At 49.2% G+C, this 288,358-nt stretch overlaps 2 protein-coding genes and 1 non-coding gene across 5 annotated transcripts in view; all 3 read right to left on the bottom strand.

The window, feature by feature from the left end:
• The window catches only part of IGDCC3 (immunoglobulin superfamily DCC subclass member 3), a 178,603-nt gene extending 54,422 nt beyond the window's left edge, over positions 1–124,181 (bottom strand). The window contains exons 1-6 of the mRNA XM_006258331.4: positions 123,959–124,181; positions 109,807–110,112; positions 27,001–27,145; positions 22,894–23,024; positions 14,509–14,646; positions 5,998–6,156 (exon numbers count right to left, since the gene is read on the bottom strand). Coding sequence (XP_006258393.1) covers positions 5,998–6,156; positions 14,509–14,646; positions 22,894–23,024; positions 27,001–27,145; positions 109,807–110,112; positions 123,959–124,025 — 946 coding nt within the window. The 5' untranslated portion in view covers positions 124,026–124,181. The remainder of the gene's footprint in view (positions 1–5,997; positions 6,157–14,508; positions 14,647–22,893; positions 23,025–27,000; positions 27,146–109,806; positions 110,113–123,958) is intronic.
• On the bottom strand, positions 78,683–78,755 carry TRNAK-UUU (transfer RNA lysine (anticodon UUU)). The gene has a single exon. It is a non-coding gene; the product is annotated as a tRNA-Lys (tRNA).
• Positions 124,182–140,809: 16,628 nt separating the features above from the next.
• IGDCC4 (immunoglobulin superfamily DCC subclass member 4) lies at positions 140,810–288,066 on the bottom strand. 3 transcript variants are annotated; one of them, XR_009455528.1, is made up of 21 exons: positions 287,951–288,066; positions 240,099–240,428; positions 224,378–224,519; positions 216,906–217,039; positions 188,471–188,608; positions 184,391–184,546; positions 183,507–183,917; positions 182,299–182,463; positions 181,630–181,767; positions 179,794–179,967; positions 178,967–179,200; positions 171,893–172,000; positions 170,456–170,639; positions 169,587–169,714; positions 168,624–168,794; positions 167,172–167,309; positions 166,447–166,552; positions 165,040–165,274; positions 153,152–153,313; positions 145,831–147,595; positions 140,810–145,455 (listed from the first exon to the last, which is right to left on the bottom strand). XR_009455528.1 is itself a non-coding variant. In XM_059714548.1 (20 exons), the coding sequence occupies exons 1-20, from the start codon at positions 288,000–288,002 to the stop codon at positions 147,068–147,070; spliced, it is 3,834 nt and encodes a 1,277-aa protein (XP_059570531.1). In that variant the 5' UTR covers positions 288,003–288,066; the 3' UTR covers positions 140,810–147,067. The 3 variants fall into 3 exon arrangements, 2 of the variants coding, with proteins under 2 accessions (XP_059570531.1, XP_059570532.1); XM_059714548.1 differs by having other exon boundaries at positions 140,810–147,595; XM_059714549.1 differs by having other exon boundaries at positions 140,810–147,595; positions 179,794–179,964.
• Between the last annotated feature and the right edge of the window lie 292 nt (positions 288,067–288,358).

Genomic DNA, 288,358 nt, shown 5'->3' with positions numbered 1-288,358 from the left:
CAGCTACAGCCAGGACTGTCATTGGGACCTCTAGGAGACAATACTGGTAACCAAAGATGTGGAAAGGGAGCCAGGATGCCTGGGTCCAGCAATCCCACTGACCTGCCATGTAATACTGCGCCACCCCCTTTTTGTCCACCTATCGAAGGCACCCAGGAACGGCACACCAGATGTGGCAACATTCACATGAAGCAAAAGCTGCTTGACAGAAAGTGGCAACCCCATCAGGGCCCACACCAGCGGGCAAAGGAAGCTTTGCTGCTGGCTGGCGCAGGAAAAGGATTAGCCTTTACACGTACGCCAAGCTCTCTGAGAACTCCTGGAGCAAATTCGAATCCCGAGCAGTTCAGACTTCCCAGATATGCATCTCAGCTAGTTTCTAAGAGTCAGATACCCCTGAGCACAGCAAATACCAGCTCTTCATAGTCTCATCTGATCTTCTACTCCTTAATGTGAGCACATCTGTCCCATGATGGGGGATGACTGTGGCAGCACTTTCATTAGACACTTAGAGAAAAAACAATCCTCATCCCAGTCACACCAGTATAAATCCAGAGTCCCCCCAGTGGAAGTCACTTCTCCAACTCCAGACTGATATAGCAACAGCAAATCCACAGACCACACAGCAAATCCACAGAAGGAAATTCTTAATGCCAGGCTTTTCCCATGAGCGGGCCACATCTTACTAATGGGATTTACCTCATATGCAGCTGATGTGAGTATAAAGCCCCAATGGCAACTGAAGCCATTGCCTACCTGGAACAGGTATCTTAGCAAAGATTTTGGTGCATTTCGGCTTCTTTTAATGTGTTTGGGAACAAAGACATCACCCTTCGTTCACAAGTGCTGTTTGGAAACGGCGATATTCTTATGGATGGTACTAGCCAGTCAGGAGTTATACCACCTGGGAATCAACTGGGGGTTTGTGGAGCTGGTCTTACGTCTTCAGTGGTGGAAGGGATCCACTAGCAAACCCCCGCATGTGACTTGCAGGAACTGACAGGTGAGCATCAAAACTGAAGGAGAGCACTTTCCCCGTCACTAGCATGAAAGGTTCAATTAGCTTGCTCCAGCAGGAGATGTATAATTTTAGATTCAGGATATCATCAGTCAATAGTTAATGAGTGAACTGATGAGAACACGAGATGCCTTAAGTGGACTAGTTTGAAGAGGAGGTGAGTGCCTGTAATCAGAGGAGGATTAGTGCCATTCAGCTCCATGCTACCAGCTGTGTTGCCTTTGTAAATACTTGCCTGTTTCCTTTCACCATGGAGACTGGTTGTTGCTCAGTGCTTATTTCTGGCTGTTAGTGGAATCGCGGGCAGACCCTTTACGAGTGGCGTTTCAGGCCCGTTGTTGTGGGAGAATGGTAGCACCCACTCTAGCCAGCGCTGAGACTGGAGCTAATTTCACAGATGACTTTTTAAGAGTGCTCAAGGCTGACACTTCAGCAGTGGCTCAGACGCATCATTTGCTGCCACCGAAAACGGCAATTTCCCAAGGAACCAGCTTTAAAGACATATAATTGTCAAGCACGATCGTGCTGCTGATGGGTGCCCGGGTGAGCGAACTCTGCTTTTCCATGAAGTGTCAGGACGCAGCCACGTGAACTTCCTCCAAGGTGCCCCATCTGCATGCCTCGACCCTGCTCTAGAGACGGGGTGAGAAGGCTGTTTTGTTCCCTTGCCTGTTTAGCCTTCGATGCTGATACCCTTCAGAACAGTGGGAAACAATGACAAGTATGGGAGTAAATTTTGTGACACGGCCACTATAAGAACTCAATGGAGGTGGGTGGCTGTTTCAACCTTTTCCACAGAGGCAACATTAGACCTTCATGACTTTTGATTTCCGCTTACCTAAGCTGGATGCGAACAAGGGCTTGCAAAAGGTGAGGATTCACAGTGTGCTACCATTCTCAAAGTACAATATCTGAAGGAGCCACGCAATGATCAACCCACTGCAGACTGGACCTGTACACAGCAGGAGGAGGAGGACAGCTCCCAGACTTCACCTGCGGGCTGCAGCCCCATTTTGGACCAGTATATAAACTGTTTCCACCTCTATGCCCACTCCGAGATTGAAACCCACCCCCCACTTCTATCGCAACCTCAGTCCAGAGGAACAGAGAGCCATACTCAGCCTTATAAACAACCTGGCTATTAACATATAACAGGCTGATAGTGGGGGTGCAACCACTGTCCTGGACAAAACAGCATACATACAGGAAACCAAGAGACAACTTTCTAACATGGAGATTTACAAACTCCTGACAGAGGACGCCAGGGCACAATACTGGGGAGAACTAGATAAACTCCTCAAGAAACCACCACTGGAAACACAGGAGAAGATTCCTGCCAGGAGCCCAGGCCAAGCAACTTTTACTTATTTCCCAAGATCCACAAACCTAGTGCCCCAGGACACTGCATTGTCTCTGGCACTGGCCCATCAGAGGGAGTTCCTGGCTACGTCGACTCTATCCTATTCCCATGCACTACTGGAGCTAACAGCTATTTGAAAGACATCACAGATTTCTTAAAGAAACTTGGCTCCATGAACTAGCTTCCAGAAAACACCATATTAGCCACCACGGATGCCCTATCTCTGCACCGACAGGCCCCCTGAGGATGGATTACAAGCCATAAAGAACATTATCCCTGATGAGGACGCTGCCTCTGTTTCCATCAAATTGTTTGTCCTCACACAAAACTGGTTCAGATTTGGAGACTCCCTATACCTAAAAATGAATGAAACTGCTGTGGGCAATATGCCGATATATTTATAACAGACCTCAAAGTAGGTGTTGTCGACAGTTGTCCTCTCATCCCCCCATATACCTAAGGTGCATCAATGACATCTTCATCGCCTGGACTCATGGGAAGGAATCTCTAGAGAAATTTCACCAGGACTTCAACAAATCCCACTCCTCCATCAAACTAACTCTGAACTATTCCATGCAGAAAATTCATTTCCTAGACATGAAGGAGAAGGTTTCCAATGGGCACAATGGCACCACGTTGTATTGGAAACTGTCATAATGACCTTCATATCACCAGCTTTCATCTTAAGCACACCACTAGATCCATCATCTACAACCAAGCTCTGTGTTATAGCCATATCTGCTCTGACCTCACCGATGGGGAAGAACATCAAAAGCTCACCTTAACGGTCTGGAGCAAGGATTCCTACAATCCCAATAAAACTCCCAGACTGTAGCCACTCGAATGAACAAAGCCAGAGTCAGACCTTGCACCGACCTGTTACGATACCAACCCCAGGGAAAGAATAACAGAATCCCTCTGGTTGTCACCTATAGTCCCCATCTTGAACACCTTGGACACATCATTAATAACCTCCAGCCCCTCCTGGAAAAAAGAACAACCATCTTTTTGGGGTTGTAGAGAGGCAGCAGCAAGGCGCCAGACTGCCATGCGTAGACCCTGAGATGGTGCAGAGTCACTTGGAGGAACTGGATGCCTTTAAGTCGGCAGGCCCGGATGAGCTCCATCCGAGGGTGCTGAAGGCACTGGCCGACATCATTGCAGAGCCACTGGCGGGAATATTCGAACGCTCGTGGCGCACGGGCCAAGTCCCAGAGGATTGGAAAAGGGCTAACGTGGTCCCCATTTTCAAGAAGGGGAGGAAGGAGGACCTGGGCAACTATAGGCCAGTCAGTCTCACCTCCATCCTTGGTAAAGTCTTTGAAAAAATTATCAAGGCTCACATATGCGAGAGCCCGGCAGGACAAATTATGCTGAGGGGAAACCAGCACGGGTTTGTGGCAGGCAGATCGTGCCTGACCAATCTAGTCTCTTTTTATGACCAGGTTACGAAATGCCTGGACGCAGGAGGAGGGGTGGATGTCGTATACTTAGACTTCAGGAAGGCCTTCGATACGGTATCCCACCCCATACTGGTGAACAAGTTAAGAGGCTGTGACTTGGATGACTACACAGTCCGGTGGGTGGTGAATTGGCTAGAGGGTCGCACCCAGAGAGTCGTGGTGGATGGGTCGGTCTCGACCTGGAAGGGTGTGGGCAGTGGGGTCCCGCAGGGCTTGGTCCTTGGACCGATACTCTTTAATGTCTTCATCAGTGACTTGGACGAGGGAGTCAAATGTACTCTGTCCAAGTTTGCAGATGACACAAAGCTATGGGGAGAAGTGGACACGCCAGAGGGCAGGGAACAGCTGCAGGCAGACCTGGACAGGTTGGACAAGTGGGCAGAAAACAACAGGATGCAGTTCAACAAGGAGAAATGCAAAGTGCTGCACCTAGGGAGGAAAAATGTCCAGCACACCTACAGCCTAGGGAATGACCTGCTGGGTGGCACAGAGGTGGAGAGGGATCTTGGAGTCCTAGTGGACTCCAAGTTGAACATGAGCCGGCAGTGTGACGAAGCCATCAGAAAAGCCAATGGCACTTTATCGTGCATCAGCAGATGCATGACGAATAGGTCCAGGGAGGTGATACTTCCCCTCTATAGGGCGCTGGTCAGACCGCAGTGGGAGTACTGCGTGCAATTCTGGGCGCCGCACTTCAAGAAGGATGCGGATAACCTGGAGAGGGTCCAGAGAAGGGCAACTCGTATGGTCAAGGGCCTGCAGACCAAGCCCTATGAGGACAGACTAGAGAAACTGGACCTTTTCAGCCTCCTCAAGAGAAGGTTGAGAGGCGACCTTGTGGCTGCCTTTAAGTTCATCACGGGGGCACAGAAGGGAATTGGTGAGTATTTATTCACCAAGGCGCCCCCGGGGGTTACAAGAAACAATGGCCACAAGCTAGCAGAGAGCAGATTTAGACTGGACATTAGGAAGAACTTCTTCACAGTTCGAGTGGCCAAGGTCTGGAACGGGCTCCCAAGGGAGGTGGTGCTCTCCCCTACCCTGGGGGTCTTCAAGAGGAGGTTAGATGAGTATCTAGCTGGGATCATCTAGACTCAGCACTCTTTTTTTTCTGCTTATGCAGGGGTTCGAACTCGATGATCTATTGAGGTCCCTTCCGACCCTAACATCTATGAATCTATGAATCATCTCAAGGTAGTCATGAGGGGCAAACCTATCCTGACTCCAAATAGTGTCTGTTCAACGACAGGGTACTTAATACCCTTCTCACTGGGGCATCAGGCCTTGCAGTACACCAAGGCGCCTGCTGTGCCCCCTCACCAATACAGACAACGCCATCGCTGGACCAAATGACACCGATTCTCTCTGCCATCTCATATATACAACTTTACCATCCTCATGTATACGATCACCTGCTTGAAATGGCCCTCTGCTGTCTTCATTGGACAGACAGGGTGATCTCTACGTGTAAAAATGAACGAACACTGCCCTGACATCCATTCCAGAAAGATGCACAAGCCTGTGGCAGAACACTGTACCCTCCCTGGACCCTCCATCAATGACCTCAGAGCAGCTGTTCTTAGATAGTATAACTTTAAAAACCAGCTTGAACAAAAGCTGCAGAACACGAGATCATCCACAGACTGGACTGTGTTAAGCATGTTTTAAGCAGGGACTACCAATTCTTATCCCTGGATTAGCTTTTGTGACCTCTTTTTCCACCATGGGCTTATTGCTTGTTTGCTTCTCCCAGCACTGTTCCCTCTCCTCTCCCTCGCTGTCTTTTGTATTCAAATCACTCACTCCATTTTATATGCTGCCCTGTGGATATCCTTCCATGGCATCTGATGAAGTGAGCTCAGACTCATAAAAACATATGCTATCTAAGACAGTTAGTTTATAAGGAGTGAATTGACCCTGCCTTCTGCCTGACTGCAGACTAACAGGGCTAACTACCTTTCACTGTTTTGCCATCAGGTTGTAGACCTTTCTGGCTTTACGGGTGCATAACGAAAAGTTTATTTGGCGGGAAAACTAAACTGGCACCACTAAAAGAAAACTGAAAAAAATCACATCTTTAAAGCAGGCCAGGTGAAAGAGGGTGAGGAAACAGTCAAGTGGATGTAATTATTAAATAGCATCCTGCTTTGTCTTACCTTGTACAACCAGCCTTCCCTGGGCCGTTCTCCGCACCCTGGTGCCAGGTTTATTTGCTGCACACACATATATCCCCGAATGCTGCACAGTGAGGTCAGAAATCATGAGATTTCCTGTCCCAAGCACCTGAATCCCTTCCACACCGATTGGGCGGCCATCTGCAAGCAGAAAGGGAAAAAGACAAAATTACTTGCTTGGGCTTTAACCTCAACTCCCTCACCCACAAGGAAGTCCCAGGTCAGAGCCCTGTATAGCTGCCCATCTGATGCAAGTTTTTCCCCTGAGCTCAATGGGTTTTAGTTCAGGCTTCTCCATGCTGTAACTGGAACAGAACAAGCAAAGAAAAGACAATCTGGGATCCCTGAGTGTGCCGTTGCTCTCCGTTACAACTAGAACTAGATGAAAAACACAATTTCCACTACACCATTTTCACCTTTTCAAAAAACCCAGCCTAAACTCAAAACAAAACCCACAGAACTCATACATTTGTGTGGAATCATGCAGTGTTTCATCTTGGAAACACCAAAATATGGCATTTCTGGAACAAAGTTTACACTCTCCAGGATCCTGGCAGCACCTGCTGACATCTTGCATCGATGACATCTTTTCCTGACAGCTGCAGAGCTGCTATCACTGAATAGCAGTGGGGAAGCTGGTTAACTTTACCATGTCCTTTCAAGGGTGGGCAGACATGAAGCTGTCAAGAGTCAAGTCAACTTCAGTGAGCCACTGACAGGTTCCAGGACTCCTCTAAAGTGTTCTCAGGAATCAGCAGGCTTTCTGGTACTCTAGACCAGCCCTACTGTCAGCTGGGGCCAGCTGACCTGGGAATCTGAAAGCCATGCCATCCCCAGCTGTAGGACTCGCTGGGTGACAGGGCTGCCCTCACACAGTGGACCCAAAAAACCCAGCTCTTTGGATGCCTGGGAGAATTTCTTCAAAACCGAGCCAATTTTGTGAAACATTTGTTTTGATGAATCAGCGCTTCCTGGTGAAAGCCCGTTTGACCGGAGAATTCCCAGCCTGCTCTGATTATGCTGCATTTCATCAGTAGCAGGCCATTGCTTTTCATCGTACCATTGGTTTGTGTTTTAAGACTCTATCTGCCAAACACCCATGTGTGTTAAGAGTGTCTGAAGGGAGGGAAGGTGAAGGGCTGTGACTGCTGGTGGAGGAGCTGCCCTTTCATTAGATGTGAAACTGGACACTTGCTCCTTCTTACATTTGCTAAGGGGGAAGTGGGAAGATCCTACAGAACAGGAAAAAAAGACCCAGCCATAATGACCTCTATATATACCTGCTCCTCTCAATAGCAAACTCCCCAGTGTGTTACGTTCTACAGCAGAGGTGCTCAAACCCCTACCCATGGGCTAAGTCTGGCCTGCAGAGCCATGTCATCCAGCCCCCAGGGCTCCCCATGGGTCCAGAAATGTGGCAGCAGGGGAGTAGTGACAATTAGCACTGCCGCTGCTCTCTTCCCACCAAATTTCCAAGCCCTGCATGGCTGCATTGGGCCTGGGCCATTGCCATGTGGCCAGATTAGGCCTCGGTCACACCCACCCCACATGCTGGATTGGGCCTACAGATGGACTTGGCAGCTCTCATCTGGCCTATGGGATGAAAAAGCTGTGCACCGCTGCTCCAGAGTTGGGGATAGGTATCTAACAAAAAGGTAAATGTAGGCTAGTCAAGAAAAATTCCTGCCAACGAGCTCAGTTAGCCTGCAGCATGACCTCTCAAGGGAAGCAACAGCAGCCCAGTAAAACCAGAATTCACATACTCTGCAGGGAACCATTGTTCCCTGGTAAGAGATCAACCAAGTGAGACGACAGCTTTTTTCCAGTGCTCTGGACCTGATTCTAAATATCTGCATTCCAATTCACTTAGCTCTACCGATCTATGATTCTCTTTGATCCAGTTGGGAGCAGAATTATTGAATGGCTTTTAGCAATGGAGAGCCTTAGATCAAAGGGACAGGGGATAATCCCACTTGCAAGTATCCATAGCTCTCAACTACAATCATTCCAGCATCAATATCTACTGTAATCCAAGGGTGGGAAATCCAGGTGCAAAATCCTCCAGTGGTAGATGTTCTCCAGACCTCGCTACTACTGTAGTAATGCCTCTTATTTTTATCCTCACTCTCGTAGTTGTGCTTCAGGCAATAAGTTGATAAGTAGCGAGGTCAGAAAAAATTCCCCCATGGTACATGATGGCTAGAAAATGGTATTTAGAGGTTTGCTTTTGGGAACTGGTTGTAGGTAAAGTAGATATGCATTAAAACAATGGTTCATGGCAACGTTAAGGGTTAACTGATCTCTAAAAGCCTGTTTGTAACAAAGTTTCTTCAAGGCCCACCCTGTCTGACACAGGCAAGCAGCAAACAGACACACAAGCTGGGAAATTTAAGACATGTTCCACAGGGTTCCATAACATGAGGTAAGGTGGCATTAGGTACCAGTGCCCAGCTGCAGAGCCCTTGGGATTTCTGATTTTGGGGAACAGACCAAATTAGGGGGACACCGGAAAGAACCAAATTAGGACGTGTGCATGTGATGGGTTTGTGAAACAAGGGAAATATGCTGACAGGACAGAACATGGACAGTAGGACGACCACAGAAAGACCAATCAGGGATGCCCAAAGATGAAAAGTCATTAGAGGAGAGAAAGAATATAAAAGAGGGATTTTAGAGCAGCAAAAGGTCCCCAAGAGGGGAATCCAAGGCCACTGTGGACAGAAGGCACACCACCAACCTGTCTCACCCACTCCATTGTGGGGGCAAGGGAGGGGGTTCAGCCTCCAACCTGCTGACATCTGACACTCCAGAAAGAACCTCAGGGTAAAGCTCGCATACTGGCCAGACACACCTTGACTCTGTAAACCCTGGGACTGGTAGATATAGAAGCGTTTGCATTATTTTTATCTGCTATTGCCATGTATCAATAAAATTCACCTATTATCAAATGGAGAGGTCATGGTCAGTTTGAGGGTTTGGGTCCACCTGGAACGAGGTATCTGGGTCATAAATCCAGTGCCAGAAGTACAGTGCTGCAGAATTAAGAGCTTTATTGGAGTGTTTACTCTTCCCCTGAAGCATCCCCCACCAGTGACAGATGAACAGAAAATAAACTACATGGACAAAATGGGTGATTCATATACAGCAATGTTTACTGCAGTAGGGAATTAATTATAAGCCAACCAAATTCCACATTGCAGTCCATCTCCAGCACATATGGGATCCACCAACTTCTTCAGTGTGTTTCTGTTGATGTCTGAGACAACTGAGATCTACATGCAACTTTTTTCTCCCTCCAGAAATTATTTTTGGATGCCACAGGCAAAACCTACTTCTAAAAGATCCCAGTCAACAAAAAGAAAGCTCATGTCCTGAAGAAAAGGTGGAGAGAAGAGAAGAAATGGGAAACCAGGTTTTTGAAAGGAAACAGCAGGTCCTGCAGCAGGTGTTTGTCAGACTCCAATGGTTGGGCCCATTAGAGTAGCAGAATTCACTGATGAATTTCAAACTGGGTAGATATTGGTGGAGCACTCTCTCATGGACCAACAGGCAGGAAGTAGAGGATATTTCTTGTCAATGGCAAGTATGTCTCCCATGCTCTTGGCAATGCTTTGCTGGAGATGTTTAAGATAAAAGTTTTCTGGTCTCATCAGGCAGGCAGATCCAGGTCACTTTATTATGTGCATTACAGAAAAAACTGCTCAGGTCTTTTAGACAGAGAAAAACAAATTCCATTAACTAGCCATATGGCTGGCCAAGAGCAGTAAATGGATCAGTCATAAAAAGGACAGTAAAGTGTGACCTGTCCAAGATTTAATGGGCAATAAGATGGGTCCTTGCCTTGAAATGTAATTTAAGCTGAGCAGAGAGAAGGTTTGAACTAAATCCAAATTGAACTTGATTTTATCTTTGAATTACGTCTTTTTGAAGCTCATATTTAAAACAGGTGTAAAAAGCCCTGTTTAAGTACGAGTGTCTATAGGCCTCCCATTGTCTCTACAGCTGCCATTGATTAATAAGAGATCTGAGAGCATAGGAAAAATCCACTGCTGAAGCTTTTCTTTTCTCTTAAGAAATGGAGCAGACATTCTTCAAGGCTAAAGGTTTCAGGAAAATGACCATTCACATCTCAGGAGTGTTGCAGTTTCTAATTTCTACCTCACAGGGCTGGTCCAGCAAGGGGTCTCATCCAGCATGCACTCCATGCCCTCCTGGCCCAGCGACTCTCATCCAGTCCATGGAGTCAGATGAGTGTGACACCCCTGGGTTAGAAGACAGCAGGTTCTCTGGGCTGGTGTCAGAAAAATTTGGGATCAATCTGTCAGGCTTAAACGGAAATGGTTCAGATGAACTCAGAAGCCATCTCTAAACTGCCCTTTCAAGACAGCAAGTCTGCATGGCATAAAATGCCTCTTACCTCCCATCCAAACCAATTCACTTAGAGTTTGGAAATAGCATGTCTTTTCCCATGGGCCTGAGCAGGCTAGCAAAATTTATATGAGTCCCTTCCTGGAACTCAGCCTCAGTAGCTTTGCCAACCATCAACAAGATACTTAATATCCTTTGCTGCACCAGAGGTTCCCTGGCTTCAGCTCTATGGATGACTTCATTACACAAAACTTATCTTTTGGCTTCCCAAAACTTGTTTTTCCTTTTGCATTTTCTGTTTGCGAGAACTGGCCTCTAAAACAGGTGAAGAGTAGACCCAAGGACCACTCATGAAGCAGGATATTCTACAGTCCACAGACAGCCACCAAGCTCTATAACTCTGCAGAAGATAAACAGCTAGCGGCACACTGCTAATCCAAGCGCTAAAGGGGAAACTGAGCCCCATGTGTGCGCACTTGCTTTGAGGTTGCAGAATTAGGTCACTTCCACTTCACTTTACCCTGCCTGGATTGTGACAAAACACCACTATCAACCAGCTCGAGAACAGCAGGGTGGAATGCTGATGGGGGCTTTAAAATACGTGTTGTTTTTAAGACATGGGTTTTGATCAATAGCGAAGAACAGCTGGTGAGTCTTTAATAAACACTAGTTACATTAAAACTGGCTCTTCTCCAAACAAGAGATGCTCCCAAAGAATCTCTCAGTAATATCCAAATACATTTTTAAGTTAGCCATTAGCATAGGAACTGGATGAAAGTATCTCACCACGCGAGACAACTTATTTATTTTTCCAAGGTATCTGTGATACTTTTTCATAGCAACGGTCTCCATTGTTCTGTCCCCTAAGCCAGTGATTGGCACATCGGTACCAATTACAGAGATTCGTTAAAACGTGCTAGGCAATATGAATATGCAACAACATGGATGCCTTTCTTTGATAAGTAGCAAGTAGAAAGAAAGTAACAACTTTCTAATGTTGACCATTTAGGTCTTTTGTGGATCCTTTGTATCGAGGTATAGTAGCCTTCTACTTTTTAGACACATGGGTCTTCTACTCCATCAGACATTGGGCACCACGTATTAGCATATTTAGAATACATTGCAACAGTTGACTATTCAGTGTGTGAAGTGGTGAAATTTACTCTATTATTTCTAAACACTTACGGGACTGGTGCTCCTGTCAACCAGTCAGCCATCTATTGCAAGCTTCTGTGTCCAATAAGTTACCAATTAATTGGCTCCTACAATTGTTGTATAGTTTACTTCCTGAATGGCTCCCTCTTTAGTAATTTCCTTCCCATTGTGGGACCCTTTCTGACAACTTCTGTATAACGCTATCAGATAATCACTGCCCTTTCTTTCTCGTCTCACTTCTCTATCTCTCACTAAATACCGTATTATTCTCACTTGGTGCCATTCTGGAGGCCAACACCATTGGCCTGTCAGTTAAAGGATAAGCTGTAAGGCCCTATATTAAAAATCATCATCTCTTCTGCAGGCTTTGAGGTAAATGCCCAGGATATTTATTTGTGCATAAATGCAGGTCCAAGTTGGAGCATGCATTTCTGGAAAGGAAGCTCTTTCCCACGTAAAACAAAACTTTTCAGGATTTTAATCAGAGCCGGTTCACTAATAAACCTCTGAGTTTTGCAATGCATATCATGCACTGGCAGACCCAGGAAGTTAGTTTGTGGTAGAGGGGTACAAAATATACTCGTGCCAAATGAAATTCAAAATTGACTGCAAATCATTCAAAAACTGGCTTATAAATTGAGTGATTTTTCTCCCTCTCCACCAGCCACTTTTCCACTGAAAACTAGCTGTATTTGTAGCAAAGCCAGAAGAGAAAGTAGATCTATTTGATAAAGACAGGACGATTTTATAAATAAAACCCATGCAAAAAGTCAAATGTTCACTCATTTCTTCTGGGGAGGGAAAAAGATTGCCACATCATCAAAATCAAAAGTCATGTGACTGGGGGCAGAGGGGATGCAAAGATAGTGGGAAAACATTGTGTATAAAAACCTGCAAGAGTGAAACATTTCATAGAATGCAATGATTCTTCTTTTAAATAATGAGAAAACTGTTCGTTCATCGTTGTTTCGGTTTATACCAAGTTGAAATGGATCCTCACTTAAGTTGGCAGCCTTCATTTCAGGGACTGCGGCTGGGTGTTGGACAGCTTACAGTACCACGAGGATGATTCTCTCTTCCCTCCTCAGGTTGTATGACAGTAGTGGCCACAGGCTGTCCTTCCGGTGGCTCTTTTAATGAGCCACCATCATAGGAGGTGCCTCTGAAAGGTGATTCCATGTGCAAAGACACTATGTGTATAAAGTCAGTTGTGCATGAAAACATCTCCTTTTGGATGCCAAGGCTTGGGCTGTTTTTAGTTGGTTTTGTTCCAGTTGGAGTCCTTTCAAAGCTAAGCCATTTCCTTTCCACTCCTCCTATTGCTAGAGCACAAGAGCAGCAAATGCTACGCTGGTGCATATGTTCGCAGGCTATCGAAACTGCTCAAGGAGAACCAGAGAGACTCACAAATCCACAAATGTGTTGAGTACCTTAAACTTACCATACCACCCAGGATGCAGACAATAGTGCCTGCCTCCTTGGGGAGAGGGAAAAACATTCACAATTAAATGGAACAGTTTAAAAAAAAACAGGATTTCCTTCAATTCATTGGTTTTGATCAGATGCCAAGTTGCATCCCAATGCAGACAAGATGTCTGGTTTTGGTAGAAAGGTAAGGCTCAGCAAAGCCCATATGAAGTAACATAGCTTGAAATTATTATATCTTCATTATTGCACCATTCTGTGGAGACAAGAGTTTTGAACAAGGCAATAAGCCATTATAATTAGGGCAATTATAAAGTAGTTTATTATAGTCAAGCAGCCTTGTGTCCAAGAATACGTTACAGCACAGAGCTTGGTATCATTGACAGTGTACTAGTTGATTTTTAAGACAGCATCAGTATGAAGGTTATCATTCCTGGGAGACAGAAGTGGGGGGAAATATATATATCAGCAAATGGCAGACTGGTGTTCTGGGTATTAACTGTCAACTGAATGGGAAAAGCAGTGTGGCTAAAATCCTCTGGATCACTGTTGTGGAAGTGTATCCTTGCCATGTGCCTGAAGAGGGGAACCCATCCTGCCCACAGCAGAGTTCAGAGAACAAGAGGTCATGATGGAAACAGCAAGGAGCTTGGTCACAGTCTTGGGTAAGCACAGGTAGACAATGAGAGGCAGGACAAGCGCCTTCGGCAACATGCAATCCACAAGTGGAAAGATCCTGTAAGAATGAAGTGACCTCAGAAGAGGGAAAGCTGAAGGGCTGGAGAAAGGCTGCCGGGGTTCAGCAGATCAGGAAACCTTCTCTGGTCCCACAGTGCAAGAAGGTGGCCACCAGCAATTTATTCAGGAGAGAGACCTGCTGGGCCATTCGCTATGAGAGCAGCGCTCTGCGGTGTACATCTCTCTGGACTCATGTTTTGAGCAGGCAGAGCTGGAAAAAACATTTGCTTCTCATTGCAAGAAACACAGCACTTAGCTCTATGCCACTTGTGAGATCTGCTTTGACAGCAGCTCAGGTTTTCCTGCCTATCAACAAATGCTGTTCACTTCTCCACCAAGCAGCTACTCTTCAAAGCTTCATATGTGCACCTATTAACCACTCCCATTTCCCTGGGTTTATTTTAAGTCTCTCAAGAGACAGACAGTTGCTCTGGAGTCTGTTTTTCTTGAAAGATGTGTTTGACTGTTTGTGTATGAATTCACTTCTCTGGGGCCAGCACTGTTGATGCTTTTGATGCAGCTACAGAAAATGCTGTCACTTCTTGGAAAGATAAAATTATCCCCTTTCACGAAGCATCTATGGTGGTAACCCACCCCCTTTTATAACAGGTTGAAATAGGAACTCATCAGAAAGCTGCTCCCATAGCACAGACAGAAAGATAAAAGGAGTTCTGAGTCTACAATTAACCTGAACAGTAAAAGGAAGGCTGGATTGCTCAATGCAATAAATACTCGGTGGCATCTAGCTATTTCCCCTGGTGACAACAATCAATTGAATCCAGGATTTCCTGCCACCCACTAGCTTACCTAGTCGACTCCAGGACACAATTGGCCTTGGGTTTCCAGTGGCAACACATTCCAGGATAGCAGTCTGGTGCACAGTCAGGGTGAGGTTTTCCGGGCCAACAAGAATCATGGGATCCTTGTAAGCAGTCGAGCGGGAGCCTGCAAAGACAGTCACTGTTAGCCATATCTGCCGGACCAGGAATCCTGAGGTTGGGGAGTACTTCAAGGGTCATCTAGACCTGGGGGGAGGGGAGTACACCTTTTTGGCAGCCATACAACAGATTAGCCCTGCACCCTTCCTGAGTGCCACTCCAACCCCTTTCCCTTACTTGATCTGCTTCTCTACTTCCTGCTCCATGCTACATGATCCCTATGCAAGCTGTTGCTCTGCTTTCTGCTCCCTGTCCTATTAAGTATTGTGCTCCCTCTTCCATCCCTGATCTGCTACACCCGCACACACAGGCTGCCTATACCAACTATGGCACATGTGCCACAGGTCGACCACCCCTCATTTGGACCCAGGACAGCAAAAACAGGAAAATACAGTCTCCTACTGCTTCATAAGGCAGGCCACGATGCCCATGAGTGCTGATATCAGCATCCCAGGGCCCGGATACCCTAAAAGCCCTGGCTCTGCAGAGACAGCAGGGACTGAGGCAGGGGCTTACAATAGGTGTAAGAACCTTATTACACGGCTATCCAACTTCTAAGTGGCCAGGGGTCAAACACCTACAGCTGCACCAATGAGGGCCGCACAACCGCAGACTGAATCAGAGTGACTCGGACATGGACACTGGCCCTCCCTCCACTGCCTTGCATCTAACAAGGCTGAGAGCCACTGCTACATGCTATTAAGCCATATTATGGCACCCACATCTAATGGAGCTTGTACTCTAACCAGACAGACAAAGAAAGGCCTATTCTATTTTAGTAGGTGGGAAAGAGCTGTGCATAGAGATTGCATGATTTGTTCAAGATTGCATACAGAAGAGCTGAATCCTGGATCTCCTGAGTCCCTGCACAGTGTCTTGTCCAGAGAACTAACCCTCCCTTCAGCCTCCCTATAGCTTTATGGTTTTCAGGACTGCTCCTTTCTTTCTAGAGTGACTTGTGTTAGTTTTATCACCTTCCAGGAGGTAGGCAGGTGAGCTCTTTAACAATGCCATGAGATGCATGCTTGAGATATCATAACCCAACACCTCACAGCTGTCACCCAGGGAATGCGGTGATATCCAAATGCCACCGAGGACCCAATAAAAGCAGCTGAAATTAAGACGGCATCAAAAGTGATGGAGGACAGGCAGCAACAGCTTTCCTGCATGTAGGACAAGCTGTGCCAAGTCACCTTGTCTCTGAATCAGATTATGGGCTGTGCACAAAGGGGTATAAAGCACACTTTTCATTTGATATTGGGGGCAATGAATATCTGAGTCACCCTGCAAACTCCATTATTATGGGACTGGTGCCTCTGTTGTCTTCTCAACTCCACATTAAACTGAAGCTCCAAGGAGCAGTAACACAGGGCTAACAATGGAGGACTGTTAACCCCAATGATCATTTACTGACAAGGAAGCACTTTTGGCGAGTTCCTGGCCAGAGAAACCTGTTTGTCCATGTGAACTGATAAATAAGCAGGTGGTTGGCCGGTGGGAGACTAACAGTCTAACACCTGTAGTCATGGGTCACTGGTAAAAAAGTGTTGCTCACCAGCATTTTCAAGAGAGGGAGAAGAGACCAGAGGGGCTCCATATTCTAGATTAGGGGTTTTCAACCTTTTTTGGTCAATGTACTCCTGGTGGCTGGTCAAGAAGCAGGCGGTCCCCTGGCAGCTGGTCGACGAGCAGGGGGAGCAGGGGTCCCCCAGCAGAAGCGATGCGCAGCGGTGGAAATTGTGGCGGAAATGAAGTGCTGGATGGTGGCAGCAATCCCACCCCTGCGCCACTACTGTGTAACCCCTGGGGCCTTCCCAAGTACCCCCAGCGGTATGCGTACCCCCGGTTGACATCCCGTTCTAGATGAGAAGCCATGTTAGGTGAGGATAGAAGGCATTCTTAAAGAGCTTTCCAAAAGGACAAGGAAACCCGAGTCAGGGTTGCTCTATAGGGGAGTCACCACTTTGTCCAGGCCTGTAGGTCTCATTTGCAAAGCCCGTGCAGTTCATCCTTCAACTGTCACAGGCCCAAGAGAGAAGAATGATAAACCAGGGTGCCCACAACCCTGGAGCTCTAGGAAAGGGTGAGCAGCCTTATGTAACAGGAGAGTCCAAGGGAGCATGCAACAGTCACCAGGCTTAGGTCACTGAACTCCAGTCTTCACGCCCAGGAGGGGGGACAGTAAACAGAGGATCCACACTCACAGAACATGCCATAGACAGAAGCCAAAGGCAGGGACCTCTGCTCCAACCCCCAAAATGTAGCATGCAGACTCAGGCAGCAGGGTGGGGTGTGCCCAGCAGCGGGAATGTTACATGGGCTGGGACAGCAGGGTGACAACCTGTCTGTATGTCAGGAACGGGCAGCCACTCCTGGCTTTACCATCTCTCTGTGCCTCAGTGCTCCCTTTGCCAAAGCAAATTCAGCTTTGGTCTATTTAGAAGTTAAGCTTTTCGGGGACAAGCATGGCCTCTTGCTGTAGTTTGCAGAGCAGGGAGTACAGTGACCCCTGACTTGGGGCGAGGCCCCAGGTATTTCCATATGTAGCACGACTGTAGCTCCAAGTAGTAGACTTCTAACCTGCACTGCAGGCTCACAACAGTGTGGATCCCCATAACACGGTCCTTTATTACCCACAGTTAAGTTTACTAATCGGCCTGGTGACAGAGAAGCAAAGCTTGGGCCAAAGCCAGGACAATCCCCAGGCTGGGCATTTTGGCTCAATGAATGTTTTATTGAATAATCAAAGTCTGTATTTGGTCTTTCCCCATTGGCAGCTGCTGTTGTATTTCCAGCTCTTATGTTATGGTGAGACCTGGGTTAGACTCGAGAAAGTCCGAGGTCCAGCAGTGTTTTAAGGAATTTCAACAATCCCCGGGTTGCCGCTGGCAAGAATATTCTGTACACCTGCTTGGAGAAATACTTGCATTGATTTTTATCCTTGGGAGTTTGAGGGGAGTAGTGGGAGAAGGGAGATGTGAAAGGCTTGACAGGTTCATTTCAATCTGCTTTGCTATTAGCATTCAGGGGTTTTTTTTTAACTCTTCTTTCAAGATCCATCAGCTGTGGACCCTTGCACATGGCGTCTGTCATGACTGCAACACTCGTTAGCTAGAAATGATGCAACTGAAAGTACTTTGCAAGGTTTTCCTCCTAGTTTTCATTGCTTACTGCACTGGTTAGCTTTACCCCTTCATGATGCACCAGGGATTGAAGGCAAGAAACCACTGGGGAAGATATTACTGTGGTAGTGAGGAAAGCACAAATCAGAATGGCTCATTTGTTAATCATTTATACAGCAGCTGCACAGAGGGTGATAAAGTAATATTATGGGTTGTGTTATAACGAATGACATCCAAGGCACAAGGAGTCAAGGGAAAACCGTACACGTGCGTGTGTGTGTGTGTGGCTGTTGAGTTGACTTCCTTGCTAAGTTCATTTTACTATAAAACAAGCAGTAAATTAAATGTTCATGCTCTGATATTATTAATGATCGGCAGTGTTTGAGAGCACAGGGAAATGGGGTGACCCAGCCAGGGTCAACCAGCAGGACCAGCATTGCCAAATGTACAAGCCAACAGCCAGGCTCCTCTGGTGAGAATTTCAGAAGCCCTCAGCTATAGCCATGGCAAGAGTTAACCCTTGCAATGCATTTTCAATGCGTCATTTCTGCCCAAAGGACTTCACAGCCATATGAAACTCCATTCACGGGGCCAGCAGCTGAAGGATCTGCAAGGCTCCAAACAACATAAAGCAATAAAAGGGAAGAGACTCTCTTCTTAAGGAGAACTGATTTAAGGACCAAGGCTCCAGAGGCCCTGCCTCTGTCATCAATGACAAGGGGATCTAAAGGAAGCCTGGCAAAAGGCCCCTTGTGCCATTAAATGACAAGCAGTGGGTGAGAGAGGGAAGTGTCACTAGCATGTGCTTTTATACCTGTTATTGCCTGCGTGGGAAGGGTGTTAGTGCAGGGGCAGTGCAGCCGCAAGGAAGCAACTACTCCAGCCCTGTTGGAAACAGTCCATCAAGAGGATGGAAAAAGTGTCTGTGCTGCTTGCTGTCACTGGGACACCATACTGCTGTGGGAAAGGGATATCCAGGAGGCTGAGTGCATCCCACGGGTCCATCTTCACAGCATATCAGCGTGCCTCCACCAGTGGCAACAAGAAAGATGGAGTGAGGGCACACAGCCCATCTTATGGACCTATTGCCCCATGTGGAAGCACATGGGAGGATAGAAAGCATCTTTCCAGAGCAGTTCTCAGGGCTGGGCCAGGCTCTCAACTGGAAACCACTCCCCACCACCCAGACCCCTGCCTTCTGGTTCTTGAACACATACCAGAATGCACCTTCATCTTTTGAATCTCTCTCTTCTGGCCCTCTATCAGTATCCTGAGTCTCAAAGAAGTCCAGAGAAGTTCAAAATCTACAGCATAAAACTGGCTTGGGTCCATTTCTTTGAGATACTGGCTGATAGTTGGGGGCGGAAAACAAGAGAGCCTGACTTATGAGGTGAAGAACAGCGCACACCCTTACCCCTGCCACTCCCACAGTCCAGTCCAAGAAGAAGGTGCAGAGGTTTGCAACACGGCTTCCTGTTCCATAATGCTAATAAAGCTCTCCTACACAACGTAGTCCACATCACTGCCAAAGCAGCACAGAAGCAAAGCCTATATTGGTGAAGGGATGTGCATGTGGACTCACACCAAAGCTAAAGCCTTATCTTGGACTCGAACCAAAGCTTATGCTGGGGCAATGGTGTGACCTCTGCTTGGGTGCCGGTGCCTATACTGGGACGACACACATGGTGTAGCTATTCTTTGAGTAACTTGGTTTTCTTAGGCAGAATCCACATAGACACTACCCATGGCAGACCCTGGAAGTGTCCCTTCCAAGGGTTGGAGAGTCCCCCAAGAAGAGCTAGCATGTTCCAGCCAGAGCGAGCTAACAACTCAGAGCAGCACGTGGAGAAAACCCAACTTCCCTCCACTGATACTTCACTATTCATTTTTTTCTTCCTTTCAGCCGCAGCTCACATACATCAGATGAATCAGCATCCAGTGCTGGGACAGACGCCTGGTACTACCAGTGCTTTCAGGACCAGTCACTCGCTTTCTGGCCCCATACAGCCTCTCTCTCCCCCCAGCCACTTCCCGTCCTCAAAGGCCATTGTCTTAGGGGGAGCACTGCCATCAACCTGCCATTCAGCATGGGAAAGCTGCTCCCCAATATCCGTCACCAGCCACATGACCAATTCCAAGGGGTACAACTGGTTTTGTGTCATGAGACTCGCCAAGCAAGTTCAGTCCCAGCAAGTAGGCAATGGTTTGTAGGACCCAAGAAGATGAGGGCTCAGGCTAACACAGGGCTCGTCTATGAGGCCAATGTCCTGTCCAGGGGCCCCAGGAACCCAAGCAGCTCCTCAACCAGAGAGTCCAAATTGCTACTCTATGCTGGAGTGCCCCTATCTGAACAGGCCCTCTCCTGGGGACACATCTGGACCAGCACAGTAGTGTCCAAGAGGATGTTATTAACTGTAGCGCCTCAGAGCCCTAGCCCTGGACCAGGACACCCTTATACAAAACACACTAGAGGAAGTACAAGGCCTGTGAAAGGGCATCCCAAGGGCCAGGCCCAGCACAGCAGGCCCTTCATCACCTCCTGGCTTTAACTAAGGGCCTCGGCCCTCTCAGAGTAACAGCATGCTCAAAGCCCCAGAGCCAGATAGCTGCATGCCCAGCCCTGAGACTCTCTCCAGCCTGGGACTCACTAGTACTTGGCCTCATTACCTCCAAAGCCATCACAAGGGGGTCAGAAGCCCAGGCCCACCCCTTCCTCTGGGTTTCAGCCCAGGGTCCCTATGCTAAGCAGCAAAAGTCCATTCCTTCTGAGCTCAGGCACTTCCTGAACAGCTTCTTACCTTCCCTGCTTGGTGATCTTTCCCTGTACAGCTTATCTCCATCTCTGCCCCTATTCTATCCTGCCTGCAAGGTTTATAGCAGCCACCTGGGTGGCTTCATCCCAGCTGAGGCAAATGAGGAGACTCTTCATTAATCCTTTCCAAGTTGTTACTGTGGGATGTGGGGATCCTATCACATGGCCCCTACCTCCAGAAACTTGAAATCTGAGGGCCTGCTTACACTGCAGCACACTGCACCCCCCCAAACCATGGCTGAGCCAGCGTTCAGCTAGGGCAACTGCTGGCAGTACAGCTGCAATGGCAAGGAGCTCAGCACTGGCTAACCATCCGTGCACTTACCCAGCTGCCCCAGCAAGCGTTGCAGCCTACACTGACTGCAGGCACAGCTGGCTGGACCTAAGCTAGCTGCAGGATAGATACTCCCTTTGTAGGACTCCTGCACCTGTATGCTCTGCAGAGCCTCAGAAGCTGAGCACTGCTCCTGCCTGTGCATCTTCAACAGCACTTACTGACCTTCCAGCTGGAGTCTTGAATAGGACTCACCCTTTGCATGCTGGGTTATGGCTATGTTGCACTGATTTTCCATGCACAGTTGTACAGAGCAGCTTTTTGGAGACTCAGCTCCTGTACAACCCTATTTGTACAATCTCTTCCAGGAAACATGCATATAAATTAGCTTAGGGGCTCTCTTCTAGGAAATGTGGACCACTGGGTTGTTGGCCCAGAGGTGCCTGTTCAGAAACAATCTGACCTAAGGACCGCCAGTGGCTTGAAACCAGTAAGAGGCAAACTGCTTGTTTTCTTTGGAGAGCAGGCAGAGGGCCTTCACGGCCTTATGCAAGACAAGGGAGCAACATGCTCATTTCCTGTGAGCTGCCCAGCTGGTCCTGGCTGCATGATTTGATGTCAGGCTTTCTCTTCCTATCTCTAGGGAGAGTTTCTGAAATATCAAGGGAGGTTTTATGAAATGAAGAGATAGAAAAAGGTAAGGCTAAATAGTAGACTACACAACTGACATCATCCAAATGAGTGGCACAGTAGAAACTGGTTGACTGGCCAATTCCTCGAAACAGCTGCAAAATAGTCACTTAGCAAGATTATTTAACAGCAGACAGTTGCAGGCCTCTAGTGAAGTTAGGGAAAGTTGCTGGCTGTAATTTCAAAGGGACTTTAAACCATCATCCATTACAAACCCAGATATCACCTGCAGGTATGGTTTTTGTGTCCTATGGCAAAATGCAAACCTGTGTACGCAAACCTCTGTCCTGCTCCATTTGCGCTGGCTTCCTCTGTTTGTTTGGTATTCGGTACCTGAGGCTGGGCAGCAACCATCCGGGCACCCAACAGCATGTACATCCACTTCAGCCACTCATTGGAATGGAGCCCCCATAAACATTATCGCTTTCCCCCCTATAATATTCGGTACGGTCAGGAGTGAACAACTGAAGCCAATGGCAAAATTTCCCATCAGATTCAATCAGGGGGTTAAAGCCAACGGGTTTTTTTTTAAAACAGCTTATTCTTCTGGAGGATTTTCCCCGTGCTTTTTCTTTTGGAAGCGCCACTGCTCCTTGGGCTGTAATGCAGTGCTAACAGCACACAGAATATATTTCTCCTCCTGGATAAATAATTGATCATGCTGCATGTTACAATTACTTCAGGAGTGGACAGAGCTTATAAGGAGATGATGAATCTTTCACGTTTCAAAAGGGATTTATTTAATGTAAAGCTGCCGTAACTCATGTTCCCACCTTGCTCCCTCCCCACGCAGCAACCGGCACTAATTTAAAGGCAAAGAGACAGATTTATTTGCAATCAAATGGACCATTCTGGCAGCAACTAATAATACTCAGGAAGAATGAATGCAGTATTCTTGGGCAGAAGAAAGCCCGTTGACAGGAACCTCAGTAATGATCTGTTAAACCAGTGATTCTCAACCAGGGTGCTATGGCACCCAGAGGTGCCTGAAATCTTTTCAAGGGTGCTATGTAGCACAGTTAGGTTCGCAAACATAATTCACAGGAAAAAACAAGAGATTTCAAATAGGAATCCATAGTGTTAAAAACTGCCCTGTTGTGGTCTTTCTGAGTTCTTTGCAACACAAGAATTGCTCTGGTATTTTTCTGTAGTTAAAAAAAAACAGTGAAAACTGAGAGCTGGAAATTTCCAAGGTGGGGGCTTGAGTCTATTGAGGTGCTAGTGCCTCAAATCTACTGAGGGGTGCTTTGAGTCTAAAAAGGTTGAGAACCACTATGCTAAGTTGTCCCAGCCCAAAATAGAGGGGAGAAGGGGAATGGGGAAAAGAACTTCTAGACCAGGCTGGCTCCTACGAACCTGACACGGTGAGTCTGGCTTCCCGGCTGAATTTCACATTTGCAATATTTGTAGCAACACAGTGAAAAATCCCACTGTCTTCAGCTCTCAGCCCAGTGATCTGCAGGACTCCCTTTGGAAGCAGTGTGTACCTAAAGGGCACAAAAAAGCAAAGCATTTGCTAAATAAACATGGCTGGACAGCAGAGTTGTATATCCAAGGTGACTTCGGGCTTCTGACAGTACGGATTCCCAGCACCCCTGTGTCTGGGAGTACACAAAGGTGCCACCCAAGCCAAGCTCACCCCAACTCAAGGATCTCAAGTCTGGTAACACAAAGACCGTTTCTTTCAGAGACAGGATCTTTGACTTTCCAATGCGCCTTTGACAGCAGTCAAACCCCCCCAGTTAGAGTTGTATATAAGATACTAGGCAATCAGGACTCATAGTAGAGATGGTATCTTTTATTAGACCAACAAGATTTTTGCAAAAAAGTTTCTTTAATTGCAAAAATCTTGTTGCTCTAATAAAAGATATCATCTGATTGCCTTTTCCACTAGACCAATATGGCTACAACCTGGATACCTGACACATAAGATACTAAGATTTTCTCCATGGAAATGTCCCTTTAGCAGGAGTTTCTCTTCAAAGAGCCAATGTTCCAGGGGATGTTATGCGTCAAAGGTAACACAGCAGGACTTTGTGGCAGCCTCAGCAGTGCATTTGGCTGGACATGTGGGACAAGACAAGTCAACTGCAGAAGAAAACATCTCAGAGATGGAACCACCCCAGGGAGAAAAGAGTTGAGGACTTTTTTCCACACTGAACACTGCCCTGTCTGCACCTGGGATCCTTTCCTAGCCTTTATTAATATTATTTTTCAAGTTACTAGAGTTGGACAACAGAACACATGAGAAATTCCAGACTTTATTGCTCGAAGGACAAAAGAAGCCTGCTACTGTCCACACAAATGAACCTCAATAGGAGTCTGCCGCTAATATGTGCTGCCTGATGGCACTGATTGGCTTCATGGAGGTACAAAACATTATCTCACCAGCGATTAATTATCTGTGCTGGACTCAGTCTGGAATGCACTGTACTGTTGGCAACGTTTACTGGCAAACTGTAGTGGTATCGCCTCCCCTGGGCCCTGCCAATAATGCTTTTTCAGTCGTATTAGATCTTTATGGAGTTGGGTCTGTGTGAACCTCGCACCATCTCCCAATGCCAGAGGTCATTAGCACACTTTTTTGTTGCCATTTGTTCTTATTTTACCAGTGTTAAAATAGGTTAATGGTAGAGTATTTAGGAAGAGGTTTGAAATTTCTGGCATTTTCAGTCATCTCTAGAACTTTAAGCGACTGGGCTTTAATAATATATATTTACTGTATTATGATAGGTTGCTTAGCATCTTTTTTTTTACAGCCATATCTTTAAATTGGCTGGCAGTAGGTCATTACACTCTGATGAGTTAATAATCTAGTTCCATCTGGAAGCTGGAGAATATCTTTTTCTAGATCAGCATATGGTTAAGTATCTGTAACCTGCTCTCTATGCCGGGTTCTGAAAGCCTGGCTGAGTATCTCAGACAGCGTGAGAGCAATCATTTTTATATGTACTGAAGTTGATTGCAATCTCCCCGGGACTTTAAAATGTTCTTTGTTTTGGATGAATTATACCACCAGAAGCCTTCATTTTTGTTAACAATCTGCCCACAGCATTAGAAGATTCAATTCCAAAGCTATTATTCTGTCTTCAAAGCCTCAAAACGTAAGACTCAGCATACACATTTATAAACAATTTATACACAGAAATGCACCATCCATGATTAATGTAGAAATCCAATTCAGTTACAGAGGAAGCAGCTCTCTTCACCCAGTCTCTTGGGTGTCAGAGATTAATCTACAGAGCTCATGATAGAAACCTTCTCTATTCCCACAGGAAGCAGAATCTGTTCAGACTCCAGATGCTCAGGACAGGTAGGAGGAACCTAATCTAACTTCTTGCCAGGAGATAGTTCTCCCTTATCCAAGGAGGAGCAAAGGGCAAGCAATGGAAAACATGCTGGGTGATCACAGGACTGGATTCTGCGGCTGTTCCTTTTCAGCCTCAGTTGTAAGGAGGGGCGGTGGTCTTGTTCAACTCCTTACCGTACACATGGGCACATCCCCAAGCCCCCAACACTGGGCATACACTTTGACCCTAGCCTGCAGCAATCTTTGCCACTCCAATCTTTGGCATCTCTGGAGCAAAGGTGCACGCAGCTCTCCTCCTGTAATTCCCATAGCTGGAGATAGACTATCCTTCGTGGCTGCAGGGGACAGGAGTAGGAACAGTGGTCTCAAACTGCAGCAGTGGAAATTTAAATTGGAGATTAGGAAATATTTTCTCACTCAGAGGGTGGTTCAGCATTGGAACAGGCTACCCAGAGAGGTTGTGAAATCTCCATCCTTGGAAATTTTCAAGAGCAGGTTAGACAGACACTTGGCTGGAATGGTTTAGTCAGGGATGATCCTGTCCTGAGCAAGGGGCTGGACTACATGACTTCGTGAAGTCCCTTCCAGCCCTACTTTCCTATGAACCTATGACTTGTTCCAGTTTCAACAGCTTCATTTTAATGAATGCACTTTCAAGGCTCAGGTCTGCAGCCTTTACTCACCCTAACTGGTATTTATCTATACCACAGAGTCCCATTGGGCCATGCTGCTGGCTAGCCAGGACCTCTGCATAGCTCCTTGTGTAATACTCAACACGAGCCAAGCCTGTAGTTGCCTAAGAAAAAAGATTTGATAATACAAGGAAAAGCAAAATCTGATGGCTGCAGTTTTATTCCTCAGTCAGTCTCTTGGGTGCTTCTAATGTAAGTTCATGGAGAAGCTGAAAAGGTCGACCACTGTTTCAGTTCTTCTGCGTCTTGTTTTAGCCTCTCAAGCACCAAGCTTCCTTCTGGCACTGAAATGACATTTTGAGACCAGGGGCCTTCAGAGAAAAAAATCTCTTCTGATTCCTCATTGCATCTCTTCCTCCTAAGCAGACAGCGAGTTGTGAAGAAGGTGTGCTAAGATCCGCGCTCTCCAGGAAATCTTGTTTAGGGGCTGATCAGAGGCAGCCGTGACAAGCATGGGCTGCAGATAGCATGTCATTCCTTTCCTGTTACGTGCCCTCCCACCTGCCCCCTCATTTTCTGCCAACTCTTGGAAGATCAAACTGTTTCCTAAGCAAAGGGAGGGACCTGTCAAACAAAGAAGTAAGGAGGGGGTATTTCAGGGTTATAAGGGAGGAGAGGAAATGAGTTTGGTTGGTTTTTTTTAAAGGCTGGTTGAATAGGAAAGGAGCTAAATAGGTTTTAGGAGGAGGATCCCTCTGTTCATCTCATTATTGACAAGGCACCATATCACAAGGCAGCTCAGAGACTTCTGATGAGGTCAGAGTTGAACTCCTCAAAGGGCCTCCTAGCACCAGGCTGCTGCTCATATAACTTGTCCCTTTGACTTTGGCTCAGCAGCAAAAGGGAAATTCACACCACTTGAGCCAAAGCAAAGATGGGACAGGACATGCAGTGTGGGCTGATCAGTCAGGTCCTGCACAGAACCTGATGGAGGGCTCCTAGCACAGGAAAATCAACCTGCAGTGAAGGTTGCATTGAATCTCTCCTCTACCAGAGAGTCCTGCAGAATGAGCGGTGTCAGCTGGGAAGAGGCAGAAACAGCGTGGCCCAGGGATGCATTAATTTAGCACATCTCTAAGCCTAAAGGATCCTATGGAGTCTGTAAGATATATTACAGCTGTCTTTTCATGACAGAAGGACAGTGACTCCCATGGAGCCAGGCAGCAGAGAGACCTTTCCATCTCACTGGGCTTGCAAGACTGAATTTGGCTGACCTGGAATAGGTTATCCAGAGACGTGGTGGAATCTCCATCCGTGGAGATTTTTAAGAACCAGCTCAACCAAGACCCGGCTGGGATGATCTAGTTGGGGCTGGTCCTGCTTTGAGCAGGGGGCTGGACTAGATGTGACCTCCTGAGGTCCCTTCCAACCCTCATTTTCTATGATGCTGTGACCTGTTTCCAACATGCTTGTGGGTGCAGAGAGAAACCGCGCGTGGTAAGTCATCTGCGCGCCTCTTACCTTTTGTTATCTGTACTGATGGGGACACGATTCTTTTGCCACAAGATTACAGGCTCTGGTAACCCATGGATCTGACACTGGAACCGTGCAATACCTCCTTCTTCCACAACTGCATTCTGTGGGTGAATGTGGAAGTCGGACATAGCTGGAAGAGAAGGGAAAAAACAGGGGCAGGTGAGATCCAGACTAAGAAACAGCACTGCCAACAAAGGTTGCAGTGACCTTGGCTGGCAGAGCTATCAATGACTTCAGCTCCCAGCAGTCAAGAATTAGTTTGGGTGATGCAACGAAGTTGCCAAAAATACAGCTGAAGCTTGCTTGATCCCACCTGAATATGTACCCGATCCCTTGGGATAAAGAAGCAGTAGTGCTTAGAAGCTGTGCATTCGTGTGCCTAAATCTTACTTAAACTGAAAGGAGAAACATCTCCACTAAGAAATGAAGCTTGCAAGTGCCTCTGTTATCACAGCTTCAAGAAGGATGCTGCAACGCTGCAGTAGCATTCACTGACAGTTTATACTATTGATTTCACTGGGTTTTGGATCAGGCCTAATAGTAGAAAATGAGCATCTTCTTCCTAGGCTCTTTTTATTCCACTGCTGCGAGGACCTTTCAAGCCCACCACCCACAGCCATCCTTGTTGTGTGTATGGCTTCACTATGGCATTAACTTGGTTGTCATTTCTGCATTGGAAAGGCTTACAGAACAAGCTGGGAGAACCTTTCCTGGCAGTCGATTCTGAACCTCTGCTTGACACACATTGCAGGCAGCCTCAGCTCATTTCCAGTTCCTGCTTTCCAGCACCACAAAAGGACTGATTACAACCACAGTAAATTAAGACTTGAAATGATAGAAACATGTCCCAACATTGCTAGTGATCCATCCTCAACTCCCAGTGCTAGTTTTTGTGCCTATTTGCCCCATGCCCCAATAGCAGCAGAAGCCCCCCATTCAGTACTGTACAAGTAACAAACCTATTGCAGACACCCGGCAACCTAATGAACGCAAATACATAACAAGCCAAATGTTGCCTTGAGTAGCCCTGACTGAGACCAAGGAAGTGCAGAACAGTGAGTTGCATCAATCAGACAAGAATTCACATAGCATTCACTCCAGGGAGTTCTGGCTGGGAGTCCAGAGAAGCCCCCAGGACACTGCAACGGCACAGTCAAAACAGCAGCAACGGGTCTTCCTTGATGGTGCTAGCACTCAAGACCCAGCGCCCCTGTCATTTCAATCACCAGACCATAAAGCTGATGCCATTAAGCCTGAGCTTTGTCAGGCCTTCCTGCCTGCCTGCCAAGCAAAAATTGCATATAAAGGGAACGCTGCTTCTGAGGGGCCCTTTAAGCAAGCTAATCGGTGAACACTTCTACTGAGCATCCCAAGCTCCTGGCACAACACTGTATCTTGTAGCGTGTTGTGGTCATCCAGGAAAGGATCCAACGTAGATTCATTCATAAGATGTTACCATGCTCCACAGAAATGGAGAGAAGACCAGGACATGGTGAGAGAGGGCATGTGCACATCAAGGAATCCAATGTTAGCATTACAGGGAACCAGGGACACTGCTGCAGAGAGCAAGTTTAACAAACAGTAGTGGGTTTCTGTCTTGTGGTCACTGCTGTGGACAAGGCCCACGTCACCTCCAGTGCCACTGAAGTGTAAAGTAAGAAGTGAGAACCATCATCTCCCACTTCCACATCACCTCTCCATAACCAAACACCCTGCATCTTCCTGCACTGCTCATTTCTGCTCCTTGTAGAACTGAATCACCACCGACCCCACTTCTGAGGGACACTGCACACCTCCGACCTGCCCCTGAGCATCCGGCAAGCCTGATGTTACCAGAAAGCACTCAGGACCTCTCTGGGTTAGCCCCCACATGGCCACAATACACATGGCTGCCTTGGCTTCTCATTCCAGCCAGCTGGCAGGAAAGGACAAATTGCAAAGCATCCAGGGAAGGAGAAGAAAAACCATCCCGATTCAGCGTGCAGTAATAGCAATAATCTTTGTGTGCAAAGCGCCTGGCATGCTGTTAGTGAGACATAAGTAATACAGTAATTATTACTATTAATTAATTGGAAGGTGCTGCCTGTTGACTCCACAATAACCATATCCCGGGCTAATAAACAGCCCAGCACTTATTTAGCTCATGATTCATTTTCAGTACCACACGCACAGGAAAATCCCTCAACTTACCAGACAAGATGAGATTCAAGAACCACCCTTCTGCCCTCTAATTCTGCCTTCCCAGCCCTAAAAAAGACTTCTCTCCCTCCTCAAAACAACCTCTTGCCTCCTTTTGCAGGTGGCATGGGGTAAAAAAGGTGCCTTGGCTAGAAAACAAGCTAGGGAGACATCAGGGTGGCTTCATCACTCATTGCAGATTCCAGTTGGACTCAGGCAGCTGGGAGCCTGCTATTAGCATTCATGCATTAAATATGGCCTGCATTAACCCACTCCCTATCAGCAGCCTCGACTTTCTCGTCACGCATTTGTTCAGCTGATTGCATGACACCGAGGAGCAAAGCCCCAGCGAAGGGTGGGGAAGGTTGAGCTTAGATCTTGCTCTCTGGCGCTAAGCATTTCATTAATAACCATTTTGCTTCAAGTGCGAGTGGATTTCACCTGCCAGATGGCCTTTGAGAGATAGCTGGAACACCCGAGCCACCGTTCCCCGCGCCCAGCAGCTCACCGCATGGCTTGTACACCCTGATTACAGCCGGCCTACGTGTAATGTGAAACCCGCCGGGCTGGGAGCTTGGCCTCCAACAGCAGTGCCATGCGCTCTGCTTCCCCTACAGAGAGGGCAGCAGGCAACCGACCTTCTCTACAGAAATGACACAACTTCTCTGATTTGGAAGGTGGAAACTGGTTTGCTCCTCCCATGAGCAAGGGCAGGGCACCTGATGGCTACAGCAAATGGGAATGGAGGGATCACGGGAAAACCCACCAGCCTGGGGAAGAATGCCAGGAAAGGGCCTAGCTCCAAGTGCCATGGAAATCAAGAGCCATCAGGGCTATGTCCAGGCAGTGCCGCCTCCAAAATGGGGGTGAGGTATAATGGGGGGTGGCCTGGGGATGCCTTGCTTCAGCAAATTCCCTGATTAAAGGGGTCTTGTCCTAGCAATAACCCAGAGACAAGTACCTTCTCTCAGGGGAATCCTGTCTGGTGCAGGATGTGCCATTTAGGACTCCTTGGGACTGAGGTCCACCCAATCCAAAGTCCTGCTAGACACTCAGAGGGCTCCCTGGCTTTGCTCCGGTTAACGTCCCCTCCCTAGGGGTCAGCCCAAGTGAGGGACAGTAAAACCATCCTTCAGCCATGCCCGGAAAAGTCGGTGCCTTTCTTTGATATTTTCATATTGTTCAAATGACTGACATTTCCCTAAATTAGGGAGTGAGTGCAAAATCAGGCTCTGAGGCTCTAAGAAACCAAGATACCCAGGCTGCAGCAGAGAAAACTGAGGTTGGAGATTAGGAGGAGCTTTCTGACTGAGGGTGGTGAAGCGCTGCAACAGCCTGCCCAGAGAGGTGGTAAGATCTGGAAACATTCAAGAGCAGGTTGGACAGACACTTTGGCTGGGGTGGTTTAGTCAGAAATGATCCTGCCTTGAGCAGGGGGCTGGAACAGATGACCTCAGGAGGTCCCTTCCAGCCCGACTTTCCGATGATCTAGGACTTCATTTTTCGTATTAGTTGTATGACGGAAGAGTTGAATTGGGGATCAGGAACACATGCTGTACAGATACTTAGTAAGAAGACAGCCCACTACCTCAAAAAGCTTTACAATCCTGATAGGCCACCAGCCACCAAAAGAAGAGTACCCTAAATCTGATGTGAATACCCAAAACCTGATAGCTGGGCACCAGGCACTAAAGTACGAGCACTGTATAATTAATACCCCTGGACTAGCCACTGGGGAACCATGAGCTATCAGGAACTGCACAAAGTTAAATAATACAGCAAAATACTCCCAAATCCAAATGCCTGGGCCAAGCCTCCTTGTGAATGGGAAATTCTTCCATGCTTTAGGGATGACTGTGGAGAGCAAAGTGTGAATGAAAACAGCTGTGGGTAGAAAAATGCATGCTCATTTCTTTATTTCATTAATATCATCTCTTAAAGTTAAAATTGCAGTGATAACCTCTACTCTTAAAGACACTAGTATTAATATTTCCTATGAATAAAACATGAGAAGCTATAAATTATTCAGTTAGCAGGATGTTAAGTAAAATATTACTCTTCAACGACCCTATAACGTGGCTTTGAAGCACAGTCTTATGTTAAATGCCTAGGAAACACCGTGACCCTTGCCAAGACAGCTGGTGTCCCAAAGCTGCATTAAAAATTAATGTGTTGATCTGCAAAATGTGATTTTTTTAAAGCAGGTTTGCAACTTTGTTTACCATTAAAAAGACAAAGGTTTCACTGGAGCTTGTCTAACTAGCAGCTGAGTTAACTGAAGAATCGCTGGAACATGGCTTCCTACCTGGAAATAAATCACAAAGGGGAGAGAGCTGGAAAACTGATGTCTTGATGGCCACCAATCAAGGGAAGAAAATCTCTGTTGCTACCCATAGGATGCTCCATGCTTCCCACCTGCCTGTACCTACCTCAGACACTTGAGCTCTAGCTTTCTTTTCTCTTTTACCAGGAACCACCCAGGCTTTCATTATCAGAGGGGCTTAATTGCTTAAACATACACTGGGAACAGGGCTGCCCAAACTTCACAGCACCAATGGTGGCACTGGCCTTTTGCCAGGAGCCTGAGGGAAGCATCTAATTTGTATGCAAATGTACGTAATTATTTTTTTAAAATAAATGTGTGCAACCAGAATATTTGCTTGGGCTCTTAATCTCCCCACGCAGGGAAAACCTGTCTAATGGATCTGTGTTGTCTAACTCCATCTGTCTGTCCAGCATCCCCAGGACAACCATTGGAGGAAGAGTGGATGAATGGGACTTGCTGCCTGGTTTCGTTAATCTGCGCTGAGAACGTGTGTGCATGGGTTTATTTCCCGCTAAGGTCTCCTATGGCTCAGCTCCCTGTGTGGTATGAAAGGCAGCGTTCAGTGAGGAGCATCCACATTAAGACCGTAGTGCACTGGAACGTCCCAGCCCAGCCTACTGTGCACCCATGTCCCAACACAGCACACACAGACGGATGTGGAGTCCTCCCCTCCCAGGGAAATAAACCACCACAGGCAGAGTCAGGTCTAAAACCTGAGGTGGTGTCTCTCTCTCCAGAACATGGCCATGATGCGAAAGGTCTCAGGGCTGCTACCAGACACTAGGGCCCAGTGATTCCCCCAACTGGATGCATCTACATGAGATGTTTACTGTGCTTTAGTCTAATAACACTGCACAGTAGGGCTGTATGAAGCTTGGTGCCTATTCAATTCAGAGGAGATTTGGCCCGATTCAGTGGCCAAATCGCCAAATCCAAGTCAAATCAGTGGACCAATTAAAAGGTCCAAATTGATTTGAAGCTCTCTGAATTGATTCAGAAAAGATTCAGAGAGCTTTGATGATTCAGGCAGTCCCTGCCCACTGCAGCAGGGAGCTGGAGCTGAACTCGGAGCTGGTAAGTAGGGGGCAGGGGAGGGAGAGCTGGAGAAGGGGGAAGGGGACCATGGTGGGACCCCTGTCAGGCCCCATCCGCTGCCTGCTCCCCCAGCCCCCCTGAGCACCCCCAGCCCCACCCCCCCCCAGCCCTTCCATGGCTGCCCCACCCACCCCAGCTCCAGGCCCTTTAAAAAAAAGCCCCAATTCACCGGGTGCTGCCCAGTGGGGGGGGGCAATTCCCGCTGCCCCCCACTGCCCCACACTGCGTAGGGGGCTCTGCCACAAGCCCCCATGACCCCTGCCCACTCTCCCAGCCCTGCCATGGCTGCCCTGCCTGCCCCAGCTCCGGCCCTTTAAGAATAAAAAAACAACAAAAAAAAAAACCTCAGAACTCACCGGCTGCTGCAGCGCGGGGCAGGAGGGATCGTCCCCTGTTGGGAAGTAGCTGGTGAGTTGGGGCTTTTTTGTTTTTTTCTAAAGGGCTGGGAGCTGGGGTGGACGGGGCAGCCATGGGGGGGCTGAATGAGCAGGCAGGGCTCAGGGGGCTTATGACAGAGCCCCCCACATGGCATGGGGCAGTGGGGATCCCCCCTCTTCCCCCATGCCGCCAGGCAGGAGCTGGCGAGTCAGGGCTTTTTTTTTCAAAGAGCTGGGAGCTGGGGACAGGCAGGGCAGCCATTGAGAGTGGGCGGGGGATGGGGCCTGTGAGATTTGGAGATTTGGCTGATTCAGCAGCAGCCGAATCTCCGAATTAGATTTGGCCCCATCGATTTGGTACAGTGATATGAATCACCAAATCAAATCGCTGTCCTCCAAATCGGCCGAATCCAAAGTGAATACTAGCCACTTTGCACCTACTGCACAGTAGCATGGCTGTCAAAAACTGTGCTAATAGGCGATTGATCAGTGCTATTAGGCTAATTCGCACTAAGTGTCACAAAATAACCATGTGCTGGCAGTACTGTGCAGTAATTGGGATTACTGCGCACTTAGTTAATATTTAATTAGCCAAGTACTAAATTAAATCTGCAGTAACTAAGGTGCATTAATGAATGTGTAGATGCGCCCACTGAATGCCACTTTTGGTCTGTGATTTGTGTGGTCCAGCCAGCACAGAGAGAGTTATAAGGAGGAGTGGGCTGGTGCAGGATGGGATTTTCTCTCTCTGTGAGTAGGATTGCACTGACAGCTTGTCTACACCAAGGAGACTGTGTAGAAGGTCTGGGTATGAATTGACAGCACACTAACTACCCCACAGTATCTCCCTGCATGGGTACACTTATTGTCAGCATGGTCTTGTCTATACAGGGACACACAGGAAAGTCAACCCACATTCACTAGGGGGATTTAAAGCAGGTTAGCTACACCACCATCAAACTGTTGTGTAGACACATTCGTTCAGAATTAAAGACACGGTCCTCTCAATTGGACTTATTCCACATCCAGAGTGAAGTTACTTCAGATTAACTTTCCTCGGTGTCTCTGTGGCAAGATAGCTCACAAATCAATGTTGAGCGCTGGTCTGCCATAAATTCACATCCTTGCTTACCAGGCACTGAGATCCCCACACAGACATGCTCCCAGGGAAGAGTGGTGCCCAAGCTAACCTCAGCTAATCTCATGACCTGTGCAAAGGGCAGGGCTAAAACACCAAATTAGTCCCAGAAACCAAAGTGTGGTGCTGGCGGTTCTGGAAAGTGGCACTTCTCTTCCAAAACGGCTCTGGCGCTGACATCCCCAGAGGTGAGAGAAGGGGATCCTCCTCCTAACTTACACCCTGACCCCCTGCAGTTTTAACCAGAGGAACCACTCTTTGCAACTGCTTCCTAAGCCCAGGGTGACCTTGATTTCCACTTTCCACACCGGCTCCCTGGCTACAAGGTGGGTATGGGATTGTGATGAAGCAGACAGTACATGTAGAGTCTTCCTGCACTCAAACCTCTCCTGCCGCAGGGGTCTCAGGGGAAAGTCCTGAAGACACAGCTCTGCACTAAGCCGGCAGCATCCCACAGGTAAGAAGCAGATCTTGACCTCATCCATATTCACAGAGGGTTTATTATGGCAAACAAGTTTGCTGGGACTCTCCTAATCGAAAAGCAAATACACTCTCCTGATGAACAGATGCCACAGAAAGTCTGATGTAATAAAAATGAAAATAGGTATCGAATGAATTTTTCTTTACTCCATGAAAAACTAAATTGAAACCATTAGTGGCTAATCCTTTTTTGTTCAGCAGAGCATTAGTGCTAAGCAGGAGATTGACCTAGATTTGATATAAAAAAGAAAAAAAAAAGAAAAAGAAATAAACAAAACATTAACTCAGTTTGTCAAAGCAAATCCCAGGCCTGTTGTAGTCATTAAAATACAAACATTATTATCAAGGGTAGACACAGGTGTGGGGGTGAGGGATGGGAGAAACTAGTCTAACTGTACAGTACAAATTGCAGTGTTTAGAGACTATTGAGGAAGCCCAGGTTGTGCTGTAATGAGTTTTTTTTTGTTTTTAAATGACTTCAGATGGGAAAAACCCTCTGAGTTCCTTATAATACAACGCAGCAATGCTATTGCTTTCCAGAACCGCCTGAAGAATAAGCTGCTGAGTTGGACTCCAAGGGTGGCTGAGCACTGCTAGCCACCCTTGGAGTCCAACTGTCTGCAAAACAATGCCCCAAAAAGGAAGCTGCTTTCATGCTGCTTCCCAAAATCTCCATCTACTCTCACCTCAAGTGAAGACTTGTCCACAAGTGAAAGTATGCAGCAGAACTGCTCCAGAAGCGGTATAATCGCAGGGCAACCATGAGCTTAAAAACAAGGAGAAAACTCCCAATACACAGTGCTTATCCACGGCCCTGGGCGGATCTAGAATTTGTAAAAGGGGAGTGCAGGTGATCAGATGCACCATCATGTATAAAATAACGCATTTTTCTCCAGTTAGAAATGAACTAGAAGCTGTACTAGAAGCTAGGGGCCCTCTGGCTGTATTATTCAGTTGAAGATTGAAGCAAAAACAAATATAACTTCATTGCAATGAGTTAAAAACAATCTGCGGGGCTGAAGAATAGGAGCTTCATTACCGGGAACAGCTAACAGGCAGCAGAACTGCAGAACAAGGGATGGCTTGATTTGGTGGACCCTCATGCCCATTAAAAGAGAAGAGACGGTCGCTAACACCTGTGGAATGCAGAGTTGAGAAGGGATCAGGTAGACTGCAACGAGCCATGAAGTCAATTGTCTCCCTCGGCACTGCCTGACTAGACAGGTTGCTGCCTCTCCCGGGGAGTTGGTTTTACACTTTGGCTGGAGCAGGAATCAGAGGTGGGTGCGAGTGCACCCGTGCAGCCCCCCAGATCTGCCCCGTCCACAACTCTTCATTGGTTCTCAAGCTCCTTTACAAGGGATGGTTGTTAACACTGTGCCCCTTGTCCAGACGAGATGCCAGAGGTGAGAGATTAAATGACTTGCCCAGTGTCGCACAATAAGTCAGTGGCAAGCGGATTCCCTTAAAGCGTAGTCCTGTCTGGAGCGCTGATGTAAAACCGCGGCTGCCCGAAGGGGGAACCTTTTCCCTTGACTGAAGTTGGGTTGTATCCCTGCCCCAGCAGCCTCCGCAAGCTCCTCCTTGCGCTCCAAGAACCAACCTGCGGATGGTCTACTCCATGCCATGGCAGCAGTAAAAAGGGCCACGGACACTGATAGCAGGCACCGTCTGCCCAAGCCCAAGCCTACAAGGCTGGTGCTGACCTGGCTGTGGCCTTGCAGGTCTAACTGGAGTTGATGGGAGCAATGGAGGCTCCAGAAGACAGGAGGGTGGTGGGAGTAGAGTGCATGTCTTTTATTGGCCTGCTGAGGAGAACTGGGAAATCCTGCACAGCTGAGGACCAGAAGACCCCCCTTTCCAGCTTCGCTTCTGCCTCATCCACCAGGCATCCTGCGCTCCACTGGTGCTGGGCACGAGGAAGCCCCGGCATTGCGGAGGAAGCAGTCAATCCAGCGGCCGGATGCTCTGGAATGAGTCCAGCCAATTGCGCTCGGGGAACTTTTGCAAGGCACAATTGCACAAAGTGCCAATTAAACCTATATCTCAAGTGCTTGGAGCTCATGCTGACAGACGGCGCCAAAACAATCCTTGGCGGCTGTTAGGCTCGTTAGGTGCTGGCGCTCCTGCCCAGCCCCAGCCTCCCCGCAAGAGCCTGGGGTTCCCACAGCCCATCTCAGGGATTGCTTTCAAAGGAGCTGGCGGGTTTAGGCTTCGCAAATACCCACTCCGCTTTATCTGCAAAAGAGAAATCCTTATCTTGGAAGGGGTCACTTGATTTGCTCCCCTGCACACTCTGGGAATGGAGGAGCAGCCTCTATAAAGGGCTGGACATAAAAGGGCGGTGGATGGGGAGGCGAGGGAAGAAGCCGGTTGTATTGGGTTGAGCCTCTCCTCTCGGTGACCCCAGCTTAACGAGAATGGCTTAGCCAGTCTTTAAGAAAAGACACTGTATCTATCTTCTCTTCACTTTTTTTTCCCTTCTCTTTTAACGATGTATTAAAAAAAAGCAGCAGCCGCAGTAAGGCCACCTCACAAGGGCCCGGTGGCTATTCACAGCTGGGCCGCGGCCTCGCCCCGACTGGAAGCTCACTCTCCGTGTCTAATGATGCTATTGTGTGAGGCTCTTGCAGAACGGTTATGGAGCCCTGTTTTGAATGCAAGCTGCTTTGTGCATAGTGAAGCGTGAACAACAGCGCCGCCCATTTATCTATTTAATTCTCTAGGAGTATCAGAGGCTGGGGCCTTCGCTCGTCTCTAAAGGGAAAGAAAAATCGCCTTTCTCTCTGCTTTAAAAAGGGAGGGAAATATTAAGAAAGCAGCAGCGCCTCTCCCACTACAGAAGAAAATCCTTTTCGCCACCGCTGGCTGATTAAAGGGTTGAAAATCCCAAATCTCCATTGTCCGTGCCGGGTTCCAGGCCTGAAAACAAAATGTGCTGCATTACTTGGGAGAGGTAGACCCCAGGGAGACATTTTGGCTGAGCATAAATCAGCACTGGTGAACAATTCAGACCCCAGAAAGGACGGACAGACGCCCTGTTGGGTGCTGCTCTTGCTAACCATGGTTGGGTGTTTTCCAACAAGGACAGGGGCCAAGCCTGCTAGTTCCTACTCACATGTCTTCACCCCTCCATGACAGCAGCCCGGTTGACTTTAACCGGACTCATCAAGTACAGGAAGACACAAGCCTAAAGCTTCTAAGACACAGCACAAGGCACCATGGTTCTTCTGGCAGTTTTAGGGTCCATTGACCCCACCACAGCCTTATGGTCTCCAGTTTGCAACAGCTTTGCTGCTGCCCTCCAAGACTGGAGGCAGCAGGGCTGCGTGTCAGAGGGACAGCTGTAGAACAGAGCTCCAGAAATGATAGTGGTGCCAGCAAGGCTCCTCTGTCTCTTCTTGGTGGTCCTCTACCACTAAAAATGCCAGAACTGATTCTTTCCCTTCAAAGATGGATGAAATGATTCCATCTTAAGTACAGTTCAAATCAGATCCAGGGGTGCTCTCGGGCAGCGATGCCTAGTTTCAACCTGGAGGGGACACACACACACACACACACAACCGGCTCCATTGTAAACCCCTAAAGAGAGGAGTTGAAAAGGAGTTGCTGGTTGAGGTTGAAAAGCACAAGTGTGCTGCACTCTAACAGTCCATCTTGTGATGGAGCCGCTGTCTATGGGAAGAAATATGCAACAGATACTTAATAAAGAAACCACTCAGCACTGCCTGATCTGGGGCAAGGAGTTATTGGCTTGTTACATGACCATGTAAAACTATCGCGGGCCCAAAACAGGCCCCCAGATTGCACCCCTCCTCACTGCCAGGCCAGGCTGAGCTCTGAAGCTACTGGCTCTGCAGGGGCAGCAGGACACAGGAGTCCTGATGCAGTCACCAGACTTCCTCTAAGGTCTCTGGGAGCCACCCATCAGCACAGGGGCATCTTCACATCCATGAGGGGGTACAAAGCTTCCTCCCTCACACAAGCCTCAGTCCTTGTGGCTTGAACGGACAGAAGAAGGCCCTGAGCCCTGTAACCTATGAGTTTGGCTGTGACCAGGAGCACAAATCTCCTTCACCTGCCGGTGCTCTCTGGGTCAAAAACCAGAGCCACCCAGGGTTGTGGGGTCATCACAGCCAGGTTCAGAGCCAGACCATGGTTACAAAGCCATGCACAGTGTGTCGACAGGGAGCGATAGGTCCTTGCAGGGTGTCTTTCTTGCAGTTCTAATAAGCCGCACATTTTTCTGGATGTGTTTCTCCCATGCAGGGCACAGGGAACTCACAGGGAGTTTCCTTCTTGCTCTTTCTCTAGGGTTCCCCTGCAGGAATCCCCTACTGTGCAGAGGGGCAGAGGCTGGGGCACCCAGCCGGTCTGCAGGTTTCAATAGACGTGCTCGTCTTTTGTCCATTTCCTCTTGCTCTGACATCACATCCCAGGAAGCAGCCATGCTGCCCAACATGGGATGGAGTTAATATTGCCTCCAGGGAAGTCCAGAAGGTGCTGAGGGAGTACCAGGACCTGTACCCAGAGGTCTGCAGCACAGGAAGTGCCATGGGGTCCTAAGTCTGGAGGAGCATGTTACAAAACTGGCATTGTCTGGATAACATTTTAAATTTTATAGATTTCATAGACACTCAGGCTGGAAGGGACCCCGGAGGATCATCGAGTCCAGCCCCCCGCCCCAGGGGCAGGAAGTCATCAGGGATCATAGGATCCCAGCAAGATAAACATCCAAGTGTCTTGAAGGCGTTCAAAGTAGGTGCTTGAACCACCTCCGGCGGCAATCTATTCCAAACCTTGGGGGCTTGGACAGTGAAGAAGTTCTTCCTTATGTCCAGCCTGAATCGGTTGTAGAGGAGTTTGTGATCATTCGATTTTGTCATCCCTTGGGGCGCTCTGGTGAACAGACGTTCCCCCAGATCCTGGTGAACACCCCTAATAAACTAAGATGACCATGGCTGAGGCCAAACTAACACTGGACATTCCCAGAGTAATGCATGTAGAGAAGCTCAGGGGCATGCAACAGGACTCTGCAAGGTGGAAAATCCCCAGCAGGAGAGGAGGGATTTAAAAGCCTGCAGGTGATCTCTTGTATATGGATTTTGAGAAGCTGTGATATCAGATACAGCACAGACAAAACCCTGAAGCCGATGCAGCACAGTATGACCACATAAAGCTGTGATGTTGGTTCAAGAGAGTCAGGCCGATGGAAGTGGAGGGAAGGTGTACCCTTCACAGAGCAGCACAGTGTACAGGGAGCGGAGCTGGCTCCATGAGGCTGTGGCTAGACCATTCCTGGTGCCCAGGGTGATGTGGGTCCGTCCACCTGCACTACTACGTGCAAGGCTAGTGACTGGAGGCCTGGGTGCTTTATAGATTTCATAAAGCACCCAGAGGGTGCAAAACCACAGAGGGGATATTACATTTCTCTCTTCTACGCAGAAATGCCCCAAAGGGCCCTGTTCAAAATGTCTCCACTGTCCAACAAAAGAGGCGAGGTCCAGTAACTGCGCTGCCTTGGTAAACCCCCAGCTAAGTCCAGCTGGGCCAGATCGTGGAAGGTGCCAAGCAGATCCCTACAGAAAGTGGGAGAAAGAGCTAACTACAAGTGCCCCAGGGGATACAAGTCTTGTACCCAGCCAGGTGGTGAGGAGGGCTGGGACAGAGACAGAGCACAGCTGGCCCAGGGAGGGAAAGCCTGGGCTGAGCCTTTCTGAAGGACACAGGGACCCTTCACCAGCATGTGCCCTGCAAAAGTCCCTGGAAATAATGTAATAGAGACCAAGAAACAGCTCCATGTGCTCCTGCCTCAGGACAGGTCTTCCTTGCCAGGCTCCCAGTGCAGTCAGGAGCACTGAAAAGCCCTGCTTCTCTTCCTAACGAGCTGCGAGTCACATAATGGAACTGTCCATGTAACTGGGGGCAGAATTTAGCCCCGGGTATTGAGTCCTGATAGTGACTTATAGGCATATGCATCATCTCCAACAGGTCAACAATTCGGCTCTTGCTGGGCTTCTCTTCAATATACCCATTCCCTCTGTCTCTCACTCACAAACACGCATGCATCCAGGCCATGCTGGCAGTCTTAAGGCATGTTTAGTAGATTTATAGTATTGATTATGGTTCACTTATTGGAAAATAACTACCACATCATTAAAGTTTGATGCAGGAGCACTCTCCTGTGAATTTGAGAGATCTTTGTCTGGAGGGAGGTGATCCATGGGCCACAGAAGAAAAGGAGCAGTGATCACGCATCAAACGGGGCAATTTTATGCCGCATATGCTATGGAATTGCCAATGGGCAGAGGAAAGCAAGCTCCTGCATCCACACCTCTAGCGATACAGTGGGGGTTCTCTCCATCCCATGGCATCCCACTGCAATGCTGACTTCTAGGCAGAAAATTAACAAAACATGCACCCTGTGCAAAAGAGCATCCGGTGCTCTGTAGCCAGAGATCTCACCACACATTACACAAGAAATCTGCATCATGATCCCCATTTGAGAGAGGTGAAGTGACTTGCTTCATTCACATCAACAAGGCCAATGGTAGATCCAGGAACAGAACCTGCATCTCCCATATCACCAGCCAGCGCTCTCTCCCCTACCCAGAGCTGTCAAATGCATTTGGCCCTGCAGGCCAAATCCTGACCACAAGGATTCCTACAGGCTGGACCCAGACTGAGATGCTTCCTATGGACCAAACGACTTGCAGGCAGTAGCATTGATCCCTGTGGTCACCAGAGCCACTGTTTCAGTCACTCACCCTCTTCCCCAGCCACCAATTTTAGCCAGCCACATGGGCCTCTGTGGGCTGGATCCGGCCCATGGGCCATATGTTGGACATCCCTGCACTAGACCACACAGTCTTCATTTAAATGAAAGAACGCCTATCCACTGCCTGCCTACTCCCAGCTTACCCTGACACTACCTCCTAGACAGGACTGCATGACAGATGACCCTGCATGGCCTATTTATCTTCCATTTCACACGTTTGGCAGGGAAAAATCTACTACCCAACAGCCCTTTTGGCTCCCTCCTCGTGGTGAGAGGCAGAGGAGAAGTCCCCAGCAGAGAGAGGCATCACAGGGAGGGCCCTCTCCCAGCTAGGTGCATGGCAGTAATTTCTCAGAAAGAAATTACACTCTGGCCCGTGACAGCCTTTACTGTATCCTCGGGCAACTGTCTGTGAAACAAAAGCTGGGGTCCTCCTGCTCTGCTGCTGGAAGGAAAGGGAAGTATTTGATGTTATAAACAATTCTTCATTTGCTTTGGAGAGCTGCATATGGGGTTTGTGAGGACAGAGTTCAGAGCAAGGTTATCTGTCATCATTACAGAGCAAGAGCATGGAAGAGGTCGCACTGGCCTGTACAAGGACACCCCAGCAGCCCAGAGATTGAGTCCAGGGCCCTGAGACTGAAGGGAAAGAGCTCAGTGGAGATCCCGGTGGCACCATAAGAACGTAAAAATTACCATTTCCTGGGTCAGACCATAGGTCCATCTTGCCTGGTCTCATGAGTCACAGAGGCAGAGAGCAGATGCTGAAAGGGAGAGTGAATTGGGTCTGCACACGGTTTTCCCCACCGTTCCTCTCCCACTTGCAGCCTCCAGCATTTAAGGTCCAAGAAGCTCTGATTCAGAAGCTGTGCCCTACTCCCATGCTCAGTAGCTACCATGAGGGGGGTTGGCCCCTGCTGGAACAAGATATTGTCTTACACCCGTGGCACTGAACCTTTTGGCCCTGTCAGGCAGAGGAGTGTCACAGGGTCAGTACATGAGCTGGACTGGATCCTCTGTGCCACCTCTGCCTGGCACCATGCACTGGGATTGGCCCGGGGGCCCTGCACCGCCTCCACACACCAGGACTGGGCTCCAGGGTCCCGTGTCACCCCCACCTGGCCCCACATGCCTGGATCAGGCTTTAAGGCACCACATTACTCCCACCTGGCCCCATGTGATGGGATCAGACCCCACCCACCCCGCATGCCTGATCTGGCACACAGGTCCATGATCGGGGGACCAAATGACATGGGGCTGGGGGCCAGATCTAGCCTGTGGCCTGTGGGTTGAGCATCCTTCTCTTACACCATAGGAGTCAGCATGCGACTCCCTGACCAAGCACCATAAGCCCAGGAGGGAGGGCCCCATCACACCATCAGCACAGCTGCACCTCGGCCTTGCAACCGAAGGGGCCAGTGCTCCTCGCTGGAGTGCAGACTTCTGCAGAACGCGGCCCGCCAAGCTCTCACCATCCCTACGCCCGTTCGCTTGCTTGCTGAGAGGCAGACAGGGCCTGATCCTAGCAAGTGCTGAGTACCTGGAATTCCCATCGAAGGGAGTGGGCAGTGCTGAGGTCCTCACTTGGAGAAGCTGTCCAGTCAGCCTTCAGAAACTATTGGATCATAAGAGCTACCCAAACCACAGCAGCAGCAGGAGGTTCTCCCTATTCAGATGTCCGTGGGGTAGTCCCTGCGTACTTCCTGCCTCACGTATACAATTAAGACAAACGGTGCCATGTGCCTTGTACTACCATTTTGACTGCTTGTGCAGTACAGATGTCAAACAAAACTCCTCCTAGATAAGGCTGCGGTAATCCCAAGTCTCCTCTACAGCTGGGAAGCTTGGGTGACCTACAGGGACCATCTGAAAAGACTGGAATGCCAGTGCCACCTCCGGAAGATCCTTGGCATGAAGTGCAAGGATCGTCACACAGATGCCAGCGTCCTCACTGACGCTAACACCACCGGTACGAAAGCGTTGATTATTCAACGTCAGCTGCGGTGCGCAGGGCACCGCATGTGCATGCCTGATGTACATTTACCGAAACACCTGCTAAGCTCCCAACTTAGCCAAGGACAAAGGACATGCGGGGGCCAGAGGAAACATTTCAAGGGCACCCTCGAGGCGAACATTAACACCACAAATTGACACCACAAATTGGGAAAAACTAGCCCAGGACAGGGCTACATGTTGATACCTTGTGAGAGAAGGTACATCTTACTTGGAGGAAAACTGTCTCACCTTAGAGGCAGAAAAACGACAGAAATGGAAGGAAAGGAAATAAGACCGAGAAGTCCATGATCCAGCCCTTCTTTTAACAACACAGCCCTCCCAAACACCCAGTGGTGTTTGCCAGTGAATCTGTGGCTCTAGGATCAGCCTTCTTACCCATCAGTGGACTCACAACCCTTTCTCTTGACCCGTGAGAGCGATCATCCTCAACTGTAAGGGAGATCGCTGCCGTCAGTAAGGACATTTCCAAGTCCGCCCTCAAATGCTGACTGCAGTGGCAGGATGAGACACTCTCCCACATGCATTCCCTGCCCTTGGCCAGTACCAGCAGGGTCCAATCTGTAGTGATACTGAAGCAATGCTGCAACAGGTAACACCAATGGGACAGCACATTGACAGCTTGCAGAAGGGAAGAACCAGACAGCGAGACTGAAACAGCAAAGAGCTCTACCCGGCCCCCATGGAAGTCAGGGTGAATACCAGGATCTAGGGAAGCAACTCTTCAAGATGGCACCTCAAGGGAGGACAAGGACAGACGTAATCTAATAGAGGGTAAATTCAGGCTAGATATAAGAAAGAACGCTTTCTCCGTAAGGGTCACAAGAATCCGGAACACGGTCCCAGCAGGGGGGGTGCAATCACCCCGTTCAAGATGAGGCTGGACAGGTACCTTGTTGAGCTCGTCTGAGCCCAATAACTTCCTGCCCACGGCAGGGAACCGGACTTGATGATCTTACAGGTCCCTTCCACTTCTATGATTCTTGACTTTATGATTCAATGGCACACCCCGAGACCTTGTCTACACTGATTCTTCCGCCAATCCCTGGGCACCAACCAGCACATAACCCCACCCCTGGCTCCTGTTCGGCACCACAGCCTGGTACTCAAGTAGCATCACTGCTTTAGCACAGGCCTGAGCTGCTCTCAGGCTCTCTGCCTTGGGCATGCTTCTTGGTACATGCATGTGCTAAATCTGCTGCACTGACTGATTTCTGAGCTGAGCCCTTCGGGTACGTCTGCATGGCAGTCACGTTAGATAGCTCACATTCATGATGTTGCTGTGGAGGCCCAGAGATGCTTGCAGCCTAACACCCCACTGAGACTCAAGTTCTTGGGCAGCTTTGACCTCCAGGCTGCTGTGGGACGCTGCAGGCAGGAGCCAAGCTAGCTAGCGTTATGCTAACAAGGGTTTTACACAAGGTGTTGTCACAGCACTGCCTGCGGGATGGACGCACTGCTAGAAACTTTGGAAGGAGCCAGCCTGCAGCAAGCTGCGGGAAGCCTGTCTATTTTCCATCTGAAGAAGTTTGGATGCAGCCAATTTGCATCTTCTTGTTAGGTTGGCGCATTCATACATGTTTAATTTTGGCCTCGGTGAAGGTGACATCCGCGTGCAGAAGCCTGAAGGGAAGGGAAGGAAGCTTCTCATTGGCAATGCCCAACGATATGCCCCCAGCCCCACCTTCAGATGGGGAGCCATCCGGATTTACCAAGGCTAATGAATTTTAAACGAGCTGTGTTGTCTTAATTTTTTTGTTGTCAACCCCCATTTTTCTGCTGGCAATCATTGCAATAATAGCTTTAAATTTTCAGCATCTGTTTTCGACAGCCCTCTCGTAATTAGCTTACTAATGTATTTCACTGCCGCCTTTGTTATTTTCAGAGAATTACTTCATTCCCAGCTATCAGAGATAGTGCACTTTAGTCTATATGGAGGCTGGCCTTTGTTCCCTTGTGGTTATTCACATGGGGGAAGATGGCTCAGTGAATGACAAGCCATTCTATCACTGCACATTCTGCATTTAATGTCTTTATACTGGCTCATTAATTACCTCAGAAAACTCCTTTCCGAATGGGACCGGTGATTTATAGAAGGCTTGGGCAGGGTGCCATATTTATCAGGGCTACAGCAAACAGCACCGATACACTTAATTCGCACTCTCCTTTTCCCTTTCATTACAATCCTCAATAATCCCCACCGAGCCCTTGGTCAGCTTCTTCTAAGCCCTTGCTCGACCCAAAGTCGGTGGAAGTTTTGCCTGGGGAAGGTTTCGGGAGTTCAGTAGGTGGCTTACAATGAATGGAGTTGGAGCCTGATCCTGTAGCCCTTGGTCCGGCAAGCAGTTCGACTGAAGCCACTGGCACAGTGTTGTTAGCCCCTGTCAGGATGGACTGTCGGCAACAATCAGCGTTTCCAAGCAAGTGGGGGAGGAGGGGTTTCCAGGATCTGGGCCTTTATCTTTTAATTAGCCCAGCTGGTCCAAGGCATTGCCACATACAACATGGTTCATTCATTGCTTCAGAAAGCATGTGGCATGAAACCAGCACAGCATGGACAGATACTCAGCCTTTTGATATACGCATGTCTGAGACAGCGTGATTTGACAATATTCACTCTCCCACCTGTCAAGCACAGCTCTTTGCAATGGCTGGGTTAGGGAATACAGACTGAAAGGAGAGTCCCCGCTGCATCCCTCATTGTCCAAGCAGGCCTTGCACTGGCAGGGCGTCATCCCATGGAGAGGGAAGAGCAGCAGAGGTTGGATGAAGCTGCACCATGGGTCTGTTTATGGCAGTGATTCTGACTCAGGGTGCCTCAAGATCCTTTTAAGGGTGCTGCCAGCCAGGTGTCACACAATGCCCGCCTTATTAAGTGTGCAGACACAATTCACAAGATAAACCCAGAGATTTCAAATAGGAATCACAGATTTCATAGACATTAGGGCTGGATGGGACCTCGCAAGATCATTGGGTCCAGCGCCCTGCCCAAGGGGCAGAAAGTCAGATGAGGTCAGGTGACCCCAGCAAGGTGAGCATCCAGGTGTTTCTTGAACGTATCCAGAATAGGTGCTTGCACCACTTCTGGGGGGAGTCTATTCTAGACTCTGGAGACTCGGATGGTATCCATGGTGTTAAAACCATTCTGACCCACTGCAGCCTTTCTGAGTTCTTTGCAGCAGCAGAACTGCTCTGGTATGCTTTTGTAGTCTAAAACAAGTGAAAAGTAAGAGCTGGCATTTTCCATGGGGTGCCTCAAGTCTACCGAAGGGTGCCTTGAGTCTAAGAAGGCTGAGGACCACCACAGCTCTTTTGCAACAATGCTCAAACCACCTCCCACTTGACCCTGCTCAACCTGCTGTGTGTGTGAAAAGGTGACTTGGGTGTTTTTTTGGAATAAGCCCACAGATGCTCTCAGGACCCAAGGCTGGGGTGGGAGCAGGGGGTGAACGAGATGACCTTGTGAAGTCCCTTCCAGCCCTACTTTCCTATGATCCTATGAATACCTTGCTTCAACGAAAGAAAAACTAAAACCCTTTCTGGAGAGGAAAGAACCCCTTCCTACTCCAGGGACCTTTTGAAGACATAGGTGGCAGCCTATTTATCTTGCACTAAGAAGAATAATCTCTGGCCTAAGCATACCTGATGGATGAGGCCACCGCAGGCACAGATGTTCATAGGTGAACATGAATGTCCTGGTGTTCCTTACTTCCTGGTAGGGCTGCTGAAGAGGGGGATCAGCCTCCTACTCTTTCCGATTCCCCCGCAGTGCTCTCACCTTTGTCCCTGTGACATGATCAGGGCTGGATCCTGCTCTCTGGAGACTTAAAGTCAGCACCCTCTTTTTCTCTTTCTGCTGCTGCTGATCTACTCTTCTGATCCACTTTCTGACAGCCCTTGGGCTGCTGGAGAGAGCTGGAGGAACAGTAAGACACTCCCCCAGTTCTCTGTCCCACAAACCTGAACAAAGAGTGGCCAAGCCAACACACCATTGTACAGGGGCCTGCCAGCAAAGCCCTCCTAGGGGCCGCCTGTGTTGCAATCCGAGGTAGACACACCTGAGCTAGCGTTCAGCTTGAGAGCTCAGGTACTGACTGCTGCAGAGCCGCAATGCCACGGAGCCCAACGTCGACTCACCGCCCAAGGATGTGCAGAAGCTGCAGTCGTACCCCGAGTGCAGGGTGAACAAACCCTTCCATAAAAAGACTGCAGAGGGACCCAGTGAGTACAATGCAGGCCACACAAAATGAGGTCTCCTGCCCCTGCTGTTTCTGTCCAGGCCAGCTCTTCTACCCTGCCCATCACTTTGTAGCTGAGCACTTATCTCTCTCACACTAGCACAGGGACAAACACCAGGATCCCTTTAATATCCTCTGTCTGAGAATACTCTCCACTCCCTCCTCCTACAGCAGGAAGGTATCTCAGTCGCCTTGGCAGCTCCTGATACTCAGTAGGACTCCAAGCTTTCTTTATTAAGTAATGAAGTGGAGGTGAAAATCATCCACGCTCTGGTTAAAGAAATTAATGGCTTGAATAAAATAATAATTCCTGCTGCACCGGCCTCACGTCAGCCCTACAGGTCTTACAAAGCTTCCTCACCCCCCCACCCCCCCCACAAAGTATACCCACTGTACATGGGGGGGGAAGCATGGTACAGAAGTTAAAGGACCTGGTCAAGTTTTGCACAGCAAGTCAGTGGCAGAGTCATGACAAGCTCTCCTAGCCAAACACTGCTTCTCCTACACTGCAAAGCTGAATACCTCCAACAGGTGCAATGTGGGCCTAGTTTTAGCAGAGAAGGAAGGCTCTCGAGCCCCAGGTGCTCACAGAACCTCCTGCAATTCTAATGCTAATTAACCAGAATTTGAGGCAAAGATTTAATTGCATGGAGGCTGAAGCCTGGGATGAACTACTGATGTGCTGAGTAAGCACCCCCCCAGACGTGTGGTTTTCCCCCTGGAAGCAGCCAAGCCCCGAGTTGTCATTTCATCCACGCGGCTAAGTTACGCATATAAATTCTTGCCCGTTCCTCTGGCACTGGGAAAGGCTTCCTATTTTGCTGGCTGAGCTCCAAGGGAATTCAAGTTGAATTACGGCCATTCTTCAGAAATAGGCCAAATCCACCAAAGCAGGACACATGACCGCATACGTAGGGCTCACTCTTTTTTCTGTGTATTTGCAGGGAGAAGCCCCGATGGCTGAAAATAGCTTATCTGTGGAAGTTCCCCTTTCCGCTCGCTCTGCCGCGGCTGCTGTTGGCTGCTGGCCAAACTATTACCACCTCAAAGAGCAAGTTCATAGCTCAGGCATATCAGGCAGGCTGTACAGTATGTGTGTTGTGATGTTGTCACTGATTGCTCCCCAAGAACGGGATTGTGTTTCTGCATAAGCGCCTTCCCCCGTTAACTCTTTCTTACTCCTCTGCTAGGTTCATCAGATTAGGGATTGAGTTTGTAAGCAAACCAATCCTAGCATCCATTTCTCCTCCCAAATTCCTCCATAAGTGACCATTTCAAAACGGAGCTCAGGTGCTCATTAATGGGCCGAGGCCGCGATTGTCATTTTACCACGTGAGGACCTCAGCGCCATGGATGAGGTACTGTCCCATGCTACCTGCCTCTCATCTGAGCTCTGGTTCACTGCATTGTTCCTAAATATCATAATTGCCGTGCTCCAGCTGAGTGCTTTGGCTGCCTTTCTCCCCTCCTCATTAACACTCAGTGCAGGCATCATGAATGAAGCATCATATGCTATGCAGAGCTTTGAAAGCTGCAGTTAGAGGCAGCCCCTCTTCCAGGAACCTCCAAATTAAATTAGACAAACACAAACTCAGTAGTAGGAAGGCCCAAAGGTCCCAGAGTGGGAATCTCCATCTACCTGTCTTTTTCAGGCTCCGATCATCAGCCTGACAGCCTGGAAAACCAGCTCAGGGCTGGGGCGGAGAAGCAGAGATCACTGTCATTAAAGTATGACCAGCATCCAAAAGGAATTCATTTTTCAATAAAGCAGGCAGCTTTAAATACTTCTGATTTTTAATGACTGGGAGTTGTGAACTTGGTCTGTGCCACGATTTCTGCTGCAAGCTTTGTCAATCCAAGCCTGGCGTCAGCTTCCTTCATGCCTGATCTTCAGGGAATCTCACACGCTAATAGCTCAGCCCTCACTACATTATGGCTGGGGAATTAGTCTCTCTGTCATCTTTATGGAAACTAGCACGCGGTCCCTGAAAGGTCTCTATCTATAGTGTTAACAGAGGTGATGCAAAGTCAGCAACTAATGTATAATGATAAGTCTGGCTATTAGTGCCCCAAAAGAACACCTGGATACCTAAAATATCCAGCATGGTGATCCAGTCCATCTTAACAAAACCCCATAGCCCATAATGACTCCCTAAGAGACCAACTAAGATGCCTTAATAAGTTGTTTATGTGACCAAATTGTCCCATGAACAGGATGTGTGTGTGTGCTGTGCTGTGTAAGGCAACCTATATCCCTGTGTACTGCATAAGGCATTCATGAGTACATGTATGTTCACACCCTGGAAGGAAGGTGGAAGTAACAAAAACTACTGGGTATCCCAGCAAAAAAAAAAAAAATGATGCAGGAATGCATATCAGGAGGGAAAAAAATTGCAAGTAGAAAACGTAGAGCCCACGCACAATGAACTAAAAAATGAAGCTCCAAAAATGATCTGTTTTGGCAACACGGCTGAATGCAAACAGAGGCAGAAGAAAATGCAGCCAGCTTCTCTTTTGTCCTCGAGCACAATAGGCATGTCATTTTGGTAGCCTTCAGAAACCATACCCTGCCATCTGGCTCTGGGCTGGACAGCCAGTGCGAGGCCCCAGCCATCCAGCTGACGAAGAAAACCACTGGGGAAATCAAGCTAAGACGAGCCGTCCACATTAAGCTGCATAAATTAATGCATATGTGTAGCTGCTTGGGAGGACTTTTAGTGGTGAACTGCTTGACCGGTGGGGCTGACCCAGAGGCAGGCAGAGGGAGAGGACAGCAATATTTGCAGCATGCTGTTAACTGCATTTCAGGCCAGAGTTGTAGGCAGGCGATCCATTAGAGCGGGGAAGAAAAGGCAGCCTCCTCCGCTCATTTGTATGACGTATGGTACACCAGGGGATCTGGACAACCAGCCCTTTTCAACAAGATAGCCAAATGCTCCATGTTACGCTGAAAGATGTACAATGCTGTCCGCTGCGAGATGGCCAGATGCAAATTCTGCAGCAGCAGGAACAGCCCAGATTAATACTGCTCTGCTGATGCCTTGGCCTTAAAAACTGGACTTATTAACTAATGCCTCTTAAGCACTGAAGTAGAACAAGGCCTACCAATGGGGGCAGATGTGGGAGGCAATAAAGATCACCACGTTCTCATTGTAAGGCCAGATCCTGCAGCCCGTAGGACACTGCACAGTACTTTCCCTGCAAACAGCCTGCTGAATCCAGGGAGCCAGGCTGCAGCAGCAAGAGGAGGAGGGCTTACCCATGGGATTGCTCTGAATGGGCTCCTGGTGGGGTAGGCACTGCTCAACACAAGCAGGGGAGACAGGAGCAGGCCCTCAGCTCACAAGGAAGTGCAAATAATAGGCGTAATTCAATGCAGCTCTGGTGTTAAAGGGTTTGATCCTGCTTGCTGCCAGCACCTCCTCCTAGACCTAGAAGATACTAAGCAACATCAGCTCCCATGGAAATCACTGGGTCTGATTCTGACCCTCCTCTTTTCCCCTCCCCTCCCACTATTGAAGCCTAGGGCATTCAACTGGTGCAAGGTACATAAAAAAAGATGGGTATGAGGGTGCCCCGTTCCAGGCAGGAAGGCACCAGCCCACAGACTTGGAACTGAACGTGAATGGCTCAGCTTGTCCCTGGCTGGGGACCGAGAGAAGAGGCCAAGGGGACAGGTGAAGGCTGGTGCCACAGAGAAGCCTCTGCCAGGGAGACAGTGATCTCAGACCCTGCAGCCATCAGTACCTCCCTGGTGCAACAGGAGAGGACACAGCTGTGCCAGCTTTTCTTCCAGCCTGCTATGTTAACTGCTGAAGCCACCTGCTCCACACAGGGGAGCCTGCCACCTGGAAGACAACATCCCCGAGCCACGCAGCCAGGGGACTCAGCAGGGCAGTCCAGAGCCAGGGCAGGAGGCTTTGGGCCTCGCTGGAGATCCCCAGAGACCCAGGCAGGTCCTTGTTTCACCCCAACCAGCTTCAAATCACTGCAGGGCTCTCCTTCTTCCCCCAGCCATGAGAGCGCAAGCCAGTGGGGCTAGCTCAGAAAGGAAATGGGACTGAAGGATCTTTGCAACCACCCCGCCTGGGAGCGCAGCTGCCCCGATGTCTCTTGCTCACTGTCCCCTCATTAGAGCCTGTGCAATGCAAAGGGACAAGGCAGCCCAGCATCACCAAACCTCAGCTCCTCCCTCTCCAGCAGCTCCTCTGCAGAGACTGGATGCCTTTTCCTCCTGCCCCATGCCCCCAACAGGAGGGGCACACTTGCCCTGGCTTTTCCTGCCACAGTTCACCTTTCTGCCCAGGTGAAAGCAACCAGCAGGATCATCTCATCCAAGACCCTTAGGGAGCCACTGCCAAGGGCTGGGGCACACCTGCATGCCAGAACACCTCTTGCAAACCAGACACCCTTGTGGGGACCTCTCCTTCTCCCTGCATCCATCTGTCTGTGCAGCAAAGCAGTTGGACAGGCATGGCAGGCTCTTGGGTCCAGCTCTGGGTTCGTGAAACCAGGGACAACATCCTAGCTCCAGTAGCACAGGGTAAACCCATCGGTGAAGTTACTCTCGATTCATGCATTTGCTCCCACAGAGCTCCATCCAGATGCTTCACAAGGGGTGGGCTTTGTTTCAGGTCCTCTGGGACAGGTCCTTAACCCAGAAGATCCTCAAGCTCCATGAGAAGCAGTCACATGCAGAGGCCTCCACATAGGCTGGGGTCTAGCGATGCCAGATCTCCAGATGGGGGACTGCACAGAGGAGATAACACTGCCCCAAGATGTGCTGTTATTTCTGATAGAGGCCACCCCCCTCCCACCCCAGCCAGCTGGCAGCCTGACTCTCCCCCAACTTTCATTTCTCACCTTCTTCCCCCAGAGCCACTGACAGACCTTCACAAGGGGACTGAAGGGACCCTCAGGGTTTTGGGGAGGGAAGGATGCCAGTCTGGGCTTCAGTGTAATCCAGTCTGTCCCCAGGCTAACTGAGAAAGACCCTGGCCCTGGCATTAAAGTTCGAGCTCCCTATCCCATACTGCCTTCCTGGGAAGGGTCCTGTCCAGCACCTCTTCTTGGAGTAGAAGAGTCCAACACAAATACCATGAATCAGTATTGGGGTGGATGAACACCCCCCCCCCCTTAATGCAGCAACAAAGACAGGGGTTTCTTCCATCACCCATCAAAGATCTGTTGTGGGAGAGGGAAATACCCCACATCACACACCACTGGCAGCATAGGGTCATATGGGAATAACACACAGTCCTAGGGGGAGCACATCAGTCCCCCTCCCCAGCTCTGAATTAGGAAGGCAACATGCTAAGAGCGCTAAGCAGAGCCTTCACAAGGACAGCCACTGACATTAAAAAATGACCCTGGGGGGTGGAAATGTTGCTCCTAAAGGATTAGTTCAGCTACAGATTCCAGCTAGTTGAAATAATCTGTTGATAACTTGTAAACCACTGCAGGGACAGAGGCTCAGCAGAAGTTTATATTAAGCAAGCATCTTCAGATGAAAATATCACTCATCTAAAAGGCATCGCCATTCATTCACGCTCAATAAAACCTGAGATGGTTACAGATAGGGCTGACAGAAAACATAAAAAAGAAATGAAATCAAATGCAAAACTGCCAGGCAGGAAGCAGCATGGGGGGGCAGTGAAAAAATAGTGGCAAACAGGTTGATTTAACATTTGAGCTCAGGAGAGAATTTGAAATCAGCCTTTAATATCTGATAAAACTTCCCTGCTGCCTGTAGCTGCCTCTGGACTAACAGCACGGGTACGCAACGCGATAACCCACTTTAAATGCAATAGCTTCCCCGGGTGTTTTTAAAGGGAGCATTATGAGCATTTACATTCATTGGTTTCTCCCTGATACATCCATGGGCAAAGGAGGTCACCTAGTGCAGCAAACACCCACTCAAATGGCAAGGTTTAAATAGTGGAAAATTAGCAAGCAGATGCTCCAGACAAGCTGGCCCTGGATACAAAGAGCTGCAGGGGCAGAGGGGAAGAAGTAGCTATTTGGGCAGGAAATGGGGGACAGGGGAGAGAGACCCTGATGCCCTCCATCCCATTTGGAGTTGTTCTGATGAAACAAGGAACTGGTCCAATTTCCTCCCCTACACATGCCCCAGCAGGTAAATGTGGAGTCAGCTCCTTGGCCACTTCTGCAGCAGCCCCTGGGGTTATCAGGCATGGCCAAAGGGCTCTGTGTGCCAGCAGTGCTGGGGTGCACGTGGCATCTTGTGGGCCATAGCCAGCCAGAGGTGCTTGGAATAACTTTAGCCCTGGGGCCAATGAGGAACAGCTTTGCTGTCTCTGCCACACTCAGACAAGGTCCATTCAGCAGCTTCCTTTTATCCGTATATGAGGGAGGCCCAGCAGCCCCATCCAAGCGGCTGGATGCTGGGTGTGAGAGGCAGACCGTCTCCATTTCAAATGCACTGATGATTTCCTGGTCCAATAAAGAGGCATAATATTATCTGCCTTTTCAGGTTTTATTTCCCAAGGAACAATGTAGCTAGAAACATTTCTCTGTTCCAACTAATAAAACTTTTATAGCCTCCTTCCCTTGAGGAGCCCTGCATAGCAGCACTTCTCCTGACAAGAATCTGGGACTAACAGGAGAAAACTGACTGGTGAATATTCACGGGTCAGAGAAACCAGGTACCATTATCCTGCAAAATTCCAGCCACGCTCAGATGTAGGTTTGAAAAAGCTTGTTGCAGTGCAAGCAATCAGATGTATGCAGTGAAAGAGCCCAGTGCGAGCAATTAGATGCACGCAAAAGGTTTTACTGAATGACAGAGCAGCAAGAGTATCACTGCCAGGATCCACCGTTTATCTTGTCCTTTTTTTTAGAAGTTTCTTTTTTCACTTTCCTTTGAAACGGCTTGTAATCCCTGGCAGCGAGGGGCCCCATGTTCCAGTGTCTAATGGTTAATCTCACGAGAGGCAGTGTTGCTTGCCTAAGAATTAGACTCTTAGTGAGACAACCCTGCACTCCCAGGCTTTCTGCAGACAGTGAAGCCAGGTCTACACCGAACAGGTCTGCCAGCATCAGTCTGGGGAGTGGTGTGGGTTTTTTTACATAGTGGGTAAAATCTATGGGTAAAATCCGTGGACTCAGTTACTCTGACATAACACTGTTTTTCCTGGTATAGCCTGTTCCTTGCTACCCCAGCAAAAGTATGTTTTTGCCAGCAGGGCTGCACCTCCAGGAGGGCCGTCGCCAGGTCAGAGACGCCGGGGATTGCAGTACAAGCAAAGCCGTTTCCAGTATGGGCTCTGTCTGGGACATGGGCACTTGGACAGCAAGGTAGCAGCTGCCAGTTTGCTACCTCAAAGGTCACAAGGCCCAAATAATGGTTAATGGACCCACCAGATATGCTAGACAGACAACAGTAAAGAAAAAATATGGATTTCTAGGAATGAGGAGGATGAAGAAGAACAAATTTTCATCTTTTGTGAAACACAGCACTAGGCTGCTCTGTTGCCTAACACACTACAGGCCTGACTCCCCTTCACATGCCCCAGGGCGAATCGGGGATACCTCCACCGAAATCAAGGAAGCGACACTACCGTACCAGAAAGGAGAAGAGAAGCACCACCTGTAGCTGCTAGTGGCAACACAACCACTGCGGGACCATTACACAGTGGTTAGTTCTTTAGGGTTAGTAATGAAGAAAGAAGTGGAATCAGGAACAGAGTCTGAGACAATTTGCTGTTAGCTTCGCCAAAAGGGAACGCCAAGAAATCTCGTCAGGGCACACCGCCTTTTCATACTCCTCTCCTCACAGGCACCCAGTCAAACCCTTTCAGGAGTTTTTCTAAAGGCAGGAAAATTCCCTCATTGCAGCCAGCAAGCGCAGAGCAGGTAAAAAAAAAACTCCTAACAAACGAGAAGGAAGAAAGCTAGCAGCAAGGAGGGCAGGAAATGATTGCCACTCCAGTCGCTCAGAAAAAAAAAAGTTTACATAAATCAACCCAGGGAAAAAGAGTTTCACGCCGCACAAAACCAAGGCCGAGTTAAACCTACATTCAATCATAAATTCCAGGAAGGAGAGGTCTTTCCTTTCTTTCTGCAGGATGCTTTTTATGTCAGGGATGGTTTTAATTAGCACGGCTGAAGTTTGTAAGCAGGGCTGCGGAGATGAGAAAAATGGCCCTTTTATGGCCACAAAGAAAACCCACTGCAGCAGCGGGCTCGGCAGCCACCCCAAAGCATCCCGCCAGGAGATCGGAGGCAAAGCATCATGGCTGGGCCCGTTTCCCAGCACAGCGGGAGCTCGTTGCTCTCCCCAGAGCACTGTCAGCCCCGAAGCTCTGGACAGGACACCTCCGACACGAGGCTGGAGCAAGGTGCACAGACAGGCAATGGAGGGTGGATAGGGTGCGGACGTGCAAAAGAGATCCCCAGGTACATCCGAGGCCACTTTGGGACTTCAGCAGTCAGCCCCAATTAGGATGGCCTCCACCTGTGGCCCTGTGGCTATACCAGCCAGGTCCCTTCCACCACCCGCCTTGCCTGGCGTTATACAATCACTGGTGTTACACATTCAGCTCTTCTCATCAGGAGCAGCCCAATAGCTCCAGCCTGAACGCTGCTATGATCCATGTACACAAACGTCTACTAACCTACATGCACTCAGTTCATCGACATATCTCAGACCCAAGTTGCATGCCTCGCTGCTCTCAATGCCTGGGCAAAGTAATGTGAGAAACTACTTTTCACTTGGCCTTGACCACCCGTTGCTCAGATCTCAGTCTGACACCCAGCTCTCACTGTAGGGTGGGAAAGTTTCTTCTGAGGACACCATGGTGCTTCCTGGGGTCACCGCCTCGTCCTAGCTCAAGGAAGATCAGCCCTGTCGTGGTCTCATTAAAATGCAGTCTCATTGAGAAGCACGCGCACACGCTCCTTCGGAAATGAAAAAATAAACTCTGACCTCAATAAAATCTAAAACAATTAACTTGTTAATTAGTCAACAAATAACTGTTTCTCCCAAGTAGATATTAAGTTGTTAGGAAATCTATTAGCGTTTCCACTGTAATTTCATGCTTTGCTGATGATGAATAAAATACAGCTGAATAGGGCCCATTCACTTCCAGAGCACAGAGCCCATTACCTTTATCCAAAGAGCCAAATCCTGAGATCCTAACCATTAACTGCACCTTCTGTGCCATGGAAGGACAGAGGCAAAACAGAGACCAATGTCTACTGTCGAGAGGAGGAGCAGGGAGTGGAAAAGGAATTACTGGACCCGCTCAATAAGCCAAGTTCTCCCCCAACCCAATCAAACCTGTAGGCCAAATTCAGCCCTGGTGTAACAAGGTGCAACTGCAGAGACTTCAAGGGAGCAGGAAATGCTGGCACAGGGTTAGATTGGTCTCTGTTTACACTGAAGGCGTCAAATGCATCTCCATCACACTACACACGTGCGCAACCCAAAACAGTTGCAAATCTGACACAAGGAAGCCCATTCAAATGCTTCCGTTCCTAGTTAACCTATTGGTTCAGATGACAAGCCAGCTACGGGGCCTGACTAAGAGTCCAGAGGTGTATGTCTGAGACTCATTTAGGACTCATGCTGGCAGCCATCCCACAGGCAACCCTGCTGTCAGTTGGTGGTCAGTCATTCAGGCTAGGGAGTCACAGGGGGCTGGGCAGGACGTGTGCCCCATCACTCACTTGTGGGCTGCTGGCTAGAGGTGTTTCCATGCCTTAACCAGGACAGCTGGTGGCCTTTGGCTGTCTATAAATGGTGCTATCAGACAAACAAGCATCTAAAGGGAAACAGAGTCCTTAGGGCATACCCTGAAGATCAGCGGGTTTTAGTTCTCAGACCAAGGAGAGACAAGCTCCAGCGCAAAGACCCCTCCCAGGCAAGTCCTGTCCCCAGCCCTTCCTGCCTCACTGAGGGCCTCGATGGATCACACCAAACACGTGAGGGTCTCACACTGGAGGGGCCTCTCAGAGTCCACAGTGTCCTGGACACTTTCCAGACAGACAAGAAGAGGCAGCCCTGCTCCCCCCACTCCAGGGCTTATAACTTAAGGTCAGAGGCTAAAAGGACAGGAGTCTGCCATGTAAGGGTGAAGTTACACATTACACTTAAACCATACTAACAGCGCGTGAAAGGGGAGCATCTGCAGGTTAAAGCTTGTTAGCTTACTCTAAGCACCCTTTGATCATCTCAAAGTTATGCCACTTCAGGTGAGGGTTAATTCTGGGCCATGCTACCCAGCTCATGATAGGGTAACTTCAGTCTGCTCCATGGAGGTAAAACAAGCAATTTACAATCCTCCAGCATCCCAGGATGCTCTACTTCCAGCCCCCAGCCCCAGCGCCACTCGGAGGAGGAATGGAGCCCAGGGGTCCTGGCTCCTAGCCACGCTCCAGGGGCAAGCCAGAGCTGTGCAGGCAAGAAATGGTATTAACCCTTAACGTGCAGCTACTCACAGAACCTTCTAACTATACTATCGCTTACTATTCCACAGGTTTCGAATGGTGTACATGTAACGTAACTTTACCCTAAGTGGAAGAGTTGAGATGGCAGAAATCGCCAGGGATTTTAGGGTTTGCAATCTGCTGCCTGGATGCAACTGATTAGCAGTAAGAAAGCCAATGTTACACTTGGCTACAAAGGCTGGAAAGTGATATATAGACTGAGACGTGAACCTTTTTGTTAGGCACTGGCCCAGCCAATCCCATGGATCAAAAAGTGGCATGGATAGGCAGGTCCTGACTTTTGGTCCAAACTACTATAGAGACAGGGGTCAACTATATAGTTTGCAATGGTGACCTATTCAATTACTAAACAGGAAAGCTGCACCCATCCAGGGCTGTGCATGTGGCACTTTTAACCTCCACTAAGTTCACCCTTTAACTAGTTTTCTCTTTAGTCTCCAGTCACCTTTGCCATATCACTAAAATGAAGGCCAAGGGCCTGCAAAACATGCCCAACTACTAGCTCAGCCCCTGCAGATGGCACTCAACCCCAGCTTCCTTTTATCTTAATATATGCTGGCTTTCAAAAGAATTTGCATGTTAGAACAATTAGACGTGAAACATGACATCCCTTATCTCCATTATATTATATAATTGGATTTGCAGCGCATACAGATAATGAAAGCCAGGGCTTCCAGCAGCCCGAAATATAAATCATGAGCTGCATTTTCGGCATTTAAAGTTCGGACATATTTTTAAGAGGCCCCAGTAAATACGTTGCTCATATTAAGAAATCGAATCATGTTATTAGGGCCTCAATTTATCCAGTAAAATCTTTAAAAAGCTCGTAAAGTCATTACTTTATTAGGCCAGACTTATTATATGTATTTGAAGTAATACTCAGAGGTATTGTTAAGCTGCAGCAGGCCAGGACTCCAGGTCTTTATGCCTTTTCCTTTTGGTAGCAGCAGATGTCTTGGAAGCTGCAGCTATGCAGGATTGTCCCCTGGAAGCCCTCAGCTTCAAAAGAATCCCAAAGAAAAGGACAGTTTGTTCGTAGGTACATAGGTCTTCAGCATATTGCATACGGACTGCTGGCCACTGCATATTGCATATCTTCTGTTTTCCTAAGGACCATTCACCATCACTCCCTGCCACCTCGTTGCTGGAGGGCTCCTGCAATGAAGAGGCCTTGCTGCTATGCGCACAGCACTCTTGGAAGCCAATGGGACAAAACCAAGACATCTGCAAGACACAGCCCACAGACCTCGCCAAGGAGGTCTGTGCAGGGACTGCAGAGAAGAGGATTCCTTCTCATTCCAGTCACTACCTAAGCCCCTGGCTGGAGCAGCAGCCTGAGCTGATGGGCAGACCTGCCATTAATGCATTCCCTGTGTTCCTGGCCTCTTCCTTCCACACAGATGCAGCGGCAGCACTGCAAAGCACTGCCCTGTAGAAGTGTCCCATAAGCCCTTGGGATGGCACACTTTGCCCCATAAATCCAACCCCCTGTGTTCATGCAATGGAGTCAGTGATGCCTTATTGGGTTTAGGAAGCTCTGTTCTCGGGAGTATGCGGGGAGGATGGGGCAGGAGGCCAGCTTGGGGGAGGCTTCTAAAAGTGAGTAGCTCCAAACTGGGTTGGAAAGGAAGCAGAGCAGAGGATGCTTTGTGCGGGAGCAGGTCTGCACTAACCGTGAGCACAGGCCCCTCCAACCTCACCAAGTCTTGCCTGGCCCTAATCACAGATCCCTGCCTCCTGCACGTACGCTCCTGAACTTTGACCTTACCGGCCTCCTCCCAGGAATGAGGAATGCCAGGCTCGAGACCCCGTGCTCCTCCTGCCCATCAGGAAAGCTGCTGCGTAATGACCACAGCATTTTATTCCACAATTTGTTCCTACAGCAGAGTCGTTACTTCCTGCTCTTAGCCTGTGGAGCCAGGACAGCGACGGGAGGGCGGGCGGTGGTCTAGCCTGACTCTCACCTCGGGGAATAGTTAACTATACTGTCCCACCACAGAATCCAGTGCTGGTGTGAATGAAAGCTGGACGGTTTATGCAAATGAGCCAAACACTCTCATTTGCATATATGATGAATATTCATTATCCCATACTCATAAATGATGGCAAACATCCTAATTGCTAGTGCATAAGCTTGACAAAGAATGACGCACAGAAACAGAGGAATTGCTCTGATCCAGCATTGTCCTTGGGCTGCGCCCAGGTGATTCTGGTGAATTCGTGAGGGTCTATCTGGCTTGGTCCTTGACTCAGGCTGCCCTGAGGGCTGAGGCTGGATTGCTCGGGCAGCTGCTTGTGTTGGTAGGGTGATCTTCCTGCCATGCGCTGGGGGATGCTCTGGCTGGACTGCTGGCCATAACTGGGTGTCAAGCCCTGGCTGACCCATTCTCTTGTTGCTGGAAGGAAGAGACTGCTGAAGCATCTCACCTTCCATTAACAGATACGCACCTCCAGCGCAGAGGGCTGCAGAGAAACCATGGCCCCAACGCACCAGACAGCCAACAGAGAGATCCCCAAATGCATTTGTTTCCAGCCCTGTCGCATGACTTCCGAGGGGTAGGTTGGACTCTGGCTTTCTGATGGCTTGAGGTTGCCCATTTCACAATGCATGAACCCACGCGCACCCTGCTTGGCTCCCAGGGCTGGCAGCAACAAGGCTGAGTATCACGGCTGCTCAGCTTTGTCCCAGGGCCACAGAGGGGTGCAGAGGAAGCCATTTGGCTCCTCCAGGGGGAATGACCCTTTAAATGGCAGTGCCCAAACCATGGGCAGCGTTCTGCTTTGGGGCACTGAACATTAGCGCCAGAGTCAGTTTTGGATGGTGCACTGCATGCGTCAGGGACAGCTGGACAGGCTCCTGGATGAAATGCGGCAGCCCATATGGTGTGCTGTGTCCTGCTGCCTCCTCTCTCTCCACTCCTTCCCTGCAGAAGCAGCTGTGGACCAGGTGAATACATTCCACGGGGTGCGTGTGCCTGGAGAGGCTGCTCTAATTGGTTCATAGCCTTCAATCAACCCCCATGACTCCCCCCCAGCCCCCCAGCCTAATGCCTGGATTGCTTTGAAGCCTGGCTAATGGCAAAATGACATCCTGCTCCCTCCTCCCATTCTCTCCCTTTGCCCACTAACAGGGGCCCCTTGGCTTGACCTTAAGGTGTTACCGCTTTGCAAATTCAAAGCAGAAAGAGCACTCAGAATGGAGGAGCTAAAAAAGCTACTGGGATGTTTCTTTATGGAGGAAAATACCGGGTCTTGGAAATGGGATATGACTTGGGCGTCCACCCTAACATGGCAGCACCATGGCCTTCTGAAGAACAGGCTTGTTTGCGCTAGATTGCTTCTAGTGCCCATAACACAGCACTGGGATTCTGGTCTCCCTTTTACCCCACATCACTACAGCCCTGCAAGGTCATCTGCCACTTCGTGCTCCTCCGCTGCTGATTCTGACTTTGTGTTGCAAATCAGCACTTTGCTTTTGGGCCCAGGAGACCAAGGAGAGGGATGGATGTTTGTGGGTGATATCTTTCGTTGGATGGGGATTGATTTAGACAGACAAGAGCTTGAGTGCAAAGCACTCTTCTTCAGGTCGGTGAAAAAAAGCAGGCACAGCTTGAGTTTAGGATGTTTTTCCTCATTCTTCCTGCCAGATACAACAGTAGCAGATTAAAAGGAAGTGGTAGGAGCTTTTATCCTGTAACCCAGTGCCTTCCAGGTGATCCAATAAGCAGTGGCCACTAGAGCTCTCTGAGCTAATGGGGTCTAAATACTTTATAAGGTCTTATTATGGATTCACGTGGGCAGTGACCTGATCTTTTCTAAGACATGTTCCCAGGAAAGGATCAAATGGTGCCTCATTCTCTATTTGATACATCAAGTCAATTCCTCTGAGCCCATCTCCTGTGCCAGACACCAAAGTCAGTGGTAAAACTGCCCGTGCCTACGCTGAGAGCAGACACTGGTTCTTAATGTGTTAAAACGGTGGTGTTTTGTGTTCTCATGGGAGCTGCATTTATTTACATCGCTGGATTACGTTTGTGAAGCATTGCCTTTAAATTGCTTTGTGGACTTCCCTGAGCTCCCATTCAAGTCAACGCACTCAGCCGCAGGGCCAGGACAGCATTTAGGTGTCTAACTTCCGCTAGATGCCTAAATAACTTGGAGGGTCCAAATCCCAGCCTTACAGAATCAAGCCGTAGCAACTTCCAGCTGTTGAAGGGAGATGCGACTTGTAACGAGTTTTATCCTTCCTCTATATCCCCTCCTCCCTGAGAATACAACAAAACAGTGAAAGCTCTTTAAAATCCCAACCCAACCCTCCTGTTCACACGACTGCAGAAAGACGATGTTCTTAATCTGTCCCACAGAAGCTTAATATCCGCAATCAGTTACAGGAGGCTCAGATGTATTTAATGGGATGTATAGCATGAACAAGCCACACTGTCCTATTAGGAGCTGTGGATGCAAAACTCCATTGCTGGCTGCCGCAACCATCATAAAAGCCATTAAGGGAGCTACTCGGCCTAAATGCACATAATCGGCAAATTTATGGCCTGTTTCTCCTGTTTAGCGTGGAACATGGCTGAGGCAGGGGAGATGCATGATGTTTAATGCTCACAGGCAGGGTTGGCGTGTGGCTAGGAAACGGTGTCTCCGAAGCCAATGGTAGTTAAAAGTAACAGTTTGGTGTACACGCTGAGATCCGCATGTTACAGCGGGTCCATCACACGCATACACAAGGCTGCCTGTTTCAGTTTAATTGATTCCCCCAAGGGCTTTGGTATGGGTTTTATAGTGCATAACTAATACTGATAAGCAGGCGTGATAAGGTAGTGTTATTACCCAACTAATGGGTCACTTCATCCACAAATACTTTCTAATTTAATTGAAAACAGGAACATGAGCTACAAGCAGTCAAAACCTTGAGTATCGTCAATGCTCGTGTTCCTTGCCCCCTCTCTTCAGCAGTTTTCTGTTCTTTTCTTTTGTATTTGTGGTATGATTGTGAGACACTGCAGATGTCACAAGCCAGGGTTGTGTGTCTGCAAATCAGCATGCTAAAGCCTTTGGATTAAATTCGACCCTGGGGTAAGACAGTGCAGCTCCCCAGGACTTCAATGGAGAATCGCACCCAGCTACAGCAGGGTTGAATTTGCCTTTGCCTTCTAGCTATCTCCCTGTGCCCTGTCAAAATAGCCTTAAAGAGAAACTACTGGAATAACTTTCAGGTGTTTAACCCTTTGGGCTCAAATACAGCACCCACTTGTTAAACAGAGATTGCAAGCTATCCAGGGCTCCAAAGTTAAGCTCTTCACTGATCATTTACAAAAGTAAAATTCCAAACTCTGCCATAATCTCATCTACTTAAAAACTGGATAATTCAAGTCTCCCTGCAGAAAATTCATGAGAAAAACTGCAGATATTAAGCAAACTGCTTTTGTTTGAATTTGGGCTCCTCCAAAGACAACAATGGTGTTTCAGTGGGATCAAAGGCACTTCTTGGAGATTTCAGGTACTAATGAGAAAAGCAATTTCTTCCAATTCGCACAGAAAAAAAAAAGTCTGCCCAATGAATAGCTCTTCATTTGTAAGGTATACTACCCACAAACCCTGCCTAATGTCCCTCTGCTCCAGGAACATAGAGAACCCAAATCAACAGAACCTGATGACGAGGACGTCACAAGCACACGGTTCCAAGATCCGCTCAGATCAAAGATACATCAGCCCAGTTTCACTCCTCCGTGAGAATGGGACTGGGTCCTCTATTTGATGTCCTTTAGTCCCGTTACACTGCGATGTCACAGACTGGCTGAAGACCGGACTGCTGGCTGGAGCAAAAATGCTTCGTGCCTCGGTGACTGTGTCACCCTCTAGCGTCTGCAAACCCCGGACGTGTTTATGACCCCTAATTCTACTGGTGTTTAACAATGGAGATTCTTCTCTTACAAAGCAGTGGGAGAGACAGTGCCATCAAGTGGATCTGCCAAGATTTCCACCTCCGCTTGCTTTGCACAATAGCAGAAGTTAGTACAGTTTGGAACGGCACAATGCGTTGCTGGTTGTACATGGAAAAGCCTTGAAGTGTATGACTTTGAGCACAAAAGCATTACTGGCGCTGTGTGTGTGTGTGTGTGCGCGCGCGCGCACGCGCGCACATGTGTGCATCTGTGCACGCACATGGGCAAACACATTTGAGAACACACCTTCACTCTGAAATACACTTCCTTCTGCATAGCAGCAAACTCTTAAATGAAAATAAAATGGTTTCAAGCCTGGCCCGCAGTGCCTTTTTCCTTGATTAGCACTAAGAGCAATGATTTAACTAAGGGCAGCTGGGGGATAGCAAGACCAATCCAAACAGTTTTACTTAAATTCAATCTCGGTGAACCTCGTTCCCAGTGCTTTTAGCACTGGCGGGATAATGCATGCCTATTAAAGAGCATGTCAAAGCCCCAGTCACACAGTCTGGGCATTCAGTTAAAGAGAAGGTCACGGATCTGTGCCCCAGGGCCATGAGAGAAAAGCACAGAGGAAGGGGCGTGCCCATCTACTCTACTACTTATTCAGAGGTCACTGCTTTCTGTCACACACCCCAGTGGCCTTTGACTTCTAGGACTCAAAGAAGGAGGGGGAAAAAAGATAGGCATGATGAAAGTGGGGCCCTGATGTGGTGAGACAACTCACGAAAGGAGCTCTAAGTAAAAACAGCCCCATGCCCTGCACGGTTAAAGGAGCACGATCACTCATTTTCAGAGCTCTCTCTAAAATGGCTGTTTAAGGAAGATCACATTTTACACACACACACACGATGAAAACCTGAGCATGGAAAAAATAAATCAATTGTTACAGGAATGGAAGGCATAACCCATCAACACTACAACCGCTCAAACAGGGTAGGAACCATCTCTTGGAATTATAAGTAGTTGGTAACTGAGATACACAGTGGGAAGCCCAATAAATGATGGAGGGAATATAAATATACATCCAAAAATCATTATGTGTATGTGTGTGTATATATGTTGTTGGCACAGAAAGCAAGAAGGAAAATGAGAGGGAAAGAGAAGTACAGCATATTTTAAAAGCCTACTAAGTGTCTGGCGATTGCAAATACTTGAAACTAGGATTGATCCTACTCATACGCGGTGCATTTGTATCCTGCTCTGCAACGGGGGAAGGGTTGAGGAGAATCCGCTAATTGTTCTGTTCACGCTGCAATTTGTGAATAGCATCGTTTAGCATTGTTGGCATCTAAGAGAGAAAATAAACTGGGGAGTTGTAAAAAGAAAGGCTGGTTTCATATTCTTAGTAAAAGATAAATGGCTCTTGACTTCAGTGACACTCCCAAAGCGGCTTGCTGGTTAAGACTGGATTCCCAGTTGCTGGCGCTCTTATATTTGAGCAATGTACATTTGGCATTAGAAGCTAAAAAGCATGTTAGTGAAGCTACCTTTTGTTTTTATAGTAAGCAGATCTGTTGTTCATTAATTAAACGGTTCTTCCAATAGCACATAGAATTTCCCATTAAAAGAAATCTCCTCTAGAAATTGTTCCCTGCATGTCTGAAAAAAGAAACAGACTTTTATCTGCTTCATGTTAATCTCTGATTTCTCCGAGGTCCCGGTCTTGTTGCCTGAAGGGTGCTGTTGAAGTAGTGATGCACATGTTCCCACATCAAATGTCAAGGGAAGGTGGCATGGCTCTAAGGCGGGGTGGGCAATTATTTCCGACGGAGGGACGCTTACTGAGTTACGGCAAGCCATCAAGGGCCGCATGACAGGCAGCCGGGGCAGATAAATATTAATTTTCTAAATTTTTTAGGGGCCCCGCAGGCCGGGTAGAATGGCCTGGCAGGCCGCATTTGGCCCGTGGGCCGCATTTTGCCCACCCCTGCTCTAAGGTGTGCGTGGTCTCAGAGAAGATAACGCCACTGAGAAAGAAAAACCAGTAACTGCTGAAAACCTACAGGCCACCCTGCAAAGTCTAAGCAAGCCCTTCTGGGAGAAATATTGGAGTGATAAGCACAAGTTTGGGTTCAAGTTCAGCCCTGCAGCCCGTCTGGATCTGCTGCAGTTTGGAGCTTACTCTAGATCAGGGGTGTCCAACCTTTTTGACTGTGGGGCCAGATCATGAACTTTTTATCACCCAGTGGGCTGGCGAGCCATATTCAAAGACATCACAGGAAGTGGTATCATATCAGGAAGTGATGTCATGTGACCTTTGACACCAATGAAGTTTCAGGGGTTGACATGGTGCTGGTTGACATGGCATGCATGCCCGGGTTGACATGGTGATGCAGGAGCTGCTTGGCTACAACCGGGTTGACCTGGTGCTGGAGAAGCTGCGGGGCCGAGCCAGGGTTAACCTGGTGCCCACACAGCCTGCTGGTGCCATGCCTGGATTGACATGGTGCTGCAGGACCCGCCTGGGCAGAACCGGGTCGGCACCAGCCAGGAAAAGCGGCATGCAGCTGAAGCCGGCTTCCCATGTGCTGCTGGGGACGGGAGGAGGCCGGCCAGGTCTGCACCAGCCAGCAGAAGCCACGGCAAAGCCACGTGCTGCTCGAGACTGACCGGTGCAGGCTTGTCCCGTCCCGAGCGGCACATGGCTCCGCCGTCACTTCTGCTGGCCGGTGCAGACCTGGCCGGCCTCCTCCCATCCCCAGCAGTACATGAGAAGCGGCCCCCTCAGGACCTCAAGACCGGGCCTGGAGAGCCACAGTGCCCGGGGGGAGACTGGCCGGGGGAGCAGGCGCCACCTTGCTGTGGGGCAGGGCAGGGCAGGGCAGGGCAGCGGGGCTGGCTTGAAGCAGGGGGGGTGAGGAGGCAGGCGGAGGCTGGCACTTTCAGTGGACGCTGCTTGGCCTCCCGCGCAGGACCACTCCCCCTGGGCCCCGCCACGGTAAGCAGCTCCCCTACCCTCGCTGCCAGCTGGGACCTGCGGGCCAGCCCCGCCTGCCTGGCTGCGGCCCCGCCGCTGCGGCTCCACTCTCCGTAGCGCTCCCTGCCCTCCTCGCCGCGCTCCCTCCGCGCTGTCTGCCCGCCTCGCCGCACTCCCTCCGTGCTCTCTGCCCCCCTCGCCGCCGTGGCTCCACGCTCCGCAGCGCTCCCTGCCCGCCTCGCAGAGCTCTCTCTGCGCTCTCTGCCCGCCTCACTGCTGCAGCTCCGCGCCGCTGCCACCACCGCTCTGCAGCGCTCCCTGCCCACCTTGCCACGCTCCCTCTGCACTCCCTGCCTGCCTCACCGCCGCCGGCTCCGCATTCTGCACCACGGTGGCAGTGCTGCCACCGCCGCAGGCCAGATAAAATGGCTTGGTGGGCCGCATGGCGGCTATGTTGGACAAGCCTGCTCTAGATCCTTCTTTTCCAGTGGATGAAACATGAGCTCTACAAAAGTCAAGGGCAAAACTTCCTTTGAATTTCAAGGGAGCCAGGATTTAAACCAAAGTTACTATTATCACTTCATCAGCTCCTGAGCTGCCATCAGTCACTGCAGCCCTATCAAATGGAAAAATACCAAACTGCAGCAGCTGATGATCTGGCCCACTGCTTGCACTGTGACACTTTTAAAACTACATGGGAAAGCAGGTCTTATACGCATGGATCAGTCTCAGAAAATACTGCAGGATCATCACAATGAAGTTGCTGATTCATCCCATATTCCTCATGAATGAAATACTCCTGACAAACAAAAGGCACTAGGGATGTGGACAGATGAAGCAATTATACCAACTGAAGATAGAAAAGGGACTTACCAGGGTTCAGTTCAGCCTGCAGTCATGGTTTTGTCTGTCCACTCTACCTTGGGGTAGTAATAGTAGGCAACCGCTGATTCTTCAGGATCATAGGGAGGAGGGGGTGTAAGAGGTCACTGGGACCTTCATGTGTACATCTATGCAGGAGTATGGAGGAGCGGAGGCTGCCCAGATCATCCATCCCCACCTTTAGGCCATTGAGACAGAATCCAAAGGCCAGTCTTGAGTCCAAACATTCGGTGCTTTGATGGCTGTAGTTATATGAGTATCGAGAAATCAAATCTGGGGCCCCGGCCTGAGTCAGATCTGGCCCTGAGGGCCATGTCATCTGGCCCATAGGGCTTCTCATGGATCCATGGTGAGCCCCATGGACCACAGCCCTGCACACTAAATTGGGCATGCAGGATGGCAAAGGCCCTGCTCCTGGTGCACAAGGCCAATCAGGGGCAGTGTGGGGCTGCAGGGCCCGATTCTGGCACTCAGGCCAGGGCAGGGGTAGCATGGAGCCAAGCAGGCCCAGCACAAGGCTCTAGGGCCTGATCCCAGCAGACAGAGGTAGCATAGGGCTCCAGGGAACAGTTCCAGCAGGTGAAGGTGGCACGGGACCCTGGGACCCGAACCTACCAGATGAAGACAAAATGGGGCCCCAGGCCCAACTCCAGTGGCTGGGGGTGGTGCAAGGCCACTGGGCCCAATCCTGACACACAGAGTCCAAGCTGGTCCAGATGAGTGGCCCCATGCCGCTCATCTGGCCCATGGGGCCAAAAGTTTGAGCACTAACTGGTCTACCTCACCCAGGCATTGGTCCATCAAAAAAGATCACCCACAAGGATTCTTGCCTCTCACATATTTCCTGCACCATGATGGCAACAATGTCACCTCGCTACTACCATAATTTCTCACCTACTTCATTCAAAAGCAAGTCGCCATTGTTCAGTTTCACTTACCACGGGACAGGAGCACACAGATGAAACGGTTATAACAGAGCACTGGACACAGGCTGGAAAGCACTAGACTTCTTGCCCATTTTAAGGCAGCATCGTGCCTCATCTGTCCATGCATTGAAATGGACTTAGAAGCTACTTGTAAATGAATGGAAGAGTGGGGCGTATTGAGAGCAGCTAATCACTGTGTCTCAGCACCCAAGGAGAGCAAATCACTAAGTATTTGTATTGAAAATAAGCAGCAGGAAGAGCTTATGAAGTAGGAAATCAGCCCCTGGACAGACAGGTATCCTTCCTCTATGTCATCAGATGTCCATGCACGCTATTAACACATGGGATGCACTGGCAGGTTTCCAAAGATGTGGTATGAAAGGCTCCAACCCAGCAAAACGGGAAACCCTTGTGTAACGGGCAACATGCGAGAGCAATGCTGATTGCTCTCTTCACTGGGACCATCCACATGCCTAGGCTGTGTGCGTGCTTTAGGGTTTTACTGTACCGGGACCTTCCTCTGGTCATTTTCCTGTGTAGAACATATCTAATCAACCCACTATAAAATCATCAGTTCTCCAAAATTCCTTCATTTTCTCCAGATGCATCAAACTAAGTTGCTCCCCTATGTCCTGAGCAACCTGGATGCAATATGTGTCAGCAGTGCAGCAGGTCCCCAGCTGATAGGCCCTGCTCTCCCCTGAGGAGGAAGGGGAAAGCCTGCCCCATCTCATCTGCTCTTGCATGGCAACAAATCAGAATTCACACTTAGCACTGAGGAGAGGACAGGCCCACCAAGGGAACGTGCTGTTAGAGGAAGAGATCTCGTCACCTCCTGGAGGGTCCTGGCTTGCTCTGCTGCAAGCGTCCCTGCTGCCCTGAGAAGAAGCTGAAGCAAAATACCTCCTCCATTAACACACCTGCTCTCGCCTTCCCACTTAGCAGCCCAGGGTTGGCCACCAGCAGAACCTGGCACCATGCCGAGCAGTGGGGATGGGACCCTGGGAAGCCCTCGAGGTATGTAGGACCCAAGGTTGCTCCCGGCAGTGCCCGCAACCAAGCTCCGACAGATCCCCACTTCTATGCCCCTGCACAGGACTGGCCTGGGCAACAAAGTCGCTGCTCCCAAATATCAGAAAAGCCCCTTGCTGCACAGAGCACGCAGCCCCTCCTCTCCTGGGCGGCAAGGCTACCGCTGCAGCCCACCGCCCTCAAAAAGCCCAGGAGGAACCTGGGTGGGGGCAGCAGCCCCAACTGGACCCCTGCACACCTCAACCCGCCTCAAAGTCTAATCCCATGGGCTCCCAGCAGGTACCCACTTGCTTTCTGGGCTAGTAACAGGCATCTTTTACTGGACAGTTTTGCAGGACTCTGAATCACAGTCCTGGTCCCTTTCCCACCAGGCTCTCCCGCCCCTTGACTTCTCCATGTGACCGTGAGAGACAAAGCCATCATCGTGAGTCTTTTCAGTGCCTCGCTAGAAGCAGCAGCTTTAAAGGTGCTATTTTCTTATGGGGGAAGAAAGCAATGCAGACTAGCGGGAAGATGGGCCAGTGCTTCACAGTATCAGCCTTGGCTTGGCAGAGCACCACCCATTTACAGCGAACGCTGCTGCTGCTGCTGTTGTGACAGGTGCTAACAGTTCACTGCATTTCATCAGGCACCAAAGCACATTTAACTTCACAAAGCACAGGCTCAGAGTGGCTCCAAGAACTCAGCTTCCCAGCGTGTTAAGATGTTACAGCTTCCAGAAAGAAAGACCCGACCCCGAGGGAACTAACCCAGCAACATGAGGTGGGGGTACTTCCTGGCCACAGTGCTGGGGCACTGCATCGCTATGGGCTCGGGCTCTCCTTCAGAAATCATTTCAACATTCAGTGAACTCTGTTCCTCCTCAGAGTGGCTCTTAGGAACAGCCTCGCATGCCTCTGAAAGCATGCCGACTGCTCTCTGAACACATGCCTCAATGCTGTCCTGGTGGAGACTGCTTTCCAGAATCGGGGTGTCAAAACTGCCGCTAACACTATCCCCAGAGCCGCTCCAAATATCAACCTGTACGTCACTTTTGGTACAACTACTGACCTGACCTGACTTGCTGGCGGAGCCAGTGGGAACAGTACGGCTAAGCCATCTTCCCCCAGAGCCTCAACTCTGGGACTTCGTTTGGGACTCATGTCAAAGGCTGCCCCCAGAAAGCTTGTAGGCTGAATTATTCCTGAGCCCCCTTCTTCATGTCTCTCAGGCTACTTCTCTGGACCAGCCACCTCTTATGTCCCATCATAAACATAGGCTGCCATTGGCATCATGCCGCTGGCTTGTGGGAGCCTGCACGTGCTCCGTCAGCTCCAGGGGCAGGGGCTGGTATTAGATACCGGCCCAGACAGCACTGTGCAACATGAGGCATCCCATGGTGACTTCATGGTGACAATCAAGCAATGACATCAAGTAGCAGAATCATAGAAAACGAGGGCTGGGAGGGCCCTCAGGAGGCCACATCTAATCCAGGCCATGTTTATCCCTGCCTCAACCATCCCAGCCAAGTGTCTGCCTCACCTGTTCCTGAAAAATTCCAAGGGCAGAGACTCCACAAGCTCTCTGGGTAGCCTGTTCCAATGCTGAACCCTCTGCAGAGGGAGAAAGTTCTTCTTCCTAATCTCCATCCTCAATTTCCCTCGTTGCAAATCATCGCTAATAATCTTCAGAGTAATAATTACAAACATTATCATCCTAATAATGCCCGTGGGTAGTAACCATTGTGAATCATGTGGCCAGAGGGGAGAGCCTATGAAGTCCCTATCTTAGATGACAACCAGGAAACGTTAAATTGGAATTAGGAAAAACTTGTTCACGGGGAGAGTGGTTATGCGTTGGGACATATTGCTTAGAGAGGCTGCAGAATCTAAGTTTTTAAGAGCAGGTTAGACAAGCACTTGGATGAGACCGTTTAGACAGGGGGTTGGACTAGATGACCTAAGGGCCCTTCCAGCCCTATGCTTCTATGATTCTACATTGCATGCATCATGGGTCAGCATCATGGACTCCGGCAGAGGCCAAAGTGAACCAAAAATATAAGGAACCTCCCAAAGAGACCACTATAATCTACTTCTGGGTAAGAAAATAGGCTTTCACTCTATTTCACAGTAAGGAAGGGCTGCCTAATTGATCTGCAAAAATAATTAAACGATGTGCTGCTAAGACTTCCTTGTTAATTTACTTACATGTCCATGTCATCCACACAGCAAATCACAGGCAGGTCTGTTCATTTACAACTTTATGTATAATGTATTCAGCAAATGGCATAAATTGGCAGGAATACAGGCGATTCCATCTAAAACCCTGCAGTTGGTAAATTAAATCTATTTGCAGCAAAGTAAATTGAAATACGCATTGGACTTATTACAGTGTCTACTTTAATATCCACAAACAGGCTTGATTTCTTCAGGTGAATATTATCTGCATGCAGTGAAAGGGATTCGACTGGTTTGAAGTCTTTGTCTGACAATACTGCAGTGATTCCACAGCGAGTTCTTAGTCCTGCTTTGCAGAGTTTGGGTAGGGGGACGTTATGCCAGTAATCAATATTATTCTGCTTCGTCACCAAATTTCAATGCATGCCCTGCAAAGAACAATTCTCCTAGTAGCAGAAGGAAGATGCGCAAGTGTTTGAATCATATTACTTTTAAAGCAGTGTCTGAACTTAGCGTGCGTGAAGGTTGCCAGATGGACTGTCCTGGAAAACACAGTTCTCTGTTTGCTGGCAACAGAGCCGGCAACACTTAGCTCTCTCAACCTCCAAGCTCCCTCCCACAGCATGCAGGCATGCCGGTGAGCTAGTTCACCAGCCCAGGAAGATTGATGACACCCTAGCATCTGGTGCGGGCCCCTTCCCCAGAGCACAATTTATTGGCTGAACAGAAACTTAGGCAAAACATCAGCATAAAGCAGTTCCTCTGTCCGACAGTTCAATGGGGATTCTCCCTCCCTGCTCTCAGCCAGCACCTTACCCTGCAGAAGGACTCACACAAAGCTCTTCTACATGCCCAGGCCACCCACCTTGGAGTTAACCAATAACTGGGCTCTTTCCCAGCAAGGGCGCTACTCCCTCTCCAGCGCTGCTGATGTCTTGCTGGCACTCATAAGAACCAGAAGCTCTTCAAGCTATCACCAGACCCGCCTCCCCAGCTCCATCAGCACCACTGGCAGGCAAATTATTAGTCAGGGGTAAGCCAGGACTGCTGATGGTTAAAAGATCACCCTGTTGCAACCCATTTCACAGACGGGGTTCGGGAGAGCTTGCAGCTCCCCCAACTCCCACACTCATGCTTTCCCCACTGGACCACTCCAGTAGCAGCAGTGCACGTGTCCTCAGATCACGCAGGCCTGGAGGCACCACTTGGGAGGAGAAGAGAGACCATCGAGTCTATCCAAGGCCATAGCCTATCAACTTGCCCTTGGGACACATGGAGTTGGATTCTCATTTTCACTGCACTTGGCTGATGCGTGTCCCACCTTTCCTGAAACATCACAGAGCCTGACTTTAAACTCCCCAAGCAGGCAAAATCCCCAACCATTTCCATGGGTTTCTGGCTCAGTTTTCTCCAGGCAAAAGCTGCCAAGAAAGTCTATGGGTGCGCGGTCTAACGAAAACCCAGCCAGGACGACAGGCCCAGCAATCCTGGCGAAGGGCGTGCATGGGACCTATTTCATTTTCAGAGAAGTGCCGCCCTTCTTTCATTCCCCAAGAGGCCACTCTGAGTCTCTCTGGCTTTTTTTTTCCAGCTGGAATCGTTATGGTGGCCACTTTTTGAAATACTTTCTACCCACAATGCCTGAAAGCCTCCATCCCCCAGCCCTTCGAAAGAGCCTACAGTTTACGAGGTTAATTGAATGCACATTGATTCTACTAAGTGTCCACAAGAAGAAGCGCCATTCTTTAAGATGTCATTTCTTTCCTTCTCCCTCCACCCTCCCTCCCAGATACTGCTGGGGCTCAGCACCGAGCCAGCCTGTCCCTTAGCATGGCAGCCCCTCCAGCCTCCACCAAGATACTGTTCCCAGGCTGGGGGGAGGCTCAAAAAAAAAAATCTCTCGCATGTCTAAAAAAGAAGACGTAGTACCAGAGCTAACCTTTGAGGATTGCTTCCCCCCTGCCCCCGTGACCTCGCCCAACCTCCATTACTTAGGAATTCCCCAGACAAGCCCTGAAAGGCAGGGATGGAATTTCGGACCCTCGCGCTCAGTTGTTTGTGCAGGGCAGGGTGGTCTGCAAGCATCCGGACCGAAACGGAATTCATTTGCTAGGAGAGGGGGATTTTTTTTTTTTGTTATTAGTATTATTATTATTCCCTTTCCCCTCTCTGCTTAAAATTGCAAATCCCCGGCTGGTACAATGAGATGGGATTGTAATACGCTTTGTGCAGTCGCTTCGCTCCAGCCTTAGAATTCACAGCCTGGTTTTAGGGCTGCAGACTGAAAAAAGGCTCATCTACATTATAAAACTGAAGCATGTTCCTCTTGAGAATGTCTCTAGTGGGGTGAGAACTTGGGAAATGCTCATTTCGGACATCTGCTTCCCAACACGCCTGCAGCCAAGCTGAGCAGTGAAAGGGTATTAACAATGGCTCTGGGGGCTGCAGATCTTTAATCCTAGGAGCACACAAAATGTGGTAGATAGATAGATAGATAGATAGATAGATAGATAGATAGATAGATAGATAGATAGATTTGATCCACTGATGTGCTCATGTTAGAAAAAAGCCACAAAGGTTATAAAGGAGGTCTGCAAGCACTTGTAAAGAGTCAGACCGAACTAGAGCCCTGGTAACATTATTCCTCCAATCTCTCCTGCCGGTTGTGTGCTGCTAATTATGTTGGTGGTTTTCCAAATGATTGCCAAGGGATCCAACATATCACTATACTGGGGGGGAGGCGGGGACACACAAGAAGAGATAGTAGCTTGAGACACCCCATCTACCTAGCGCAGCAGATTGAGGTGTCGTTTCCACCAAGCCCTGCTGAGTATAAAACAATAAGGAGCAAATATCCCCATTCCTCACAGATCCTCACATTGCACTGACATCCCTGATGCTGCTGGCTACAGCTTCTGCCTTCAGTGCTGAATGACCACCATGGAGGTGGCAAAACCCACCATACCTGACGTACCCAGGACACAGGAAAACATGCCTGGGGGGTCTTCATCCTTGGGGGAGCTTCATCCTTGTAAGCTCTAGGAAAGGTGGCCTGTGTCCCCTACTTCACAGGATGCTCACCTGGAAGTGGATATTGGGGGCAGAGACTTGGGAGGCAGTCCCAGGTCACGCACTTCCGCAGAATCATCCACAGCAGGACAAGGCCCCTTCCTGCAGATGTTCTTTGCTCCCCAGATACTCTCAGTGAAGCACAAAGAGCTGGGAAGGTGCTAGCCTGTAGTGCCCACACAGGACCTGGGTCTGAAGCCTGAGTGCGCTTGTGCCCCTCCACACCCTGGCAGCCAGCCCTGGCTCAGGTGCTGCTGTGGAGCTCTCCATGACCACTGCCTCTTAGGCGGGGGAAAGGCAGGGGAAAGGCGGGGGCGATCATCCTGGACCTACAATGATCCACTGGGCTGTTTCTAGTGAGAGTCAGGCTATTGGCCAGGCCATTGCCCCCATGGCCGCTCCACCCCTCCCACTGCGAGACTTTGCCCCAGACGTGCTCTGTTCTCCTACAACTGCAAGGCCACAGAGCTTGCTGGCAACACAGGTGCTCAAAGCCCCCAGGTACGTGCCACATAATCTAGGCCCCCTAGCTATGCACCGATGGCAGAAGGGAGCATGGGAGCCCTGGAAGAGGAAAGTTTCTCCCCCCTGCCCCATCCATCAAGAGAGCTTGGCGCCCATTCTTTTGCTAATCAGCCCCACTTACAGCTGCACCTTTTCATCCTGAAGGGCCGAGGGGATTTTGCACGCGTCGGGTGGTGGGAACAATGCCGCCTCCGGCTTTGTAGTTAGGGGAATAGGGGGGGAAGAAAATTCTCTCCACATGTGCGCTGGCAGGTGACAAAGCCTGGCTGGGGAGGGGGGGAGAGTAACAGCCTGGCACTTTGCTGTCCCATGAGCTATTTCCTGAAAGAAGTGTGAAGCATGGAGTGGCTCCCAGAGCCCCCTGCCACCTTCCTCAAAGGGCTCATTTTTCCTGATAAGCCGGAAGAGTTCGAAGCTGAGAGACCTTTGAGTCGAGCCGGCATCCAGAATCGGTGTCGAGCCCAGGTGGCAGCAGGCCCCTGCAGAAAGTCCTAGCTGAAGAGCTGTATTGTGGCTCAGCCAGATTTTGTAAATTTGGGGAACAAGGGAAGTCAGACACCTCCTGGGCCAGGAAAAAGAGAAGCTTCTTCAGAGGCACTCAACCACGCAGACCCAAGGAAGCGCAGCGTGAGGAAGAGCGAGGAATGACCTGGAGGTTTATTTACAGTCGACCTCCTGGGCTCCTCATCTTTCTAAGACCAAGCGCTTCAGCCTCCCTCCCACACCTTGAAATATTTACGACCCTGCTTGCCTCTACAGAGGGTTTGATGTGGCCTAGCTGCTCAAGGAGCTAGGGATGCACAGACAGCCCGTGTCTAGGAAGAGAGATCCTGGGCCAAACTCATGCCTGAGCTTTACATCCAGCATGGACGTGCCCCTTATAACTGTAAGGCACAGTTCTCAGCTAGTAAGTACCCCTGGAGCAATGGTGCAGGAAAGCAGCCTCCAGAAGTCAGGACTCTCCTCCTCCAACGCATTGCAAGGCAGCTAGAAAAGGCTTCCCTGGGGTCTGACAGAGATACCCAGGTGTGCTGAACTTTTCATCTTTGATGCTGCTTCAGTGGACTTATTTCTGGCCTGTAGGTACCAGTGGCCTGTTCTTCCTTGTCTTGTGCCTCACAGCATCGCTCCTGCCCCAGGGGTAAAATGATACCAAATCAGAACTGGAACATTTGATACTGCTTTGCACTGGCTCGAGGAACTCTGCCAGGCTGGGGCAGTAACTTATTCAACCTGGGGAGAGGACATGAATTCTTATAATGCAGCAAGATCCAGGAATGCAGACATGGGCTCCTGGGCTCTAATCTTGCGTCTGCCACTGATGGACTGTGTGTGTTGCCTCGGGTGAGTCACTTAAACAGCCTTCCCATCTGCAATACAAGGGTGACAACATTTACTCATCAAGACTTGCTAGCTAGTCTTTGTGAAGCGCTACACGGGCACAAGGCCACGGAGCTGATTTACAGCCATGGAGGATGTGTCCCATTAAGTGCTAAGCATCATTATTTGGTATTTAAGAGAGTGGATTTAGAAACAGGGTTATGCACACACGATGGCCCAGCAGAAGAACTAATGAAGGCAGCTCTTCTTTTGCGTAGTGGCTACAGGGCTGCCTGACTGGTTAATGGCTCAGTCTATATACAGTAAGGCAACACTCTAAATATGTCAGCCTTGTGTCAAACAAACCTCAGAAGCGATAAGTGTGAGCGGAGAGCCTGGAATGTAGCAAGAATCACATTTTGAACAGCGTGCCTGATAAGCACAGGCGCCTACGTGGTTACACGGGAGAGTTTGGAAGTGACCCTCCTTCACCACCACTGCTTGGCTTAAAGCTTTACGTACAACAGAGGTCAAACAGCCACACAAGAGACCCAGCAACTGTCTAATGCCTTTCCTCACTGCCCAGCAAAAGCTCAGCAATTTGCCTTTGCAAAATGCTATCCAAAATCATTCCCCAGGTGATAAACCAATATACTTCCTCATACAACACGGTGTCTTGGGTTTTGTCTAAACCTTGTATGCATTGATTAGGACTGTAAAAACCTATAGCTACATCCCAAGTAGCCAAATCTCATGTCCCCTGACGTGTATCAGACATTTTGAAAAATCCCACGCTGCTGTGAAAACCTGTCGATCCTCATTGTGTTCCTGTTCCCTCTCACTCATATAAATGAGGTTTGATTTCTATTGTGCTTCTCTCTTTCCTTGTGTAAGAATAAAGAGGCAAATAAATGCTTAATTGATGCCTTCCTAGACAGTACTCAAATGGAGTTCATGGACCTCCAATAGAACAAAGAAGCAATAGGGGATCCATCAATAGAAATCATAGGATTGATTATCCATCCACTTTTATCAATGCAAGTCACTCGACTGATGCCACTGGAGTGACTCCAGATTAAGAGCAATGTGAATGAAAGCAGAATCAGTACCTCTGATTTCTGGATTCCACCAGCTGAGGTCCTTTAAGATTCACCAAAAAATACACAGTGAACAGTCACCTTTCAGCTCCAGTCCTGAACTGGGCCCCCAGCAATGGGACACTGCCCGCTCGAGCTAGAATTCCATACTCTATTAAACATGCATAAGCTTCTGTGGGCTGGAAGGTAAATGATAGCTGGTTTATTTGAACAGAGCACTGTGTTTGTTATTGCCAGGGATTTTCCTGACATGCATTGCATACCATCCTAATCAAGGAGCAGAGAAAGGTTTTAGGAGACTTATATGAAAGCACATAACACACAGCAAACTCAGGGGGAAAAAAGGTTTTTCCAGACCTGCTTAAAACTTTTTAAAAAAATAATCAGAGCTTTATATGATTATCAGGACACAACAACCACAGGGCAAGTCTGATACAGCCATCATGCTCACCTGAGAAGAGATTACCAGTAATTCACAGTGAGAGAAGTATTTTGGTTACTGTCTGGCAGGCTGGATTTGAATGAACTGTCCCATTCTTCTGAGCTACATAGAGTCATAGACATTAGGGTTGGAAGGGACCACAGTAGGTCATTGAGTCCAACCCCCTGCACTGGGCAGGAAAGAGCGCGGCAGTCAGAGGACCCCAGCTAAATGCTTGTCCAGTCTCCTCTTGAAGGCCCAAAAGCAGCAGTCGCCTGAACAGGGACTTGAACCCTGGACCCTCAGATTAAAAGTCTGATGCTCTTCCAACTGAGCTACCCAGGCTCAATACACAGTAACCCAGACCGCCCTCTTTCCTCTGATATTATCAGAGGGGAACAGCTCAGTGGCATGGGGTCAAATAGCTTTTTCCTGGATTTCTACACACTGGGAGCAAGTGGCATCTAACTTGACCTGGGAAGGAGACAGCAGAGAAAATCTGTTCCCTCAGTTTAGGTTCTTCCTGACATGCCCTGCCCTAGCCGGTGACCTGACAATGGGGAAGGATGTTGGAGCACCCACTAGCACGCTTACATGCTTCACACAAAACAGGTTAGGGGCAGTGCTAGGAACCTACATGTGCCGTGGGCAGACGTCCAAGCCAAACTCCCACTACACTGCAGGAGTCAGAGGCCAAGGGCGAGGGGGCAGGAACCATCTTGTCACATGTTTGTGCAGCACCTGACACAGCGGGGTCCTGAGTCAGAATGGATCATTAAGGCTCAGCAACTGCAGAGGTCCAAAGCTCAGCCTCTCCTCTCTGATGGATCAGACCAAATACAGATAGATCATTATTGCTGGAGCCTGAGTGGAAACCGCAAGCTCCCAAGCACAAAACAGAGGAGTGGACGAACAAGGGGAGAAAAGTGCTTTCCATTGGCCAAAGAAGGTTGTAATCCCCTCCAATACCCATGCACTATTCTACAGTAATAATAGCAATAAAAATAAATACATGATATGATATGCACATTATTAAGGACATTAGAAGAAACCATACTTCACCAAAGAATCTATGTTAATGAGAGTAATAATCATCATCCCTTGCATAAGTCTTTTTCTAAGTCGACTCCAAGTTCATCAGTCATGTCCATTCACTTGTGCTCCTGGAGGGGGCTGTGAAGTATTTAAAGCCTTTAATGATACCCAGGGAAATTAATTATATCCATCCTTCCCCATTCCCCTTCAATAGGTGCTGAATCAAGCCCTTAAAATAAATAAGAAACATTTCTAACCTATCCTGGCCACTTGGGCTGAAATATGGTTAGGTGACTGACTGTATGACTATCACCAGGAGCCTACAGATTGCAGGGGGAAAGGATTACCTATCTAGAGGCAGGTAATCCTAGCCGCATTTTTGGCTGAGTTGCCCTCAATTTACTGCTCCTGACACAACTCAGCAGGTGAGTCTATCAACCTCCTACTCAGGTAGAGACAGAAGCAACTCTTTGGCTAGGGACAGAAGTTACATATAAACCAGTTTAGGTGATAAGAAACTGATTTAAACCTGTAACAGAAAAGAAGTTCAGTGCACATAAACCACTATCAAAATAGCTGAAAGTGGTTTAAAATAAATCTGGTTGAATGTAGTATCAGATATAACTAATTTGGGTCAAACCAGTTTAAGAAACTTCTGTCCCAGACCCCTTCCTGGTTCAAGTTAAATCACAATCCCCCAGCATGCTTTCCAGCCGTGAGCTGGGCTATCTCCTCCAGCAGAAAAGCAGTGGGAGGAGGCAGGACTGCCCCCACCAGGCAGGGAGGTTAAACTTCCCTTCCCCTGAGTACAGAGCTCCCTGCCCTGCTAAAAACTTACTGCTGGCTGTCACTGTGGACTACAAATCCCAGAGGCACCTGGAAGCACTAAGAGGAAGTGATGAACAACCCCGCAGAGTCCTGCTGCTGTGACTGTGGACAACAAATCCCAGAGACCTCAGAGGCAGCAGGAAGAGGAAGCAAACACACAGCCGATGCTGGTTATGTGCCAGAGAGCTGTGCTCTAGTGCTCCCCAGCTTCTCGCCTGAGCCATTGCAGGAATGTGATTGCATTTCCTCAATCAATAGTGAATGCCTGTCCAGCTGTTTCTCAGTTTAATCTCTGCAGTTTAAACTAACCTGCAAAGACTGAACTGATTCAGCCTCAGGATTTTTGACTGTCTGTACTTAGCCTCTGAGCTAAAGAGAAGGACAGAGGCAGACTCAGGAAGAAATCCTAGGAACAGCTAATTCTCAGTGGAGGCAACTGCTGTTTGAGTTACCTCTACAGTCAAAGCCCAGTAGGGCATGCACCTAGACCCGTGATTTTCAACCACCTCAGAAAGGAATAATGACCAGAACCGGCCTCTACTGAAATGGGTAAGATAATGAGTCAGCCTCTTGGACAATGGTAGCGATGGGATTGTAGCCCCTTTTTATCAGCTGCCCAATAGGTGCATTTAATAAACTACAATGCTGGTTTGTTCCTCCATTCAGAGGAGGATTAGCATGAGAACCAGAGTGAAGAGGAAACCATTGGATGAAAAATACCTGCTTCAAGCAGATGAGGACTGGGAAACACTTCACCATCCACAATACCCCAGGAGTTCCGGGCAAAATCCATAAAAAAGGGCCCCCAAAAATGTCACCATTAAGCTGTCTTCCATTTATTCTCTATTAAAAGGCCCAGTTTTGTCTAAATTGGATTCAAATGAATGTATTTACATTTGCAGTAAGTACCTGAAGTCAAGCTGTCAAAATGTCACTCCGTCACTCATGTTTTCACAGCACCCCGTCACAACAATTAGACGTTTCCCCCCTTGACAGCTTCTTTGGACACGAGAGAATGAGTGACAGAAAGGAGTGCAGCTCCGAGAGTGTCTCATAATTACGCTGTAGTGGAAAAGTGTTATTTGTCTGTTAATTCTGGCACGCCAGGCCATTATTGTCATTGGCTGTCAGCCAAGCTTTCCCAGTACACAAAAAGTCAATTTATGTCAGGATTTTCATTGACTCACTAGCCCTCGTTCCTCAGTTTTGGGGGGCAATTTATTATGAAAGCCAGCGCCGGCCATATGTGGAGTTTTCATATAACTATTCATCCTAATTAACAGTAAGCCAGGATAGAAGAAGAAATTACAATGGGCTGAGACTACATTCACTTGTGAAAAATAACACATTATTAGTCAGGACAATATGTTGTTTGTCAGAGCCCACGTGATGACTTTTGCTTTCTTTAGGGGGGAAAAAGGAGAGAAAGGAACTAAAACCGCCTTGGACCACAAAAACAAGCTCTAAATAGCAAAACTTCTTGCAAACAGTGAAATCTAGTTAGTGAAAATACATTCCAAAATAAAACCAAGATTTGCATTGACCTGATGGTGTAAGATGAAGCAGCAGCAAGAACTCACAGAGTTCACCAAATTAAAATAATTTGACCCTGTTTGCACCAGCTGTTATACAGATGCATTGTAGAGAGAGCCCATGCCCTACAGATCTGTAATCTGAACAGACAAGGAAAGGCTGGGACAAAAGACAGGGTATCCCATGTATGGATGGGCTGCAAGTGCTCTGGCTTTTCCACCTGAAAACAGAGAGGGACCTCCCCGGCAGAGAGGGGTGATGTGTAGTCTGATACTATCTTGTCCATTATAAACCCCTCCTGGTATGACCTCTTTATAGCACTACATCAAGGACAGCAGCTGGTTCTACAGGACAATAAATTAGCAGATGGCAAAGCACTGTCACTTCAAAATATCCACACTGCAGAAATGCCAGCAAACATCCTTGTGCTGCCAGGATACTGCTGGCCTCCATAGGAAGTGATGGGAGCTAAGCTTTAAGGGGTGCATCAGAAATGGAGATGGCCAGAGATGGACACACTCAGGAAGGATTTGCTCTGAAAGCAGCTAATGAAAAAGCAGGTGTCATCTGGTGTTTTATCAGCAAGAGAAGGCAGCGCTGTGTACTCTAAGACCAGACCTAATGCTAAAGTCAAGATAGGGAAAAAAGAACAAGAGAGTAACAATAAGAAAAGAGGGATGGTCTCCTGAGAAGACCAGACTGATGCTGCACCAGCAGTGAAGACACAGGAGTGCCAAGGCTGGGGAAGGAGAGAAGCACATCCTGCTCAGCACATGAGCCCGGATGCATCAAGCCAGGCCCAACTCCGAGGCACCCACTGCACCAGTCAGATGCTGGGTGTGACTGGGACCAGTGGAATGGAAGGAGGAGAAAAGGACTCAGCTCTTGGTCCTGACTGAGAGTCACCCAATGTAAAAGGGGAGGAGGGAGCCTAAACAACTTCATACTCACCTGTGACCTGCAAGGGCCTGTGGCCCTCCGAGAACAGTCAGATGCATTCCTAGGCCCACCCAACCCCTTCCTCAACACACCTCCTTTGCCAGCCAGTGACCAGCAGCAGTTCCACACTGGTATTCCTTTCTGAACCATCTAGGAAGCTTTTTCCCAGAAGGATCTTCTGCAGGGGAAAGTCTGCTGCCTTTATTTTACTGGAGTAGTGTGCAGGGACAAAAGGGTTCTGGTCCAGCACAGAACAACGGTGCACCTTGTGGAGAAATCTGCAGCGAGTTCAGTGGACGGCAAAGGGGTCACGGGCTTCTCTGTTCCTTGTGTATATTCCCTCCATTTTCGGACATGAAGGATGGCTAATTAACTTAAAGGACGGGGGGAGGGAAGTGGTAGGAAGGAGTTATGAAGCAAGTGCTAACCCACTGCTGCGCCAGCCTGGACATATTCTGGGATTTTGCCTCATTTGGAATTCAGGCTGCTCCTCTCCCCAATTCCTCAACCCAATCAATGAACATTAATCCAGTTTATGGTTCTATTTTTAGGAGCCTGTGTGATATTTCTGCAATTAGCTTGCAAATGTGATGCAGCATCGAGCTACAAAATCTTCCATAAACCACAAGAGGGTAAACTGACAGCGCCACAGAACAAAAGTCAGCGTCAGCAAGGCTCCGAAATAGAGACCCACTGCTCGTACACTGGTAACTTCGTGCATCGTGAGTCGTTAATGAAAGGCAGAGATTTTAGAGCAGCAAGAGGATGCATACAGCTAGTGCTAGAACAAAATGAATTATGGCAGACGGGAGCAGCAACACCTCCCATAGGTAATGGTTAAGAGAATGTGATTGCTTAGGCTGCAGTTAGAAACATTCAGAGTCAAATCTTCACCTGGTGTCAATCAGGCCAACTGAGGGTTTTGTCCATGGGTACCACTAAGAAATCAGCCTGGATCCAGTCTACCTCTGGCACCATTCCACTGAAGTCAATGGACTTGGCCCCTGAATGTACTCTCAGCTGAGTCTCCACCACAATCACACACTGGAACTGCAAGAGAGTCTCTTGCAAGTGGAGAGATCAGATCTGCAGTACATCTCGCTGAGTCCTGGGGATGTTGTCTCTGGGAGGTGGGCACCGCACAGGTAATGATAATGCATATTAATAGGAGAGCAAAGCACATGATGGCAGACCTTACGAATAACGCCACGTTAGATAAGCCACGAAAGACAAGCCCATCCCCAGTGACCATAAAGCCAAGCTGTGGAGGAAGACTGCTGGCCCCTATTTTTGGCTTCTACGTTATAAATGAGTAACCTTCCTTACTTCTTTCTCCTGCAGCATATGGTTCTGATGCCTGTCCTAACTCTCTTAAACTAACATGAAAGCTCTCTCTCCTTCTCTCTCTTTCCAGCAATGCAACTACCTCTGGGGTGGAACATAACAGCCACTCAGCATTGCTCAGAAACACTGCCAAACAGTTGGAGTCAGAAGATGAGGAAGAAGACTGTGTCCAGCAGCAAGCAGGAGGTTGGCTGAATTACCAACAGTGCAATTTGGTCAGGAGAGCTGAATTTACAACTCTATCTTTGTAGCACACTCCATGGAGTTATGAATGATGAAAGGTTCAGGAATTATTCAAACAACAGCACCCCACTACTCCATGTACACCATGCTGGAGCAGCTAGTGTACCCTTAGTTGCATGTTTTTTGACTGACCAACACAGAAAGACTGGGGGATAAGTGCAGAAGCACTAGTACCAGAGTTACCAAGGCCTCCCATCCAGCCATCAGGCAGCTTGTGAATGCTCACCAGTGATCTGCACTGGCTTCATGCTGGTTTCTAAGTCGGTAAGTTGTGGTATTTGGGATGTCTGGAGCTCATTAGCACAAAATATCACTAAGGGGAAAAACTTAAGAGGGTTGTGAAAATGACTGGAGCCTTCTGTGGATACTGAAGCCCTAACCGATCCCATGGCTAGATTGTGAGTCAAAAGCCCCAAACCTGGAATCATGCAATACATCAGAATTCCAGCCTTTGTTAAAGAAAAAGTAAAGTTCCCCATCCTCCGGGCCTTGGAAATAAATCCTGCAAACGCAAAACAAATGCTCAAAACCCAAAAGACCATTTAAAGATCCCCACGTTTGTTATTTTTAAATGTCCGCTGACTTTGTTTATAACCGCTGAGATTCTCCATCTCAAGTGCCAGGAATATCCAGCGCTCTAAGCATAGGTATAACTGGAGTAGAGTCTGGGAAGGGACAGGAACCCCCTGGCTTCAGGGCCTGAGCCCACCTCTAACCATTAGACATCAGGAGGAAACAATCCCCACGGGCCCTTTCTCTGAAGCAACTGGCCATGGTCAGAAACATGACGTGGGGCAAGAGGGACCATTGTTCTGATCTGGTCTGGCAATTTCTCCGTTCTTGTGGGATGCTGCTTGTTAGCTCCTCTAACCAAAGGATAATTTTACAGAGAATCTGATACCTGCATTCTGCACATCAGCGGGGGAAAAAGAAAAAAACAAAAACACAAACCAGAGACCTAATTAGCAAGGAAACTTCCAGGCCTGGAGTGCTGCGCTAGTGTTTCATCCTGCGAGTTACACAATAATATTAGCTCTCCTGAATCTTGAGTGGGGACTTCCATTATGTTGCTTCCATAACATGCCATAAGTGATTAGCATTATTTCCCTCCTTGGCGTCTTGGAAACAATAGCAATTACAAAGTCATCCATTCATATCTAAGGCCTCCTTCCCAGACTACAACTTCCCTCAGGAGGGGAAAAGCATTTCATTGAAGCAATTATATTTATGGGGCATTAAACTATTTTTTTAGAAGACGCTGCAGTTTCCCTTTTTGCATGCATAATGCAAAGATCAATGGGACAGCGCGTCACCTGAGTGTCACACACACGGGCAGTTTTTTGCCTACTTAAAAGGCTGCTGCGCACCAGTTTACCCACCAGCTCTTGCCACGTTGCGCTGATTTACCCAAGGGATTCCACATGCAATCCAGCATCCAGTTACGAGAAGATCCCCTTATTTGGTTTTTTAAATCTCCCCGTGTCATTAAGAGGGTCTTGTGATACTCAGTGGTTTGGTGAAAGCCCTCAGATCGGGGAATCTTTTGATGATGAAAACAAACCAAGATTCACTTTCCTTATTCTAAAGTTATGAAGTTTATAGCCCTCAGGACCCTAGGCCTGAACACGTGATTTAAGTGTGTCCTACCAGCTCAGAGACCCACAGGTAAATGAAGGCAATCCATCACTTTTTAATTTTTAGCCTTGTGATTGTCAAAGCCAATGTCACAATTGTTTTTTTGGGAGGGCAGGGGTTTGAAGGAAAGGTCAGGCTCATAATTTCTGAACACAATTGAATTCTTCTTGCTGTTCTTCTTATCCCCCAGGGAAGGGGAAGTGTGCATCTTGCAACAGAAATCAGAGATCTTGGCACGAAGGGAAATATGCTCCTTCTTTCTGTGTTCTGAGGACTAATAATAGTTTCAACTTGTTCGGCATCGACTTCTTCCGACTGGCACAGGGCTTGTTGTGCTGTTGTCAGACACTGGCACATACTAGTGAGTCCAACATGCAGACTATAAGAGACTCGTCTTTTGAAGCAGGTGCTGCATCTGATTGCTACGCCTGGTGTTTCACTGGGATTAAGTGACAAAAAGAATGGCAGTAATAATTGCTGCTATTAGTACCTTGCATTTGAGCAGCACCTGGCCTACAAGGACCGACTCTCACTCTTACAGCTTGTTTAAGGTCAGATAAACTAAGACAAAGGATGTTAAGCAACATAACCAAAAGGCTGGAGGGGATGGGGCTCAAAACAGGAGTGCTGCCTCCTAGTTCCCTGGTCTAGTCACCATCCCTACACAGTAGATGCTGTTCATACTCCCCACTCCAGTGGTGCTCAGCTCAGTGCAATGAAACAGCAACACCAAGTAGCCAGCAAATGCCTTCCTGGTTCCCAGGTGTGTGCATGCATGGGAAATCAGAGGTCCTGGTATTCTGCAGGCTGTGGTGCATTCCTGGGGGGGTGACAATTCAGCACCAGCCTGGCTCCCTGACAGGGTGCTACTCTGCACAGCCGTCCTCTACTGGGGAAGGAGTCCAGGTCAGCAGGACCCTGGAAATCCAGGGGTCTGCCACCTTCCTGCCATGCACCCCAGAGCCCGGCCCTTTCTCTGGAGACCCATGCTCATTCTTCCACATCTCCTTTTGTTGTTCACAACCCCTCCTTCGCGCCTCTGGAGACAACTGACCTTTCTTCCCTGGGAAGTCCTGGTCTGGACCGTCTCCTGGTTGTTATGCTTAAGCCCCATGTTGCAGTCAACCATTATACCGGCAGGAGGATGAACTTGTTGCTAAGGCAGGAGCTCAAATATGCACCATTCAGCTCCGTCGGTGCAAGTGGCAGCCCAGGGCTTGCTCTGCTCCATCACAGCCGCTTTTCAGACCGTTCTTTTCTCACCAAAATGAGGTTGCAACAATGGGTCCGGCATCTGGGTACCTTGTGCTGAAACACTTGCTTTGCACGTCGAGGAAGGGTCTGGGTGCAGACCTCCGCACGCTGGCTTGCGAGCCTGGGTGTAACATTTATCTTCTGCAATAAAAACTAGTGACTCATTAGCCAGGACGTACTGAATTAGACCATTTGGCTTCTTACATGCACCCCTCATCCTACTTGGCCATTGCATATGCTGCTATAACACTGCCAGTCACTTGCTGCTGCAAAAAAAGAGGCGTCTGACAAAGGACGGTTCCAGCTGACTACAAGCCAAAGCGCCAGCTTAACTGGGCACTCAGCTCCTCCACTAGTTCCACAACTAAATCCAGGTCTCAGTCAAATAGTTCTGGCCAAAAACCAGCCTCACTCCAAAGACAAAAGACCTCGTGCTGGCTTAGCCTTTACTGTGGGCACAGGGATAGGGTACAGCTCTGCCACGTGAGAGACATGCAAACGCAGTGGGAAGTGAGGGGCATGGCATTATGCAAACCAGAAGCTTTCATGAAGGGCAGAAAATTCCTTTCTGATCACTACAGGTAACCAGCAAAACCCCTGGAGCATGGGACAGCCAGACACCTGCCACCATGGCAGGGAGTGACCTCCGTACCCAGCACACGGGCTTGCAAATGTTTGATTCTGCACATACTCTGATACGGAGGGGCCACTTTTCACAGCATCGCCAATGGACTCTGGGCGAGGGATCCTTCAGGCACAAAAAGCCAACGCCATGGCCCTGATACTGGACCCTCCATCTGCTTGTTGCTGGGCTGAACGAAAAGGGACAGGGCAAGGACCTGAGTGCCCCAGGTAGCAGCAGCCAGCAGGGGTTTGACAGGTGCTGCGTATCCAGCCCTGGAACCTGGGCAGTGGCAAGGTGAACTTTATGCTCATCTCCCAGGCTCTCCACTTTGGCCAGGCACACTGCAGCTGGGGAGGAGGGGCTGGCCCACAGACCCCGACTATTACACATACGCTGATGGCCTGCAAGGAGTTCGTGCCCAGCCCTCCTTTACTTACACAAAGGGACCAGGCAGGCAGTGGAGATTACATCCTGAACTTTCAGTTTCCCTCTCTTCATTTTAACTCACTTTTAGGCCAAGCAAAAACCAATGACATTTCACCCCTCACTTCCCTCCCAGTCTCATGCCAAGTGAACCACCCCGCCCTCCACCACCACCACCACCACAAGGGACCAGGATGGGCAATAAGCAATCCTTTGCTCCTGCAAGATAAGCAGCCTAGATCCGCAGCCGCAAGGTAGAAGCAGCACTGGTGTCTGCAGGGGGCCACGGGAGGAGAATGTGCTTTCTCCTGGGCACAGAGCTTCTTTTCACTGGATTCCTTCTGAATGTTCAAACAATGGCTAATTAATCACAACAGAGCCAGGGCGATCAGAAAACTTGGACCCAGCACCCAACAGCTGCTTTTCTGTGGAAAGAGTCTATGCCTTGTTCCATCTGTGGCACACCGAACTATGCCCTCTCTGCCCAGCCTCTCCCAAATTCAGGAACATCCCTAACTGACCCGAGATTGCACCACGCTGCACCACGAATAAATCCATCAGGATTGCAAATGCTTTGAGGCAAGAGTGCCACAAATTCCAGGCTAGAGTATTTTAAATCGAAGGTTGGGGGGGGGGCAGCGGGGAGGAAATAAACCATTGCAAAGAAGTGGACTTTCTGCAAGATTATTCACAGCAGAAGACTTAGGGGGTTTTTTTTAGTGCTACAATGCAAATCCTACGACATTCTCTGCTCAGCTCTGGTTTAATAGCTGCTGGTACTCCCCCATCCTTCTTTGATTACTACAGCTGAAGCCAGAGTGTTCTTGCTCCAATTAATCCCTTCTCCCCATGAAAGGTTTAGAAGATGTCTATATTCTGGACCACTGCAGATTTTAACAGGATGAAATCCAGAGGTGAATTAAAAAACAGAAAAACCCTCTGCTCCCTCCTCCTAGGATAGATGGATTTTAGTGGCTTCATGTGGGGCTCCAAACCAGCATTTGAGAGTGCGTCAGCAAGAAATTCCAGTGTAACGAACCTGCCCCCATCCCAAATGACTCCCGCTGAAATGGAGAAATGAGCAGAGAGGTATTATGATCCTTCACACACCAGATGGATGCTCTGCTTTGTTCTCCACTTACATACAGTTTGGATTATCTTCATTGTAATTCTAATCACTGCCCTTCTGTAAGCGAAGGGGCTATCCGTGCTTTGGTCAGGAGAGCTAATTAAAACCTGTGAGTCACCCAAATGTCTTCACACATTGGAAATGTGCTTTGGAAGAACAGGTACTCTCATTCTTTGGGGAACCTCGTTAATCAATGAGAAATTAACGCAGGCTTCTCCGGGGCTGGAAGCCAGGCAATAATAGCAAGATGCCAACTTCCCCTGGCAGTACACAGCAGCCTGGACCATGGAGGTGCTGCACACACCCACCAGCCAGGCAGTTCTTGAAAAAAGGAGAGCCCTGTACATTCTCCATTGATGGCAGTCAAAGTGCGCACCCACACACACACACACACATACACACACACACTTCTATTCATGTTTTGTTTTATATTTGTACCACACGACAGCCTACAGGCTTCACCCAAGTTCAGGGCTCCACTGTGCACGGTGCTGTACAGACACGATGGGAGACAGCTTGTCCTGAAAAGCTTGGATTCCAAGAGCCAGGGTGGAGGCTGGCCAGAAGGGAGTGCCATTAACTCCAGTTCACAACTAGGCAATGGAGGCACAGAGAAGGCAAATGAGTCTCTCAGGGCCCCACAAAAAGCCTGTGGCAGAGCCAGGGACAGGCTGGAGCTTTCCCAAGTCCTGAAGCCTTCACTGTGAGTCTTCCCTTTATCCAGAGCCTTAAAATTAGGCTTCAATATCCATATTTTGGACCTAAAATAAAGAGCCTCATTTAAGCAGGGCTTGAATGCCCATCAATTCTACTCCCTGGGCAATTCTGGCAGTGCCTCTTCCATCTCCAGGATGAAAAAGGCCCTGACCTTGGGAGCCAAACTCCGGTGGTCCTGTTGCCCACTTTACACCTGCTTTAATCCCACAGCACCAAGTGGGAGGACAGTGAGCTGTCATTTCCTCAAGACAAATCCCAGCTGCCCACAGATTCCATCTTTCAAGCTTTTTATCCCTTGTAGTCACTGGCACAAGGGATGCCAGGAAGTTCACCTGCAGCGAACTTCCTGGCATCCCCTGGAGCTGGCTCACACAACCAGGGCCAGCACCATACCTAGACTCCTGGAGGCTCTGGACAAATGTTTAGTATTAGGCCCATCCTTCGCCAGAGATCATGATAATAATAATTTGAAAATTAACACTGTTGGGCCCCCTTTCTGTCCGGGCTGCCCATGCCTGTGCCCTGCCCAGGGCTGTGCCCCCAAAGAGCACGTCAAGCCCTGTGAGCAACAGGTGCCATGGACTGTTAGCTCAGCAAACGCACTGGACTGTCAGCGTGAAGGAAAGTGGGCTGCAGGGGCACGGAAAGAAGGAGGAGGGCACCGAATGGCTGTGGCAGCAACACTTTGTTACCCAGCACCAGTCCGAGGCCCTCCCAGCCCAGCTCCCCCACACCAGGTTGTGCTTCTCTGGCAAGCAGTCCCGTGACAAGAGGCAGCATCTGCACTGGCTTCTCCCTTCCCAGGAGAGAATGCAGCCCCAGGAGGAATTCGCAACACGAGAAAGGAAACAAAACTGCCCCCCAAAGCCTCCCTCACCCTCCCCAATATGAACTCTCCAAAGCCCTCAGCCCGCGAGGGTCCGTCCAACCCCACAGAAGAAGTTACAGGATATTCTTCCCACTACTCATTAAACTTCTCCAACTCTCATTAGCTTCGAGCCAGGCTTACTTAAAAGAAATTCTTTTTATCAAGATTTTTCTTCTTTTTTTTTTTTTTTTTTTTGAGAGAGAGTGAGAAAGAGAGCCCAATTTGACCCCCTTGGGGCCCTCCCTCTCCCCTGGCCCCCTCCTCTCTCTGTGCATTAGGATCGCAAATGAAAGACACAATCGAGACTTTCCCTCCCACCCCTTTTATACATTTCCATGGGAAACCACGGAGAGTTGGATGGACTCCGCCGCTCTGACCAAACAAAACGCCTCAGCAAGCATTCGCTGCTAGGAAGGAACCGCCAAACTGGAGGGAACAAAGGGGCCGGACTTTTCTGCATAGCCCAGGATCACGGGACAATGAAACTGGGGAGAGATCAAGCCCGGAGCGACCGCATTGATGGACGAGAACTGCCTCGCTGTACCCTGGGAAAGGAAAGGCCGTGGAGAAAACAAACAGATGGGGGGATCCTAAAGCTGATCTTTGAGAACTGTTTTCAGGGAGGAGCAGAAATTGCAAATGGGAGATTTAGGCTGGATACTTGGAAGCACCTTCTGACTCTGCGAGGGGCTCTGCGGTGGGAAAGTTTGCCTAGAGGGGCTGTGGGATCTCTACTGGTGGAAGCTTTTCTGTGCAGGTTAGACACACACGTGGCTGAGAAGGTTAAGACGAGAACAGTCGTGCCTTGAGCAGGGGGTTGAGCAAGATGTGGCCCTCCAAGGTTTCCTCTGGCCTGCTTCTTCTCTGAAAACAGTGATCCTGAGCTCAAGCTTCTACTGGTAGAGATCCCACAGCCTCTCTGGGCAAACGTTTCCATTGCTGAGCCCTGCTCAGAGTTACACGGTGCTTCCGAGCATCCAACCTAAATTGCCAGGTATGAAAAGAGAATCTGTCATCACCACGAAGGAGCAGAGCAAGCAAACTAGGAACCATACAACACAAGGCTCCTTCGCCTTCAGCGGGGTGTGGCTTTTGTAGTGAGAGAAGCTATAATTTAGAGAAGCTTCCTAACAGGAAGGAGTGGGGAAATGGGAGCTGGCCCCTCAGTTAGGAAGCAGCTGGCCGGTCTGCTAAATGAAAGGCAGACAAAGGGTCTGTAGAGGTTGCCTACTGCTCTTCAATTCAAGTTTATTGTTGGTTCTTCTTATCCATTCAAGTTTATTGTTAGTTCTTATTCATGTTTACCTGTATTTATTGAATAGTGTGATCACTACAACTTTGAGCCAAAGGCTTCCAAAGGGACAATCTGTTGCTGTAAGCCCAGGTTAAAAAATGTCTCATGACCTCTTTTCAGAAGCACTGAGCCCCCCCACCTACTGCCAGAGCTGGTGGGGGCTCAGCCGCCTGGACAAATCAATCATAAGAGGTTGCCACTTGGTCATCAAGAAACCAGATACCCCAAACATGGGCCTCAGGTGGTTCTCGGATTCTGGACCAGCCTGTTTTGTTGGGATGATATTTTTCTCTATCCCTGTTACTGCTACTGCAGAGGCCAATGTCTGAAGGAAACGTCCATCTTCACCTTCTACTGTGTCACCATTATTGATCAACTTTATGACAGTGCTGGCCAAAGACCCCAGCCGAGACTGAGATCCCAAGATGCCAGCTGCTGTTTAAACACAAAGCAGTCCCCACCCTAAGGGTTTCCACTCTAAATGAACAACAGAAACTAAGGATGGGAGTGGGGGAGAGAGAGGAAGCAGAAGATGAAATGACTTGCCCCAGGTTCATACAGAAGTTCAATGACAAGGACAGAAGCCAAATTTTCTGATTCTGAATTCAGGGCCTCTTTGATCCTATAGCAAAGTCTTAAAGGTTGGCTTAAGTTTGTGGGTCTCAACCTTTTCTAGACTCAAGGCACTCCTTGACTTGACAAATTCAAGGCATTCTCTGACAGACTCACGGTCACCCTTGGTAGACTCAGGGTGCCTTTTGGAAAATGCCAGCTCTTAATTTGCACTCACTTTGTGACCACCAAAAAAATACTAGAGCAATTCTTCTGTTGCAAAGTACTCAGAAAGATACAACAGGTCCGAATGTTTTTAACACTATGGATTCCTATTTGAAATCTCTGGCTTTATCTTATGAATTGTGTTTGCACATCCATCAGTGCTAACACTGCATGGCACCCTATGACACCCTTGAAAGGATCTCAAGGCACCGCCTAGTGTCACAACACCCTGGTTGAGAATCACTGGCCATCAGAGCCTTCTGCTGTCTGGAAACAACACTGATGTTGCATGTTCACCAACAAGACACCATTGTGGGAGCAATGATAGTTATGAAGATGGAAAAATGGAACCTTGATACAGGCAGTTCTTGGACTTACAGCACAACTGGTTCCTGAAAACTGCGTTTTAAATCAAAACGTCATAACTCAGGACCAATTTTCCCAAAGGAACAATGTTATAAATGGGGGATTGGTTCCTGAACCAAGGCCCAATACAGTATTTTCACCAAAAATAACCCAGAATTTTGTGCTCAATCAATTATAGAGGAGTAATATAACTACATTAATGTATTTATATTGTAAATAGCAATCATATTAATTTGGAAGGTCTTCTTTGAGATGACTTTGCTGGACTTTTTGAAGGGCTCTTGGTAGGACTTTTTGAAGGGTTCTTGGCTGGAGTCTTCTCAGGAGTCTTGGCTGCAAGTTTTTCTGAAGTCTTGTCTGTTTTCTTAAAGAAAGTGTCCAAGGAAGTTTGGAGAGATGTTCTCCAGGGAGATGGGTGACACAGCGAACTCGTTCGCTGGTGTGGCATGGTGTCAGATCAAGTGTCATAAAGTCGAAACTGATGTCAGAAAGTCGAAACAGGGTGTCAATTTATAACGTTGTAATGCCATTCATTGCAACTCAAAACATCTTAAGTCAAGGACTACCTGTATTTTGAGTTCTGGAATGGGCCAAGTGTAACAAGGAAACAAACAAGACGTGAGCAGCAGGTGGATTACTGTTTAATGCACATCCAAGGGGAGGTGTCCCCTGTTTCAGCCCAAGGCCTGGAAACCTAGACAAACATGGCGCTCCCACCAACTCTCAAAGGAAATATATCCTCAGACGGGGTACATGGGGCTGGCCTCTCAACCCTAAAACTTTGGACTTTGGATGTACAGCAGTACTTTGCTTAATTTTCCTAATTTGCCTGGTGTCTTAACTGCCTCAAGCCTTTTCATTCAACTTTTGTACACATAAGGTAACAGGTGAACACTGTAACCATGATGGGAGTCTGTGCTTGGTAAATAAAAGAAGGTTAAAGAAACCATAGCAAAGGAAAGTGAGACCACTACACTTGCTGGCTTTGAGCAAGTGATGGACAGCTGTCACCCCAGGGAGAGCAACAGATAATATAAGTCTTCATGAACCTATCTTGAACATACAGCTAGACATACAGCACTCCAACTGATCATGCTCAAGCCAGATTTGGCCTGAAACATCCATTTTTCAAAAACAACTTGACCATTTGGACTGAGTCTCCCTGTTTAGCAGACAGGGCCAGTCCCATGGCTGGATCCAGCCCTGCATAAGTTTCTTTACTGGCAGAGAAAATCATATATGAGTACCAATCTTCTTTCCTCTAAACCACTGCATTCTCCCCTTCTTGCCGTCTCCCCCTAGATACCCACAACATCTCTCCTGGCAACATCACTGTCTCTTCCCAACCCATCCATGCGCTCCACTTTCTTCCTCCCCCTCACTCATTCCAGCTCATGGCATCTTCCCAAGACAGTTAGGGTCTTCTCTTTGTGCCAGAGTCTACTATCCTTACCTCGGGGATCATTCTGTTTTGCAGATCACCTCATTGAGATCACGGACAGAGCAGCAGACTCTGGCTTCTTGCTGTAAGCACTTTGGGGCAGGAACCATATCTCCCTCTGGGTTTGCACAGCACCACAGGGGGTTTATGGTGCCACATTAAAGTTTTTAAATGAAAAATAAGTAAATGGTAGTGTGAAATACAAGTCTCATGACTCAAGACATTTAAAACATCTTATGGAGATCTGTGCTGCACACACGTGGGAATGGACTTGATCTCGGGGGCCTTTTCTCAGGATTCTGCACCTGACCTTCCTGGACATATTAGGTTGGAAAATGTTTTGTTCTTCTGAGATGAATATGCACAGAAGCATGGGAGATGATCAAATGCAGCTGAGGGGAATGCTGTGGTTGAAGTTCACACACACACACACACACACACACACACACACACACACACAGTCTTTCTTCTTCTTGCAAGCCCTACCACTCATTTACACACCAGCAGCCCTAAAACTCTCTCTTTTGTACGCCCAAATTGATCCTTGCTCTTAATTAGCGCTCTCAGTTGCAGCAAAATTTCATTTGTTTCTTCCAAATGTAGCCTGATCCATTGTCCCTCTCCCGTGACCTGTGAAAATGAGTCATTGAGCTCAGTGACAGTGGTAAGTGCAAAATGCGGCATCAAAGCGACATAATGGAGGCCTCTTAGGACTGACAAAGAAACACCATTAATCAAGGAATGCTCGAGAGGTGCCAGCTTATTCAGGCATGTGAGTCACTGCTGTTCCTTGGGGGAGAGATGGGGGGCAGAGGGGGAAGGCAGTGGGCCCTCCAGGAGAAGGGCAGCCTGCAAAGGGGAGCTGGCCAGTCCCAGGAAAGGAGCTCCCCAGCTCCCCAATGACTGCCAGTGCCTGGCTGGCTGGATACACACAGGTCCTGGAGCAGAGAACAGCAGCTATCAGTGTTCTTGGGACTGGGCTCCCAGGGGGTACCTTTCCCCTCAGCATCTCTACATGCTTCACCAGTAATGTTATTCCCCCCCCCCATTCATCTTGCTTCATAGATGGGGAAACTGAGGCACGGAGCAGTCTCTGGACTGCTCAACCCAAACTCCCACCCGCCCCACTGTAACCAGGAGGCCTCCTCCCCTGCAACACCTGCGTCCTCACTCCAGAGCGTCTGCCTGACATGACAGGGCAACTGCTACGCCGGCCTGCCGGGTGGGTTTCACATCTGGGGCTCTGGGGAAGAAAGTCCACCTGGGGACAGCAGCGTCAGAGGAGTTTCAGGTCAGGTCTCCCCGATCTCGCTAGTGCATTGCAATCTAGGCAAAAATCCCGCTTCGTCCTTCCATGGCCCCTTCTACTATGTGCTATAAAGGGGCCAAGAGACCGCTACCTCGTGGGTCATGGTGGGGTCATAGGGGCTGGATAAGCCTTCCTGGTTCAACACATAAGGAGCCAGGAGTAGCCATGTCCAGGCAGAATTGAGGTATACAAAGCCAGGGCTGCCCTACCCCACTGTGGGCAGGGTGTTCCCCAGGTATCCCGCTTGATGGGGCTGGGGGTACATTGCCAGCTGCTTTCGGCTCAGAAAGAGTACAGTTTTATCCTGAGAAAACCGGGTGCAGGTGGAGAGCGAGAAGATTTCTGGACCTCTGTAATGATGGAAAGTCACAGGGAGGCAGCTCGGCGCCCTCGCCTGAGAATCTGCGTCATTAAACCAAACCGTTTAGCCACAGCTAAATCAAGCTGGCTCCCCCTCTCAGCGCCCGGCATTCAGAGCCGCACAATAGAAAACAATGCAGGAGAGAAAAGGCCGTGGATCTTGAAACTGCTTTCAAGAGGCCATCTGGTCCAGCAGTCACCGCCAAGGCTGGGAACGGGGAGAGTCCTGGGTTCAGATTTAATCGGAGCCACTTACGGGTTGACCTCAGGTGAAGCATTTGACCTCCTTTTGCCTCTGCCAACCGAGCTGTGAAATCAGGTTTAGAGCAGAAACCCTCTCTGGAAACCATATGCTGTGTCCGGGGGGAATGCAAGCGCACTCCACATGCAGGGCTGGGGCTGGGCTGGGATCCACGCTACAAAATGGAGTGCAGGATATTCAGGTGACAGCCCCTTGCCCCCAGGTCTGCTCACAGCACACATCGCTGTCCCGACAGCACGTGTTGCTAATGAAACTCAGCGAGGCAAGGGGGGAGCTCACTGCCTGCTCTCATTATGCACTCCAATACCCTCCTGGGGGGGCATGGGTGAAGACACTCCAAGTCCTGGCCCCAGCTCTACCACTGACCCCAGGAAAGGCACCTGGAGCTCTCCACACCAGGCTTGCTCACCTGTGATAGGAGGACTGTAAGAATGGCCTCTCCCCCTATGGACCCTGTGAAGGCTCATTAAGGACTTTAGAACCACGGGACCTTTATACAACTCCTGCCACGGTCAATGCAGACACCTTCGCATTTTGCTGGAGGCTGAAAAGTGCCTTCAGTACCAAGCACTACAACCAGGGGCCCCGTTTTGCAAAAGCACAAAAGTAACTCAATAGGTAAAGTCTCAGGGGTGCCTACAACACTTTTAGGGGGGAAAAACAGGATTTAAGACCCTTTGATTTCTTCCTTACTGCTTAACAAAAATGGTTTGGAACTAAACCTATGAGCTGTCAGTCCCCAGGTGCAGCAATACACGCCCTCCTACATTTCTAAGCAAAAGCCGTTTCCGGCACCTTTTATTTTATTTCCCTCTTTTTAGCAATTTTCAGTAACCGTGGGTCAAACCCATGATTAGAGCAGTCCCAAACATCAAGACAAGTGCAGCCATCCCTTTAAGTTACAAAGAACCACTAGTTCCCCATCAGATCAACATTATTGATTTCCTTGGCCAGATGGCTTCAGAAAGTCAATTCCTACTCACAGACTTTCCAATAAACACTTGCAGAAAAACAGAAGCATCTCTCTCACCTGGTCATCAGAGCAGCCTTTCTTCCTTGACTTTGGGGGCTCCTGACCTGTTGATTGGCTTGCAAGAGAGCAAAATCTAAGATTAAGTGGGCTCTCCACCCTCTGTGGCCAAAGTGAATTCCCCATAGACAGCATTAAACAAGTCTCTGCTCTGCTGCAGCACCTTCTCTCCCAGGATCTCACTGTCCTCCATAGGCTTCAAGGAATTAAGCCTCACGTCCGCACCTCCCACATTGTGGCAGGGAAGCATTAACCTCTTTTTACAGGTGGGGCAACTGAAACACAGGCCAGTAAGGCACTTCAAAGTCACCTGGAAGTCACTGGTACAGCAAACTGAGCCCAGGACTCAGAAGGGTTGCAGCATCAGTGCCCTGGTTCAAAGGTCACTAATACCAACCATTAGATCTAGCCTATACATAAAGTAGTTGAATAATAATAATGACTAGCTCATGGGTATGTGAGAAATCAACACATGTAGGGAGCACATGCTGTCTAGAAGCCAACAGCACAGAGGTTCTGGGGTCTAGCATCCTGCCTAAGGAGGGGCATGGGGTCAAGGATAATGCCTGCATTATGAGGTCCTAGGTATGGAGCTGCCCACGCATCCCCAATGTCCTGGGGTGAGCTGATGGTATGTTTCCCAAAATGGTTGTACAAAAACCAGCCGGCACATCTTCAGTCCCATAAGTGCAGCTTTCCCTGGCATGCATCATACAACATTTTTTTCCACCCACCCTTGCTTATTTGCAGCATATGCCAGCTTCCTAGACTGTGTTGATGGAGACAAATGACATATCTTCCCCCTGCCTCTCTATTCACACTTGCCATAGTCTCATCACCAGACTGCAGCAGCTACAGTGTGTGCGCAACAGCATGCTGAATCCATCCAGAACTCAGCACAGGGCCAAAATCAGGATTGGATTCAGAGGCCTCCTCTTCTTTTTGGCCCAAAACAATTTAAACCTGTGGCTATGTCTCATTGATACTTCCCCTCTGCAGCATTGGTCAGACCACCGTTGGAGGACTGCATCCAGTTTTGGGTGCCGCACTTCAAGAAGGATGTTGATAGACTTGAGAGGGTCCAGAGGAGGCCACTCATGTGGTTAGTGGCTTACAGACCAAGCCCTATGAGGAGAGACTGAGGGACCTGGACCTCTTCAGCATCCGCAAGAGCAGGATGAGAGGTGATCTTGTGGCCACCTACAAATTCATTAGGGGAACGCAGCCAGGGATCGGAGATGCTCTGTTCACCGGGGCACCTCTTGGGGTAACAAGGAACAATGGTCACAAACTGACAGAGAGCAGATTTAGGCTAGATATCAGGAAAAACTTCTTCATAGTAAGGGTGGCCAACATGTGGAATGGGTTCCCAAGGGAGGTGGTGCTCTTCTCTACCTTGGGGGTCTTCAAGAGAAGGCTGGATAGGCATCTGGCTGGGGTCATCTGACCCCAGCACTCTTTCCTGCCTAGGCAGGGGGTCAGACTTGATGATCTGTTGAGGTCCCTTGCAACCCTGGCATCTATGAATCTGTGGCTCCTAAGGTTCATCCTTAAATCTCCACATGTGTCTAAGTACTTTGTTGTACCTATCTGGTGGGAAGGTTTGCCAGCTGGGAACATTTCTGGCAATAAACTTAAATTTCAAGCTCTTTGGATAAAACCTCTCCATTAATTATTTGTATTCCTGGACTCTGTGGCAATTACATGCATTCCCTCAGTTTACCTGACATGAAGCAACCTGCATTTGCTGTGTTTCCTGACATTTCAGCAGTAAAGGTTTCAAGCTGCCAAAATAAGATGTGACAAATGTCTGTAAACCGGGTTGTTAATCCACAGTCTGGTGATGTCTCCTGAAACTCTGGGCACTGGGACGATGGAGTCCTCCCCACAATGGCCATCACGCACTTCTGCCATAGTCACTCTGTGTGGAGGCCCAGCCTTCTTCTTCCAGCTGGAGTCAGCTGCAATGAGACTTACTGCTTCTCTCCTTGTTGGACTTGCACCACAGCTGAGCAGTATAGACACTCCCAAGACAAAAGCTCAAGCCAGACAGTCTCCAATTCAAAGCAAATGCAGCTCCAGGCCACTGTGGATGGAGAGGCCAGAAGCGGATCCAAACTCCCCTACAATTGTAAGCATATTTCTGTTTTCTGCCAATCTCCAACTATTAACAGATGTATCAAAAGGCCATGTTCTAACAGGTAAGAGTTTCTTGGCATATACAAGCCAAGGTTTTCACTGGCTGCACAGGATGGCATTTTTGCACTATAAAGAAACACTGGTGGCCTGCTCTACCAAGCAGATGCTGAACAGTCACTATCTTGGCCAACGCACCAGAGACCAAACCCAGAGCCTCCTAACCTAAAACCACAAGCTTCTACAAGTTGAACTAGACAGCACAGCTCTTTTCAGGAGGAGGGACCGTCGCAGATTGTGGACCAAGCTCCTGCTGACCAGCGGGTTTCCTGTGCCTTGGGAGAGCATCACCCTACCAGAGAAGACCTTCGGACCTACCCAGCACAAAGGCCATCCAGAAGCGTGTTGTCCAGTGCATGTACCGAAGTGTGCTGTACTTGTCCAGACACAGCTGAGCACGGTCTGAGCAATGCATTAAAGGCTCAATCCTGTCAGCTGTGGTAAAGCTGAATAGCACCTTATTTCTAGCAGGACCCTTGATTGAATTGTCAATATGGAGAGCAGATGAGAAGGTCATCAGAGAGCACTGCACAGACAGAACAGAGATTGTAAAGCAGAAGCAAACAAAACCGAAATGCCAGGAGCTCGATTCTCATCAGCTGTTAGTCAGCATTGCCCGCTGGCTTTTCTGGGGCTGCACGAGTTTGCCTCGGCTGAGGCTTTAGTCCTGCCACAAAAGCACCTCGGACTCTGCCTGGTTGTGTCTGAGACTCTGCTGTTTAGATCCTGCTGACCTTAGAGATGTCAGAGCTTCCTCAGCTGAGCTACAAGAGTTAATTGAGACAAATAACTCAACAGTGCTACCATTAATGAAATTCTTCTGATATATTTCCCTGGAGCCTTCTATAAATGACTAAGTGACATTACTGCCTGCAGTACAAACTCTTCTGTAAGAGAGAGGAACAGTGCTGGGACTACGGCTTGGCTTAGCTACAAGATAAACGTTACAGAGAAGAGCGAGGTTCCATGAAAAGAGTCATCACGCTGCTACAAAACCAGGGTCCTCTAAAAGAAAGATGACCTAAACTCCAAAGTTCACATTCTCAAAGGTGCCTAAGAAACTCAGGGGTACAGGTTGTAGCCATGTTGGTCTAAGGACATAGGCAGACAAGGTTCTTTGGGTAAATCTGATATATTTTATTAGACCAACTCAAATATTTGGAAAAATTCTTCTTTGCAAGCTTTCGGGTACAAACACCCTTCATCAGGCTGAGGAAGCAGCTGCAGTGGAGTTTCTATCCAGAAAGAGCACAGACCAACTGTAGCTGCTTCGTCAGCCTGATCAAGGGTGTTTGTACCCGACAGCTTGTGAAGAAGAATTTTTCCAACTATTTGAGTCAGTCTATTAAAAGATATCAGCATGATATTCTTATGGTAATAGCTTTAAAAAAAACTCAGGCATGCTCCAAAACTCAATGGGAGGGGGGGAATGAGTGCCTGTCTCTTCTGGTCCCCAAATCAACTAAAATCCCCAGCCATATGTCCAATTTTTCTTGGACAGTCTGAAGTTTGGGAGGGTTCTCGTACGGTTTTCTTTTGTCACAAGAGATTTCCAGGACACCCAAAACTTACTGGGTTTTTTTTTTTTTGTTTTGTTTTTTAACTCCAATCAGAACATCTGTTTTCTTTAAAGACATGGAGCCGCAGCCGGTACAGTCTGTTCTACATTTACCAAGACCACAAAGAAGGACAGTTTGGTGTGATAAACAGCGCTCAGAGCTACGAGATTTGTCAAAGGAGCATAGAGAGCATCACAGCAGTTCTTCTGCTCAGGGTGTGTTAAAGATGCTTGTATTTCAGGGCAAAGCTGACTAAGCAGCAAATGATTTGCAGCACAACATTTTGTTTGAGGGTGCGAGGAAAATTTACCACGCAAAAGCACAACAAATGCCAACTGTATGCAAGCCATCTGTTCCCAGGAAAAGCCCTGCACTGCAAGGATGCGTCCAGCTCAGCCTCAAGCCTGAAAGTGGCTGGAGTAACGTCAGACATGCTCCCCCTTTTAAAGAAAAAAAAATACACTTTTGCCCCATGCAAACATTGCAGCACACCAAAAAGCATCACTACAAAAGGGACCCAACTTTCATTTTGCAAAAGATGTCAACTTGGTAGTGACCGAAGTTATAATTAGAGATGCTCCCTAACAGGAGACCGAGGGAGTTGGGAATTATGAGATGGGCCCTCAGAGAACAGCTAGGACAGTGGTTCTCAACTGTTTTGGACCCAAGGCATCTTCCACAGTGTTTGTGAATTGAGTGGCACCCAATTCCAAAAATGAATTGATAGATCACAGCGCTTACTTCCTTGCAGAGGGGCCCAGCAGTGAGGATGGGAGATCAGCCAGGCAGGGAGAAACCTGAGCCCTCACTTATCTGCTTAGTTTAGCTGCTTATCTACTAACACCCCACTCACCCCTCCTGGGACCCTTCAAGGGATCTGATGGCACCCTGGTTGAGAATCGCTGAGCTAGGAGTTCGAGAGAGCCACACAAAGGGTCCGTAGAGGCTTGCTTACTGCTCCACAACTAAAATGTGTTGTTTAGTTCAGTTCATTCACGTCTCCCTGTGTTTACTGAACCTAGTGATCACCACACACTGGACCTCAAATTTGCCACTAACCAGAGCCCCTACCGTAGTACCTCCAGCCTGCGTCTCACACACAAGGAAAACCAGGCGGACTGTGCATGTGGCGACTGCAAAATCTGCAGAAGCGTTTGAAAGTGGCATCCCCATGCTAGCATCGCCCAGGAAATACCTTGTGGACAATGTTGGCGCCACCTTATTTAAACCTTCATTTCAAACGCTAACTTCATAATAAGTGGAACAAAACTGTGTAAAAACATTTCCCACTCTAATCCCAGGCTGATCCCTCCGGCACGGCCTTCTTTTGTAATTACATCCCTTTGTGATCTCATTCTCATGCCTTGTATTGTGACCCATACAATAATCAGCTCCCTTTGTCTCTCCTTAATCCTTTTAAACTTCCTTCTTGTCTCTGCACTCCCATAAATGCTCCCATTATCTGGGTTCAGTGGCTCTTCTACCGCCCCACAACTCCAAGGGAGTTTTGCAGGTTCACGGCACTGAATGCAGGCGAGGCAGGGAGGCCGCCAGCATAAGAACGTGGCTGCTTTAAATAAAAAAACCCTCCCCAAGTCCTTCTGCAGCCACGTGTAGCTTAGCGGGCAGAACAACTCGCAGGCATGTGTGAACACCAGGCCTTTTTTTGCAAATGACCTTGAGCCCCTTGCCCTGGAGGTCAAAGAGACTGGCACTTTTGAGCGGGAGCCTCAGGGCCTGGGGAGAGAAGCTGCTGCTGTTGTCTGTAACAGCTCTGAGGAATCAATGCTGAGAGCATACGTAACATCTGCCTTGCCCAGGCTATCAATCCTCACCTCCTGCCAGCAGGGTAAGTGCTAAGTACACACAGGCACAGTGGGATGGAAGAAAGGGGCTGGGGGTGGGGAGAACAGAAGGGGGAAACATCTGCCGAAATAAGGGAGTAACAGGGTATCTGGAGGGCAGCTCAAGCTAGATGGCAACACAGGTCCATCTGCACCGTAGACCATGGGCAACCACATGCCCTGCAAGCCAGGATCTCAGTGCCCAGCTCCCCACAACAGCAGAGCCAGCGCTCTCAGGAAACCCACCCAGCATTAAGCCATGCGCCATCCTTTGCACACTCTCCCTCTCTTTTAATACCATCAGCTCACACCATGAAAATTGCTAGCATCAGGCTGGGTACGTGTGGCGCCTGACCCGAGACCCAGTTGGATGGTGGTTTCCAATTAGCAGAAACTGCTTGTTATCGAGTGATATAATCAATGGGTTCTATCGCATGAGCTGGGCTGTGATTTATGATCACGCAGGGCACCTCCATTAAATGATGGTGCTGGCAAAAAAAGAAAAAAGCTGGGAATGCTGAGAAACAACATGCTGGCCCACAGGCAAGCCCTTGGCAAACAGAATGGGGTGGAAGCTAGGGATGCAGCGATGCTATATGTCATAGGGCTATCAGGCTCTTCCGCAGGGCACTGAAAGCAGGAAAGCCCCAGCCAGCACAGCACATGTGTAACAGAGTGGAAATACAACTTGATCCTGTTCCATGCACCATTGTCTGCATCTGGATGGGGCAGGGCTGTACGACCAAGGCTACCCAGCAGGGAGGGCTCCACTGTGGCCACCCACCCCTTAGACCCGCTTGGGGTTGCACTGGCTGACCCTCAAAGTCCAACCTAACTGTCATTCTGTTCTTACCTGCGCGGGCAGGTGGGTAGGAATAGGCTGTGTGTGGAAGGTGATGTGCTGATGCCTTGCTCCACTAGCCCACGTATTTGTGTATCCAGGGGAAGCTGCTCTTTCCCTGGAACAAGTGGGAAGTGGGGAGGAATTTGTTGCCTGGGATAGGATTTGCCCCTCAGTTGTTGTATGAGCTCCATCTGGCCTCTCACGTGGCTTTACCAAGCATAAAAGCAGGGACACAACACGCAAAACCATCCCCTGTCATGATCATTAACAATAGTAACTCATGAGTATAAGGAACTGTCCTCCCTAGATCTCTGATCCCAAAGACATTGCAAATGTCCAACCTGTTGCAAAGGAGCTGCCCACTTCTACTGAGCACAGTTAGGGGAACAGGCCCAGAGAGGGGACGTGACTGCTTCAAGGTCACCCCGCGGATCCATTTTGGAGCAAGCCTCCAGCCTCCCAAACCAGGCCCACGCACAGAAAGATGCAGCTGTTTTTAAACCCCACATCTGAAGACTTGGAGGAGGAAAGGAGATTTAGCATGAAAGGAACAATAACAGGCAGGATCTAAGCACCTTGAAGCAGCTTTTCCAAGGACGAATTAAAGATCTTTAATGCTGTTCTATGCCAGCATGTCTAAACAAGGATCTCCCTTTCCCCACGCTGGCCATGGATCTATAAAAGCCAGAGAGAGAGATCCACCGAGAAGCATTTAAATATTGTCCATGCTGCATGCCTCTGAAGAAGCATATAACCATGGAATGATTTTTAATTAAGACAACTGGGAGTCATACAAAAATAAATTATAAAACTGTCGTTATAGGGGAAAATATCTGTAATCAATAACCTAATCAGATTGTGAAAGAACATATTACACACTATGACCTTTCAACGCTGTTGCATGGGTTTGAACAAACACCAAAAAGGCAGCTGAAAAGGTCCCAGATGAAGACACCCCAGGAAATATGTTAGTAGGACAGAAGCATCAAAGGCTTGCATTTAGTTTAATCATACATGTACTTCATGGATGCTTGTACTTATTCAAAACTAGTGTACAGTACAAAAATACTGTCCACAGGCATTTTAACTTGTGCTCTGAAAAGCCCTGTGAGAAGAACAAGCCAGTTTCTGTCCTCTGTGGAGTAACATATAGCCTGGGGTTTTGAGGACAATGCATAGCCTCCCTCTTACACTTTTAACTGAGGAAAACCAATCATTCCACCCCCCAGAGGTAGGCAAAAAAGCACTATTCTGCTCCATTTAACAGACAGAGAAACTGAGGTGGAGAGTTGAAATGGCTGGGCCCAGACTGCAGGACTAGTCGATGTGAGCACTGGGGTTAGGATCCCTAGCCAATTCAGGGTTCCTCATTCCCATTTTATGTGAAAGCCCCTTTTCTCAGCATTAAGGCATAGCAGCACATGCAAATTACTCTGTCACCCAGGTCTCTAGACCTTGTCCATCTGCCCAGCAGCCTCCAAATCCAACGTCAAGAACCTCAAAGGAGCTGCTCCCAAGCAGTTGAGCACTGAGGACCCTGTGTTATATATACGTCATCTCTGACCAGGGTATTCTTACAGTCAAATTTTACCCACCACCAGTGCCTGGAAGAAAATTTGAAACATAAAAATATGATATCCGGCAACATTTCCTGAATGCAAACATGTACATTCCACGGAGCTGAGAAGATTATATTCCAAGCAATAATACAAAGCCAGGGTCTGTAATGATGATATGAGACTAACGGCATTCCTTTGAACCCCGTGAAAAGTATAGTAGAGCTCTCTAGGGGCTCCGCTTTGTCAGATTCCTTTTACTTCTCAGCAGCGCGGCCTTGATCAACTTTCATGATTTTTGTTTGTGAAAGGTTTTTATTTCTCTCTCACTTTTTTGTTCACATGTCAGCATCAGAGTGAAGGGCAGATCTGCAGGGGGACTGGGATTTAGCCCCTAAGACATTATTTACTCTATTTCATCAGGGAGGTGGGGAGAGGGGTGGATAAAATACACATTTTCAGCCTTAAAGGAACATGCTGCCTGCTTGCACTCAGGCCGGCAGACTCAAAGCTCACAAGATTCAGAGCCCCCACCACCAGGCAGGGAGAAGGCATTTCTGTGCTTGGTGCATGATGTGGGGAAGCTGACTGAAGGCTGATATTACCAACCCCTCTGAGCATTAGCAGGAAGTGTTTTTGCTCCGCGTCTGTACAGCACCAACCACATGACCTTCCCTCTCTGCAATCAGGACCCACGAGCAAAATCATTGCCCAAAAAATGATCCATGAGGCTGCCGCTATGGGAGTCCAGTGGAAAAGATGGCCCAGCAATGTCCAACCTGCTATGAGAAGGGGTCTTGTGGTAGGACTCAGTGTATCAGGGTTCAGATCTCCCACCTTGGGAGAGTCACCTCATCTTTCTGTGCCAGAGCTCATCCAGCTACAAAGCAGGGAAGGGGGTAACAATCCTTTTCACTTGCCCTTGTTTCTGTTTCCTGTGTATAGACAAAGATCTTTGGGGCCCAGCACATATACCGCAGGCCACACCTACTGGCCCCCAGACTCGCCTTCAGCCCTCACGCACTACTGCAGCTCAGAGGGTTTGTCCATGTTTCGACCACACCTGGAAAGAAGTTCTCTCTAGTCTGTAACTCACCTTCACCAAGGAGGTGCCGGCATGCCCAAGCCGGGGGATTTGGATTCCCCACAGCTCCAAACAAATTTCCAGTTTTGGTCCACTGGCAAATGTTATCATTGATTATCAAGCTGTCAGATGGTTGGGGTGTTTCCACTGACCTGGGTTCCAAAAGAACCGAGGCACCGAGCCACAAGGCAATAAATCGCCACCAGGCCCAGGACAGGCCCCTGCACCCACTGATGTCTACAGGTGCTTCCCAATGTCCTTAATGAAAGAAGAGCCAGAACACACTTGGCCTCCACTAGCAGTCAGAGAGTCTTTCCCCCTTGATCTCTCCAGTGGCAGAACAGGGCTGGGGAGAACAGCTTTCACTGCGGTTTCCAGAGAGGACTGAACCCTGGGCCTCTACAATGAGAGCAGAAAACTTAAGCCCCTTAGCTGGCACCTCTAGACTTTCTCCTCTGTAAATCCAGCTCACCAGGGAACACATCATACACACTGAACAGTAGAGTACAAGAGCCCATGATTTTTTCTGTGCCATGTTGTCAGCCCTCTGCAGGGCAATCCTGGGCAAAAGGTTCCTGTTAAGCGTCAGGAAACTGCTGCGCAAGGCAGGTGGAAGACAGAGTATTCTGCATGTGGCTTTGTGGCATATGGCAAAGAACGTGAGAGAGCCGTGCCCAACGCCAGACGACAGCCTGAAGGAGCTTCAAAGCAATTAGTTTCCATTGCGATTTACATTGAAATATGATTACAAAAGGAGATGCTACTTGGGGGAACACGGGAACTGAGCAGCACTGTTCAGCAATGATCTGCTATCCCACAGGTGATCCCTCTGGCTCTCACATCTCCTGTTTGCAGATCCGAGCAATCTGAGGCTCTGCTTGCATGTCAGCCACCTCCCAGCTCATAAATGACAAAACTACTCACCAAAAGCGCTCTAAGGTTTATCACCGGGAGACTTGACGAGTTAAAGATCCAGCTGCTCCTCTGGCATAGGCCCAAACTCTGTGATTCTTGAATAATGGCATTGCTTACGGAAAAGCTGGGTTTTCAGCAGCCATCCCAAGCTTTCAGGGATTGTTATATACAAGCAGGGAAGAGTCCCTTCTCAGGGCTGCCAGCCACCCAATTCCATTGCCCAGAAGGGAGGAAAGGATTTCAACGATCAGTGTTTCAGGGGCAGCAGGGCCAACTGTGGACCTTCTGAGGCATGCTGCCTGGCGCTCTCACCCTGTCCCTTAGTAGATGCCAAAGGTGTTCACAAAAACAATGGATGTGGTTTGAAAGAAATCATCATCTTTCCAAAGGGGCTGTGGGTCTCTTTCAATAGCTCTATTTTTTTTCCCTACAGGGCCAGCACCTGGCAGTGCCCCCTGCCCACTTCACGTCCTCGTCCCCAGGACTGGGCCAAGCCATGCTGTATGTTTCAGTGGCACCTAGCTGAACTCCACATGCCCCCCTGGGTGGCATGCAGGCAATCTGCAGCCAAAAAAACATGCCCTCCCCCCATTCTGTGCAAACCACAGATACATACACTGCTCCAGATGTCGTTAGCTGCTACCGGGGCTAGGGCAGACCTCAAAATCACAACCAGACAGACAATTAAAACCACGGCACTCAGGAAAAAACAAGCAACAAGGGCAGCCGTTCTCAACGCCGTGGGATAACCGCAATCTGTTCAGAGCACTGCAACAGGACACAGAATCACCGTCCCAGGGCCTGCTCCATCATTTATTTTCCTCCGTTCTTATTTTTTTTTTTTTTTTTTTGAAATTTCATTCACTCTTTGACATTTCCATTTTTCTCCCGCCAGCTCCCACAACAGACCATCTGTCTTGTGTTGTTAGCTTTGCCCCCAAAGGCAACAATACACTGCAGAGTAAATAAGACTCATGGCCTCCCCATTACCTGCCTTCAATAACCAAATGAAAGACAGAAACTGTGACCTTCACCAGGACTTTGCCGGGGGATGAGGAAGTGCCGCTGCCTGAGCCGTCCCAAGCAGGGTGGAGAGGCAGTTAAGCTTCAGACCACGGCACAGAGGGGCCGGGAATGATGGAATAGCCTCCATGTGACTTAATGCAACGCACTCCTTCGGGACAGGGGATTTGCTCCTGTGAGGTCTCTGTATTTTTCTCCTCCCAAGAAAGGATCGATTAGCTTCCCTTTCATTTAAGCATCATTCCTCTGAATATTAGATTGCCGCCTCTGCTCCACACTCCTCTCTCACTCCATCCTCCCTCCCCACCCAGCCAAGTGTCCACACAAGGGCAGCCACCTTGCACACAAGTCTGCAACTTTCTTCCCACCCCCACAGAGAAGAGCCGTAAGATGAGTCTCCATCCTTAGATGTGGAATCTCCACCTTGGGGGTATTTAAGGCCCAGGTAAGACAAAACCTTGGCTGGGATGATCTAGCTGGGGCTGGTCCTGCTTTGAGCAGGGGGCTGAATTAGATGTGATCTCCTGAGGTCCCTCCCAACCCTCATTTTCTATGATTCAATGAGTCACATTGCTGTGCAGGTTCTCAAAAGCAGGGAGGCTGGGTTGGATTCACCCTGGTCACACCTCCCAGCTCCAGCTAAACCCCTCCCAGATTTCACGGGTGGAGAGTAAATTTAAGCTCTAAAAATCCATCAGCTCTTCAGGGACAGAGTTGCAAGGGCAGGCACATGCAAAAATCAACAACCCAGTCCTGATGCACGCTGGCTCTCCAACCTGCCTGAGCCCCAGGTACCTCCCCCTGATTTGTGGCCCTCAGCTCTTGGTAGACCATTGCCTATGCCTCCAGCCAGCTGGCAGAACTCATGCACACACTTGAACACAGCCAGTCAAAGACCCCTCACACTGATCCCCCAGCTCTGCCAGGGCACAGACACCCAGACAGGCCAAGCCCAACACTTACTTGCTGCCTGAATCCTGGCCTTCCGGCTAACCACCAGGCCGTAGCGGTTCTGAGCCATGCAGTCGTACTCTCCCTCGTCAGACGAGCCATCCCCCCGGAGCTTCTGGAAGTGGGAGACGTAGAGCGACCCGTTGGCCAACATGAAGGTGTTCTCACTGTCCACAACCATCGCCCCGTTCTTCCTCCACGTGATGGCGATGGGCTGGATTCCTTCCACCTGGCAGTAGAGTATCAGGGGCTTCTCTTGGACGGCTATGTCATCGCTGGGCTCCACAACAAAGGCCAGCTCCGTGGAAAGACCGAAATCTGGAAAGCAAAGAGAGGTGCCAAGGAAGTCAGTGATTCATCTCTCTGGAGCTCCCTGGCTAAGGCTTCAGCAACACCGGGGCCCAACAAGCAGATGGACTCATCAGTATGTGAGCGCCTCACTCAGGCACTGGTGTCTCCTGGGTCATAAAGGCTCGTTCACCTCATGGCCCCTGAAGGAGGAGGGAAGAGGACAGGGATGGACGGATGGCTAAGTGAATGGCTGCTGGAGTCAGCAAGGAACGGCCCACAGGACACAACCAGACACAGCTCCCTCAAGGCATTGAAACAGATGGGAATCTGCTGTCTGATAAGGCTTGGGAAACCTCAGCCACTCTGCAACTGCCACCAAGGAACAGGCCATTCATACCCAGTGGGCATTGCCCAGATAGTTGGCAGCAACTGTTCTCCTCCTCTGCCAAGACATATCTCCTCCTCTCTCCTCTAGCCATAAAGAAATGGCCATGCCACCCCACTGTGGCTTGCTTATGACCCGGCCTGGCTGGGTCACACGCCCCTGCTTTGGGCTGTATTACTTCTAGGATCTTAGGAGTGGAAGCCCCTTGTTCTGCAGAGGGGGAGGCCAAGTGCTGTTACCACCTAGCGCATGTGCCAATGTGTTGCATCGGTCCGCTTCATGTCACAGCAGTCAAGTGATGCTGCTATTAAATTCTTAATGAAGAGCAAGTTAAGCACAGCAATGTTAACTCGCAGCCTTACAGAGCAGAAACACAAAGGGCCTTGTGCAAGCCAATTATGCTAAACGATGTCTACGGAAGATCAGTTAATGTACAATTTACTCTAACAATAGGCCAACCCAGGCTTCGCACCATATAGATACATACTAATTTTTCCCCTTTGCCAACAGAACGTCTAAACACTGCATCCTTTGTATTTTCTGCTTCATTTAGTCCAGCACACCTTTTTTAGGGTATAATTTGCAAGGTGGTTTTGATTATAGACTTGAAGGGAAGGTGGGAATAGGCCTGCAATTTAAAGATTAGCCTAAAATAAAAGTTTATCAGCTGACCTGAAATGCAAAAGGTGACCAAGGAAGGTGTGAAAATGTGAAGGGTGTGAATGCCTGGATGGGAAAGAATCTAGTAAAGTGGTGGAGAGGAGGGATAGGTCCAGGGCACTGAGAAAAAGAACAGAAATAAGCTAAATGTGAGGAACTCTCCCCAAGGGTGCCATGAGAGCCTACATTTTGGACATGCCTTCAGACACAATTAGAGGTGAAGTCAAGAAAAATCCTGTATTCCCAGGAAAGGACAAGATCAACTGTGTCTCTTCTATCTGCCATTTCTAGGATTCACGGACCAGAACAGCCCTTGCTAAGCTGTGTTTGTAACACAACTGGAGCCCATCCATGTGTCAAGTGGGGGAAAACTTCCCCATCTTGCTCATTCAACTCCCTTCTTGCTCCATCTGTTGTGAAAAGGAGTTTTCTCGTGGCTTTTAGTGGCAACCACGCAGGGGACTCTACGGACTGCTTGAATAATAGCTCCATGCAGCCTCGCATTACAAATAAAATGACAAAAGTCACTGAAAAATTAGACCAGATCTAGGTAACATTTCTTTGGTAATTGGCTCCCTTCGGATCTGCCTGCAGTTCCTCTAGTGCAAGGGAAGGAAAGAGGATGCGGTGTGATCTAGTATAATGCCGCCAGGAAGCACAAACAGGACCGTTTTCTGTGGCCTGTCACCGTCATGAATGATCAATCTCCCTTCATTCCTCAAATCCTGGAAGCATGGGACAGGTTTCCAGTGATATTAATCAACCGGGCCAGCATTTAATCAGCAACATCCTGAACAGGCAGAGTCAGCAAAGCACAGAACACACTAAACCCAGCCCCCACCGAAACCATGAGCAAAACTCCCACTGACTCACAAGGAAGCAGGAAAAAGAGGCAGCAGCAGCTATAGGTCCTTGCTCATAAGCCTCAGCTCTGCCCAGGAAGGGCAGCATCTAGGATGAAGAGGCATGTTCAGCCTCCATGATCTAGCAGGTCCACTGCCGTGAAATCCCTGGACCCAAACACGACCCTACAGTCATGCTCATAGATATCAGAGTAGCGACCAAGTCAACTTCACTGGTGACTTCCCACTTACCATCCTCTCTAGCTAGTGCTATAGAACCAGTGATGGCAACCACTGGCTCCAACCCCTACATAAAGCAGGGGAACACCTAATCATCTACCCCAGGTCAAGCACAAACCATTAGCCCAACCAGCTGTAAAGATGTCAGCCCAGCTGGCTCAGTCTATGAGAACATGGAGCATTCACTTGTCAGAAAGAAGCGCACCACCACGGCATCGAGTCACTGTAATCCACCAGGCCCTACGCACTCAATTAGTTTCCTCCTGGCTACAGAACAAATAATAGGAAAATGAAGGGAGAGGGCAATTTTGTTCAGTTGGATAAAGATACACAGGCCAGCTGCTAGCATGGTACGAGAGCCGACCTTAGGAAAAACAGCACCTGGGGTGAACGTGTATATTGGTGCCACCCCCGCCCCCAACAGTGCCCAGCCCGGCTCCTCCTGGGCAGTGGCTGGAGGCGGGGGGGCAGGCTGGGCTGGGCACCACTTCTTCTGCCTGGGGCAGGGATTGGCCAGGGCAGGGGGATAGCGCTGCTGTGAGCACAGGCTGCTCACTCATGTGTGCGCACGTGCCTGACTGCAGCACCCTGGGCGGTCGCCCATCCATCCCCAAGGCCAGCTCTGCTTGGTACCCAGGGAGCTCCCAATCATCCCAAATGGCAATGAACTCCAGAAGTAATCAAAGAATCAGAGAAAAGTGGGGCTGGAAGGGCCCTCCACGGGTCATCTAGTCCAACCCCCTGCCTGAGGCAGGATCATCCCTGTCCAAACCATCCTTCATAAATCCACTGTCTAACCTCTTAGCAAATAGGAAATACACTACCAAGTCCTCATGGGCAGCAGTTCTCACTCCTTGGAATAATCCAAAAAGGGGGTTTCATTATTAAAATGGCTGACCCACTCAACAGATTCCCAAATCCATCGTATAAAGTGCTGCAGGAATTTGAAATTCTGCCATCAGATGGCTGGATGGAGTTCACAGCAGCTTTGTAAGTGCATTTGTGAACCAAACAGAGCTCCACTGGGTAGGTCTAATATGGAGAAAGAATCCTTTTGGAGCACTGGACACTTACGGCCTGATCCTAAAGGAGCTCTTCCTCTCACCCGCAGGCTCCGAAGGGACTGGTCCTTCCTGAGCACTGGTTAATAGAACTAGACCCTGGTGGAGAGCTTGCATGGAAACCCAGCCACATCTTACCCTGTATCCACTGCAATGGTCTAACCCAGAACAGGAGCCTGTTGCACTCCTCACAGCATGCAGTGCACAGCCCTTTTTATGTCTTTTTTTCTGCTCCTTAAAAACAAATACGGAAAGATGACAGAAAGGTCCTATCTCTAAATAAAATGCCTGTCCTTTCTACTTTGCAAGCCCTGGTGCATCTGCTTCTCTCTCTCTCCTTTTTTAAACCTCTCACCCCTTTCTACAGCAGCTCAAATTAGATTACTGGGGATAAGCACGGGGTGTAACTCGAGAAGAGGCAGATGGACAGAGCAGACAAAGGCGTGGGGTTGCTGCGCAGCAGGTCAAAGGTGCTGCTGCAGAGGTATGAGCATGCACACAAAACAGGCAGACTCCATTTAGCAACAGGCACCTAAAGTGACCCACGGTTTTTTCCACCATTTTATTAACCCATTAAGCGTCTTAAAATGTCAGGCTCTCCTCATCCACTGCGGTGATCTATCGGCCTCTCCAACTTCTGTTTATGAGACAGCCCCGGGGTTAAAGTACAGCCAGCACAAACCATCAATTAAGTTGCCGTGAAAAGTCAGGAACTGGAGGAATGCTCTGCATTTTTCTAGAGGGGGCCGTCATTGAAACAGCATTGAACACAATCTCTGCAGAGACTGAGACCCCAATCTCTGCAGCAGCTGGTAAGCTGTTCTATCATTTAAAAAAAGAATAGTAATAATACAGACTCTTACTCATTCAGCTTCCCCACTAAGTTTAGTGGGAATCTGGCCTGAGTAAAGATCGCAGTGTTTGACCCAAGAGGCAATCACTGGGGGAAAAAAAACCTAATGAAATAAATTCCCCATATCCCCCCTTTATTCTGGCATAAAATAGCTTATTATTATATGTACAATAAAGAGAAGAATCAACATAATTACATACCCTTCCCCACAATGGCTGTCATTATAATAACCATCATTAGAGGCTGTGATTGGGAATAATCATGTTTACCTCCATAAACATTCTGCCCGGATCTTCATTCTAAGGCTGCTTGAGCAGGAAGATGGATGGGGCTCCTGATTAAACCTGTTGCTCTTAGGCAAGAGCTGGCTTGGGCTACTGTCTCCTGCTCCATGCCAGGCTGGAGGCACCCCAGGGTAGGACACAACCTCCAGACACCTCCACCCCACCCCAATTCCTCCTTGCTTTACAGGCAGATTTGTCCTAGCAGCCATGGAATCTGCTCTGTTTTATCTGTGCTGCCTGGCACTTCAAGGTCAGCGTAGCTCTCTACCAACCCCAAGAAATGGCAGACATACCAGCTGCTTGTTGGAAGATGGATGATAAGAGCGGTTAGAGTGCCAGCCTGGGACTCTCTGCTCTGGCACAACGTTCCTACATACTCCCAGCTAGGCCAGATATTTCAAAAGCCTATTGCAGCACTTTGTGGGTTTCCAAAGGAACCTAAGCACTACATTCTCATTTGAAGCACCCCCATACCTATAAAAATCCAGCCCTTATCTTTCCCTGGCCACAGTCCCCTCTTTATAAAATGGGGATAGCTCTGTCCTCTCTCTGGTGGTACCAACCACAGACACCAGGGACCAACAGACTCTTGCAGAGGCTACTTAACCTCAAGCTTCCAGCAGAGAAGAGAGGCAAGATGGCCTGCTGTTATCTATGGACCACGCTGCATGGCCTCGTGGGATCCGCGCAGTGCATGTGTTGAAAACTGCTGATGCCCCATAAATGAACAAGTTGGGGAGGCACTTGGATAAGCAGCTGAAGTACAGAGTTAGGCTCCTGCGTACTCTAGGGTGTAAGGAGAAAGAGTCTTGCTCCTTCAGCCCCTGAGCAGATGTGCAGCGCAAAGCCCAGTAGCACCCCTTGTGAAGACAGGCACAGGGTCTTTGTGGAACATGGCAGTACTAGCATGGCTCAAAAGCTGGAGGGACTGGCTTTCACCCAGCCAAAGCATCTATGGAAGACGGCCTAATTCTGCTTGGTTCTCAAAGCCAATGCAACAGAGCCCCTTGGGCGACTAAGGGTTATTAGGCATGATGGCCCAGGAGAACCCTTTCAGTCCTTTGGTTCTGAGTGCATGGAAATTTTGCCTCAATAAAGGGCAAAAGATCCAAGGCCCAGCCTTGCTTACTTATATAAGCAATCAGGATCCACAAGGGACAGGGCTGTGCTCTCCCCTGCAAGCGTTCAGGGATACTTTATTTCCTGAGTAGTCCTATGGTCACTCAAGGGCAGTATGCTCTGGCCTGCCAACAGCCTGACCTAACGTACACTTGGCTGAGGCACCTATGGGGGAGAGATGCCCCTGAGAGCAAGGGACCCTGAAAGCCCTTGCTTTGTCTCTGACAATCCTCTGAAGTCCACCAGTCTTGAGACGTGCTGGAAATTCAAGTTTTTGAGGATGTCTGTGGGATTACTTGCATGTCCCTTGCATGAAGGCACAGATTTACAAAGACTTTGGGGCTGGTCCTCAGAGACCTCCCTTATCAGGCTCCAGATCCGGAAGGCAAATTCCAAACTTTGAGCTAAAGTTTTCGCCAGGACACTCAAGAGCCCTGGAAGGATGATGTTCAAGCTGGAATGTCCCCCATGGGACAAAGGAGGGTTTACTGTAGAGGTCAGCATGGACGCACGGGAAAAGAAGGTGGATGTGCAGCAAGGAGGTAATTTAAGAGGGGGGGAATGTAAAGTCTGTCGCAGAGATTCTCACCCTTTTTAGACTCAAGATGCCCCTCATTGGACTCGAGGCCCTCTCAGAAAATGTCAGCTCTTCGTTTTCACTCTTTTTTGGACTACAGAAAAATACTAAAGCGATTCTTCTTTTGCAACGAACTCAGAAAAACCACAACAGGGCAGGTTGTTTTTAACACTATGGTTTCCTACTTGAAATCTCTGGGTTCATCTTGTGCATCATATTTGCACACCTGCTACTAACACTGTGTGGCAACCTGCAGGACCCCTGAAAGGAGTTTGAGGGACCCCGGGGTGCTGGGGGACCCTGGTTGAGAACCACTGCTCTAGCTGCCCTTGAGACGTCCATTCAATACAAGGGGGAAAATAAACTTCATTTTCTAATCAAAGGCAATCTATAAAACTGGTTAATTAATTGGGGGGGAGGGAGGGGAGGCTATTATTCAGGCTCACACATTCATTAGACAAGTCTAATGGCAAGTCCTAACACACCTGTCCAATCCATGTTGAGTATCACACTTGAGCTCATCCCAGCCAAAGTCCTGCAAAGGAGGGATTTATGACAACGACTCCTCGATCTAGTGCGTGTTTTGCAGTCACTGCGTGCAGGATAGAAAACATTTCTCAATTTCTCCCCAGCAGCCGGCTTGACTTATTCGTCAAAGGGACTGGGTGTTGTTTAGCCAATTAAACAAATGCTTGTCGTAACTCCAACTGTCTGTGCTCTGGAATCTGTAAAGGGGAAAATTGCTTTACCTCCTATTACCAGGGGAGAAAAAAAAGTATTATTAGCACTGACACAAAGGCCAAGAGAAAATGACTGGAGTGCTCATTCTGCAAGTCCCCCTTTGAGAAACAGTTAACATCTTCCTGAACAATATGATCTGTGACAGTGTGTATGACTACTGAACAAAAAACAAACCCAACTCCTCGTATATTGATCACGCCACAAGGCATGCTGAGAGAAACCAATTATTACCAGTGCTTTTGAACTCCCAGATTTACGTAGTGTAGAGAGCAGGAGAGAGTTCTGAATTAATGAAAAGCCTAAAACACCTTGAAGTGCCTTTATTTTATTTTTTTTTTTAGAGTTTTATTTTGTTGCTGTGGTTGAACGCTGTTAGTGATTCCTTTTGGAAGCTTCAAAAGAACTTTTTCTTCCACTGATTTTTCTCTTGCCACTTAGTAAACATTGTTTTTGGGTTCTCCACCCCCAACCCCCCAATCCTGCTTTCAAAAAAGCTCCAATTAAAATGGCTTATTTTACACCTATTAATATTATTATTATTATTATTATTCCTGGAACTCATCCAAGCCACATCTCACAGCAGGGCCCTGTAGTTCTGGGCCCTGTGCAAATACATAGTGAGAAATCATCCCTCCCCTGAAGAATTTATATTCTAAACAAGACAAAGCAAGTATTAGCATTATTCCCATTCCACAGATAAAGACAATGAGGCTCAGATTCAGTTACTTGCCCAAGGTCACACCGGAAGTCAGTAGCAGAGCCAAGTGATGAAAGGTGGCCCAGTCCATCTCAGGTCCTCCAGGCCTCACCCTGCCCCTTCTTCCACTGCTAGCTAGAGGAGGAGCTACCCATACCGCACAACAGGAATTCTCCAGGCCAAATCTCTGGACAACTTACAGCAACCAGGCAGCACTTCCACAGCACAGTGACTGGAAGGACTGACCAAATGTCTTACTGAAAATATGGGACCTGGCAGTGGCTACTCCCAACATGCACAGACATATCTCCAGGAATTGCCCCTGCATAAGCCAAGGGTAGCAAAGCAATAAAGTAAGCCCACACACTCCTAACACAGACAGCTGCCACTGAGGTCAATACAGATTCTACCCAAGTATGGAGGGAGTGTGGGATGAAGGACCAGGCTCCCCTGCAAGAGACTGCCCCCAAATGAATGTCCAGTTGTTATCTGGACCATTTCCAGCCAGCAAACATGAAATACAGCTACAGGTGAAGAATAGGGAGGAAGCATTCAGGACACCAAAGTTCTGTGAAAAAATAGCTGCAGCCATCAGGAGTCTGCACTGGAAGGATGATGATCCAGGGCTAAGGTACCTGTCTCAGGACTCAACAAGAGCAGAGTCCTATTGTCCTGGGTGCTCTGCAGGTGCCCAACCTCCTGCCCCAGTGAAATGCAGCCTAAACAGACAAGGCAGACAAAGGTAAAGTGAAAACTGACCTGCCCAACACAGCAGCTCCTCCTGCAGTGTGCAATGCAGCCCAGAGCAATCAGATGCACCCCAAGGCTGCTCTAGCAGTGCACAGGGAAATGGCCCCGTGCACAGCAGCATCCACTCCAACTTGCACTCTGTAACTTGCTATGATTCTGCCCATAAAACTTTGACCTGTAACTTCCATCTAACTCCTTTAGACACAGGTCTTTGAGAACCCCCCGCCCTTCATTCATAGGTTAATGAATGGAATACACCCACCTACTCCCAACAACTGAATGCTTCAAAGGAAGCAAAGACTCCCAAGCCCTTTAAAATACAACCACACTCATCAACCTCTCAGAAAGCAAGTTGTCTACTGCTTCCAAAGCAGAGTGGGCGAAGGGAAGGTCCACCCTTCTCCTCCTCCATATCTGGGAACATCCTCTATCCTATTTTACGCTCATCAGTGCTGCTGGGCCAGCTATATTGGCCAGAAGAGTCCCTGTTCCAGAGGCTGCTGTGACCCCAGCTTGTCTCCATCACTTGCATATTCTGCACTTAACAGCAGGAAATGTGGAGAAAGCACACGGCACTCTTGCCACCCAACCACCGTATTGCACAAACCTGAAGGCCTTGCTGCAGCCATACAGCTGCTCCTGAAACATGAAGCACTGCAAGGGCCGCCAGAAGGCTCCCAAACCATTTAAAGGGGTAACACTCCCTTGCTTTACCCCGCACCTGGAAACAACCAACCTCACTTTAGGATCAAGCCATCTTTTTATTGTATTATGTCTATCTTTTTTTTTTTTTTTTTTTTTTGCTTTTTATCCTTTTTCTCTCCTTGGCCCCCATTCTTCCTTCAAGCCACTTTTTATCTTGATTTTGACCTCTCCCCAGTCTTCACCTTGTTCCCCTCCTCTATCCTTGAGGAAAGGGCCCAGAAGAGAGGGGCTCCTTGCCTTCCAAACACAGCAAAGTCAATAGCACTACGTGGTAGGTTGGCATTTCCTTCCTGTCCAAAACCACAAGGGTCGTCGCAAGCCTGCATCTGAGCCCAGTCGAACATCTATGAAAAGGGAACCTTCCTACCTGGCTGCCAGAGGAGGTGGTCATACCTCCTAGCTTACCTGTAGACAGGAACTGCCCAGCACGGGCACCTAAACTCATCAGCACTTTGCGTTGGCAATAATTCTGGGGTCTCAGTGGTGGGTCACTTCTTTCATGGGCTTCTCCAGCATGGACCCAGCAAGTGCCACCTACAGTGGAGAGCCCCACATCTTCTATGCACAGCATCCCAGGTATGTGGTGATTCACACAGAGAATGAAAATTGGGACCATCCACAAAGAGGAGGACCATATCGCAGTTTGCATGAGGTCTGAGCAACAGGGGCAAGCCAGAAGGAACAGAGAGGAATCCTTACGGGGGACTAACAGGCCTCAAAGGTCCTGCTCTTGCCTGACAGCCTGTGACATCTAAAGCCAGCACCCAAGGTCTCCCTGCATCCTGAACTCAACAGCTAATGAATGCTGCCTATGCTACAGACAAGGCTGGAGGCTGGGGAAGGTGAGCTAAGGCAAGGTCTCTGGGAGGGGAGCACCCTTAGATATTCATATCATTTCCGGGGCAGGCTGCACTAGCCTCTTCCACGCCCTCCGATTCCCTTTGCCTCATCACATCCCACTCCACACCTGAAAATGAATGGAGATAAATCAGGTGCTCCGTTATACTGAGAAGCAGTAAAGTACTGGAGAGCACAGGATCAGTAACAGGTCCCCATCAGGGGCCATCTGTTCAGTGGGCCACACGCTAGAGTTTCCGAAAAAGCAGCACTCTCTCCTTTCATCCTCGCTCCTGGCTCAGAGCAGCCAAGATCCCTTTGGCAAAAGCACTGGTTTAAAGCGGGGGGAGGAAAAAACAAAGTCCGGCCCTTTGTCTTACGATTAGCTTTGTGAAAACAATGAGCAAAACTGAAACGAATCCTTTCCTCTGCTATGAAACTCCGGTTTTAAATTACCAAAGCTGGAGCAGGTCTGGATTGTTAAGTGACTCGGCTTCATGGAGCGGAGGTTGCGATGGAACAGCGACATCTGATCTAACAGCAGCCCCAGACGGGCAGGCTATGCACTTTCTTCAGGCTGTCAGCCCACTTGCCTCTCTTCTTTTAAAGTGCAATTATTGACATGTTCACCTCCTTAACCATCAGGTTTATACGATTGCCAAGGACTTCTGAACACGTGTAAACAATTATTTTTATTTTCCTGCAAAATCCAAAACGTTACATATTCTTTTGGATAAAATGACTGGGTAGGTTTTCATGAGCCCTGCTCCATAATTTATTAGTTTGTAAACTCTGTAAAACTAAAAAGCTCCAGTAAAAGTTCAAATGCTTTAGTGATTTCAAAGCAACCTCAATCGACTCTTCCTCCTTTCCCAATATTTGGATTTAGGCTCGTTTAGATTTAAGCTCTTCATCTGCCACAAGCTTCTCCAGATTGCTTTGTCAGGTCGAATAAAAGGATGATACCACGGGGCAGAAACTCAGTCACCCAAGCATGAGATGAAGAAATAAAAAGAAAACATCTTCTGGGCTGAGGCAGTGACAATCTGCAAAATGAAATGTGTGGCGTGCTCTCTAATCAATGCAGAATTAGCTCTCCGCTTTCAACAGGAGAAAGTCAGGAGCTGGGAAGCAGTCTCAGCATGGAGCTGTGCTAACATACCGCTTCTCACACAGAAACCACACGTTTGGGGCCCCATTCTGCTCCCAGCAAAGTCAATGAGAAAGCTCCCACTGACTTCAATAGGAGCAGGGAGCCAGCCTTTGAATCTTAATGCTGCACCATGGTGATAAAGCCAGGCTCTCTTGATCTCAACACACCAGACAAAGAAGTTACTTTTGGGCAGTGGGGAAGGGACGGCATGGGGGGCTGGGATAAAAAAAAAAAAACGCCACACGCTGGATGGGACCGCTTCGGAAGTATTTGCAGAGCGCAGCTGTGAAGTAGCTTGTGCAGCCTGGTGTCCGTGCAGTGCACTTAACATGCCCTAAGAAGAAGGCAAGAGGGGAAGATACCAGGAACAAAGGAGGGAGGCAGAGAAATCAAGTCAGGTAGAAGAGGGAGGGAAAAAGAGCGTTTTTCATTTTTATGCATAAAGTAGCAGTCAGTGTCTTTGCTGCTGTCCAGCAAGTGTTACCCCCGGAGGGCCCAGAGCTGCTCTTGTTTACATCACATTTACCAGTAAAGCCTGGGGGGGGGTGGGAATGGTACAGGTCTAGTGAGAGAGGGGGAGGAATCGGGTTTATAAGAGAGATCTTGGGTCCAAATCTGCTTTCGTTACATATGCCCAACTCCTACCAGGCTCCAGCAGGATCTGTGGGGTGTTCAGAATGGTAGAGAGAAATCATCAGGCCCGAGTACTGACTTTCTGTGTGTGTATTACCATGGCACTGCTTGGGGAAGGGACTGTCATTTGCCTTACACATGTACAGCATCCAGCACAACAAGCTGCTGCCTTGCCTGGCTTTTAGGTGCTGTGGCAGCTTAAGTAACAACTTGAGCCAGAATAAGCGCCCCTGAGGCATCGGTGCTGGGAAACACGTGCACGCGTGGTTAGGTATCCATATATCGGGTCGATATGCGCACACCCCGCGCACTCCGATCTCACGTGCAACTTCGCTGTTGCTAGATGAGCCTGGCTGTTGTTTTATTAACCGTGCAGTGCCAATCGTAAATGAAAACCGATCAACTCTTGGTACTTAACCAAATTCTCAGGCTGAACTCCCCAAAAGAAACAAAGGCGGAACACAGGTTTGAATTTCATACATCGTCTTTTAGTTTTATTAGGGAAATGATACCAGATAGCCTGTATGTATTTTAAGAGAAAAGACAGGGTATTACACCAATTTGGGAGAAACCAATCCTTTTCCACATTAAAAAAACCTAAAGCCGTGTAGAAAAGGAATTAGTGAAAGCTTATAGCTTCACTAATTTAGAAGTTAAGCCTACTTAAATATAAATGACAATATTTAATTCCAAGGCTGTTACTGAGCAGAGCCTGGGTGCCTCTCATATCCTGTGCCTGTCTTTGAATGTAGGGCTCAGCAATAACAGACAAAAGCTGTCCATCACTCCGAACAAAGAGCTCCAGGAAATTAAGAAAAAGGAAATACCGTCGTGTTTCTGCACCCAGCTCCAATGAACTGAGCATCCAGGCAGGTCAGCTTTCACTTGGTTTATTTAAAAGGCACCGTGCCCTAATTTTGGAAAGTTTGAAAAGAAAAAAACAACGCGCATGCATGAGGATGGAGCTCCAGCATTATGTAATGGAGAGAGCAACCGTCCCGAGAAAAACAACACCCACCGAGACACAGTACCCGGGCAGGCAGGGCCCTCGAGTCCCAGCTTTGCTGTCAGCAAAGCAGGTTTCCATTCGGTCCCCGATGGACATGCACGCAGAGTCCCTTATTAAATTAAGTGGGGCACAGAAACTTGCACCTTGCCGTTAACTGCGTCCAAAGTGCGGAAGAGGGGACCAGCGAGACAGGAGGGGGAGAAAAAAAAACTTTTTAAATTGCTGCAAAGCCTTCTCAAGAAGAACCAATACAACACACCAAGAAGTCAGGTCCCCTACTTCACAGCACGGAGAGGCGGGGTAGGACAGCGCCACGAAATCTAAGCAGATCCCTAGACGATGAATTAGGGGAGAGCTCGATTTATGAAGATCAACTTTCAATAACCTGCGCCCTCCCCGCCCAAAAAAGAGACATGACTTCAATCACACTGTGATCTGTCCAGGAATCGCAGCAGAGCGACAGCGAGGAGACCTGCCTCCTTACGTTCAGCTCCTCGGTGTTTCTCTGTTTTCCAAGAGTTCGGCGCACGCCCGCTACGAACGGGGCAGCCAGACGCAACTCCCCGATTTCCCGACGGCTTTGCCTAACGGGCACCTGCGCCCACAGCAACCCAATTCCCTCTTCGAGGGGCGAAGCCCTTTCCAACCCAGCCCGATAGTCTTAAATAAAGCCGGGAGGGAGAGAAGCCCATCCGTAGTCCCACCTGGGCCAGAGAAGACCATTTGCCTTCCCTGGCTTTTCCTCCCCCACCCGCACTGATGCGGTCCTGGACGAGGCTCCAGAGTCGGGTGGAAAATCGCGGTTTTCGAGTCGATGGGGGTCGGCGGGTCCAGGGGAAAATCCCTTTGATGTTTTTGTAGTTCAGCGGCAGTCCAATGGGGGGTGTTGCTGGGTGTGTGCGCGTTCATCTGAACCCCAGCCAAAGCTGTGCACGAACGCGTGGTCCGGCTAGGTTGGACATAGCGGGCCGCTTGCCTCCCAACTTCCCTGCAGGCGGATCCCGACCCCCGCGCCCACCTTTCCCGCTCTTCGCACCCGGGACCGGCCCGGCGCGACTTGGCGCTCGGTGGCCACCACGAAAGTCCGACACCGCCGGGGGGAGACGGAGCAAAGCAAGGAGAAAGCGGGGCTGGGGGGGGATGCCAGTCACACCCATCGCATCCTGAAGCGCCTCCACATCTGGGGGACTTCAGCTGCAACTTTGCCGGCCCCCCCCCCCCCCCCCCGCCCCGAGGGGTGAGGGGCAGAAAGTTTATCCGCCCCGGGCACGCTGCAGGGGAAGGGCGCTTGTTGACACAGCCATGTGCTCGCCCCGGCCCCGCTTACCTCCTCGCAAGCCGAGCAGCAGCAGTCCCAGCAGGCAGGCGGGCAGGGGGGAGCCCGCGGCGGCCATCGCATGCCCGGGCCCGGGCGCTGCGCGCGGGGGAGCCCCAGCTACGTCCCGCCGCCGCCGCCGCCGCCGCCTAGGACAATCGGTGGCTGGAGCGGGCTTGCGCCATCTTGCACATCCATCAGGGATCTGTCAGCATCTCCCCGCGCGCCGGGCACCAACGAGCCCCCGCCCCTCCAAACCCCCCGCCCGCCGCCCCTTCTGGGGAACAAAGGAGCCGCCCCCCGCCCCGCCCCGCCCCGCCCCCCCCGGTCCTGAGGGGCGGGTGCGACCAACGGGCAACGGCCGCCCGAGGGCACCGCGCGCACCCACGGCCTGAGGTAAAACACCGGCACCGCGCGGCTGCTCCGCTACAGCGCTGCCCCGTCCCGCACCGGTGTCCCGGCCGCCACCTCGTGCTGCTTCGCTATAGCGCGAAGTGAAACGAGGTCTCCCCGTTGGACTGCAGACGCTGCTCGCCTCAGGCTGCTCCCGGGTTTCGCTATAGCGCTCCTTTGACACCGGTAACGGACTTCGCTGAGCGCGGTTTCGCTATAGCGCTGGTTTGACACCGGTAACGGACTTCGCTGAGCGCGGTTTCGCTATAGCGCTCGTTGAGGTGGACACCTGGGTGTCGCCATAGCGCTCGTTGGAAATCGACGCCCGACTTCACTGAGCGCTGGTTGGAGATGGCTACCTGGTTTCGCCTCGCGCTGTAGCGCTGGGTGGAGATCGATACCCGACTTCAAAACGAGCGCTAAAACACCACTAAGCAATTGATACCTGGTTTCGCTTAGCGCTGTTTCAAACGAGCGCTACAACAGCACACAGCGAAATCCGGTACCGATTTCAAACGAGCGCTATAGCGAACTAGCGCTAAACGAAATCAGGTATCAACTAAGATGAGTGCGAAATCAGTGTTGAGCAAAATCAGGTATCTATTTCGCACGAGCGCTTTTTCACTATCGCGCTAAGCGAAACCAGGTACCGGTTTCAAATGAGCGCTATAGTGAAATACCCGGTTTCTGTAGCGCTCATTTGAAATTGTTACGGGCAAACCCCGCTTAGCACTCGATTGGTTCCTGAAAAACCCAGCGTTAAGCGAAACTGGAAGTATTCGGTGACCCAAAATGGCAACCACAAGTGTTTTTAGTGACCCAAGGTGGCGACTGTGAGCGTTATAACGAAACTCACTGAGCGCCAAGTGAAATCAGGTATCAATTTCAAATGAGCGCCACGGCAAAACAGTGCTGTTTCGCTATAGCGCTGGTTTAAAACTGATGCCCGATTTCACTTAGCACTCGGCGAGTGTCCTTACAACGCTCACAGTCGCCACCTTCAGTCATTAACAACATTTGCAGCTGCTGTCTTGGGTGGCCAAGGCTTGAGGTTTCACTGAACGCTCGGTTTTTCAGGAACCGAGTAAGAGCACTAAGCGGGCCTTGCCTGTGTCTGGGTTTCCCTCTCTTTATGCGGGTTCTGCATGCGCAGATTCGCTTCGATGCGACAACCCTTTTTATACCAAAAGTTCGTTATCTGAGAGGTAAATTCACTCTTATGCGATGGGCATGGTGGAAGCCCACAGTCGGCTGCTTTGTGCGGTGCGTGGTGGGAGTGACGCACACCAAAATATAGTCTCCAGGATGGATGTGGTCCCTCCATTGTCTGCAACACCTGTTTCTGTAGTTGCCATCCCCATTATGATAACGTTCACCATCGCCATGAACAACGCGTGCTGGAGGCTGGCGGGGCACGGCAACCACCCGCAGGCAGCGGAGGCAGTCTCGGTGGCCTGGCAGCAGCAAGCGGGGAGCTCCCACAGGCAGCCACGGCAGTGTCAGCAGCTGGAAAGGGGGTGGGAGGGCAAGCACCGACCAGCGGTCAGCAACCACCCGCAGACACCGCTGGCAGCAGCCAGCAGCGATCGGGGACCGCCCGCAAACGCCACCGGCAGTGTCAGCAGCAATGGGGGGCACTTTTTGAGGGGGTGCACGTGTACCTGCGTGTACCCCTAACACATCACCAATGTCCACCACCCTGTGCTTCTGTTGTGTGCTGTTGGCGAGTACCAAAATTGTCTTGTAAAAGTGGCAAATATAGGTCGGGGGGTCAGTACAGTGGAGGTCTTGGAACATATCCCTATTTGTTACATTGTAAACTGGGTTCCCTATATGCAAATTCAAGTTATGCACCATTTTCCAGGAACACATGTACAGCATAAAGCAAGGGAAACCTGTATATATATTTTTAACAAGCTCATGTGAGCAGAGAGAGCAAACTCTACACAGAATGTTACTATCGATTATTTGTATTGCCCTGGGGAGCCCCGAACAAATTGTAGCACGAGGAGCATACCCTACAAACAGTCCAGGCGAAGCACAGGAGGGGAAGCCAGTAAATGAAGCAACTGTGATGGTCCCCAGCTCTGATCAAGGGCCTTTCATGCATGGACTTCAAAACAGCTCATTGGCATTATCCCCATTTTACAGACTGGAGGTGGGGGGGAAGAAGACAAGTAAAGGGGAGGAGTGTAGCCACCTGGCTCCAAAAATGAGTCATCACAAGGCAAAAGGGTGCTTTTCAGGTGTTGTGTTCACTTCAGCGGGGTGAAGGTAGGGCAGGGGTAGGCAAAATGCAGCCCACCAGGCCATTCTATCTGGCCCACAGGGCCCCTAAAAAAATAATATTTATCTGCCCCTGGCTGCCTGTCATGCAGTCCTCAATGGCTTGCCAAAACTCAGTAAGTGGCCTTTCACCCAAAATAATTGCCCACCCCCAGGGTGGGCAGAAAATACCAGCTCTTTACTTTCACTTGTTTTTGGATTACACGACAATAATAGAGCGATTCTTCTGTTGCAAAGAGCTCAGAAAGCCCATAGCAGGTTCCTACCCTATCAATTCCTATCTGAAAGCTCTGGGTTTATCTTGTGAATCGGTGTAGGTGTTTGCACACCTAACAGTGATACTATTGTGTGGCACCTCCTGGCACTGTTAAGAGGATCTTGTGGCACCCAGGTTGAGAATCACTGCTCTACCCTTTGGTCTACGAGGGAGCCTCATTAAGCAAATGTGACAAATGTCTACCTGAACAGCCCACTGGGCTCAGCTGCATGCAGTGTGGCCAGCTTCACATCTAGCCACCTTGGACTCTTCAGCCTGAATGACCAGGTGCGCATTGATAGCCAGTCAACCACAGGCAGAGCAGACTTGATTCATGCCTCCAGAGCCCATAGCAAGACGCCTTAACCGCTCTGCGGCTGTGCCCTCAACAAAATGTGTATTTTATTCTACATTCAGCCCAAGTCCTCTGCCCCACACTGCCATGTTAAAACTAAAGTGTTTGAACTGAGCTCACCAGGGTGAGAGGTGGCAGATGCCTCCCTCCCTCATATCCCAGCTCCTCCCCACAGTTTTGGGACCAGACCTGCATGAGCTGGGCCCACAGCCCCCAACTATAGTCCCCCACAGCTGGGTATGAGAGCCCTCAGGAGAGCAGGGAAAGGAGTTGAATGGCTCCAGCACACCCAGCCTCAGGAAGTAGCCAAAGTCTTGATTGTAGACTCTGGCATTTTTTTAATGACTCTCTTGCCCATCAGGTTTTAGCATCAGACAATATCTTAGAGGCCTGGCTTCTGAACTCCTAACAGGTATTTAGTTAGCCCATTTAGTACATCCTCCCAACAGTGGCTGGGCCAGGTGCGTCTGTCCCACAGCCCTAACAGACATTTGTCTAACCCATTCTTGAAAGATTCAAACAAACAGGGACAACTCCACCCTCCTGAGCTCACCCTTGGCCACCCTCTTGCTTGGACTTCAGTTCCTAATATCTGAACTTGCAGCAAAGTAGATTTAGATAATTTCTTCATACCATACCCCAAAACAAGGCAACTATGCAGAGAAACCTCACTGGATTACCAGTGCAACACTCAAGTCACTTGGCCAGCCTAACTCTCACTGGACTCGGCTGGTCAATGAACTTAGTTTCACTCTGACAGGAACTGGAGCCACCTGCTTTTTTGTGGAAATTGGAATCAAAAGTATGACATTAAAAAACAAGGGAAAAAAAATAGAATAATAATTTGATTAAATGTCCCCAGCCTTTCCCACCTCTGTCCATTTTTTCCACCCAATTCTATGAGGTTCCAAGTTTGTTGGTCACTGGACAGCCCACATTTAGCACTGGTGCCTGCAGATGACAGGCACACTAGAAGGCAGCGAGGCACTCCTATCACATAGTAAAAAACAGAGAATAGCTTAAGAAATTTAACCAAAACGGAAGAGAGGAGACGAAAGTTATAACACGGATGCAAATGTTTGCAGAAGCCAGGCCTGGTTTATCCTGGCTTTTCACTGAATTAAGTGATTGTGCTGAGCTGATCAGCTTAAATAAAAATCCACATCAACCAGCTGCACTCTCTGTTTGGCTGGCTACTATCAGCGCATGCTCTTAAATATAGTCTGAAAGAGATTTAGCTCCATCCCTACATGCTGCCACTGTTGCAACTGGCCCACCTTTAAACACAGTTCCCTAATTGAAAAAAGCCAGTGCGGGGAGACATTCCCAAACAGAAGAACCATGTGGTCTGTTTGTGAACCTTGCCACTGACTTGGTACTTGGCGGCCTTGCGTAAGTCTTATTGAGCCTCCTTAGAATGCTATTTCCCCATGGAGGGAAGGAGGAGAACACGTTCCCTGACAAGTGCAAGTCTAAACTCACTAGTGGCATATTTGCTTTGAGCTCATCCCCTGGAAGAGGCTGTAGAATCATTCATTATTACTGTCCCTCCCTACTGCCTATGTTGTTCTGGGCTACTGCTCCTTCCCACCTCTCCAGAGCAGCAGGGAAGGGGTCATAACTTCTCTTTTCTATAGAAGCTAAACTGCCTTTGCAGGATTTTTAATTATGCAAAGTAGAATCTGAGAGATCAAATTTGGACACCAACTTATTCTCTAGCTCAGAAACAAAAAACCAAGGGATACCCGATGGCAAAAAGTTGAACCTGAGAGTTTGAATGGATGGTGGAAGAGTGAAGGAGAGAAAACATCCCTGTCCTGACTCTTTTCTTACCACCCCAAACCCACTCACCAATCCCAACAAGGGCTGACTGGGACCACTAGTGGTATCTCTCAAGAGCCTGCTTTGCACCTGTGGAGCGCACCAAACAGGACATAGGTACAACTGCCTTTCTAGGTGGAGAAGGGAACCAGTACCTTCCCAGCCTCCTCCTGTGCCCCCCACACCCACTCCCATGCCTCTTGTGAATTAATCACGTGCATCACTGGCAGGGAGGGTTCAAGCTGACTACTCATCATAGTAACAGCAGACATCTAGAGAAGAGGAGGAGGTGGATTTAGTAACCCAGTATGCTCAGGGGGCTTTCAGTCAGGATACTTTCTAATAACGCCCAACCCATGGCTGCCTGGATGTTATAGAACTGACACATACTCCGATCAGCTAGGAAATAAGGAAGACGTCATTACATCTGCTGCACGTTAAAGGTTTGTTTTAAGGTTAACTTAACAGGAGAGCAAGAAACAGACAGGGCTCCCTTTTAATAAGGCAGAGAAGGCACTAAATTAGATTTACTGTGCACTGAGCAGACCCTGCCCACCTCTCAGTTACTTCTGAATTTCTGAGCTGTCCCTGACCTTTCAGCACAAATTCTTCACTCCTCATTCTCCGTTCTCCTGCTTGCTCTCGGTAACGCTGCAGGGGCCCACAGCAAGCATTTCCATAATGCTAACAGCTATTACGGGCTCTCACAAATTCCCAGCAACAGTGCCACAGAGTGGAAGGCTTGGCCTCAGCATACATCAAAATACAAGTAAATCTAAATGGAAGAGAGGGAGGACTCCCTCCTCCCCCAAACAAATAAGTTTCAAATTTGGAAGTTTTTAAAGGAGCTTCTGCTAAATTGCAAATATCTCACATCCAGAGACTCTAAATCTCTCCTCTCTGAATACAGAGATCCAGTGTTGGTGAGCCTGGTTTCTGTGACCTAGAACTTGAGAAGAACAGGAAACAGAATAGGGCACTATGTTATGTGTCTGTACCAGATTTGAGCCAGGAGTCCTAAAAATGGATCCACTGCTTGGCACCATAGATTTCAGCTATTGCTTTGTGAGCTACACTTTTCGTTGCCCACCACAAGCATTTAAAGAGCACAAGGTCCTTCTCTCCCCCTTCCCTCCAAAATAACCCCTAAAAATCCACACAATTGGCTTATAAACCATGAGATTTTCTTTCATACACTACTCTATGGTGTGCGCCATTTATTTGCCCTTCTAAGTTTTGAACCTGTAGGGTTCACATTTTCAAGTTTGCTTTGAAACCACAAAGGCTAGTGAACTTCCCATGCATTTTAAATGGAAGCAGCCATCTGCACATCAGCACTCAACTGCAAGCACCGGGGATTTCAGAAAAACGTCCAACTCGTTTGCAGAGCTCTGATGCCATCTTGAGAATGACCAATGCTGCATCTTTCTGCAGAGCACTCAAGCATTTGGGGGACAGATCAGACTCTTGCCTCCCATAAACTGCACAGGTCACCCCAAAGGCCTGTTTCTCTATCTACTTACACTGGTTTTTACAATGGCGCTTCATTGATTCCAGTGATATTACTCCTGATTTACACCAACGAGTTGAGAACCCCATTCCTGGATACTCAGTTCCTCCTTTTGATGGTATCACCAGGGCCTGTCTATACAGTATAAAGCAGAGCTTCAGATGAAGAACCTTTTCTTGGCTTTGAGTCTGTAAAGTCCCATGCATAATTACGGCGCTACATAAACAGTGATGCCTCGCACAGTTCCATGCATAGTATACTTGTACACTGTTTACCATCAGGCAGAAGGCAGAATAGATTTGTACCTTAAAGACTAATTAAATGTATCATCTGCAGATGCTATCTCAGCCTGATGAAGGGTGTTTGTGGCCAAATGCTTGCTAAAGGGAATTTTTCAATCGGAGTTGGTCTAATAAAATATATCGGATTTACCCAAAGAACCATGTCTGTCTAAGTAATCAATACATTTATTTTATTTAGTTAGTTAATAGATTTATTTTGGTAGTCTATACGGTATGTATTTACCCTGCCTTCTGCCTGACTTCAGACTAATATGGTTAACTACCTCCCTCTTTTTACCGTCAACCATATTACAGTCCTGGAGCCATATTTCACCTTCATCAAGCACCACGTGACTCTGTTAGACTCAATCGGCCTGCGCTGGGTTTGCTGTTCTGTAGAACATCCCAGCAAGCCTCATTTTTATCAAGAAGGCTTTTCACTAAGCTCGAGGGGCCCAGTTTAGAAAGATAAAACCTAATCGGATTCTCCCCACCCACCTTCCACCTCTCTCAAAGGCATGATAAAGGTCAGCTTGGTGTGGGATTAGTACAGCTTTTTTCCAACCCTGACTGGAAGCAGGACCCAAGAATAGCCAGCAGTTTCCTAGGAAGTGTGCACATACTGAGGATGCTGTTCTTGAAAGATATACCCAGACCACTGTCGTTGCTCTGTCAGTGCAATGGAAACTTCTGCGCAAGAGAATGTCAGACAGTCCGTGCATGCTCAGCCCTCTCAGAGCAGCCACCCAAGTCAACAAAGCCCCTCACTCTGACCTGCTACAATACCAATCCCAGGACAAGGACAAGAGTCCCTGGGGTTGTCACCTAAAGCCCCCATGTCATTAATGACTTCTAGACCCTCCTGAAAGAGGACAACTCTCTCAAAGTAGTCATGGGGCATGAACCTGTCTCAGTTTAGAGGCAGCTTCCAACCACAAACAGTCTCCCTCCAACAACAAGCTACCCAATTCTGAGTCTCACCGAGGCAGCAAGCCTCGCAACGAACTCAGATGCCTTCCACGTGCCAACATCAATACAGACCACATCATTGCTGGACCGAATAACACAGATTATAACATTCACTTCCACCAATGTCATAGATACCATCGCCTGCTCACAGTGCACCTCTGCTTTCTACAGCAGACAGATGGGGAGATTCCTACATCATTGAGTGAATGAATACCAACCTACAGCTGATAGCAGAAAGATGCACAAGCCTGTGGCAGAAGACTGTAACCTCCCTGGATGCTCCATTGCCACCCTGAGGGTGGCTGTTCTCAGACAGCAAGCTTTTAATAAATTGAATGGGAAAGTGCAGAACAAGAAATCATCCACAGACTGGATTGTGTTAAGCATAGTTTAAACAGGGACTAAGGATTCTTATCCCATTACCTGGATTAACTTTTGTGACCCCTTTGTGCCTGTGAATTTACTGCTTGTTTATTTGCCTTTCCCAGCACTCCCCCTTCTCTCTCCCTATCCCATACCCTCCCTTGTCTTTTGTATTCTGATTTCTCCCTTGTTCTTATACACTGCTTTGTGCACATCCTTTCACAGCATCTGATGAAATAAACTTTAGCTCACGAAAGCTTGCACTAGATATATCTACTTTGGTTAGTCTATAAGGTGCAAAGCTAGCCTGCCAGTACCACCTCCAGGATTTCAGCCAAGGGCACCTGCTGCAATGATAGCACAAAACTGGGACTCAGGAAACTGGATGTCTAGCCCTGGCCCTGCTGCCCATTTGATGAGCTACCTCGGACAGGTTGCTTCACCCTCCTGGGCCCTCAGTTGGCCTACGTATAAATAGAGATAACGACCCCAATCTTATAATGCACTGTGAGTGAGGTGCTAGGTAAGAAATAGCTCCTGTTAGCACAGTGAAAACATTTACTTACCTGCAGTCCTTCCGGGGTAGCATCCTCCCATCTGGGAACAGAGCTTTCTCCCGCTCTGGGGAGGACCCATGCATATATGTGCTGGGAGGGAGGAGGGAAGGTGCTAACATCCATGGATATGAAAGAAAGTACTAAATCTGCATTGCTTTTTCCTCTGCAGTGAGATTTCCCCCCCCCCCCCCTTTTTTTTTTTTGAGAGAGCACGGAGGGAGGTTTGGGGGGTAGGAATATGGCCTACTCCAAGGAGAGAGCACTCCATCTCCCTGACAGAACAAAGTGGGAAGGGGGGAGGACTCGCTGAAGGGGAGCCTGGCTGCTGTCCTCACAGACTGCAGCCTTCTATCATCTTCTCTAAACTCGCTCGTTAGGCTATTTAACGCAGCCGCTGTTTAATAAACTCTCTGCCACAGGGATTAAGTTTCACCTCTAGCATCTTTCTGCCAAGAGCAGAACATTAGCCAGACCCCCAGTCAATGCCAATTGGGTGGAGCTGGAGCCAAGTCAATGGACACCAGCTGGAGCAGTAGCCTAGGAACCAACTCCTCCGATGGGATGAGACTCTCCGTGCTGCTTGGGACAAGCAGAGAGGAGGAGGCCCTGCAGGATGAGGGGCGACAGAACTGCAGAGATGCACCCGCACTCAGAGGGCCTCAAGCTGGATCCAGGCAGGGGAAGCGCAACACATTCCAGAGGGGCAGTGCAAGCACAGGCCTCCCCTCTCCCTGCTTCCCTGCAGCCTTGACAGCTGCTTCATTACAACAGGAATGAAAGGCGCAGAAGCCCCCAGAGGATTCAAGGACTCCAGCCCTAAAACTTTATGGCCCTCAAACTCAGGCGCAGAGCTCAGAGGCCACTGCACTGCAGCGAGGACAGATCAGTGCTCCAAGCCTGCTGCGGATGCGGCAGAGGCCCATGGGGACCTTGCCTGGAAGTCGCTTTCTCTAATAGAAACCCTTTGTTTACTGCCCTAATCGTAGCGGTTAAAGAACAGCCTGAGCTGTTTCATTACAGACATAAATAAACGGTGGCTGGTGCCGCCGTACCTTGCTCTGCATACGCCAGGGGATTTCTCATGGCAGTCAGCTTCCTGAGCTGAGGAGGAGCCATATATTCTCAATTAATTGAAAACAACTGTGCCAACGAGCCAACAGTTTTGCTATCAGTGGAAATGAGCATGTGGAGTCAGCACTAATGATGCCTTGGAGAAATTGAGGAACACGACAGTACATCCCATACAAATGAGATGAGCTATCAAACTCAAGCAAATAGCCTTCCAGCCTCTACATCACAGCCCTCCCCACAGTCCCATTGCATAAGCTCCTTGGTTAAAAAAGGCAGTGCTTTAATGCTGATGATCATCAGATGCAGGGCAAGATCCCAGCCCCATCCGGGAGCATATGGAGACATGATCCAGATCTGACTAACACCAAACCAGACTGGAGGGGTCGGGATTTCTTTCAACTGATCTTGGTAGAAAACGACAGCATAGCTGAACTATGTGAAAACCACTGTCAGTTTGGTTTGCAGAGCCTGATCCATAGCCTGTTGAAAGTCGGTGCAAAGATTCCCAAGGCCAAATTTTCCCCAGCGCCAAGGTGTGTGTGTATGGTGCAGTCACAGTGAGTGCAGTCTAACTCAGACGTACCTGAAGCAGGGTTGGGTATTTGACTGGTCAAATTCAGTTTGGTCAACTGACCAGTCAAATATTGGTCAAACATTGTAAAAAAATTGCCAATGGGTCCAAATAATTCACAGGAAAAGCACAGTTTTTCCATTAAGAAAATGTTAAAAAATCATATTTTTGTCAAGAAACCTATAAAAAAAAGTATTTTTTGTAAAATCTTTGACTGGTCAAAAATATGCAGTCACTTGACCAGTCAATTGACAATATTTGACTGGTCAATTGACCAGCCTTCCAACCATAACCTGAAGTAGTTTTGCATTAGCTAGATTGGGCACTGTTAGCTTCTCCAGTTGGTTTTTCAGTCCAAAACTCTATGTGATCTCACTCCCTCGGGTGTATCTACACTATGTTGCAGCTATTGCAGTGCAGACGTGCTCCGAGTGACTTAGGAGCCTAATACGAGTTTTGACTTAGTGTCCACTTGGTTTACTCTGCCTCTGACCATGCCAAAATATGCCCTGCCTGTGCACTCCCACTCCTGCCCCTGCAGGCCAAATGATAACATAGCTGCTGCTTGATGACCTTGTGGCAGAGAAGTGAGAGAATGGGGCTCCCGAACACACAAAGACACTGTCTTGATGGGCCTTTAGTTCCATCTTCAAAAGCATCTTACCTTGATCCTCAAAAATCTGCAGGAACTTCAATCCCACTGAAGTCACGACATGGGAGCAAGGTGCCCCAGTACCTTTGAGGAGCGGGGCTGAGAGAGACTTCAACTGGTTCCATCCATGCAGGCAGAACCCATGCCTCCTGTCCCCCAGTCTATTCCTGGCCTGCTGCTGGACCTAAGGCCAATCTCATAACTTCTACTGGCCTCAGTTTCCCCAGTCTGCCACATGGGGAATACTAGAGCAGAAGGAGAACACCAGGGCTCATTTTAGCAAACTGTGTGTAAAGTGAGCGGAGATTCTTGGGTAGAAGAGCAAACCTGTTCAGTTCCAAGCGCAAACTGTGTGCGTGGCAGGCGGGGAACAGCCACTGCAAGAAAAGTACTGTATATTAGAATAATAATAATGATAATTGCTGCTACTACTACTACTATTAGTAGTAGTATTGTCATATATACTACTCCTAATAATAGGTATGATTATGGAAGCATATAATACTGGGTCCAGTTATGAGTAGGTGTAATGCAGCGCTGTTGACTTCAGTGGATGAACACAGATTTGCACGCACCGAGAATTTTGGCCCCTCTGTTCCACCAGGTACTTGCCCGTGCTGCTCCAGCCAAGACCAGCAGGGAGAACAAGCTGTAGCCCAGAGGGTCCAGCAGGTTATTTGCTCTCTGTGATAGGAGCAGAGAGTTTGAAATGCCCACCCCACCCTGGGCTACTGTAGCCAGGCACCTTCCCAGTGCTCTGCCAAGCCGTTTTTCTCCAGCTGTTGAAGAGGGAGTAGTCAAAGTAGCAAGTCAACACAGATGGTGCTGCTTGTCCTAACCTTTGGTTCAGGAGCTTAGAATGACACTTCATAAACTGGAAGACCTCGCATCCTGGTAAATAACCAGATGATTCCTTTCTCCAGCAGTGGCAACTTGAATGAATGAGACCATCCATCCTGCAGCTCTTTGAGGTGAAATGTTGTTTGAGATATAAAATGCCTCTTCAGGGTCTGAACCTCATTTGTCATGCTCTGGTTAATGATATTTACTACCAACGTAAGTGTACTCTTGTGATACATTTAATCTAGCTGGAATATAATTAATACCCAAGAGATGGGAGCTGTTTTATTTGGGTTTTGTTCTGAATTCCAGCCCCACCCCTCTTGTGTTGCTGCTAATGTTATAATGCTCAAGCACATGGCTAAAACCTGGTAATACGAGCATATAACCCAAGTTAGTTAGCACCATCTGATACAGCTGGCAGAGGTGGGCTAGTGTCTGGATTTGGATCAAAATCTGAGAAGGGATGGTCCGCTGATAGACTCAGACATTAGCCTAGGAACAGAGATCAGAGTTCCTGTAGCACAGACTTCTGTATGTCCTCGTCTGGTTTCTCTGGGCCTCAAATTCCCAACTGTAACACGAAGATAACATTTCCTTATCTCACAGGGGTGTTGTGAATACATTACAGACCAGGAGGCACCCAGATATTAGAGCCATAAGTGCCTTGGGGAGACATGAATAAGTGTTTGCTCAGCCTGCCTCTAAAGCATGGAGCGAGTCCAGACACTGTTTTCCATGTCACGTGTCAGAATATTTTCCCACACAATCATACCAAATTTTAGACAGCTTTTCAAGGACCTGCTTTGAAAGCTTCTTTTAATTCATTGGTTTCAGTGGTGTTAATACCATTTCCTGCCCCCCCACCCTACAATTAGACTAGATTTTCTTACAGGTTGCATCTCTGTTCTGCGCTCACTTATTTTGGTGGCTGAAATCAATCATCACCGAGTGGGAGGGATGTATACATAGGGCAGACTGACCCAAAAGAGAGTCTCCTACTGTCAAACTGCTACTATTGTTAAGAACTCATCAATGTATCATTTTATAAATCAGCTAACCAATGCAAGTACAGTACATTAATTGTATTAAGCTGAGTTATCACCAGTTTATTTTTCCATCCAGGGATTTTTGCTATCTGACTTGTATTTTATGCTGAAAATGTCACCCAGCCGTGGCATGAACAGCTGAGCAGGACTGGCTTTGGTGCACCTATGAGGCACTATTTCTAAGTATGAAGTACAGGATTTGCTTAGAAGACCAGATGCACTCCAGGTTTCCCAGGGTCACCATTTGGATGCAGCCATTCCTGAAAAAGTCCAAGTTTTCCTTGGCTCTCAGTGCATCTGTTCACGGTTACACTTACCCAGCTGACGTGCCCTTTGCTGTAGCTCTACTGGATGATGCAGGAGACACTGTGCACTCCACAGGTGAAACGCTCTGGACACAACCTTCTGTAAGACAGTGAGGACTTGCAATGGTGATAAGTCACAAGAGAGCCTACAATGCCTTTGCTTAAAGACTTAGGGCAGCACTGAGATGGGAGCAAGCGGAACAGTACTGGGAACTAGTCATAGTGAGTAGCCAAAGGCTTGTCTACATGAGAAACATTTCCAGGTGTGGTTAAATTGATCCAGCTTGACTCAAAGGAGGGCAGGCACAAGGATCCGACCACCTCCCTTGCCACTTGTCTTCAGCAGCCAGCAGCAGCGTGGCATGGGGGGAAGGGCCTGGCCACAGTGCGGCCAAAGCCCACCACCACCAAACATCAAAGTCCACACACCGTGGGCTGAATCCAGTGGCTCCACAGTTGTAGGTTGCCAATCCCTGCTCAAATGCCTTGTTCCACTTGAACTTGTTTGGACAGGGGTGTAAGCTTTCAGAACAAGAGCATCCAGACAGGGAGTTAAACCTCTGTGGTTAGACCGGTATAACTACATGTTGGTATCGTTGTACTGGTGCAACTGGGAAAGCTTCTCATACAGACAAGACTTAAGGAACCAGCCCTACAGCTGGCCTGAATTTACACCTGGCAGCCAAACCAAATCCTGCCACTATGTTTTTCTAGCCAGCCCTTGGGACTCATCAGTTCACTTCCACTTCCTGCCCCAGCACGGGGCCATTTTGTTTTGGTCCTTCAGTCATGCTGCTTCCCCTGCTTGTGTCCTCCAGCTGCTCTTATGACAAAGCCCTTTGGGACGGGGGACTGTTCTGACCCATTTCATACAGCATCAGGGACGTCCCTGGTACTTTCCCAGCAACCGGTAGCAACTCTCTGCTGGGGCAAGGGAAACTCTACTGCATAAGCACCTTACATGGGCTGCAGACAATACTGCTTTTTCACACAATTTGCCTGGAACATCTCTGACTAGACCATATTATGTTACAGCCAATGGCATCCTATTATAACAGTTGCCAGAGAGCAAAGCTGCAGAACTCATTGTGCAGTACAGCTACTGGATTACATAATGCCTCATATCAGATTAGACCCCAGCCTGTAATAATATTGCCAGCTGCACAGTAGCAGAGAGCATCCTGAGGTAATGAAAGGCAACAGAGAGAGTGAAATGCAAACTAAGGCATAATTCGGTCCCCTGATTTTTGTAGACCCAGCCACACGATGATAAATTATTGCAGATGCTCCAATACAGAGACCCCCTTCAAGTGCAAGGAGAAAAAGCAGAAAGTCCCAGCACAGACGTACCCTTCTCTTATTCACACAGAATTGGATGTTATGGCACTGGAGTCCTGGCTGCCTAAGGGAAAATGGAAACAATCATCTATGGTGCCGAAGCCATTGAGAGCAAAGGGAGAACATGTGGCAGTTAAATGGTGAGTGCTGCTCAGCCTCAGGGCACAACTCCTCCGCCTCTGGACCATGCAAGGAAGTACAGCATCAAAGCATGCTAAATTCTGCCACCAAGCCCCCTGGGAGTGTGTCCGTCAGTTCTCTGGCTCAGGCGGCTACGTTTCCTCCATACCAGGGGTGTATCTCCCATCTCAGTACTGCTCCAGGTCTTAGAACAATGGCATTGTAGGCCCTCTTGCAGCTTGCTCACTAGGGGTGGGTATGCAGGACATTCTTACAGTGCTCCCTCGCACGGTCCGGCGGTGGTGCAGCTATGCCTTGCTGTAACCCTCAGGGGTTACACCAAGGACCTTGGAACCAGGCTTCCTGGCGGCCTTGCTTCCTGGCTTGGCTCCTGATTCACCCTACAACTTCTGGGGGGTGTCACAATCTCCCTCTACCTCCTTTTACTTCTTGGCTCCCTTGCTGGTGCAACTGGGGGGAGGGGGGGGGGGAAAGAGCGCTTTGGTTTATGGTTTTGCAGCCCCAGGGCACCCTGGAGATAACCCATGCCTTTGTCCTTTGACCTGAGAATTCAGGTTATTGGGGAAGCTTATGCAGCCCATCCCTCAATAGAAATAACAAGGGAGGAGAGTCTCTTTTTCAGAGGCCCTTGACTTTGGCCTTGGGCCCAAGAAAAGCTGGATCTGCTGTCTAAGCCTGTGGCAGGCTCCATCTCTTCACTCTGGCCTGCTCTGAATGGGCAAACAGAGCTGGGAGGTTTCTTTGTGGTAGGTGGAAAAGCATGGTCCCGGCATCGCTGATGTTATTCCAGGCTGGGTTACTATTGCAAGTGAGCTTAAGAAAGACTCTTGGAAGAATCTGTCCACTGTTTGCTGGATGCTTCATCTTTATTTCAACTCCAAAGATTCTAGGCAAGATCAAGTGTGAAATGTTTCAAGTAACCTCCTTCCCTTCTGCTTTAGGCGGGAGTCTCTAGTAGAAGGTGAAGGAGATATTTACAGGCATCTGGAGATCCCTGTGCAACCCAGGCACCAGCCAAGGCAAATCACCAAAAGGGAGCGAGATTTCAGGGAGGGAAGCACCAAGTTCCATTGACCACCCATGAGATTGGAGCACTTATACCCCTGGAGCTCCCTTGCAAATTCCTAGTCTAAATTGGTTGGGAGTTTGGTTTGGAGCATTCCCAAGGATGTGGATTCCAACTGCCTCTTCAGTACTGGTCTCTTTGGAGCAGACGCAAGCTCATGAATTACCTGACCAGAGCAGGCCCAACCTGCTGGTCCAACCTCCTGTCTCCTGCTGTGATCTATGCCAGCTACTTTGGAAGAAAATACAAGAAACAAACATTCTGGGCCCCGAACCCTGGCGCTCTCTGCAACACACACAGATAGGCAGGACACCAGGGCCACGGGTTTAAACTGCAGCAAAGGCAGGTATAGATGACATCTCAGGAAACCTTCCTAGCTGTAAGAGCCATGGGAAGCTGCAACAGAATAAGTTGCCTGGGAAGTTGTGAAATCTTCTGTACTGGAGGTTTTCAAGGACAAGCTGGATGGGCACAGGTCTGTGGTGGTTTAGGAATGGCACATCCTGCATCCGTGCAGGCACTGAACTACTAGATTGTCCTGGAGGTCCCCGTCCGAACCTGTGATTCTGTTGTAGGGGTTCCCCCCAGAGAATCACCAATGGGATGGTCATTTGAAAGGATCTGCATAGGCTTTTGCCATCGCTAAATTCAATCCTTTGTAATCTCAGCCTGGATCCTAAATTTTAGAGATGGCATCTCCTGTACAGCGCAGCACCCATGAGCCTCTGAGAGGTGGTTCTGAGGAGCACTGGTGAGACCACACACAAATGACCCCCAGTACTGGGGAAGTTTGGAACCAATGGTAAGAGTCAGGTCCATCGCTAACTAGCCTGTTTTGTATGTGAAGAGCTTTCCTGCAACCATGCTTGTGTTCTGCAAGATAAATAATATATAATGAAACATACTCCGGAAATGTCCCAGTCACTCTACTGGAAGTAGGAAGACACCAGAGATCCCAAATATTGTCAAGCCCTCAGTGGAAAAGATTTTGTCTTGGGAGAAACAGCTACACACACACCAAACCCTAAATCACATTCAATCCTTTTTCAAAATATTTTATTAATAATCCATTAGTTAAGGAATATAAGGACAATATCTTCTTACACTTTAACACTAAAGAGTGTTCATGAAGAATAATCTCTGAAGAAAGAAAGTTATAATTAAATACAGCATGGAACCAAATACAGACAAAATCTTTTAACAAGATCAAGTTCTGGTTATACTTGCTTATACAGCATGGAAAAAAACCTATCTGAAATTTAGTTGGAAAATATTAGCAAGGAAATTATGATAACAGAACTAGATGACAGATTTTTGCTGGACTAGACATCTCTTTTCTAACAAGGATACCGATTAGAAAAGATGCAACAGCCCTTTGGAAAAGGATCTATTTCTAATGAGATCAAAAATATATATAGTGTTACATTAGAATGGTTGCCTTCTTGTATAGCACTCCTGGGCTGACACCAGAATTATTAGCTATTTACTTTAAAAATTCACAAACCTAAAAGGTTACAGAGTATCTCAGAACTTTACTGTCTGTTAAGTAAGAAACCAGATGAACAAAAAGAAAAGCCAACAAGAAACTTTTAACTGAGTCATACCTTTTGCATAATAGGAAATTAAAAGATTTAAAAAGTTGCGACTTTCATGGCAGCATGAAAAATATACAGTTGTGTAGCCAAATGAAGACACCCAGACAACAAACTTATGTTTGGGAGACAAATTTGACATTTTAACAACGTAAAAACAAAGTACACAGGTAAGAAGCTGAACAGCAATAATCTTTAGTGTTACTGAGGAAAGAGGGGACAGAGGGGAAAGTTTCATGACTGGTAGCACACATGAATTATGATGTGTGATTAAAGGTACCAACACTACTGAGCATTTCTGAGAAAGCTGCAAGAAAGCTACTCATCTCATGATAAAAAAATATATGCACTGGTTGTTTCAGCTTTGTACACAGAATACACAGAATTTACGCACCTCGCTCTCTTTCTAGTCATTGAGACTGTAAAAACCCCACTAAGTGGAAAGCCAGGGAAAACAGCAAATAAATAAGGACATCTACCTAACCCAACCCTGAATGTAACCCACTGTGTGCACGAATGCAAATCACGTAAAAATGATTTCAGCACAGCACTGGCATCAGATCCTCAACTGGCGTAATACAGCACAACCCTCTTGGCTTGCACACCGACTGACGCCCACTGCAGCTTTGGCTCGTTTGCTTGTAAGCTTCTCACCAGGCCACAGCTGCCGTCACTCCAACACTCTGGTGCTGTCTAAAGCTGCAATAATTCTGTTTGGTGGAACAGGATCCAAAGGAAGGCTGGAGGCAAGGAGCCAACGCACCTAAGCCACACACACTGTCTACCTAAGCAATAGTAACTAGAGTATAGAGAACTTGAATGATCCTCAACACGTCTTCTCCAGGTATCTCAAAGCATTGAGCTAAACCTCACAGTGCCCCGTGAGGTCTGTACAGAGGGAGACTCTGAGGCTGGAGCTCAGCAAGGAAGTGGCATTGATGAGTAGAACCTAGAGTCCTGGAAACTAGTCCTATCATCCGCCCACACAAATACACCCCCTGCCCAAATGGGAACTGAACCCTAGCAGCTGTTCTGCGTAGTATCTATATGAGCCCACGCTTTGACAAGCAGCATCCATCAAAGCATGACACTCATCAGGTAAGATGCACCCAAGCGTCATGGACCCATTGACAAGCCACCAAGGTTGTTCTCCTTGGATTGCATTTCCAATTGTGGGTAGACTTAACCCAGCGCCTGCTCCTGATGCTCAGCCCTGGGGGCATTGCTGGGTCATGCCAGTTGCAACTGGGCGTTTGCAGAACGTGTGAAATGATCCTTTCATGGATTCTGCATATTTTGGGCTGGGCAGAGAGATGGATCATCACAGCCATGGCCAATCTGGTCTCTTCCTTGCAGAGACACTGGGGAAACCTGAAATGCCTAATAGCCAGTAGGAAGGTAATGTGGAAGATAGAAAGGGCTGGATTTCAAGAAGTCTCCCTGCACCTCCTGCCTTTCCATCCACCACAGGAGACGGCAAACTACCTCATACCAATTAAAGGACCATTTAGTTTGGCATCACAACCCTGACTGCAGCCAGCATCAGAGGCCCAAAAAAACACCATTGAGACCAACTGGAATAACACACACCCAAGGATAGTTCTTCTTCAACCCATGAGGGAACGGCTGGTCTATGCTCCAGAACAAGAGGGTTTCGGTCTCCCACACACAAACAGTTTCAACCAATCTAATGTAATTGTGAGTTTTCCTCGTGGCTCATAGAAACATTCAATCATTTTTATTTTTACTCCTATAAATAAGCTCTTGGCCTCAGCACCATACAGCAAGCACCAAGTTCCACTGGCTGACTAATGTGTCTCCTTCCATTTAAAATGTGTTGCCTTTCCATTTCCTTGCTCTCTGGACATTGTTTGTTAATGCATCTACCACGTCCCTCCACATTCATCTCCTCCTTACAAGACAGCAGTGGCACTGGACATGCTTCAGTGTAACTGAGGTGAGTAACACTTGCTGTCTGCATTACCCAGTTATACTTTATACTTCACTAGTTGTTGTACTGGGAATACAGGTAAGGAGGGCAACTCACCGGGTTATCAAAAGAAAGGGACAAGCTTCTACCTACTGCCATGTGCCTGTTTTCTCCATTTTAGTCTCATCTCTCCACATCTGAGAGATTCTCCAGGCCCTTAATCATGTCCAGTGCCTTTCTCCAAACCTTGTTTCTGCTAGCTCCTTTCAGCACAGCCTGTCCAAGAGGAGTGTGTATGATGCCCTCATGCATTCCTGAAATCTTTCTTAGCCCCTTTCTTAATTAACATGAACGTCTACTTTCCTGTTGTATCGCCGCTGCAGCACCCGGAGCATGTGTCCATTGCAGTGGCCACTCTAGCAGATGAATCTGTTTCTTGGGTGGCTCTGCAAGTGTGGGTACTGCTGAGGCTGTCACCATCTGCCTGGCTGGCATTATCACTAGCTGTACATTAGTCACATGGGCAAAAGACTTCAGTTGTACCTGCAAATATCTGCCCCTCAAAATGTGAGCATGTTCTTTCCTCCCCCACAAATCAGGAAGCTGGCTGGCATCTCATTTGGATTCAGGCACAAACTGCATGCCTGTAAAAAGACAAGCATCAGGATTTGTTGGGCAATATCTTTTATTGGACCAACTCTATGACTGGGAAGGATGTTAGACAAGCATTTGGGAACAGAGCACCATTCCTCCGGTCTGGGAGAGAAGCAGAGTCAGGCAAAATAAAATACCAGGTAGAACCATTTTCATTTAAAACAAAACTCAGTGTTCTCCCTTGCTGTGTAGCTAAAGCCGTATCTGCCTCCTTCCCAGACATACGGGTTCAGCATCTCTCCCAGCTGTGCGGATGGTCTGGACCATATACCAAATACATCTTGCTCCTTTGCATGTTCCCTGGGCCATCGTGGCTACTGCAGCCCCGGTTCTAAAAAGGGGTCCTGTCCCCCAGTTAGAAGTGCCATTTGTTCTCGAAAGGTCATTTTGCAGTCCAAGAGCAGCCCTACTCTGGCCTCACTGTTCCAAGGTCGCACGCCTGGGTCTTGTGGTCTTGCAAAGAATGGCCTGTGCAGGAAGCCAGGGAAGCTCACACTGCTTCCTTTCAGGGTGGGTGAGGTTGGGTGCAATGTGCGTCACCCTTCATGCCAATTGGAAGAGGCTACACAAAGCTCCAAACCGTGTGGGAAGAACAGCTGCGCACTGAGGGACCTCGGAAAGTTGAGCGTACACACAATGGGCTGGAGGAGGAAGAGATATCCTCACACGCAGTACTGCAAAGGGCATCCTGTCTAGGTCCTTTGGCCCAGAGGAGCGTTAGACAGGCCTTGCACAGACACAGCCTTCCCTGATCGGCTACGGCAGGCCGGGGCTGACTGTCAGGGATCTGGGTCTTCCCTTCGTATGCACCAGATACTCCCAGAAACACTACTGTACGTAACTTCCAGGAACTAAGGAGGCAGCAACTGCTGTGGGAAGGGAGAGGGCCGCTCATCCAACACCCTGCCAGAAGTTGAGGAGAGACCGAATCCTGAATAATCTACACCGCTGGGTAAACAGCAGCCTTCAGAGAAGCTGCTTCCCACCAGCCACGGCCAGAGGCACCTCGAGCAAGAAAGTAATGAAGAATTCAAGAGACATGTCTGGTCAAACTCAGATCCACGTATGGGGCCATACTCCTACTAGAAACAGCACCGTGTACTACAAGTAGGCAGTTCACGGGGCCACTTAAAAAATCTTGTGCTGCTTGCTGTATCCCTGGATTTAAATGACAGATAAGTCAAGACCAAGCCTCAGAGCAGCCCAAGGGTCTCCATAAGGATTTAGGGTAATTCTGATACAACAGGGGCTTTGGAGGGGGCAGGGGGAAAGGAAGGATGGGGTTCTTTTGTTTTTTGCTTTTGATCTTGTTCTGACATTTGACAAAGAAATGCAGAGCATCTGCCAGGTGCCCTCAATGCCCAAGAACTTCAACAGGAACTTCAGATCCTCAGCGCTTGTCGACATTTGGTCCCACTTAGGGTGTCTGTAGCTCCAACACAGCAGCACTTTGAGAACGGCTAGAGGCAGACCGATTCCTTCTCAACTGGTCAAACCAAGAGGGCTGCCCTAAGTAAACACAGCACGAATAATGAGAAATAGGTGAGATAACATTACATCTGTCGGTGACAAAGCCAGGTGCCAGCTGGAAGAGAGGAATATTATCTTCTTTGAAAATTTAGCAACATCCCTTTAAAACTCCATATGGGCTCAAAACCAACCAGTGGCTGTGGGAGTCCAGCTTCAGACACCCATGACAGCCTGATTTTTCACAAGCTGGTGAAGTACCCACCCTCTGGAAACAGCCTCCTTTTCAGGTGTCTCGAGTTGATCAGCAACACTGATGCTTCCCAAATCACTAGCTGCCTCTGAGACCCCTGGACCTTCATCCTCTTTACTAGTACAAGCCCCTTAAAAACAAAACACTGTTAAACGTCCCCCCACCTTAAATGGTCTTTTTGTCACCGTCTGTACGAAGCTTGCCACTCTACGGACAAATGCACCCAACGGGAAGGTGACCTGTAGCAACACATTAAAAGAAACAAAAGAGTCGTGCCCTGGAGCACTATTCATTACAAAATATTCGACAACCAGTGCAAACCCATTCTTTAGAAAAAGGCAGTATAAGAATAAGTTAAAAACTAAAATGGACTATAACAAAAGAGTAAATCGACCGCTTTTTTTTTCCCAACAGACATGAGGTAGTTGTGTTGTTAAGGAGGAAAAAAAAACAGAAAGAAAAGGGAGAAGTAGTAAAAATGCTACTCTATACCACACGCTACTCCACTCTATAAAATTAAATAATATAAAGATGCTCCAAAGAAATAAAAATACACTGTCGTACATTAAAAGGAGAGATGTGTACCTAAAATATTAGGTACCAGAACCTATGTAAAACAAAGTCCAGGGTGGTGAAATGACCCAGATGCCGGAGAAGGTTCTATATAGTACAAGTTGTCAGAGGCACTCGTAGAGTGTGTAATAAAAGGCCACTACATCAGCCTGCTAGTAATAGTTACTGTGGTAGTGTACAAAGAGAGCCTTAAAATCATTTTAACCATGGGTGAGCAGAAAAGGCTGAGGGCTATGGTGAACTGAGTGTCAGTTTGCGGTCGTCTCCTCCCACTTCGGGCGTTTATTTTACGAAATCCAGCCCAAAGCTGCAAAGCAGTCGGCAATGCCAGGGCCCTCCCTGATGGAGCCACGTGTTCGAGAAGATCTGCTCAGTGCGTTCCTGCTTCTTTCCAGCAACAGGGATGTCCTGTCAGTCCCCGTCACAAAATACATGGACGTGGCTGCACAGGTCTAAGCAGGCATTATGATTGTATGTGGCAGACCCGCTCCCCACGTCCATAGATTGTGTGAGGCACTGAGCAGCCCTAGCTCCTAGCTGTGAGATGTGGGCACTCGCTACCTCGCCGTATTGACTTATCGTCTCATCACCAGTCCCTTGGAGTTGAGGACGATTGTCTTCCATGACTGCTTTATTGTGGGCCCGAAGATGGTTGATGAGGCTAATCCAGATCTTAGGATGGCTTTAAGGAAGTTTTTCCAACAAATAACTTTACAACAAGTATTGACTACCTTTGTGGCGAGCAGAGGGCACCTGGCACAAGGAAGCCCAGATGGACTACGGACAAACTTCTAGCTCTCCCATGAGCAAAATCAGATTAATTTCCTCTTAATGATTATGGACACACATCATGTTCTCAGATGCTGAGGATGAGTTGATGAAGCAAGAGATACTACACAGAGGCGCGTCCTGCTGGCCTGTAGAAAAAGCTTGGCACTTGACTGGCTCTGCGCTCCCTCTGTCTTCTTGTGCAGAGTCCGAGTCCCTGCTTTCCACAGGATCCAAGCCATCCTGGGGCCTGTGGAAGCCGTTGGCGAGCCTGTGAGCGCAGGCCGACTCCACCTTGTTAGTCTGCCTCCTGTCAGTACCTAGCAGCACATCCGGGGGCTGAAGCTCAGGCGGGCCCTCAGAGTCCCCCAGTGTCTTGCTGACATCCTGCTGGGTGGTGGTGTGTGCGCGAAGGGTCTGGTCCTCTGAGGGGAAGTGTTCTGGGTCGTGGTCCTCACCCTCCACCTCATCAACGTCCGGGAGCTGCACGCTGTAGTCTTTGTTGGAGGCCGAGAAATCCGAGTGGACGATAACCTCGGCTTCCACCTGATGGTGGCTGATGGGAGGGTGGCTTTTCTTCACTTCACTCTGCAGGTGAACAGAAAGCAAAAGGGCCCAGTGACTTGCTGCACACCATGCAGGCCCCCCAGCCAGCTCCCCACCCACCTAGGCCTATTCTTAGCGTTAAGCATCAACGTCACTCCACTGACTTCATGTCGTGCCTGCTTTAGGTTAAGCCGATCTTTACCCGCTTCCCCAGATCAGAGTCTTGCACCTTGTTTGAGCTGAGACAGGAGCCACAGCCAAAGCAGGGAAAACACAAGATGGCTTTATGGCATAACGACTTGATACCTCTGAAACCAGACCAAATGTAGGCAGCTTCCATGCTGCTCCTTCCAGCTCTGAAGTCGAGAGGGCTGTTTTAGCCCAACCAGAGCTAAGACGACGCCATCTGAGTTTAATTGCATTTTCCATCAGCTCTCAGTAACTGACGCTGGAGAGAAAGTGTGCAGCTTGCAGACAGAGCTCATTGTGCACCCAAAGCTAAATATGTTATTTAAAAAAATAAACATCAGGTCGTGGCATTTATAAAGACAAACAGTCCAACAAAAGCCTATTCAAATCGGTCGCCCAGAGCATTTCCGGGCATTCGTCCACATGGCTTTAGATGTTTGTGATCCCACCAATGATTGTGGGAGATGAAAATACCCTGGGCTTGGTGAGCGAGCGAGGTGGGAAGAGTCTTCCCAAGGCTTCACACTATGCCAAGTATTAGCATTAAATTCATCTCCCTGGTTTGAGCGGCTGATTCCCCTCAACAGTCCTCTCTAGAAAGGGAGCACCGTCCTCAGCAGAGACCCCACAGCGAACAGCAGGACTGTGCAAAACACCATCGTTTCGGTTCGATGTCCGTTTTCCCATTTTGAAGGGGCAGTGTTTCATTTCAGCATTTCATCTCATTTCAAAGCACTGTTCTGTTTTGTCAAAACTGTTTCCCCCAGAGAATCATGAAAATGCCTAAAACTTCTGTCATTTTTGGCCTGATTCAGGTGAGAACTACAGGGATGGTAGCCCCTTCTGAAGGCATGAAGCCTGCCAAGTTTCAAAGAGAGGCACAGAGGTTTCTAGGAAACTGCACCTCAAACTGTTCTAACAAAACTCGTGACATTTGCTGGCAGTGGCAGCCTCCTGTCATCCAGCGCACAGATCCGGGGGCCCGCACTCCCAGGAGGGCTGCAGGGCTGTGCCGGACTCCTCCCGGAGGTGCAGGCCCCTGGATCTGCACTGGATGACAGGAAACTGCCGCCTGGGACCGGTGTTGGGTGCGGGCTGTGCCCAGCACCGGGGAATATTCCTGCTGCCGCTGGCCCCAGGCAGCAAGGGCAGCCTCCTGTCATCCGGTGCGCAGATCCGGGAGCCTGCACCCCCGGGAGGAATCCGGCAGTGCTGGGAGGACAGGTTGAGCTCTGTGGGGCTGGCGGAGCCGGTTGGAGCGCAGCCCTGGCTCTGCCCGCCTCCTGCCACTGGGCTGAGAAGCCGGTCGGAGTGCAGCCCAGCAGCAGGAGGCGGGGAGAGCCAGGGCTGTGTTCTGACCGGCTCCACCTGCCCCACAGAGCTCAGCCTGGTGGCAGGAGGTGGGCAGAGCCAGGGCTGCGCTCCACCTCCCACCACCCGGCTGAGCTCCATGGGGCTGCGATCCCGCCCGGGGCGCAGCCCTGGCTCTCCCCTGCCTTCCACCACCGGGCTGCTTCGAAACGTTTCGAGTGCCCTCATTTAATTTCAAAGCTGTTTCGAAGCTTTTTGTTTCATTTCGATTTCGCTGTTTCGAGCTTGAAACGCATTGAAACAGCTTCAGAACAAAACAGCCGGTGAAATTTCGCACAGCTCTAGTGAACAAGGCAGCAGGACCACGTCTGCAGGATGACCTCCCATCACAGGACCTCAAGTCTCAACACATGCATTCTGGAAGCAAAGAGCCCCATTTCACAGATGGAAAGACAGACCCAGAGATAGGAAGGGACAGGCCCTTACGACACACGGAGCCCGTAGAACAGAACCCCTAAATCAACCTTAAGCGGCAGATGCCGGGCTCCCTGGCCCAAACAAATCCAACTGCACTTACAGAAAGGAAACCGGTCTCCCTGAAAAAAAATTCAGAGCACAATTCCATTCAAAGGAGCTAAACTGCCCCCACATCCGGTTTTGACAACTTCCATGATTCTTTTTTTAAATTGTTTCATTTAAAGACATTCTGAAAACATTAAAAAAAAGTTACCAAAAGGGTTACTGAAAATTTTCATTTACTCAAAAATCTGCATTAAAATATTCTATTGTGATTTGATGCTTTTTTTGTGATGTTTTCAATGGGGCTCGTCCAAAACGGAGAGAGAAAGAAGTGAATGCAGCCGGCCTTCCCACCACTTTGTTTCCATAACCCGCCTCTTCCTCCCATGTTTCACTTCTGCACAAAGGCCGTTTATGGATTAAAACCTCTCTCAAAGTAACAAGGTCAAGCAAGTCTCCAAGACCCTGTCTGCCTCGCAACTCTAAGGTGCAGGTAAGCTAGATACAGCAGAGCTGTGTCCACAAGCCCCCGGGGCCATCCGCTCAGCATGGCTAAGTGACCATAGCAGTTAGCCTGCCCCATGCTTATTAGCCACGTGGCCGTGGCTGCCTGTGCCTGGTTTGGGGGCAGCGTGGTCTGCTTGAGGGCACCACTGCTGGGGTTGCAAGCTTTTGGTTGGTAAGAGAGCAGGGTTTCAGAGGGTGAGGGCTCTGCCCTTTCTGGAAATCAAGTCAGATCTCAAAAATGAAGCAAGGCAGTTGACGTTTCCAAAACCTTGGCCATGGAACAGTCTTTGCTAGCTGCTTTCACCCTAGCTTATGACCAGGGGTCCTGGGTTTCTCTGTTGAAAAATTGCAAAATCTCATTTTTTTTAAACCCCCCCCACAAATTCTGATTTAAAACCCCAAATCCAGGTTTTTGTGATTAAAATGAAATGCCACTATCTGTATAGGTATCAGGTGAACAATGTTTTATTGATATATTCACCATTTTAAAGCAATTAGTGCCTCAATCACTATAATAAATTCTAAATACCTATAAGTTTTGGCATTTGATTTTTTTTTTTATCATGGAAAATCAGAGCTCCCCCTGCCCCTTCACTCGCTAGGATGCAGGTGCAGCTGCCCCCCTCCCTGCATTATGGTGCTGAGCAGCCCTGATATGCCAGTCACTGCCCCTGCCCCTCACTCCTAGGCCACAGCCCCCGGGCCCTGCTGGTGCCCCTCACTCCCAAACTGCTGCCCACCGCCCTAAGCCCTGCAGTGTAAGAGGAAAGGGGTGGGTATGGGCACAGGAGATGCATCGGGGGCAGTAGGGGCATGTGCTTCCCCAGTTTTCTGCACCCGCAGTGGGGCATGGGGCTGCAGCCAGGCCCAACCAGTTTCAGGCAGGAGCTGCCTCTTCAGCCCAGCGGGCAAGACCTACCTCCAACCCAGAGCTGGTCTGGCCTGGCTGCAGCCCTGCGCCCTGCTGTGGGTGCAGAAATCTGGGGGGGCACATGCCCCCTGCACCTCCCTGATATGTTGCCTGTGCAATGGGGCGGAGCAGGGGGCATAGACTTACCTGGAGGAAACTGCAGGAGCTGCTCTCTACTGCTGCCTGGTTGCCACAAGAACGTGTGCATGTTCACACATGCATGTGTCCCCCCTGTGTCCTGCTCCCCCCAGCCCCGAGCAGCCCCTTTCCCCCGGTTTTCTCCTTTAAAGGAGAAAATCCACCTTTTTCCACAGCAAACTGAAAACCCAGATCCCTGCTTATGACCTGCAAAATACACTGAGTGGAAAAGAGCAGAATAACTTTGCACTTGCAGCATCTAACCAACGTCCAGGGATATTTGAGTCCTCTGCAATTTGTACATGGGAGTTCTCATATCAGATTCACGGTCTTCAGGACAGTCAGCGTTCCCATCTTTCAAATGCCAAATGCATTCACTGGTGAACAGCTTCACTTACAACAGGGGTGGCCTGCGTGAGGCACGGACACGGGCGACTAGCGTCTCCCAAGTCTGAGGGGGCACCAGATTGCTGACGGAGGTGGGAGGGTGCCCCCCACCAGCCGACTGCCAAGCTCGAAACCACCAGCAGCGAAACTGGAAGTGCACTTCTGCTGGCACTTAGTTTCACAGCTGGCATTTCCAGGGGTTACACGGCTAATCTCAGGGGGTGCACTTGCACCTGTGTACACCCCTTACGTGTCGCCAATGGGCACGGAAGTCACAAGTGGCATGAGTAGCCTGTGTGTGTGGCACATGGCAGACTGGGGAGGGGACAGGCAGCACAGCAGCAGTTCAGAGAGGAACCAGAAAGCAGAGCAGCAGATCAGGCACGGAAAGGGAGTGAAGTGGCACTTGGGAGGAAGTGGGGCTAATTTGTGGCCCACCTGCCAGACAGACTGGCCTCCACTGACTTACAGAAAAGGAACGAAATGAGGACATGAAACACTACGCGTAACCCTCGTGCCTCTTACGGAGGCCAACTTTGTGCATCATTTACATATTATAACACTTCTCCCCCTCTGTTGACAAACTCTGATGGTTGGCTAAGCTGCAATGTAAATGACTCTCTGTAATTGGGTTGTAAAACATTGTCTTAACTCTTTACACAACATTAATTACATCCTGTGTATAATTGATTTTCGCACTGCTATCTAGGAAGGAAACAGGTTACTTAGAGGTACTTGTTAGAGGAGAGAGAAAACAAAATCTTAAAGCAATAATCAAGCAAATCTCTTGGTAGGTAGACTTGATTTGAGTTCATAACGAAGTGCTTCAATGAAGAATCTACTTAGAAATTGTTAGTGCAGCAAATGCAGTGTCAAACATATTTATTGCAAGAAAGCATTAAAAAAACTTGCATTTTCTTCTGATCCATCTTCCAAAGATAAAGGAAGCAAATGCAATGGAAACTGCTTCATGTGGTCTGGAGAAAGAGGCTTAAATCAACACTCAATCTTTTGTTCTTTTCATAGGCAAAACTGCAGTTCTTTCCACGGTAGTGTAACAGCGATGTTGTAGATGCAATGGTCCACAAATTATGTGAGAGCCAAGAATTTCTTAGGGTGTTATCTTTTATTGGACCAGCCATGTAGCTGGGATTAAGGCAGACACTGTTTCGAATGCAAGGCATTCTTCCTCAGGTCTCTGGTCACAGGAAGCCAGGCAGCGCACAGACAGTGACACCGCAGGTTTTCATAAAGCAGGACATGAAGTGGCTGCGCTGCCGTGGTGGAGAAGCCGGGGGATTCTGGCGTCTCCCCAGACTGCAGCTTCTCCATCTGATAAACGAGCTAGGGCCAGAAGGACACTGTCCACGATCCAAGATCTCAAAGATCAGGGAGAGGAAGACGGGGAATACAGGAGTCACTGGGGGACCAGAACTCCTGGAAAATAAAATAGCTTTTACGAAGGGCTGGCAACCGCACATGACCATGTCGGACTTGGGCAACAGAATAAAAACTCAAACTGAGAAAAACTTGATGGGGCAAATATTTTCTCCCCTGCTGTAAACAGGAGAAATGAGGAAGAGATGCACAAAGACAAGCGACTAAACCCCCACAGCTCAAACACTGAAGACACCCACCGTAACAGCATTGTAAACCAGGGCTTGTAACAAAAGCCTCTGTCCTGCATTAGCTGGAGGCTTCAATGATCCATTCGCAGCAAAGGGAGGCTCTGGTGTCACATCTCCATACCTGGCCAGGCTGTTTGTCCAGTTCTGATTAACTGGTTTAATCCACGATGACTGCAGGGAAAAAAGGAAAAAAAATGATCAGGACACCCATTCCCACCTCAGAAACCTGAAAGAACAGGCAGCTGAACAGCAAAAAACACCGTGTATGAAATTCTACATCAAACCGAGCCCTGTCCCACGATGCTGCAATAAGACGCTAGCTGCAAAGAATGGGTCTGACCCTCCGACACACCGGGGTATAGTACACTGATTTCTTACGGTGTGATGCAGAACAACCAGCTGACGAGGATTTTCCCAGATCTGCTCTTCCCATGGTAAACAGCGATGCAGCTTTGGTCCGAGGCCAACACAGGGAGTTTTCTGTTGACTGAAGAATGTTAAGGCCAACAGATGTATAGTTTGGCACCAAATTGGAGGTGTCTTCTGTTTTAAGCTTGCTTCAAAGCCTGCTCTAGTCTGTGAAAACACTCTCTTTGATTTGCATGAGATTAGGCCTTAATACATCTGCACCTCATGACACTACAGGGTCAGCAGGATTAGGAACATTACCCTGTCCTTACATCACTCTCATCACCTAGGGACCTCACAGCACTTTACGAAGGGGCACAAGGATGATTGTCCCCCGTTACAGATACTGAAAATCAAGTGCAGAGATGATAAGTGTCTTGCCTCACACATCAAGCAAAGCCAGGATGAGACCCCGGCTGCTCTGACTTCCAATGCAACGCACCGCTCTGCCTCTCCATGAATCCTATGTGATGGCTCACACTCTTACTCTCACGCAAGTTACTGGAATGGCTCTCACCCACAAAGTCCATGGGCCATGGGAGCGCGCACGTATGTATGTGTGCATTCTTATATGTACACTAATAAAAGTTATGACCTAAAATATCCCATCCTTTATGCTGTTTTAGTCAGTTATGAAGCTCCTCTTGGGAAAACTGGCAGTAGCAAAAGCAGACAAGACAGTCAGGTTACTTTGGAAAAGCGCTTCCACTGAAAACGGCACGCGACAGCCAGGTCGGACTCTCCTTCTCACCAGCAGTACAGCTAACCGAGTTCAGCAGCAGGTATGAGAGATGCACACACAGGGTAATGACAAGTTCACTTCAGCATCACCATGCATTATGCCAAAATGGAATGGTTTAAGCAGTGATTTTCAACCTTTTTTCATTGCAGACCCCTACAAAATGTTGAATGGAGGTGTGGACCCCTTTGGAAATTTCAAATGGAGGAGTGGATCCCTCTGAATTGCAAGTGTGAGTATTCATATATTTTAGATTGATAACAGCCATCTTTCATGGACCCCTTAGGCACAGTCTGTGGACCCCCAGAGGTCTGCACACCACAGACTGAAAACTCCTGGTTTAAGTGCTGGACTCAAGGCAGCCCTTACTGGACTGACGGCACCCTCTGTAACTCTTGTGAATGGCGTGGCACCCAATTTCAAAGACGAAGCTGTATGTCACAGTGCTGACCTCCCTACAAAGGGCCCAGAGAGTGGGGGTAGAGAACTGGCCAGGCAGGGATAAGCCTCAGCCTGCGCTTACTGACTTAGCTTATCTTCTTATCGCATCACACCTCAGGGCACCCTTCAAAGGATCTGGTGGTACGCCAGGCTGAGAACGACTGGTCGAAGCCAACCAGAAGGCATGGACGCTGCGTGGTCACCGACTCGCTGTGGTACCCACAGAGCCCTGGCACCTCAGCACTCATCACACACGTGCCCACAACAAATACAGTTGCCGCAACTTCTTGTTTCATCCAGCTGAAAGGAAAAAAAACCCAGCGGTGTCTCAAAAGTGTCTCAGCACTGGACCTCGCAGTAAGATGAGCACAGCTTGAGACGCCTCCTCAAGATCCATCTGTCTGGGAGATTAAGCACCTCTGACTTTTGGAATTATTGTGCTCAAAATGCAGTTATCAGCTGACGACAGATCAGCGATGCCTCTCATTTATCCTCTAGCTACCTCAGCAATTACAGACACTTACCTGTCCCGCCACAACGACGCTTCACAGTTTGCCTTGTATTATAATAGCCGTCATTAGCCACCTTGACACCTCGCTGTAATATTTCTGTGACGGACGGGTCTGGGATGACACTTGCTGAGTTTTATAGCAGGCTGCAAAGATGTACCGACTGCTGTCAGTGCCCGGCAGAATATGAAACGAGTGACAAATAATCAATAGGTTCCCTACTTTGAAAGGCTGGCCGCGCCTGCCTATGGCAAGTTAAAATGGAAATAAAAATGTGTCTCGTTTCCACTAAAATTTTCATTGAAAATGTTCATGGGCTTTTGTCAGAAAGTGAAAAAAAAATCTTTTGGGGGCAACTAAAAGTAGAAAATGTTTTTGAGTTTAAACTTTTCTGACTCACCAGTTTTTAACATGAGAAAGCCCAGATTTGTCCAAAAGCTCGCTGGGGGGGGTCCCTTAAAAGAGCTAAAACCAAACATTTTGGAGTAATTCTACTGCTGAGGGCTGAGACGATGTGGCACGACAGAGGCCAACAGAGCGCCACAACAAGGAGCAGGGGAGTCGCACAACGGCACTGGCAGGTCTGAGGATGGCTCTGAAACCCCCGAGGGAACGTCGCCGGGAAGCTGCGCTGGACACGGAGGCCAGGCCGGGAAAAGGCAGCGAGGGAGCAGGCTGGGAGTGTCCCTTGGGTTGGAGGCAGAGGTTGGGAGGGGAGGTAATACCCCCATACTGGGGTCTAGGCGCAGGCAAGAGCCGACTCGCACAGCTGCACTCCACGTGGAGAAAGAGCAGGCGGGTGGATTTTTAATTTCTTTGGCCGAATGATAAACTCCCTGATGGGGAAAGCTGCCAGGCCAGGAGGAGACCAGGAAGTTTCGATCCCGCTGAACATCACGCCGGTGGCAGAAACCAAGAGCCTGGGGGAAAGTGCCGGAGATTTCTCAGCAAGGTCTGGCGGGTTTTGCTTTGGTTCGCGGCCCGATCTGCGCCGAGCAGCACGGCCGGCACCTCGGGACACTGTCAAGGCCTGTTCCAGCTGGGGCTGGAAGACCGCTCGCTCGGCTCGCTGTGAATGGATTTCCTGCCTGAAGCCAGGGCCTGGGTAAACAAATCTGGAAGCCCCCTCGATACAGGGGCACCACTTTTCTTTTTTGTAGCAGACCACCAAGCTATTCTTTGCTCTGCTTCGAGTCCCCTGGGCAACCAGTGTTACCTTGTTTGTAGATCTAATTAAATTATATGGGCTGAACGCAATTTGTTCTGGGTTCCCTCAGCTTCCCCTTGCAATAAACTGTTGAATGCACACCTCTGTGCATGGGGAAAGTGGCCCTTTAAGAGCTGAAGTTATTTAACAGCTCAGACTATTAGTTCATGGACAAAAAGTATTTTCTTTACAGACCTTGGTTTTACTGGGCTACTTTGTGTTTATGTGGGCTCACCTTGCTACCAAGAGTTCAGGGTGGATGCAGCAACTCTACTTTCTCCCTTGGATTTTGTTCCTTTGGGGAGCTATTTGCTCCACAAACATTACTGGCTCCCAGGGAGCAGAGGAGGAAGGCAGGGGGTGCGAGAGGGCTGCAAAGAGGCCGTTTAAAAATGGAGGGCAATCTCTCTGTATACAGACAGGGATGTGTGGCCTGTTCACGTACACTGTAATGCCCAGCGAGTAGACCACAGAGGCAGTTTCTAGTGATGACAGCAAGGATGCGTCAGAGGTCAAGGTGACCCTGAGCGAGTCATCTGACCTCCTTGTGCCTCCGTCCATCTGGCTGGGAACAAGGCGTTCTGATGCAAGCCCTTTACAAAGCACCAGCCTCGCAGAGGGCCCCAGCGCTGGCAAAAGGCAGGTTAAAATAAAATGCTCATGTACCTGCTGCGGGCCCGAGGCCACACGGCGCTGAACGCCCCGTCCGCTATGACTTCAACGAGTCGCTGACTGTGCTTAGCAGGTGGCAGGATCAGACTAATTCCTAAAACCAAAGCCTGCACCCAGGGAAGGTCAGCCATAGCTACAGGGCACACCCCGAGACACCAGACAGTAGAGCCATCCTTTATGCAACTCTTCTTAGGAAAACGTGCTGCCTGAAGCTGCAGATTTCTCTGGGGGAGCTGGAAGGCAATGAACCCTGGCAGCGGACGTCTGTGGACACTTCCCTGACACGCATCACAGCCTGTTCCCACCCTGGACCCTTGCCTGTGTCTGCAATAACAAAACTAACCCCAACTCCTGAGAAACCAGACAGGTAATGGCGTGGAGCAGGGAAGAACAAGCCACGTTAAGGAGGATTACTAAACGAGAGCATGTTTGTCATGCATTTAATACAATTATTTGCTCCTGCTGCTCACTGGTTCTCTGCAGATAGATAGGCCAGGGACCAAGAGATTGTGACCCTTCACTAGAGAACGTACAAGCACTGAACGAAAAGCACTGGAGCAGGTCACCCACAGCGGTGGTGGACTCTCCATCCTTGGAGGTTTTTAAGACCCAGGTCGACAAAGCCCTGGCTGGGATGATGTAGTTGGGGCTGGTCCTGCTTTGAGCAGGGGGTTGGACTGGATGCGACCTCCTGAGCTCCCTTCCAGCCCTCGTTGTCTAACTCTAAATAAAGCCTGGAAGTTTCAAACTTGAAGGTATAGGCACATGCATAACACACATGCATCCTCTTCTTGATACCTGAGCACACGACCACACACACGCGCATGCAAGTATAGCACACATGCTGTTATAGATACCTAAAACCATATTGCACAGACACACATACACAAGCACACACAAATGTAGACCTCTACACGCACACTATTACAGGATACCCGAACACACACACACGCTATGACGGGTGCACGGTACACACATTCCCCTTGTGGATTTGCAAACTTCCTTGCAAGTTTCTAGCAAAAACCAAAAATGCAGCAAGAAAGAGCAAGGCCAGAGCAGTCCCCAGAGGCGCAGCTGCTCGCGGAAATGTCAATCTGCCGTGTTTACATAGGTTCTGATGACTTGGGGAACAGCCTGTCCGGCTCTGGCTGAAACGAGCTGTGATGAAGAACAAACTTGTTTTGTGCCAGCTTGCTACTTTCCACAAACACAAAGCCCCTGGGCCTCAGAAGGCAACATTATCCCACCGGCTCCCAAAGCAGGTTACGCGCGAGAAAGAATTCCCTCGCCCGGAGCTCAGGCCTCCGAGGTCCGGCACTTACGATCAGCTCCAGGTCTGGCTTTTAAAGCCTGGATTGAGAAGGCAGGGGGAGGGGCGGAGGAAAATGGTTTCTGGGCCGTTGCAGTTAACTCCGGAGGATGGGGCCAGCTTAAAATTTAATGTATAGGGAGGAAAAAGAATCCCTGGGTAAAAAACTGCCCACTGCAAACAGAAGAATGACAGCTAATACAGCTATCTTCCAATCAAGGGTGTTGGAGCTACAGCAAAGCAAAGCGATTGTGTCATTTTTGCCTCCACAGGACCAGCAACAACAGATGGCAAGAGCAATCCTAGCTCCTGCCACTTTTGCAGCTACAAGCAGCAATTTCCTGCAAGTGGCTGGAAATTTCCCGCAATTTCCTGCACGTGGGTATGGATGTCCCGGCAGAAGGTGCCAGGAGCGCCGCAGGAGACAAGGGTGATGAGTCTGGCTGGAACCAGCCACCATCCAGACCCAGACAAAGCCATGTCCAGGATGGCTGAGATCGAGGGGAACATCCGGTAGCCACCAGCAGAGGGGCTCTTACCTAAACCTAGTTAGAGAGAATGGTGTTCCTTTCCCACGTGGAAAATATTGGTCAAACTTGGGGGAGGAGGGGGGAGAATCAGACGCCGCTGCCTCTCCGAGCCACGGAGGAGCTCATGGGGAATGCAGTCGTCTGGGGAACCGGACTCAGGGAGAAGGAAGCCAGCACGGGGCAACCCCTTGGAGCCACGTTGGTGGCATCTCCCAAATGAATTTCTAAATATCATTTTGGAGGAGATCTGGCTGAGAAGCTGGAGGGTTCGGGTTGTCAGGCTTTTGAGAAAAGCTGAAATTTTCTATGCCGAACACGTGCATTCCTGCCCCCCCTCCCCTCCCCAAAAACTGTTCAACTAAAAAAAAAAAAAAAAAATCAACAATTTCTGAGCTGTCCCATTCTGCTTTTCCCCAACCACTAGTGAGCCAGCACTGCCTCTCCTGAGCTAAATACCCTGTTGCCGCTCATGCCCTGCCACAGGCGGCCAAGGGTGCTGGAGGTGAAGAAGCTCATTTGGAAGAGAGAGACAAGGGTGCAGGATGGGCTGCCCGCGGGTGCGCTCGCAGCTCCAGGAGGGGCAACTGGAAACCCGTGGAAGGATGGGCAGAACAGTGCCGCAGAACGGGCAAGCCCTGCTTCTAGCCAAGGGTGCTGTCCGCAGTGCGTGGGAGTGCGCCTGCTGCTGACAACGCAACGCAGCGCTCACCGCAGCAGCGCACAAGGAGGAAGGCTGGGCTCGGGCATGGGTCCTGGACTGGGGATGCAAATGCAATTCCTAGCTGTGCAGATGCCCTGGACTTCGCGTCCCTGCTCCTCAATCGTCAGGCTGGGGACGATGCAACATCCTCTGCCTACTCAAGACTGGAAGTGCGGTGGGGCAGCAAACCTCCTCCTTGCACAACAGAGGCTCGAACGCTAGCTGCAGCTCTGCAGCCTGACCGCACTACAAATGACAAAGGGACAGGCCCCATTTCTACAGACTGCAGAGCAAGGAGTGTGAGCACCACTCTAAGCCGTGTGCAGGGGAGGTAGCTAGTGCACCGCTGCCGGCAGCCCGTCTTCTGGGGATATGATCGATGGGTGCTTTACAGTCAGAGGCAGAGAGGACAGAATGGCTTGTCCAGGTCATGCCAATGGCTAAGGGGTCTACAGGATGGTGCACTGGCCTGGGATCCAGGAGCTCTGGGGTCTAAGCCCAGCTCTGACACTGGCTTGCTGAGTCACTGTGGGCTGCAGTCTCCCTAGAGGCCTCACCTGCGAGGAGGTCTCCATACCAGCACGGGAGGAGCAGTCCTGCTCCTTCCAGTTGGCGTCCAAGCCCAACACCTGCTAGAAATGGCCCTGACCTCCCTGGAGAGGGCTGCTGGGAGGTGTAACACCGAATGCCCACATGGAACGAGCGGGTGGTCTCCGGTGAGGGCCCCGGGGCCAGGCCTCTGGCCCGCAGCTAGGGGTCACCGTGCAGAAGCAACGGGTGGGCAGACCACAGGCGCACGCTAACCACACACTCGTGTTAGGTACGCACACGTTTCACAATGTGGAGCTTCAGAAGGGTTCATGCAAGACACGTGTTTACTGCATGTGATGAGGTCTCCCTCCAGTGGCCACTCTTGGCTGCAACCACAGCCTGTTGCCAGCTTCTCCTTCAGAGGAGAGGTGTCAAAGGCCGGATCATTGAAGCTGGCCGGCGAGCAGGGGGGACAGCAGCTTGCTAAGGTCTCTGCGCGCTGCACACGCACATCCAGGCTGTCACGGCTGCTCTTTGGAGAACACGGGCCTGTCCATTGGCATTTTGCCCCTTTGTAACAAAACAAAGCTCCGATTCTTTCAGCAGAAACCTGCTGAACCGTGTGCAGAGGGCTAAAGCACAGGTCTAGCACTGATGACTTCTGCCAGGTTTTAAAGTAGATGCAACTGAAGTCTTAAATACCTGACTGAGCCAGCGTCCATGCCCAGTAAGAAGTCAGTGACGGCAGGGGCTAGAGCTGCTGCTGAAGGAAACCCTGACTCTAAATCACAGGTTCAACAGCCTGTGGACCTCTGGTCCAATGTCTCTGTCGGACCTGAGCGCCTCCCAGTCTCTAATGCATGTGCCCCCTGCCCCGAGATACAGAGGCATTACCGTCCCCATTTCGTAGGAGGGGACCAGGCCCAGAGAGGCTAAATGACTTGCCCAGGGTCACAAAGCAGCCTGTGGCAGAACTGTATGGACGGACACCTCCTAAGTCCCAGGCTGGTCCCAGGCCATAGGACCCTTCTGTGTTCGAGAAGGGCTCGCTCATGTTGCAGCCCCAGCTATGCGCCGGGGCATGGGGAGGCAGGCCCCAGGTAGGCCCCATGCTTGACACCTCCGGAAGGCTGCTGCATCCAGGTGGGGAATCCATCACCCTGCCCTGTGGGCTGGCCTGGGGAGCAGGGATCTAGCCTCAGCCCCCAGGGTAACTCAGGCCCCGATTGAGCGAAGCTGTGAAACACATCCTTGACTTGATGCACCTGCTCTTCGCTGAATCAGGGCCCAGCTTTGCCGAGTTCAGAGCATCTGGCCTGGGGTAGAGTCTAGGGGTGAAAACCCTTGCACTCTTCCACATGCATCCACCTAGAAGGGGCCAGCAGAGGAGTGCCCTGAGCGCTGGCAGATGAGAGGTCTGGCTGACACTGCTGCTGCAGCCCTGCTCCCAAGAGCAGGATACAGGTTTCCAAGAGCATTGGGAACCCCCCTCTGATCCAAGGAGGAACCTGGGGGTGTCACAGTGCTGGGGTTTGAGATGCACCCATCTCCACAGTCGCATTTGAAGGTCTGATGCTCTTGATCTTAGAGGGCATAAACTGGCCACGTGTCAGACCAAGCTCAGAGCTGAAAGTTTGGGGCTCTCACCTCTCTCAGGCTCAGCCCAAAGGGAGGGTGACTAACACTGCACTCCTGGCTCCTTCTGAAAGGAGAGCTTGCCACAGAGAGAAAGAGCCTACCTGGGTCCTACTGGAAGAGAGATCTGGGTTTATTACCCCCAGAAGGAGGGAGGGAAGGGACCAAAGCTTTAAGCTCACAGTCCCCAGAACCAAATCTCAGGGGCTAAGCAACAATTTCAAGGCATCACAAGCAGATTGGGATGTGGAAAACTGGAAGAGGCAAACTACGGCCGGGCTGCAGGGCAGCTCCATCATACCCCCTTACATAGATCTGATTATCTCAAATACACCTTTGCGCCAGTGACATACAAGCTTATGATTGATGCAAACATGAACTCCCATGTGCTCACAATGTGCTTGTTTTACTCAACCTCCTAATTACCTTACATGCTCTCGCTGGGTTACAAAGAAAGACATAAACAGATTAACTAAATTAGGCCAATTAAAGGCTCCCTAATGGAATGAAATGCTTCAGACAAGCTTGAGAGAAAAAATGGGCAGGGAGAAGGGAGAGACAACCCAACGTCAGGCAAATTAAGCAGAGAGGAGAGAATACGTCAAAAAAGCACATTCCCACTGAGCTCGTTCCAAAGGCGCTTGCTTGCCTCCTACGTTTGCTCTGCACGGAGTCGAGTAAACGTGATGCTCGCCAGAGTTCATGGTTTACACCGGCGTGTCTGTGCAACGCCGGTGAATTTTGTGCATCTGAATATCAGTACTGGAACCTCAGCTGCTACACACTGCAGGACCACCTCCCCCGGCCACGAGAGCTCACCGTGGCCCCCAGCTTAGCATGATCCCCAAAAAGGCGGTGGAGCACGAGAGCATCTGCAGCAACACAGGATAAAGCCATGGGCTTAAAAAACTCCCTGCAGGTTAACAGGTGATGCACGCTGGTGGTCCTGCGATGCTCGGTTTCTTATTTGTATCGCCCAAGCCCCCAGCACCCTGGTGGTAAGCCAGGCCCCCATTTCTCGGAGGTGCTGGACAGACGCGGGACAAAGGTACGTCACCGCCTTTCAAGAGATGGGGAATCGGATTATGTAGTCCACAGATGCATTGTCATGTTGTTCTGCGCTCTGTCAGCAGGTGCTTCAACCTGCTTTCAGGAACTGCAAGAGGGGGCTATCACAATCGCCTACTGCAGTGGTTCTCAACCTTTTCAGATGCAAGGTCCCCCTCAGAAAATACCTGCAGTTGGCTTTCACTTGTTTCTGACTGTGGAAAAATACTAGAGCAATTCTTTTGTTGCAATGAACACAGAAAGCCCACGACAGGGCAGACAGGAATTCAGAGTGTCAAAGCCCATCTGGAAGTGTTCGCACAAGTAAGTGCTAACACTGCACAGCAGCCTATGGCACCCTTAAAAGAAGCTCACAACAACCTGGTTGAGAATCACTGACCTAGTGCAACTTCCTACCTCCAGCCTGTCAAACATCATGCAGCCATTTCTGCATCCAGTCCACCCTCTGTCTGAGCGAGAGCATCTCTTTTCGAAAGACATCCAGTTCTGATGCGTCTGCTGCCCCAAGACCCTCGCACACAACTCCAGCAGAAAGTCAAACCTCTCGGTCATCATCATGAAATGCCACCAGACTTGCAAATGAGCCTGCCTTGCAAATCAAATGGAGCTGACCACTCCCTTTCTTACCAAAAGGCAGGAAGGAATTCTCCCATGTAGAGCTGCAGCGTATGCCTGGGATGTGCTTTGATGGGCTCACTCCACAGCATGGTTCAAGGTGCTAACACAGATCCTGACCTAAATCCTATTGAGCTTAACACAACTCTTCCTTGCTACTTCAGGGGGCTTTCAATCCACCCCATAACCACTAAAGACTGGTCTAAACCAAACCCAACCCAACCCTCAGTTCGGGAGCCCAATCCAAAATGTTGGGGACTTTGGCTCATTTCTAACAAGCATCCAACAAGATATCGCTATGAGCTAGTGGGCTAGGTGGGCAGGTGAAGTCCTCAATGCAATGCTGCTTCTCCGTCCACATTTCGAGACAGAACTAAAATCTGACGATTCTGCATAACACCTCTAAGTAGGAGATCTCCACGTAATGTTTCTGCAGGCTCCGGCTCTCGACATCTTATGGAAAAAGTCCAGCAACACTAGACAGGCAAGGAGGATTTCACAACTTAAACCTTCTTATAAAACGTAGCAGAGAATTATGTCGCTTTGAAAGAATTGCACAGGGGAGTAGAGAAAACCTGACAGAAGGGATATTCAGTCTCTCAAATATGGGAGAATTTCAGGGTAATTTAACAGTCGCTGTTAGTTTTCTACAGAACTCCATTAGCTCTACAGCGCTATTAGATTTCATAACGCAGCGATGGTTTGGTTCTGTAGGATGGTCACGTTGGTGCTGCGCCGATGGGGCCAGAGGGAGAGACATTTCTTCTTGGATCTCTGGCAGGGAAGGGCAGCTTGACATACATGTTTTCCCATCCACAGTTACCAGCTGGGAATAAGCCTTTGCTTGTCTCTCTGTGGACATGAATACCTCTGGCTGGTGTCATGGAGCTGACAGACACTGAGAGAAACACTGAGCAACCCCGATGCAGGGGCCTGCAGATCTTCCCCAGAAACCAGGGGCGGTGCTTAGTAGAGAGAAGGCAGAACTGGACATGTACAGCAGAAGCAGCCGGTCAAGATCCCGTGCCTATCTATTAATAATCCATTAACAATTTCACCTGCTCCCCAGAGGGGACCACTGAAGTCCTGGGATCCACTGCTCCCTGAAAGATAAGGGAACCTTCAGGGATTCAGGGATCAACTCCTCAGGTGCTTGGCAAACCGAGGGAAAAGGAGTCCTACCTCTCCTTGCTTTGCCCTGCTGAACACACAGCCCAGGCACGGGGGGGACAAGATTTGCCTACTCATAGCACCGATGTCAACAGAATAATTACATGGCTAATTCATGGTTTAAGAACCAGGGGATACTTAAGGTGCTGGATCCTCACACCCACTGTGTTTGGAAACAGTCCAGGACTGCTGTATCGCAGAAACAAAAGGGAACACAATCGATACTCAAAGCCGTTCAGCATCCACCACTACGGAAGAGGGCCTTGCCAGTACTGCACCCTGGCAATGGTCCACAGAGCTCAGCACCTTCCAGCCCAGAGCTGAAATCAGACCCAGGCTCTGCCCAGCAAGCACAGTAGTTACCTTCCTATTTCCATGGATGCCATCACCCTGCAGGCTGGTGTGGATGAGGCCGTGCACTTCCGTCAGCTCCGTGATGTCTGTCAGGGGCGCAGGAGCCTCCTCCGGAAGCGGGGACATGAGGGACTCCAGCTCGTGGGCGTCGGAGTGGGCGCTGGGTGCAGGCGGCCCCTGCCGGCCACGATGGTAGTAGGTGTGGTTTGCAGCTGCCTGAGGATCAACACCTGGCAGGGCCTCCCTGCAGGGGACAAGAAAATCCAACACAGGTTTTCCCCTGGGATGACCACAGCCTTGCTCTTGCCCTGCCCGGCTAGTAGATGCCAAGGCCCAAAACATGAAATCCAAGTGCCCTGCTGCTGGGCCCAAGATTGGGCCCCAAAGGTTCTGCCCCAATCCTGGCACTTGTACTAACAGAGCCTGAAATCTTCCACCCACCCTGTGGCTGCTACAGCAGGTCTTGCTGGAAGGCTGCAGATGGAAGCGCCAGCCGCTGGCCCTGCTTCACTAGTGGGCACTGGGTCCGCCCAGAGCCCTGCACAGTGCATGGACACCGCAACCTTTCCCTCCCCAGCAGGTCAGTGGGTAGGGCTCAGAGCAGCTTCCTGACAGAGTAGGGAAGGTTACCTCTCATTAACACTTGCCACTCTCTTTGCAAGGTGACAAAGGTTGGTCATCCTTGTCTGCAGACACCTGAAGGAGGTGAGTTTTGAGAGGGCTGAGTGACAGGACGTGGGTAAGACTTCGGGGAGCTCCCGCCTCCCAGTCCTGCCCCAGCCCCTTCCTGCCCAGATGACAGCCTCTCTCTGAAAATGACAGCTTCGGTGGACTCCAAACAACATCCTCTGGCAGGAGCATCAGGCAAGAGCGAAGCTTTTGGGGCTAGCAGAAGTCACTGGAACTGCCCCAAGTGTAGCTATGGCCCCGACCACGCCAACCCACTCAATTATATGTGGAAGGAAGGAGGTTTTCCTAGGAAACAACAGCCTCGTGAGAACAAAGGGGGATGCAGGCACAGAATAGGTTTCCTAAAAGGAGACTGGCAGAGCTGTTCAGTGCCTTCATATCAATACCCGCCTGGTTCCCAAACAGCAGGATGCGAGCAGAAGCCAGTCTCTACCTGCACCAGAGGGAACAAGGGATGATACTATTCTCTGACCGCACTTCACGTTCCACTGAGCTGCAAGAAGCAATGGCTTAAAGAATGCAAATTAAAGAGAAGCTAATCAGGCAGCGTTCGTTAAAGCACACACTTCCACGGACCATTTCTTATGCTGAGTGGCACAGGAAGCAGTCCTGAAACAGCCAGGGAAAACCAGCCCATTGGCACATGGCAAAGACACTCCTAGGCCCTTTTGTCTGGCCTCACATCAGCGCCTTGGCTCTCAACCGGGTGGCCAACATGTGGCGTACCTCTGCTTGCTGCTGCGGAAGCTGGCACACATGCAGAAGAGGATGCAGAGCAGGCCCAGACAGACTCCCACGATGATCCCCGTGACCGAATGGATGTCCAGGACATCTAGCAGGATACAGTCGAGTTGTCAGCTCGCACATTAACAGAGAGGGACACAGAGTGTGGTGCATCCAGATCAGCACCAGCTTCACCAAGGGAAATGCCAGATTTCCACACGGGCCTGAGGAACAGATCTCATGTTCTCCAGTCAAGGGGAATGGAAAGCTGCTGCCCCAATTTGGGCATATACCTCATATGTGTACAGGGGAGTGTGCATGCACACAGGAAAACTGAGGGGATAAAATGACTAGAGAGTGATCATTCAGGCAGATCTGGGAGTGGACTAACATCCCCATTTACCTTCTTGCTGCAAGGCCTGGCACACAGGCAGCAAAGTCCACTTTGTGTGACCCTTCATTAGGGGAAGAGGTAGGTTATTAGGATCAAACCCTACCCGGGGACAGATGCAGCCGTCAGCGAGTGCTGTGCACGCAAAGTCTTGTGTGTGACACCCCGCATTGGGCTAGGTCTGTGCAGAGCCTGCGGCATCATCAGGCCTTTTTGCATACACGCATGCAAGCCCAGCCAGCTGCCGCTGCTAAATATAAGCACCGGTGGAGCCAGGTGAGCGACCCCTCCCGAGTACAGCCCAGGCCCCGAGGGAGGAAGAACGGTGCCCTCATACCAGACAGCTTCTCCCGCAGGGTGTGCACGTCCTTCACGTTGGAGTATGGCCCCGATCCCACCACGGTCTTGGCTCCCATCTTAAAGAAATACCGGGTGTCACTTTCCAATCCATGCACTTCGGTGCTGAAAATATTTCCTGATCAAAAGCAAGTTAAAACGTGCCATTTAAAGGCCATCGCGGGGACAGCAGAAAGGCAGTCGTGGGCTCTGTCTCTGGCTGAGCTAGCAGAGTCTTTGTGCCACACCCTCTCAGGAAACAGATTCCCGACTCCAAAATAACGATGCTTCAGATGACTAATTTGTGGTCCTAAACCTGACCTGGTATGTGTGCAACTTGGACAGTGCAGCTTCTGATACAGCTACACCCCCTCCCCGTTCCCCACGAACAGGTTCCCAGTAGGGAGACCTGAGGAAAATCCCCAGGCCTGCACTACTGATCCTAACTGGCTCTTCTGGCCCGGACACCTGCAAATCAGCATGATTTAATATCTGTGCCTCCGGGCCACCCCTGCTAAGCCCATGCCACTGGACTAGCAAAATGACCCACAGGCATGGGGTTAGGCAGTGGGAAGTGTCAGCAGGATCAGGACTCCCCCCAGCCATGAGCTCCCTTCAGTGGCTAATCCAGATGCATGTCTACATACATGGCCGGCAGCCTCCTCCACTCAGCACCATCCAGCCCTCAGGGAGTGAGGTGCTTTCAGAGCCATTCCCCCTCAGGACACTGAGCAGCACGGCTCCTGGCTTCTCTCTGCACTTTCCCCACAGCCTTTCCAACTACCGCTGCTCCTAGCATGTGCTCTGTCTGCACTGCCTTCGGGCCCCCATCCCCTAGCAGCACCCAGCAGATGGACACTGCTAACCCTGCTCTGCTCCGTCAGCAAGCTGCCCCCGGACACCCTAATCTGGCCACCATGCTAACAAGCCTCCCCCCAGGCCCCGCTTCCAAGCACCTGTCCACATGGAGCATGGCTTGTAAAGGGGCCGGCCTCTTGTCCAGAGTCCTCCCCACCTCCCTCTCATCTCAAGAGGCACAGCCCCACTGCTCAGTCAGCTGAAATCCCACCAGCTGCCTCTGCTTCTTTCCATCCCGCTGCTATGATGCACAGAGAGCTCAGTGCTGCAGGAAGGCTGGGAGACAGAGCCAGCCCCCCACCTTTGGGGACTCCCCTTTCTCCTGCCACGTCCTCGCTCTCGGCACTCCTAGCTTCATGCTCAGCTGTGGGTTTCCCATGACCTCCTCTGTATCTGTCTGTAGCTGGATTCCAGGATGGCTTGGCCTCTCCTGTATGCTCCCAGCTCATTAGACTTCCCTCAGTCCCAGGATTCGTGCCCTGGAGAGCAGAGACACTGAATCCCGTGAGAAGGCAGAGAAAGGAGACGGAGTGAGGACAACCTGATCTGACACTTGGGTTGACACATGCCCACCACCCTGCATTCCCCTCCTCACCTTCTCTCGTCAGCAGGGTCCACATGTCATCAGGCTCCGTGTTGTTGGCGTTGTACAGGATGAGGTACTCCACAATGATGCCGTTAGGCTCGGCAGGTGGGCACCAGTGCACCTGCACAGCATAGGGGTTTATTGGATGCAACCGGAGGTCAGAGGGAGGCGTTGATGGTCCTGAGGAGACAAGGACAAAGGCTGCCCAAACATACGACAGGAAAACAGCAGCAGACAAGGTGAACCCTCAGCCCCAGAGGGATCCTAGTTTCAGGAGGCCTCTAGTTCGGTGCCACCCACTCATGCAAACGTGTAAAAGAGCTGTTTGCAGGTGTGGACATGGCATCCACCTCAGTGGCCTCCACGTGCGAGACCTGCGTGAGCCTGGCTGGTGACTGCCAACAGTGCGAGCACAGAGCTGAGAGGAAGGATATGCCATCTCCAGCTTACCTGTCTTGGCTGGCAATGAAGAGTAATAAATAGGAAACCCCTGGCAAAATGGCATGGCTCTATAACAGGTACAGAGCTAGAATACCGCCAAGCTCTTTTTACGCATGGTTTGTTCTTGGGAGAGGGCAAAGGATCCTGTTAATCCCAGCCACCCTTCTTATTTTCACCTTCTCTGCCTCCCTCATGTCCCTGCTCCCATAACAACGGGCTCTCCACCCCACAGGGACTGGTTCAAACCCACCATCCAAAATGGGTTTCTGTAGAACAAGACTGTTCGTCCCCAGACCTAGCTCTCAGGCTCTGGTTATGCAGAAGGAAACTGAGGGTTAGCAAGCACAAGCCAGACAAAGGCCTGAGCATTTCATGACATGAGTAAAAGGCCTGCTCTCACATGCGCTCTCAGAACAAAAAGCATCACAAGCTGGGAACACACGCGGAGGGCAAGTGAGGTGAGATGAGACGGGCCATGCTGCATTCAGCTCAGTGCCTGGGGGAATGTTTTGGCCACAATGTGGTACTTACTGTCCGGAAGAGTGAACCGCTCAACAACGCTGCCGAATGGCCCATCAATGCCAACTCCATTAGACTGCACTGCAAACTCATACTTGGTGTAGGGTTTCAGCCCACTGATGAGGATATCTTCGTCAGAGCTGCCAAGAAATGCACGTGCATGGGGCAGGTTAAATGAGGATGGGACCAGTCCTACTGCATCAGAGCCTCACCAGCAGCACAAGAGTCATAAAAGATGTGGGTGAATTAAGGTAGGTCAAACCCACAGGTCAAACTCATGACTTCATCACTAGTCTCATTCTAGTTAGGGTCTTGTTTAAAGCCCCAGCTCCTGAAGTCATGTGAGACTCTCAGCTTCAAAAAGTAAATTTCTAGCCTTTGTGGATGACTGGCTTGCACAGGAAAGCTTGAAAACTTAACCCCATTAAAGACTCAGAATCCTCATTTAAAGGCAAATATTTAAAAAAAAGAAAAGGAGGGGGAGTTTAATTAAAATTTTAAATCAGAACCAAACTGGTATGGGGGAGGAGAGGAGGCATTTCTGAATATTTGGCACTGGCAATACTGCAATGGGCTTTCTTGTCAGTGCAGAGGTGAGGAAACTAGACTGCACCACACAAGGTAGCCTGGGCCCTGGGGTCAAGACAGAGTCTGCGTTTGTCCATGCCACACCTCTGTGGTTAAGGTAGTGGACACTTCTTCATCGCAGAAGGCCACCCATCATGGACTGGCCGTCCTGACACGGGACTCAGCCACAGACGCAAGTCAGAAACCCAAGCTTCCTGAGCATCAGCCAAGCCACTGAGCTCCCCAACCACTCATGTTTTATATGCCACCTGGATGGCATTCTCCAGGCCAGGCCTTTACCATCACACCTTTACCTTGTGTAGTATGTGACAAGAGAAGCATTTTTTAGCCCCCAAGGGCTGAAGCGCACGGTGTAGTTGACAATCTTGACTGTTGTAAAATCTGGCTTCTTCCACCTTAGCCAAATTGAGGTTGAGCTGTTGGACTCTGCATAGACCTGGACTGGGGGAAGCGGGGGGCCCTTCTGAACTGGAGGGTCTGTGGGACATGTAGGAAGAGGGAAAACATGCACACGTATAAATGGCACAGGAAGGGAATGGCCAGCTATCACCGATGCAAGGAGAGGAAGGAGGGCCCAGTGGTGGGGGTGTGAGCCTGGGGCTGGGGAGACCCAGGTTCAAATTCTACGCTCCATCACGGACTCTGTGCGTGACCTCGGCCAAGATACCTAATCTCCCCAAACCACAATCCCCATCTGTCAAACAAGAAGAGGAAGTTATAGCACTTCTCTGCCTTGGGTGGGAGTTGAGATGTGTATTCAGGTATACATGGGGGTATGTATTAAAGGTGGTGAGGGGCTCCAAAGTGCCACAAATAGATAGAATAAGCGTTAAGGATTCCACGAATGATCCCGTTAACACCACTAAGCAAAACAAGTAATGAAAACAAGATACGCATTCATCTCAATCTCTCTAGCACTGACCGACTGTGGTGAGCCAAGTTCTTGCTGTCTGCTATTGCATGCGAGGGAAAAATGAATACATTTGCAACATTTTTATGGTACAGAGATCCAAGTGCAGAGATCAAGGCAGGCCCCTCCGAAGGGCTGACTTACTTGACCAGGCCAAGAGCAGGTGGGAAAATAGCAGCCTAAAGAGATGAACCGACTGCCCTAGAGATGAATAGCTCAGGTATCCAGAGCCCCAGTCCTGCATCCTTCTGCTTCTCTGTGACAGCATTTACTTTCCTTCCCTTAATATTGCCTTGACAAATGCTGTTTTCCCATTACCTTCCAAGTCTTTACGATACAAAGGGTGAAACCAAGACCGACCTGGGGACTCCAAGAAAAGCCTCCTCGGTCTGTCTAGCAACGACTGACTCAGCAAGAAAGGCTCTGAATGGGGACAGTAGGAAAAGCTGTCTGAATTCAGAGCACCAAGCCCACGGCAAGCTGGGAACTTGCCCACAGCTTTCACCTCAAGACACTGTCTCATATAATTTACAGTGAAAAATTAATTTTGAGCCTGACAGCAGAGACCCCTCAACTCTTATGTGCGTGCGAGGGGCTTCCAAGAGACACTGCAGTGACCTGTCTCCAAATTCTGACAGGGTTTCATGGGTAATGATTAGGCTAGCCCCCAGGGCTGGGATCACGACCCTTGTTTCTCTCATGTCCATCTCCATTGCTTTCATCCCTTTGAGAACCGCAGGCAGAGTGGGACAGAGGTGACTGTATGGGCAGGAAGCAGTTGCTGAAATAACTAAGCAGTAGTCCCACGGCTCTTTCTTACCTGCTGCTGTGACGGGTGCCTTCTCGGTTTTGCCCTTCCACACTGCTGCGTAGCCATCTTCATGCTTATTGAAGGCCACCAACTTCACCTCATAGAGTCTCCCAGGAGCTGTGGAAATCAACAAGGTTTTTGACTGTACAAAAAGAAAATCCCTTGCCAGAAGCTAATCATGCTCCAGGACATCAAAGGATTTTAAAATCCCTGGGTTCCTTCCTTGGGTTTATAGGGTTTCAAGTTTAAGCACTGGCTAATCTCTCTACCCTGCGATGTGCTGTCAGCCCTTAAAGCGGTAAAGAAACCAAAGCCAACAGCAGCAAGGTGATTTGCCCTGGGTCACAGAGGGAATCGGTGGCAGAGCACGCCAGATGTTCTGGACCCCCCCCAATCTTGGGCCCTTGCATTTAGCTAGTGAAATACCCTCACGTGGCATAAAAACCCCTTCATATCAACCTCCTGCATGGCAAGAGGAGAGTGCTTAAAATGCTTCAAGAGATGCTTGTGCTCATCTGGACTGGGATTCTCTTGAGAAAGTCGGAATAATCCTGGGAAAATCCATCTGGTTGCTGACCCTGAGTGTTTCACTCATATACTTTATCTCACATACTTTCCACAGCAACATAGGCTCTGACTTCAGACTAACTGCCTAGGTGCAGTGCTGGTGAGCACTAAGTAATCCCAAAGACTCAGCTTACTACCAAAAAAAAAAACCTCTCACGTCGTCCCCCCCCCCATGCACACGCAGCAGTATGGATGCCCCCCATCCAACATAAACAGACACCCTGTACTGAGTTGATCCATGTGCATTAATAACATCCTGGAAAATCTAGAAAAGATAGGGGGCCCTATTCTCAAAGCCCCTCATTTGAGTGCCAGCCTGGTGGGTGAATCTGTCTCAGGGCAATTCATGGCCTTGCTGTCTCAGTGACATGAGATCTCGCCCCCACCCCCAGGCACAGTTCTGATCAGAAAGAGACCTCGTACCATCACACAGGGAATAAGAGGACATTACAGAGCCACATCTGGTAGTTAGCTGCATGTCCAAAACTTCTACTGAAGTCAACAAAGGATTCGGGTGCCCAGGAAATTACCAAGTCAGGCCAAAGCATTTCTCCTCTGCAGACAATGACCCTTAGTTTTCAACAGCAAAGCAAACTGCCATGCCATGCACACAAAACCCACCACAGCAGCAGCAGGAGCCGGTCCCTTTGCCAGACAGAATCACCAACATTTGTGGAAGGAACTCGCCACCTCGGTGCCAATGGCCATGCTTCCACTGGCCCATGAGACAGAGCTGGGCTCGCAGAGCCCGCCAGCGGCAGCGTCTGCCCTGCATTATGGACTGCAGCAGATGCCAAGCACAACTCCGGCACGCCAAAAGGCTGTTTCAAAGCTGGCTTGCCCCTTTCTTCTCGTCTTTCACAAACCCGGGCACTCTCCTGCCATGTTGGGGTACACTGGAGTCCATCTTGTATAGAGTCATTTATTCGAGGAAAGATGAAAAGTTTTTAAATACAGACCAGCAGGCGATTATCTTCCCGGACACCCCGTCCCTTGTTGAGAAATGCAGTAAAAGCCGCCCGCAGTCGCCTTGGTTCCCTCGGCCACACTGAGTTGATGAAGTTTGTTAATTAGGGATGTGCCCATTCATTCCCTGCCCTGATGGATCACCAGCTCCCTTGCCAAGACAATGCAAGCCACACAAAGGCTTCTTATTTATGCCCATTTTATTATTACGGCTCCAATTATGCTCCCAGGCCTTAATGGTGCCAATTACCCTGAGGGTGTTGGAAAGGCTCTTGCTGCTTCACAGCACATGGTCACATCTTGAATATAAAAACATTTCATCCACATTTCTCTCGCTGAAAGGATCCCATAAGCAAACATGGTTTTGTTTGCCTCAAAGGCAGCACTGGCAAGAAGGGGAACCGGCTGACCCGTATTCCTGCCCTCTCTGACCAAAGGGAAACTTCTGAGATGTGCCGAGACAGAGGGCCGTGAAAGATGGACGACAGAAGGGCCGGGTCCTCGGGCTCAGTGAAACGTGACTGATTCACAGCCCTTCTTCCCCAGGGTGCCTGTGCAGAGTGCCACGAAGAGTGCTGTTTTCTCCATTTCACATCCCAGGAAGGCCGGATGGGAAACAGGTAAGCCATGAGGGAGATCTAGATGTCCCAGGACACAACCCGCCTTGGAAGAGCCTGGATGATGGTGGGAAGGAAAGGACAAGTCTTCTCATGTCAGGACAGGCTCTAACACCAGACTGGAGGAATAAGATTGTTGTCTCTAAATATCACGGGCGAGACTGAACAAAAACAGGAGCTAAAGTTGAGCTTCTTGATCTTGAAAATGTGGCGAAATTGTCAATAGTACTAAGCAGCTCCCACCCGTGCCTGGAGTAGCAAGTGGGGTGCAGATGCAAATCCCCCCATCTTACCCCATTCCTGACTGTGGATGTGCAAGTAACCCCACTGCAAACAGCTGTAGCACCATTTGCTCCTTCCATTATGGAGCATCCTGATCTCTGGAAGTGAGAGCGTGTCCAACTTGAATTACAAAGCATAATACTGCCAACAAGGACCATGCCCCATATCAAATGGCACTGCCCTGTATCAATACCCCACTGTGCCCCATATCAAATGGCCCTGGAAGCTAAGACCATGCTAAGCAGGAACAGCTCATCTCCAAAGCCTTTGGAAAATCAGGCTTTGCAGCCTGAGCCTTGCCTCCCCCTTGCTTATACTGCAGGGCCAGATGTTTGCGCTCTTGCAGCATGCAGCCTGGACGTTTCATCAAACTGTCAAGACTCTCTACTGGAACTCGGAGGCCACATGAAAACAGAGCTTTTCCTCACTTCCATCACACGTGTGATTAAATATAATCAGAACAATCTAGTCCATATAATTCCAAACGGGCAATTGGGATGATTGCGTAATCTATCCAATATGCTAACTACAGCGTTGCATCCATTTTCAAAGGGATTAATTTGGGCGCTAACTCTACCACTTTCCCCTACACCAAGAAATACCTGATTTCACTGAGATGACTCCCAGAGGAAGGTGCTACTTATTAGTTATAAATATGGACAGTAAAATGGGGTCCTTAGTGGTTATTTTCCTTTTAAATCGGAGCCCAGATTGCTGCATCCTGTCATTAATTATTAATTGCTGGAGTAAGACTAAGGACATACCTCCAAGTCAATGAGAGAGTTCTTGGAGCGCTACTTCTCTCAGGGTCAAGCTTTTGTCTAGATTTAGGGAATCTATGTCTGGATTAATGCTGTATTGAAACTTTTTCATGAATGAGTCTCCCACCCTGTAATGGACTTTCCAGACTGGCTACAATGGAGAGTCATTAAGGACTGTACTCCAGCCACACAATAGGCATGCTAGGGTTATTAGCTGAAGGCCAGAACTGGAGGAGGCTGCAGTAGCTCTCTTACTGCAGAGGGCTGGATGATGGAAAGTTGCCCAAGGCAGGACAAAAGAGCTCAATGTTAAAAGGGAGGCTTATTAACAGGGAGAATCCTCACAAAGGCATGCAGGAATCACTGGGCAGGAGAGAGGTGGTGATGGACAGGCTGTCAGGAAAGGGAGGTCCCAGTCTGGCTATTAGCAGCAGCTCTGTAAGCTGTACTGAAGATGCTGGCCCATCCCAGAGGATCTTGACTTGGGTCCAAAGAATACTGCGGAGTAGCAAGGAAACGAAGATGAGAAAATGTGGGCAGGGTTTATCGCTTTTGTTTAGGTCTGTTGGACCAACACTTTGGAGTAAAGAGCAACGGTGTGTTCAGACACTCTGTGCAAAGCCCATCTGCATGCCTCTCGCTTACACCTGCCACATGCTCCTGGAGGATTAAGCCGCAGCCCAAAGCCCCTGTCTCTGGACTCCAAAGAGCATTTCAGTTATGGGGGAAACTGAGGTGGCAACACCATTCCTTAAGGACCCACTCACAAGGGTCTGCACCCTGCAAGTATGCCGGGAGGCTCCAAGATCGAGGCAGCACCTGGACACCGTTTGCACTCCAGAGTCACAAAGCTTGCAGCAGAGTTGGAAGCTGTTCCCTGCAAAGCGAGTGTCCTGGATCTGCAGCAAACGGCAGAATTACACAGACAACAAGGATCTATTTCTATTTCCTACACAAGGAGTTTTCCGACTCCCTCACTTCCCACTGCTCCTTACCCAGACCCAGTCTCTCCAGCTGCTCATGTGACCCGTACTCGCTCACAGGTGAGTGCCTAACACACATGAACAGTCTTCTGGAAATCAATGACTACTCATCTGAGTAGGCACTTGCCAACATAAGGGTTGTATAACAGTCTCAGATTAGAAATATGCTTAAGGTTGCAATTGGAAATGTGATTTATACCCATGCTAGCTCTCTGGTAACTAGCACAGGTCATGAGAAAGCTGTATCGGCAAAAACTTCTGGCAGGCTTGTACAACCCAGCCTGGAGTCCTGGGAGACACCCCAAGGTGCGTACCCAAACTCTAGACAAGACTACTACACCTTCACACACTGGTGTCTGGCCAAGGTGGTTCAAGGGTACCTATGTGTGCTGCCTTCACATCTCCCCTTACAGTGAAGATACGCCCTTCCTCCAAATCACGATGGGCTTTTGCCTCTTGTTTCTCACTCCCAGAAGCTTTTGCCTTCTCAGCATACAACCGGCCCATCCAGACCTTTCCTCTCCCAAGGATGTGGGAGCAATCATGCAATGTGGGGAGGAGGGAGAATAAACAAAACGAGAACATCTCCAGTGGGAAGAAATCCGAGACTGCTCACAACGCAAGGATAGTTAATGCACATCAACCAAATCATAAGGAAACCATCAAGACTTGATTGATGCCCAAATTTAAGGAAGTAATTATGGAGGAACAAGCAGTCTTCTGAGTATTGGCATGCCAGAGCATTTGGAACCAATTCAGATAATTCCCGAGTCACTATTAACCAGCCTGCCGGTGGTAAGGACAGCGCATGATAATATTCACATGCGGTTTCCTCAGTGTAATAATTACAGCTCTAAATTCTTCAGTAACTTGTAACTGTTAACACCCTCCAAATGCTACTAGGGGGCCCAGCCATCTCACGACTCAAGAAACAGACTCAGAGATGTCACAAGCTGTCTTTCTGCGAGTTGAAGGTCAAGGCATCCACAAGCAAGCCATGGCAAGGCAAGACGTGTAAAACAGGCCAGTGGGGGAAATGCTTGGACTGCTGTTCCAACAGTGTGGCTTGGTCGATAAAGCAAAGCTGTGTGTGACGTGGAACAGCCCCTTGGCTGGGGAAAGTCGGCCTACCTGCTGCGACTCTTGGTGGAGCAACGCCAACCCACACTAGCTGGGATCTGTCCCCTAGATTCCCCTCTGCGGATTAACCAACTAGTTACCGGATGCAACTACTACAATAAAGATGCATAAGACACGGAAGGAAAGGAGTCTGAACAGGAGACACCCATTTAAAAAAAAAATGCATCTGGCGTGAGTGACTTCTTCCTCCAGTTCTTATTAATTGACTGATTAACTAATTACTGTGCACAGGCCTTGCTAGAGTACAGGTTAATACAACCATTGGTCAGCGCATATCCAACCCATACAGAGACTAACAGCATGAACCAAAGTAGGCCCCAGTGCATACACAGCTAGACAGGTCACATATGACATGCATAGAAGTGCTGGGAAAGTAGCTCATTAGTTTGAGGAGCCTCAGAAGCCAACAGATAGAAAATGACTTGATCGGACGAGTACAGAACACCCCAGTAAAGGTCAGAGTGACCTGGCAACCAGGCGCTGCGCTAATTGGCGAGTGGTAGGATGTGGATGATGTCACTTAAACATGCTTTAGTAACAGGCGAGAACTAGGATTGGGTTTGATCAGCGTATACAAAGGGACCAGAGAACTCTTCATACTTTGTACTGGGCTTAGGGGTGATGTTCATGCTTGTACCATGTCTGCAGATAGCCTGGCTAGCACCATGGACCAACTAGTCATGGATGTTGGTGTCTAGGCTTGTTTGTAGACATTAGTCTGGCCAAGATTTTGACACTAAGAACTGAAGTTGTGACCTTTTTTTTTTTTTTAGAACAATGAGATTGTCAGGGGCACTGCAGCACAGACCATCTCCTGACAGCACATGTACAGGCCATCCAAAGTGAAGGAGCCCAATGTGACCAGAAACACCTAGCCCACAAGCAGCACTGGGAATCAGAGAGCAACACTGATAGAGTTTGTCCCAACAACTCTGATGACTCCCTGGATATCTACACTGTGGCCAGGTGCTCTGTGGTGAGCCCCTTGTAGTACACCCATGCAAGCCTCTTAGCTAAAGTTTTTGTTTGGATCAAATTGTAGATTTTATCCCTTCTGTGTTTGGAACTAGTTCTCCAGCTATGAGCATTTATCCGTTCTGCTTCAGTTTCCCCTTTCTGTAAAACAAGGAGAGCTCTGGTTGGGATTAATTAGCATCTATTTTTACTGGGGCAGGCCCCTCAGGTGTATCCTTAATTTATACACAGGCTTGGAATACACGGGTATGTGTCCAGCATGGTTCTGAACTAAATTTTCAGATAAGGCTACCCACACTACTACCATTCTGACACTAGATTTAATTAGAGGTGCACCAGTATATCAGTCACAAATCAGATTGGAACCAATAAAAGGAAAATTGACATTAAAGCCATTGGCTTTTTTTTGGCTGCTGTAGCCAGTAATGTTACCAATAAATGCCACGTGCATGTGCACAGACACAGCATGCACATGGCCAGGAATACAGCCAGGCAGCTTGACGAGCAGCATCAGGCCAATAAGTCTGTGGAGGGGAAGGAGCATGGAGGAGTGCGGGGGAAGAAGATCAAGGCCCTGACAGCGAGGGAGGGAGTGGGGCAGGGGCTGCCCAGCCAGGGCACTGAATGCGACCCCGGGGCCAGGAGCAGAAGGAAGCGGTGGGCATGTGCCCCACCAGGATTTGTGCACGGGGTGAGGGCGGGCTGCCCGCTGGGAACTCAGGGCCAGGGCCACAAGAGATGGATAGCATGAAACAAACGCACACTGGTAAAGAGAAAACTTAACCAGCTAACCTAGTCGAGTTAATTCATACTGCTTCACTTTCTTCTTTAGCTTTATGGGCCCTACATCCCAGCTGTCATCTTCAGTGCCGTCCGAGGGGCTTTCATCACTGGCTTCCTCCATTCCCACTTCTCGGTAGTACAGTTTGTAGCCCGATATCTGGGCATGGTTCGCTGGGGGTTGCCACATTATCAGGAGGGACTCCATCCTTGCTCGCACTTTTAACTCAGTCGGGGCAAATGGAACTAGAAGAACAATGGGAAAGAGAGCACGTTTCAGAACTCATTAGCAGGTCCTTGCATCCTGAGGGGCAGTTTTCCTTCCACATCTGATAGGCAGGCGCAGTTATGAGTCTATCGCTACACTGGCCTACACCTCCATAGCAAGGGACCACGACAGTAGAGACTTGGTACTATGGGGGAAGCTGGCAGGGCAAGTTTGACCTTCCCTAATTGGAGCTAGCTTCAGCTCTATCTTTAACACTGCCCATGCACTGGCTTTTGATTCAGCTTTGCATGTTGGTTTGGCTACCTAGGCATTTTTGATGGGCCTCTGCACCTCTTGAGCAGTCCAAGGAGTATCTGGGGTATAAGGTATCACCAAGCTATCCAGTAGCTTGAAGACAAGGAAAAAACATATTGGTCCCCTATAACGGAGCTACAGGTAGGGCTCTAGCGCAATAGGGATTCCATGCTAGATCACCCTGGTGTCACCACAGCCTAGCTAGCCTTGGTCAGACCACTTGTCCACTTTCCAGTTAGGGTATCAGGATGTTTCCTTCCCACCCTCGCATCACAGGTAAGAGAAAGGAGTCATGCCAAGCATACGAGCACCTTACCGTGCGTCTGGTTGTCCCTGTCAGGAGTGCGATGCTGTGTCCACTCCGAGGGGGCTCCATAGCCCATGCTTGTGCTGGCTGCTATGCGCACTTTGTAGACTTTATTGGGATGGAGCGAATAAAGGGTGATTTGTGTCTCGTTTGCACCAACTTCAATGGAGGAGATCTGATCTGCTGGGGCCAAGGGGACACCAGTTAGATGTCTCCATCCCAGGCAGGGTGAAATTTGCCCCTGTGAAGACGGCCAGCAGCTCAAGGTCTATGAAAGAGGTTTGAGCAAGGTGAGAGACTTCTGTGAGCTGTGGCTTTCTTTCCGGGTCCAATTTCCCTCAACATCTCCTGATCTGACCCTGATCAGGAATGTGCCCAAACTCTCAAACCTGCAGTCCATGGCCTCGTTCCTGCCCTCATTCGGAGTGACATTCAAAACTAAAAGACTCCCCTCTACCCCACCAACATCCCATTTGGACAGAGCTGAAACCATGAAACAGTGGGAGGTGGTCAGAAATCTCACAAGAACAGCCAACAGGTGAAAATTCCCACCACTCAAGATGGCAGACAACTCATGAGCATTCAAGATAGCAGTCAACTTGTGAGGGCAGCTAACATCTGCGGCCATCATCTCATATTTCAGTGCCTTCCTAACTGCATCCAAGCATTAGCTTTGACTCAACCTCAAATTTGAACCAAGCACCTCAACCCTCATTCCAGCCTAAACCTTGTCCCAACCCAGACCTGAACACTGCCTTCTCATCCTGTCATGGGTCATAGGTGTTTTCAGTGGAGCACAGTTTGAGACTTGCAGCAAAGCTACCACAATCAGCCTAGCTTCCGATGCAAAGCGCCTCGATGGTAAACACAATGGCCATATTTAAATGCTTGAGCTCTGAGGAGTTCTGGCACAGCTGTTTAACACTAAGCTGCCAAACACGCTGCCTGTGCTGCATGCATTTCCAAAGGGTTGCAGTGAATATCAGGTACTGGGCAGGCATTTTTGGGTGCTAGGTAGGAAAAATAAAAACAAGAACCAGGTGTCTTGGTGCAGAACATGAACACAAATCACAGACGTGGGAAGGTAACTGATACTTTACCACATGCTCCAACCCCTACTTGGCAGGAAGCACGTACCCGGGTGTGGAGAGGCTGCAGCACTGGCACAGTGTTGGAACTGCAGCGCTAGACAGTGCTGGAAGCTAGCACAGATGGAACCAAAATGATTCTTTGCATACAGCATAGGAAAGCTTTCCTGGCCCCACTGAAAGCTTATAGTTTTGCTTAACTTAACGATATCAATAAAACCAGACAAAGCCCAAACTTGGAAACTGCGATGTCCATAGCATGCCAGGATCTTTGTTTATATTTTGCCACAACGGTCTGTTTTACTAGAATTGCTTTTCAGGTTAATGAAATCCACTTGCCCTATAAATACGAAACTCCTTTCAGAATACAGATAGTGCCAAAGGCAGTCGAACGCCGTCACTCCATGTGGGTCACGCTAGCCTGTGCCAAAGGCAAATCTCAGTCCAGTTACCCAGGAGGTCATATCCACAGACAAAGCAATGGCAGCTCTCAGCAGAGAAAGGCCAAAAACAGAACGGGCTATAGGAACAAATCTGCTGTTTAATCCTTTCAAGGTGAAGTCTGAGGCCCTTTGGTAGGAAGGACAGGGGAACCTGCACGATTGTATGTCTGTCGGGGCAGACAGAGGACTCCAATCCCTGTGTTTCAACCCTGGAGCCTTCTCCCAAAACTACACTCACATATGATGCACTCTGGAGAACTGCAGTGCAAGCTACATACTCCAAGCTCTGCTTCTCGTGTAAACTGCAGCCTTACCTTCCTTGAGGGTGCAGTAGTCAATTTTGTATTTCGTAATCCTGCCATTGCTCAGCTCAGGAGGAAGGGGCAGCCAGGTGACTCTGATGTCGGCAGGGGTTGTGCTTGACAAGGAGAGCTGAGGGGCTGCACTAGGCACTGGGAGAGAGGCAACAAAAAGAGATGAGACTTCTCCACAGTCTGCAAGCAACAGCAAACAGCAACTTCCATACATGTGACTGGAGATTAGCTCTAATTCGGAGCCTACACTTTTATACACTGGTGCTGGCTCTCTTATTTCTCTCACTGTCCCACTCCTCTAGTCATGAGAACCCTGGTTGTTCCCTACCATACACTACCATAACTGCTGATAACATGCTGTTGACAAGGATGCTAACCCTGGGCTCCTCACTGGTTCAGTGCCAGAGGACAGGGGGTGTGTCTGGGAAAGACGAATAATATACCCCCTGCATGGGCTGCCCTTATAACCTAGGGCCAGCAATGGCACCTACGCTGCTCTAATGCATGACGTTCACAGACAGTGACCAGGCTGCTCGGGCAGTATGCCTGGATTTCAGAGAGCTGAGGACTGCATTCCCCATTGCCTATCTCCTCGTCTATGGAACATAACCATTTCAGGACAGGCAGAAGTGGGTTTCAGAGACACCAGCCTAGGCCTGCTCAACACACCATCCTCCAGTGTCTGAACAATGATGGGTGTGGATGTCCGACTCGCTCCCAGCTGGGAGTAAGCGACCACATAGAAGACGTAGTTGGTGCTGGGCTCCAGGTCTTTGACTTGCAGCTCCGTGGTGTCGTTGTTGACAGCAAACTGATACTCCACATTATCTGTTCCTAGGGACAGAAGTCAGAGCGCTCAGCAGTGCAGCGAGCAGCCAGGCAGTCACCAGCGACCTCCCTCCAAATCCCTTCTCCCATGGCCTCTTCGACATAGTTACTGCTTAGCCCTTCCCTTCCCCGTGCCAGCCTCCCCCAGGGTCTGTCACCCATCACTGCCCGATGATGATCAGACTTCACTCTCCAGGCAGGGATTATCGGCCAAGCCCTAACTCTACCTCCATGCATTTAAATGTTACTCACGCAACCATGGTACAGCCTTCTGAGTGTGCTCATAAGGGCAGGTGTGGCTGCACAGACTGATCTGCCTAAGGACCAAAGTGCCTCTTTGGCAGCTATACAGGGATGCGCACCTAGCACAGACATGCAAAGGAGCCAACCCTTAGGGAGCCAAGCCTCTGATTCACATCAAAACTCCCCATGCCTAACCTTACACATCTAATTTGGATCATTTTAGCCAGTGGCTCCAGACACAAAGAACAACTCTGAAATTGTATATAGTCACTGAAGGAAAACATCATGGTAGAAGTAATAAACATGGCCTCTAAAATCTGCTGGGTGGAAGAAGGATCGAAGGGCACTCACCTGCCCAATACGGGTGCACAGTAACTAGCGGGTGCCATGCACTGCAAGTGCGCAAGTGGTTATGCAAAGCTAAAGAAGGTCTCTGGTCCTTTGGTGCCAATAATGGCAAGCACAGCAATGCTGGATGAACTGAGGCTGGACTACTCTGAAACCCCTCCGATACACCAGACGGCACTAATCTGCGTGGGATGGTGATGACGTTCCAATAGGCACTATTTTTCTGGAGGGGTGTTGCAAAGCCCAGGCTTCTGCTACCTAAACTATCCTGGGCTAAACACACCTCATATCCCCCCCCACCCCTGGCTGAAGGGTGAGATAAGCAACAACCAACAGGCACTTTTGCTTCTGCAGCCCCAGCCATACTTTCTCCTGCTCCTCGAAGGGCCCTGTCCTACCTAGCCCAAACGGAATACAAAGCCTTCATATCCCTTCCCCTGCACACAGACAGCATGTACCTGCAGCCTTCTGGTAATGCAAGGAGAAGCCAATGATTTGCTCGCTGTGGTATTCTGGGCGCTCCCAAGACACCAAGACTGTCGTGCTGGTCAGGGAGACAGCGGACACCCTCTTGGGAGCGCTGGGCAACCCCTCCCGCACGATGACCGAGAGCTTGGCTGTGGCACAGGCCAGGCCCAGCCTGTTTTCTGCCACACACTGATAGTAGCCGGCATCCTCCAGCCCAATCTGATTGATCACCAGGCTGCCGCTGCTCTGGATTTTCACACGCCCATTGGACTGGAGAGCCTCCCCATTCTTCAGCCAGTGGAGGGCAGGGGCTGGCTCCCCTTCTGCTTTGCAGACAAACCTGGCAGTGCTGGCGCGGGTACGAGAGATGGTTTCGGGGGCCTGGGAGATGCTGGGCAGAGCTGGAAGAAGAGTAGGGAGAGAAATCTATAAAAGAAAAAGCAACACAAATCCCTGTCTTGCTGCTCCAAGCCAAGCCTCATTCTAGCTCTGGTCCCAAGCAAACTCTAATTTAGATTATATCAACCAAAAAAAAAGAAAACCCGAAATCTGTATTGACTCATATGCTCACAGCTGGGTTTCCCCAGCGGCCTCTGTCATATTGAAAGTTAATTGCCGATACCAATTTTCACAGGGGAACTTGGCAAGGGGGGAAAAAAAAAAGACTTCAACAAGAAAGAAAAAATGTAAAGGTATTAATGCTGCTGAGAAATCTTCCCTAAACCAGAGAGTAATTCATTCTGATTATGTCCTCTCTCAGAAACAGCAGGGGCTGTGAGCATCCTCTCCCAGGGAGCTCCTGAACACAACTCCAGGCCAATGGCAATTACCCAGAGTCATATTTGTGTCCAAAATGTTTCTTGTCACCACTCACCAAGGACCCGGAGCTCAGCGGCCGCGGTGACAAATTGCCTGGTTTGGGGTTTGTTAGCACGACAGACGTACACGCCGGAGTGGTGGGGCTGGGTGTGAGGAATCAGAAGGTTGGTCCGTCCCAGCACGATCACGTCGGTGGAGATGGGCTTTCCATCTGCAGAGGAAACGTGTGGCAGACACCAGGGTTACATTAGAGATGAGGCGAGTTTTGAGTCTGGCTTCCATCACGGCCTTTCCACCTGGCTTTGGCCACGTCACTTGGCCTCTGGGGCCTCACACCCTATGCTTCATCTTGGCTATTTAGGCTCTCTGTGGAAGGAACTTTCCTCCCATTAAAGGTCTGTCCAGCCTGGGCCCGTTCAGGCTAGCAGGGTCATGAACTCTCCTGGTTTTCACCCATTTCTCTGCTCTCCCCATTCTGGAAGGGATAAGAACCAACCATGCAAACTGCAGCACTGCAGATTTTAGGGGCATTCGCTTCCTTGGTTGTTGGGAAAGATGCACTTCTCTGCCTGCCTGCATACCATGGTTGAGCCAGCTGGCTGCCCGTGTCCACCTCAGCCTAGGAGCACATGGGCTATATGCCAATGCCTTCTGCACTCCTGTCACTGCCTCTGCTCAGTCCGGCTCGGCTCTCTGCTCCCACGGAGAGGCAGGTATCAGCAAGGGACCAGCAGCCTTGAGGAGTTACAGAGAGACGACAGGAACAGTGCAGACTACCGCAGAGCCAAGTGAGGGTTTGTTGTTAAAGGAGAGACAAAACCTCTGACCTGGACCTAAAGGACCCCCCTCCCCCCAACCATACAAAAGATCTGGCCAATAACAGGCTGAACCAGCTTTGGGATAATTGAGGATGCAATGAATTTTGCAAACTCTGCTCATTAAACTAGGCCCAGCTCTCAGCTGTTCCACACTGCTGGGACAGAAGAAGGGAAAAGATGGCTCTGACCCCAGACTCTAGGCTGGCCAGGAGCCAAAAGAGGCCCTGAAGTGATTGAAAATGATCTTGGTCCCTATGCCAACTGCACTGCTGTCTGGCAGGCTTCCTCCTGGCCCTCGAGGTGCCACCGCCGCAGAGAGTGGGCAAGAGCTGGTGATGTGGAGCCAGCTGTGCCTTTGGGGGAGTCCTCAAGGAGTTTCCCGTTTGCTTTGTGCCACGAGGGAACTGAAGGCAGCGCTGGGAGCTCAAAGCCATGGGATCAGTGCCAGGGCTTTATGTAGGCGTCGTGAATAACCTGCAGGCTCTGAGCATGGGTTGGGGTGGCAGGCTCTTGGGCTCATCTCACCCCTGCTGGTGGCACCTCTACACTTGTAAACCCCACTCCCTGCTGAAAGACGAACCTTCATCCTCTCTTCCCGGTTACCACCCTGGTGGTGCTGGCCTTTCAGAGAGCAGAGGCTGAAAGCCCTTCCTTGCTCTGCACCCCCGCCGGGCTGCACTCAGTCAGGATCAAGGCATGGGCTCCCTGCGCTCAAGGGGAGCTCCCTGTGCCTCTACGCAGGGCTCTGGGGACCGCAGTGCTACTCACCGCACACTGTCAGCGGGGCATGTGGCTGCGAGTTCATGCCCTTAGCGGGGCTGGCACCATGGCAGCATGAACTATGCCACTGAGCAGGGTCCCAAGCTAGTCAGGAGCCCTGCTGCATTATGGTCATGTTTTAGCTTTGCTGCTTAGCCAAGGGGCCACAAACTGAACCTCTACAGAGGGCTGGCCTCTGTCAAAGCCAACAGAGGCCTGTCTAGATGGCCTCACAGTTGAGTAACGCTGCATCCAAATGAGGAACATGACTGCACAGACGTTCTGCATGCACAGGCCTTGCTGAAAGGCTAAACTCAGGCCAGGCTGCAGTGCCCTCCAGCGGGCAGCCTGCAATAGGAAGCTCCTAGATGGGGTCCGCACAGCACTTCGGAGGGAGTCAACAGCACTACTGAGTGCCAGTGCCAATTAGCCTGCTTCCTTGCTGCTTACCCTGCCTAAAGCGACACAGACATGACTGCACTGCTTCTGGGTTAAGAAAGTGTTAGGAGTGATGTTGTGGTTGTGACGGTCCAGGAATTATGTGAGAGGCAAAGTCAGACATGCTTTCAAATGCAAGGTGTTCCCTCTCAGGTCTGAGGAGAAAAGCAACAACCGAGCCCTCTCTAACCTCACTAGCTTCATGCTAGCACCTTTCAACGGCAAGCTTGGGAACAAAAATTCCTAAATTGCCTGGACACTAGGAACTAAGGACTTCAAAACCACGGTGGTTAATGGCACATTGTAACATATCCAATTCCACAATTCCTCCCACGCAGGAAAGGTGATAATGACCCTCCTTCCCATGGATGCATCCTGATCTCCCAGTAACCAGCTTAGTTCTTCTGCTAATCGTTTGTCTGCTACCCCCAGGAATTTTCTTTTCTCCTCCCCTCCCCGCTCACATTTCATGTCTCTACCAACTACTTCTTACTACAGCTAGTCATGGTGCTTGCTTTTCTCCCCGGACCTGAAGAAGATTGTCTCACATTCAACAGCTTGTCTAATGCTGTCCCAACTACGCAAAAGTTTATTGATCCGATAAAAAAATATCACCCTAAGAAACCTTTGCCTTTGGGCTACGAGGCAGCCTCTGCCTGGAGTAATGCAGCACTTTTGAGTACGTCACGGGAAGATCTGGGAAGCTCAGTGTATGGACACGGCCCTGGCTGCACAGAAGAGATGTCATAATCTGGCCGCCAGATGACACCCCAGGACTCAGTACCAATCCTAGAGGAACCAGCAACTCAGTGAGGCAGGCCTCGCTCCTGCTGAAGCATAGCAATGAATACTTTAGGAAACACAGGAAAGCTGGGCACAACTAATTATGTCTTCAATATATAGGACGAAAGGCAAGCATTTCTGCCTGAATGATTTAACCGCCCTGCTTTGAATTTCCAATGCTGGGTCCAGTGAGCTGCTTATTTTTGCAGGGTGGCTACAAATGCAAAAACATTGCCTGTTAAGGCTAATAACACACTGGATTTCTCCTGAGACAAAGGCTTTCGTCCTGGGATGCTGCATACCTACAAGCCCACAGTCCCTAAGTACCTGCGAAGTACCATAACAACCCCGCACCCCAAATCTGAGCTAATTTAAGTTAATTGCCATGCCAGTTGTATGCGTAAACAACTGTTCTGTACCTGTTTGGATGGAGTCATAAACCCAAGACAATCAGACCTGGGAAAAACCCAGAGTCTATTTTTAGCCTAAAGGGCTATCTATGTCTTTCCCAGGTGATGTCTCAAATGCAACCTGTTTTCAGTCCTGAGACAGAAACATCCCAAAGAAAGACTGACTGGATGCAGTGGCCCTGGGGTGATGGACAGGACAGTCTTGGGCACCAACATGGATTTTTGAAAGCGATCATCAAAACACTTTTTCTGAAGAAGTGACTGCCAGAGAGAGGCTGAGAACGGCCCGAGTCAACGGTCTCCAGGGCTTCTGAAACACCTAACAAAGCCCCTGTGACAGTAGCAGCCTGTGCCTGCGTGTACATCACCAGTACATCTGCATGCACTTAAAAATACTGTTGCTCAGACTCAACCTCCACTGAGTCGGCCAAACCAGCATGCCCATAATGGGGATTTTATTTATTTATTTTTTTATGAGGCCCTTAAACGTTGAAAAGATATTTCTCATGCTGGGCGAGCCGGCGAGGTAACACAGGTTATTTTTGCAAAGCTACAGCCGCCGCAATGGAATTCCCACTAACCTTCTGGAACCGCTACAAAAGAAGTGTTGGGAAGCCGAGTGCCATGCGCTGACCTTCAAAAGCTCGGGCTCGTGCAATATGACCATGACCAATTTAGATCAAAAGGCATCCAGTAACTAGAATTGCGGATACTTTACAGATCAAACAGCTACAAAATAAACGGCAAGCTTTGTAGCACTGCAGACTTAATTAGGGATCCCCGCCTCAGAAAAGATACTCGAGCTGCTTCAGCCATGGCCCCCATGTTGGGCACCCACATACCTTTTCCCTTTTAATGGATTTTAAAAATAAAGTGTCCGTGGGTTCCTCTTGACATCAAAAGGCTCCTTGGCTTTGTTTCACATACCCTGGCGTATCCAAGAGACGAATGGCGTGGGGTCGGCGGAAGCCATACACTCCATCACCGCGCTCTCGCCAGCTACCACGGTGGTGTTCTCGGGGGCAGCGATGATGGTGACATCGGCAGGAAACGGTGGCTGAGAATCTAATCAAGGAAGAGGATTAAAAAAAGATCTTTTTAAAGCAGCACAGCCTACATTTCATTTGTACCCTGACTTTCCTTACCTCCGCTGCAGGACAACGCACTGCAGCAAACAGGCTGCTCTTTCCTCCACATCAGGGCGGCTCAGCCCTCAGCCCAAAGGCCAGATCCAGCTGGTGGAACCATATCATCCTGCCCACGGGGCTTCTCAAAGTCCAGCAATGTAGTGGTGGGGAAGCAGAGGCAGGGCTCACTGCCTCTCCCCTGCTGCCAACTCGCTGGACCAGAGGGGAGCCCCGCAGGCCAGAGCATGACCACCGTGCCAGAGGCGGCAGATGGTTGGATTTAATAGGTGGAGGGAACGCAAGGCCAGAATGGGGTGGCAGGCAGGAGGATCAGGGCAATGCAGAGCTGGATCCAAAGGCACAGGGCCTGAGTGGCATGGCCTACAGCCAGATCAGGCAGCACAGGGCTGGATCAGGGCACGCAGCTGGAGCAAAGCAGCAAGGGGGCACACCCAAGGCCCAACCCCATGCCATTCATCCAGACCCTGGGGCCAGAGCTTGGGCGCCACTGCTCCACACGAGTTACACACTTGGTTTACTGTTTGCATTTCACTCCACTAGCCCGGCCATTTTCACCATGGATTCTGAAGGCTTTCAGACCCCAGGCCCCTGGGCACTAGTGCCACGCTGTGGGGTTTGCAGCAGATGTACAAGTCTGCAGTGGAATAAGACCTTGGTTCAGGTGAGCATTTCAGCAGAGACCTGGCCTGCATCACACGCCCTCAAGTCAAATGCCCTGACCATTATGGCAGCTCAGCTCTTCATCTGGCTTTCTGCCCCTGGATGTATGTGAACAAATCCCATCGCATGCACAGAGCGGCGGGGGGGGGGGGGGGGGGGGGAGGGGAGGGGGCGGAGGAGGAGGAGAGTCCTGTGTCAGCCCCATCTTCCATCCCCAAAGCTCAGAGGAAGGAGCAGAAAGTTTGGAGTCCGGATTCTTTCCAAGCCAAACCAGACAGCGGGAGCTGCCCAAACTCCAAGAAATTTCCACCGAGACATTCAGCTCTGGGTAGACTCCATTTCTCCATTCATCTCATTTCTCTTCACTTCTACGACTTGCTTTTTAATTGAACAACATTCCGGTTAATTCATTCCTTAAAAGTATTAAATTCAGGACAAGCTCTGCTTGCCCCTGCCCCTTTGAACCAACATAAAGGACCCCATCTTCTAGAGGCAGTAATCCCAGTGTCTAATCTGTGCAGGATAAACACTTGCACTCTTCCCTAGATCGCACAGCAAAGCTAACAGAACTGGATGTCACTACGTCACAAAAGAAAGTTTCTGGTGATGGAATTTGTCTCATTCACAGGTAAACCAGTGGAGAAAAATCCTCTGCCCTCATTTGCCACATGTCCAGCAGGAGGCTCTGGTGATGCAGCTGTCAGCACAGCTGTAGCAGCAGCAGCCTCACGATGTAGGCAAGGCCCAAGAACAGTGACTCCGCCATCAACACCTATGCTAATAGAGCCCACTCATTAAAATGACAGAAGGGAGCAAGCTATTTTGATTGGGGGGTAAAGACCGCATCTTAGTGTCCACAGGAAAGGGCTCACTTTGTTACATACCTGATGCACTGCAAAATGCCCACAGTTATATTACGACCTAGGACTTACATGTAGCCTGTTCTATCAGGAGGTCTCTAGGAGCTAGGTATGTATTCTCCCCATCTGAGGCCCATCCCTGCCATCCTAAATTCCCTCTTGAGTGGGGAACCAGATGACAGGATAAGAGGAAAAGCCAACCTTTTCAACCATCTACAGAGGAGGTTTAATGGGGGAACTCCTGGCTCCTATTCCTGCTGCAGCAGCTCACTGGCATGGCGAATGCAGCCTCTTGGGAAGTCAGGCCCATGCAGCCGCTTTCAGGCAAAGGGTTGGGCAAGATGATTTACCTGAGAAACTGAGGGCAGAACTTGAGTCCTGCCAGCACACCTCTGCAATCCAGACAAGGCCCAGCTGGGTCTCCGCAGGCTGAATTGGTCCTTAAAGCATCTTCACTGCAGGAACTAAATGGCAAATGAAACCAGACACAGCACTAGGACAGAAGTGGGGTTTGCTGACGGGGCATAAAGAATCATAGTCAAACCTTATGCTTTCAGGGTAAACTGATCAACCGTGGAAGGCAGCAGGAATTAGAGACACACACTCACACTCGGCCTGCTCTCCAGAGCTGTCGACTGCACAGCTGGGTGGGTATACTGGTAAGGGAAGTGTGCGAGTTGCTCTGAAGCATCAACGATTTGTCACTGTGGGGCAGGCTACTGATTTGTTGGCAAGAGGGTTTAGCTGGTCTGGGAATTTGTGTGTTCCTAAGAGTGTGCAAGGAAATAAAGCATTTCCATGGTGCCACCCTGGGGAAAATATTCCAGGAATTTCCCTGGGACTCAATGAAGTATCTTAATGTTACTGATTCCTTCATGCTGACTGCTCTGCTAACAGAGCCTCTTTTCACGGCAGGAATCCCAATTCTCTGACAAGGGCATGACACAGAACAACGGGTCTGGAGCGTCAATTCAGATACATGGAGAAAAGCAAAAAAACAAAACCAAACCCTGAACTAGGAATCCAGCACTGAATTACCACGACTAGGACTTTTCTGCTCTCCTCAATAGCCACCAAGATGGGAGCCGGATCATGTCACCCAGCAAAACTCTACCCTCTTTGCTAGGATCAGAAAGAATCAGATGATTCTGCTCCCAATTCAGTCTTACTGCAGTCTCTTCATTCCACGTGCAAAAAAGACAGGAAAATCTCCTAGCCATTGCCATACCAGAGAAATCCTGGGTGCAGGTGCTATCGGTGACATGTTAGATGGAAAGCCTTCAAGTACATGCAATACGGCCACAACAACGTGCTTACAAGCCTACACACATCACCATTCCCCCGTCTTCCACGTTCTCATACAGGTACTTAAATGCCTAGTTAACCTCTGACTTAGTTGGTGCAAACTCCAGTGCCGACAAGGCAGCACATCCTTATGCAGACGCAAAATATATGAACTAGAAAGGAAATGGATAAGTGCCGGGGAGCAGCATTATCACAGCAAGTTTGCAATGGGGTTATTCTACCTGCAGGGACAGCACCTCTGACCTATCACCTACCAGGAAGGAAAGGAAGCGTCTGCATCTCCTGCTGGCTGGTACAAGGCACGGATGAAACAGCGTGCAACAAGCTGAACAGACTATGCTGCCCTCACTACCCTGCAAGCTGCTAGCGGGTTTTGACGACAGGTAGGGCCAATCCCCCCAAAGCTTAGACCTGGTTCCCAAAGGCCAGGTGTGTTCGCAAAGACCTTTGAAACGAGGGATGGATAAAATTCCCGAGCTTGGAACCTGTACCGTGCCCCGCAAAAAAGGACCAGCAGCCAGCATTTGTCCACCAGATGGAAGCAGAGATACGACAAGGACGCTGCGGTCCTCTACCCGGGGTGATATTTGTACTGGACATTCTTATATCTTAACCTCCAGGCTCTCTCCAAATGCCAGAGCAAAGGGCTGCAACACAGTTATGAGAAAACGTAAGGCTGAGCAGGGACCCTCTTACACAGTGGCGCTATTACATTACAAGAAACGACTGGTGGGAACAGGCATATAAGTGACATGTTTTCATGCTACCACACCTAGGAGTCGATTAAGATTTTACTACATTCATGGCATGGACTATTCATGCAGCCCAAGCCTGTAGCACAGGAGACTGCAACCTCTTTTTGCTTAACAGCCAAAGGTATGATTACGCTGCAGCAAAGCACAAGTGATCCAGAGATTAGTGTGCTGACTTCGCTGCCTTGTGTAGCACAGAATGGGAAGTGGCATTACAGTCCCTACAAGTGCATACAGGGTCACAATCATTTAGACAGAGTTAGCCCAACTGTAAATATGGTACACTGGTTAAATGTCGGGGGCTGGATTCTCTACCTTGCCATCCCTGGAGTCAAACCAGCTAAGAGCAGGATGAGAGAGGGAGCAGGGACTGGCCTTGCAAGAATCAGGAAGGCTCCTGCTCCCGATACATGTGGGAAAATACCTATGCAAGGGACAGGGCAGTACACACCTATCACCTGGAACCAGCCCTGGCACGGGTCAGCTGCAGCACCGTTGTATTGGCTTGTTCAGCTGTGAGCTTCCCCGGCATCAGCAGGAGCTGAATATAAAGCTGGACTTCAGGAGGTTAACCACACAGCCAGCAGCTAACATGTCAGGCAATCATGGTTCTGTCTTTCCTCACAACCATGCCCTAGCCGCTCAGCCAAGCATTTGCAGCTTGGGAGGAATCACCTCCCCAGGCCACAGCACAACAGGTCCCTCATCGACAGAGTGAAATCACGCTCAGTGCAAGGGCAGCGGGAGAGTGCAGAGAACAGGGCACCCATGCTGGCCGAGCAACAGAGGTGGAGAGGCTGGTGCTAACTGAGCTGCACGGCTGGGAAGAGAAGATGTCATATCAGTGAAGGAGGCCTCCGAGTGCGCAGACAGCATGAGAAACAGGAGGGGGAACCCAGGACAAGGGGGCAGAGAGGAATAAGTGCTGGGTCCATGTTGAACAGACCTATGTAGTCCACCCAGTCAGCTGGCAAGCACAGATGTAGGCTCTCGCACAGGGTGGCAGCACCTCTGGCATGGAAGGGGGACCAGAGAATGGGGCTATGCAAGCTCCCCTCAGCATCCAAAACATGACAAGCTGCAATACCAGCTGCTGCGGCTCTGCAACTCCACGCAGGGATCTCTAGAGCTGCGTGATCCCATGTCCCATCGGCCTGCCCCTGCTCTGCCCTCGAACACCCTTGGGCACTGCCCCGTCTAGGGCTGGTAACACCTGCAGGGCACGGAGATGCCCTGCCCACTCAGCACTTCCATAGGACACATGCTCCAGCCAGGATGCAGCCTTCCCTTGGCCCCTCTGGGAAAGCCACTCCCTCCCCTGAGCTTCCATGTGTGTGGGTGCACTAGCACCCCATGAAAAAGCGGAGCCTGTTCCCACCACCAATAAACACCTTCCTGGCAGGTGCACCGTGCTGACGTACCGCAGCCTGGGGACACAGACCTGGCAGCACCAAATTCCTGCTTGAAAGCTTTCCCCAAAGTCATGGCACCAGGAGACCAGACGCATCAGACACCTCCAGGTGTTTCAAGCTCACTCTGGAGCAATGCTCAGGCCAGTGCTGCAGAAAGAGGCCCAGGGAGGAAAGGGAAAACAAATCTGCTTTTTGAGCTGTGCAGCCATTTCCATACAGAAGCCTCCCCAGGATCTTTCTCGGGTTCCTCAAGGCCCCCCTGCAGTTCCAGCTCTCCCCTGCCAAACAGATCCACACGTCACACAACCTCCCCCCCCGCACCGTCCCTAAAGGAATTCCCACCTAGACTTTGGGTTTGGAGGGACTCAAACCCCACAGGCCAGCAGTCCTTGCTATGGGAACAGCAGGTCTCTCCCAGCACAGCCCTCCTCTTTCCAGTTCAGCGGGTAGAACAGCTGAACCTGTGTGACCCAGCTACTACATAATGCCTGTGTTGGATGCTAAACAGCCTGGCCTGGGTGGTGAGGGGAGCACAGACAGAGCACACCCACCTCTCCATTGGTCTCCCAGGGTAGGAAAATGCCTTTCCCACCCTAGCCACAGCATCCTTTGCAGAAACAGCCAGGATCTGCTGCTTCATAAAGCACCATCCACTCACAGCAGCTACCACTGAGCTATGTTCATTATCTGGGATATGGAAAACATGCCTTGCTATGAGGGGCTTAAGAAGCTCAATCTACTTAGTAGAGTAAAAAGCAAATCCGTAGGCAGCGATCTGGGGAATTACAAGATCTCTCTACCCGGCAACCAGGTTGAAGCGATCATTAAAAGCAGACTTAAATTCATCTGGAAGGTCGCAATCTGTGAGGGTCTCAGCAGCAAGGTGTCTGAAAAGGAAAGAGGTAGTGCAAGAGTGATGCTGTACTCACAACGGTCCAGAAATTATGCCAGACAAGGATTTCTTAGGGTGATCGCTTTGATTGGACCAACTATGTAGTTGGGATACAGTTAGACAAGCTTTCAAATGCAAGATATTCTTCCTCAGGTGTGAGGATGATCTCCTAGATTGCTCTGTACCTTAAGCAGCAGGTAAAGGAGAACCGGGGGACATAATTTATTGATGTCCTACGCAAGAGGGTTATAAAGACATGCCACAGTCACAGGGTGAGAAGCAAATTGTTGTCCTGGATCAAAAACTGGCTGCAAGACAGCCAGCAAACAGCGGCAGGATTAAAAGGTCTGCTTTCATCATGCCAAAAGGTTAATGGTGGGTTGTTTCAGCTTTCTGCACCAGGTCCTGTGTTGCTTAATGTACCTATTAATGAGCTGGAAAGCAGGGTGAAAAACAAAGCGGGGAACCTGGCAGAAGACACTGAATTATTTAAATGAGTTAGGAGTAGAAAGGGTTGTGAGGAAAGAGATCCAGCCAGGCAAAAGGAACAGGCAACAGGATGGCAAGCAAAACTCAGTCTTGAGGGGAACATGTAAAAGACTCGTACAAGTTACAGGCTTCTGAAGGACGGATGTCTGGTCAGGAAAGGAACCTGGGATTACAGCATAAGGCAAACCCCTCGCTACTGCACAGCCTTCTAAAAACTAAACACAGCGTGAGGCTGCACAAGGAGTGGGGTGGTGAACAATGCAGACAATTTTTTTTTTTGCATAAATCCATGGTGAAGCCTAATCTAGAAGATGGCGAATCTAGATACTTTCCCAAAAGGACAGAGAGGAATCAGAAAATGACCCTGGTCATGCAATGTCTCTCAGAAGGAGAGGGATGGCGCTAAACAGGAGGGCACATAATGAATATGTACCAAACCAGGAAAGGTCTGGAGTCGGTATGTTGGCTGTTTACTTACCTGGTGAGCAGTACTCAGCAGCGATGCTTGTGCGCGTGTGACGCTGGTCCTCCTGGGGTAGCAGCTGCAAAAGGCTACCAGCCAGATGGGAGTACAGTCAGTGCCAGGTTTCCTAGACTGCGTTCCATGCAGGAATTAACTCGGAGGGAGGAAAAAGCTCTGCTTGAAATAGCACATGTACTACACACACAGCACACGTGTGTAGATGGTCTCCATGTGAAAAGTGCAGAGGCATGTGGCAGACACAGGCTCTGGTCCGCAACAAGATGCCACAGGTAACAGTGTGAAATCAGGGCACAGCTCTACAAAGCTACATTTTCTGCTTTACGTGATCGCCAGGACTTTTTAGCCCAGACGCCAACTCTGTTGCCCACCAGTTATTAACAATGACGCTGGAAAAATTAATCCCTTTCAAGAACATTTTTTATTCTAAGTGAAAGCAATTACCTCATAGGTATCACAGTCACATCTGCCTTGTGTTTTGTGCTTTAAACCTCTGCAGCAGTAGCCTTCGCAAACGGGAAACTCAAATTTCTCTCTATCCCAAGTCTCTATTGCATCATATTTCATTTCTGAACCCTGGGTAGTGTCTAGTTAGCACAAAACACAAGCTAGTCTCATTTCAATGCTGAAGAGCCTCCAAGATCAGGGGCTAAGTTAAACCAAAAGGAGTTTCAGCTCAAAGGAATCTGATCGCACAATACTGAGCAGCAAAACAAGCCCTAGCCTGTGCTGGTGCTGCTGCTAAAATCATCGCAGGTCAAGAGGAACCATTATCAAAAGCCAGGTAAAAAGGAACTGCTATTTTCTAGGAGTCCTTCAACGAGTGGAGAAAAGGATCACGACACACAATCAGTGCTGTTCATTCCAGGAGACTGAAAGCTTCACTGGCCGCACTATTTGAAGCCTGGTTTTTGAGGGGACAGGGTTTTCCCTTGTTTCATGTCACGTCTCCGGGTAGGACGGCTGCTCCAACACAAGGCTTTGCATGTGGAGATGAAGGTGCCAGGAATTCATTTTTAAACCATTCCCATCCCTAAATCCAGCAGGGCCATTGTGACCGCTTTCTATTGAAAAATGTGCTGCACTCTGGTCCGGGCTGATGGAGACTGCAGGCCATGGCCTGAGCTGCGCAAAGTCAGCACTATCCCACTGATGTCAACGGACTGATGTCAACTGAAACCATCTGAGGAGCTGGGAAATGACCATCACCTGGTTTTGCATTTCTGGGAAATCAAGACCGGGTTCAGCAGACATCAAAGTTCCAGTTTCTGCCCCAAGAAACCTTGGAAGAAATGAAAGGCCAAGTTTGGGTCCCTTTTTTCTATCTGGCTTCACCAAAGCCCAGGGTACAGGCCTCATTTTAGGCATTCCCAGATTACATTTCAAGTGCTTTCACCTCCTGCAAAACCAGTGCCGTACACAGTCTCGGTGCTAGAAATCATCTGCAAGTCCTTCTCAAAGAAAGAGCCACCCTCCTTTTACAAAGCGGCAGTTCTTTTGCAGGGATAAGAGTGAGCTGTGAATGTCCACAGATCTCAATGCCTGATCTATGGGCAGGGAAGGCTTTATGACATTAAAATGGCACTTTCAGAACAAACACAATGTGCCTGTACAAGGCCTCCTTTAAAAGCTTGGCTCAGGAGTGTATATCAACTGTGTGCACATATGCACGTGTGCACGCACACACACACACCCATGGTTAATGTCAGTTGTGACTGCCAAAGCACTTCTACACTGTTAAAGCCTGAGAGCAGGAAGCAGCTCAGTAATGTCTGTCCACCTGACTCACAACCATCAGACCAGAAAGCCACCTTCTCAACCCGTAGCCTTGAGCTGGAAGCATGAGAATCAAATGGAGCAGAGCCCAGGTGAAATCATGGGCTACCAGGCAGCTGAATTTCATTTCCCTCGACCTCCTTGCACCGCCTTTGTGGATTTGAGCTCAGAAATCAAATCTGTTAATGCACTTCTTAGCAAAGAGCCTCAACCGAGTGCAACTGGGAACCCAGTGACAGTCAAAACAGGAACATTTTCCCAGGAACTGATCTGTATTTTTGCCCCCGCTTTTAAATCCTCAAGCTCCTGGGGCACGGAGTTGTATCGATGGGAAATCTCAGGTTGCTGCTAATCATTCGTCTTGTGATGCTGCCTGCCATTCAGCCCAGCAGAAAGCTGTCGACACGGGCCCACTGTCTGCCTGCGTGTGTTTGACACCATTCTTCACGGCTCCAAAAGGGAGCCGGGCCAGTCAGACAGCATGATACTTTCTCCTTGATTCACCAACAAACGTGGGAAGCCACTCACATTTTAGTCACTCGGTCATTTCAGCCAGTCCAAATGCAGGTGGTTGTGATCCTCATCGCACGGTCTACTCAGCTGCTCTTGCCTCTTTCTCTTGGGAGCACTGGTCATCAGGAGTCCACACGTCAAAGCCTTCCCTGGCAGGAAGCAACATGCAGGCAGGAAAAGGGGAAGGGACAGACATGCAGTGAAGCTCTCCAGTTTGGAGCACTTCAGAATGGCTGCAGAGCCATGCAGGGGCAATGATGGAGGAGCTGGAGAGCAGGAATCCCTGCGGCAGCCTCCGGAGGGTCCTGAGGTCAGCTGAGCACAAAGGACAGCGCTTAGTGGCTGACAAACCTGTGCAGGATGGGGTAGGGAGTGGAGCACTGTGGGATGCCGGAGGACTGAGCGAGACACGCACCCCGCCCCTCCCCATAATCACACACAGTGAAAATGCAGCACTTCAGAAGTGCTCCTCTTTTCTCAAGGGTCATTTCTGAACTGCTTTGGCCATTTTTTACAATCATTCTTGGGGTGTGTGAACGCCTGCACCCCGAGTGCTTGGAGCACTTCAGAGCATGTCTGTGCACAGCCAAGCAGGGGCAGGCATCCAAAGGGGAAGAGGATGGGAAGAGGAGAGGAAAGGGCCTTGAGTGGGGAGGGTGGTTGGTCAAGGCACAGTCTAAGATCAGGGCTAGGAGAGGCTCTGAGGATGAAGGAAGGGAAAAAAAATTATATCAGCCAGGTTAAATAAGGGACATGCCTCTCTCTGTCTGACAGCTGCTTATCTGTCCCTTTCCACTGCTCTAGGAGCAAACTAGCCACACTGCTGAAAAACCACATAGCACGGGGCCTGCTTTCAGGTTCTGGCTGAACTGAGGGACCTGCAATGATGGCCAGAAAAAGCATGAGGTGTTTCACGGGCTCAGAAACAGTCCTGCAAATCTAAGGACCATTCCCTGCATAACATCCGTCAGCAACAGCAAGGCAGCCTCGCTTGTCTTCAGGATAACTGAGCAATGGATTAATAATTCCTTCAAGCCATCCTTCAAATACTACCCATCTGCTGGGAAGTCAAGGATGGGAGGGAACGGCAAACCCTTAGAGAGACTGTCTGCAAGAGGATCTTTGTAGAGGCTTCCACAGTCATGGAGCCATTATGTGGTGCGATCCAGAGCAATATCCTTGCCCTGCACAGGGAATTCGAGGCTTGTTACAAGGCTGTCCGCCTTCCCGGTACAGCACGTTGGCACTGAACCATACGAACCCTCACTGTAATTACCCTGTTACACTCTGGCTTCCTGCAGTCGTAAAACTCGACAGGTTTCACTCCCAAAGACAGTGCGAGGGGGAAAGAATGGCACGTACAAAACTCGTTAGGCTTCAGTCAGTCACGGTTCGCTGTCGGGCCATCTACAGAGCCCTGGCCACTACCTCAGCGAGCCTGGCTTCATAACCTGCAGTAGGAATAACATTTACGACAAATACAGGGCAGATGCCACAGAAATTAGAGCAAGCTTGGATAGCACCGATGCATTTTGGGCTGAAAAGAGGAAGATAGACAAGAGCTGTTAGCAGAAGCACAGAATACAGAATGGGTGACAGCAAGGCTGGCAGCACTGGCTACTGTCACACTTGGGGCCTCACCGAGACCAGCTTCAATGTTATTCCTCATCCTGATTGACACAAGAACAGAATCAGGCCCAGGAATGAGCTTTGTGCGCTACCAAAGTACCACTGCCCTCAGCATCATCCTACTATTACAGCCTCATTCCTCACCCCCCACCACCCCCTCGCTAACCAGCCTCGCTGTGGACCGAAGTGCTGACTGATGTTCCAGTCCAGAAGTCCATCGTCCCCATGTGTCTCTGGGACTACACTTCAGCCCTGACCGTCCAAGTCCAGCATGGCTGGCACCTCTCCACTGCTGGGAGATGTCTTCCCAACAGGTCCAGCTTCTCTGCCACTTGCTCGCTGAATGTCCTTGGTCAAGCCCTTTTGACTCTTTCTGACACCACTTCCGTGGGCTCCTATAACCTGTCTGTCCCATGGAACCAAGGGGTGGAATAACCAAGACAGAAGTGATGCCAAGGCCCTGCAGGGAAGAAGCGCAAACCATGCATCCAAAGCCATTCTAGCAAGGGCTAGACTGACTCAGATTTAAACATGCGTAACAACCCCAACCTTCGAGGAGCAAAGGATCCAGAAGACAGGTTCAGGGGTCTTGTCCAAATAAACAGACACCCCTCTTTCATCACCACCACACCCTGTATCACCTTCTCAGTGCAATGATTCTCTCTCTACTAGATGGGAGGTCCTGGGGCATGTGAGGAAGCCCACACACCACCTACTCCATGGCTGGACTCCAGTCACCACAGCATCCAAACCATTTCTGAGTCCTATGAGATGCCTTCGGGTGTTTGTGGCAGGGCTGCATAGACGAAACTCTGGAAATGAGTGGGTAGAGGGAACCACGGCAGCTTGGCCAACGGTTGGGAATCTGACGCGCGTGCCCACCCACCGCCAAAGGAATTCCTGGAAGCGCGGTGCCCCTGCCAACTGCTTTCCCAAGAATGGGTTTTCCAGCACCAGCAAATCAATTTCCATGGTGCTGCAGAAGATGCTTCCAGGAAATAGCAGCACAGAGATGCCAAGGATATCCTGTTACCCTGCTGTACTGACGGGTTCATAAAACTGCTTCTCTTACCCACAGATCGGCAGCCCCATCACAACGCTTTATTGCCTAAGACCATCCCAGGTATCTGTGAAGCATCTGCCAAGAAAATTTTTAGCTTCACGTGCTGACGTCAGCTGAGCTGAAATCTCTTTGCACTGGACCGGTTTGCAGTTCATGCTAAAACTATAGGACCGACAGGGGATTATACTGATTGCACTGCAGCAACCCACTGCGTGCAGCTTTATGGCAAGGGTCACACTAAATGTCCCAGCTCCACCAGCCTAGGGACTCCAGGGCTACAGTTTAATCCTTCAGAGGTATGTGGCAGGGGCAGCACATCACGCATGCATATAGACTTTGCACAGAGCCCTTGCACACCATTGCTCTTACCACCAGCAATACACAGACACAAACTAATAAATCCAACTTCCTTAGGTTTCCTCGCCCCGCTGGTGCATTCTGTGGTCTGGGGTTATCCAGGATCCTTCTGCAGTTCATGGTTTGTTTTCTGAACCATGGACCCCTGCCAGCACAGCTCACCTCAGGTCACTTCTGTGAAAACCTGTCTGTCTCATCATCCCCTCTCTTGCCCAAAACCTCCTCTCTTTCTGCAAGGCCTTTTTAAACCCCTCCTCCCCCACCATTGCCTTTCTACAGGATTCCAACAGAGAAGGGAAGTTTCTCCCATCTCTGGCAACTCCTTGGCATATCAGTGGCTCAATGAAAGTACAGCGTTTACAGTCACCAACATGCCTAGTCTGGGGGTGATGAGCGAGGGAACTTTGCTGGCCAAGGGGCAGACACGGATGAATTCCATGATGCAGGAACTTCCACAGGAACACTTCCTAATATCAGCCATCATTTGTAAGCTGAGAGTCCCCAAATCATCCTACGTGAGGTGAGCAGACTAAAGGAAGGAACCAGTGGGAGAAGGTGCTAGCAAAAGCTGTCACCAAAAGGAGTCATCCCAGTGACAATATGGAAAACTGCGTAGAGAAATTCTCTTTCTGAACCCATTAGAAAAAGATGTCTGAAGCGTCTATCCATCTGGATGGTCTTTTCATGGGGTTTAGCTTTCACAGAAGCAAATCGATGAGTAGGAGGTGTCTCTGTTCCTGAAATTCTCCAAAGAAAACAGCATCCTAAAAGAAGATCAAAGCAGACCACCACCCCATTTTCTCCGAGGTCCTGTCTTCCCTGGGACTCAAGGTGCGCTCTTAACCTGAACTTGCTAACTCAAGGTAATATATCTTTGACAAGACAAGCACTTCGTAGCTTAAACATGAGTTAACAAGCAAGCTGAATGCTCCTGCAGGAGTCCGATTTCCATCCTGATTTGCCTGCTCACGGCACAACTATGGAAAGCCTTGTCTTCACGAGGGTTTACCTCGAGTTGGCTAACTTGCCTTTTCTTCTTACTGACAGCCCAACATGAGAAATGTCCAGGCAAACTTGATGCTGCATTTGTCCAAGGGTAGCCGTAAATAAACTGACTTGAGCTACAGGTTCAGGGTAAGAGTAATGCCAGCACTGATTATATTTTGAACATAAAGTAAAACTAGGAATTAGCTGTCATCAGCAAATTCAACACAGTTAAGCTTAGATTCTCACGTTCAACTTGTACATTCAGATATCTCACACTTGGAAATTCATTGGCACCCTTTCTAAATGGCTCTTTTTAAGAAGGTCACCAAACTATTCATTTCCTTTTAAAAAAGGAAGTGTTAATTTCCTAGTCTTTATTCAAAAACCTTCTCAGGTTGAGCAGCACATCAAGTAAGTGGTTTTTCTTAAAGCCTAGGGAAAGCCTTCCCTTTTTCTGAGTCATTTCCAAGACATAGGACAGTCACACGGGCTCAGTTTGGAAGGTGTCCCAATGCTAACCTCTGCAAGGTTGCCTTCTGGGCCCAGTGCCATGCCTTTCATAAATATGAGAAGGTCACGATGCAGACCTCTTTCCTCAACAGTCCTGAAGGCCATTCTGTCTTCCTGGAGGTCATGGTCATCATTTTGGTTGCTACCCTGCCATCTTCTCCGAGCTCAGCCATTTTTCATAAAACTCTGGTCTCGTTCTGGGAGTAGAAAAGGGAAAGAGACTCATCATGTGAGCCGCTCCCTTGAGACCAGGAGAAGCAGCCGAGGTCTTTGAAAAGGCTGGACCTGAACAAATCATTTGCAATGACACATTGATTCAGTGAACATCACCTTCTCTTCAATTCTTGCGATGTCCACAAGCAGACGGCCAGGTCCTCTAATGCCTCCATCATTTACAGTGATTTGTTCACTTGCTTCAGCTACTGAATCTTGGCCTGGACATATGTGGACTGAAAATAGAAATATATGGTTCATGCTGGAACTCCTGCAATGTACCTGCGGTATGTTTTAAATTGCACGTGAAAGAAGTTAACAAGGTCTGGAATGGAAAGGCTCTTTGTGCCTTGGTTCTCAATCTGTACAAGGTGGTTAAAAAGCTTCTATCAGCCACTGCCAGTCTTGCTGAAGGATATGGGAATCTCACAGGAACAAGGATCCTTGCTTACCGTGGGTTTATACAGCACCTAGCACAAAAAGGTTGTGATCCTGGTTGTGCCTCTAGGCACCTGTGCAAACCCTAGGCACCTGTGCAACGACCCAAGTAATTATAGGCCTGTAAGCCTCACCTCAGTGCTCAGGAAGCTCTTAGAGAGGATCATCAAGGAGCACATCTGTGGGGGGCTTGCAGGGGAGATCATGCTCACGGGTAATCAGCATGGCTTCACCAAAGGCAGGTCCTGCCTGACCAACCTGATTGCCTTTTACTACCAAGTAACTAAACCCTTGGATGATGGTGTCGCTGTGGACACAGTCTTTCTAGACTTTAAGAAGGCCTTTGACACTCTCTCACCCCATCCTCATCAATAAATTAAGCGACTGCGGCATTGATGCCTACACAGGTGGATGGGTAAAAAATTGGCTGATGGGGCACACCCAGAGAGTAGTGGTGGACGGGTTGTACTCAACCTGGCGAGATGTGAGCAGTGGGGTACCCCAGGGCTCGGTCCTTGGGCCCGCACTGTTTAACATCTTCATCAGTGACTTGGACGAGGGGGTAGAAAGCACGCTGTCCAAGTTTGCTGATGACACTAAGATGTGGGGCGAGGTGGACACACTTGAATGGAGAGAGAGGCTGCAACTAGATTTAGACAGACTACAAAAGTGGGCAGACGAGAATAGGATGGGGTTCAACATAGACAAATGCAGGGTGCTGCACGTTGGGAGAAGGAATCCACAGCATACATACAGGCCGGGGAGTTCCCTTCTTGAAAGCACAGAGGCAGAAAGGGATTTCCGTGTCATTACTGACTCCAAGATGAACATGAGCCGCCAATGCCAGACCGCAGCCAGCAAGGCCAGCCAGACCTTGTCATGCATCCAAAGGTGCATCTCAAGCCGGTCCAGAGAGGTGATACTCCCCCTCTATGCGACTTTGGTCAGGCCGCAGTTGGAGTACTGCGTCCAGTACTGGGCGCCGCACTTCAAAAGGGATGTGGCCAGCCTGGAGAGGGTTCAGAGGGCCACCCGCTTGGTGAGAGGGCAGCAGGACAGGCCCTATGAAGAGACACTGAAGGACCTGAACCTGCTCAGCCTCAGCAAGAGGAGGCTGAGGGGGGACTTGGTGGCTGCCTACAAGCTCATCAAGGGGGATCAACAGCAAATAGGCAGAGCCCTTTTCTCCCCAGCACCACCTGGGGTGACGAGGAACAATGGTAACAAGCTGATGGAGAATAGGTTTAGGTTAGAGAGCAGAAGGCAATATTTTACAGTTAGGGCGACCAAAATCTGGAACCAACTTCCCAGGGAAGTGGTCCTCGCCCCTACCTTGGGCAAATTCAAAAGGAGGTTGGATGATCACCTGTCTGGGGTCTTGTGAACCCAGCATTCATTCCTGCCTGTGGCAGGGGGTCAGGCTAGATGATCTGTTCAGGTCCCTCCTGACCCTAGCTACTGTGAAACTATGAAAATAATAGAAACAGCAGTACTTTCCTGAAATAAACACTGCAGCTCCCTTGGAACAACGCTAACTGCCTAATGCAGGTTCCTCAGCTGGGGATATCTTCTCAAGTTGGCAATTCTTTTCTTTGCAGTTATTTTTAAATTTGCCTCAATCAAGCCCCAAGCTCCAACTGGGACCAGAAATCTCAGGAAAGGGCAATCTTGTCTCATTAGCTAGCTGAATCTCAGTTCACAGCTCTAAGAGGCATTGTGCTGGTGGTAGCAGTGGTATCATTTCCCAGCTCTGAGAAGGGGACAAAAAGAAAAAAAAAAACGCAGCAATTCCAGCTGGGAGTCAGACACTTGGGCAATCCCAGCCTCAAAGCCTAGTACCTTTACAGGTCATGGCAATGGTCCCAATGCCTACAGAAAGGAAAGAACTGCAGGAGTTGAAGGTATGTACAAAACCTCTTTGGACCACAGAAATCCCACAGAAGAGGGTCTAAGGATTTTGGATCAGCAGGCCTCAACACAGCAGCCTCTCTGGCACCAGTCCCTCCATAAATCACGTGCTCCCCTCACCAAAGGCACCAGAACTCCTTAGTAAGGCTGAAAACCCTGTTATGCAAAGGGCCACACAGCTCCGAAGCACCACTGACATCTTGCTTGTGCAGAATCGTCCACTGCAGCATCCCAAAATCACAAGTCATGGCCTAACAAGTTCATGTGGCTGGTTTAAGCCCGAGGAAATCTCTGCCATTTCTTGGATTCTTTTCTTTCACCTTCGTGTTTCTTTAAGGTGAGTTCAGGTGTCCAGGTTTTTCTCTGCCACCAGGAGTGACACCTTACTCCTTTTTTAATGAAAGCTGAGATTCTTGTGTAACCTCATCAACTCTAATGTGTGGGGCAGCTCCTGATGCCGTTGTGAGAGCTGGCAACAGCAAAGTCAGGAAGTTTCTCCCCTCTTGTGCATGGCAGAGTGTGGACACTGCACGGGGCAGTGTCACTTACTGGGAGTCTCTGCAGTGCCCAGATGCTGTATTATGTCACTACCACAATTAAAACTCTGGTCTGAGACCAAACCATACCAATCCTGCTGCTCTTCGGCTCACCACTAGCTGCTAACCTCATTGTTAACTCTATCCATAGCTACTTTCCCTGTTTGATAGCCTCACTGCAAAGGCCAGGCTTGACTCTTATCTTGTACCCAAGTAAATCACTGATTTCCATGGGGAGTCAAGAAACTCAAGAGAGCAGAAATGAATGAGGCCTGCTGTCTGCAGTGGGACTCAACTTATACTATTAGCAGGGACTTGTCTATCCTTCCCCAAACATCCAGTGCTAAAACACAAAGAAACAATATCTAATACAATGGACTGGTCTACCAAGCTGTCTTAATAAGAGAGGCATATCAACAGTTGAGAGGGACTTCGAACCATCAGCAATTCCAGCTGCCATTAGGAGTTTGACAGCAAGGCGCTTTGCAATGCACAAGCTTTAACAAACCCAACTGCTTTAAACACAATGTGCAGGTGCCAGTACCTCTGGGCATATCCCTCTGGACCAGGGGAAACAGCTCATCCCATACCTATATTCCCCTTCAGCCAATTCATTTCAGCAGATTTCCCTTGGCGTGTTGGATGGTGCCAAACCCCAAGCTCTGGTAGCAAGAAATAGGTGGACATGAGGGCTGCGAGCCTGGTATCAGATCCATTATCACCTGTGTCCCTCACCAGTGCTGAGCACCGTGGCCTTTCGGAACATTAGGGCTGGTCCAAAAACACCCTCAGATCCTCCTGCACTAGCAAGACACTTCTAATCATATCAAACCAAGCCAAGCCAGTCTCAAGACCACTGAGATCACTGGGACACCACAGATGCTGTAACAACCTTCCTAGGTTAGTTGAATAGCTTTGCATCATTAGTGATTCTTCGAGCAGAGTGACCTGGAGACACCTCTCCAGGTGCGGATGGCTGTTGGCTCGCAGGGAGCTCATCCACCCTTTGCCAGGTCTTGTTTTTAGTCCTGCTGGGTGTCCACACACCCTCCTCACTCAGGCTATCCCAGGTGGGGGCACTGGTTTAGTCGCTGACAGCCAGAGCATGGAAAAAGCTGTTCTGGTTTACATGGTGCCAGACAGCAGACCAAGAGAGGCCTGGCCTGACGCATGCAGGACACCTGAGCAAAGCAAAAGTCTTCATCAATAGCATGAGGCTTATGACATGATCAATCCCATCCACTAGGGCAGTGAATGCAGTGCCCCAAGATCCCTTAAAGGGTGCCACCAAGGTGTGAGGAAATAAGCAGATAAGCTCAGACTGAGACTCACCCCTGCCTGGCTGATCCCCGAACCCTGCTGTCCAGCCCCTCTGCAAGGAGGTAAGCACTGTAATAAATCAGTTTTTAAATGGGGGTGCTGCTCCATTCGCAAGAGTTATGGAAGGTGCTGTGAGTCTAAAAAAAGATGAGAACCACTGCACTAGGGGCAGCCTGATAGACATACACTTGTGTACATGCATATGTTACCAGTGTGTGGGTGTGAGTGCATACACACAAGATCCCACCAGTAAAACCTTCCTTCCCTAGCTATATTACTCTGCATCCTGATTACTGATCATTTCTACAGCACCTATTGCAGTATCACATGCTGCTTCTTGCCTGTTCAGGAGCATCTGCTGTGCTGCAGCCAAACCCACGTTACTGGCTCAGTGCAGAGATAACTAAGTGAAAGTTTACTGCCGTGGTTGCCTCAGATGATCGAACGGTCCATGCTGGCTACAAAATCTATTCATCTGCCTGGGTCTGCTTTCAGCCCTCCCCCACTCCTTGCCTTCTTTCAACCCTCCCCTCCACCCTCCAAGTCCCGTGATCACTTAGCATCTCTTGCCAGAGAAAAAGGATCAAGAGCATTTTTCATGACCCAACAGGTTCATTATGCAAACAGCTTCAAATATCAGGCAACTTGGAAACCTGAACCTGAAAACTCATGTAAACTGAGTCCACCGGCTCAGGGCTTTCATCCGCTCAAAATGGGTTGCAACTCCCTGCTTAATAGCAAGTGAAAAGAAAAAAAAAAAACCCACAACAGAGATAGAGAGGAGAGGAAAAAGGAGACAGAGGGAGAGAGAAACCAGAGTTTTGCCACTGGCCCCTCAGGGAGGGAACAGTGAAAAAGGGACATATTGTGCGGCTTCAAAAAGAAATTGCAGGCTTGCAGAAGTGACTGGGCTCCACCCCCCTTTGCAGAGGCAGCTTTCAATGCTGATTAGTATGGAAGTTGCAAGACAAATGGGTAGCTGCCTCATTCCACACCAGAAGCAGCTGCATTTGTGGCAGGCTGAAAAGACCTCTTCCTACACTGGACCAAATCTGGAATACAGCCACGCAAGTAAGGGCCTCTCTTCACATTGAGGGAGCACATCTCGATGGACCCCAACGTGGATGGGAGTCATTCAAGACCCAGCATTTCCAACCATCTGGGACCCTTCAGCTGGGAAGGCAAGGGCCTCTCTGAACACCCTCGTCCCATAAAGCAGGGCAGGAATGCGCTCCTTAGAACAACAGCTATCGGATGGCCGCGTCGGGAATCGGAGTGGGGAATGAGTGCGGCCAGCTGTTCACAAAGATATAAGCAGAAAGAAAGCTACAACCTCAGTAGCCTTGGCTGCCAAAAAAACCCTCCCAGGCCTCGTCCAGCCGAGGCAGGCTGGTCCCCCGGTGGCCTGCAAACGTGGGAATCCTATCTTTGGCCCGCAGGAAAGACCCCACAGCCTGGCTGCTCTCTGAAGGGAAATAAATGCCACCAGTTTTTTCCCCCCTCTCCAGATTCTCCAAGTTCAAACACCCAACCTCCAACACCACATTGCTCCTGCTGAACAAAGTTGGGCGTAGCTCTCTCGGGAACCCCAGACAGGGAGCAGGTGGGGAGGCTAGGGGTTCCCTCTCCTAGAAGGTAAGGGCACTACACCTCTCTGGTGCAGCATGATGTAGACAGCTCAGGACAGGCGTCCCAATCACCTGGGTGGCACTACTCCACAAGCAGAACAATCTGGCGTGATAGCTCTCCATTACAGGGGACTACACACCTTGCCTTATCCCCGAGGGCACCAGGCAGAAAGTGGTGCTAACACCACCCCTTTGATTTTGTTTTTGTCCACTCCATCTCAAACAGTGCTCTGATTTTCAGAGACAAAATATCCCACCCCACAGAAGAGCATAAGGTCAAAAGTTGTTTTTGTTACCCTGCTGTGGGCCTTGCTCAAGCTCGGGGCTTTCTTGGGCTTGCATTGCCCTGAACTCCATACCGCAGAATGGCACCAAGTCTATGTGTATTGGTGGTGTACCCAATAAGTGCTACACAAAGGGCTGATGACTCCTAGCCGTTCATTTCCATGCACAACAACCATGACTGTGAATATGCTCAGGCAATAGCTCATGCACTTTTGTGAGTGTGCAAGATACTGACAGGGTTGACAGCTCGCAGGTGACAAACTAGGAGCTCCGTTTCTTGTCTTGTGACCTGCTTATCACTCCCCTCTAGCAGAAGTAACTCACCTGCAGGGCTGGGCCTCATCCCAAGTCTCAGGAGCAGGCCTGCTTGAACTTTTGTGGGCACCCCTATGCTAGCACGATACAGATACCACAGTAAGAAACAGGGGTTGCAAATCAGATGCTGGGCACCCTAAAAAGTTTTCCTCATATAGGGCAAGGAAATATTTTATTGATCTGGGGAGGAAGAGAGTCTTGCGAAGGCCAAAAGGATCACTGGCCTCTGCAAAGGCATCACAAATCAGCAGCACTTATGCATCGGGTTTCTCCAATTCCTCAGTCTCGCCCTCGCAAAGCAAAGGTGGCTCGGCTACCTTTTAGCTCAGTCCCTTATCATGCTTCACACAAATATTTGACTGAGAAATACTTTGCATGGGCTGCCGCCGCAATGAGCTGTTGCAACTGTCAATGTAAATGATGTTCTGCCTACGGCTATCTCTCAGTGTCATCTCTAATAACAGAGCATTAAATCCCAATTCACCAGGAATGTGCTGGCCTGTTAGAAGATTTGCAGGCAGCATTCTGGGCCCAGACCTGAGGATCCATATCTGCTGGCCCATCATGCTGAACTGTTCAACCAGTCCTGTGCTTATGTCAGCAGGAGCAGGAAGAGGAGGAGGAGCTGCTTCTCAAACGCAGGTCTGCATGCGCTGCCATAGTCCTTCAAAACCAATGCTCTGTTGCTTTATATCTAGTAGAGGAAAATGCATTACATGTTCTGAGTCTTGGCAAGTGGGCTCAATTTGAAGGTATAACAATAGGCACTCAGGAGGAACTGTTTTTAAAAACATTCATGTAAAAATATCTGTGCAATTGCTGTAGCCAGGCACACACACACACACACACACACACGAGGAAACGGCTCAGCAAATGGCCATTCAAAAACCACACATCATTGGAGCCTTGTGTTTGCCACTCACAGTGACTACATGCATGCGGAGGAGGTGCAAACTTTCTCCTGCTTGGACAGGAGATCTCCATCTTTACCATTCAGGTTCCACATGATACTCGTTTTTCTGTTTGTAACCCCTGGCAAACCGTTTTACAACGTCCCCTTCTGACGGACTGAGAAATCACTGCCCTGAAGGTGACACATGGAGAAACAGGACCCTATTTACCAGGCTATCACACCCTAAGCATTAATATGTCAAGATACAAACAGGGCACTATGAGAAACAGGGGAAATCTCAATTGCATTTTGCCTCTAATTGCTTATGCTTTCCCCAGCCCAGTCTTAACTCTACTAGAAATTTAAACTGCTTTTAGTCCCACAAAATGTATCTAGAAACACTGGGATGAATTCACAGAGAGAAATATCGGCTGAAAGGACAACAATGCTCTGCAGACAGAGGGTTTCAGTGAAAGCCGTGGAAAGCCCATGGCTTGGGGTGTTCAGACTCCAGACTAGGACAGACCCCTGAGAGAATAAGCTGTATCCTGAACCGGCAGGAGGAGTTTGGCCTCTTATGGACCTTTGTACTACAGACCCACCTAGAAGATCCAGCCAAGATCCAGGCCTTACCAGGCTGAACACCGTACTAACACTGGTCCCGAGAGCTAACATTTTATACAGTGTGCCCAAAGTGTGGGAGCGGAAGCGACTCCCAAGGTACAGAGCAGGACTATCACTACAGCATCTCACCCTTGAGGGCTTAGGAGATCCTACCTCTTGCTGAGTGCTATGATGCTATGGATTCGACTCTGTTCTCATGTAAAAACAGCAGACACAAGACATGCAAGAGGCACGATAAGGTATCATGTCTAACAAACATGCACAACGTGCAAGACCCAGCTACTGAACTGGTTGTACTGCTGCGGTGATTGGGTTCTGGCAACTCCTGAAACGCAGAACAGAGGGAGCACTAGTCGAGGGCTCACAAGCTATTTAAAGGGCTATCACCATGTTCCTATACAACTGCTGCCACTTCTGAGGCTTAGCTTCCATGTGGTGCCCCCAACTTTGGTTGCCCCCTTGGCAGCTTCTTTGCCAAGCCACAGTCCTCATCATCTTTATCAGAAGCTGCCTAGAGGAGGAGACATGTGGAAGAAATAAACCTTGAGAGAAGAGACTCTTTGCATGCTGCCCAAATCTCTGCACTCTGCCACAAGAAACAAAGGCAGTGAAATGCAACTCCACAGCAGCAGGCCTGTCTGAAACCGAAGTGGGGGCCGTCTGCAGACAGGGTACATGGGAAAGCATCCTGCAGCCAGTTCTTAATGCTGTTTTTGGCAAAGAGCAAAAGCTGGGATCTAGGGCTCAGTCACCATCTGTACAGGTGATGGGTGGTGGGGTGGGGTGGGCAGATGTGCTTTGCACTTGTAGCCTGGAGGCCCCGTCTGCTGGGGAAGCCGGTGAGAGCAAAGAGGAAAATCGGGTTGATCCCGGTTTCTATTTCTACAGCAGAAGGCCGCTGCTCTGTTTCAGGGAGGCATGACTGGGTCCTGTTAAGTCCTAGTCCCCTCATTCCTGCTTCGAAAGTCGTCTCCCCAAGGAATGTCTGGAAATTTACACCGTGAAGTCTGAGCGGCTGAAACATCTGCGGCCGATACAGCACCATTTGCCACAGTTGCTGCTAATCTGAGGCCAAAGCACAGCTAGGTCATCAAGACACAAGGCCGAGCGCTGGAAATGGAGGGAAAAGTTGCACGGGCCAGGGAAACAACAGCGCTTTGGCTCCTTCGACTGCGTGAGTGGTTCAGAAGAAGCACAGTGCAAATCCTCCTCTCTACCGAAAACATGCAGGTAACCGGGAGCATGGAAGAGCATCTCACTGCTGTGTTAGAAACAGATAAAGGCAGAGGCTGGACGAGCCCAAGGTTGCTCAAATCCAGCTGTGTCTGGCAGCGAGGGGGCGTCACGAGGAAGAGGCATTCGAGGGTCTGCAGGAAGCAGGTTCTGTAGCAGAGTGTTTGGTGAAAATACGCTTCTGTGGCAGTCTCTGGCCTGATCCCCCCGGTCAGATAGACCATGAGAGACGTTATCAGCAAAGGAATCAAGGACAGGACGGAGCCTGGCGTGGCATTCGCCACAAGTTCGTAGGGAAGAAGGGGATGTCCACGAGCTGCAGACTGCTGACTGGGCAGGGGCGACTGGTGCCTCCCGAGTCAATTCGTGGGTGGGGCTGGAGGTTAGCCAAAAGCCCCATATCCACTCCTATACGTCTGTGCCACGGCTTAGTGCACCCCCCAACCTGCTGTCAGCTCATGCGACAAAAAAACTGCCCCATCCTGAGCAGTGCCGAGTCGGGGGCCAATCTCGGGAGGGAACATGCCCCCCCCGTGCTCCCCCCACCAGCTGCCTGGTGGGGGGTAAAAAAGAGGATGCCCATCTCCAGAGCCATCACTGAGGCACTTCTTTCCCTGCACTAATGAGTCTTGGTTCATTTTTTTGGCACCAAACCAGGGGTTTAACACTGGTTAATATTTACTGCCATTTAATGACTGAAGGGAGAGAGCAGGGACGAGAAGGAGCCACCCACCAAAACTGCCCAAATACCACACTCCTGACATCCCTTGGGGAGGGGGAAACCACCCCCCCCCCCAAAACCCGAAAGCACCCATCCCTCCCAGACGGGCCTGTCACTTCCAGCAGCCGCCTCTGCTTCTCACCTGACTTTCACTGCTGACAAGCATCTCCAGAGACTTCATAGAGATGCACAATTTTCATCCCGGTGAGCCCAATCAGATGGAAAAAAGCCAAACTAGAGTGCTCCTCTGCCTGATCGGCAGGCAGCTCAGCGCCTGGGAAGGGGAATCTGCTCGGGCCTGCTGGCGTTGCGGCAGGAATGCTACCTGCTTAACCTCTTCCATGGCTTTCAATTTGCAAAGCAGATTAAATCTCTTAAAGTTACAAGGCGCAATTATGCAGAAAATAGAATGAATGACACTGGCATCCGAATGTGCCGTGTGATCGATACTACTTATCAATAGCCAAGCTGGGCAAGGCAGGGAGCTGTCTCCAGCGTGCAGAAATGCTTGCTGGAAAAGCTCCCCTGTTACCCTGTGTTTCATTAGCAATGCCGAGGATCTGGCAGGGGCTGGTAATTAGATACAGAGTGTATGACGGCTCAAGAATTCTCTGTAGATTCCACACAGATTACCTCCCTAACGCAGTTCATTGATCAAAGGTATATTCTTGGACTCCACAGTTAATTACACTCCCTGCTGATGGATGAGCCGCACAGGCAGCCATGTGAAAATGCACTGGTAGCGGAGAAGCCAGTGAGTCGCTTCAAAAAGGAAGACAAAAAAGGGCCTAGGAAGGGCTTCATAGCTTGCGCTGCTTAAAAATACCTCATGTTCAATGAGAGCCAGAGCAGAGAAAGGGCAAAGGGGTAGGGAAGAAAGCACCAGGACTCCTATATCATGACCTCCGCTCTTGCGCTGTGCCCCTGGGCATCCTGTCTAATCACTGTGTGCCTCAGCTTGTCCCGCTGTAAAATGCAAGGGGAAGCAAGGTCTATCACGCAGGATGTGATCCCTGGAGTCTGGACACGTGGCTTCACCTCTAGGCTCTGGCCTGATGTCATATTTACCCCAGGGCACTTCACTTCTCTCCCCTGCATCTCCCAACCCTACTCCTGTCTGGCCTATTTAGACTAGAACAGGTGCTCCTTTCATTCAGATAACCACGCTTCCTTACTGCACAAGGGCATGCTGAGGGTTAATTAACTCAAGGTAGCAAAGTGATTCCCAGCCTTCAGGCAGAAAGTGTGAAGTGTTTTTATTACTACGATTATCCACGCAAGAAGGAACTGCCTTTCTCCCAGGGCCTATGAGCCTTTTCCTATTCCCACCTCAGTTATTCTGAAGTACGTTATAACTAGAAGGTGAAGGCCAGACCAAGACTCCAGTACGGCAGCATGGGGAGTCATGCTCCATGTCCAGTACTGGGCCAGGCCCCGTGTCTTCCAGAAATCAACTCGCCGCAACCCCCTTGACGTGGTAACACCCCCCTGCCTTCCACAGCCATAGGCAGAGCCACCAAACTGGTTTCAACCCCTCTGTTAACAGGCAAACTAAGCCCACAGCCTCTGCCTGCAAGGCCAATGCAGGGCACCCCAGAAATCCTAGATGATGTACTGTGGAGTCTTCAAATAGGTAAAACCCTTCTCTCCAGAGATCAGGACTATCCATGCTCATTATTGACTCCAAGATGAACATGGGCCGACAATGCAGGGTCACAGTCAGCAGGGCCAACCAGACCCTATCATGCATGCACAGGTGCATCTCAAGTAGGGCCAAGGAGGTGATCCTCCCCCTCTACACGACACTGGTCAGGCCACTGCTGGAGTACTGTGTCCAGTTCTGGGCACCCCACTTCAAGAGGGATGTGGACAACATTGAGAGGGTCCAGAGGAGGCCACCCGCATGATCCGGGGACAGCAGGGCAGACCCTACAACGAGAGGCTACAGGACCTGAACCTGTTCAGCCTTCACAAGAAAAGGCTGAGGGGGGACCTGGTGACCGTCTATAAACTCACTAGGGGGGACCAGAAGGGTTTGGGGGAGACCTTGTTTCCCCCAGCGCCTCCCGGGATAACAAGGAATAACAGCCACAAGTTGTTGGAGAGTAGGTTTAGATTAGACATCCATAAGAACTAATTCACTGTCAGGGCGGCTAGGATCTGGAACCAATTTCCAAGGGAAGTGGTGGTGGCTCCTACCCTGGGGGTCTTTAAGAAGAGGCTCGATGCCTACCTGGCTGGGGTCATTTGAGCCCAGTTTTCTTCCTGCCCAGGCAGGGGGTCAGACTTGAAGATCTACAAGGTCCCTTCCGACCCGACTTCTATGATTCAAGAGTAGGAGGCTCACCTGTAAGAGGCTCACCTGTAGGCCAATTACAGGCTACCTCTACCCACAAGTATACGTGGTTCTGTATGGAAATGTAGGGACCCTTTCTGATAATGAAGTGCAAGCTCCTTTCAAAGGATGCAGTTTGTTCTGCTCTGTGTTCAACACCATCCGCTCAGCACAGCCAAGACCAGTGACTTTAATGGCCTCAAGTTTCCAAGCTCTTCTTTTTCCTGATAGGTTTGTAAGAAACATTGTGCAGGAATGATCGGGGTCTGGAAAATGTCCAAATGCCTTTTCTTGACTCCTCTTCTGCTGTCACGTAATGTTACTTAACCAGTGATGGGACAGGCCCAGAAGTGCCAACCCAAACTGCTGCAGCTCAAACTTGCTGTACTTCAGTATCAAAAACAGGCCACCTGAGAGGTTCCTCTGCTGCTCGCTCCAGAGCTGTAGGCATGCGAGCTGGGCTCCTGGGGCAGACCACGTGAAGTCATTACCACCACGGTCCCGAAGGAAGCACCTCCTTCTTGGAAGCAATAAGAAACACATTCATCTGGAACTTTACCTTAGCGCACAGTGTTTGAAAAGGGAGTCACCAAACAGGCTCTCATTAAGCCAAATATATCCCTGGGCTCTGTAATAAACTCTTGCTAAGTTGTCACAAGGAGAGAATCTCACTCTTTTTCATCTGTCATAAGGCTGTGCTGACCCAAAAAATCCCCAGCTAAAACTATCTTCCAAATTTCCTGCCCATCAAGAGGGATATCCAAAGGGACAAAGACATAAAAAGACCTTGGCAACCAAACCCATTGGAGAAAAATAAGGATTTTCCAGAGACAGGGATAAAATTCATGTGGACTGCATTTTCTCAAGGAGATGCACTAATCAACAACTGCATGCACGGAGCATCAACTCACAAGGGTGCCAAATGCTTGGTCACTACAGCCTGTCTGAGGAGGAAGGACTGGTGGGATGATCAGGAATGGTGGGATGTAGCAGATGCAGATCTCAGCTGCCACCATGGTGTGAGGGGTATGAAGATCTAGGTTTCACAGAGCAGATAGATACTAATCCACTGGAGTCCATGGATCTTATACCTCTCAGATCCTGCACACAACACGAACGTTATCAAGGGAATGGCGTATCCAGCTCACAACTCGGCTCAGCTGCGATGGAGAATGGATTCTATTTGCCTTCCCAGCTCCTCCCCACATCCCCACAGTTCAAGAGCCACTTTCACTGCCTCCAGTCAGGAAACATCCACTGAACTGGTATATAAGCCACACACAGTGTGGTGGCCAGCTGTGACTTGGGGCACAGTAGGATGGGCACAGTATGATCCCCCTGCTCTCTGGCAGAATTAGAACAAGTCAATGCCCCCCCCTCAGGCATGAAGCACTGCACTGCAGGGCTTGCCCCCCGACCCTCTCAGGGTCTTTCACTCCCAGCCCTAGATTGGATGCAAAAGATCCTCGGTGTTTATAGTGCTTGTGGCATGGCTCTGTGCAACCCCAGCTCAGCCACCCCACAGGTTATACATGAACACAGTCCACGTAAGCAACTGTGTGGGCACCCAGGGACTAAGAGGGGATAGTCCAAGGAGCCCAAGTGAGTTAGAAGCCCAAAGTGCAATAGGATTTGGGCATGTTAATTACTTTGGTGTCTCTGAAAACCCTAGACTATTCCTGCTGCCCCTCCAAGCCTTCTCCAGCTCAGTGCACAGAGGCCATACAGAGAAACCAACACAGTGCCAACATCACTGGCTTTAGGGTGCCTCAGTTCTGTCCAATCTCCTCCCAAAGTGGAGCTTATAAGGTGCAAACGCCACCCCAAATTTAGAGTGTAACCTACAAAACAGAGCATGTGAGGGAGCACTAAGAAGCAACAGATGCAAACACATCCCATTAAAATAAGCCCAACAGTCCCAGCCACCTGCCACCCCTGGGAAATTAGCTCTACTACAGCCCAGACCATTGTGATGCAGAGAAAGAATACCCCCCAGTGCTTCACATCAGCTGGCTGCTGCTTCTGAGGCTGACTCTTCCCCACAGACCTGCCCGGCCAGGTGACCCCAGCTGCATCTCACCTTTAAGCACGCTCAAGACAGCATCGCTGCTGTAGCGTTTCCGTGCCGCGTTGGTCGCTACGCAGCGGTAAGCCCCGGAGTCACTCTCCTGCACATCCAGAATCTGGAGGACGCCATTCGGAAGAGTTATAAACCTGGGGAATTCAAGTAAAGACCATCAGGGCTGCTTCACACCACAGACGTGATTCACATCCCAGCCACCTGAATGCAGTTATTCTAGTTCCTCCTTCCCTTCTGCTGGAGAAAGGACTGTGTGTAATCCCTACATGCCTGGCCTCAAACGCAGGCAAGAGACCTTTTAACTTCCCAGGAGAAGAGCATTAAAAAAAAGTAAAATAAACAAATCTTTAACAGCAACAGATTCACTGCAGCAGTAAACCTGGCTTTCTCTAGACTACTCATAGCCATGGAGAAGTGGGGCTGGAAGGGACCCCAGGGGTTATCTAGTCCAACCCCCTGCGGAAGGCAGGATCAGCCCTATCCAAACCACCAGCCCTACCCTAGCCATACAACCATAATCTCAGCTCTACCTCAGACTACCACCAAACCTGACTCAAGATAGTCCAAAGGCCTTTCTGCTAAAAGTGTTCTATTTAAAAAATACATAAACAAGCACGCAAGCATACAGACCTACATATGCATATATATTATATTTTCTCATGTAAAATGCACCCCCCCAACCAGCTGCTGGAAATTTGAGTGTGCGTTATATGCAAAAAATACGGTAAAAGCAGTGTCTGGCAGTTACCAGGCAGAAGCTTAAGTAAAATCTGTACATGATCCACAGGGAGCATAACAAAGAGCAGGCTCGGCTCCCTTGCTGCTGCTACTCAGTTACCTGCTCCAAAGAGGTTTTTTTTCCTTCATGCTGCCTGTAAAAAGCAAGGTGCCTCTTATTCTAGGGTGTGTTGTATGTGACAAACCTACTAGTTTGCATGTGGATATCACAAAGAGCACCTTCTTTTATCCAGTAAGAATATGCCACGCTGACCTAAATTCATGCAGTAAAGTTGTTGTTTGGCATTGCAAATGGATTCCTCAGGTCTTCGGATCCATAGGAGAGGATCTACACTTGAGAAAAGGAATCCTGATTCCCATCGTACTGAGGGTAACAGTTGGACAAGCGACGACGAGTTATACAGTGAGAGATGCAGGATTCAGAGGGCTTCATCAATGTTGCACAGGCCAATCCTGCCAGGCACCGAAACCCCCTGGCTGAGAACCCTGAAAGATTGGGTTTCCAGGGCCAGCTCATTCCCAGGGCACTGACTCCACACTCCTCCCTCCAGCTGGCCCCAAACCCTGCTAAGTTCTCAGCTGTGCCTACCCACGATAGGTCTCACTATCCAGGTCCCGGCTCTATGAGCAGTGCAGGCAGCTTGTGCTACTGAACCAGAGGACTTTCCACAATCCACAGGGGCTGAGTCAGAGCTTAGGTTCCTCTGGGCAGTGAGTCAAGCCAACCATCCAGACAGCTCAAAGCTATGTACTCTACTGGCAAGGCTCATCACCTTGCTTTCCAGGCTGTTCCAGTACTGAGGGATATAACAGTTCCTGAGAATGGCTCTGAAGAGCCTGCTTCCCTTGCCTTCTGATGAACACATGTAAGTAACAGGCTAATGTACGTATGGACAGGTGACAAATTATTTGCCTAGAGACTCTCAGCTGTCCTGCTCGTCCTGGCTACCTTTGTCTGAACAAGGTGTCAGATACTCCAGGCATCTTCTCCAGACAGGATTTCAGGGAGCCACTCTGCTACAGCAACCTAGCAAAGGTCTGCTTCAAAAGGACCTTTGACGATATGATTTTCTTGCGTCTCTGAAAGTGCAGAGAAATGGGGAGGCACCTTTTTCTGCTTGGATGCTGAATGCTGGGGACCACACATCAGATCCACACAAAACACCCTACGATTAGTAAAAGCAGAGCTGGAAGGGGTCTGGAGAGCTCCTCAATTTCACCCCCTCTGCATCAAGGAAGGATCAGCAATGTCTATCCCACTCCTGATGGACTTTTGCCCACCCCGCTCTGGATGGAGACAAAAGGAGCTCTCCATATAATCTCTTCCAGTGCTTACCCATCCTCACAGCTAGAAGGTTTTTGCTAGCATCCAACCTAAAGTCTCCTTGCAAGCTAAGGCCATTGCTTTTTCTCCTATTAATGACTGATAATTAGAGTCTGGTAAGAAGCTATCTTCTTAAAAGCGCCTCCAAATGGAAATGGGAATTTGCTTGGAAAAATAAGTCTCTCAAGGATTCCCTGCTGTTTGAAACAGGAGGGTGGGTGAAAGGAAAAGAACAGCTAAACTCAGGATTGTCTGCGACTAACTCATCTTAAATGGTCACCAAAGGGGTCATTGGCTGGTGGCTAGAGAAGGGACTGAGAGAGTCAGACTTACGAACTCCCTTCCCAGTCCTACCACAGGTTTGTTGCCTAGCCTTGGCAAAGTCATTTAAATTGCTGTTCCTCGGTGATGGAGGAGGCAATTCCTGCCCCTTGGGTAGCGTGCTGTGCAGGGGCTCTTTGATCTCAGGCCCACATGAGACGGCAGGTTTGGCCATGGCATTGAATGGGCCTGGATCTTTTCAGATATAGGGACACTCGGACAGGAGACATGTGGGCTCACCTCAGCAGCTGAGGCTGACCAATCGAGCATCTACAGGTGGGCCAGACCCAGCAAAAGCTAGCTGGACAGGTGAAAGCCCTGCACCCAACTGCACAGGAACAGAGCAGGATGCACCTCTACTAGCCTGCTACATACCACCAGGGAGGAAAGCAGCCATGAGGAATACCTTCTGCTTCCTGGACAGACGACAGTTTTGTTTGGAACTAAAGAGGCTCCTTCATTTATTTCCTTACAGTTTTTGGCCTAAGGCTTCTAACAAGCTCAGTGATCACTAGTGATACACAGCCCACCAGCTGGGAGCCACTGCACTACAGCACTTCTGCTTCCATATATTAAGAGACCCAGCTCCTGATAGATGCCTGGTTTTGCAGCACAAACTCATGCAGTATAGTGCTGAATAATGCAGATAATTAGCAATCAGCATAAAGCACAAGTGGCTGCTAAGTTCCTTATTTTCTGTCTGAATTCCTTGATGGCAGCCTCTCTCTTTGTGAACACAAGGCACAAACCTCTATGAACTTCACCACCAAGTTTTGACTGGCAGATGTCTTGGTTGTGAGGAGAGCCCGTGAACGGATGGACAAGAAAGACTAGTCTGTAGGAGTGGACCAGAGAGCAGTGACAAGCACAGGGGCTGGTTTCTCAGCTGGGCTTGCCCACCCCAGGACACCCTGATGGGAAGCCCTTGATATCTGAAGCCCCACAACAGAGACAGGTCCTTGAACCGTCGAGCCATTTAGATATCCATCAACACTCCCCATCTGCAGGCACAGTGGGGATGTGGCAGAGAGCATCTGAAGACAGCTCAGCTACGGAAGTGATACTGCCTCTGTGGGCCCCTCCCTGAAAACCTTACCCTTCAGCATGGTCTTACTCTCAGCCTACTCGTGAGAGTAAAGGCTGTGGAATCTGAGCCAGATCAGCAGCTTCTACCCAGCCTGTACAGGCCCCAGAGGGGCTGCCATTAGGCAGCCGCTGTCAGGACTCCTAGTTCAAATGCAGCAGTACCAGGACAAATATTTGCATCTCTGACTCCGTGCTGGGAAAAGTCCCCAGTCCCTTGAGGTTTATTTTTATCATGCATCTGCTCTTTGCATCCGCAGTGACAAGCAACGCATTCCAAGCAGCAAGAAAGGCATCTACCAGAGACAAATATAGCACTCAACTGCATTTCCAAGAGCATATGGTTGATATTCATTACATAATCATTTGCTGCTCAGGGTTCAGATTCGGCGTCAGTCCATCCAGCTTGCAAAACCCTTGGAGGGATTTTAAAAACACATAATGGCTACTGGTGGCCGCCACGAGCATGCAGCAGACACCGAAAGGCTCACAACGCAGAGAGGAGAGGTAGGACGCAGGATTCAAGTCAAGTGGTGACACACCACAAGGTGCGGGTGAGTTATGTTGATGATCTTCAGTTCTCTCTCAGCCTCACCACTGTTTCTTGCAATAGTCTAGTAGCTGGAGGTGAAGGAGTCATTTGGGCAGAGTTTCTATGTCTTTGTACAAGTTGGGGGGGACCTGCAAGGCCGCTACTGACTCACTCCAGAGTTCAACACAATGTTTTCTGAGAGTTTGGCAGCACAGGGAGGGCTTCATGGGAGAGCAAATCCTGTTGAAGCTATTTCCAAAAGAAATGCAAGATATGCTAAGTGTTCCTCGCCCAAGAACAGCCAGGGAGAACGAGAGAGAGATTTTGCTGCACTTGTTCCTTCCCAAAGCTTCTCAAAGCCTCCAGCTATTTGTGCTCACTGCAGTCGTGCTGATCAACGAGAAGCATCAAAAGAATCCAAGAGAAGTGGAAGGGGGGGGACCCCCCTTCAATGTAGCTGAGTTTGCCTAATGATTCAGAGTGTAAGGGGTGGCTCTCAGTGGTGTATGCTTTTCTCAAACAAAGAGCAGAACGATCGTCTCTGTCAGAACAACTGTTGTTACAGGGAAGAGAAAAACAAAGAGCCAAAGTCAAATCTCCATGAAAAACAGAAAACGCACCGGGGGTAAAATCCCGGCTCCACTGACATCCCCACCAGCCTTGCTCTCAACTAAGCTGGGGCCAGGAGATTGTTCCCAGCACATCTTTCTTTGATGGTCTCCACCGGCCTCGACCAAACAGAGGCCCACCTCTGCCCAGAGCAGCGTATCACGACTGAAAGGTGCAGGACTCAGAACCCAAAGGTATCATCATTACATGCTGTTAGGCCTGCATCCCTGGCAGCATGACAACCCCTTCCCCTTTGCCCATGGCCTAGCTGGCTTCCTGGTCTTTGAGGCCCGTGGGTCCATGCCACACAGGCAGCCACTCAACCGTGGGCAGGGCTTGCAAGAAAGCAGCTGCAGTCAACTCAGTATCCGCTGCCCTGGAGCTAGTGCCTACAGCTCCTGCACATGCTGAATGTTCACCTACAACTCAACATCCTGATTCTTGCTTAGTACTCAACACTAAAAGCCCAAAAGTTTCATGAAGGGGGAGGAAACAACCAGGCAAAATAAAAGGTAAAAGGGTCAAAAAGCGAACCCTTAACCCACGTTCTGATGCAAAACTCAGAGGCACGCGAGCTGGAGAAACCACATTCAATGAGAGCCCCTCAGAAAGACGACACCTTTTCATGGCTTTCTACAAGCTGGACCAACTCAAAGCTGCGGCGGTGGATTTCAAGCCTTGTTTTTAAAGTATTTAGGCACTCTTGTGGGCAGAGAGGTCCTTGTGGGAGGCTTGGAAACACTTGAGAGGGGAATCCAAGAAGCAGAAATGCCAGGAAGCACATCCAAAAACACAGGAGTCCATGCACTGAACTCTAAAAGGACAGCAAGCACCAGTCTTGCCTTCCTGTGTGCAGCAACCTATCCAATGAAAAACTACCGCCCAGCATCTCCCAGCGCAAACAGCCACATGGGATCTCAGCAGGGCTTGGTACTTAGCAATGCGGTGGCTGCTCCATAATGCAATATCTTGAATCAAATGCTCTGTCAGTGCTGGGAATTGTAATGGCATAAAACCCCAGGGAAGACAAGGGTTGGCTTACGTATATCATCACTGCAACACACCTCTGAGACCACAGTCTCACTGGCACCCATTAGAGACCTATTAGAACGTCAAAGAAGAGAAACTGATATCACAGCAAGAGCTATTTTAAGGGTTTTTTTTCATTTATGCTACAGCTAAAGGAGATAAAACATAGTGACACCTTAATGCTCTCCAATAGGTCGGATTCACAGTCCCAGAGTCGGATTCTGCATATCCCACTAATCCTGCCAGCTCTCAACACACAAGTCAGAACACGGCATGCCTGCGTGTCCAATACAGATATCCATGCACATTGCTGTCAAGGTATGCCGCAAAGCATGCCCGCAGCCCCCCATGACTGGGCTGCATCTGGCCTTGTCAAGAGATGCGCAGGCACAGCAGAGTAGACAAGGAGAGCACTGTGTACCCAGACCCTCCTTTGGATGCACATTATTCCCTCCCAAGCCCATTTTGTACAGCCAACAACAGAACAGCCAAGCTCCCTGAAATCTTCTATGTGCTAAACATGATTTAAAAGCCAGGTCTGCAGGTGCAGATTACCTCTGGCTGTTACACAGAAAGCAATTTTCAAGCTGCTCATGTTGAAAGCAATCTCCAAGCATGTTATTTCACAACATCCATCGAACTGTCATATTAAAAAGCTATTGCCCTATCTGGGGCATGCCTCCTTCTCCCACCCCCCACCCACTGCCTTTTTTTTTTTTTTTTTTTAACACTTATTTTTCTTCTCATACAAAGCACCAGCCTCCCACAAACCTTCAGATCACCGCATATCAGCCTCAAGGATATAAACAGCTATTCTGACAAAAACAGCCTTTGTGTCGAAATTATTTCTCAATCTTGGTACTTTTTCCTTCCCCTCCTTCCCTCCCGCATGCTAGCTGTCCCTGGGAAGGACCAGCTTTTCCTGCAGAAACTCAAACCACAGCTGCTGAATCTGTAGGGGCTAAAGGACAGCATCATCATCTGACCCACAGACAGCAGTCAAGTCTACAGGCCAGGGAACAGCCTCTGTCTTTGTCTCCTCTCCCCGCCCAGACATACGTTCACTCAGAAAAAGGAACAGTGCAGATGGATCTCTCATTTCCCAAGCAGGAAATCCATGCCACCCAAGTCAATGAACTCCTGAGGAGCCAAGGGGAATGACTCAGTGTCAACTATACCAGGCCTGTGAGAAGGAGACCCATTATCAATACCACCATAGGCCTCAATCCAAGAAAGGCCTACACCCACCCCTGCTTCTCTTGCCCAACTCTGAGGAGCCTCCCTGCGGTGCAGTTCAGCTCCCACTTACATGTGCACAGGATTGGAGCCCAGTGTCAGAATACGGAAAGGCTCACTTCCCTTGGGACCTCTGCACCTTTCGTCACCTTTGGGCCAATCCCTCAAGCATCCACCATCCGCTTTCTACGTATACAGGGCCCAAGCGACCACCAAACTCTCTGGATGGGCAAGATACGACCAGAAGATGCTGACAAAATGTCATAAGGCAGTCCATTTTGAGACTGATGAGTGGACAACTTGTACTGAATGTCCTGTGCAATTATGTTGCTTCTTAGGCAATTCCTGGTTTTGTTTTCAGAAAATTACCTTTTATAGCTTGCACACTAAATCCAATATGCTAAATGATGCAGGGGAAGAATGACTAAGAGTTAGTTGGTCGATTTGTTTATTTCCATTTTCCTTAATTAATTTTAAGGATATCTTTCTGTTGGTTCAAGGAACACTAGGAAGGACTGTCATCTTCTTAGTGTTTTAGTAAGTTGGGTTTTGTTTTTGTTTTTAAATGAACTCAAGGAAACCGAATTCCCAGCCACTTACCTGGACTCTGTCAGAAGAGCCACCTGATCCTTCTCCCAGGTGATGCTTGGGACGGGCAGCCCTTCAATGCGGCACTCAAACCGGGCCATGCCATTTTCTTCCACTGTCTGTGACTCGGGCTGCTGGAAAAACCGTGATAATGCTGGAAAAAAAGGAAGGAGAAAAAGTTAACGTTCTGAAATGCCTAACCCAGGTCAACCTGTTGCACTGAGCAAGCTAAAGGGCTCCTCTTCACTTGCAACTTGACCTCACTGAGTAGCCCAGCTGGCAAGTGCAATTCTTAACTGCCCTCTGACACACCTATGGCCATGCCCTTCACAGTCCTGAGCACATTAACAGGCAGACACGTTAAAAGTGGAAACTGAAGACTGGCCTCACGTCTGTGGCCACAACCAATCCATCCATCCACTTCTCCCACTGCTTTGTTGAACTGGCCCTCCAACTCCAGTCACCCCTGTGAGACCCAGACCACGCTTTAGAAAGGGCAGGGAGTGCCAGCAGAGAAATGGGGACAAGCCCCCTTTCTGGATAGACAAGTGGATCTGAGCTCCAGGCTTGCTCCTAGGGGAGCCCCAAGCTCTGTATAGAGAAAGATAAATACCCCCCCCTCCTTCAATGCCAAGGGCCAAGCATAGCATGTGCAAGTGTGGCACTTGAAGGCCACCGCCAAGGTCATGGCCCCATTGAACCAGGTTCTATGTGTAAGTGTGAATGCGCACACGCATGCACACACACAGCAAGAAGCAGCTGCTACCAAACATTGCTTTTTCCCCTTAATAAAACAAAAGGGAGTAATACTGTCCCCACCTGATAGATGGAGCAACTTGCCCAAAGCCACCCAGAGAGACGACAGCAGAGCTAAGAACTGAATCACAGTCTTCTGCTTTCCAGCCCAACAGCAGTGCTGCCCTTCCTCTTACTGAGGGGCCGATTCACCCTGTGGCCACCAAGACCCTCTTGCTTAGCAGCAATGGGCACATTTAAGAACAGTGCAGAGTGCTGTGATCACACCTATTCTCTGCCCAAATCTTCTTCTTTTCCAGGTTTTCCTCCCTTAGAATAAGCAGCTTGAGACATGCTTCTGCAATAAGTCTTACTGTGTGGACCCCTAGTCTCATCCAAGGTCAGTATTCATTCACCCTTGCTCTGGGGGCCCAGTCTTCTTCCCACTAAAGTCTGTGGCAAAATTTCCTTGGACTTCAGTGGAGCAAGACTAGTGCCACGGATGGCAGCCGTCTGGTATATCTGCGGTTCTGCAGCACACAAGGAATGCCAAGCCCAAGGCCACTGGCGATGCAGCAGAGTATCAATGCAGGTAGGCTATAGCCACTGAGGCACTTGTGTGTCTCAGTAACACAATGGCACTCTGAACTTGATGCACAGGCCTCCTTAATGGGATGCAGGAAAAGCTTTAATTCCCCTGAGTAAAAAGAACAGGGATTTGTTTTAAATGCACCGCTGTTAATCCACCTGCACTGGGAAACCTATCCTGTAAATTCTTCTCGTAATCCTAGGTCATAAATGCCAGAGAGCAGGAGTGTGGCATAGCAATGGTCTTAGCTTCATGGAAAACATGAAACTACATTGCTAATCCAAGAAGAAAACTATTCAGATTGTGATCCACTGACATTATAGTTAAATTATTTGTGCAAATCTCTCTTTCCCTCCCGCCATAAAAAAAAAAACCTCTGAAGAATCTGATTTTACAAAGCCCTGAAAGCATTTAGTTATATTCTTTTATATAAATAAATTGTTATGGCACAGCTATGAACCAGTTAACATCTCCACCGAAAACTGTCCCACTGGCACCTCTTTCCCTTGAGAGCACAGAGATTTAAACTAAAAAAGCTTGAGAGAAAATTGTTAATTTTCTTTTTTAAGGATCTTTTTTAAGCAAGAGCTTGAGAGAGAAGTTTTCAATCAGTAAAAGCAGTAAAGTTGCACTTGGTGAAGCTGTCACCTTATCTGTAGCTTTGCCATTTAAAACTGGGCATAAGGGGGTCATGTCATTCTGAAAAGAGTTTAAAATTTGATATGATTTTTATTATGTACAGAGGGTAATATGTGTATGCATCGTAACTGGGTGTTATCCAATACTGGATTGCAACTGGTGCTTTCATGTTCAAAGATTATTACCTTTTTCTAACTAAATGATCTAACCTGCAACATAGACAAAAGAAACCCTAAGCCTAGGAAGTCTGACACACAAGTATCTATTGAGTGTTAAAAGTGCTCCCTGTCATTATGTGAGGACAGCAGTAGCAAAGTCTTTACCAATTTCCTATGGTGCAGTTAAAAAAAACTGAAAAAACAAGTTTGCTTGGAAACTCCTTAAACAAACAAACAAAAAAGAACAATTAAGAGCCTGATTCAGCCAAGCATTTGAGTGTTAAGTCCCACTGACTTTGCCAGATCTTAAGCACACACTAGAACGCTTTGCTGAATCAGGGCCAAAATATCTCAAATAAAATCGAGTGGGATCCCAGCACACTTTAAGGTCCTATCAAGATCAGGCAAACAGCCTGTTGCTGACAACAGGTGCTAATAATGGATCTCCCTAGCTCTCTTCAGCTGGTGGGAAAGATGGTTTTGCCCCAGTACAGACAGGGCAGAACATTTTTAGTGCTCCTTAAAACCATCCAGAGGCCGCATTCCTGGAAAGGTCATGGGGTTGGAGAGGGACAGGAGAAATGGAGAAATGGAGGCACCCAAGAGTGAAGTGATTTGCTGAAGACCGCATAGTAGGTCAGTGCCAGAGCCAGAAAAATACCCTGCCTCTCCAGAGTCATCCTCCAAAGCCGAGACCATGCCACCTAGCTAAGCCTCATAGACACAGTTCCTGCTTTCATTACACAGACCAATCTCCCCTGGCTATGCACAGCCTTTGAACTTTTCTGCTTCCAGGTCAGGAGAGACTGAAAACAACATCTGGCAACTGTCTAGCAGCCTGCCTATGAATGAGTTTATGATCTTCGCTTAAGTCCTAATGTAACTACATCTCCCCCGCCCCCAACCCAACACAACAGCTGGAAGTGTCAGAGACGATCTCTGCACAAACACCATGGTTCAACCAGGCAGAGCTAAATACATTACACCCTTCGGCTGGAGGGCTATTTGGCCAGGAGAAAGAAGATGGGTGTGCAAAAGGAAAAAATGGGTATGCACTGCCCTCCAGAACCAGGGGTCACAAAATGAGAAGAACAGTGGGAAAAACCTTGGTCATACCCAGTTCACTGCCTTTCAGCATCCGCTCTGCCGCTGTGTGACACAGGGGACTGGGCAAGACGGACCTAGGGTCTGACCCCAGAAGCGGCAATTCTTCTGTTCTTATTCACCTGGCACAGCACTTAACCTGAGGGCTTTGCTCCTTGGGCTGCTGATCCAGGGTCTTTCCATCACATAAATGCTGTACAACTCTTTGGAAACAAAAGTAACTCCAAGTCCATGTATCCCCATCTAAAAATGTCAGGACACTGAATTGAATGACAACTGCTACAACCTCTGGCCAGCTAAACCCTGCAGTATAAGCGAGTGCATTTCTCCTTCTACTGCAGCTCAGGTGCTTCTCCCAGCACAACACCGGGAACACGTATCATGCCTGTCCAACAGTCATAATATAACATGTCATTCCGACATTCATTTTCAGCTACCGCCGGCAGAAACGTGATACAACGCCAATCTTTCCAGACACAGCAAACATCTCCCCTTGACAGCTACAATTACTGTAATTGTGCAGATCCTCCCTCACACAAAACGTTTAAGGTAAATTAACAGCTTTAACACATTGGCAAGTGTGATTATTAACAGGTAGGGAGACATGCCTTCCCTCAGCACAGATCGCACACTGGAGAGTCGTGCTCAGGAGTACTGAGGGCCTCCGAGAAATCTGCAAATCTAACTGACTGACTAAACATCTATTTACATGACAAACCGATGCAAGCTTACCCTGGTCTCACTTGTGACAGGAACCACAGGTATCAGTGGATTTCCGGCCTGTCACATGCACGTGGGGCCTTCTACATCCCTGACCGAAGACATAATGACCAATTTCTGCTTCCTGGTAGCAATGGCGACGGGGCCAGAGGCAGTAGCTACCATTATTGTGCCCCCTCTAAGTCACTGCCCAGCACTGGTGCTGTGTGCCTACCACTAGTTATGCTAATGCCCCCAACTCAGGCAGAAAATAAAGATAAGCTCTTTATCAGCACTCCTGTGTTTCGCCCATGTATTTCACCTGGCCAGAACCTTTTCCACTGCTGCAGGGTCGACGTAACCGCCATCAATACACCAGTTTCAGAAGCAATTTACCGAGCAGCCAGGTACAGAGAAAGCCAGACAGAACTTCCTGGTCACTCCTTCCCAAACCAGAGGAGTAATTAAGGAGTGTTTAATAAAATTAAATTAATTGAATTAATGAAAATTTAAGCCCTACAAGGAAAACAGGTATGGGCTTTTTATTATTATTCTTAAATGCAACACGCAATCAAAGTGCGTGACTCCCTGCAGCCGGGTATCACTGAGCTTTACTGACATCCAAAAACGGATTAGACATTTATAAACAAAAGCGGCAGCTGCTGCAGTTACAGCAGCCAGGACACAAATCAATACCCATGCTTCAGGGGGTATAATCAGCTCGGCAACTGAGGGTCAGGAAGAAATTTCCCCTGGGGTTCAGCACTGCACAATTAAGTGCGTTACAAGGGTTTCCTCTTTCCTTCTGAGTCTCTCCTGACTCTACAAAGGAAACGAGGGCTTTGTACAACATCCGCTTCTCTTCTACCAATCCCCTGAGCTAAGAAAAAGCCATGCAAGGTCCTTTCCCAGGTGCTCTGCATTCCCTATCACCTGGCCAGTCCTGCTCATACCTTCCAGCCCTCCTCCCTCTCACATCTGCCTATTGAGACAGGCTGTCTGCCCTGATGGGTCCATCTGAGTCTCTTGCTTTCTTTCCAGGAACCAGTTCAAAGGATTGTCACTGCTTAGGCAGGAGGACTTGTGGCCTGGCTGGCCTGCTACTGCAAGCACAATATGGAAGTGAAATACACACTGCAACATGCTGACAGGAGGATCTCAACCCGGAGGAAAGTTTTATCCCTGGCTCTGCTGCAGACTTGACACACCACTCTGAGCAACTCCCTCGGGGCCCTTGCCGACTTAAAGAGTTGTCATATTGCTTTCAACGAGAGCCGAGCCTGGCCTCCCTCTCCACGTGAAGATAACTCCCATACAGCACTGGGAAACAGAATTCATGAAAACATGAGTAGCCCTCGGAGACCGAGTGATGCTTTATGACTTCTGGGTGCTGGTATAGCCTGCATCCACAGCGATCCAGCCAGGGAAGTAAACGCACCCTTTCCAAGCAGCATCAGACTGCGGGCTGCCTTGCTCTCGCTCTCCAAACGAGCCCTGCTCTATCACCTGATATTAATCAGCCGTGCCTGATGCAATCAGGATGAGGAATGATTCCATCTGCATGTAAACAGCTTCTGATAAAACGCAGCAGCGCTCTTCCCGTTGCGCCCTGGAATACTCCTTTCACGCGAGCTGAATGCTAATGGAGCCAATGCTTCTCGCTGGCCCGCTAAACCAAACAAGCCGAGGGATGCGTTTCGTTTATCAGCCCCCCTTGCTCTGTGTTCAGGGGCCAACACGCCAAGTCAGGTGCAAAAGCTCAATGCAGCAGCAGCCCCCCGCCCCACCCCAAGCAGAGGGTACTAAAATACACATAGGAACACACTCGCAGGGAATGTGGCTGAATTCGGAAGCTGCCTGGTGCCACTCCGAACATGTGCATGGGGGGTGGGAGAGGTGAAGTCACTGCCCATATTCTTAAAAAAAGACAAACAAACAAAAACTTTGAAAACGTGGAAGCACAACCGTGGGGAACTGGGAGCTGAGCCCCTGCTTTCTGAGATCATATTCCCCCATGGCCCTGCCGTCATGGAGCACTAGATCACACCCTCCCGGGCAGTGTAAGGATTTAGTAGCGAGGGCGCTGAAGCTCTGGGAGAACACAAAGGATGCCCGGGATTCTTCAGCGCTCAGCCCTTCACTCACATGCGGCGCTTTCCTCTAAAAGAGATGCTCTCATTCAGCCCCAAGCAACTGGAGTCAGGCCAGGGTGAAGCATAAGGCCTGTTATGCAGGGGTGATGACAGCAATCCCGTTTGAGCCTGAAAATCCATGACCTCTGTTCTGTGTGGCTTCTTCACGCCCAGAATCTAAGGAAGAACAAAAAGCCAGGCCAGAGACAGCTGGGAGGCAGACAGGCAATTCAAGCAAGGTTCCCTGGACAATGCAGCGTGGATGCTGGATTTCTCATCTCCAGCTGCCACAGCTCCCTCGGTGTCCAGTGCCAGGCATTTTGTGAGCCCAGCCGTTCATTTAGTTCATCAAATGTAGCTCCGAGGTATTCAACACTACAAATGTCTAAGGAAAGGAAAAGAAGAGGAGGAGGGAGTGGTTTCTGGACCAAGACCCACCTCATATATTTTTAAGCAAAAAAAAAAAAAAAAAAGAAAAGAAAAGCCTAAGATTATAACCAAACTCTCAAGGAACCAACCCCTGCAGAGAATCCATGTTGCGAGTACACCCGTTGGTTCCGATAAGGTCACTCACAGATGGTAGGGCTAAGTCCGTGCTCTGCAGGACTGGGATGTCCTTATCCTTCTACAGGAGGATCTTACCCAGCCAGATAAACACATTTTCACGTCAGGAAATCTGGGGTCCACAGATTTTGGGTAACACCAAAATAACCCGTGCCTCAGTTTCCCCAGAGCTAAATGGGAATAATGGACCTCCTACTGCATGCTAGGAAGCTGCAATTACTAGCATCGGCAAGATCACTGCATGAGAGGAGCTATAGGAGTGGAAAATATCATTGCATTTCTGCTATTTTCTAACCCAGCATAGTGTTTAAGTTAAAGAATGGTCATTTATCAGGGCTCATGTCCTTAAAATAACTCTGGAAACCATTTCTGAATGCAGAGGAATTTATTCCAGGAAGCTGAAGAGAGAGGTTTCATGTCTCCGATCTCAGCTTTTCTTTTCCTGGGACTGAAATGCACGCCAGCTTGGGGTGAGCAGCTTTCCCTTTCATCTCCCTTCCATTTATAGATGGAAAGTCACCTCTTGGGGCAGCCCTCGCATCAAGAGGGACCATAAGAGCCTAGTCATTTTGACAGGCAGCTGTTACAACCCTGTGCCTCGAACTCTCCCTCCGAGATCAGACAGAGACCCTTCCATTACCAGCAACTGCTCCTCCTTCAGGGCCTCCAGGCAGGAGATGCTAGGCCACATTCTGCCCTCACTAACCTCTGTGCAAGCCCATCTGAAGGCCTGTCCTCACAAGGTGCTCAGAAAGTCACCGACTTGGACATCAAAGGTAGAACAGACTCCATTATGTCCTGCCTGTGTGTTTAAACTCTCTAAGGTCCTCTCACATGCTTTGTGTGCCATCAACACCATCTGCAATGCTTTCCAGGTGTATCCGAGCACTCGCTGGCATCCGTTCCAATCGCTCGCAAGAAGGTCCATTACAGCAGGCATCACAGCTTTGTATTCCTCTTCATTGACAGCCCTTCCACTTCATGCCCTGGTTCCAATCATTTGAAGAGATGCTTTCTGTAGAGGCACTAGTAGATCCCATCTCAACCATGTTTCTGATGTCCTTAAGCCTTCTCCACTATCTTTAATTTTGTAGCTGAAGGTAACAAGGAGACACTGGACAGCGCTGCTCCCGAGACACCCCCTGGGAGCACTTTAGTCTGGCAGGCTGGTGAACTGTTCCTGAGAAAAACCAGCCATGATCCTCCCCGCCAACAAAACTTCCAGGCACCCCATCAGCCTCCACCACCACCCATCGTTCCTACCTCAGGCTCTTGCTTTGATCAAGATGCTTGCAAAGAGGATAGATTTTGTTCTCCGACTGGAATGAAGACTTACATGCAAACTTATGAGCCCAGGAAAGGGGGACACTGCAACCAGAGTGCCATCACAGCACAGTGCATGGATGTGGACAAAAAGACCATCGGTGCAACGCAAAAGGAGCCCCCAGCAAGCCTCAACTGAACCACTCTCAGGCCACTATAGCAAACCCCAGCCCTCCCCTTCCCAGCTGGGTCTTATAATCAAAGTGGGGGGGCTGCCTCTAGGCTCATCAAGAGGGAAGCTGCCCCATTACAACAGGGTGCTCAGCACCAGGCTGGAGACACTCAGCACCTTGCCAGATCGACCTCTCCTTCTGCAGTAGCTGACGTTTCTTCAAGGGAGGAGAACAATGCCTACAGCTTGAAAACCCCCTTCCCAGAGATGCCACTTGAGAACACGGCCAGAACATCTCCAGTATCATTCAATCCAGTAAGGGCAATCGCTCTGCAAGTAAAAATAAAGTGAGCTCTGGAAATGAACATCATTAAGATAGTCTGGATGTGTGCCCAGCCCGGCACATTCAAGTCTGGCCTGTATCAGAAGCCAACTGTCCTGAGGGACCAGATTTCTCTGGTGTTGCTAACTACTCGATGACTAGAGGTTTATTGTACTCACTCAACACAGGAGGGATTTCTCTTTTGACTTTCTAAGGAAGTTACCACATGACAGGAAGGAATTAGAGCAGGTCAGAGCAAGGCCACCTTCTGTGCAGAAAGTTTGACCTTTTGGGGGGAGGGTTTATGACAACTCAACCTTTTCCAAAGAAAGCAGACACACGTGTGTTTCAAAAGGGTTTATTTTGGGAGGGGAGGAAGGAAGCGAAGGGGTTGGCATGTCTATCAAAAACTTCCAGGCAACCCTAGGCCAAACTACACTGCTGGAGAAAACTCTGTGGGTCAGAAAAGGAGTGGACATGAGGCATGAGGGACAGCCTCTGCCATGCCCAAGATGGGGCATCTCCTTGTGAATACTTATATCCAGCACTGAAGACCTGAAGCTTTAACACGGAGTTGACACCAACTGTCCTTGAATTATTCAGGCTGATTCTCTGTGCTCCCATTCCTGCTTGTTACAGCCTTTTCTTTCCCTCTTCTTTTACCCTTTTCTTACTGTCCTACAATTATCCTAGCCCGTTTCCATTCCTGTTCCCTCCTCCATGAGGGCCAGTGCTGGTAATCTCAGCCAGAAGCAAAACCAAGCTCTCAAATTCTCACCTGCATTTGGAATGGATTCCCCTTGTGTATCTGACTGGGACCCCACACCCCCCAGCTCCCCTTTTTATATTCCTCACTTTGCATCAGATCACATGTGCTGAATACTAGGGGCAATGGTCACTGATATATCATAAAACAGCTGTAGCAAGGTTCATAGATGTTAGGGTCGGAAGGGACCTTAATAGATCATCAAGTCCGACCCCCTGCATAAGCAGGAAAGAGTGCTGGGTCTAGATGACCCCAGCTAGATACTCATCTAACCTCCTCTTGAAGACCCCCAGGGTAGGGGAGAGCACCACCTCCCTTGGGAGCCCGTTCCAGACCTTGGCCACTCGAACTGTGAAGAAGTTCTTCCTAATGTCCAGTCTAAATCTGCTCTCTGCTAGCTTGTGGCCATTATTTCGTGTAACCCCCGGGGGCGCCTTGGTGAATAAATACTCACCAATTCCCTTCTGTGCCCCCGTGATGAACTTATAGGCAGCCACAAGGTCGCCTCTCAACCTTCTCTTGCGGAGGCTGAAAAGGTCCAGTTTCTCTAGTCTCTCCTCGTAGGGCTTGGTCTGCAGGCCCTTGACCATACGAGTTGCCCTTCGCTGTACCCTCTCCAGGTTATCCGCATCCTTCTTGAAGTGTGGCGCCCAGAATTGCACGCAGTACTCCAACTGCGGTCTGACCAACGCGCTATAGAGGGGAAGTATCACCTCCCTGGACCTATTTGTCATGCATCTGCTGATGAACGATAAAGTGCCATTGGCTTTTCTGATGGCTTCGTCACACTGCCGACTCATGTTCATCTTGGAGTCCACTAGGACTCCAAGATCCCTTTCCACCTCTGTGCCACCCAGCAGGTCATTCCCTAGGCTGTAGGTGTGCTGGACATTTTTCCTCCCTAGGTGCAGCACTTTGCATTTCTCCTTGTTGAACTGCATCCTGTTGTTTTCTGCCCACTTGTCCAGCCTATCCAGGTCTGCCTGCAGCTGTTCCCTGCCCTCCGGCGTGTCCACTTCTCCCCATAGCTTTGTGTCATCTGCAAACTTGGACAGAGTACATTTCACTCCCACGTCCAAGTCACTGATGAAGACATTAAAGAGTATCGGTCCAAGGACCGAACCCTGCGGGACCCCACTGCCCACACCCTTCCAAGTCGAGACCTGGTTGAGTTGTTTAGTTCAAAACTATATGAGGCCTAGGAACCTCATTTAGGCTCCAAATGGCCTTCATGGCTTTCTCTTTTCTTTCTGGGAGTGTAAGGGGGCCCAACAGTCAAACGTGGGCATCTGACCCAGAAAGGCATGAATCAGGGTATTAGGCCCTGCCTGCCACCTCCCATGAGAGGATGGGAGCATGCTGGCTCTGATGCTGCGGATAATGCTGATAGACCAAGATCTGATCAGACCACACCTATGTCTGCAAAACTAAAGTCCGGGTCATGCTAGCAGGAACAGCTCAGCGCAGCCAGCTTGTGAATTAAGAAGCTTCCATGACACCATAAGCAGCTGCTGATGTTGGGCCAAAGAGCCTCGAAGAGAAAAGCAAAGCCTGAGTTTGTTCGGCCCCACTGCACCTCAGGAAAGTAAATCTTGAGCCTGCAATCCATTACATCTCTCTCGGCTACTTCCCACAGCACCTTAATAGACTCCGCTGGGCGCCTGAGGACAGCATCATGTCCGATAAGGCTCTCGGTGTGCCGTCATTGCCAGCGTGGATACTTCTCATGCATCTTCTCCTGACAAAGTACAAGCCCTTGCTCTGCTGCTACCAAGTGTAACACAGGCAGCAAGGTTTGCTTGGCAATATTTCTAATAGGACCAACTACACCCCAGCCACACAGTCACTACCTCCACCACGTGAGCTAACTTTGCAACACTGCAGCAGTCGGGGCAAGTCAACCCCGAGTCTGCGGTGTGGAAATCTGCAGAGCAGCCTCCAAACTCTTCAGTCACTGGTCTACAAAGGCCTTCCCGGAGAGGCCTCCCTCTGTTTTTAAAAGCTCACCATGATCAGGGTAGAAAAAAAATAAAAAAATAAAAAAATAAATTTTTATCATCAATTTTTTAAAATTTAATCATGGGGATTTTTTTAAGATGCTTCTTTAAAATAATAAACGTATATATAGTTTTCATTTAAGATACGTTAAAGCTCAAGAGATATTGTGGAATAGGGATCATAACTTCTAATAATATACTATTTGAAACTATATATTCATGTAACGTATTTAAAAGTTCTATAAATAGGACACAACAGGCCATGGACTATATTAGGGGCCCAATCTTATTGGGTTCCCAGATGCTGCTCCTACAGATTAGTAAAGATTAAAGAAAACCACTCTACCCAATGGGACTCAGTGCTCAGCCTAGAAGATCCCATTAAGCATCTCTGTGATGCTTAGTTTCAGTTCTCAAACTGGATTCATCTCTCTAGAGATCACATCCTTGTTAACAGCAGGGTATGGAGATGAGAGATAACAAACTTGATCAGTGATTACCCACCCAGCAGCCCTCTTGTCTTTCTGCAAGTTTGTGTACACTCACTTGAGCCCTTACCTCTTTGTAAAAGTGCAGTTTAAAGAAGTTAAATGAATAAAGGACAACAAATAACAAGAATGCACTTTTTGTAGAAAGCACTGATTAAATCAAGGCTTCCTGACCAGTGATTTAAATCATAATTTGAACTGATCTGATTCAAATCAAATCCACCCTGGCCATGACGCAGCCACTGCCTTTTGAAAAGCCCCAGCTCTCTTGTTCCTTGCAGAAAGCTGTTGTTTCAGTTGTCAACATCACATGGGCAGGCCCTCCCAGAATGCCAGAACCCAAGCCCAAAGCCACATTACAAAAAGGAGGGCACACTTGGAGCCCAACACTTGTGCCCAGCAGCTGGTCCCAAAGCAAGGATAAACCCCACAGCATGCATCGATTTAAGTGACTTTTTCAGCACAGCTTACTGCATTCTCCCAGCACAGCTGAGACCCAGGCACACACTACAGTTATGCACTCTCAGAAAACGTGGCCTTTCGGTCTTTCCAGCCACCCGTGTTTTGTTAAGCAGGTGCATTGCTGCATGGGCCATCAAAGTCACCTGGTCGAGTGGACCAGTTCTGCTCAGACTGACCCCACATTTACGTCTACATGGAGATGAGGAATACATTGGGTGAAAGGAAGAGGAGAGAGCATGTGGCTGCTGTCAACACATACAAGTCATTTGCTACTGTAAACCTTCATTCCTCTGTTTCAAAGGACAGCGATCAACTTACTGTAACTTACTACCAGGAACAAGTTACTGAGCAATGCCAAATCGGGTGCCACCCTGCTCTAACTCATGGAAGAGTATCTGCTTCTAATCACAGCATCTTGGCACTGCCTCCTGAGGCTGTAATTAAAGAGATGTTCCTATTTTCATGCAGGACCATCATCTAGATCTTGCTGAATTATTTTAATAACCTGATAAGAAGGAAAAAGTTTTTAGCCCTTAAAAAAAATACAAAGGAAACAGCTTGGGAGGATCTGAGCAGCTCTGAAAGCCAAGGCATCCTTCTTCCTTCCAAAGTGTGTTTACTGAATAGAAAGAAGCGGGGACTAAATTAGGCTCACCTTTTTGTTTTCTAGCATTTGGGAATACACCTGGCACAACCAAGACTTGCTGATCCGCCTGTAACAAGCAGGGCTCCTTCTTCCCACCCTCCACCTCCCTTCTTCTGCTTTGGGCCCAGACTGACTCAAGGAGATGTTGATCCACTAACAACAGCCTCCCTCATCATCAAGGAGATGTTGATCCACTAACAACAGCCTCCCTCTTCAAAGGGAAGTGCCTGCTTCCCACACTAGCCTGCTCCTTACATATTCAAGTCCAACCTTTGTGTCCATAGACTTATTTGGGCTGCTTTATGAGTCATTCAATAAGCAACCTGGGCCCAAAGCTGCAAGGCACTCCACACCTCGACTCTCTACAGGAACCCACTGCACTCAGCAAATCCATACCCTGCGTCATAAACAGCGGCTCTAAAATCTTGCACATGTAACCCATTCTTACTATGAAGCTCCTTCCTCCTCCTGTGGTGACATGGCCATAAACAGAAAATGTGAGGCTGAGAGTAGAGGCTTTTATCCCATTTAGTCGGCAGAAACTCCTGCTTTCAAGAGCCAGAGGTTCTTGGTTCCTTCCCAGTCAGGCCTGGCACACAGCACACATAGCCACTGCAACTGCTGCAAGTTGCTTGCAATTTGTGGTGCATGGTTTGCATTTCCTGTGCATTTGTACAGCATTTAGCTCAGTAGAATCTCAGCTGTAATTGCGGCCTTTGGACACGATCCCAATACAAATAGTGCATGCCAAACGGTGCGTGGCAAACCTCCACGCAGAAGGGGCATCTATTTGAAGTTGAGTCATTTAAAGAGCACATTTGAGCTTCTGGCCCTGTCAAGCTGCAAAATCACAAGTCCATTGTGCACACACATGGATGCATGCAGTCTCTCTCTTGCTCACTGTTGGGTTAATGTCTGACACAAATTACGGGGAAAAAACTATTCAGGATGAAGAACAACTCAAAGAATAATCCAGTCCAGGTTAACCCTGAAAAAACACCAAAGGCAAGCCAGGTTCTCTGATTTTGCAGGACTCCTATCAGCAGCAGACAAATTTAGAGCAGAGCTCAGCTCTCACTGACAAACTCTGCATTGTTTGCTGCGTACGTTTTAGCTGTGTTACTCGCAGTGAACCGCGCAGGCAAGGACGGCTGCAGTGATTTTACTGCCTATTTTGCAGAAGTGCCAGTTGGTTTCTCTCCATTATTTATCAAAGCCTCACTGAGCCATATCGCGCAGGCTGTGTGGAGGCGGGAGCTGTCAAACAAGGAACAACAACAATGCTACAGGTTCTGCTTTTCTCTTTATTAACCCTTTTGCACAATTCAATCCATCTCATACAGTGCTGCAAAGCCTGTCCCCTAAGCCAGTTTTCCTGGTGACCATTCTCCAACCCAAGGGAACCCCTTATTTTAATGGGATTTCCTCCTCTGTACATCCTCTAGCTGCATGACATCTCCCTCCCCTCACTTGCAAGGTGAATATGAGGGCAATGGGTCCTGGCCCTGACCCGCTCCTGCACTGCTGGCTCCAGTTCTCCACACGTTGACCAGCCTTGGGCTCACTGACCTGTTCTGCCACGTGACTGAGGGAGCTGGTGCAACCATCCCTTGTCCGCATGTAACCTGAGGATGCCATCTAGCCCCGTGCCATTACAAATGGTGGGAAGCAGAGAATATTTGGTTCTCAGAAAGTTTTTGGTTGGTGCTTGTGCCATGAACATTTTTTACTGGCCTTTTGTGAGATTCAGATCCTTCTCCCTCTCCATGGTGCCCCACAAAAGCCTTCTGCAAACACTGGCTGCTGTGGGTAACTCACCCCTGCCACCCTCTCAGCTCAGACAGACACACATAACCCTCTCTGCTCAATCCAGAGGAGCTGAGTGGGACAGCTTCCATCTCCAGCTCTAGCAACACACGCCTTTAGCATCAGGTCAGTCCCTGATAACAGCCAACAAAATGCCCATCACTTATTACCAGGGCCTTGTCATTCCACATCCCCATATTAGATAGACCCAAGACACCACTCGGCTAGCTGAGGCCCTTATTTAATGGAAACCCAGCGTCATCTATTGGGGCCCGGTGCATTTTACAATGCTCCTTTTCCCCTATTGCTCTTCACGTGCCAGCAACCTGGAACGTGAAGGAGTTGCCTCTGCTTTCCATGTCCTAAAAAAGTACTGCTACATTGCAAAACCAGACAACTTCAGGGTACTGGGAGCAGAGCCCCTCACCTCTTAGCTTAGCAGCTGGAATCTCAGCCTGGTGAATGACCACAATAAGACACAGAGCGGTGCCAGTGCAATTCCAGGCATCCCACATCACAGAAAGCACCACCACCACCTGAGCAATAGCAGAGATCCTTCCTGCTACTCTCAGTAATGATGTGGGTTGAAGCATCCTCCCTTAGGACAGTGGTCCAGTGGACAGGTATAGAATAGGGAAATGCTGGGGAATAGCCACGCACCACTGAGAGAGGCAACCAAAGAAGAAAGGCATGTAGTGAAGGACGAGACAGCTTTGTGTCATGGAGGAAATGCCAGAAAGCAGAGGCCTGGAGGCTCAGCTGGTGTGAACAGGTGCAGCTCCGCTGGACCAGTGCCAGATCTCACACAGTAAGGAGCTGCCCACACAGTTCTTATTAAACCTTTCCCAGCGAGGATGGGAACAGAAGGCCGGCTGCCTGCTGAAAGCACGGCCCGAGACAAACGACTTGGTGAGATCGAGTCATGGAGGGAAGTGCTGGCTCTCTGTGAACAGCAGGGCTCGGGCTCCAAGTGATTCCTGCTTCTCTGGACAAGTTCCCTCAGAAATGAACAGTTAACTGGGGAAAGACATGTTGCGTCTCATTTCATAGATAATCACGCATGCCCTGAAAGAAAATCCATTTTCAAAGGCGATTTGTTTCAAGCTTCCGAGCCAGGAAGATACTGATGCGTTTTCTCACACATTGATATTCTGTATCAATACCACAAACAAAACAAAAAACCCCACTTACTTGGAAATCGTACGACAGCCGTTTGACTAATGACAGCCCCTAAAGAGCCCTGGGACACGCAGGAGTAATTACCCTCAGCGCCAGTCCTTTCAGGATATTTACTCTCCTTAGCAGCAGCCTGGGATGAGATGAAGAGTGATCCATTTGGAAGCACCTGGAGATGCTCCTGCTCCACTAATGGAAAGCCATTCTTCTTCCAAGTGATGTTGATAAACTGCTCAGCGGGGGCCAGGTTACAGTCCAACACCACGGCTTGGCTGGGCTCTAGGATCACCTTGGCAGGGCCAGCGCTGCAGCTCAGCTCCACAGAATCTCCCTCCAACAACTTCCCTGCAAGGAAAAAGACACTTATTGTCTTCCTGCTTTGCAAATAAACCATACCTTGTGGCTAGCCTGGGAGTTCAGAACAGGCAACATTCAGGTCACACAAAATCCCATGCTACAACCTGCGTCTCAGCCCACTCCAACCCAGATAAGATGTCGCCCACAACCTGCAATGCCTTTTCCCACCTGCCAGCAGCTCTCACGGCACCTGTATATCTCCTTTGCTGGATCCAAGCAGGTAAAGACCATCTAGGAAAAGGGGTGCTCAGCCTTTTCCATGGGGGCCACATGAGTGGTGCCCCATCTGCCCACAGACTGGATCCCACCAGTAGTCCCAATCCAGCATCAGGGCCAGCGTGGTGGGCACCATCTGACTATGCAGAGGGAACCTGGATCTGCAGGGGAAAAGGGGCATGGCCTGGCCTCAACCCAGCCCAAAGCGGGTGGGAAAGCAGGCATGGCCTGACCCCAATCCATATGGAAGGGAGGGGGCATGGCTCAGCTGCAACCAGCAGTGCAGCACTTGTGAGTTTGGGAACTGGCAGGAGGAGGGTGACTGTATTAATGAACATCATTCCCCCACCACCAAATTTCCTGCCCCACAAGCCAGATGCAATGACTCCATGGGCCACATTTGGTCTTTGAGCTGGACACTGAGAACCCCTGATCCAGGGGAAGGCAACAGCTGCAGTAAGAGCAACATCAGGCACAAAAAAAAATGAGGATCCCACACTAGCCCCAGGTTCACCTCACTGTCTCTTGGGTACCCCATGACACAGTATTTACAGTACCATTTACCCTACCACCTACCATTAACTCTCCAGCGCTGTCAAATACCCAATCCCACCCCTAAGCCACACGGGCCAAAATCTCTACGGCTCCATTTCCAACCCTTCACTCGTTGTGTTGAACATAAACAGTTATTTACAGCCATATGCACACTAGCTTCAATCATGAAAATCAACCCATGCATCTGGATTACATCCAGACCTATAGAAAACCTGGCAAATATGCCCTGAGAATGGGCAGCCTCAGACCCACCAAGGGAAGCATACACCCAGAGCTAAACTCGCCTCCATGTATCAGATTCTGCTTCCTACCAAATGCAATGTCAGTCTTCCTAGGACATCCTACAACCTTAGAGGAAATAAGTCCTTTTCTTGGACTAATTCTCTGATAAGACTTAATAGGGAATGGTATCTCTGCAACAGTATTGTATATGATAGCTAAAAGCCTTAGAGGAATTATAACATCACTTAGCTCCTTTTATTTTGCAAAGTAATTTTTATAAAACTCTACTGATTTGCCTCCATTATGGACTGTTCCCATGCAGGAGAGAAATTTTAGTCTCCCGAGCCCTCTGTTCTGCCTGTCCAGCCAGGCTGGAGGGTGGGCGACTCCAGCTGCCATGGCTGCATACAGGGAGAGAAGCCATTTTCTCAGGAAACCAAGAATTTACAGGGGTTTGGCCCACACCCACGGGACATGCAGCTGTAAGAAGGTCATGAGCAAAGCCACGAATCTGAGAAACTCCAGCAAGGACCAAGCAGAGAGGAAAAACTTCAAAACAGGGAGTATTTGTTAAAGCAGGCAGTCGATAGCAGCTAATGCGGGCCTCACGTGTGGGAACGCTGCATGCTGAATGAACTGTAATCAAAGCACGAACAACAGAAAATGCCTGCTTTGCTTCCCCGGGGTGCTCTCGCCCTACACCAGTCAATGCAAACAATCTTCCCTCTCAGGACAAAGAAACGCTGGAACAGCTATAGAGCAGTGGGCACAGAGAAAACTGCAGCATCCCTCCCCAAGCCTCTGGCTTGCAATTTAGGCCTCCTACGAGACCGTACTAGACCAGCTACCAGCGGCAAGGAAGTTAAGCAGAACAGGTCTTGGTTTGGAAGACTTCCAAACCAACACGAGCAATCCCACTTGGAAAGACGGTTCCACCTCTAACAACAATGCTTCAGCGTTTCCTGAAAGAATATTGCCATTAATAAAATGCATTTGCCGTTACAGCTCTCCAGAGACGCTAAGTCAATGTTAGTTGGCAGCGCGGCTCCACACACCAGCATTTCAATCTCCACTGTGCTCGAAGCCTCACCAACCACTCTCTTCATGGCTCCCCTCCAAATTATTTTGTCACTGCTCCAATCAAAAATGTTTCCTGCCTCTATAATGAGTTTATCAACAGTAGATATGAACCACATGGCTCCCTGCCTGACTCTTATCGCAGAGAGCTCCTGATTAATTTTTATAGGAATTCAAACACCCTATTAAACCTGCTACTACCTACTGCTGAACTAAGGGCTGAATTTTAAAAGAGGGCACTGTAAGCATACAATTAAGGGCAATGACACGCAAAATTACACATGCAGGGCAATGGAGCGATGTCAAGGCGTGCAACAGAAGCTGGAAATGAGGGGTTGGCGCTGCCCAAGTGCACAGGTAATTTAGTGCCCCTGCTCCCGCGGTGCAGAGAGCCTGGGTCAGGCATAAGCACTTGTGCTCAAAACATCCAACGCTGGGGGGTAGCAGGGGGGCAGATTCTCTTCCCTCCTCCCGTCAACTCCTCCCTCCTCCTTTACCCTTTGCTTGCAAGAAGAGAATTAGCTTCAGGTAAAAGGTTTGGAAGGAGAAAAAAGCTACTTTTCATCCCCTCTTCCCTGCACCCCTCCCTCACTACCTCCTCTTCCATTCCCCATGCCTGGAGCACTCACCCGCCCTGACCGGGCCCTGCCTGCACTTTAGCTCGCTGCCTGTCTTGCGTTAACAAACCACCACCTCGTAACTCTGCTTCCAGGAAATAATCCTGATCCCTGACGATACTTTTACACTTTCCATCAGCAGGAGAGCCAAGGGCCTCATGATCCCTAATGCACCACGCCTGCATACTTCTGAAAGACTAGTCTCCATGTCTTACAGGGACTAGGGAATGTGCTCAATGTCACTCAGGAAGGCAGTGCCAGAGCAAGTTCGACCCACACCTCCTCAGTCCCAGTTTAGCTCCCTTCCCTGTTCCACTGAAACATCCCAACCATCCCTGGGGAGCTTTGCAGCCTGAAGCTTACCAGGCCTTTAAGCATGCAGCACGTCCCATGTGGGAAGCATCATACTGGCGTTTACTGCAAGGTAATAAGATAATGACCCTCCCAAACAATCCTGTTTCTCCATCATCAGGTTTTCAGTGCATCTCTCCTGCATGTTGGCTACCTGATCGCTTCTCTCCTATCTTGTTTTTATTCACAGACAGAGTTTTGCACAAGCTTTTGTTGCATCTGCTACTGAGCAAACGGAGGCCTGAGGAAGGGTACTGCAACCTTGAAAGCTTACCTATGTCTATCCCAACCACGCAGCTGGCCAATAAAAGGGATCTCCCACAAGGATTCTTGCCACTCATTTCCTGGAGCATCAGGTCTACAATACCACTTCAACACCAAGGTAAAAATGCCAACTCATCATTTCTAACAGACAGGATGGAAACCACAGGCTGTTGAGATTTGGCATTTTTTTTTCACAAAGATGCGGAGGGGGAGTTGTAGGTGCAATGTAGGGCTCTGTCCAGGAACACATGGAGGTACATCACACAGGCAAACAACTCATAGGCTCGAACTGTTAAGCAAAGCGAGGGCACAGCATTGTAAAGCAAGGTATTTGTTCTTAATAAAAGCATTAGGGGGGGTTGGGGGCGGAAAACTGATGCACTTTTTTGAACATTATCAAGTGAACCAGACTGCGTGAACTGGGTTGAAAGTTTTCTAACAAAGCTTTTCTTTTCAACAGAAAATAATGCCTTCAGGACCAAACCGAAGATCTCTATTAAATATGTTCGTTTTGTTCAGGCAATACTATTGTTGTTTATTTTTGATGAACAGTTTCTAAAGGAACATTTCATGTGCGCATATTTTCATGAGAAAAAAAAGCACTGCTCCTTTCTTTTACTCCATGCCACCCCACTTTATGCCTAATGGAAAAATAAAAGGTATTAGAGCTCCTCATCAGAAAGGTTTCTTCCTGCCAACACAAAATGATGCTTGCAAAACACAATTTTGGGAAGATTTTTGGAAAAATTCCACTGTGAAAACTTTTCCTTGGAAACATTTCTCAAGAAGCTCTGAACAAATCAAAAAGAAAAAAAATATATTATTTCTTCCAAAACTTGCTACCACAATCTAGTTACTCTTTCCCTGGTCCTCTCTAGCTTTTTGATAAAGCAACACTTTAACTCAAGGAGGAACAAACAGCCTCAGCGTTGCACTGTCTGTATGATTATTATCAATCCCCAGAGCCCTCCAATGCTTGAAAAATAAGGGCCAGTTTTTATGTTGAAGGATAAATAAAGCTCAACTCTTTTCCAGCCCATCCAGTCCATCCTCAGCAGTAAGGTGCCACGCATGCACCTCTCAGGTGAGAGCCCCCCCCCAATATCCAGTGAGGGAGAAGCCTCGGCTCCCCTCTAATCCCGGCCCCTCACACAGCCTCTTAGTACTGAATTGCTGTGATCTCACAGGGGAAATACCTTGCAGTTTTTGGCCCAGGTGATTTTACTTACCTAGCAGAGGCAATACCCTCCTTAAATGTCTCAGGTGCAGTTAGAGGGTGAAGACCTGTCCCTTCCCTGTGAGCAGGCTGACCCCCGCAGGGGTCTACAAATGCCTCCAAATGCAAGCATCTCGGCTACACAATTTACTGATATGGAGGACATCTCTTGGGCTTTCCATCCAACTTGCTTCTTCAGACTTTTGGGTATGAAAAGCAAGACTGTGGGGCACCTGCATGCCAAGGCCTTCCGGCTTAGGGCCTGCAGGTAGGACACCTGCCATGGATTTGGGAGCACCTGAAGCTCCAGGCTGAAAGGCCTAGGAGGTAGGATACCTGCTGGTGAAAGCACCATACAGACTTGAACGACTCTGCTCAGTTGACAGAATTTGGAGCCTAGTTGGCTCAAGACATGAAATAAAAAAAAACAACAAAAAAAACCAACCCTTCCAATCAGACCAGTACAAGCAGAGAGAGTTCCCAATTGCATCTGACAATATGCAGTTACCCCAGCTGACTTCCTGCCCCTGGGGCAGGGGGATGGACTTGATGATCTTCCAAGGTAGGTCCCTTCCAGCCCTGATGTCCATGACGTCTATGAAATAAGGGGATATTTCCCCCCTCAGCAACAAGATGGGAAAACACAAAACCTGTGCGCTCCCTAGCCAATAGACCTGGTGTAGCTGCAACACGGGGTCCTTTCCGAGGAAAGGACGCTACAACCAGTATCCCAAGAGCCTCTTGCCACAAGAGAACCCAGACTTCTGCTCAAAGGGGCACTGGAGTCAATAACACTGGGAAATGAAAGCTAGGTGAGACAAGGGGAGAAAATCAGCACCAAGCAGCTGAAGTTAGAAGTGATACCATCAAACCAGAAAAATGATCAACGAAGCACACAAGGCAGAGGGAAAGCTGCCAGTTCAAGCAAGGCCAAGAGACCCATGCAAAGCAATGAAAACCTTGCAGAAACACACATCCACCAAGGAGTAGTCTCCTCACTTATGGGACCACCAGAGTCCTCCTACAAGGGGCTCCCACCCTTAAATTTATAGGCAGAATGTCATATGAACTGCAAGCAGGTTTTTATATAACAGGGAAAGGCAAGCCTCCAAGGGAAAGGGTGGAGCACACAGTATTAACAAATGTAGCCAAAAAAAAAAAAAGAGCTGAATATTATTTTGCCACAGGTCTTATCTCTTTGATTTTCCTCAAATTCTCGCCTCTAGAAATTTAAAGCATCTTTACAATCTGCCTCCTCCATATAAAACACAAGGGCTGGTCTTTGATCATCCATACAAGGTACAGAAGGAGCATGGTACAGATCTGTAAAATGGGAACATGTAATACTACTGCTGAAACCACCTGCCTTGAGGATCTAAGCAAGTCACTTGACCACTCTGCCTATGATAAGCCAGCAAGTAAGATCTCCTCTCACCTGTTGCCTGCTTTCACGCTCCTGGACCATTGTTTCTCAACAATTTTAGACTCTAGACCCCCTTGAAAAATGCCAGCTCTTAATTTCCACTCAATTTTTGACCACAGCAAAAGAATAGAGCTATTCTGCTGCAAATAATTTAGAAAGACAGAATGTTTTTAACACTATAGCTTCCTATTTGAAATCTCTGGGTTTATCTTGCAAATCATGCAGGTGTCCCTGACAGGACCTTAGGGCACCCCACAGTGCTGCAGGACCCCCGTTGAGAACCACTGCCCTAGACTACAAGTTGTCTGGGGTGGGAACACTGAGTCACCTGCTTGTACCATGGCCAGCTCAAAGACGAGGAGAATCAGGAATGTTAAATGCTTGCAGAAGCTGCCTTTTCCATCTCTATTCATTGTTCTGCGCCTACAGAAACCAGAAGTCTCCATTTAAACATCCCCCCCCTTACCTGGTGGAGGAATTAACTACTGAAGTCAAACTGAAGAAAATTTAGACAGAAGGCATAGCAGTGTGACACCTTATAGACTACATGGCTCAGAGGCATGAGCTTTTGAAGGGTAAGGTCTACTTCATCAGATGCTATGACTGGACTTGAGGACAGCCTGCAGGCTAAACACAAAGGCAGATATACAAAATACAAAGGCAGATGTAAAAAGCAGTGGGTAGAGAGAAGCACCAAGCTAATCCTTAGTCCTAAGTAACCGGAATAAAGTGATTTAAATACAAAGAATAGGGAAAAGGGGAGGAGAGGAGGGGACGCTACTGCAAAGGTGGGTACAAGTGAATTCATCAGCTGATAACACAAACTTGGTCTCCACAGCACTGAAAATACAGCTATTCCAATGAACCGTAATATTAGGTGGAAGGGGATTCCTAAGAGCCATGAAGTCCTCTCAGATGTCAGCTCTGGCCAACATTTTAAACATGAAATCCACAGGCATCAATGATATTTTCTTCTGCATTTGAAACTGTCTTGCCTCCTACTGCCTGTGATAGTACTCCCAAATGGGGCACTGTTCCTCTCAAACAGGCCTGCAGACCATAGCATGACATATTCCCACTGGTTTACTGAATATTAGGGGAACAGCCTAAAATAACTTATTCAGAAGGAGGAAAACGAAGGCAGATATAAAAAGCAGTGGGTAAAGGGAAGCATCAAGCTAATACTTAGTCCTAAATAACTGGTGAGCTGAGATAATGCAAACAGGCCGCAGTGCTATTCAGAGCCAGCCTGTAATTGCTGCATAAGTCGGGAGTCAGGGGTTGCTTGAGACCATACATAGTGCCCTTCTACAAGTGGAACCATGGTCTCTGCTGTAAAGTGTTAAGACCTTAAACTCCCATCAAAACAGTCTTCTTTGGATCGGGTTCTGCAGGGCATTACTGCTTTTAGCTGCCTGTTGCATTGCTCATGACTAAGCAGGCTGGCAAGGTACACCGTGCGCAGTGTTAGCCTTGGCAGAAACACAGCTATTTCACTGTTCATTTCATGCACCCTCCCTCCCCTCTGTTTATTCATTTATTTTACCCTCATGTTTTGGGCCTAATCCAAAGGCCCAGTGAGGTCAATGGAAAGATTGCCAGCAACTCCAGTTAGAATTAGAAAATGGCCCTTTGAGATCAATATAGGGAGTTTGCCCTTCTTACGTGATCATACTGCACTTGGTGACCTGGGGCCCAACTCCTGACCCAGGCTCTACGGGCCAATAAATACACTGCAGAGGGAGTCTGCCTCATCAGCTGGTTTGACACCTTCCCTATTACAGAAATGCACACATGATGTTCTACCCCAAAGACGACAACAGAACAACACGGGATCCCAACGAAGCCAGCCCTTCCCATCTTAACCTTGATTTGAGATGAGGGAAGGGATTCCCCTGCGTTCATGGACTGCAAAATTATACACACCCCTGTCTGGAATGAGCTGGCAAGCCATTAAGACTGAGCACATTTCTGACAGGTACTTGCTGGGTCAGGACAAGGAGTAAAAAGTGCTGGTCTCACATGCAGGATATACACCAATACTTGATCTGCTAGGATCTTGCACCTTGTCTCCTCAAGGGCTGAGGTCTTTCTCTGAAAATGGGCTTTTTCAATACAGAGAGGAAAGATCCAGGCCAGGAGACAGGCCAGCACAGTTTTGACTAACAGAAGCAAACACAGTCCTTGATCTCTGTAACAGGGCCTAGACAAACAAAAGGTTACTGTTCAACAGGGAACAAATGGTTTTGATGGAGAGGTGAAGAGCTGCCATTGGATAACCATTTCCAAACCCAGTGAGATCCCACATGGGTCTCCATGTGAGCTCTTGAAGGTATAACCTTCCTATTCTGTGTCTGGACAGCCCCAAGCACAGTGGTTCTCAACCTTTATAGACTCAAGGCACCCCTTGGTAGGCTTGACGCACCCCTTGGTTTTCATTTTTTTCTGTTTTTTTTCTATAAGAGTAACAGAGCAATTCTCCCGTTGCAAAGAACTCAGACCACAACAGGGCAAAATATTTTGGGCACTATGGGTTCCTATTGAAGCACCAGGGTTCATCTTGTGAACTGTGCACACCTGACACTGCATGGCATCCTCCAGCACCCTTGGAAGTACCTCAAGGCATCCCAGAACACTGTGGCACCTTGGGTGAGAATCACTGCCCTGGCGTAATGGGGACCACAAACATGCCTCTGCCAGCTCCCAGAAAGCAAGGGCAGATCTGTCTGTCTACTCTGGAACAGCCCGAGGCCAAAACAGGAACATGAATTGGTCGTGCTGGTTCCAACCACTGACCCAGCACCCCACTTCTGCTGTGGTGTCCTAAGCATAGCCGGCACCCCTAGACATCAGGGGACCTCCCGCAGCCCTACCCAAAGGCTAGGTCAGAAAGCACCTGTTTTTCCAGATCATTTTCTAGCAGCAATGTGTCCTTGTCATCAACTTAAAAATTGTCCCCAGCAGGCAGAACTGGATGGACATGGGAAATGAGTGCCCTTCTTTATCTCCAAATGGCCCCATGGGAGAACCTGACCGAGTGGGTCTCAACCCTTTTAGACTCAAGGCTCCTCAAAAATGCCAGCTTTTACTTTTCACTTAGTTTTTGACTACAGAAAAAAAAACCCATAGCAAATCTGTAGCAAAGAGCTCAAGAAGATCTGAGGAGAGCAGAATGTTTTTCGAACTAGGGATTCTTCTTTGAAATTTCTGGGATTATTTTGTGAATAGTGTTTGCACACTTACACTGCTAACAAGGTGTGGCACCCTGCAGCACACTTAAAGGGCTCTCAAGACACCCTGGGGTGCAGTGACACCCGCTAACCCAGACAGTACCTGCAGGCACATTGCTACTGCATCAGCTTAGAGGACGATCCAAGGAACCGGCTCTCAATTCACTCGCTCTCGCGGAGGTCAAATTCACTTCTGAATTAAGACCAGAGAGAAGGGGGATGTTTGGTGTCAGGCTCCAATGGCAAGGAGAGGCTCATACCTGGTAACCTGCTTGTGGGAACGTGTTCCAGTCCTTTGTTTCATAGCTGATGCCTGCTGCCAAACCAGCTCCCTAACAACTATGTTGGTGAGGACTTAGTGCAGTCACAAGCAACTCTTGCAGCATCAGGCTTCGTATTTGACTCCTAGGCTTTGCCCAAACATCAGGGAGCATATCATAAGGAGATGCTCAGGGCAGACAGGGGAACAGGGTATGGAAGGGGGGCAGGGGAGGTTTCTGAGAGCAAAAATGAGGCTCATTTTCACATGTGTGCTCTGCAAAGAGCTGTTTTATTATGTGCAGTGCCTGGCAGCAACAGGTTCCCCTCCTACTCTGGGCATTGTCTAAGGTCCTCAAGGCCTGATTCATCCTACAAAGATGTAACAGCATCTACCGACACAGATGGACACACACATAACATGTTCCAAGACTTCCAGACAAGACAGCAACCTACTACTGCTACCTGCCAGCAGAGTTGTTCCCTCGATTGAAGGAGTAGAGGTCTGTGCTGCAGTTTGGAGGCGTGTAACAGCTGGGTGATGCCATCACACTAAGAATACTTAAATGCTCAGTTAAATTTAATAAGGGGCCAAATTCACAGAGTTGTCACTCTCGCCAACCTGAATGGGAGCTCCACTGTCCCTACAGGAAATACTCTGGTCCTCTACTGTGACAACCCAACACTGCGGTATCTCTATTCTGCACTGCCATGCTTTGCAACATCACTTTACATCCTGCAAAGCCTCCTTCAAAGAGCCTGAATAAGGCTCAGGATAGGATTTAGCCCAATAAAATTAATCAACTGAAAGCTTTCAGTGCAGGTCTGTGAAAACATTTACATCATTCTAATAAAACAAGGTTAATTGTATGGAGAAGGACAGGACCCAGGACAGCCCTGGCCTTGGGAGCTGAACACTGTGCAAGCAACAAAAAACAAGGGTTTCTGTATCTGACTCGCTTCCAGAGCTGACATCACTTTTAGTTCTTGGCAGCCAGAGGTTTTTCTGGAGAACTGCTACTGTACCACAGGTCCCGCTCTACCTGGAGAGCGGCCAGCGCACTTCCTATTCCATGCACATTGGAACTGGCTTCTGCACCTTGCAAAACTCAAGCCAAAGAAAACCTTCCAAAGAGCGCGGACAGCCTTTTTCACAGTTCCGGCACAAGGCTCAGCGAGCGTGTGCGTGCTGCTAGATATCACCCTTGCAAAGAAAAGGGCTTTCTCTTCTACCCTCTGCATCTCACCCCACATGGCAGGAATTCAAGCTGCAGTTAAGCCTCTAAATTGTCACTGTCCTAATTTATGTATTTATTTTGGATGTCTAACCAGGAGAATTCAACGGCACAATTAATCTCCTTTAATCAGGAGTGAATAGCACTGGAGACAAAACTCAAGTTAATTCTTCTAAAGGATTTTCCTACCCATCAGCGAGCCAACTACAGCTACATTGTTCTGCTGAAATGTTACAATCTGCTGCAGCTCTTCATCCACTCTGGGGAAAAAAATCTTTAAGTCCCATTGTTTCACTCAAAGAGCAATTACATTTGAGAGTATCCCCATTAAAAATGCACAAAGCATTCCTTCTTCTTGGAAACCTGAAGTGCTGACAATTAAAAGGCAATGGCTTGGCCTCAGCCCTTTCCCTGGACAATGGCACTTGGCAAGGAGTGGTGGCAGGAAGAAACGTGAACTGAGATCTTAGCATCTTACTCTGTCTGAGCAGGCATCTCAGGACCTTGTCTAAGCCACCTACCCAACCCAAATGCAGTGTTAGGAGCGCGTGGAGTAGGTGTGAGTGGGCAGGGGAGTGGCTGGCGGTGGTCGCAGGCTAGGTGGCATGGGTACATACACATGCCCACAGAGAAATGAGGAACCTAAATCCTTTTGAGGACTCCTGGGTTCCCTTCCCAACATTGCCACTAACAGCCGTTTAACTTTTAAGAGGAAATCCTTTATAACAGCAGAATAAACCTAGCCCCTTCTGCCTCCATTTACCGCCCTTGCAGTAGCCAGTGGTCTGCTGCAACTGCTGCTTGCAAGGGGCTTTGACAGCCCCATTGCAGGCATTGCCCATCCCACCCTACACAGCTGACCAGTGGGAGAGAAAAGCCTTGATTTATTCCCACATACACGGAGCATACAGTTTTCTTCAGGACATAGCAACCCCTGCTCCTGAAGGGATGCATGTTCAGATGCAATAGATGCATGGGTCCCAGGCACGCAGCTCAGCACCCATCTCAGACCTTCCCAGACAGCAGGGAGAAGGCACCTAAACCAACTGCCAGGCTCACGGGTGGGCAGAGCAGAGGGCGGGCAGGGCTTGTCCTGTGGTGGTCCCAAGCGCAGCAAGAAGACAGTGTAGATGTGGCCTGAGCTATCCCAGCATCCCATGTACGAGAGCCTTGCAAAAATCAATCATGTAACGTAAAGACCATAGCCCATAGCCACCCTGGGGCTGGGAGGTGTGCTTAAGAGGCTGGGTGGCTTTGGGATGTTCTCTGAGTCTCTCCGTTTCGTGGCTGCTAGTTAATGGCATTTTCCACTGAGGCACAGAGCCTCAGATGGGCCTCTATGAAACTAATAGAAATTCATTAATTAATTAGTTCAGAGTAGATTGCTTCCAAATGCAGCTCACATGCCATAATCAGGCTGGGCTTGGTCTGTTTTTTTGGGGTAAGTTTTTCACTGCCTCCATCAATCTGAGAGTTGGAAACAAGAAAACAGAAAGCACTTGCATTAAAGATACATCCTCTGAAACAACCCCAGTCTGACGTGGCAATTTCTAGGCTGGACCTGAAAAGGGAAGTGTTATCCAAAGTCATAATTAGGGCACAGTACAGTTGTCTCTGACATTATTTACAGAAAAGCACAGGCAGCCACAGTGACTCTGTGAGATGAACATCTTTTCACAAATAAATGCCACGTGATAAGCATCAAAGAAGTTAAGGGTTTAGATGGTGTCCCTCCAACTAGAGATTAACCTGTAGCATCCCTGTAGTTTTGACAGCACTCCTGCTCATGAGATCACTCTCCTTTCAACCCTTCTCATGAAGGCTGGCTACAGATACTGTCACGATGGGGTCCAATCTGGTAAGGTGCTAAGCTAGGCAGCAAGGGACTAAGTCTACTCAAACTACTCTTGAGGTCAATGGGAAGGAAGTACAGTCAAGGACCTTGTAGAGCAAGGAGCTGATCCCTGAAAACAGAGGTTCCCAACCCCCAGGCCGCGGGGGGGTGCCTGCAGGTCCGCAGGAGGGTTGGCTGCCAGACCGGAAGTCTGGAAGTGACCGGCGTACTGCGAACTGGCAAGCAACCCTTTTTTATACCCTTTGGCTGCCAGTCCACAGTATGCCGGTCACTTCTGGACTGCAGTTTGCTGGTCCGCAGTCACTTCCGGTCCGCCGTCTAAAAAGGTTGGGAACCACTGCCTGAAAACACATGGCTTCCCCACATTCAGAGGGTAGTATAAACCCCAGGCAAACTAGATCAGTCATGACTCTAGACTTACATGAGAACAACCCACACTGGTCATCAATGGCCTCTGAACTTAATCTTTAGCCCCTCTGATACAGACCTCTCCCTCTCCCACCCTGAAGCTTAGCACCTCACTAGATTGGACCCCGTGGCTGTAGCCAGCCTGCATGAGAAGGGGCACAGCTGCAGTTGAAAGGAGAGTTCTCTCATGAGCAGGAGTGCTGTCAAAACTACAGGGATGCTACAGGTTAATCTCTAGTTGGAGGGACACCATCTAAATCCTTAACTTCCTTGATGCTTATCATGTGGCATTTATTTATTTTAAAAGGGTATCTCCATCAGCTGGCAGCAGCTGTAGACTTATCCTGCAGATCAGCCATTAGAAAGGACAAGGCAGTACTTGCTTTCTTGTGAGCCTGAAGCTTGACCTTTCTTGGCGCACACACCATTACTACCCAATGATAACAAATACAAATATAGTCTTTTCTCTGTCGGAAGTGTGACATTTAATTGAGATGCAGGTTACTCTTAACACATGCGTGGAAAACAAGTTGTCCAGAAAGATCAACCAAATCTATAGCAATTATCATGTATTCATCATGTGGAACTGCCAATAGTCAGCATAACGGTAAAACACGTGGCTGTTTCACAAATGTCAGTCTCTCTTGTTCATCTCTGCCCCCACAAAGGAATTGAAAGCAGCAGGTATAATCTGTGGGTCAAAATCTCCAGTTCTTAATCAAGTCCCTAGGCAGGACTCTCTAAATGAGGGCAATGTGAATATGCATGTGCAACTGCTTATTCCTTTCACAGTCCTGTCCTTGCTGCTATCTGCAAGAGGGTAAAGCTTCCAAAGTGCTTAAGTGACTTAAAAGCTAAAGTCCCATTTTCAAAAGTACCTAAATCACCTACATCTACTGAAAGAGATGTTACAACCCCACCTTTCACGTACAGTGGAAAGAGCTGTGAGTATTCCTCTCCACAAAGAGCAAATCTAGTGGAATGTCATATTATTTGCTTTGTACAGGTCTTGCTTACTACATTTTATTTGATGGGAATCACATTTTTCTTGAAAAGCTAATAAAGGACAGACTGAAGAGCTTCTCACCTAGGTTGATGGGAGCCCGGGATGCATGGAGAATATAGGATTAGATTAAGACTGTGGTTTGTATTTATGTATTTACAGCATATACCCAGCATATTACCATTTCAAACCTGAGAAAATAAACTGGAACAATAACAAAGTACCATGTAACTCATCGAGTGAAAAATACAAAGCAGCTGCAATATTGGAAGTGTTCCTAATGCAATCTAAGGTAATTATTGGTAACAGCATCAAACGAGTGCATTAATATGTGCTGATCAGGGACAAGAATCAGATGGACAGAGTCTGGCACACCAGCCTGTACCTGCAAATTATGTAAATGCTTTGAAAGAGCAAAGCTGCAGCCCTGCGAGCACTGCTCTATAAATGATCTCTCTAATGACTTTATTGATGCTAGATTTGTTATCTGCCCATGTTACCACTATAAGCTCTATTCACTGATGCATTTATAACTTTTGCTATTAATCACCAGTCCAAGTAGAAAAGGGAGATGCACAGTTTTAAAGGGGCAGCATTAGGTTAAAAAGAATGGGCCAGATTGCCATGATTTTACATATCACATTTGCATGTACACACACTTATTCTTTGACTAGTCACTTTTGTTTGTTAAGTTCTTGGCTCCCTGTTCTGGTCTGCTGGTTTAGCAAACTGCTGCAAAAGTTTGGGTTGAAACAAAATGTACTGTTACAAAGCTACCAAATTTGGGACCTCAGCTACTTCAGTTTCAAATGTGCTGAGCGCCTATTTTCAGCCCTCCAGTCTTTCCAGTAATTTAACAAGAGAGGACACAATGTCCTTTTCAACTGGAACTAATGTTAAATTAAATAAATTAAACTAAAATTAAAAAAAATGGATAAAGAGGCTATTGGGTTATTTCTTATTTTTCCACCTACTTAAAATTAATATAGGAGTACATTTTGCATTCCCCCCCCACCGAAAGTTACTGAAGTAAAAAGGAACTAAAGCCACAGAAACCTTAATAATATTTAGTGCCTATGCGGCATTTTTAGCTGTAGGCCTCAAAACACTTTGCAAAGGAAGAGAGGCATCACTGCCCTCTTTCTAGAGGTGGAGAAACTGAGGCACAGAAGGATGCCATGCAAAGCCTGGTGGCTCCCATCTCACTGGCCGGCTGTCCTAGACCGCACCTTCTGCAAAAAGGAATCTGGAGCACTCGTGGCATTTCTTTAATGCAAATAAATTTGGACTAGGTCTTTCTGCTGCAATACCCGACTCCATGGATTTTAAACAGCCTCTAGATCACAAGCTGTGGATGTGGAGTTGTGTGCAGGCAGGACTGGTCAATAGATAATTGGTAAATAATTTGCGATGCACAGGTTACTGCAAGGGGAAAGCTGAGAGGGATGGGTGAATATTAACCGTTTTATAAACAGCCCAAGGTCAGGATGCAGGGAGTCCAAGATGCTTTGCCCAAGCAGTGCTCAGACAGAGCCACGTGGACACACCAACATTTACTGGAGAACTAGAGACCTGGACCAGCATAAAGACCCCTCCATCTTGAGGTCACAAGGTCAGACCCAAGAGAGAAGAGGCCCGATGGCCTGCAAGCCCCAAGCCAGTGGTTCTGGTTCATTCCCAGCTGTGCAGGTTAGAGTTTACTGAATTCAGCATTGAGGGGGAAATCATAGCAGGGCAATAAGGAAGCCTACATATGCCAGCGGTGTGGAGGAAGAAGGGCTGGTATCTCCAATGCTGCCAAGCAGCACTAAACCCCCTCCAAAAGAGCGTGGTCAGAAACCAGCCTGGATAAGAGTTACTGGCTGCTGGGACGGGCAGAGCAGCAAAATCTGTGTCAGAGCCATCACCTCACCTCTGAGCAGGTGGGGGTGGTAATTCTCCTCCCAGCAGCACCAGCTGCCAGAGAAAGACAAGGCCAGAAGAAAGGGGCACATTAGCAGTGAAGGAAATGGAGGGGGCTGGGGCATGGAGTGGGAGCAACCAAGTGCCCCGTGGGTGGATTTGGCCTGAATTACTTAGTAAGGAAACATTAAAATCAAAAGCTTTGTCTTTCTACCACCTTGTGCCATTGCCCTCACGGCTGGCAAAGTCTCACAGTCCTAAGGAAGTGACAGACTCGAAGTGGGGCCGAAGACTTCATTCCTCACTTGTACAACTAGTCCCATAAATGCCAGTGGTAGTTGCTTTCAGCCCTCGTAAAGCCAGGCCGGCCGTCCTTACTCTGGCAGGACTCCTATTGCTGCTGAGAGATCGCAGCACCATTCAGCTCTTACTCAGCTACGCTTCCTACCCATACAGGCCCCTTACCCATGCCTTGCAGCATCGGTTCTTATCCACAGGATTAATTAGGGGGTATCCAGACTCTGAAAGTCAAGGGTCTGGCATTTGATCCACCGTCTGTGCCAGCTGGGCAGCTGGGGACATAGCGAGAGGAAGATGATGGAAGCTATATTCTGTACCTTCATTTAAAAAGCAGAACTCCAGCCCTATTTTCCCTTCTACAACTGGTGCCATAAGGCCTTGCTCCATTTAAGACTAGGTGGAAGCGCTCCATGTGGATTACAGTCCTTCCTTTATTTTTTTAAATCAAGCCTGCAACAAATGTAAATTTCCCTTTGCTTCCAGCTGTCCTGCCTGAGTTGGCGTAAAAAAAATTACAGCACAGCTCCGTATGATGTACTGTAAATCAATACAAACAGCCATGGGGAGCCTCCAAAAGGCATATGGAATAAGCCCTCGTCAAAGATATTTATGAGCACAAGATGCTGCAAAACAGAACGGCTCCAACTCTCTGGTGTATTCCCACTATTTACAATGAGATCGGAAAATTAAAATGATATTTTACGCTTAATGGCTCAAACAAGCCACGTGAAATCCTTCTCTGGGTCCCATTTACAACATAAACGTCGGTGATGGAGCAGCAGATGGTCAGAAACGCTCTCCCAGAATATTCAGACGATTCATCTTGAATCCGTGCCCAAATCATTTAAACTTTAATGGATTCTTTCATTAACAACCAAAGAAAGGGAATATGGTTGCCAGGACATTAAAATCACTTTTTCAATTATACTGTTATAAAAGCGAACAAATTAGCTGTAATTCTTAGCTGTAGCCTAAATGGAAGCACGACTTTATGAAAGAAATGAAAATTGATTTGGATTAGTGGGCATCAAGGGCTTTTTAAAAATTAACAAGATCCTCATGACTTCATAGCATAGATAGATTAGCTGGGGGTTTCTCTGCCCTGTGTTTGTTACCTGCCAATACGCAGAGGCAGGCTTCACACCATTTGGTAACACCGTTGTAATCAGATGGGAACTGGAGGCTAGGAAGACTGAAACCTGCCCTCCGTTTCTGAAAATGCAGGGTGACGTCTGAATACAGAGTTTGGACAGGAATCAGAGCCTCCAGGCGTTAGCTGGTTTTAATGAATTATTCAGTGCTTACACTAAAGTGGGCCTAATCAAGGCATAATTGTGCTAGAACCTGCAAAGGAAAGAAGAGAGCATCAAACCAAAAATCCCTGCCCCAAAGTGCTTACAATTTTAAACTGTAAAAATGCAAGAACAAAAATGAATGGTTGGGGGAGGGAAAAACAAAACAACCCACTTTAAAACTCTCTCTTTGGGGAGAAGAATTATTATTTTGTGGGACGCCTGGGATGGGTGGGTTCAAACGAACAACAAACATTATCAAGAAAAAAAATCTGGTTAAATATGAAGTGTGAGGAGATCCATGGAAAAAGCTGTTTTCTCTCTCCCTCTCTAATAAAAACACAAGAGGAAAAACCTGCCTATTAATACGGCCTAATACCCATCACCCCAAGAGAAGGGAGAGGAGCTCAGTCGGGGCACTGGATGTAGCTCTAGAAGGCTGTAGTGTAGAGAATAGCCCAGCACGGGCTGCTGCAAGATGGATGTTTTCATGCACCTCTTCTACCCCCCAGAGCTCTGCATTGATCCATGGCTGGCAAAACCCTCATCAGCTGGCAGAGCACGCGTTGTGAGGAGCAAACGCAGCAGAGCACTTGACAATCGTGAGCACGAAACCTCACTGCACACAGCACTGGAGATGTCTCCTTCCAGGATCAGCGTATCCTATTTAGTTATTTCCACTCTTTATTCCAAAACAGTGGTTGACAGTTTGCATCGGTCAGAATGGCCTGGAAAAGTTAATTTGTCTTTGGACAAACCTGACTACCATGTTTGCCATAATCGTTCAAACTCACCAGCCTGTATCTGGCTTGCAGCCAGGCCGGGGGGTAATATTTTTCAATAAACGAAAGAAAGCTGTTCCTTTTGAGTCAGGCTTCCATTGTAATCGCTGTGGGTCTTTGCATGCTCTTGTCAGGATGGTTATATACTCGACACCACAGAACAGAGGGTAGTTGCGTGCTCCAGGCATCTCAAGGCCTTTTACAAAGCACTTCTGCGCTCTGCTGTAAAGTTACCAAGGCCACAACTAGGCCTGGCGGAATGGTGATTTTTCACACAAGGACCACACCCACAAGGGCGCAGGGGGATGGGGCGGACTGCTTGGTTTGAGGGATTTATGATGCGTCCCACACCCAGCACCTGGTCCAAATACCTTGCAAACAAGCACTCCAGGAAGTGCTTAACTACCCTGGTGACGGAAACCTCAGAGGGACGGACAAGGACAATGAACTCCCACACAGCTCAGAGCATTAAACACTAAAACCTGTGAACACTGAAGGAGAAAATCAAATATCTACCACCCCCTTCCATGCTGCTGCAGGGGACAAAATCCTTCCCAAACGTGCCTGGGGATGCCTGAGGGATATATTTGGTAGCCATGCTGGTCTGAGACAAAAGGAAATGCAAAACTCCAGAACTCTTGGTTCAGAGATGATATTTTTTTGCAATTTCTTAGTTGGTCTACTAAAAGGCATCTTTTTCTGTAAGCTTTTGGGCACATGCACCCTTCCTCAGGGAAAATTAAAGATGGTAAAAAGTCCCCATAGGTAGAAAAGGAGGAATCTTATTGACACTATCTATACTCTACTTTTATCCCTATAATCCTTCTCTCTGTGCCATCCTACAACCCATTTTCTCTTCCTATCTCTTCCAGAGGACTCACCTCCCACAATGTTCAGCTCAGAGTCAACTCTGCAGCCCCAAAATATTCCAGTGGTTGTGGCAATCAGACACAATAAGCATCTGAAGCCAATGACAACTAGCAGATGTGCACGGGTGCAAACACCCATGCAAAACATAGCTTCCCTGTTTCCGTGGAAGGAAACATCCCAGAAACAAGCCAAGTTGTTAACAGGTACACGCACAAACAGAAATAACGCCATACCAGATCGGCTTTGTTTGTTTAACCTGACAAATGCAGCTTAGTACTCATGCATGATGGCATGTTTGGAAGTGTTTCCTGTAGCATATTCCTTAGAATGAATGAGACTGTAGTCATATGACAACTCTACTGTTACATCTTGGAGGAACGAAAAGATACCGTCACTTTTGTGCAAAGTACAAAGTCCAATGAGCGTAAGCAGTGAAGATTAGTGGAGCTCTGCTGTATTATGTGCCTATCTATCACACCTGGAAGTGATACGTGGCGCGCCTCTAACCAAAAGCTCCTGAAAACAGAAGCTGTATCAGGCTGTACATAAGACAGAATGAGTCAACATCTGTACTACGAAAGGACAAGAAAGCTGAGATATTTTGAATCCAAAATCAGAGATGTGATCTTGTGAAGGAAAAGCTTTAGAATCATAGAAAGCCAGGGCTGGAAGGGACCTCAAAAGATCATCGAGTCCAACCCCGCTGCTCTGGGCAGGAATACTGCGGAGATCAAATGGTCCCAAGCAAGGTGTCTGTCCAGTCTCCTCTGAAGACTTCCCAGGTTGGGGACTGCACCCCTCCTTAGGAAGTCTGTCCCAGATTCTGGTCACCCTTACCATAAAGTTCTTCCTTGCATCCAACATAAAACCATCCTCTAACAGTTTATGGCCATTGCTCCTTATCTTATCCTGGGGCACCCTAGCGAACAGTTTTTCTCCCAGCTCCCAATATTCACCCCTTACATGATTATAGACAGCCACAAAGTCCCCCTCAGTCTTCTCTTCCTCAGGCTAAACAGTCCCAGATCCCTTAGTTTTTCCTCTAGGAGTACACCAATAAAGAATTTTTTTGGCTGATAGCAATGGCCTATATCACTGGCTGATACCAATCAGCCCATATCGGCTGATGACGACCCAATAGCCAACATGCAGCCCGACAGCTTGGAGAGCAGTCTGGCCAGAAAGGGGGGGGGGGAGGATGAGGCATGTGGGGGACAGAGGCATGGGGAGGGCAGATCAAGGCCCCCACGGTGAGAGAGGAAGTGGGGCTGGGGCAGGCACTGCCCAGCCAGGACAGGGTGCAGGACAGAGTGGGGCAAGGGATGGAGTGGGGTACAGGGGGTAGGCTCCCATTGCTGCACGCTCCCCCAGGGAAGACATGGGGGGCATGTGCCTCCTGAATTTGTGCAGGGGCAAGGGGGCTTGGCCAGGACTGTGCTTGGGATGGGCAAGGGCAGCACTGCGGGGGGGCTACAGGGTAGGTTACAGCCCCCCCCCCCCCCCCCAAATTTACTGTAGTCCCCCCCTCCCAGTGCCACCCCCTAGCCCACCCCAAGCACAGCCCCAGGCCTGTCCCCCTGCCAGGAAGAAACCAGCACAGGCCCTGGGCCCAAGCCTGCAGCAGGCAGCCCACCCTGGCCCCTGCATAAATCTTGGGGCACATGCCCCCAGGCCTCCCCAAGGAACGTGCACAGAGGGAGGAGCCACCTCCTCCCCTGCCCCCGAATTAGTACCCCGCCACTCTGTCCAACCCTGCCCAGGCAGATCCTGCCCCATTCCCTCCCTCACCATGGAGGCCTCGATCTGGCCCCCCACCCCGGCTTACAAACCAGACGCTGCTCTCCAAGCTGCCGGGCTGCATTCCTGGCAATGTGCAGGCTATGTCTGTGCACATGCGTGTGACATTTAGTGGTGACATTACTGGCCATATCAGCCACATCGGGACAGCAGCAGTTGCCTGCTTTCACATGGGAGGGGCGAGGTAACTCTAGGGTCTACCACCCCTGATGAGCTTCAAGTGTAGATGCACGCCCAGATCCGCCAGGAGCACACTACAGAGTCAAACAGGCCTTCCCAAATGAAGTAGAAGCAAACTCACGTGAACCCAAGTCATCAGCCGCTAACCCAGCCGTTCTGTAGAACGTATGCAAGGTAAAGCCACTTGCACTCCACTGCCCTCCCATAGTCTCTGCACCTCAGGTTGCCTGGGATGTTCTCCCCTGGTGAATGCAGCAGCTCACTGTTACACCCATGGGACACCTCCAAGCCACACAGGACTGTTTGCAGCAGCAGTGAGGGTGCAGCAGCACCAACGCCATTTCACAAGGTAGCCAACCACTCTCCTGCCGAGTTGGCCAACTCAAGAGGGGGAGCTTAAGTGAAGATACCATGAGCTGACTTTGCTGTGAAGACATGCCCTCAAGAGCCAAACTAGTTCCAGGGAAGTCCCAGCAAAGTTGCCACTGATGAATGGGCTGAGGACCTGGCCCTCAAGATATTACAAACGCTGAGGTGCATTAAGCTTTAGTCTTAAAATGCAGAAGAACACAGAAACGACGTCCTCGAGGGGCTGGAAAACTGACTGAAATACGATTCTGCGCATGCCGCCTGTGCTCCGCACAGTACTCTCCTCATTCTCTTATTCTTACTAGGGAATGTGCAGGAAGACAGGAGCTCCGCTGCTCAGCTCCTCCTGTTGCTTGCTATGACCCGCCTGATATAACATGACACTGAATCCTGTTTTCATGCAAACAGCCTTCCTGAAATGGAGTGAGAGCAAAAAAACCACAAGAAAGGGAGTACCCAAACAACTCCAAAGGACTAGGCCTGCTGTTGTTATGCTAATGGTAATGTCACTGCCCTACTGTGCAGCAGCTGTAACAATGCACCTGCAAGCAGTTCTACAAGCCTTGAAGGTAAAGCAGACATACCACCTACCTACTGCATTGCTAGGAAATACTACAGCACTGACCAGGTGAGATGCAACATCAATCACTGCCCTAGCAAAGATCTTATTAACCACTGGTCCCTGATGACCACAAACTTAAGAGTGAACAACCATACTGGGAAACTACTTCATTTACATAATAACAAGTTATGTTGGTTTCAAAGATAGTCCATGGTTCCCTTGGCAGTGTGTGCGCATTTGCAATCAAATTTGGTGAGGTTTTCTAACATGCTTCTGTGCCCCGCTACTGTGGTACTGCAGGTACATCACATGTAGGGTGGCACCAAATTGGTGCAAGTGCAGATGAGCAGTGGCAGCAGCAGCTAGGTCAGCAGCTCTGGCTCACCTCAGACTGAGCTCATGATTTCGTCCCCTGTCCCAAAAAGGTCACCGACCCCTGCTCTAAACAAGCTGCTGATCTCCACTCACAGCCCCCACCTCACTGACTGTCAGATGCATCTAAACACAAATACTACTCTCCAGCCGCGGCTTCCTCGGAAATTCTACTCGGAGAAAGGAAAAATGGCTGGTTTGTCAGCGTGAGCCACGGCTTGGCCCCTTAGCCTGGTCTGCCTAGAGGATCTGGGCTCTTTCCAGCCATCGGTTTAAAGGAGAGATTAATTCCATCACTGCAAACTGTGGCTCTATTATTGTGCCTCAGGGCTGCAGCAGGACTGTGACCACAGCAGGCAACTAGGATCAGGTGAAGGAGGGACCAGTCCCCAAAGCAGTCAGGACCTAAGTTGCTTCCCTGGCTCTGCTCTGGAGACCTGACCTCAGAAGGGCACAGTGAGGATTAATCTGGCCACGGGGAACAACGCCAACATCTTCGAAAGCAAATGAAGGGGGTTATAAAAACTAATTAGCTGCCCCTGGTGACTACTGTCCTGCCAGCCCTACTGAAACAAGTCCGCTATGCAGCCATGCCAGGATAGATGGGCTCAAACGGGCTTTGTGTGCATTACTGGAAGGTGAAACTTGGAATCCGGAAGGTCTCTGAAACATTTTGCATCATTCCTGGGCACAGTTTCATCTAATTGAGGGGAAGAAAAAAAAAAAAAAAAAATCACCTAATACTGAGTTCTGGGGCTCCCCCATGTTTGATACGGGCCCCAGCTGTAGCTTTAGACCTATTGTCATGAGGAAATAAAGCGCATGGCCATTTGTTCCCCACTTCCCAGTCGAACCTATTTTTCCATGAAGTGACGAGTTTTACAGTGAGAACACCCTTGAAACAGAACCCATTTTCAAGCAATACACACACATCCACAGATTTCACAGACTTCATAGACATTAGAGCTGGAAGGGACCTTGCAAGATCATCAGGTCCAGCCCCCTGCCTAAAGAGCAGGCAGTCAGCTGGGGTCAAATGATCCCAGCAAGATCGGCATTCAAGTGTTCCTTGAAAGTGTCCAGAGCAGATGCTTGCACCACTTCAGGGGAACTGCACCACTTCCGTATGCTCATGTCCCAGCAACGCCAAGGCCAGCTCACCTCTGTGCTAGTACTGCTCTGCATTTGCAGGCAGCCTTTCATGCAACAATGCCAGGGCACCTGACAGGCAAGAAGGAACTCAACCACACAGCACAGGTGCGACAGGGACAGGCATCATCTCCATTTTATAACACAGAAAGTATCCTCAGGAAAGCAACTGCCAAGAAGCTGTCCAGAGAGCTGAAATTGTTTGGGTCAGTGAAATCACAGCCACTTTGCAGGAGCACCTGCTAAGAACAGTCCTGACAACCAGGGTCACACCTTGCTGCTGCAATCTTAATGAGCTGCATTCTTAACCAGTGACCGGGCTCCAAGCTGGCCCAGAGGCAGCAGGGTTGCTTTTACATAGCCTACATGCCTCAATCCTGGCCACAAAGGGAGTCTGGGGCAAAGCTGGGGACAGCACCCAGCTGTTCAGAGGGCTGGCCCTGTGCCCCAACTGCAGAGCAGTTCTTTTGGGACTAAACACAGCAGCTGCAAAAGTCAGTGCTGCATGCATGGAGACTGGGCTCTGTGCTGGGTGCAGTGCATGGAAAGCAAAAGGCATTGCAAAGAGGGAGGGAAGAGTAACGGAGACTGTCACAGCTGGTCACTGCTGAGGGACAGGGACAGAACTGAGCTCTCTTGACACCTTGAACTTTAACAAGAGGGCCTGTGTGCGACATTATACACCATGTGGGGAAATGTCAACAATAGCTTCCGCTGACTTCTCCTTCTACCTGCTTTAGAGTCTCTGTGTCCATGCTGGTGACCTGCACTCCAGCTGGAAGGCTAGAACCTGGTAATTCCAGAGTTACTAACCATGCACAGCATCCTCTAGCCAGAAACAGGTTGGTTCAAATGCACATAATGGAGAACAAGATTCCTTGGGTGAATCTGATATCTTTTATTAGACCAACCCAAATAGCTGGAGAATAGTTATTAAGCAAGCTTTCGGGTTCAAAAACCCTTCTAACTGCACCGCAGGCTGCATCTGGATGGCCCAGCCCCAAGTTCTCGCCTCTGCGCTGGACCGCATGCCTAGGTTTCTTCTACTCAGGTTCTCTTACCACGCATGCAACCCGCTGCAATGCATACATGAACACATCTTGAGATATACAGACCCATCTCAATTGCCCTGGATTTGCTTCCAGGCTTATCCAGGAAGAGTCGATTGCTGACATGAACGTCCCTGCTGTTTTTGGTCCACCTTTCTGTAACGAGCCAAATCAAACAGACTCCAAAATGACACTCGCTAAACTCTAGGAAAAGTTGAAATCCACAGCTGAGCCCTGCAGCCAGCACTCTCACCTAACGAGATGTGCTGAGAGGGATGGCAAGAGGCTTCTCATTATCTGCCAGCATAGTCAAGAGCATCCACAGACTCTCTTGTTCCTTCCTGGGATGTTCTGACAGGGAGCTGCGATAACACCAGCTGCTCACACTCACCCCTTATCTCTCCACTCAGGAGAGGAAGAAATTGCCTGGGAAACTAAAATTAGCTCCCAATCTAAAACCAGCTCTAAAGTCTCCTATGGAAAGGGCAGGTTATCTCCCTCATGCACCCAAATCACCCCTGTTAGGTGTGGAATACTAAGGTGGTTGGCATGTGATAATCATGGTATGGCTGCTGTGTTTGCACTGCCCTTAAATTAACAGCCCCTGGTTGTTTGCATTAAGAAGCTGTTCTGGAAGGGTTTATAAGCAGATGAACTTTAGCTCTGGAGCGAAGCCATGGGTGAGAACAATTACCTGGCACCCTCTGCTCCTTTGAGAATGCCCTCTGCTCTATGCAGCAGGGAGGAAGAGGGAATGATACCTTCTGCCCTGTCTGACAAATCCTGAACAGCCTTGTTTTCTAAGATGACATGCTGCTGGCAGCTAGGCTGGCCCCACAGAAGGGGACTGAGTTACTTTAAATGTGCAAGGATCACTTCTCCTCATACATATATGCAGTGCACGATAAGCACTGCAAAGCACCTGATAGGCACTCTGATGAATAAATGATGCTGATAATCAATTATCAACATAGCAGTAATGCGAGGAGTCATTCCAGCACTGCAGAGTGTGTAGGCCTGAGGGACTGTTTGCTGAGCTTTGGCGTCTCTCTCTAACTTGGGAGATATGGTCCACTAACCTGCCAAGGCAACGCAACGGTTACTACCAACGGACACCCGGGCAATAGGCCGCGTGGTACGTTTACGGCTTTGACTTTGGCAGTCCTCCTAAGACAAGTAAGGTCAGCTCTTGGATGCTGACCCAAAGAAAACCAGGTGACTGCAGGAAACCTGGCTGATGATACAACAGAAGGGATATTCCTCTCTGAGCCCATATTGAACCAATACCCCGTTAGAGAGCTGCAGGAAGTGGTATTCAATAAGACCACTCACAGCATGCATCCAAACAGTTTAATCATCACAGGCTCTTCTCATCCATCTGCCTTTTATTTATTATTGAGTTAACCACTTTCCCAGAGCCCATCCCCTGTATTGTAGCTTCAAATCATTTATATCTTTAATTACATTGGACGGGATCCAGGACAGAGGTTGCTTTGCAAGAATAATGTGGAATCTCTTGGCAAGGAAAAGGGTTGGAAGAACTGGTGTTAATAATACACTGACTGCATTTTAAACTGGATCCTTTACACAGAGAAAGAGAGATTTCCTACACTGGAAGATGAAACAGGCTCAGCTAGCAGGTAGGCGAGACCCTCGTCAGCATTGCAGGTGCTCCCTGCTGCTGTGTTTACAAATTGGGGATAATACTCTTTTACATCACTGGGTAAAGCAAGGCTTCTTTCATATCTGTAAAGGGCTCTGATGTCTTAGAGTGAGAGCCCCCAGGAGAGTCCTAAATGTGGCAGCTTTCTTGTCCCGATTCTTTAGCTGTCTCGGACAATGAATTATTGACTAAGGATCCAGAGAACAAACCACCTTCAAGCTTTAAGGTCCAAAGCAATGAGCTTCCTTGCCATTTCCCATGGGACCCTCTTTTACATTTCATTCTACATTACGTTTCTTCTACCCTCTTTTGCAGCTTGTTCCATTTCTCTGTCTAGACACTCAGCCCAAATTCCCTTCTCTTAGTTTCTTCCCATTAAATCCTTTCAAATCCAGGCACACCCTGACCTCTCGCTCTCCTCCTTTCCTTAGCATCCCTTAGCCAAGCTTCACTTATACGATCTATCTTCACAAGTCAGTCCATTATTCTTTTTCAATTCTCACCATTCAACAAACACACAGGGGTATGGTTTTGGCTTGATCCAATCTGCAAACGGCATGACTTTGCCAGGTTGGAGTGAGGCCATCAGGGCCTGATTCGACCTCAAGGGTTCAACAAGGTAGAGCTGGTAAAAGACGCTCCCAAGTTGGGATCTCCCCTCTGGAACCAGGCGCTGCTGCCCCATGGGGCTCTTCCAATGAAGGGGCACCTCACGCTGCAGCAGCAGGGTCAGATAATGCCCCAAATCAGTGCCTCTCGACACAGCACGGCACTGCGCCAGAACATGGAGTTGCAAGTGTGCAGACCCCTGGGAAACTCTCTCAGCCCACTCTCCATTGCCAGTGCCCCACTAGCTAGGAGGTGAATCCACCACACTCAACAGGCACACACAGCACAAACAAGCCTACACCTACCACTAGGCAGACGAGCAGGACACAGCCAACGCGGCTGTACTGGAGCATAGCCCCATTTTGGTTCCAGTGCATCCCAGAGTAAGACCTAAATGGATGAGCGACCCAATATTTTTCCACAGGTAAGACCCAAATGGATGAGCGAGCCCACTACACTGGACAACCTATCACCCACGTATGACACAGGCACATGGTCCTGGTCTCACACTTGCAGACTCCTCACCCAAATGCAGGAACTTACTACAGCTAGTGCCGCTGCACAGGGAGGAAAAGAGATTCCAACCAACACTGTCCCGCCAGCAGCCACCTGAGGTGTCAATCTTGTCAGGATGGAAATTGGATGCAGCCCCTAATATAAAGCAGGCTAAGCCAAGGGTGAACAAATCCATCCACAGGCTGGATCTGGCCTGCCAACTGACTGGATCCAGCCTGTGGGTGGGCACCCGCCAATTGATTGGATCAGGCCTGTGGCTGCTCCTGCGGTGCTCTGCATGGGGCAGAGCCCTGGGCTGTGCTCCCACCAGCACCCACCCCACTCCCACCAGACAGCACTGCCCTGGCCCTGACCAGTGCACACAGCTTCCCGGTGGGGCTGCTTCCACAGTCACCTGAATACCGCTTGGCTCCCTGCCTCCAACGGATCCTCCTACTCCTCTGGCCTGGCTCCAGGCAGCAGGTAGCATGAGGAAGGGGGCAACCGTGGGGACGCTGCTGGGCACCACACACCAGGCCAGGTGGCAGAGGAAGCTTCAGCCAGGCAGCTCCTGACCCTGCACATGGGGCTCCAGCTCCAGTTCCAGTTCCCAGCCACCTTCCACCCAGGCTCATCACACCAGGCAGACACAGTTAGTGGAAGGCAGCAGGGTACTACAGCTAGAGCCCCACACACTGGGGACGGAAGCCACCCAGCTGCAGCTTCCCTTGCCACCTGGTTGGACATGATACCCAGCAGCATCCCCACAGCCACTACCCTTCCCCATACTATCTGCTGCCTGGAGTGGCACAGCAGGGGTAGAAGGAGGAGGAGGAGCTGCTGGAGGCAGATAGAGCCAAGCAGTACCTGAGCAGCAGTCGCACCAGAAGCAGCCCCGCTGGGAAGCTATGCATGCTGGCCAGGGCTGGGGCAGTGCCATCAGCAGGCACAGGGTAGGTCAGGACAAAATATATTTTTTAAAATAAAATTATAACATGTTATATTAGATGTTTGATTTTTTAGTATATGACTTGTTTTTTTAGCTACAATTGGTTAAAATGATATCTTTTGAAAGACTGTGTGCATGCAGCCCTTGACAGATCACCAAAACTCATGAAGTGACCTTTCAGCCAAAATTACTGCCCACACCTGGGCTAAGTCCATATGAGCATAAAACAAAACCATCTGGAGTTTCATTCTCTATCGCACAGATGATTCATAGATTCATAGATGTTAGGGTCGGAAGGGACCTCAATAGATCATCGAGTCAGACCCCCTGCATAGGCAGGAAAGAGTGCTGGGTCTAGATGACCCCAGCTAGATACTCATCTAACCTCCTCTTGAAGACCCCCAGGGTAGGGGAGAGCACCACCTCCCTTGGGAGCCCGTTCCAGACCTTGGCCACTCGAACTGTGAAGAAGTTCTTCCTAATGTCCAGTCTAAATCTGCTCTCTGCTAGCTTGTGGCCATTATTTCTTGTAACCCCCGGGGGCGCCTTGGTGAATAAAACCTCACCAATTCCCTTCTGTGCCCCCGTGATGAACTTATAGGCAGCCAAAAGGTCGCCTCTCAACCTTCTCTTGCAGAGGCTGAAGAGGTCCAGGTGCCCCAGTCTCTCCTCACAGGGCTTGGCCTGCAAGCCCTTAACCATATGAGTGGCCCTTCTCTGGACCCTCTCCAGGTTATCTACATCCCTCTTGAAGTGCAGCGCCCAAAACTGCACGCAGTACTCCAACTGCGGTCTGACCAGCGCCCGATAGAGGGGAAGTATCACCTCCTTGGATCTGTTCGTCATGCATCTGCTGATGCACGATAAAGTGCCATTGGCTTTTCTGATGACTTCGTCACACTGCCGACTCATGTCCATCTTGGAGTCCACTAGGACTCCAAAATCCCTTTCCACTTCCGTGCCACCCAGCAGGTCATTCCCTAGGCTGTAGGTGTGCTGGACATTCTTCCTCCCTAGGTGCAGCACTTTGCATTTCTCCTTGTTGAACTGCATTCTGCTGTTTTCTGCCCATATGTCCAACCTGTCCATGTCTGCTTGTAGTTGTTCCCTGCCCTCCGGCGTGTCCACTTCTCCCCACAGTTTTGTGTCATCTGCAAACTTGGACAGAGTACACTTCACTCCCCCATCCAAGTCGCTGATGAAGACATTAAAGAGTATCGGTCCAAGGACCGAGCCCTGCGGGACCCCACTGCCCACACCCTTCCAGGTCGATACCGACCCATCCACTACGACTCTCTGGGTGCGACCCTCTAGCCAATTCGCCACCCACCGGACTGTGTAGTCATCCAAGTCACAGCCTAACTTGTTCACCAGTATGGGGTAGGATACCGTATCGAAGGCCTTCCTGAAGTCCAATTATATGATGTCAACCCCTACTCCTGCGTCCAGGCGTTTCGTAACCTGGTCATAAAAAGAGACTAGATTAGTCAGGCATGATCTACCTGCTACGAACCCGTGCTGGTTTCCCCTCAGCATAATTTTTCTTGCCAGGCTCTCGCATATGTGAGCCTTGATAATTTTTTCGAAGACTTTGCCTAGGATGGAGGTGAGACTGACTGGCCTATAGGTGCCCAGTTCCTCCTTCCTCCCCTTCTTGAAAATGGGGACCACACTGGCCTTTTTCCAGTCCTCCGGGACTTGGCCCATGTGCCACGAGCATTTGAATAATCCCGCCAGTGGCTGTGCAATGACGTCGGCCAGTGCCTTCAGTACCCTCGGATGGAGCTCATCCGGGCCTGCCAACTTAAAGGCATCCAGTTCCTCCAAGTGACTCTGCACCATCTCAGGGTCTACACATGGCAGTCTGGTGCCTTGCTGCTGCCCCTCTACAGTCCCAGTGAGAGACTTGTCGTGCCCCTCGCTTAGGAACACTGAGCCAAAGAACTCGTTGAGGAGTTCAGCCTTGTCCCCCCTGTCTGTCACCAATTGCTTCTGCCCATTTAGTAGAGGTCCTATTCCACCCTGGGCCTTCCTTTTACTCCCTATATATCTAAAAAACAATTTCTTGTTATCCTTAACTTGGGATGCCATCCTCAGCTCCATGGTAGCCATGGTTTCCATGGATGAGAAAGGGCATGCAGGAGTCCGTCCTAAAAACCCACCTTCTCACCTGGTTTCTACACCTGGCAACCTTTCCACCAGAAGCTTGCCCCATGCAGCTTGTCAGGTGGTTTTACCCTGAATTAGCCCCTTTACAGGAGCACACAGATATACAGCTCCCCATGACAACACCATTTTTATTCAACTCGCTTGGCACTTTGCAGAAACAAGGGATGCCAAAGGGAAATCCTGCTGCAAGGTTTGCTAAGCCTTTTCTCACCAGTGCAGGACAGAAGGACAACCAACAAAGACTGCACACTGCCACTGCAGACTTAGTCCTCCCCATACCAAGTCTAGCCTGCACCGAACTGGCTTCCCCATCAATCGGGAAACCTCTGACATCTGGGGTCATTCCTACCCTCTCAACCATTGTCAGTCATGTGCTATTAGCAGCCCTAAAAGTGCCAAAGTCCTGTCAATTCAAGACTGCTTTTAAAGGCAAGACAATGAGCCTCAATGAGGTGTGAACAGCTGAGTAACAAGGTAAAGAGGGACAAGGAAGTGCTGAAAAAAATGGATCTGGGGAAATGACTTAATGCCAGATGAATAAGTGGTAGGCTCCCCACCTAATCCAGGGGCAAATGTAAGTGGATTATATTGTATTTCTATAGAGGGGAGCTAAGGTGAGGAGTGAAGCAAGCTTCCTGGGCAAAGCCATTAAAACCCCCAGCTCTGTACCCTTCATCACCAGGAGGCAGTAACTTTCTCCCCCAGCCCACATCTAGGCCACGTGGCTAGGCTAAGCCAGAAGTCACTTCCAGGCTCATGCTGGGACTACATAACCAAAGCAGACTTTCAACATTGGGTGTAAAGGCATAAAGAAGCTTCCCATAACAAAATAATCAAGCACAGAAACAGCTCTCATTTCTCTGGGACAGACTTACCGGGTCAAAGCAGGCTTTCTCAAGATCCCAGCCTGCACTGGTTTCTATTCGTAGGCATTAGGGCTGGAAGGGACCTCGGAAGATCATCGAGTCCAGCCCCCCGCCCAAAGCGCAGGAAGTCAACTAGGGTCATAGGATCCCAGCAAGATAAGCATCCAGTTTGCTCTTGAAGGTGTTCAATGTAGGCACTTGAACCACCTCCGGTGGCAGGCTGTTCCAGACCTTGGGGGCTCGGACAGTAAAGAAATTCTTCCTTATGTCCAGCCTGAAACGATCTTGTAGTAGTTAATGACCATTCAACCTAGTTGTCATCCCTTGGGGTGCTCTGGTGAACAAACGTTCCCCCAGATACTGGTGGTCACCCCTGATAAACTTGTAGGTGGCCATCAGATCACCCCTGAGCCTGCGCTTTTCCAGGCTAAAGAGCTCCAGGGCTCTCAGCCTGTCATTGTAGGGTCTGCTTCCCTGACCTCTGATCATGCACATGGCTCTTCTCTGGACTCTCTCAAGCTTCTCCACATCCTTTTTGAATTGTGGAGCCCAAAACTGGACGCAGTACTCCAGCTGCGGCCTCACTAAGGCTGAGTACAAGGGGAGAATGATGTCCCAGGATTTGCTTGAGAAGCATCTATGGATGCAAGCCAGCATTCTGGTCGCTTTACTAGCCGCAGCATCGCACTGCAGGCTCATGTTCATCTTGTGGTCAATGATGACCCCCAAGTCTCTTTCTTCCTTAGTGCTAGCCAACATAGCACTGCCGAGCCTATAAGGATACTGCGGGTTTTTCTTCCCAAGGTGGAGAACCTTGCATTTATCGGCGTTGAACACCATCAGGTTCTCATCCGCCCACTTGCTGAGCCTGTCCAGGTCAGCCTGGATCACCCGCCTGTCTTCTGGTGTGGATGCTTTGCCCCAAAGTTTGGTGTCATCGGCGAACTTGGCCAGTCTGCTTCTGACTCCAGTGTCCACATCATTAATGAAGATGTTGAACAGTATGGGTCCAAGGACAGAGCCTTGGGGGACCCCACTGGTCACAGGACACCACGATGAGTGACTTCCATCAATTACTACCCTCTGGGTCCGACCCCGGAGCCAATTTTCCAGCCAGTGGATCGTGGAGGACCCAAGGCAACAACTGGCCAGTTTCTCCAAGAGACGATCATGGGACACCAGATCGAAGGCTTTTTTGAAGTCAAGATATATGACATCAATCTCATCTCCCTTGTCCAGGTGATAGGTCACCTGGTCGTAGAAGGAAATGAGATTGGTCAAGCAAGACCTACCCGCAACAAACCTGTGCTGGCTATCCCTTAAGATGTTGGCGTCGGCCAGTCCATTAAGGATGGCCTCCTTAATAAACTTTTCTAAGATCTTCCTGGGATAGAAGTCAGGCTGATGGGCCTATAGTTAGCCGGATCCGCTTTCCTCCCTTTCTTGAAGATAGGCACCACATTGGCCTTCTTCCAGTCTTCGGGCACTACACCAGAGCGCCAAGAGTTTTCAAAGATCCGTGCTAGAGGCTGGGCTATGATGCTTGCCAGCTCCTTGAGTACCCTGGGGTGAAGATTGTCAGGGCTGGCTGACTTGAAGGTATCCAGCTTCTCAAGATGTTCCTTCACAAAGTCAGCATCAACGGAGGGCAGGGGATCACCCTCACCCGAACTTCCCTGTCCCGTAGCTGGCATGGGCGTCCCATGGGACTGATGAAAGTCCGACGCAAAGTACCTATTTAATAGGTTGGCTTTTTCCTGGGCGTCAGCTGTCAGTTGCCCCATCTGGTTCAGCAGGGGTCCAACGTTGCCCCTGCTTTTCCTCCGGCTCCCCACATATCTGAAAAAGGACTTTTTATTGTCCTTGATGCTCAAAACTAATTGGAGTTCAGTTGAAGCCTTGGCTTTCCTGGTATGCTCCCTACAGGATCTATGCAAGTAGCTGGTTTGCATCATTGTTTTTCCAAAGCATTTTGTAGCCTAAATTAATCCATCAGAGTCCACTGGCTCCCTGCCAAAGCGACAGCAAAGACAGAATGGCAAAGAAATCAAATGGTGAACAACTGTGTTTCTACGTGCAGTTGGAAAAGTAACAGATACTGCAAGGTGCTCACAAGTGCATTAGAACAGCTCACTGCAGGGGCCTCACGCTGACAAAGAATAGAGATCCCGTTTAGATAAACACGCAGCACTGCCTGCCGAGGACACAAATACCTGCCTCATGTTTATTCCAGGGTCTTTGAAGCCTTGGGAGGTTGTATGAGAATAGCAGAGAAGATGAAAGTAATACCAGGCTGAATGCTGACATTTTACACTGAAGACAAAGGATTAAAAGGCAATTTTTTTCCTTCCCCTACCAGACATGGCATGGCTGGACTGGGCAAGCCAAAGGGAACAAGATGGAAGAAGCAACTACCACAGAGGTGACCCTCTGCTATCCACCTGGAGGAGAACAGAGAGAATTAGAAACAGAATTGGATAAGCAGCTGTCTGGAGTGGTTCAGGAAAGGCAGACAGTGAGTGTCTGCAGGGGTTTGGACCCTGGGCTACCTTCCAGGTCCAGGATTCAATGAAGAGTCGGATGCCAATCATCAGTCAACATGGCTCAGTCATTTCTTTGCTGTCCCCCAAGAAGGCTAAAATCTTATCACCTGATGAACAGCAACATCCCTTACCTTCTCTGTTGTATTCCAAATGTCAGCAACCAGAAAAGATTCATCCAGCAAGAGGATCAACCAAACCCTCTTTGCCCATCCTTCCCACTTTCTCCACTCCACATCAGCAGCTCTTCCTCCTCCTTCTTCATCATTAGCCATGTTCAGTACTACACCTGTTCCAGTCATCCTGGTCCATGGCCAAATGAAAAGGGTCTGCATCCTCCAAAAACTGGCCTTAGACAATCCATCAGACTCCTCTCTGCTGTTTTGCTGGAGTTCACAGAGCTGTTCCACATGTGTCCTGCTGGTCACAGGGCAAACTGAAGCGATTGTCACTTGCTCCCTAGGAAGTTTAGAGAATATACCATGGAACCTGCCAAAAATCCAGCACTCCACCCAAGTCCTACAAGCCATTGTGAAGGCACTCAGTGTTTCTATTTCCTAGGTGGTAGTACTGTAGAAAAACAGCAGACACACACAAACCCCTATCTTCCCCAGGTGCAAAAGCTAAAGCTCAAACCAAACGGCTGAATGTATATTTGATACATATTTCACCTGCATGGTCAATGTTCTCAATCTTAAATCTTCATGATGTAAAGTCTTAGCTACACCAATTATACCAAGTTAACACAGGAGTGAAGGTTTGTCATGTCCGGTCATTAATTAAGATACTGAAGGTATCTAATTTTCCTATGCCTGAATCCATTCACTTGTTATAGAAAGCTACATGAATCCTAAAGAGCCGGGAAACATATGCTGAAGCACGCTCTAAGCCAGTCTACAACAGTAAAAAGTAATACCATGTACAAGTGCTAATTTGTTTTAAAAAGCTCCTTAGCTCACAAACTCCTACACTTGGCACAACACTAAAGTCTTCATGAATACACATGGATTTCCACATGCACACAGAACACCAATTGCGTGACCAGACTGAAAAATCTTCAAATGACGGCCTTTTTTGTTCCAGGTAAACTGCAAAATCCTCATTAGCTGCAGCGGTGGCAAAGAGAAGTCCTTTTGGCTCCAAAGGACTAAAATCCCAAACCTTAAAGTCACCCCTCAGACAATCTAATCCCATTTCCTCTAGCAAGAGGTCCATCACAGCACGATTGAGGTAAAGCACAATGGCAGTCCCATGTGGAAGAGGTGCTATCACGACAGAAACTGCAATGAATGTGTCGTTCATTCTCCAGTGACCTGAGCAGTCCTTTTACTGAGATGTCTCAGCTGCTTCTTCCATGAACCGGGCATGGTCACTTCTAGATTCTCAGCTGCAGAAGCGGTACATGCATGAAAAGAACTCTTACAAGCATTCAGTTACACAGTAATTCATGTGCTCAAGTTATGATCACTTCTCAGACTGAGCCAGGAGATTTTTACACAGCAGAAAACGAGCTCAGATGTCCCATACCACCTAGAATCCACTTTAAAAAATGTTAAATTAAGGCTCCCTTCTTTTACCTGACAGGCTGGCGTTCAAATCAGAGGTGGCTGAAGACGCCCCGAAGGGTATAGTGTAGAATGCCGTACAAAGACAGAAGGATTGCTACTGAGACCAGCTGTTGTTGCAGTTGCATAGCATGGCGTTTATATTTGTTCCTTCCTCAAGCATTTCCAAGTACAGCACAGATGGCCATGGGCAACCCGGGACTCCTATAGCAGGACCAAAGAACATCAGCTCACGAGCATCCGCTGCTATTCCAGGAGCGCCAGACTTGGATACCATGGACTGGCTGTTTTCCCCAAACCAAGCCACGAGCCCCAGATGAGAAGTCAAGCTCATAAAGTTTTCATAAACCACCCTGCATTTCTCAGGTAATTGTGCATACCAGAAACTAATGAGAAATAATGATCCCGCACACAGGGGAGGAGCAGACAGCTCACGGCAGCAGCAAAGAAACCGAGCGGGGAAGCGCGTTTAAATATTTCATGGTAGGAGCCTATTTCCATTCCAGATCTGTCTCTCCATGTCCCAGAGGGCACAGTCCAGGCAAAGGCACAAGGGCCTGACAGATTGTATGCGTTTCCAGAGCAGCAAGGGTTTATCTGACTCACAACGGCAGGAGCAGCTACCCAAGATAGCACGACTAACCCTAGGCTGGTCACCCATTTTCAGCATGAATATTTGCAGGCCACAAAACTAGGTATCCACTGCTGAAGCTTTTCTTGGCCAATACCGACAGCCGATTATTAACCAGCCATATTGGCCAATACCAATCCAATAACCAATTTACAGGAATGCAGGGTAGCGCAGAACTGCACTTAGCTGTCAAACACTTAAAGCAGGGCCCGACTCCAGCTCTCTACGTCTAACTGCTGGTGTAGGAGAGGGAGAGGCCTCGGAGCATAAAACAAATGTGAACTGCTCCATTTATTGCCCCCAGGTGTTCATTCTGGAGCGTAATGAAAACCCACCACAGTGTCAGCAGTATAACTATCTCACCGTGAATCATTTTAGCAGGAGCACCAAGCTGATGTGCCTGTCCACTGCTGTCAGGGACAGTGACACCAAACAAGGCAGGTGCAGGTACCTCCCTTCAAGGACTCCCAGGATCAAGAAAGTCATTTCTGCCCCAAAAGTACGATTTTGGGAAAAGGGCATCAGGACCCTAGCTCCAGTACTTGACTGGAAGCTAAGGGCAGAAATCATGCTGGGTAAAAGAAAGGATTCACATAATAAGAGTTGAATGAAGCAGTCAGGGCCTAAGACTCAAATTAACCTAATGATGGGGTTCTCTTTCCCCTCTCAGCCTCCCTGCCTTTTGCTCATCTCACTGCATCAGGTTGAAAGCTTGAAACTGAGCCTTCCACTGGATTTGAGCAGGGAGACCCTTGTTCTTAATGGTCAGTGAGACAGATACGGTTCTGCACATGTGGACAAGTGTGCTGGGTCAGTGCTGCAGACTGCAAGCTCCTCAGGGCAGGGCCCACATCCACCCTGCAAATGAATGCGAGCAGAGAAGATCATTTCCTTACATCAGAACCAGCCGCACCTGCTCTTTCAGAACACAGATGCTATAGAACCATAGGTCCCAGCATGCACCAGGCCTGGAGAAGCTATTCCCATTTTTACAGCCAGCCAGCTTTGGAATGGTTTCTCCAGCCTTATCTTTTTAAAAGAATTAAAAAAAAAAAAAAATCGCTAGTCTTTTCACCAAAACTAAACAAGCCATGTAGAGCAGGAGCTGGTGTACTACCCTTACATGAAAGCAAGTTACAGCCTTCCAAAAGTCCCCCTGACTTTATCCAACTTTTACTACTGTTGAGCAAAGATTAGCGTTAATTGAGCTCACCCCATCTTAGGCATGGATTATTAGTCACCAGCCTATAATCACCAGCATTTTCCACACAAATCCTTAAGCATATCACTCAGATACCTAAAGGGATAATCCAAGTCACATTTATCATGAAATCTCCACACACACACACACACACACACACCCCCTCTTTGGGTAGACATGGTATCTTTTATTAGACCAACTAAATAGTTGGAAAAAATGTCCTTTGCAAGCTTTCAGGCACAGGCACCCATCTCCCTTCTTTCTGTGCCTGAAAGCTTGCAAAGAACATTTTTTCCAACTATTTAGTTGGTAATAAAAGATATCACAACTACCCAAAGAACCTTGCCTGCCTATATCCTTAGACCAACACAGTTACAGCCACCACCAGCAACCTCCACTACCCCCTCCCCACCCCCCCACACACACCCCTTCCCTCCAAAATACCCAATTAGTCAAACTTAGGAAATGCCATAAAATTAATATGGTAAAATTTTCAGTGTAACACCGTTCTTGTGAGAAGCAAGTACTCCTCATTGGGGAAGCTTTCTGTTTAACCACAGGCTTTATAAAATCCTATGTTTTAAGCACATTTTTAAGAGTTTCAGCAGTATATGCAGGTGCACATACATATTACATGCATGCAGTTATATATGCAGTATGCACATATACCTGTATGAGATTAATTTGTCTATACTTGGATATAGCTATACACACGTAAGCGCACACACATACCACAATACAGGCATACATGCACACATACTATGTATGTAATTTGCCTGCGAGCTCAGTAACTTGTTCTGTCTCTGCAGGTATATGTCCTGTTTCCATTACTGTAGTACCAAGGCCCCTTACAGTCTGATACCCGTTTCCCCCTAACATCCTTGCAAGACGCATGCTATTAATCCCATTTTACAGATGCAGAACTGAGACCCAGAAAGTGGGTCCCACTAGTGGAAAGGAAAGTGTTCTACCTGAGCAAAATGTATACTGTATTGCAACCACAACCAGTAATGGCATGGATACACTTGTAAAACATCTGAGCCTGTACTGTAGCTCAGCACATCTACCTTGCCACCACCCAGTTGGGCCAACTGGGTGGTGCTGGGCCCTAGAAAATAAAACCAGTGCTTAAAGCAGTGCCTTCATGCCTGGATCCATCTGGATGCTGTGGCACATGCCAGAGTACAAGACTCTCCATTGGCAGGACAGTAGTAACACCATGTCCTTTTATCCACATTTCTGCAGTGACCACTACTAATGTCAATGCTAGCACTTCCTGAAAATGCTATATGGATTTGGGGGGGGTGGGGGTTAAAGCATCTTAACAAAAAATTAAAAGATACAATTAAATTTAAAAAAAATCTTTTTTTCTTAAAGTCACACCACGATCAAGGGTACCAAGGCAATGTTCTAGGGGTGCTGGGCTTATATTACCCTTCTGTAGATGGATTTGCCACTGGCTTGACTGCTACCAGAATTCTGTGCCCAGTTCTGGTGCCCACGGGCAGGAAGGAGATGGATTAACTGGAAAGTGATCAAACTAAAAGCCTAGAAAGCAAGGAGGTCCAGGTGTTTAAAGAGACGATCACTAGATGTCTGAGCATCTGCACGGCAAACCCTGCTTCAATTGAGCAGACAAGTGTTTAACAAGAAGTCCAAGTTGCACAAAATCAGACAAGCCAGAAGGCACATATTTTTCCCTATTTTTAGGGAAAGCGACTAACCACTGCAGCAAGGAAGGCGGTGGATTCTTCATCACTCAAGATATTTCTAAAGTAAGACTGGATGCCATTCTTCCTACAAGGTAGGCTTTATTTCAATCTCAGTGCAACACCTGAAGCAGGAATTTACTCCAGGAGCCCCATGCCCCGTGTTATGCAGAAGGGCAGACAAAAATCAGAATGTCACTTCTGGGCTCAAAGCCTACAAATGCGTGCATCTAACTCATGCGCCTTGACTGAAAGGGAAGAACAAAGAGCATCTAAAGCATAATTTGATGGCTCATGCTCCTGCTTAGATGCTGAAGTGTTATTGAAAGGCTTTTATACAACACTTAACTCCTTCTGCTAATAAAAAAAATTCTGGCAGCAACAATGAATGGTAACAAAATAGGAAACAATCCTTAGGTGGCAGCTGGAAGCAAACTTCACCTTTCTGTGTTCTGTGCATGCAAAAAAAAAGCGACACCACTTGAGAGAACACTGCTAACCAGGTTTCCAAGCCACAGCATTTGGGAAGAGCATGGGAAATGAAGCCTGTCCCCACCTAGCATTTATAAATACACCAGAGTTTGACATTGTGGACATAAAGCTCATCTCCTTAAGGAAATGTTCATTCTGCATTATTCATAGAGAAAGGAGCAGAAAGAGGGAACAAAAGCAGTTGGATTTACTGTGACCCAGGAAAAAGAGTGCTAAATAACTTAGATCAATATTTTGAGTTCTCTGACAAAGCTACAATCAGTGCTGGCATAAACAACTAGTTAGCAAGCCTAAGAGAAATCAAACCAAAGTTTCAAGATGCTTATCTTTCTATCACAACAACTGCCATCAAGGATAGTAATCTGCATCGCTAATAGCTTACATATATTCACAAAATCCTCCTCCGGAAGGGAACTCTAACTTACTTTTTGTTCACTTGGGTAAAGGAGATGCGAGGTTGGTATTTGCGCACAGCTGCTGAAATCTGCCCAGCATGGCAGTGCTAAGGAAGCGCTAAGCAAGAATCCACGCTGCCCCTGCAGGCATGTGAACAAGCCCATGCAGCGTACTCAAGACGCTCTGGTGAATGACTGATGGAGAGATCTGCAGTTGCACCTTCACCCACCCTAGCTGATGCCACAAATATCAGCCAAGCAATGTGTATCTAGCAAGGGAGATGGGCAGCGTCTGGAAATAGGAGGAAGCTGGCATAGCTCAGTGGGGATTACGAGCACAACCATCTGGAGTTTCATTCTCTATCACACAGATGATTCATAGATTCATAGATGTTAGGGTCGGAAGGGACCTCAATAGATCGAGTCCGACCCCCTGCATAAGCAGGAAAGAGTGCTGGGTCTAGAAGACCCCAGCTAGATGCCTATCTAACCTCCTCTTGAAGACCCCCAGGGTAGGGGAGAGCACCACCTCCCTTGGGAGCCCGTTCCAGACCTTGGCCACTCGAACTGTGAAGAAGTTCTTCCTAATGTCCAATCTAAATCTGCTGTCTGCTAGCTTGTGGCCATTATTTCTTGTAACCCCCGGGGGCGCCTTGGTGAATAAATACTCACCAATACCCTTCTTTGCCCCCGTGATGAACTTATAGGCAGCCACAAGGTCGCCTCTCAACCTTCTCTTGCGGAGGCTGAAAAGGTCCAGTTTCTCTAGTCTCTCCTCGTAGGGCTTGGTCTGCAGGCCCTTGACCATATGAGTGGCCCTTCTCTGGACCCTCTCCAAGTTATCCACATCCTTCTTGAAGTGTGGCGCCCAGAATTGCACGCAGTACTCCAACTGTGGTCTGACCAGCGCCCGATAGAGGGGAAGTATCACCTCCTTGGACCTATTCGTCATGCATCTGCTGATGCACGATAAAGTGCCATTGGCTTTTCTGATGGCTTCGTCACACTGCCGGCTCATGTTCATCTTGGAGTCCACTAGGACTCCAAGATCCCTTTCCACTTCCGTGCCACCCAGCAGGTCATTCCCTAGGCTGTAGGTGTGCTGGACATTTTTCCTCCCTAGGTGCAGCACTTTGCATTTCTCCTTGTTGAACTGCATCCTGTTGTTTTTTGCCCACTTGTCCAACCTGTCCAGATCTGCTTGCAGCTGTTCCCTGCCCTTCAGCGCGTCCACTTCTCCCCATAGCTTTGTGTCATCCGCAAACTTGGACAGAGTATACTTCACTCCCTCGTCCAAGTCGCTGATGAAGACATTGAAGAGTATCGGTCCAAGGACCGATCACATCACCTGAGAGTCAGCGCCTGCACTGTGCATGCAAGATTCTAGACCCCCACGCCATCACATGGCTTTGCTGTCTATGAGGAGCGTTTCTCACCCTGCTGTGTAGTGGTGTGGAGCTGTCCTTTAAGCCCTGTCAAACTCTGTTGGCTTCTGAGAGAAACAAAAGCTTAATGCAGGGGGAAAATGAGTTAACTGGGGAGGTAAAAATCTGCCAGTGTGGCAGCTGCTGAGAAGAGGAATACTCTGCTAGGAGTGACGTAGTGGTGTGGGGGCACAGCAGAATGCCGGGACTGGGCACGCTCCTGAGCAAAGGGTGCTCTGCCCACAAGATGGGATAGGGACGCCCTTGTTACCCACCATGCTCATTTGCTGGTGCCTGGTGTGCTTCCTCTGCGAACCATAGTTCAAGGCTGAAGAGCAAAGGCTTTGAGGAGAACCTACATTTTTATGCTCAGTTACCCAGCTCAACTGCCAAAGCTTGCTAAATAAGGCTAGAAAATACAGAAATGGACCTAATAAAAATAACTGGGATATAACCTAATACTGTATGTCTATTTTTATCCCTTATATAAATCATACTGTGCCCTAAACCAGATCTAACTGGTATAAAGCTAAACTCCAAGTGGCTTGGGACCTCTCACACCTTCTAAACTCTTCCACTTCTGACATCCTCTCTCCTCTGCCTGCTTATTTCCTTCACCTCCTCTTCTCTTACCCAAACTCTAATGAAGTAAATGCAAAGAAATGCTACACCTTATTACTATTAAGTAGCTTAGAGCCTACAGAGATACAGGATGGTACCACAGCAAGGTGCAACTCTCAAGAAGTGATGCTCTGGGTATGACATGGGATGAGGGCAAGCTCAGGACCACCTTACCACAGGCCTCAGCACTGAAAATCAGCTACCATGCCAGGAGGAATGGATAGGGTCAATCCACCGGGTTCCCTGCACCACTGACCACCACTGTGCCTGGTACACAGAACTGGGCCCCAAGTCCAAAGTGTCCATTGGAAGCTGGCACAGCTATTCCTATGCACTCGCCTCGCATCCCTGCTGGCTCTCTGACCAGAGGTACCTGCACGCAGAGCACACGAGCAGGCCAGGAGCAGGGCTTTACTTGTGCAAGCATTACTGGATGGGGAAAGGAGTAGGCAGCTGTAAGAAAACAGGACACTTCCCTTTCAACTGAGCTATTTACAGGCTGCTGCAGCTCCTGTCTGACAAGGGCACTCTTATTACTTATTAACGGGGAAAACCAGCTGGGGGGTCAGAAATGCATTCAGGATCAGGCCAGCCCAGGATTTGAATACAACCAGCAAGGCTATTTAGGGTGCCATGGGGCTCACCACACCCCTTGCCCGATAGTTCAACACGGACAGCTTTATTCCACAAATGAGGAAACAGAGGCAGAGAGGTTAAGTGACTTGCCCCAAGGTGAGAGAAAGAATCAGGACCAGAGCCCCAGTGAGCAGTCAGCAGCTGTGTTCACAGCTTCTCCCTAGAAAAGGTTGGGAGCAAAATACCTAGCAAGGCCCTTCATGCAAATGCAGGCGACAGTGAGACAGCCGCACATAACATGTAATGCAGGATTCAAAACCTCGGACGCTGGCTCAGTTTCCTCTCTTGAAAATGATGAGCCTGCCCTAGAGCTGGATTCAGCCCAATCTGTGCTAAGCAAACACCGATAACAAGAATTTACCACATCCCCTTTAGCATTGCAGCTGGCTGGAAAGCAAACATTCACTTCCTACCGATAACTGAATGACTACAAGTTGATCGTGCTGGGTTTGCAAAGGCTTGGTCCCCCTCCTTCACCCAAGGTGGGACTCCAGATCTCAAACAGCCATGCAAAAATGCCCCAGGACTTCTACTTTCCTCTGGCTTCCCACATGTACGCACACCTAACGCAAATATATACAATAGTTAGGGGAAATTTGGGCTGGATTCCAAAGACAAATTACAATGAGATTAAATATTAATTCCCATCTTAATTATATAACTATGACTCTGCTCCATGGCAAGACAGTCATTAAATACCAGAACAGTGTGTTAAGCCCACCGTACTTAAGTGGCGCCCTTTCAGAGTGCTAAGTGCTCACACTGCTTCAACTCCAGCTGCATTTGGTCTCTGGAAGTGTGCAGCTGTCTCCCTATGGCTAACTAACAAGCACACAATTCAAGCCATACAGCTAATCGCCTGCAACGGTCTATCAGTGCTGCAGTGGCAACAGCATCAGGGTGCAATTTCCAACTCAAACACAAGAGAGGCCAGCAGTCCACTCCAGAGATTTCTCGTGGGTCCATCCCTATGGCATCTGGGCTTGCACGTGGTTTTCATCAGCATAGCATTTCCAGACTCCCCAGTCAATAACCGATTTAGCCTCCCAGCACCTCTGCTCACAATAAAGAGATTATACTCTTATACATTTTTTTTCTTCTTTTTAAGATAAGCAATTTAGTGCCCAAGGGAGATGAAACGACCGAGCTTGGCCAAGTTAGGAACTGAACTCAGATGTCCTGGGTGTCAGATGAATGACCAGCCCAAACATCCTACAACCTGTGTCCGGGTTCACTGCCAAGAGCGGGAGATGGGGAAAGGGCTATTCTGGGGTTAATGCTTTTTAGACCGGGGTGCCAAACTCAACCCCAACCACAGGCAGGATCTGGACCACAGGAACGACCCCTCCCACACTGGATCCATGAAGCCAGAAACAGCTGCAGTGGGGCCAGGTCCACAGCCAGAAGCGTGGGTCAGGGATAAGACAGCAGCAGGGCAAGTGAGGGCTATATCTGCACAACCCACGCTCAGCCACCTGCCACCAATGATCATGTCCACTGGAGTCCAGGGACCCCAAATTCTGTGTCAGGCCACATCAACACACTCTCCAACTGCTGGACTACTGGAGGAGAGCCAACTAGAACCGTTCTGTGTGCTGGATCTGGCCCGCAAGCTATGTGTTTGACACCCGTTTTAGACTGAACACTGCTAGAAGAGGTGGGTTTATGTCAGGGGTGGGCAATCACTTCAGCTGAAGGACCACTTAATGAGTTTGGGTGAGCTGTTGAGGGCCGCACACAAAACCTTTTAGAAGATATAATTTTAACCAATTATAGATTAAAAAACAAAGCATATAAAGTATAATCTCATAAATCCGGCATGCTCGGGACCGAGCACCTGCTGGATATTTGAAAATGTCAGATTTGTGAAACATAAGTATAGTGCATGGAGTCGGGGGGAGGGGAAGCGGCAGCCGGTCGCTGCCTGGCCCGCCGGACGCAGAAAAGGAAGCTTGCACGCGGCGGCTGCCGCCACATCCACCACTCCACGCCACTGCTCCACATGCAGCAGCAGCTCCAGGACCAGCCACCGAAGTGCCAAATTTCTGAGAATTAACGATTTTTAAAACCCAGATTTATGAGGTAATACTGTACTAAAAAAATCAAACATCTACAATAAAATCTTAATGTTTTCTCAAAAAACAATTTTTCTCCTAATTTGTGTTTCTGAGTAGTGTATATGGAAGCAAATGCATAATAGCTTAAAATGAAGTCTTACTCTTGGTATACTGTGGCAGGGGAGGGACAGGGAACGTGGGTATGGGGGTGCATAGGCGAGGAGGTGCTGCCCATGCACTAGGTCCTGGGAGCCAGATGTGGATGGAGGGAAGAAGGAAAGGAGGCAGGAGGCTTGTGCAGCAAGGATCACCCAAGTGGCGGTGCTGGTGCAGGTACAAGTGCAGTCCACCCCCATCCCACCTGCATCTGTCCCTGCAGGGCTCCGCATGGGGCTGAGCCCACCCACTCCTGCCTGGGGCAGCCCATGCCATGCTTGCAACTGGGCCCGCTGATGGCCCCAGCCAATGTGCAAGGCTTCCCAGTGGAGCTGCAACTGCCCGGGTACTGCTTGGTTCCTACTGCCCCCACTCCTCCTCCTGCCTCTGCTGCGTGGCTCCAGGATGGGGGGTAAGCTGCAGCTGGGCAGCTCCTGGTCGAGTGTGGGGCTCCAACTTCAGGCCACCTTCCACCCACTCGGCCACTCACAGCTGGCTGTGCATCACACCAGGCAGGCAAAGTGAACAGAAGGCGGCCAGCAGGTGCAGCTCCAAGTGCTGGGGCAGAAGCTTCCCCCCACCTGGCTGGGCATGTGGTGCCTAGCACATGCCCTCATGGCTGCTGCCACTTTCCCACACTACCTGCTGCCCAGAGCGGTGCAGCACGGGCAAGAGGAGGAACTGCTGGAGCCAAGGGAGTCAGGAAGTACCCAGGTAGCTGTAGCTGCACCAGGAGCAGCCCCGCCAGGAAGCTGTGCAAGCCGGCAAGGGCTGGGACTGGGGCCATCAGTGCGTGCAGGTGGAAGTGAGGTGCAGGATGCCGCAGGCAGGAGCTGCCATGGCTTGACCCTATGCACAGTGCTGCAGGGGCAGCCACAGGCTCGGTACAATCGATACATACCCGCCCGTGGGCCGTATTTTGCCCACCCCTGGCTTAGGCACTGGAAACCAGGATGGGGTTTCCCTGCTGGCTGGAGCTAGAGGAGGTGGGAGAAAACGCTGGACATTCAATTCCCACTTGCATTTGGTGCAGCACAGAAGGAACGAACAATGGGCTGGGGATGCTGCGGACGGGGGCTTCCTTCTCTCCTGTCAGAAGGACGGATGAGCACAGCAGCAACACAACAGCCGCCTGCTGCAGACTCCAGAACAGGAGTAACCTGTATCTGGAAAGGAGCCACGTGAAATCAGATGGTTGTGGCGTGCTCCCGCCTATGGCCATTCCCAAGGGCACTGCAGATGCTACCAGGAGGTCTCGCAACACCCTGAAAAACAGCTCCCATCCTCTTACCGCTCCAGGCAACGCTCCCCCATCCCTCCCCGAACGGAGGAAGCAGACAAACCACATTGCAACAGCACAACCCACAGGGCAGAGGAATCGGCATGCAGGTGCCGCGCTGCACCGCACAGGCGATCGCGGTGACATGTGATCCCTGGAACAATGGCAACAGACTTCTCCAGGCAGAGGCACAGAGCGCCTCCAGCACGCCGCAGGGCGAGGGGCCAGGAGACGCGGGCCGAGGAGAGGGGGAGCGGAGCCTAAGCAAGGGAAGAAAAATCAGATCAGAAACCGCACGGGGGAACTTCACGGCAGATCCTCCGTCCTCCAGGGATTGCATCTGACCGCTCAGCTGCAAAGCGAGCTCTCCCCCGCCCCCTGCAATCTGTCTCCCTTTCGAGAGCCCCAGGCAGAGCCAGCAATGCGAAGCCCCGTGCCAGCTCCAACCCGCCAGGCTTTCAAACAAACAAAAAAAACATTCCCTCCTGGCTCTGCAGAGAGAGCCGTATCCAACGCGGGCAGCACACGGGGCTGGAAAGCACGGGCCCCATCCGCAGCGTCACGACCGTCCTCGGGAAGGATGGTTCCCTTGGGGTCTCCTCCGCGGCGTCTGCTACGTACCAATGCTGAGAACGGCCATGCTGCAGGGGGGTGGCAAACGCGCAGCTCTGAACCATCGTTTCGGTCTTTCCATACGCAAACTTCACATCCAAGCGATCGCGGGCGCTCCTTTCCATGGCAAAACCACTTGTTGCACGGCTCTTCCTCCAACTTTGCTCGCGAGCTCGGCACCGGGCCGGGCACCCCCGCGAGCCGCGGGGAGCCGCCGGGCACCCCCGCAAACACTCGACTCGAAACCAAGCGCTTATTCTTTCAGCGCCCAGGTTAAACGCGGAGGATGCCTCCACGAGCAGGGATGTCACACGACCCGTTTGTCAAAAAAGAGGGAGAGCGAGGGAGCGAGCGAGCGCGCCGTCTCTCCCAAATCGGGGTGGCTAACCACGAGCAACGCGGGGAGAGGGAGGACACGGGACAACGGGGATCGGGACCCGCGTCCGAATCCCAAACCGGGGTCGGGTGCCGCTCAGGGGAGAGGCGACCACGCGCAGCTGTCAAATTTGCAGCTGGGATGAAACTTTGCAGGCGCGCCGCAGTCCCCGTGCCTCAGGGGCCGTGAGAGCGGCCGCCCCCCTTCCACAAGCCACCGCGGGGACTAGAAACTTTTTCATTTTGCTTTTAAACGATGCCCACGTGTTGCCCCCGTCCCGTCCCGTCCCGCCACGCCGCGCCCCGGGGTGCCGTGCCAGGCCGCCCCCGGGAGACACCGCGCAGGTGTCGGGGGAGCGCGGCGGGACCGGCCGACCGGGCCGCGCGGCCTGCGGGCCCGGCCCCCTCCCTCCCGCCCGCGCCGCGGCCTCGCGTGGGAGGCAGCCCGGGCAGGACCCCCGCCCCAGCCCGCGCCCCGGGGCGAGGCGGCCCCACGCGGGACGCGCACGTACCTGGGCCGGCGAGCGAGAGCACGAGGAGAGCCCGCAGCGCCGCCAGCGCCATGTACGCGCCCGCGGCCGCCCGCCCTCACGAGGGGCGCCCCGCCGCCGCCGCCGCAGCCGCCATCTTGTGCGCGCGCCGCTGCCGCCCCGCCTCCGCCCCCCCACGGCCCGGCCCGGCCCGGCCCGGCCCGCGCTGTGCACACACGTGTATACACACACAGGCACGTGTGTATACACACACGCGGGCACGTGCGTGCGCGCACACAAACGTAGACGTGCACACAGCAGCGTGCAGGGCGGCTGCCAGCGGCCGATCTCGGGGGGGCGCACCCCTGCATGAACGCGTGCGCGTGCAAACACACCTGCGCGTGCACGCACGCAGGCATGCACGCGTACAACACCTGCAAGTGCCCACAT

Source organism: Alligator mississippiensis, chromosome 11, assembly GCF_030867095.1.
Source record: "Alligator mississippiensis isolate rAllMis1 chromosome 11, rAllMis1, whole genome shotgun sequence".
NCBI classification, from domain to species: Eukaryota; Metazoa; Chordata; order Crocodylia; family Alligatoridae; genus Alligator; species Alligator mississippiensis.
The sequence above is the reverse complement of the archived record's forward strand: the minus strand, read 5'-3'. Positions and strand labels throughout refer to the sequence as shown.

Excerpts from the sequence above, each read along its gene's own strand:
- IGDCC4 (XM_059714548.1), bottom strand. The coding sequence starts at position 288,002 with ATGGCGCTGGCGGCGCTGCGGGCTCTCCTCGTGCTCTCGCTCGCCGGC. Across the intron at positions 224,520-240,098 it reads GGCTGTCGTACGATTTCCAA|CATTATCACGGTTTTTCCAG; the intron begins GTAAGTGGGGTT and ends CTTTTTTTCCAG. Across the intron at positions 170,640-171,892 it reads GGCACCCGTCACAGCAGCAG|ACCCTCCAGTTCAGAAGGGC; the intron begins GTAAGAAAGAGC and ends CATGTCCCACAG.